The 281,904-nt window shown below is 44.1% G+C and overlaps 2 protein-coding genes across 3 annotated transcripts; one reads left to right on the forward strand and one right to left on the reverse strand.

Moving 5' to 3' along the window:
* Window positions 1–3,100: 3,100 nt before the first annotated feature.
* DTL (denticleless E3 ubiquitin protein ligase homolog) lies at window positions 3,101–73,304 on the reverse strand. The gene is made up of 15 exons (XM_030196070.1): window positions 73,106–73,304; window positions 62,537–62,662; window positions 60,354–60,452; window positions 58,801–58,862; window positions 58,601–58,721; window positions 56,069–56,134; window positions 52,040–52,155; window positions 41,917–41,990; window positions 41,053–41,156; window positions 40,337–40,441; window positions 38,969–39,081; window positions 22,889–22,978; window positions 20,882–21,014; window positions 9,234–10,045; window positions 3,101–3,824 (listed from the first exon to the last, which is right to left on the reverse strand). Exons 1-15 carry the CDS (start codon window positions 73,146–73,148, stop codon window positions 3,759–3,761), a joined length of 2,130 nt encoding a protein of 709 aa, XP_030051930.1. The 5' UTR covers window positions 73,149–73,304; the 3' UTR covers window positions 3,101–3,758.
* A 50-nt stretch (window positions 73,305–73,354) lies between these two features.
* Window positions 73,355–211,240, forward strand: INTS7 (integrator complex subunit 7). Of its 2 annotated transcripts, XM_030196068.1 has the most exons (20): window positions 73,357–73,488; window positions 76,275–76,404; window positions 83,712–83,858; window positions 98,433–98,570; window positions 104,646–104,692; window positions 105,838–106,037; window positions 108,298–108,420; window positions 121,734–121,851; window positions 123,314–123,448; window positions 130,259–130,356; window positions 138,251–138,490; window positions 145,377–145,514; window positions 148,272–148,478; window positions 152,299–152,493; window positions 156,673–156,776; window positions 160,993–161,061; window positions 171,332–171,464; window positions 189,654–189,752; window positions 198,115–198,300; window positions 210,173–211,239. In XM_030196068.1, exons 1-20 carry the CDS (start codon window positions 73,401–73,403, stop codon window positions 210,452–210,454), a joined length of 2,877 nt encoding a protein of 958 aa, XP_030051928.1. In that variant the 5' UTR covers window positions 73,357–73,400; the 3' UTR covers window positions 210,455–211,239. The 2 variants fall into 2 exon arrangements, with proteins under 2 accessions (XP_030051929.1, XP_030051928.1); XM_030196069.1 differs by lacking the exon at window positions 198,115–198,300 and having other exon boundaries at window positions 73,355–73,488; window positions 210,173–211,240.
* Window positions 211,241–281,904: the final 70,664 nt, after the last annotated feature.

Consider the following 281,904-nt stretch of genomic DNA (forward strand, 5'->3'; position numbering starts at 1 on the left):
TATATATATATATATATACACATACATACATACATAAGTACAAAATACATACATACACACATCCATTCGTACCTACACATATATATATATATACATATTTACATGCATATGTGTCCTTAAAACAAACTGAAAATTGAAAAATGAAAAGTTAAAGAAACATATATATATAAGTGTGCTGAGGGTATTTAAAAATTTTTTTTATATATATATATATATATATATGTGTATGGCCATGTACAAAGCACATTTACAGAGAGGGTATAAGACCAGTGATTGCAAAAAGTATGGAATGCAATGAGTATATAGAAATATGATGAGATCAAATGTTTCTATGGGAAAAAATATATATATATAAAAAGACCGACCTTGGTGATCCTTGTGTTCTCAAGTAAGAACTTGAGGTCGAATAGTCTGAAAAAATAGTCTGAAAAAATAAAATAGGAAAAGAAACAACATTACTCCGGCTCAGGTTGAAGCAGAAATATATTATACTGTAAAGGTATGTGCCACGGGATCTTCCGTTGTGAAACGGAAAATCTAGAGCAAAAAGGTATATATGGTGTTTGGACCAGAAAAATATAAATAAATATGTCCTGAGGGCTTCATAAGTCAGGAAAAAGAGGGGAAAGAGATGTGCACGATGTTAATCCAGTAACGTAAGGCAGTAAAGTATGCACAATGTTTGCACTAACCTGTGTTGGTGATTAGAAAAAAGAGAGACTCATAAGTCAGGAAAAATAGGGGAAAGAGATGTGCACGATGTTAATCCAGTAACGTAAGGCAGTAAAGTATGCACAATGTTTGCACTAACCTGTGTTGGTGATTTGAAAAAAGAGAGGTAAAAAGGGGGCAGAAAAGTATACACAGTGTTTGCACTGCACTGTGTTGGATATTAACAGAAAAGAAAGTATACGTAGTACTACATCTGAGCAGTGTTTGTACCTTCGGTGTAAACGAAACAGCCAAATGAAAACGCAGAGTCTGTAACTATATTCAACTCTAAACTAAAAAATGAGCACAGAAAAAGGTTTACACAATAAAAATATGTGAAAAAAACTTTATACATGTATATATGTATAAAGGCATTACCATATAACACTCTGAATGTCTTCTGTAGTTATTCATATCGCTCCGAGTATCTCCTACGAGTGAACTAAAGAAAATATATTCACCTTAAAAAGGACCTTTGTGGTGTTATATTGGCGCAGCGTCTCGATATACTTATAATGGCTGGGGTGTTATATTGGCGCAGCGTCTCGATATACTTATAATGGCTGTAGGGAAAAACTTATATTATAAACTATAAACTGTAAATGCTGTGTTTGGCGCTAAATACCTCTCTGAATGTCTTGCGTAGTTATTCATATCGCCCCGAGTATCTTCTACGAGTGAACAAAAGAGATTATATTCACCTTAAAAAAGACCTTTGTGGTATTATATTAGCGCAGCGTCTCGATACACTTGTGATGGCTGTAGGGGAAAAAAGGCCTATACTATAAACTATAAATGCTGTGTTTGGCGCCAAAAAAAAGGGGGGAAGAAGGAAGACGTATTGCGTAAGTGCGCTATTGGGTGATTCATGGTCATGTGATATTTAATGTGAGAGATTGACAGAAAAAGTGCTGAATCATAGCGTCCAACAGGCGGAGGATGAATATGAAGGGAAACCAATGGGGAGTAGTAAGCAGATAAAGGACATGAAAATGACGTGACGAATGAACGAACGAACGTTGTCACAAAAAAAAGGAATGTCATTATTTACAAGCGATGTATCTTATCATAAAGCAACCCTGTAAATGTTAAATGTCACAATGAATGGATAAGATTAGAAGCAAAGCAGAGATAAAAGCTGTGTCAATTTAAAGGAGCAAGGTGCTCTGAATTTTTAAGGGTAAAAGATATATTGGGGAAAGTATAGGTTAGAATAGTTAAAGAAACAAAGTTTCTATATGTTTGAGGAGAAGGGGTTTTTTTAAAATCAATGAAAAAAACGGGGGGGAAACTAATATAAAAGTTGAGTAAAAAATATGTTAAGAAAAGTATAGATTAGAATAGTTAAAGACACAAAGTTTCTATATGTTCGAGAGGAAGGGGTTTTTTTAAACAATGTAAAAAAGGGGGGAAGGCTAATGTAAAAGTTAAATGTAAATATGTATGTACATGATCATATGCAATAAAAATGAATTTACTGATATTAAAAGGGTCAATTAATTAGGGTGCATATATGTATTTATCTTCACTGTTTAAATGCATAATAAAATGGATTATTATATCTGTAAAAAATTATTATTAAATAAAAAATATGAATAAATAAAATGGTAATGATAGTAAACTAAACAAAATATATATATATATATGTGCGGAATGGATTTATAAAATTCTTAAAAAAGATTTGATTAAAAATTTAGTCATCAACAAGTATACATACAAAAGGTGCAAAACAATGCGTATACATATATGTACAGTATATATACGCATATACATGCATGCTCGAAAACATGCACGTACATACGCACAAAGAGTGAAACAATGCGTGAAACAATGCATCAGTATGAGATATTTAATGGTCTAGTTTAATCTTAAGGAATAAATAGGGAATAAATGAATAAAAGAGATGCCAAAAAAAATATATATAATAATAAAAAAATATATATTAATTAATAGCTTCTCTATTGGTAGAATGCCTTTATGCGTATACTATATTTCTTGTCAATATATTGTTCTTCTTCTTTTTATTACATTATTTGTCGTTTATTTTAATTGATGTTTTTAATATATCTATTGTTTTCAGACTCCTGAGGCAGGCCTCCTGGCCGAAACACAGTTGTCTGTGTCGAGTCATTCAATAAAGTGATTCTTTAAATCTATCTCCCATTCTCCTGGAGTCATTGGTCCATTTCCCACTTTTCTTCTGTGCTGTGATTTTCACGTGGGAGTTAGTGTTCATCCACTTAGGTGGATCACCACTTACACCAGCCATAGACACAGCTTAAGTGGTCGTGTCTAAAGTTGGGTATATTATTGTGGACTTACGTTAGTATTCTATAACTGGTTTGGTACATAAGTGTGCCATTACAGAACATTAGCTTAGAACCCTTTATTGAACTGAGCCCATAAAGCATAAAATCCAGAACACTTTAAAACAGTCTATTTATAAGACATTAACGTCTGATACAGAACTTCTTCATAAAAATATAACTGTTATGCTTTACAATCACAGTGTCAGCAAGGTAATCAACAGTAATTATCCTATTACACTGGTTACTTCACAGGTTAACCATGGAACTTCCATCACCATTTTCATCTTAAATATGAAAGGGATCAGTTTTGCAGTTCATACTGGAAAGATGGTTATAGCACAGTTGGTGGTATTTCTATCAACTACGTAATGTTCTTGGTAAGATGAGGTGCGTCAGTCATCCAAACACACAAATTAATAAGCTAAAGGTGGCTTTCCAGAGTTCAAAATAACCAGAATCCTGCCATCCGATAATCCATGAATTACAAATGTCCAACATACCAAGATTTTCTGGTGTTCTCATGAATACTTTCACATTGTAGAAACTAAGGAACAAGCTAAACAAAAAGCCTCTCTCACAGGCAATTAAAAGCAGAGGTATAAAAACAATTTATTAGAGGAAAAACGATGGTAAATTAGTGTCTCCATTTCCTGCTACTCCAGCAGCAGAGAGCTTGGGCCCAGTGTCACATTAAACTGTGGTAATCGAGCCTTGTTCAGGTCAGCGGTACCATGTGGATCACTCTGTAGCTCTTCTGTGGAAGTATGTACAGATTTTTCTCATGGAGCCTGGTGTGGTTGGAACCTAAGGAAAGAGAAAGACATTCATGTAACATGTACCACACAAATACCTGATTATATGTTTGTTTGTTTTTTCTTTTAGTCACCACTGAAGGGATATACTAGAGTACATTTGAGTCAACTAGATACATAGACACCTTTCATCCAAACAGGATCCAGAGGTGGAAAAATCTGTAGTGCTTTGTTGCATACAAGTTTCATTAGCAGTGTGGCCCCAGCTGGGCCACTAGAGGAAGAAATAGTGCTTGTTAGGTAGAAGAGGAAGGAAAGGGAAAGGAAAGGAGACTGGGAAGCTAAGAATAAAAACTCAAATCAATTCCCCTCCCTTGAAAACAAAGTGAGTGGGGGGGGGGGAGGAGGGGGAAATTAAAGAAATATGATATATTTATCCTGGCTCTAAAAAGCTTTGGCAGGCATCTAATTTTCCTGCACACTATAAGCTACAAATTTCCTTGCATCCCATAATAGCCGAGTACAAATTCAACCAGAAGTCACATTCTCACTAACAGAACTCTGTTTTGGAGATTAAAGGCCTTAGTCCTTCCTGTGGTACTGGAGATCGGCATCAGAATAGGTAGCTACTTTGACTCTGCTAGTGAACTCAATGTACTCCACTCTATTAAAAAAAAAACAACAAAAAAACGTAAAGCTCATCCTTTCCTCTGACAGGTGGACAGGGCTAAAATATCCCCCTGCCCCCCTCCCCCGCCAAAGGAGTGCAAGTACTTTAAAAGGGTGTTAGAATGGAACCAAACCTTCGACATGGCTTACCAAAACTGCCCCTACAAAGTCAGTTATCCTTGTGGGGGCCAATTCAAGTGGCCTCACTCCCCTATGGTTGCAAAGTACACAGGTACTACACTGTACATACTTCATAGCTCATTCCCTAGGTAGTTACTTTTTGGAGGTTTAGCTGGCACAGCTTAAAATAAATATGCTAAAATATCTCTCATAGGTAACGCTTACTACTACAGAGGAGGACTAATCTCATTTGGTTTATTCAGCAAAAAGACACATTAAAGTGGTTTTCAAAAAACAAACAACCCCCCCCCCCCCCCCCCCCACGATTAAAAAAAAAAAAAAAAAGTTAGAGAAGCAGTCAGAGAATCAGGGACTCCTTGTGACTTTGGGAAAGTCATATAACCCTCCACTGCCACAGGTACACACTTAGGGGCTCTTTTGCTAAAGCACGGTAAGCCTAACGCGGGACTACCACACACAAAAGGGCACTGCCGTGGGATGCGCTGAGGCATCCTACACTAGCTTGGCCAGCAGCATGCACTATTCCCGCGGAAAATTTTTTTTTTTCATTTCTTGCCACGGGAGGCGTGACTGGCGGTGGAGAGTGTAGGCATACCTGTGTTAATCGGGTAGCGGGAGCACATTACCGCACACTACCCAATTACCGCAGGAGTAGACCATACCGCCTTCTTAACAGGTGGTGGTAAGGGTCACATGCTAATAGGGAAATTAGTGCCTAGCCATCAAAAAAAACCTGACCGCAGCCATGTTTCAGGCATGCTAGAAAGTGGCCGGTACAGAAGGAAAACCCGCGTGCTAACTGCAGTAGAGGCCACTTTCTAGTACAGCTTATTTTTATTTTATTTTTGTTACATTTGTACCCCGCGCTTTCCCACTCATGGCAGGCTCAATGCGGCAGGCGATGGAGGGTTAAGTGACTTGCCCAGAGTCACAAGGAGCTGCCTGTGCCAGGAATCGAACTCAGTTCCTCAGGACCAAAGTCCACCACCCTAACCACTAGGCCACTCCTCCACTTACAAACTAAGGACCCCTTAGTTTGTAAGTGCCCTCCAGAGGCAGAAAAATGCCCACTGCACCTGGATGGAACTAACCCTGCACTACTGAAAAAGGCATGAGCTGAATCCAAACAACATATACTGTTTGTGCAGGCAGCCAGGTATAGAGGAGGGGTCATAATAAGTATGTATGGATGTGTGCCCATGCTCCCCCCCCCCCCCGCTGTACTGCGGAACTCAGGTGAACTTGGAAAGCCACTGCTTATCTCTGGTTATGAGCAAGGATTGATTTATTCTCAGGGATCCTGCCAGGTACTTGTAAGCTGGATTGACCATTGGCAGAGAGAAAGCTGGGCTTGACGAACTTTTATAGTCTGATCGAGTATTGAATTTCTTGTGTTCTAAGGGAAGAGAGACTTACCTGATGAATGAAGTTCCTGAGGAGGTCGTAGGAAGAGAATAGAGTGGAGAGATACTGAGGAGCTGCAGAATGAATGCACTTGTAAGTCAGTAAGAGGAGCTTGAACAGTATACTGAGCCAATGAAGAGATTGAAGAGAGGGGATATGCGAGTGTAGTGAGTCATACAGATTGAAGGGGAGCGAGATGATCGAGTGCAGACCTGTTTTTAAGCAAGTTTATTTATTTATTTATTACATTTGTATCCCACATTTTCCCGCATAACAGTAGGCTCAATGTGGCTTACAGGTTCCGGAAAGGAGAGCACCAACTCTGGGAATATATACAGAGTGAAAAATAGTAACAGTAGGTGCAAGGAAGCTGATAAGGTTCCAGAAAAGAGAATACAACTCTGGGACAAATATATAGTAGCATATAGAAAGAAGTAATCCCAATGAGGCTGATAAGTCTCCGGGGATGGGACTACAGCTTCTAGTGAGCAATATAGAGTAGGATAAGGGTAGAAATACACTTAATTATAACTGGAGTGGTAAAATTTGTACAGTTTGAAGTAATAGGATTATGTGGAAGGGATATTGTTAATTTCTTAGATCGAAAGACGTGATGCATTGTTCATGAATTAGTTCAAATGTGCTGGGTAGGCTTTCCGGAAGAGGTGAGTCTTGAGGTCTTTTCAAAATTTTGTACCTGAGCTAAAGGAGGGTTAAGTGAATTGCCCGATGCTACAAGGAGCATCAGTGGGATTTGAGCCCTGGCTTCCCTCATCTCAACTCAATGCTCTAATCAATAACCTACTCCACCACTAATCAGAAGACAGTTGAGCCCTTTGATATAAACAGCAACTATGTAGCTGGCAATTATTCCATAAACTGGCTGTTCTGCACCACAAGTTTTAAGTCACCCCTCTCTGTCTCCTAAAAATGACCTGCAGGTACCTAGAATTTTCTAACTTTATAGCCCATAGGAGCCAGCTCTTGAGCACCACCAATACTGAGAAAACTCTTTCACTCTGTCTAGGGAAAAGTAATTTCCGTTAGGTTTAGCACCCATATAATTTTGAAGAGTTGGCTCCTATGTTCCAGTCTTCTATAGATTATTATAATTTTCATAACCTATAGAAGACTGGAAAACTGGAGCCAACTTTTCAAAGTGCAGTTCTTCAAAAAATGAACTGCACTGGAAACACGGCGGATGAAAAACAGTACTGGAATTCAAGACAGCATGATGGTAAAATAGGAAGGGAAAACTCAGATCAAACAGGGGGACGTGGGAAAGGAAGCACAGATCAGATGAGCCTTGCAGCTATTTATAAATCAGAATCCAGGTTTTTTTTTCACAACCCTATACACAGTGGCTTAGGCGCCAGGGAAGAAAAGGCTTCAACATGCACTACATTCCTCTCCTCCTTCCCCTACACATACAGCTTTCTCATTCCTCTCCCTCCTTTACTCTCCTCTAGCCCCTCGTTCTCTTTCCTCCCCCCTCCCCTCACAGCATTGCTGCACAATGCAGCCTCCTCTCTCCTGCTACAAGGCCTAACCGGGTATCAGTGGCGTTCCTTGGGGGGGGGGGGGGCATCCCCCCCAGGTGCACGCCGCTGGGGGGGGGGGGGGGGTGCCGCGTGCGCCTGTCCGTCGTTTGTTCCATGCTCCCTCTGCCCCGGAACAGGTTACTTCCTGTTCCGGGGCAGAGGGAGCATGGAATTAATGACGGACAGGCTCCCCCCCGCCCCCCCAGCGGCGTGCACCCGGGCAGGGGGGGTCGCGCTGCATCCGGGGGCGGGGCGCATCGGTGATCCGCCCCGGATGTCAGCCCCCCAAGGAACGCCACTGTGGGGTATAAAGATACTGTCTGCTCTTGGCCCTGTTCCCCTATACCACAAATACAGCGAAGGAGACCAAAAAACAAATCACCAGATGATGCTCTAATATTCCAACACAGCTTGATAAAAGTTGCCCAAGACTTGACATGGGCTGTGTTTTGGCCACTAAGCCTGCATCAGGAGCCTCAAAGGATGTCTTCTATTTTTTTCTCACACTATACCACAAGCCATAAAAACTATCACAGCAGAAGGGGTGGGACAATGGTGCCATGGCCCCAACACTGTGCCCCTCCCACCCAGATTCAGAGATGGCTCAGGATATAAATAATTTTAAATAAAATAAGGAAGCTTTGGTGGGGGGTGGGGGAGGGAGGGAATAGGTATGGAGGTTGATTGGTTTGGCCTACCTCTGTCTAGCCCAAAAGGTGTTCCACTTGTTCCTGATAAGTAGATTTTTGAAACCCCATTCATGCAAAATTTTACACTATGCTAATTTGCTATGACTATTGAAACTATAAAAAGGTTCAACCCTTTGAGTATACCTTTGGGAAAATGGATGTTACTGGAGGTGATCGACTCATGTTGAACAAAAGTGTATATTGTGGGGAAAAAATGCATATTACAATATTAGGCTCGGGATAGTCCACCTTCATTCTGGCTTTGGTGAAAAATTCCCTGCTCTCATTTCAATGGAAGCCCAGAGTGCAGGACTTACTCCTAAGTTAAAGAGGCACTCCCTAATGATTTGAGATAACTATATTCAACCCCTCCAAAAGCCAGAAGTTCAGAATTCAATAAGTTGGGACGGAGGTAGGTACTCTATGGACACAGGGAATGTTTGATGAGGTGTTGGTTGGGGGAGAGAAGGCGTTCAGAGGGTTCATTATAAGAGGAATATGGACCCCACCTGCTTTTGTACTCCTAAATGTGGGAGGCTATACGAATTAGGGCCTCCTGCATAAGAATGCTGTCTTAGGAGAATTGAGCCAGGGTGGAAGGAAGGGGGGGGGGTGTTTTCTATATATGAGAGGTTAAAATGAGTCAAAAGCTCCTGCATCAGGATTCTATCTTAGGAGACTTGGGGAAGGGTGGGGATTCTTTTTCCTTTTTTGGGAGGGGGGGGGAGGGGAAGGTGCAATTCTTTAAATACCACAATGTTGTTCTGCTTGCATGGGATAAGACTTGCTCAGTGCTTTGTAAATTGTATTCTTTCATATGCAGACCACTGTTTGCTGTTTTATTTGCATAAAGAAATTATACCTAAAGAAGTTCTACTAACATTAACCTGCAAAGCCTAAGGTTTAGAAAACTCCAATAACATCCCTGATAGCATTGCTATTTGTACCATGAAGTTAGAAGCCAGAAGGAAGAGAGGATGGACCCCTTTTGTGGGCAATGTCAAGGCTGCTACTTACAGGTGGGGAAGATGGAGCCACACTCCTGGCCTGATGCTTTTTTGTGCTGGGGGCCTTCGAGGGTGGTGGACTGGAACTTATGCTTTTTGGACTGCAAGACTTGTCCATTCTGAATTTTTCTCCCATTGCAGATAGCCAGTTTCTTTTCTCAGGGGAACTGTTCTCTTTGTCCATCAGCTCTGTCCTTATTTCACCCTGAAGTCCAAAAGGAGGGGAAAGATCTCCCAGAGTCTGCACTGAAAGACCTCCAGGGGAGGAAGCCTTCTTCCCACTATACCCTGAAATTTCATTCCTGTCACAGTCCTCTTGCTGGATCTTTTCCACATTACCAACTGAGGAGCACAGATCCAATCTGCGTTGTTTTGCCACAGGATTAAGCTCCATTATACAGCTGCAGCTTTTAACACATTCATGCTGTGGCTTATCTTCCCTGCTGGTCTCCAGCCTTCGCTTAGCCTTCTTCTCAGGAAGTGGCACAGGAAGGGGGCTGGAGTGCACCTGTGAGACGAGAGGCACAAGAGCTTTTCTAGGAGAAGGTGTTTTTGCTTCAGTCACGGAAGAGTTTGGAGTCTTGGTCACCCAGCTTCTGATGGAACTCGCCGGTTTAGGTGACGCAATGCAGTCTCCTGTTTTCTGCCTCGCTGGAGTTTGGCCTTTAGACTCCAGTGCTTTAAGAGAAGATGTGGGCGTACTGGTGGGGAGGGGGAGATCCCCAGTATAATTTGGTGCACAAGCTGCTATAATTGGTGATGGTATAGTAGTATTGCTTTCCATTTGAGGGGCTTTAGCAGGAGTAGTGTGCTTAGTTGCACCTGTTAAGAGTAGAAAACAAACAAAAATAAAATAAAACAGCAAATAACCAACCTGCAATAGAACACTATATAAAACAGAGGACTGAAAGACAGCATCAGAGAAAATAAAAGTTTAGAAGCCTGTATTGATGCAGACAGTTGAGTAGTTTATCATAGTGGGCTTGAAGAAGTAGAAAAAAAAAAGTTACCACAATTTGAAAAGCTTGCATTGCTACTGCTGAAACAAAAGGGGGTCAATATTCAGCATCATTTAAGCCACGCAGGAGGGCTCCTACCCAGTTAAATCACACTGACTGGCTCCACACAATATGATATTCAATGGTACTTAATCGCAGGGGTGGCCCAAGGCGGAGATGAGATCGTGCTTGCTTTCCCCTGCGTTTACCTTATTTTTTTTCTAAAAAGTGACAGCAATTCCCATAGGCTGCCCTGCCGCTGGCACCGGCCTCTTCACTACTGCTTCCCGCCTCTAAGGCAACAGGAAGTTGCATCAAGAGATGGGCAGCAGTGGGAGAAGAGGCCGGTGCAAGTGGCTGGCAGGGCAGCCTATGGGAATTGCTGCCGCTTTTTAGCAAGGAAACAAATAAGGTAAAGAGTTGAGAAGGGAGGGGAAAGTGCCATTCCTCTCCCACCTCAGGTGGCCTAATGGTAGGACCGCCACTGCTTAACTGGATTGGAGCGATACCTGGATAAATATCAGGACTACTTTTATGTGGTCCAACTTGCCCAGATTGATATACAGATACTGGCACTGAATACTGCATTTCCCAAACAACTTCCAGGAGCTGCCAGAACCGAATATCTAGTCACAAATCTTCCCATGGCAGTCAGTGGCTAAATATCAAACAATAAGTTTACACAGAACAGTCATATCGCATGGAGGACATGTTTGTAATTGTCTGTTCCACCTCAGGCTACCTGGGGCTCAAAAAGTAGAGAACCAAGTTTAAGTTGCTGCTCTGTGTTGGCCCCAGGCCATTCCTGTGTTCTTCAAAACGTACATGTCACTATTAGAGCCCATGCCTTAAGGGTTTAGTTGAGCAGAGCTGGTGGTGGGGAACGGGACTAGTGCTGGGAAGACTTCTACGGTCTGTGCCGTGAGGATGGCAGATACTAATCAAGGTCAGGTATACACAAAAGGTAGCATATATGAGTTTCTTGTTGGGCAGATTGGATGGAACCTTGCAGGTCTTTCTCTGCCATCATCTACTATGTTGTGACTCATCTGCATTTGCTGATTTAGGGGGTCTTTTACTAAGCCACGGTAGTGTTTTTAGTGCGCGGTAGAAATCAGCTGGTGGTAAACACAGACACTGATTATATTCCTATGGGCGTCTCGGCATTTATCAACAGCCGATTTCTACTGCAAGCTAAAAACGCTACCGCGGCTTTGTAAAAACACCCCCTTAATATTGATATTTTAAATTTTAGATTGTTATTTTATACAAATGGATTATAGCAGTGCTTCTCAAGTCCAGTCCTGGAGTACCCTTGCCAGTCTGGGTTTTTCAGGATATCTATTACTACTACTTAACATTTCTAAAGATCTACTAGGGTTACAGCAGCGCTGTACAATTTAACATAGAGGGACAGTCCCTGCTCAAAGAGCTTACAATCTAAAAGACAAGTGAACAGTCAGTCCGAAAGGGGCAGTCAAATTGGGGCAGTCTGGATTTACTGAACGGTAAGAGTTAGGTGCCCAACACAGCATTGAAGAGGTGGGCTTTAAGCAAAGACCTGAAGATGGGCAAGGAGGGGGCTTGGTGTAAGGGCTCAGGAAGGTTGTTCCAAGCATAGGGTGAGGCGAGGCAGAATGCATAAACTTGATTTGCACACACTGCCTCCTTTATATGAAAATCTCTTTCATGCATATTCATTGTGGATATCCTGAAAACCTGACTGGCAAGGAGTATCTACCATTCTTGGCGTTGTCCAATATTACATACAAAATTAATGAATACTTAAGTACATCACACACACATGATTTTAAGAACAGACATAAATCTTTCTGTACAAACTCAGAAACATCAATATGACAAACCTGAATTAGTCAAAGTAACATACTCTTCCTCATCAATACATACCTGAGACATCTGAAAAGGCACACTGAACAAATGGGTTTTAAGCATTATTTTAAACTGACTCAAAGATTTAAATGCTCTTAATGCTGGAGGTAAATTGAAGTTTACCTTATACATCCAGAAAAAGGAGAACAGTGAGCTAGTCTAGGTTTTACTTCCATTGCTTTCAATGGACGTAAAATCTAGACTGGCTCAATCTGTCCTCTTTTTTTTCTGCAGAGTTTTGGACCTGTTTCAACTTGATATACCACATAATGGCCAAGGCTCTTGGTTTTCAAAGAGGAAAGCCAAAAAAAAAAAAAAAAAATCCCACAGCTGGCTAACAGTCAACCATTTGGCAGGTCATAACTCCCTTTATCAGACACAACAACGTCCAATAATAAAAGGTGGGCCTTAGAAAAGCTAGAGATGGGTTATAACCCTGGAAGAGAGAGACTCTAAAGAACAGACTACCCCCAACTTGCAGTCAAATCTGGCGTGCACTGTCTGAATAGTAATTATTCCTATGGGAATTCTGCGCAACTGCGCCGTGTAGAATTTTGCTCAGTACCAGCACTGGGTCTCTCGCCCCTCACCCTTGCAGAAATCACGCATGAGGAAGAGGAGGAAATGCGCCACTGCATATCGGGTCCCATAGTTCATGTAAGCAGTCTAAACTGGAAACGGAGGAGGAACTAACCCGATGTGCAGTGGTTCACTTCCTGTTCCTCCTACCAGGTGATCTCTGCGGGGAGGCAGAGAGCCAGGTCCAGGACTACAATGGAGGGGGCAGAGAAATTGGGGAGGGTGGGGGAGGCTGGAGCTTGAAGAGGGAAATAGGAGGAAATTTCAGGCCTTTAGATGGAGAAATTCTGTGCAAAAAAAATGCTACAAATAAACAGTGCAGAATTTTGTGCATAATTCCCCCTCATAGAAACATTATGGCAGATAAGGGCCAAATGGCCCATCCTCAGTAACCACTAACTCCTCCTTTTCCTAAGAGATCCTACTACTACTACTTATCATTTCTATAGCGCTACTAGACGTACGCAGCGTTGTACACTTTAACATGAAGAGACAGTCCCTGCTCGACAGAGCTTACAATCTAATTAGGACAGACAAACAGGACAAACAAGAGATAAGGGAATATTAAAGTGAGGATGATAAAATGAGGGTTCTGAACAAGTGAACAAGGGTTAGGAGTTAAAAGCAGCATCAAAAAGGTGGGCTTTTAGATTAGATTTGAAGACAGTCAGAGATGGAGCTTGACATACCGGCTCAGGAAGTCTATTCCAGGCATATGGTGCAGCAAGATAAAAGGAACGGAGTCTGGAATTAGCAGTGGAGGAGAAGGGTGCAGATAAGAGAGATTTACCCAGTGAACGGAGTTCCCGGGGAGGAATGAGAGTGGAGAGGTACTGAGGAGCTGCAGAGTAAATGCACTTATAGGTCAATAAGAGGAGTTTGAACTGTATGCGGAAACGGATAGGAAGCCAGTGAAGTGACTTGAGGAGAGGGCTAATATGAGCATAACAATCCCACATGCTTGTCCCATGCTTCTTAAAATTCTGACACAGTCTATCTCCACGACCTCCACCAGGAGGCCATTCCACACGTCCACCACCCTTTCTGTGAAAGAGTATTTTCTTAGACTCTTCCTAAGCCTATTTCCTCTTAACTTCATCCTATGCCCTCTCATTCCAGTGCTTTCCTTCATTTCAAAAGGCTCTCCTCCTGTACATTAATGCCACTGAGGTATTTAAACGTCTCTATCATATCCCCTCTCTCCTGCCTATCTTCCAGCATATACATGTTGAGGTTCATAAGCCTGTTCTTGTACGTTTTACGATGGAGATTGCTTACCAATTTTGTAGCTGCCCTCTGGACTGACTCCAACCTGTTTATATCTTTTCTTAGGTGTGGTCTCCAGAATTGCAAACAGCACTCTAAAAGGGGCCTCAGGCCTCACCAGCGGATCATCCCTCTCCTTATGTACCCAAGCATCCTTCTGGCTTTGGCCATCACCCTTTCTACCTGTTTGGCCACTTTAAGGTTGTCAGACACAATCACTCCCAAGTCTCATTCTTCTTCTGTACACAGAAGCACTTCATCCCCTATATTTTACTATTCCTTTGGATTCTTCTAACCCAAGTGGCATGACCCTGCTTTTCTTGGCATTAAATCTTAGTTCACTACAAAATGTTACGGAAACCAAAGGAAACTAAAAATAAACTAACTACTATAAAAAATGAACTTCAAACCAACGTTTATGAAAAAATTTTTTTTTTAAATGTGCTCAGTTTTTTTGGTGTTTCACCGTGACTCGAAAAAAGAAAACAAAGGGGAAAACCCCTCCCTCAATTTCCTACGACTACTACTACTACTTAACATTTATAAAGTGCTACCAGGATTACACAGTGCTGTACAATTTAACACAGAGGACAGTCCCTGCTCGAAGGAGCTTACAATCTAAAGGACAAAAAAGTGCAGTCAATCAAATTGGGGCAGTCTAGATTTCCTGAATAGATGAATAATGGTTAGGTGCCGAAAGCGACATTGAAGAGGTGGGCTTTGAGCAAGGATTTGAAGATGGGCAGGGAGGGGGCTTGGCGTATGGGCTCAGGGAGTTTATTCCAAGCATAGGGTGAGGCGAGGCAGAAAGGGCGGAGCCTGGAGTTGGCGGTGGTGGAGAAGGGTACTGAGAGGAGGGATTTGTCCTGTGAGCGTAGGTTACAGGTAGGAGCGTAAGGGGAGATGAGGGTAGAGAGGTAATGAGGGGCTGCACATTGAGTGCATTTGTAAGTTAATAAGAGACGCTTGAACTGTATGCGGTACCTGATCGGAAGCCAGTGAAGTGACTTGAGGAGAGGGGTGATAAGAGCATATCGGTCTAGTCGGAAGATAAGACGCGCAGCAGAGTTCTGAACGGATTGAAGGGGGGATAGATGGTTAAGTGGGAGGCCAGTGAGGAGTAGGTTGCAGTAGTCAAGGCGAGAGGTAATGAGAGAGTGGATGGGAGTACGGGTGGTGTGATCAGAGAGGAAAGGGCGAATTTTGCTGATGTTATAGAGAAAGAAGCGACAGGTCTTGGCTGTCTGCTGGATATGCGCAGAGAAGGAGAAGGAGGAGTCGAAGATGACTCCGAGGTTGCGGGCAGATGAGACGGGGAGGATGAGGGTGTTATCGACTGAAATAGAGAGTGGAGGGAGAGGAGAAGTGGGTTTGGGTGGAAAGACAATGAGTTCGGTCTTGGCCATGTTCAGTTTCAGGTGGCGGTTGGACATCCAGGCAGCAATGTCGGATAAGCAGGCTGATACTTTGGCCTGGGTTTCCTCAGTGATATCAGGTGTGGAGAGATAAAGGTGGGTGTCATCAGCATAAAGATGATATTGGAAACCATGAGATGAGATCAGCGAGCCCAGGGAAGAGGTGTAGATTGAGAAAAGAAGGGGTCCAAGGACAGATCCCTGAGGAACACCAACAGAGAGTGGGATGGGGGTAGAGGAAGATCCATGAGAATGTACTCTGAAGGTACGGTGGGAGAGATAAGAGGAGAATCAGGATAGAGCCCTGGAATCCAAATGAGGATAGTGCGGCAAGGAGTAGATTATGATTTACAGTGTCAAAAGCGGCGGATAGGTCGAGGAGGATGGAGTAGTGACCTTTGGATTTTACAAGGAACAAGTCATTACAGACTTTAGTAAGTGCCGTTTCTGTCAAGTGTAGAGGGCGAAAACTGGATTGCAGTGGATCGAGGATGGCATGAAAGGAGAGAAAATCAAGGCAGCGGCTGTGAACAGTGCGTTCAAGTATCTTGGAGAGGAAGGGCAGGAGGGAGATGGGACGGTAGTTGGAAGGACAGGTAGGGTCTAGTGATGGTTTTTTGAGGAGTGGTGTGACTACAGCATGCTTGATGGTGTCAGGGACAGTTGCAGTGGAGAGAGAGAGGTTGAGGATATGACAGATGGGGGGGGGGGGGGGGGGGGGGGGGGGGGGGGGGGTGACAGTAGGAGAGATGGTGTTTACATTTGATCTGAGAAACAAAACATCTGACAGGCTGTTGAGGAAAACAAAAGATGGGGGTGCATGACCGCATGAGAGAGCTACTGTGGAAGCTCAGTGGAGCTTAAGAATCTTCTAGAAAGCTCTTAAAGCTAAGGTCTGTTTCAGTGCTGTCAAGACGACAATAGTGCAATGGGTGAATGGCTTGTTCTTAGAGAAATTAAGTTTTCCTCACAGCAGCAGTTACTGTGGCCTGTAAAGCTGGTCCTGGATGTGTCCGAAATGTATCTATACCAGTGGTTTTTAGTCTAGCCCTCAGGGACCACCTGGTCAGGCAGGTTTTCACGATATCCACAATGAATATTCATGAAAGAGATTTGCATGGAATAGAGAAGGTGCATGCTAATATCTCACATGCATATTAATTGTGGATATCCTGAAACTGATCAATCCTATTAATACCGTCAAAAGATGCAAAACCAGGACTGGATACTTCTGCACCAAGGATAGGCTGATCCAAAGTAACCCCTATTGCAGTTGTCTTCATTCCCAGTCATCAAGAGCCAGGTCGAGTTTTCAGGTATCCCGAATGAACTTTTCCTTAGACAAATGATGTAACTTACTTTCCTTTTGAAAATTATCTTACAGCAAATGCAATCAGCAACTGCTGTTTAATACAGTGTTTCTGAAGAATGTATGCAAATCTCTCTCATGCATGGTTATTGTGATTATCCTGAAAACTGGACTGGCTAGAGGGTGCTCCAAAGCTAGGTTGAGAAATACAGATTTAATGCCCAAATTTGAGAAAATGTAGATACGTACTTTTGAAAGTTTTAATCCCCACTCCTCCACAGGACACAAGTAAAAATTATGCATAGGGGTTGAAACTGGAGGAAGCAAACTATTCCTTCTCCTCTTCTTCCCTTGAAGTGTTCAGCTTCTCACCACCCTTTGTGTAGGGCAATGAAACATTCTACATTTACAGAAGATGAATGCGAGGTTTCCACTCCCTTCAAAACAGGAAGTTCAGAAGGGGTGGACGCTGGCAGGGCTCAAGTGCGTTCAGACCCTGGCTGGCCAGCTGCTATGCATCTTCTGTACATGCTGAGTATCACCGAAGCAAGAAGCTGAACACTTCGCCGGGGGGGGGGAGGGGGGGGGGGAAGAGGTGGAACAAAGGAGAGATGCTGATGCCATGGGAGCGGGGGGGGGAGGTTGAAGGAAGGAGAGATGCTCATGCAATGGGAGTGGTGGGGGCAGGAACTTGGGCTTGCCTAAACAAAAAGACATTCCATTGCTTCTGTTATGCGCTGAATGCCATTGGGTGCACAGTTTTACCTGCTTATAATCTGGGCTATTTTAAAAACGCAGCTATTTTTGTGCCTGAGCCTCTGTTTTGTGTGTATAAAATGACTTTTTAAAATTACTTAAGTATTAAAACAGGAGAAACACCAAACAAAAACTGAACTCCTGTGGAGGTGGACCTGTCTCTTAAAAAGAAGAGTGAGAAAGGCTGTCAAAACTGCACCTTTTGACATTTCTGTCCAAACCTCAGCATGAGAGTGGGAAAGAAGCAGGGGACATTTATGGCAGGAAAAGTGCTGCAACACCAGTGGCTTAAAGGCTGGAAATGACAGGAAGGTAGCTAAATCAAGTCATTTTTGCTAGCCATTTTGTTCTGTGGAAGCTTGCTCCTGGGGAAAGGAAATAAAGGAATTACACCTAAACTTCTGCCTAGTGCCTGTGGTATGTTCAGATAATCGAGGGGGGAGGCGGGGGCTGGCAGGAAAACCACTGTGGTGCTTTTGAAGCCGGTGCTCAATGCTCTTTTCCTCCCAGGAGCTTTGACCCATTAATCATCCATGGAATCACCGACAGGGCTGAGCACATGCATGCACCAGTCCATCCCAGTCCTCCCTAAGAGGGAAAGCGATGGGCTCCCCGCCCAGTTGAATACAGAGGAGAAAAGGTCTGGCACCTCCACTGCTATTGTGCAAAAAAACTTCCTCAGGAAGGGGAAAGGCGCTGAGGTAGTGCTTAGTGCTTCACTACTATGAAAACAGCAAGTGCGAGCAGGAATCAAAAAGGCTTTCACTGTTGCCAAAGTGTGCTGGTTAAAGGTGAAATTCTGACACTTAAATGTTGATATTTTATTGGACCTACTCATTTCCACACTATTTTTCTGGCTTGCAGACCTGGATAAGAACACACCAGATCTGACGCTATGGTGTTGGTGGTAAAGCATATGGAAATAAGGGGGGGGGGGGGGATATGAGGAGGAAGAGGAGTATTGTTGGTTTACAACACACACACACACACACACAAAAAAAAGTACCCTTGATGGTCTTGCTGGTTTTTGTGCGTTACTTGCTGTTCTGTTTAATAAAGAGGATTAAAAAAAAAAAAAAAAAGAAGTGAAATTCTCAAAGATATCCCACTTGTACTAGGCCAGCATTTCCCAACCTTTTAAAAGAACAGGAACACCCAGATTAACATGAAAGTTGTGTGGCACACCATCATCCCCTATGGAGCAGGGATTCATAATGCCAAAACAAAAAGAAAAGCGCTGAAAGCCCCATCAAAGCCAGAAAGAGCTCAAAGGAGGAGGAGGACGAGCAGAGGGTGGCACGTGCAGAGGGACCTGGTATCCACATTTCTCCCATTCCAGGGCTCGTACTGTGTTACACGCAGTGGCGTTCCTACCCTCGATGACACCCGGGGCAGATCGCCGATGCGCCCTCCCCCCTCCTCCGGGTGCACGCCGCTGGGGGGGGGGGGGGGGGGCAGGTGCTGCGGCACGCGCCTGTTGGCTCTGAGTTCGCTACACTAACTTCGCTGGTTCGCTGCAGCTCCCTCTGCCCCGAAACAGGAAGTAACCTGTTCCGGGACAGAGGGAGGGAGCTGCAGCGAACCAGCGAAGTTAGCGTAGCGAACTCGGAGCCCACAGGCGCGCGCTGCAGCACCCCCCAGCGGTGTGCACCCGGGGCAGACCGCCCCCATCTTGGTACACCACTGGTTACATGTACTACATGTGTTCTCAGAAAGTCCGTGTGTGTTTTAAGAGCCACTGCTGGTCCTTTTTTTTTTTTTAAAGATGTTTATTATTGTATTTGACTTTCATAAGCAAAATGTCAAAGCTGCTGCAAGGTGATCTGAGAGCAGAGCCCACGTGCTAGTCTCGACTTGCGACAGGAAGTCATGTACATAAACAATATGAGAAAAATATTAATAGTGAAAGGCAGGAAATAGAATCAGCACCACAAAAGCCTTGCAGCTAGGGATAATTATTATATCCTTATAAAACATTAAGGGGTCCTTTTACTAAGGTGCATTGAAAAATGGCCTCTGGTAGTGTAGATGCATGCTGTGGGTACACGCAGAATTATTTTTCATGCCTTTTTGTTTGCCAAAAATGGACGTGTGGCAAAATCAAAATTGCTGCACATACATTTTTGATCTAAGATCTTACCATCTTACCTAGTGGTCAAGAATTTGGATGGTAATGACCTATGTGTCTCAGATGCCACTTGGTGTGCGTCTGCTACGCACGACAGAAAATAAAAAATATTTTTCAGACGCGTACCAAAAATGAAATTACCACAACAGCCAAGCGGTAGTCGGGCAGTAACTCCAATCTGGTGTGCGTTGGGTGCGTGTAGGCACCTACAAGGCTTAGTAAAAGGGGCCCTAACTATTTAAAGGATATATCTGTCCTCATAAAAAGTGGAGAGACTGCCAAAATCCATACGTATCAACGGTACTGTGCTCAACAAGATGCAGTTGTTGCACTATAGCTAAAATAATGAAAAAATATTTAAGTCAATGTATAGCAGCTTTCTGGCAACACACTTGACTTAAATATTTTTCATTATTTTAGCTATAGTGCAGAATTACATCTTGTTGAGCACAATGGCATTGACCTGTTTGGATTTTGGAAGTCTCAACTTTTTATGAGGACAAATATATTCTTTAAATAGTTACCAAGGATATACCAATATTTTTCGGACTATAAGACGCACCTAGGTTTTAGAGAAGGAAAATAGGAAAAAAATTTTTGAAGCAAAAAGTGTGGCAGAGATCTGCTGGAGGCCCACAGGTTGTGCAACACTCTTGTATGGGGACAGCAGCCTGTCCGCTCTCAGCTACCCGACTTTCCGTTCGTGCAACCGTGCTCCCTGCCTTGAAATCTTTAATTTACATACCTGAAGTTGAGGCGAACCAGCAGTAAGTAAAAGCAGCAGGCAGGCAGGCTCGCCTCCTCGTCGCTTCCCTCTCAGCGTGTCCCACCCTCGCAGAAAAGAAATTACATCAGGGGAAGGCGGGACGCCCTGAGAGGGAAGGGAAGCGATGAGAAGGCGAGCCTGCCTGCTGCTTTTACTGCTGGTTCGCTGCGACTTCGGGTAAATTAAAGATTTCAAAACAGGGAGCATAGGTGCATGAACGGAAGGGAGCGGGCAGGTGAGCCGGACCTCACAAAAAAAAACACTGGGTGGCGTTGAGCCGTGCCGCGCGGGGCCCCTATAAGCGCAAGGCTCTATGCGGTCGCAACACTTGCCTCGGCATAACACTAGCCCTGGCCGCCCCCCACCCCTCCAGCAAGCAGGTATGCTACAGTCGGACTATAAGGCGCACCCACATTTTCCTCCCAAATTTTGGGGGGAAAAAGTGCGTCTTTTAGTCCGAAAAATACGGTAATTATTATCCTTAGCTGCAAGGCTTTTGTGTTGAAGAAAATCAACATGTGTCAGAATACTGAAAACGGACTCTTACATACCTACTGAGAGCACCTGCTTCTTCCGAACGGCCCAGCCCACCTGGTCAGCTTTTCCCACTCCAAATGTGTCCTCTTCGTTGCCACGCTTCAAGCGCCAGATTCTCACTGTGTTATCATCCGAGCAAGTGGCAATCTGTAGGGCAAAGGGGCAAATACTTGAGAACATCCAAACAGTTAAGGTCAGGTTGGCTCAAGCAAGGCATGTGCCCAATGTACAATGAATACGGGGAAGCAGCACCACCCCCAGCCTGTTCTACCCTTGTAGCTATACCTCTGTACAGCACTCTTCTCAATTCTTGTAACCTAATTATGCACAACGTCCATGTTGGCTCAAAAGAAACCTTTGCAGAAACAGTTCAGCAAAACAATTATATCCTCATGACCCCCGAACACAACAGCCTCAGATAATACCTTCCAGGCTAAGCATATATGCATGCAATATGGCTAGATCAAGCCTTGAATGGAGAGCAACTTTAAAATGATAAAACTTGTTCTGTCTCCAAGAAATGCAAATGCACTCGCTCACTCCTACAGGCGATCTCTCGTGTCCTCACAGCAAAAAAGGTAAAAGTACTCTCCTAAATTAGCCCCTTTTCTCCAGTCTTATGCAAATTTCTGAACAAGAAAGAAGAAATATAGCGAGATAGATGGAAATAAAAAAAACCCAAACACCACACACACATTACCTGATAACCTCCCTAGTTTCATAGTTAAATTTTTATTTCATAAACCACCCATCAAAAGGTTTTGAAGGCAAGAGAAAATACTGTGTTAACTCACCAGCAATTCTAATACATTTGTTGGATGCTCTTTGTTGTTACTGTTTCCATAACTGTTATATTAATATAATTGCAAAATTTTCAATAACATTTATGAAAAAAAGTCTCGTTTCTTTCTTTTATCACTCCCTCTAATTTTCTCTGCTTCCCCCAGATTATACTTAGTGGTCTAATGGTGCTTTGAAAGTAATTTCTTTAAATTTATGTCTGTTTCTGGACTCTTTTTGGTCATATTTATCTCATATTTCTGTAGTAATTTTTACTTGTGAAATTATTTGAAATTTCAAAAAAAAGAAAAAGTCTCTTGTGCCTCATTGCTGCAGCACACCACATCTCCATCTTTGTATTGAGTTACAAGGCATAGCTTGACAATATAGTACAGATTTAGTATCCATTTTCAAACTTTAGACATCGGATGGATATCAATACCTTTCCCCTGGCCCTCATTTCTTCCATCCACTCCTGCTGTTCTCCCCAACTCACTGTCCCAGATTATCACCCAGGAAAGTAAAGAAACGTATCTCCTCTTACCAGCTGCTGACATGTACAGGGACACACACCAAAGCGTAAGGCTTTCAATACCAGCACTAGGAATGGCAAACAGCAGGTGGCAGGAGAAAGACCCTGGGATTTATGAAGCCATGAGAAAATGTGATGGCACAGTACTATGTAGAGTTCGTGCACTCTCTCCCTTTAAGCCTCAGAGGCTTACCCCTTCCTTCCAAGACCCTTAGTGCATCCTGCTACACTAGTGCTTCTCAACTCAGTCCCATCAGGTTTCCAGTATATCCACAATGAATATGGAGACAGATCTGCATATTATTTTTATTTTAGTTACATGTGTACCCCGCACTTTCCCACTCATGGCAGGCTCAATGCGGCTTACATGGGGCAATGGAGGGTTAAGTTACTTGCCCAGAGTCACAAGGAGCTGCCTGTGCCTGAAGTGGGAATCGAACTCAGTTCCTCAGTTCCCCAGGACCAGAGTCCACCACCCTAACCACTAGGCCACTCCTCCAATTGTGGATATCCTGAAAAACTAATGGGACTAGTTGCACCTCAAGGACTGGATTGAGAAATCACAGTTGGCTGCCAGGTGGGTGGCAGCAGTAGGCATTACAGAAAACCAGGAATACTATTCACCCTAACAATTTGAAACTCTAGGGCTGGACCACACTGTATTTTTTTTTTTAAACAGTATGAACAAAGACAAAAGGCTGCTCCAAACCTTGGTGAAGTCTGCAGGGCACCATGCAACGGATGTGACCTCCTGGGAATGTCCCATGAGCAGCACTGGAGGAAGATGGGACTCCGAGACCTGAAGTAGGGAACAGTGAAGGAAACAAAAAAGCTAAGACACAATATCGTCACTGTTGTAAGGAACACCACAGTTGTACACAGAGTGCAGGGACTGTTACATACTCAAGTGCTCTCAGGTGCAGGGAGAGATCAGGGACTTGGCCAGAATGAAAGCAGTAAGAAATATGTCAGCCTTCACATGCAGAGCCTGCTCGTCACCTGGAGCCCAACACTGGCAAGTTCCGAGACAGAGTGAAGGCTGTGTGTGTCTGTCTATACACAGAAAGCATGAAAGAGAGCAAGAAAGAAAGAAACAAACAAACAGTGTTTTTTTTTGGGGGGGGAGGGGGGGCTGGATCCTACATTCAGTGAAAATTTGTTGAAGCCTAAGTTAAGACGTTTGCAAACAAAATTCAGTAAAGTAAAATAAATGCCAGATGGAGAATACAAAATGAAATGAATAACAAAAATTCCACAAACACAGAATATTAAGGACAAGACACAGATTTACAATGAAGAACAAAACAGTTCTAATGTCAGACTCGCACTAACAGTAGGAGCAAAGACTGTAAACCTTGTCTTGTCTTTTAGACAAAGGATGGGTTATACTGTTAAGCAGACAGGACAAGACAACATGAAAATGTAAAAAAAACAAAAAACAAACTTAATGAGGCCTCCCAGTTCAGAGTGCTGCAGACACAGCTGGTACCAGTATCTGCTCAACTACTTTTGATATAGGCAGTCAACAATACTCATCAAGGGAAAAAGCACCTTAGGCTGCAACTGTCTTGGTGCAAATGGGACGCGCATGACCACACCCTTTGAGCAAGACAAAGAACAATCAGCTGGTAGCACGGGACTCTTAGAAGTAGCCATTAGTCCAAATGGGAAAGAGAAGAGACCCTGTATATGGAGCATGGCCACTGCACACAAGGATGAAGGGAAAACGGAAGCATTCTCCACTTCTCCCAATTCATCATGAAATCTGATGGACCTCACGCAGAGGGGAATTAACTAATGACACAGATGGACATAACACATTTAACAGCATGACAATGAAGGAGGGGAGAATGCCCAAACGCTGCTAGAAATCCACATTGATAGCTATACAAAATGGCCGCTGACCTAAATAGGCAAGAGCAGCGGGCTCCTAGACCTTCCCAATCAGGCCCACATCTGCGTCAGGAAGTGCCGAGATTTGGAGTCCCCGACTGGACCCAGGACAGTGAGGTCGACCGGCCAGGCAGCGGGACCCCTGCATGACCCGAGAACCAGGAGGGAGCCAGTTTCCCACTATCGGGCCCCAGGAGATATCAGGGCACAGCACAGCACACCCCAGCACGACTGAAAAGTGCATAAGTACATAAGTAAGTACATAAGTAATGCCACACTGGGAAAAGACCAAGGGTCCATCGAGCCCAGCATCCTGTCCATGACAGCGGCCAATCCAGGCCAAGGGCACCTAGCGAGCTTCCCAAACGTACAAACATTCTATGCATGTTATACCTGGAATTGTGAATTTTTCCAAAGTCCATTTAGTAGTGGTTTATGGACTTGTTCTTTAGAAAACCGTCTAACCCCTTTTTAAACTCTGCTAAGCTAACCGCCTTCACCACGTTCTCCGGCAACGAATTCCAGAGTTTAATTACGCGTCGGACCGTTGGAACTGAGTATTTTCTAGGCTAAGATTGACGCAGACCATATGACCCTGAAGCAGGTGATGAAACGTTGGCCACCGTTGGTCATGGTCGCACCCAGCGTCTCAAGAGCTTAGACTGAATGAAAGCTAAGTAATCTGTTCATTCAAAATTTAAAAAAGAAAGAAAGAAAAAAAGTAAAAAATAATTTACAGAGGATTGTTTAATTGTTCAGGGGTGTTTGCCGATGATGAAGCAGTCCAGCCCCCTTGAGCTCTTTAGTTATATAGCCGGGGGCTTCTTGAGGCATCACCCCTTTACTCTATCAATTTAATGTTTGGTCAGATCAAGTGGCAGTTGAGTCTGTATCTATCTCCTTCATTATTGTGCATGGTTGTTTAGACAGAAGTGTTAGAAGGAGATTGCCTTCATAATTTATTTTAATCGTTGTATACCAACGTAAGATCCATAGAGGCATATTTTCAAAGCACTTAGCCTTCCAAAGTTCCATAGTCAACAAGGCAGATATCATCAGAGACTGGCTAAAGGATGACCAACTAGGACTACTCTTCATAACTTAAACATGGCTGAGATCCCAAGACAACCCAATGATCAGAGAAATATGCCCAGCAGTTTATAAAATCGCCCACCTCACATGGTCACAAAAAAAGAGGGGGGTGGCATAGTCACTTTCTACAAATCTTGCTTCAACCTCCAACTCACTTCTGAACTTATAACCCCATCACTGGACATCATGGCGTGTAAACTCAACAACAACACACTACAGGGAAGCATCAGCTTTACACTATTCTACCTCCCACAAGCAAATGGGCGGACACACAGGATGCTTTTATGGACTCGACTAGCACCTAATGCTAGAGCCTCAAGTATCAGCACTAATGGTCAAAAGTATTCAGATCGCTATGCAACTGTGATGACCAAGATCGTACTCTAAATGCACATTCCGCATCTTAATCCAAAGCTTTGTGCTGTCACAGATAGACTACTGTAATGTGATATATGTGGGTTGCAGGGACTATATCCTCAAAAATGTACAAACAATGCAAAACCACCTCCACACGCCTGATATGCAGCACATCCAAATATGATCATAAATCCAAGGGAATGGGGGTGATTGTGTCTGACGACCTTAAAGCTTTCAAACAGGTAGAAAAAGCGACGGCCAAAGCCAGAAGGATGCTTGGGTGCATAACGAGAGGCATGACCAGCAGGAAAAAGGAGGTGATAGTGCCGTTGTATAAGTCTCTGGTGAGGACTCATTTAGAGTACTGCGTGCAGTTCTGGAGACCGCATTCCTACGGAAAGATATAAACAGGATGGAGTCGGTCCAGAGGGCAGTTACGAAATCAGTAAGCGGTCTTGAATGCAAAAATTATAGGGACAGGCTTATGAACCTCAACATGTATACGCTGGGAGAGAGGAGACATGATAGAAACGTTTAAATATCTCAAGGGCATTTATGTACAGGAAGAGAGCCTTTTTCAAATGAAGGAGAGCTCTGGAATGAGGGGGCATATGACAAAGTTAAGAGGGAATAGGCTTAGGAGTAACCTAAGGAAGTATTATTTCACAGAAAGGGTGGTGGAGGCATGAATTGGCCTCCTGGTGGAGATGGTGGAATCTAGGACTGTTCCAGAATTTCAAAAGGCATGGGATAATCATGTGGGATTGATTAGGAACAGGAAGAATTAGGGGTTACAGAAGATGGGCAGACTGGATGGGTCATATGGCCTTTATCTGCTATCCCACTGCTGCAATCCCTGCACTGGCTACCAATAAAAATTAGAATGGTTTTCAAAACGTGCGCTTTCGTACAACCAAGTAGTCTATGGCACAGCACCACACTATATGATGGTCACCACACTATATGGTGTCGCTATAGAACCCTGCTACCCACTTGCAGGCAGAAGTTAAGAGACCAACTAACTGTCCATCCCTCCCAGTTGTAAAGGACTATTATAAATTGGCCCACACTGCCAACCTCCCATAGAACATGGCCAAATGGTGGAATGCATTGGGAAAAGACATATAGCATGACACCATCTACGAAAGTTTTTGTAAAAAACTGAAAACATTCTTATGCCAGAAATTTCTGTTCCTAGATGTGTCTATAAACTAGAGTTGCAAGGCATTCCAGATAATCAATCCTGATCATATACCCCCTCCTCTCCCACCCTGAACCTTTTACAGTCCACTCTCCTCTAGATCTCCCTCTATCCTTGTAACTACATTTCTTGCAAACACAACTCTTTATTACCTACACCATATCATCCCTAATTGTATGTATAATCTGCGTTGTTTTATGTAAGCCACATAGAACCGAGTCTCAACTCGGACGAATACGGGATACAAATCCCATAAATAACCACTGTGAGCTCACTGCGCTAACAAATTGTGCCCAGTTCCGGATTTTTGGTAAAACACTAGATGACTAGCACAAGTACGTGACACTAACAAGCTTCCCTCTCTTCCTTTTAAAATAAAACCCAAATTTGGTTAATGCAGAATATTTAACAATTCAAAGTGGATTACAGTCTAACACCAAATTATACAATTCAATATGTATCAGTCTGCCATAAAATCGACCAAATAAAAACCATTTCAAATAACCATGTTTTCAATATGCAGTGGAATAGTCCCTAGGAAGATATTTAAGACAAATCCATTTGTGAAGAATTCCAGGACTCCAAACTCTTTCCAGCAATAGTTCTCATCCTAGTTTATTGCAAGTAAAACTGTTTCGCCACAGGCAACACAGCTCTAAACTTACAGCTGATTCAGTTGGTGTTCTAGTTCATACAAAGAGAAAGATATCATGTAACCCGGCACCTGGCCATGTACTGACTAAATTAAAAAGTCTTTGAAAGCTGAGAGGCCTAACAGGGCTCTGCTAACAGCTGTGGCACTAGCAAAGAGCAGACCAGGACAACATTCACTTGGAAGTGTAACCTATTTCATTGCTTTAATTTACTTTAATAAAAAGAGTTCAGTTTATTCATTTTATTGCATTGTTCCACATAATGAACTTTTAGGAGTAATGTCAGAAAATTATTTTGTGTGGAGAGGGTGGCCGATGCCTGGAATGCCCTCCCGAGGGAAGTGGTAGAGAAACAAAACTGTGGCAGAATTCAAAATGGCATGGAATGAACACAGAGGATCTCTAATTAGAAATTAAGGGTATAAAAACAAAACTTAAAGGGTTGCATATGTGTTTGCATGTGAAGTGGTGCTTAGATGGCAACTTTGGCTGTATCAACTAAGGCCGGTGCTGGGCTGGTTGTATGGTCTGAGTCCGGAATTCGTTGCCTGAGAACGTGAAGGCGGTTAGCTTAGCAGAGTTTAAAAAGGGGTTAGACGGTTTCCTAAAGAACAAGTCCATAAACCGCTACTAAATGGACTTGGGAAAAATCCACAATTCCGGGAATAACATGTATAGAATGTTTGTACGTTTGGGAAGCTCGCCAGGTGCCCTTGGCCTGGATTGGCCGCTGTCGTGTACAGGATGCTGGGCTCGATGGACCCTGTCTTTTCCCAGTGTGGCATTACTTATGTACTTATGTATGGCATACAGCATTTCGGTTTCGAATGGGCTGTAGAGAGCATCGCCGTAACTCCAGTAATTTGTAACATGAGGACAGTGCCGGAGAAGACGTTTATGGTCTGTGTCCCGCATGGGTGTTGAAGGAGTAGCCTAGTGGTTAAGCACCGGTCTTGACATCCAGAGGTGGCCAGTTCAAATCCCACTGCTGCTCCTTGTGGCCTTGGGCAAATCACTTAACTCTCCATTGCCCCAGGTACAAACTTAGATTGTGAACCCTCCAGGGACAGGGAAATACCCAGAGTACCTGAATGAAACGCACCTTACTCTGCTACTGAAAAAGGTGTGAGCAAAAATCTACATAAATAAAGATGACGATAAATTTGGATAGGCTGAGTGGTTTTTTTTTTTTTTTTTTAAATTATATTTATGAAATTTTTGAATAACAATATATAACACTTGTCATGGCACAATCATATGACACATATATAACTTCCATAACCAATAACAGGAAAGTGAACAAATTCCCTCCTCCCTCCTACCCCTCTACCTAACATGAGAAACTCTTACTCATTAGTGAAGGTTAGTCGTATTGTGGTCAATTATTCGCTTTCAGGTCTAGGAACAATCAAGTGGGGCGCATCAAGAATCTATCCCATCTGTGTCCTCTCCATGTGCGATAGCGCTCCCATAGCAAGTTAAATTTTGTTATATGTCCCGATTTCAAGGCTGTCAGTTTTGACATTTGGTAGAGGTAGTCCATCTTATGTATCACCCGGATCACCAGTGGTGCCATTGTGCTTTTCCACGCTGCCGCCAATGTTATTTTCCCAGCTATAAACCATATAGAAGTAAGTCTGTGGTCAGCAAGGCGCACTCCAGGTGGACGAACATGTAGTAAGCATATCTCAGGCTTAGCTGAATATCGCACCCCAGTCACTTGAGCAAACGTATCAATCAATTCCGTCCAATATATTTGGATCTTAGGACAGAACCACCAAATATGGGCCATGTCCCCCACCATTGTACATCCTCTCCAACATTGATCAGACCCTTTCCCATACATTTTTACCAATCTCTTTGGAGTATAGTACCATTGATACAATATTTTATAGCTGTTTTCAGTGAGAGAACTAGATACAGAGGCTTGTAACATGTGTTCTAAAGCTTTTTCCCATTGGGTCTCATCTAGAGTTATCTGTAGATCTCGCTCCCAGCGTTGTATATAGTATTGGATTGGAGCCTGATCAGCAAGCAGGGCCCCATATAGGCGAGACACACAACCCCTATGGCTACCCGCCCTCATTGCTCTTTCTATATCTACCTCCTCCCGAATCAGTTCTGTTTTTGCTTTCTTGTTTATATAATCTCTATATCGTTGGTAGTGAAATAGGTGAGAGGTTGGTAATCCATAGTCCTCTTGTAATTCTTCAAATGGGGTTACTTGGTCATCTTCCCACAGTGGACTTAGCGTGATAAGACCCTCCTTTCCCATTGGCCATAAAGAGGATTGTCTACCCCCAACGGACATCCCGGGGCAGTTTTTATGGTCATCTGTTGAAAATGTAGTCTATTGGGTAGAGTCCCTTTGCCCTAACCGCCCACCATGTTTGCAAGGGGTATTGCACTGCTATTGGGGCTTTCCTAATATAAGACTGGAGTTGGCTCTTTGGTAGCCACAGTATAGAGCGTAAGTTTGCTAATCCCATCCAGTGTTGTTCCATCTGGACCCATGATTTAGTACTACCAGTGCTCCACTCTGCTAATACTCGTAACTGTGCTGCTTGGTGGTATAGAGCAAAATTTGGGACTCCCATTCCTCCTCTTTTTTTTGATTGGTACATAGCAACCGCTCGTACCCGTGGTGGTTTGTGTTGCCACACATAGGCGAAAACCTTTCTATTAAGTTGTCGAAAAAATCCCTTCGGTACTGGTAATGGTAATGCGAGGAACAGGTATAAAAGTTTGGGCAAAATCATCATTTTTATGGCTGCCACACGTCCCAACCAAGACAGCTCTAACCCCTCCCATCTGTCAAGATCTCGAAACAATTCTTTAAGTTTCTGGGATAGTTAACTTGATGGAGGTCCGACAATTTGGGTGTTAATTGAATGCCTAGATATCGGAGGGACCGCTGGACCCATTTGATCTGGAATTGTCGTCGCAGTGAGGCTTCGTCTCCTGCCGCCAGTCCCAATCCCAGAGCCTCAGATTTGTCTATATTCACCCGGAACCCGGACATGGTGCCGTATTGATTCAATTCTTGTAATATATATGGTAAGGACTCGCCTGGATTAGTCACTGTTAATAAGATATCATCGGCGAATAGCATGACTTTGTGTGTTAGATGCCCCACCTGGAGACCATGTATGCGTGGATGTTGTCGTATGCATTGAGCCAAGGGCTCCATTGTTAGTGCAAACAGCAGTGGGGACAGGGCACAACCCTGGCGGGTCCCACGTTCTAATGTTATTGGGTCAGAGTTGGTTCCATTGATTCTCAGTATTGCTAACGGCTGGGTATATAATAATTGGAGCCATACTATAAACCGTCCTACAAATCCCATTCGCTTTAGTACTGCAAACATAAAGACCCAATTGACCCTATCGAACGCCTTTTCGGCGTCTAAAGATAGGAGCAACATTGGCTGTCTGGTATCGGTTGCCTCCTGAATCAGGTGGAGTGCCCTGCGAATGTTATCTATTGCTTGCCTTCCCATGATGAATCCCGCCTGGTCCTCTTGTACCAGCTTCGGCATGAGTCTTTGTAGTCTCTTAGCCAATATCTTAGTAAAAAGCTTGTAGTCCGATCCCAACAAGGAGATCGGACGGTAGGAACCACAGTATTGTGGATTCTTTCCGGGTTTAGGTAAAACTACTACATTTGCTATCCGCCAGGTGTAGGATAGCTCCTCTTGGGTATCAAGCTCATTAAATGTTCGGACTAGTAAAGGGATTAAGAGCTTGCTATACCGTTTATAAAATTTGTTTGTGAATCCATCTGGGCCCGGGGATTTACCGTTAGGCATATCGCTTATGGCCCACGCCACCTCATCTGCTGTGATCGGTGCAGAGAGCGCCTCCGCTTCTACCATTGTCAATGTGGGTAGGGCCGCCTTTGCAAGATAATTCTGGGCTTCCTGCGCATCTAAAGTACCCTCCGTTTTGTATAAGGCCGTGTAAAAGTCTGAGAAGACTGTCCTGATCTCTTCTCCTGTTATACATAATTTCCCCTCCCTATTGAATATGGAGGGCACTTGTGTATGGGTATAGTGCTTTTTTAACTTAAATGCTAGTAGCCGTGAAGCTTTGTTTCCAAATTCGAAATGAGCTTGTCTCACTCTTTGGAGGTGCTCTGCTATCTCTGCCATTTGAATTTCCCTAAGTTCTGTCCGTAATGCGTGTATTCGGTGGTTTATAGCTCCCGCCCCCGGTCGCCCTGCACATTGTTCAGTGAGGTCTCTTAATTCCGCGTGTATTTGTTGGGTCCTCGCTCTTACTTGTCGTTCTAGGTGGATTTGTAAGGATATAACTTTTCCCCGGAGCACGGCCTTACATCCTTCCCAGAGGATCCCAGCTGATACTTCATTATTATCATTGATGTCAATGTACTCTCTAATATCTGCTTCTATCCTGGCGGCTATGATTGGGTCTGCTAGTAGTTTGTCACTAAAGCGCCACTGTGGCGTTCCAGGGCTCATTACCTTCAATTTCAACTCAAGGACTACTGGAGCATGGTCTGACCATGTCCTCGGATATATCTGAATATCCACTGTATTTGTCATTAATGTCAAGTGCCCCATCCAAAAATCTATGCGGGAATGAGAGTTGTGTACAGCCGAGTAAAATGTATAGCTTTTAGTTTGAGGGTTTCTGTGTCGCCAAATGTCTACTAGTTGCCATTGTCTCATGAATTTATATAATTGGGATCGATCTGCTTGTGAGTAGCGTATCCCTTGCGTAGAATTATCTAGTGTTGGTTGCAGTGTGAGATTATAATCACCACCCATTAAAAGGGTCCCTTCAACCTGTTTAGAGAGGAGCACTGATAGGTCCGAATAGAAGGTACCTTGTTGGTCATTGGGGGCATATATATTTAAAAGTGTCAACACCTCTCCTTCCACTTTTACAATCATCAATAGATATCTACCCCCTTTGTCCCTTACTATCCTTTGCACTTGCCAGGGGTATTTATTGGATAATGCTATCAGGACTCCGTTTTTTTTCCTTTCTGTGAGACTTGATGCAAAAAATATTTGCTGTGATCTCATGTTACTACACAACCGCTCTGCCTCCTGTAGTAAATGGGTCTCTTGAATAAACGTTATATCAGCATGGAGGCGTTTTATCTCCTGAATCATAAGATGTCTCTTTCCTGGTGAATTAAGTCCCTTTACATTAAGGGTCATGCATTTAACAATACTCATCTCAACTGTGTGACAATCTCTTTTGTCCCTCTTCTATTCCCAATCCTCTGGTCTATTCCCTCTTGAAAGTCCTGCTCTCTAACCTTCAGGTAATGTCGAATCTGAACTAATCTCCCCCCAACTAGAAACTCTTTTACCCTCCCCTCCCCCTTTAAGACATCCTCGTATCCAAAGCACAAGGGTGTCATAGAGGGAAGTGACCCACCCACCCACATATTATCAATTAACAATTTGGGCCCCACTGCTTTGGGCAAAGTAATGTGAAGTGCTAATTGCGCAACTGAAAGGCATTTTTTTTTTTTTTTTCCTTTACATATTAAATGTCATCACCTTACACTGTTCAATCTTACAGTCAGTTTCTTGTAACTTATGTTTGGAATCAGCTTTTGTTGTGTCCGTTCCTCCAGTCACTTCTTTGCTTTGTCTTCGGGTCTTCGTAGCTGGGTATCAGAGTGTTGTCGCTGTAGTCGTCCTTTTCCCGCTGTGACCCGCTGCCATCTTGGTCTATCTCCAGTTAATGGTATACGTTTCCTGGGAGTATTAATGTCTCCGCTGGGGCCTGCTTCCGGAAAGATATGCGTTGCCTCTGCGATATCTCGTATTTGGCATTGCTTCCCCTCCTTGTAAAATCGCAGCACAAAAGGGTGGCCCCAGCGATATTTAATCCCCTTGTCTGTCAAAAATTTCGTGAAGGGTCGGAGTTCTGCCCTTCTTTTCAAAGTAGCCGCCGCCAGGTCTTGGTAACATTCAATATGGTATGTGTCCCATTCAAATCCTGGCGTGGAGCGCGATGCCTGCATGACTTGTTCTTTTAATTTAAAATCGCTGAAGCATGCAATAATATCTTTTGGGCGGTTTGATGTTAGAGTTCCTAGAGCTCTGTGGGCCCTCACCAGTTGGATTGTAGCAGGGTCTCTTGTGATTTGAATGTTCTGGAGCAGCGCACTCACAATTTTTTGAACTGTCTGTTCACAATCTGTATAGTGTGGTGTGTCTGGCAGACCCCTAAATCGCACATTGCATCGGCGGCTCCGATTTTCAAGATCTTCTATTTTGTCCCAGACTTGCTGGGTATCTTGTCGGGCCTCGCGGTGCTGGGAGTCGAGTGTCTGGATTAAGTCTGTTTGTTCCTCCAGGCGGTCTTCTATTTCAGTTACTCGTAGGCCCAGCGCGCCTATTTCTCCGCGTAGCTCCGCCCCCATCGCGGCGATGTCTGCCCGCACTGCCGTTATTATTTCCGTTTTTATCTCCTGCAACCAGCCCCGTATTTCCTGCATATTTGTATCTTCCTGGATCCGTCCCTCCCCCGTAGCGAATAGCGACGGGGAGAGCGGCGGGGGACTCCCCCCTCGGGACTCGGATTGGCGCTGTTCGAGAGCTGGCGTGCTTGAACTCGCGGCTGGGCCCGTATACGCGAAGGTTTGTAAGTCGACTGCTGGGGCTTTCGAGGTCAGCATCTTTCGCTTACCCTTGGTTTTAAATGCTGTTTTCTTGCGTTTCTCAGTCGCGTTTGCTCGTTTTTCATGCAGTGGGTTTACTGATTGTTTGGGGCTGATCGGAGCTCGTGGCTCAGGCAGCCATTTCAGGTGGTGACGTCACTTCCTCCAGGCTGAGTGGGTTTTGACAGCAACTCCAGTAGTTGGAACATAAGGACAGAGCCAGGCAGCCTATGCCCCAGAAACAACAAAGAAATACCATGATCAAGTATATAATATCACGTTCATTGCTGATTTAACCTTGAATTGAGAATGAATGCGGCTGTTGGGCAGACTGGATGCACCATTCAGGTCTTTATCTGCTCTCACTTACTATGTTACTCTGAGTCAATACAAACCATCTATGTATGTTGCTGGTTTATGTATTTTTTATTGTAATCCACTCAGATGGATGGGTGGGTTATAAATTTTATTAATAGGCGGTCCGTAATCGGGTTTGTTATACTGTCAGACCCAGTTGAATAGGTTGTTCAGCACTAAGCTATCTTTACAGAACTGGCGCTTAGAGTGGATCTTAACGGTACCTAACTTTGGTGCCATTTACTGAACTTGGCCCATACTGTATATGTATGTATTTATTCGGATTTTGCTCACACAGGTAGCTAACAGAAACCCAATTAGTAGCACCATTCCATGCAACCAATCCCAGGGCTAGCAGTGGTTCCCCATGTCTGTCTCAATAACAGACTATGGACTTTTCCTCCAAACTTGTCTTTTTTAAACCCAGATACACTAACTGCCATTACCACATCCTCCGGCAAGGAGTTCCCGAGCTTAACTATTGTTTGAGTGAAAAATATTTCCTCCTATTTGTTTTAGAAGTATTTTCATTCAGTTTTGTTGGGTATCCTCTGGTCTTTCTACTTTTTGAATGAGTGTAATGGGGGGGGGGGGGGGGGGGGGGAAGATTCACCTCCATCAGTTCCATACCACTCAGGATTTTGTAGACCTCAATCATATCTCTCCCTCAGCCGTCTCTTTTCCAAGCCGAGGAGCCCTAAACTACAAATCATTACCTGTACTACTTTTTGAAAATCTCCTCTACCTAACATAGGATGTAGTTTACTTGATGATCGCAATTTGAAATATGAGTTCTTAACACTAACTGAATCCAACGCCTAAAAGACAGAAGAATTTAAGATGACTCAATGAATGTTAGAAATTATACATAAGAAGTAGAATGTCTATAAGTACATAAGTAATGCCATACTGGGAAAAGACCAAGGGTCCATCGAGCCCAGCATCCTGTCCACGACAGCGGCCAATCCAGGCCAAGGGCACCTGGCAAGCTTCCCAAACGTACAAACATTCTATACATGTTATTCCTGGAATTTTGGAGTTTTCCAAGTCCGTTTAGTAGCGGTTTATGGACTTGTCCTTTAGGAAACCGTCCAACCCCTTTTTAAACTCTGCTAAGCTAACTGCCTTCACCACTTTCTCCGGCAACGAATTCCAGAGTTTAATTACACGTTGGGTGAAGAAAAATTTTCTCTGATTTGTTTTAAATTTACTACACTGTAGTTTCATCGCATGCCCCCTAGTCCTAGTATTTTTGGAAAGTGTGAACAGACGCTTCACATCCACCTGGTTCCACTCCACTCATTATTTTATATACCTCTATCATGTCTCCCCTCAGCCGTCTCTTCTCCAAGCTGTATAGCCCTAGCCTCCTTAGTCTTTCTTCATAGGGAAGTCGTCCCATCCCCGCTATCATTTTAGTCGCCCTTCGCTGCACCTTTTCCAATTCTACTATATCTTTCTTGAGATGCGGCGACCAGAATTGAACACAATACTCAAGGTGCGGTCGCACCATGGAGCGATACAACGGCATTATAACATCCTCACACCTGTTTTCCATACCTTTTCTGATAATACCCAACATTCTATTTGCTTTCTTAGCCGCAGCAGCACACTGAGCAGAAGGTTTCAGTGTGTTATCGACGACGACACCCAGATCCCTTTCTTGGTCCGTAACTCCTAACGTGGAACCTTGCATGACGTAGCTATAATTCGGGTTCTTTTTTCCCACATGCATCACCTTGCACTTGCTCACATTAAACATCATCTGCCATTTAGCCGCCCAGTCTCTCAGTCTCGTAAGGTCCTCTTGTAATTTTTCACAATCCTGTCGCGATTTAACGACTTTGAATAACTTTGTGTCATCAGCAAATTTAATTACCTCGCTAGTTGCTCCCATCTCTAAATCATTTATAAATATATTAAAAAGCAGCGGTCCTAGCACGGACCCCTGAGGAACCCCACTAACTACACTTCTCCATTGTGAATACTGCCCATTTAACCCCACTCTCTGTTTCCTATCCTTCAACCAGTTTTTAATCCACAATAGGACATTTCCTCCTATCCCATGACCCTCCAATTTCCTCTGTAGCCTTTCATGAGGTACCTTGTCAAACGCCTTTTGAAAATCCAGATACACAATATCAACCGACTCCCCTTTGTCCACATGTTTGTTCACTCCTTCAAAGAATTGAAGTAAATTGGTCAGGCAAGATTTCCCCACACAAAAGCCATGCTGACTTGGTCTCAGTAATCCATGTCCTCGGATGTGCTCTGTAATTTTGTTTTTGATAATAGCCTCTACCATTTTCCCCGGCACCGACGTCAAACTCACTGGTCTATAATTTCCCGGATCTCCCCTGGAGCCTTTTTTAAAAATGGGCGTTACATTGGCCACCCTCCAATCTTCCGGTACCACGCTCGATTTTAAGGATAAGTTGCATATCACTAGCAGTAGCTCCGCAAGCTCGTTTTTCAGTTCTATCAGTACTCTAGGATGAATACCATCCGGTCCAGGAGATTTGCTACTCTTCAGTTTGCCGAACTGCCCCATTACGACCTCCAGGTTTACCGTGAAGTCAGTTAGTTTCTCCGACTCGTCCGCTTGAAATACCATTTCCGACACCGGTATCCCACCCAAATCTTCCTCGGTGAAGACCGAAGCAAAGAATTCATTCAGTCTCTCCGCTACGTCTTTGTCTTCCTTGATCACCCCTTTTACCCCTCGGTCATCCAGCGGCCCAACCGATTCTTTTGCCGGCTTCCTGCTTTTAATATACCGAAAAAATTTTTTACTATGTTTTTTTGCCTCTAATGCTATCTTTTTTTCATACTCCCTCTTGGCCTTCTTAATCTGCGCCTTGCATTTGCTTTGACACTCATTATGCTGTTTCTTGTTATTTTCAGACGGTTCCTTCTTCCATTTTCTGAAGGCGTTTCTTTTAGCCCTAATAGCTTCCTTCACCTCACTTTTCAACCAGGCCGGGTGTCTTTTGGAGTTCCGTCTTTCTTTTCTAATTCTAATTTTCTAAACTCAAAGTTTAATGGAATGGGTACAAATCTGGCATGGGAGAAACATGTGTTGAACTGAAAACAGCATCAAAATTACAAAATTCAATTAATAAAGAAAAGGAAATAATCATGTGCTTAAAACAGCACACACTCATCATCACTGCACATTAAAAAAAAAAAAGAAAAAACCCACAACACACACCTTGTTAGATACAGTATATTTACACTCAAATCAGTTAAAAAAAATCAAAAATGAAAAAAAATTGTTCACTTATCTTCCACTGGAGCAAACATATAATCATGCAAATGATAATTAGACTGGGGATTCTAGAATAGCCCCCCAAAAATGTCCCAGTGCATTTCTATTGAAGAAGAAATTCCAATTTCTGCAGCATAGAAATACTGACATACTGAAACAAAGCAGTTAGGAAATTCTTTCAAATTGCCTTTCCTCTCTTGTCTAACATCTCGGAGGTCACAGACATACATGGAGAGGTTTGAAAGAATTCCATTAGCAATGCTCTGTATGCTTTCCCCCACCTTTTTTTCTTTTTCCAACTTCTCTCAATTCTCTTCTCACTGGACTTCCAAACACCCAGTTGCACAGACTACAACTTGATGAAAATATGGTAAATAAACTGAGGGGAGACATGATAGAGGTATATAAAATAATGAGTGGAGTGGAACAGGTGGATGTGAAGCGTCTGTTCGCTTTCCAAAAATACTAGGACTAGGGGGCATGCGATGAAACTACAGTGTAGTAAATTTAACACAAATCTGAGAAAATGTTTCTTCACCCAACGCATAATTAAACTCTGGAATTCGTTGCTGGAGAACGTGGTGAAGGCGGTTAGCTTAGAGTTTAAAAAGGGGTTAGACGGTTTCCTAAAAGACAAGTCCATAAACCGCTACTAAATGGACTTGGGAAAAATCCACAATTCCAGGAATAACATGTATAGAATGTTTGTACGTTTGGGAAGCTCGCCAGATGCCCTTGGCCTGGATTGGCCGCTGTCATGGACAGGATGCTGGGCTCGATGGACCCTTGGTCTTTTCCCAGTGTGGCATTACTTATGTACTTATAATAAATTGATACTAGGTAACTTTTGCTACATAGATCTCATTGTGCCTGGGGAGCAGTGGCGTAGCTATAGGGGGCAATGGGGGCCTGGCTCTGGGGCCTCGGTTTGAAGCGTTTGTCCCACACTGGTCTTGCCGTATCGCCTACCCTGCACTTCTCAGTTGCACCATGCACGCTCGTTTTATTGAAACCGAGCATGCGCAACAATTCGCGCATGCTCAGTTTCATTAAAACAAGCATGCATGGCACGACTGAGAACAGAGCAGGGCAAGCAATGCGAGACCAGTGCAGGACAAACACTTCAGCTGGAGGTGGTTGGCAACCCCCGCCAACCAAGGTACCAACGCGCAGTGGCAGCAGGGAGGCAGGCCAAAATGTGGTCCCCCACTTTGGGCTCTGCTCCCCCCCTCCTGTCGAGGTTTGGCTACGCCCCTGCTGGGGAGAACAGCAACCCAGGAGCAAGTCCCTTACGAATGCAAAGTGATTTGTTACATGACTGACCTTCCAGATGTAGGCGCTATGGTCACTGGAGCCACTGAGCAGAAACTGGCCATCAGGACTCACACTGGACTTGATATAAAAAGTAGAGTTCTGGTGTCCACTGAAAACTGCCACTATGAAAGACACCAAAGACAAACCATTACTGTCAGGAACAAGAGGGAGCTGCTAACCCAATAAAAAGTTCAGAGCAGAGATGCCACACTTACTTGACACCAGTGTGGCTGCAGGTGCACCCTAGAGGTGCAATGCGGGGCCTCAGTGTGCCCTTTCCCTCTTAATGGGGAACTCCAGCACAGAGCAGCCCTCACAATCGCCCAGCCATGTCAGATAAAAGCTATACAAATTCCTACCTATGGCCTTTTCGAGTGTAAGCTTATTAACGATTCTTATTGACGATCATTTATACATTGACCATGTTTCCCATATCCATTCTTCTCCATCTTCCTACACCTATCTCCCAACGCTCATTTCCTTCTGCACCCAGTTCCTCCTATGTTCAATTTACTTATTTGTTAACCCCATTAATATTGCATTTACTACAAACTGTATATTCTTCTTACGACTTTGTAATTCTTTATATTGTTACTATGTAAGCCGCATTGAGCCTGCCATGTGTGGGAAAGCGCGGGGTACAAATGTAATAAATAAATAAATAAGCTCACTTAGGGTGTCTTTTACTAAGGAGCGCTCATACTTTTAGCGCCCTAAAATTGTGGGCACGCTAAACCCATAGGAATGCATTGGCGTCTCTAACATTTGGCGCGCCTACAATTTTAGTGCGCCTTAGTAAAAGACCCCCTTAGGTTAGGGAGACCTTATTATCACATTTGTTTACTTTGTTTGACAAGGGGAAAGGGGTGGGGAGAAGAGGAGCATTTTGGTTTATTTTCTATTTTTCCTCATTAAAATGTAAAAAGTGGAAATAGTCTTTTGGAAGATCGGATTAATAGAATGCTTGGACAACTTGTATTATTTGGTAAGTTTATGGCTGTATTATGAGTGCTCGTAATTGGTTTTCCAATAAAGGCCTCCTTTGAAAACTAAAAAAAAGTGCAGCTCTGGCTAATGAATGGACAGACTAGTTATTCAAAAGTAGCATCTCGGCTAAGACAAAGAAATGGAACTGATGTGCTCAGATTACAGGAGTCGCCCAAAATAACATTTTGTATCAGTACTAGGTGTCTGACTATAAGCTCCAACATTGAGTTTGAGGTAGCAAATAAATGCTCTTGGGGGAGAGAGGGGAGGAGAATAACCTGCTCTTGCTGAAGTGTTCCTGAGAAAGACACTCACTTGTAATAAAGGCCCTAGTGACACTCTCAGCACCCTTTTCCTTATCTCTCCTGTTCCCTGGAATGTTGCTCATACCTGCTGCTGTCTTTAATCCCGTTAGGCTGAACATGTAGATGTTATCATCAGTGCAGTTTGCAAATAGATTACTGCCAGTGGGGTCCAAAACCAGGCTAGAATACCCTGCAGAGGTTTAAAAAAGGGATGCATGTAATAGCCAGATCATAAAGGCAGCATTTCCCAGTCCCACCTTGTATAACAGTCAGTCCAGTATCCAGGAAGCTGAAAGGCTTAGTGTCCCCTCTACTGATAAAAGAAAGAACTGCAGCATTCCTGGAGGAACCAATTCTGGTCCACCTGTAGATGGTTCTATTCGCCACCTAGACACATTTTCCTTGTTTTTTGGAACTGTTTACATATACATTATCAATAGCAACATACTAAACCACTCATTTTCTGACAAGATATTCAGTAAGCATTTAGAATTAGCACAAAAACTTCTTGCAGTTTTCTTCCAGCAGGCCGGGACAGGGGTTCTCAACTCATCAGGTTTTAAGATATCCACTGTGAATATGCAAGGAGATAAATTTGCATATACCGACTCCACTGTATGCTGATCTCTCATATGCATATTCATTGTAGGCATCCTGAAAAAATGACTGGCTGGGTGTGTCCAGAGGACTGGGTTGAGAACCTCTGGTCTAGACTAAAGCAGGTCAGCTGTAAATACTATAGAAAAAAATTATAAGACCTGTGAATTCAGGACAGTGATACAAGACATTTAGAAAGCTCACCCAGCTTACGAGTGCTGGCCCCAGGGTAGGGAAAGACCTTCATGGGAGCTGGCTCCTGTCGATAACTGTTGTAATTCTTCCTCAAGTCCCAGACTTTCACCAAACTGAAATGCAATACAACCCACATTTACCACAAACTGAGGCCAGAGGAGGGAAATGGTTACAGTAAACTGCTCGCCTCAGATCTGCAATTAATTACTCAAAGCAGGAACTGAACATTGCTTCGAGATGAGAATTATCAAATCTAAGGCTAACAGCTTCATGCCACTCACTATAAGACAGTGACATAACTTCTGCCCAAGTAGACCCTGAAGTGCAAGGGATGCGCCCAGGGAAGAGAAGAAATATTCACAGTTGCTCTGTTATCCCTCTCTCAGGGACCCTTTCTGAAATTTATATCACTGCATTAAGAGACCATGGCCCTCAAATAAATATCCATCGCTCCAGATGGGTCAATATTAGAGATACATGCACTGCTTCCACTGTATGCAAATCCCTCTCATGACTATGCATTATGCATATCCTGAAAACCTGTCTGGCTGGGGTGCCTCCAGGACCAGGTTTGGAAACCACTGCCTTGGGCCAATAAAGCCAAGAATTGGGCTGCCAGACAACAGAAGTGATGGCTGCAGCTGCCCACTCCCTGCCACAGCAAGGTACAAAGCAGCAGCATCCACCCAGTGGCCTGACCTCTGACAAGGATCTATAACCCTCTTTATAAGGAAACCAAGGAGAAGAAATAGACATGTCAATTTTCCACCCCAACCTCTGTCTCTTACTTGTTTGGAGACTGAGGCTTATAGCACAGTCAACCTGCCTTCTATTCAAATGACAAAAACAAATACAGAGAACTGTGCTTCTTACCCGTCCACAGCACCTGCCGAGATCAGCGTGTGCTCATCCTGAAAAAGCACCACAGTCACACTCTGGTGGGAATCCTGCACAGGAAGAGAGAGAGAAGCACAGTCAGCAGTTCTGGGACATAAAGGTCAATCGGTTAAAAAAAAATAAGGGGAGGCATCCAGGTTTCTCCGTGAAGGAGAGAGAAGAGCACATGCAATCAGAATGTGCAATCAGTAACATAGTAGATGACGGCAGGTAACGACCTATATGGTCCATTCATTCTACCCAACAAGTCTACTGCATATGGTATGATGCGATATTACATATGCATACTTGATTCTGATCACCATTTTCAGGGCACAGACCGTAGAAGTCTACCCATCATTGGTCATATCTTATCCCCCAACTACTAGAGAACAAGAATCAGAGCGAAAGGTCCTGGATAACTACAATTTAACAGACTAAGGAAAGTGTATTTCAGAGGCACACAAAAACAGGAGGAAAGAAAGATGGTCATACTTTATAGAAAATATTATGCTTGGTCAGACCAATGGTCCATCGAACCCAGCATCCTGCTCTTGATAGCAGACAATCGGTCATCTGGGATATCCATCAAATCCCAAACAGCAAAGCCCATTTCCATGTTGCTCAATCCCAAGACTAGCTAAATAATGGTTTATGGACCCATCTACTAGATGCTTATCCAAACCATTTTAAACTCAGTTATACTGCTAGCTTCGACCATGGTCTCTGGCAACAAGTTTCCTACATAAACTTTCTACAAATTTGTTTTAAATCTGATACAAGTTAGTTTTATGAAGTGCCCTCTTGTCTTGTGCTATTTGAAAGGATAAACACCTCATTGACCTGGTCCACACCATTCATGAGTTTACGAACCTCCATTGTATCCCCTGCCTGCTCTCCTAACTTAGGGACCCATAAACCTGTTCAGCTTCTCTTCATAGGGAAGTTGTTCCACAACCTGTATTATTTTGGTTGTCTTCTGCACAATTCTTAGTTCCGCTGTCTGAGATGTGATCAGAATTGCTCAATGAACAGTTATGTAAAGAAGTATTCTGGTTAAGGCAGAATTAAAACCACTAAAGAATGGATCTGATGTGCCCAGATTGCAGAAGTCACACCAAAATAACAATTTAGAGGCGGTAGTTAATGAGTTGTAAGTGTTGGGTTTTACTGCACTTTGATTTCCTATGGGAGTGACTACCTGCAGTAGCTCAGTACCACAGGTTAGTCACTCCTATGGTACAATAACAACACTTAGAAACATGACGGCAGACAAAGGCCAAATGGCCCATCCAGTCTGCTCATCCTTTGTAACCCCTAACTCTTCCTTTTCCTAAGCGATCCCACATGCTTATCCCATGCCTTTTTAAATTTTACAAGTTTGCAGCTTGATGTACTGTGGCTCCATTCTGTAACCAGTACCAGAAGGGGAAGAAGCAACTGGGAATCGCTCCTGCCTCAAAACCATCAAACCCCCAGGGAATTGGCAGGTACAACTTGGGGAGGGTTGGGTGGAAGCTCCCTACTGCAAGTGCCTGCCATTTTAAGAGGCAACCCAGGAGCTTTAGGCTGCAGCTTTACAGCCCAAAGCTCATGGGATGGAAAAATATTGCCACCTTTGTGGGTGGTATTTTTCCAGAATCAAGTGGCTTGTGGTATTCACTGCAAGCCACGTTAGTCAATTTTCATGAGCTACTCTGCATGCTATGCATCTCAGTACTGTGTAGTCCATGGTGTATCATATTAATGTGTGCGACAATAATATAATGCTCACTACTGCCCTTTAACATACATTAAAGCAGCAAACAACATGTTAGGACTGAAATGCACCTTGATAACTATCAGTACCTGGGTGGTCTGATATGCTAAAAAAAAAATAATGCTCTAGGGGATGTGGCTGCATCACAGATTGCTGAGGCATTTTAACATTCCCTGCTTTCTCTACTCTTTCCACACAATCGCTAACATTCTCTTTGCCTGACACACACAGAGCTGAGGATGTCGACATACTGTCCACAGTGACTCCAAGATCTGATTGCTGAATGGTAGCTGCTTGTAAAGAACCCAGGATTTTGTACCTATAACTTGGATTCTCCCCTCCCCACACGTGCATCGTTTTACACTTGTAAAGTTTCACCCGCCATCAAGATGCCCCAATTCCCCACCCTTATAAGGTCTTCCTAATTTCTCACTCAGGGCCCAATGCACAGAACTTACCCTGCTGGGAACATCTGCTTTAGACTGGTTGTAGAATCAACACCAGCAATAGAGCCAAATCACTAGCAAAGGATTTATAAAACTCATTAGTCAGCCCATTCAGACCAGGCGGTTTGCCCGACGGTTACTACTTAATGATTTTCCCATCCAATGCATCTTTGTGCCACAGTCAGGGATGGTAAGTCTATGGCAGCTAAGTAATTGTCAATATCTGCAAAATGAGATTTCAAAGATGATGGGATTAAAGGTCTGATAAAATTGTTGGATCCTGGCGGATCTGAAAGGAAGTAGTCAAAAACGCACAAGCTGCATTTTTAATTCTCAAAATATATGACTGTCTTTCAGTCCTGGTCCTTTGGATTTTAAGAGCTAAAAGTCTACCTGATTTATTCATAATGAGTGTATTATTTCAAACAGGTATTTATAAAATGTAGTTGCTCGCTATAAAGGGCATTTAATTGCAATTTAACAGCCTGTAGTTCCCAAAGTAACCGACACAGACCTGGTGGCCTTATGCCGCTCCAAGCTTGATGAGACTAAGCCAATTGATAATGCTGGGCTTTAGACCACTGACTGGCCTTATGCAAAAAAATATCCTCGTCACTGCTTTCAGCATGTCCCAGACCATGCCTAAAGATGCCCCGGAGTGAAAGGTAATGTCCAAGTAGTTACGTAATTCCTTACTACAGCCTTTACAAGTCTCGTCATCTTATAACAAACAATTATTACATGTTTAGCACCAGTCTCGCTCCTCCTCCCTAAGAGAAGGTATCATGACCCACACTGGAGAATGATCAGAAATAGTAGTGTGACCAATATCAGACTCCACCCCCTCCCCACATATGGCAAAGTTATCTAGAATAAGTACCATGGGAATGAGAAAAAAATGTATAGTCACTGTGTGTGATGGCCAAGTTGCCAGGTGTTGTACAAATTCAAACTCTCAACTAATTGAACTCATAATCTAGAGCAGGTGCCTCCAACATTTTTCATGTAAAGGACTGAAAGTGGCTACGAGAAAGTGCCTAGGGCCACCAAAAGATTTCAGACTTACACATTTAACTTTTAAAAATAAAAAATAAAAATTATTCCAGGTAGATGCATATATGAGAGAAAAGGGGGGGGGGTGTAGCAATTTCTCCCAAGGATTCCAACAGAGGCAGTGCTTTTTTTGTGTCGGTAAGCACCGGTACAGCGTACCAGCACCTTTTTTGTGATGTACGGCTCACCTGCCCACTCCCTTCCGTTTGTGCACCAGTGCTCCCCCCGCCTTCCTCTGATGTAATTTCCTTTCTGTGAGGGCGGGACGCGCTGAGAGGGAAGGGAAGCGACGAGGAGGCAAGCCTGCCTGCCAGCTGTTTTTACTGCCGGTCCGCCCCAACTTCAGGAAAATTAAAGATTTCAAGGAAAGTCGGGGAGCTGAGGGAGGGCAGGGATGGGGTTTGACCGAATTGCTGGACACGGAGGGGAAGGCAGGGCAGGGGGCAGAGGTGAATCGCTGGACATGGAGGGGAGGGCAGGACAGGGGGCAGAGGAGAATCACTGCTCATGGATGAGAGGGCAGGGGAGGGGAGAGAAGGAGACATACTGGACATGGATGGGAGGGGAGGTCAGCGAAGAGAGATTTGCTGGACAAGGATGGAAGGGGAGGGTAGGGGAGAGAGGAGAATCGTTGGACATGGATGAGAGGGGAGGGAAGGGAAGAGAGGAGAATTGATGGACATGGATGGCAGGGGAGGATAGGGGATAGAGGAGACATGCTGGACATGGATGGAGGGAAGGAGATGCACATGGATGGGAGGGGAGGGCAGGGGAGAGAGGAGAAATGCTGGACTTGGATGGAGGAGAGGGGAGAGAGAATTATTGCTTTATATGGATACAGGGGAGGGAAGAGAGAGGAGAAATGCTGGACATGGATGGAGGGAAAGAGAAGTGCTGGACATGGATGGAGGGAAGGAAAGAAAAACAAGAAGATGCACATGGATGGATATGAGGGAAAGGGAAGAGAGGAGAAAAACTAAACATGGATGGAGAAAATAAGCAAAAGCTGGATCCACGTTATATCTCCTCCAGTCAATTCCACGGAGGAGGACCCAGCTTTTACTTATGGATGTATGGCAAGAAATGAAGAAGAAAGGAGGAAAGTAAAGAAATAAATGGAAAGGAAGCCCTGAAAATGGAGTTAAGAGAACAGATAGAGAGCAGCAGAATCAGAGACTGGGACCAATATGGATAGAAAAACAAAGTCACCAAAGGTAGAAAAAATCATTTTATTTTCATTTTAGTGTTTGAAATATGTCCAATTTGAGAATTTACATCTCTCTTTTTTTGCACTGGGTATACTGGAGCTGTAACAGCTTATAGAAATTATTTATAATGAAAAAAAAATCACGTTATTTTTTCTCTTATACTAGTATCAGAACATGGCCGCCAACTAGAAAGACGAATGAGCACACAGCTCCCAAGACCCAAGTCGGAATTCGGCTGGAAAACAGGGCCACCAAACTCTCAGCCCAAACTGGGATCGAACTGAGACCGGGAGATTACCTGTAGGAAGACTTGATGAACATGGACACACCCAGACAATCCCAGGTAATCCCACCTGGGCCGGGCCACCCCCGATGGTCGATCTCAGCCTCCTACCACACTAGGCCCAACGTTGCCCTAGCCCAGACCACAACAACCGGACCCCCCCCCTGGCATTGCCGATCGAGCAGCGGTGCCCTCAATCCCGCAGCACACCGTGGAAACTCCAACCGGCGTCCGTCCCTACCTTAGCACACTGCTGCACAGACGCCCAGCCTCACCTCAGACCTTCGCTGGATGGGTAGGGGTGGCCCCTGCCTGAGCTCTACCAAATGTCATTAAAAAAAAAACACACGACCTAAAAACCAACCTGTTCAAAATGGCATACCACAATGATCCATCCTAAACACCAAACAATGAAACTCTTCCAGAACTAGACAAAACCGAACTCTCTATACCTGACTGCTTAAATCACTCTGTCAATAACGAACTTTAATGCTTTATCACCTAATCTCTCACGCCAGAAATGAACTGATTATCTAACTTACTCTATAAGTTACTCTATCATTTATGAACTTAATGAAATTCCATATTGTATTTCTCATTCTGGAAATGGCGATCGCCACTACAGCATACCACATTGAGCCTGCAAAAAGGTGGGAAAATGTAGGATACAAATGCAACAAACATAAATAAATAAATAGTATAATATTTTCAATGATGTCTGTTTATATGCGCCATGGCTGGTATAAGGGGTGGGGCTAAGGTAGGTGTGGCTACAACAGGGGTGGAGTCATATGTGTGACCCCGCCCATGAGTACCGGCACCTTTTTTTCTACAAAAAAAGCACTAAACAGAGGACTTCTGGGGCCACATGTGGCCCATGTGTTGAAGACCACTGCTCTAGAGATCTTATGACCCACAGCAGAGGGCGCCACAGTGCTGTCCAAGCAGGTTGCATAGTAGCATTAAAATCCCCTGCCAAGTTCAGTGTACCCTTAGCAAAGGCCACCAAAGTTAATCTAAGTTTATCAAAGAACTTGTCTTGATGCTCATTGGGAACACAAATTGAAGCTACGGTAATCTCCACCTGGTCCAACAGCAAATGAAGCAAGAGATATTGACCTGTTGGATCCTGCACAACATGTTGTATGTGGATCTAAACCTCTGAATGAAACATCATAGCCACCCCACCCTTCTTGAAACCATTCACATCAGAAGCACAAGGTGAGACAAAAGCCTCTTGTGTTCCCTCAAAAAATGGGTTTCCTGCAGTAAAACCTTGAGAGACTTTACCCTGGGCAACTCTTTAAATAAAAAGAGTGCCTCCTCTGAGGGGAAATTTAGGCCCTTAACATTATAATTTTCAAATCAGTAGACACAGTGATAAGTATAACTGTTGCAGGAATTACCACTATTGTTAGCAGCATCTGTGGTACTTCAGGAGTCAAACACCACACACCAGAATGAGAGAGAAATCTTCTTTATTTGCCAGCAAACAAAGTAGGACATCAGCGCTAGCTCTCTCCTTCTCTTCAGCTCTGTGTCTTGTGTCTCCTGTCTTGGTTCCTTCTCTTCTAACGTAAGCTGCTTCTGTTCTCCTTTATATATTGTCCTAAACCTCTCTAGCCCCCCTTTCTCACCAGATGGTAAAGAATAGATGGATTACCCTGTCTTGAACTAATTATCTCTACACATTTACTCAAAAATATCAGTTACATAGGTTTGAGATATTTCCTAAACTGACCTATGACCTGGGGCCTCTCAAACTAGACAATGTGGCACCTATCTCCTGCATTTTATTATTATTAAATTCTCAGATTCCCAGTTAACTTCATACTAACTGCTAACTGGACTCTGGCATTCATTAAGGGGCCAATCTTGCTTAATGGCACACAGACATGGTTTGTTATTACTTTCAGAAGACCAGTCCTACACTTAGCTATAATCAATCAAGGAGAAGAGTTGACTTTCCCTGACCTCTTTCACCTTTTGGCTTCATACACAGAACTAGCTAGGACTGTGGATAATTCAAACCAGATGATGACCTCTTAAACTGCAGACAAATCTCACTTGAAAGTCAGACACTGAATTGAAAAGATATTTTACATAGAGAAATAGAACTTATTAAACAGAATAAAACATATTTTAAAATAAGCAGAAATCAGAATTCCTTATAAGACAAAATCTAAATCATCAAGAACCTCTAAACAGCATTCAACCTAATCTTTTAAGACTGCCTGCTTGCCAATCAATGGCATCCAGATGTGGTTTATATGAACTAGCCTTAACAATCCATCACTCAAAAGGGACAAAGAAAGTTTCATTTCTCTCTGACCTTTCTAACCTCTAGTCTAGCAAAAGCTAGACATTTGAGTAATTAAAACCAGATGGCATTCTACCACTTTACAGGACTGAACCAAACTTAAACAGAATTAACAATTAATATGATTTCTCTGTCCAAGCTGCCTCATAACAAAAGGGAAAACATAAATGCAGAGAAAGTCCCAAACACTGGCATCAAAATCATACACATAGAATAACCAAAACCTCACCCACCCATCTTCTCCCCCCCCTCCCCAACCCCCTCCCCAGTCACACACACCAGCCTGAAGCTCCAAGCCAATAAAGACTAAGGAACAACAGAGTGGGTAACAGAGGTCCTGACTCCCCATGCTGAACACCCCACCTGCTTCTCCTCCACAAGCACCTGATGAAAATGAATAAAATCTCTCTCCCCACCCAGACCACAAAATCTCACTATCTTCAAAAAAGGCTCTGATGAAAGCCTAGAGGGAGCAAACAGAGGTCAACTTGTCAGAATCCTAGTACACAAATCAAACAACTGCATCCTGCTGGCTATTACGAAACTGCTGTTTATGTCCTCCTGGGACCTGCTGCCAATGATGTAGTTTTGCCTTAGCTGCAGGAGCCACAATTCTAGGAGGTAGCAATGTGGATGTCAAGCCACCCTCATGCAATACATTCCAAGTGTCAACAAGAGTGCAGGTATGATGCATTTTATCCACAATTACAAAGCAAAGCAAAAAATGGAAAGGCTTAGTGGTACTTAAATTTGGCTTCAATCAGCAAATCCAGAGCCGGTTTCATAGTGCGCCACTGCATCAGCGTGTAACTAGATAAGTCTTGGTACACTGCGATCCGAGCTTCACTGTAGAGTAATTGTGGGTAGTGTGCGCCTTAGTCAAGATTAACTCTTTATTCACATCCAAATCAAGCAATGTCGTCTCTGGGCCTGTTCTGCTGATGCCTCTCAAAATAGCAATGTGCTCTTTCCAAATCAATGGCTGCAGTCTCTCTCTCAGGTCTCAAACGTTGGCGGCAAAGAACGCAGACTATAACAGGAATGTCTTCTGTTTTACCGCCCTCGAGAACCCCCACAAAGTACAAATTCCTTTTGTGTCCACACTTTTCAAGATCATCAAGTACATACCAAAGCTCTTCATATTGAACATCCAATTGATGGTGCCGCGTCTGAAAGGTGGCAAGAAGATCCAGGTGTTTTTCCATCTTCGTCTCCAAATCTTCCATGCGGCTACCCAGCTCCCTTAGGTCTGCACTAATGTCAATATGTTCCAAAATCTCTTCCCTGGAGGTCTTAAAGAACCTGTTTGAGATCTAGAAGAAGCCCCTCTTACTTGCCATAGAAAATGTGTCTGTCTCCAAAGGCACCGAGTCAGAATCCAATGCTAAGGCCTGTGCAGAGGAGGTATGGCGATGCTCGCTTTTAGGTGCATGGAGATTTAACTGCTGCTTGCACAGAATCTAATGGACTTACATTTTTCTTGCACAAGAAGTCTAGTGCTAACTGCCCAGCAATGATCAGATGGTCCAAGTAAGGAGAGATTCAAGTGGGGTTCCGCGGGAGCTAAGCCACCATTCAGAACGGTGACATCACTTCCTGCCCCACAAATTCAATTTTTCATTTTTAAATTAATTTTCAATTCAAAAAAGATGTGCAAAAACAAAACATCAGACGAGAAGCAGCCAAAAAAAACAACCAGTGGCTGTCAAATAAAAGAGGTTTATTGAAGAGCAACTTTTGACGATGTATGCTTGTATTGTCCCCATCGTAAGACAGTCTAGTAAGAGCCCAATATGATTTGGCAGCAAACCTGCCAGATATTTTCTACTGGATTAGGCCTGGGATCTGACTGGGTCACTCAAAGATATTCACTTTCTTCCTGCTGAGCTGCTCTTATTGTTAGTTTTGCTTTGTGCTTAAACTCATTGTTCTGTGGAAAGGTGAATCTTCTCTCTAGTCCCAGGTCTGTGGATGGCTAGAACAGATTTTTCTTCAGGCTCTAACTGCACCATCCACCTTTCCCTTGATATTCACAGCTTTCCTGGCCCCACTGTTGCAAAGCATCCCTACCACGCAATGCTACTTCCACCACGCTTTACCTCAGGGATGGTGTTTAGCAGGCTCATGTGATGTTTACAGCATACATGTCAGACAACAAAATCTTCTCCCACGTGGGTACAGTGTTCCATTTCTTTGCAAATGTTATATAGCACATTACATAGCTTTTCTTCAGCAGCAGCAGCAGCTTCCTTCCTATGACCTTCTCATAGAAGTCATATTTGTAGAGTAATCTTGAAATTGTTGAACAGTCAAAGTTTTCCCCAGTCTCAGCAAGAGATCTCTGTAGATCACCTAAATTCTTCTTAAGCCACAAAATAACTTTCCCTGGCAGTTTTCTTAACCATTGGTTATGGGCTTTAGAGAGAGCGAGCCTCAAAGCTGTATCACGGCGGTGCCAGCTATTTCCATTTTATAATGATGACTCTGTCAGTGCTTTGAGGGCTAGCCAAACACATGGATTTTCTTCTAGACTTCTCACAATCTGAACCAGAGTTCTTGTATCTCCACATTCAGCATGCTTAGACCTTTGCTTCAAATTCACTTCATACAAAAAAAAAAAAAAAAAAAGAGCTCGATCTTCATACAACGTTATTCTGATCAGCCTAGATGACTGACTGGATAACAGTGGGCCCTATTTAATTGATGGGCCTTGTTAAAGCCATTTTTGAAAACAGCTAAATTGGGTTGACTATGATAAACAGTACGAAGACCTATGCAATCAATTACTTTTTACATATTTCTATAATTATTCTTTCATATTGTAAATGTACAATAAGTTGTATAGATCAAAGTCACTCTTCCTTTAAAAACTATAATTCAAAACAGCAGAATATGAAACACATACAAGGGTGTGAAAATATTCACTAGGCACTGTACATCTCTTCATTTGGAAAACTGACCATTTAATCCGTCTTTTATTTTATAACTAGTTTTGGCATTTGACTAAAAGATATCTGCACTGTAGTTTGTCTGGAAATTTCAAACCCTTACCACAGCCGGAGCAAGACCCTTGGCTGTCTGCTTCTTCTTTTTCAGTTTGCAAGGGGTCTGCTTGTCCAGTACATTATGTGCGCTGCTGATCTGGTTCACTTGCCTGTAGAATCCATCTGAAAAAGATTGCGCCAAAGCAACGCTTATCTATGGTACTAGTACTCGGGAGGTACCGCATACAGATCTGCCACTTGTTCATACCAGTCCCTTAAAAACAGCAAGCCTCTGGGACACTACTCTCTCAAGAGCAGTAACCATTATATAATAAAATACCAATTATACTATACAGTGCCTATATGTGCTATTCTACTGCCACTAGCTGTTCTTGCTCTCTTTATTCTTTTGACTGTAAAAATCACACTATACCTTACTAGTAAACAACCTCATAAAGTCCTCTAATCAGAACCTTATTTATGTCAAGAAGCCATTCTTGTGTTGTTCCACTCCTTTTAATTATGTCGTCATTGACAAATCTGTACCCATTGCTCTCATTAATCCATGGATACCTTGTATTTTATCAGTTAAGTAATAAAAATCCACCACTTTAGAAATTCAGAAGAGGCAAACAGTTCTTGATAAAACCTTCTTCAGTTTGTAAACATAACATGCTCAACACGGTACCATGTTTCACTTAACCGGCGTATTAAGGAGCCAAGACTAGGATTAAAAAACAAACAATGATAACATATTAACCATACATTAGCATTCCCCTTTTAAATACCTCCATCACCATTCTTCAGAATTATGATTTTCCTACCCAATATAAATTTTCCCAAACCTCAGACCATGCCACGGTGGAACCAACCAAACTTCTGCCAGCTGGATCTCAACCACCACCAGATACGACATTAATTTATAGCAACTTACAATCTAGAAATGCAACCAATCCACTTCCCTATTCAATCCCATTGGATCCACCGTTCTCCATGTATAAATTAATTTCTGCTCCCTATACAATAAATTGATGGACAATATCCCCTCCCCCTTCTTAAACCCAATTGTAATAATACTATGAAATGCAAATCCATAGGCTGATGATTTTGATGACGCCAATGTAATACAAGAAGGGTTTCTTTATAGTTCAAACTTAAATTGCTCAAATGCTGAGCTATTCTATATCTAATTGGTCTAACAGTTTGGCCAATATACCATTTCCCACATGGGCATGCTATGCCATAAACTACTTGTCTTGAGTTACAATCAGTACAAGATTTTAATCTAAAATCCTTTGTAGTGTGGGGAATCTGCACCTTACCCGATTCTATGCACAATTGATCACATTTATATTGGCCAATGTTATCCACAGGTGGTGGATATGATCAGGAGAATTATCTGTAAGCATTGTTTAGTCTTTTCATTAAATCTATAGTTAAAAGGGGAAGACCTAGATTTACTTACACTAGGAGTTATAATCTAAGGGAATTATTTAGCCAAAATAGGTGTGCTCAGTCACCACCTGTGGATAAGACTGGCCATTATAAGTGCAGGCCATGTGTATATTATTGTATGTGCATAGAATCAGATAAGGTGCAGATTTCCCACACTAAAAAGGAGTTTAGATTCAAATGTTACACTGATTGTAATTCAAAAAGAAGCAGTTTATGGCATAGTATGCCCATGTGGGAAATGGTACATTGGCCAAACTGTTAGACCAATTAAACACAGAATAGCTCCGCATTTGAGCAATTTACGTTTGAATCGTGAAGAAGCCCCTCTTTTGTTTTATATAGGTGTCAACAAAATCATCAGCCTATGGATTTGCGTTTCATAGTATTATTACAATTGGGTTTAAGAAGGGGGAGGGGAATATTGTCTGTCAATTTATTGTACATGGAGAACGGTGGATCCAATGGGATTGAATAGGGAAGTGGATTGGTCACAACTCTGAACTGTAAGTTGCTATAAAATAATGTCATATCTGGTGGTGGTTGAGATCCAGCTGGAGGGAGTTTGTCCGGTTGGTTGGTTTGTTCCACCGTGATGTTGTCTGAGGTTTTGGAAAATGTATATCGGGTAGGAAAATGATTATATAATTCTGAAGAATGGTGATGGAAGTATTTAAAAGGGGAATGCTAATGTGTGGCTAATATGTTAATGGGTGGATGTTATTGTTTTTTTAACCCTACTCTTGGCTCCTTAGGTTAGGTGAAATACAGCAGCATGTAAAGCTTGGATGCGTAAGTTTTATCAAGAACTGCTTGCTGTTTCTGAATTTCTAAAGTGGTGGATTTTATTACTCAACTGACAAAATCAAGGTATCCATGGATTAATGCAGTGGTTCCCAAACCTGGTCCTGGAGGAATCCCAGAAATCCACAATGAACATTCATGAGAGTGATTTGCATACCAAGGAGGATGCGCATGCAAATCTCTCTCATGAATATTCATTGTGGATATCATAAAAACTTGACTGGATGGGGTGCCTCCAGGACCAGATTTGGGAACTACTGGATTAATGAGAAAAGTGGGTACAGATTTGTCAACGACAATATAATAACAAGGAGTGGAACAATACAAGAATGGCTTCTTGACATAAATAAGGTTCTGATTAGAGGATAAGAAGTTGTTGTACTAGTAAGATATAGTGTGATTTTGCAGTCAGGTAAAGTATATAGTGAGAAAAACTAGTGGCAGCAGAATAGCACATATAGGCACTGTATAATGTAATTGTTAATAAAAGTTTGTACAGTTAAGAAGTGTGTGTGTATTTTTTGGCTTTTTTTTTTTTTAAATGGGATGGTTACATGGTATCACCACTTTATTTATATTGAGAACCTAGTTTCTTTCTCTCCTGCTCCTGACGGGACTTAGGTGATCATATCCCGACAGGAGCAAGAGACAGAAACCTCCAGCACCGGGCTTCTTCAGAGGCTGGGGAGGAGCAGACACAGGGCTTCGGGGCCTCTGGTTCATCTGGTGGGGATCCCTAAGCCCCGCCAGCAGAAACCTTCCTCCAGCGCTTTTCTCCGCTGCATTGGCTGCCCTGCGGCTGCTTTTCCTCTCACTTCACACATGTTGAGAACAATGCTGAAGAGGACCCCTGCCAGTCAAGGTATGTGGAGTTGCAGCAGGGGGCAGGAAGGTGGGGCAAAATGTGCCCTCCCTTTGGGTTCCAGCCCCCCCCCCCCCCCCCCCCCCCCACACACACAATTTTTGTAGTCTGGCTATATGGCGGTCCGGGGTCAGCAGTGGCAGCCCTGCCCCGGGCCCAGCTCAGTCTCTCGGTAGCCCTGCTTTAAAGAGCAGCAACCAGAGAAGGGTAGGGCAACAAGCACAGAGCCAGGTCTTAAGGCCAGCATCAGCAAAAGCTAACCCCATCCAGGGCCACAAGATGTATCACTTAAAAGGCACCTAGCAAATTTGACTTTGCAACTGCTTATCTGGGCTTGTTATACAGAAACACAGAAAAAGGATGGCAGGTAAAGACCATATGGCCTATCTAGTCTGTCTAACCATACAAAGCTATTCATCTCTACTATCCTTCCCTCTTCTTTAAAGGATTCTATATGCCTGTCCCATACTTTCTTGGATTCAGATACACTCCGTATCTCCACCACCTTGACTGGTTGCGTGGAATGGCCTCCCATCACCTTTCCATAAAGAAGTACTTCCTTACATTACTGCTGAATCTCTCCCCATTATTTTTATTTATATATTATACAATCTTGATATACTGCAGTTGGCTATAGCAATAGCTCCTACAAAGTTTACAATAAAAAAGAGAAAAAAGTAGAGAAAGCAGAGGAAGCATGTCCCTCTTCCTTCCAGAGAATGCCCCCAACTCCGAGCTTCCTTTTAATTGAACGAGGCCCATCTCCTGTGTTTATGCCATGGAGGTCTGCAAGTCTTCATATTTCTCCTCTACTGCCTTTCTTCTTAAGATGGTGATTTTGTACTAGTAACGACACTCCCAAAATAAGTTATCTGCTGGTATATACCACACTGATACAGGAGCTTGTTGAGTGTAAGAGCATTAAAAAAAATGACTAAAGTCCTACAAGTCGCATTTGATATTGAACCTGTCCATTACCTTTCTTGTTGCACCGGGTATCCCAGACCATAATGTTTCCATCTCTCCCTCCAGTGCAGAACACAGCTGTACCAAACCAGAACAGAGTTACGCTGGAGCAGCACAACACAATTTCATCAAATTAAACTGAAAGTGGTCAATCCAGGGTTGCTATCTGGGTTTATTTCAGCTGGTCTTGTTTTTACCCCAGGGCTTGCATGGGACTTGTAGTTCAGGTTTTGTAGGGAAAGGAGGACAAGGCCTTGAATGGAATGGATGTTTAGTCCTTGTTTTACCAGGAGTAATGGAGCCAGCTGGTGACTATACAGCTAGCCAACTCATTGCCCTACTTCCTGAAAGAAAAGTCCAGCCAGGTACAGGAATCTTGGTGAACCCAAGACCCAGACCGCAGCTTCCAAACAGGGCCAGCCTAACCAATATGCAAGACTAGGTAGTTGTTGATGGTGACAGCTTTTGAGTGGGGGAGGGGGAAGGTGTGGAGAGGCAGCAAACAGCAGTTACAGTCAAACCAAAAACATTAAGTCCTGACAATTCACACATCCAACCATCAACTTGTACTTTCAGCAGCAGGAAAGGGAGGGGGCAGGCAATTTTCCAATACCCATTTACCTGGATAAATCACTTTTGCAAATATCCTCTCATTAAATGTGTGCATTATGTATTTTAATACATACAAAACCAAAGCTGAAATACTGAAAAGTATGATGCTCACTTGTACATTTTTATAGGATTATTGTAGCATGATGATCAATAGAAATCAAACAAAATAAAACATGGAAAAGAAAATAAGATGATACCTTTTTTATTGGACATAACTTAATACATTTCTTGATTAGTTTTCGAAGGTTGCCCTTCTTCATCAGATCGGAAATAAGCAAATGTGGTAGCAGATAGTATATATAAGAGAAACATCAAAGCATTACTTTAACAGTCTGACAGAGTGGGAGGGTGGGGGTATGCATGGGGACATCAAAGCATTTCATTGATATTCTAACAGGATGGTGTGGGAAGGTGAGAGGAGGGTGATAAACAGAGAAATAAACTGAGAAATACAACTTTATGGTTTATAATGGGCTAGAAAACCCAGATCCTTATTAAGTCCTGTCTGTTGGGTGTCAAAATATTCAATCGTTCTTACATCAAAGGTCTCTCGTTCCTGTATTGTTTTAAAATTACCTTTCAGTATTCTTACTGTGAAATCACTGGTGCAGTGTTCTGGTCTTGTAAAGTGTTGGCCCACAGGGGTGGGGGCTTGACTGGCACCGGCTATTTTCATGTGATGTCTGTGCAGATTGAATCTTGCCTTAAGCATCTGGCCTGTTTCTCCAATATAGCATCCTTCGTTACATTTTTTACACCGAATGATATATACCACATTGGAAGATGAGCATGAAAATAGCTCATTATAAACCATAAAGTTGTATTTCTCTGTTTATCACCCTCCTCTCACACCATCCTGTTAGAATATCAATGAAATGCTTTGATGTCCCCATGCATACCCCCACCCTCCCACTCTGTCAGACTGTTAAAGTAATGCTTTGATGTTTCTCTTATATATACTATCTGCTACCACATTTGCTTATTTCCGATCTGACGAAGAAGGGCAACCTTCGAAAGCTAATCAAGAAATGTATTAAGTTATGTCCAATAAAAAAGGTATCATCTTATTTGCTTTTCTATTTTTTTTTGTTTGATTTCTATTGATAACCTTTAAGAGTGGACTAACACGGCTACCACAACTCTCTACTGTAGCATGATGAAAATGTTGGGGGTGATGTAAGGCTGATGGTCGCCTAGTACTTTCATAGTGGCCCTGGTCTTAAAGGTTGCATTCAGAGCTGATAATGAAACTAACCCTCCTCAGCAGTAAGCTCTACTACAAGAGCTGAAGCAGTATCAACTTAACCGTTGGACCAGGTGAGGTACTGGCTCAGGGTGCTGGTAATAAAGGGCTGCAAAATCCCTAGTCTCCGACATGAACGCCAGTGGTCACCTTAACCAAAGATTAAGTTCTGTCCCCCCCCCTCCCCAAAAGGTTTGGCATCTCTCCCTTGGTCAAGTGTTTTCTCCCCTTCCCCCATGATCCTGTAAACATTACTTTGCTTGCCGGTAGCAGCAGACTGAACATCAAGCTGCTTTTGGCCAGCCCTAGGTCTTCCAGACAGCAGCCTGATGGTCATGCTACTGCTACCAGCATGAAGGCAATGTTTACAGGATGACGGGGAGGGAGGAGAGGAAGATGATGCTGGATCTGCAGAGAGACAGACCCAGGGGGTGGTGAGAAAAGGGAAAGATTCTGGAATGAGCGAGGGAGGAGACGCTTAACTCCTATTATGAGCTACATCGAACCACTGTGGATTTTGTGGTATACAAGTTGTATTGTATAGTTGCCAGTTCCTCCAAAGTCTCCCTCACTGACAGTAGCAGAGACTTATGCTATTTAGCAGCAGCTGGCACCAAGCCAGGGTTGATGGGCCTTTTGTTCACTAAGCAATGGAAAGAAACAGGAGGCAAGTAGAAGCTGCTGTTTACCTTTTTCATATTTGGAGAATGCAACAGATTTCAGACTGCACTGATGCCCTCTGCAGGTCCCAATTAGTTCCCCAACCCTCACATCCCACAGCCTCGCTGTCTGGTCCCCAGAGGCGGTGACCTGCAATGACAATATGCACCAAGGTAACACAATGATCACACAAAGGCAACAGCTGAAGTTGAAACTAAACCCAACTTACAATCTTATGCTCCCCTGGGACCCAGGCGATGTCAAAGACTGCATTGGAATGAGCTGCCCACTCTGAAAGCAAGCGAGAAACAGAGAGCTCAGGCACTGCACGGCATTCAACCAGACCAGCTTCAAAAAGATCACCTAAGCTTTATTTATTTAGATTTAGATAGGTACAAGGTCATCACACAAAACCTAAAGTTCTCAATGTCCCAAGCCAGAAGAAGAGCACACAGCTAGGGACATCAGAGATGTGCACATACTGTATCGTATTTACAGTCTAAAAGCTGATAACAGAGACACATGCCAGCTAATCTAGAGTCCTTTCATTCTGAGCTGGACCATGTGTCCGAGATTTCAAATGCAGCCTAAGAAGAAAGGTTGGGAAGCATTGATCAGTGGTAAATCAGATAACCACCTTTAGGGAGCAAAATAATGCTGGTGTTTAATCTGCAAAGGGAGAAGGAAGAAATGTTACTGCAAAGAGAAAAGTGGGTGTATTGAGAGCTTTCACCCATTCCGTATCTGCCTAGCACAGCTGGCTGAAAGCAACATGCCAGAACTATATAGAGGCGCCGAGTACACAATTACCAGCAGTTTCCTTAACTCTGAGCTCCACATTCAAGAACACACGGCTCCAATTCCCCTCTTGTAGGGGACATATCACATGAAGATCTTTGCATCTGATATAATCACAGGCTCTGAAGCGATGGTGGGGAGGCAAGAATGACCCCTTTACTTACAGAATGGGCTCTGACCCCAGTCCCTGGGATACGCCCAGTCAGTGAGGTTTTCAGGATATCCACAATGAATTTTCATAACAGAAATCTACACACAATGGAGGTAGTACATGTAATTTTTCCCTCATGCCTACTCATTGTAGGTATTCTGAAAAGTCAGACTTGCTAGGTGGGTTGAGATCTGGGTTAAGAACTACTGACTTAGATGAAAGGAAGAGAGACAGGATGGTTTGCTGAGGCTAGTACCATAGCAATACAAGGTACTACTCACCCACCTCTGCTGCTTAGTCTGCTTGTGCCATATGATTAAGGCTTACAGCAAGGGGTGCAAGTAGCCTTATTCTCCTTTCTGGTCCAAAATATGACAACAGAGGGCAAAGTGTTTCTCTCTCAGGGTTGGCCAACCCTGGTCCTTGAAGGCTGCAGCCTAGTCAATGAATATGTAACGTGCACAGTGCATGCAAATAGATCTCATGCATATTTACATGCACTGCGTACACTGCATATTCATTGGGAAAATCCTGAAAACCTGTCTGGGTTGCAGCCCTCGAGGACCGAGGCTACTCACCCCTGTTCTATCTACATAAGTACAATAACTCCTTTCTTAACTCAGGTCTGCTGGATGCACTGCATGTTTGAGCAAGTAAAACCGCAATACTTTCCTTCACAGGACAGGAAAGGGAAAACTTTCTACTCCAACAGCACCTGTGTAAGTTCTGCCCCACAAATCCAGCACTGTTCAATTTAAGCAGCAGCAAAAGCTATCACTCCATTGATGTGCCAGAAACTTATTCTGTGGAGCACAACCTGGGTCTCTGCTTACCTTTAAAGATCTGCCTCCCATTAGCACGGGTCTCCGTGTCAAAGAGTCGGAGTAGCCCCTCCTCGTTTGCCACGGCAAGGACATGAGGGATATCTGGAGCTGAGAGAGTGAGAAAACAATAAAATAAACTTTACCATGATCCTAAGGGGACAAGTCTTAAGCTCCGTGGCCACAGAAATGGTCCAAGATGCCATGTTCTGTGCATGGATGTTGCACCTTACTTCTGATATGCTGTGCATTGTGAACGCCTTATTGTTGAGGACAAGTCAGAACTCAAGGTGCTGGCACTGCTTTACAAAGTTATTTACAATATCTGATTTTGGTTCTCTGTGGCATGGACAGCCCCAAATTTTCTTCAGGGATCTTGTGCACTAGCCTAGTGGTTAGAGGAGAAGGCTGAAAACCAGGGAAACTAGGGTTCAAATCCTGCTTCTCCCACCAACACTCCCTTTGACCTTGGGCAAATCACGTCACCCTTCATTGTCTCAGGTGTAATTTAGACTCCACTTAGACAGGGAAATAACTTGTATCTCCGATTGTAGCTTACCTTGAACTCAGATTTGGAGAAAGTAATTCAATCTAACAATCCAAATTCTGATATAAAATAATGTTAACTGTACAAAGACTAAACAGGTACTAACAGTTCAGAGAAACAGATCATGTGAAGGCAATAAAACCTTAGACAGAGGCAACTAGTACAGCAATGAGATCAAGGACTGCAAGGAGAAAGAGCAGTGGGTGGCTGGCTGGTCAAGCCCCCAAACCACCTCTCTGCGAACACTGCCCAAGGCCATCACCCTGTGTGAACTATGGAACCACAGTACACTGGGGAGAAGAGAAAGGCACTGCCAGATACAAAGGGAGGAGAAGAGAAATAGCAAAGCATCATTAACTTGAAAGAAACACAGCAAGTTAAAAAGAACTGGCCATGTCTCTGTACTCATCTTTTTTTCATTAAAAAAAAAAAAAAGCACAAACTTTTACAACAAATCTACAAAAAAACCTCATTTGTTATAATGAAACAAATGTATCACTAATAGAAAAATTGTAAAAAAAGGATGTGTTTAAAGAAAATATTTTCACCACTTAACGTAATCAAGTCCTCAACATGAGGAGAATCCATTTAAATTATCCAGTGAAGTATTATGAAAGCTTTAAAAAAGCAAAAGATACCACACACACATCCCCATGTCTCTAACATAGGAGTTCTCAACCTAGTCCTCAGGGCACACTAAGCCAGTTGGGTTTTCAAGATTTCCACAATTAATAAGCAAGAGATAGATTTGCATACTATGGAGGCAGTGCAAGCAATTTCTCTCATGCATATTCATTTTGGGTATCCTGAAAACCTGACTGGCTAGGTGTGTCCCCAGAATTGGGTGAGAACCACTGCTTTTATTTATTTGGATTTTGCTCACACCTTTTTCACTAGTAGCTCAAGGTGAGTTACATTCAGGTACACTTGTCCCTGGAAGGCTCACAGATTCTCATCTCCAACTTTGGGCATGAGGACTTACGCCTGCTGAAAGTTGGACATGAGAATCTGCTCTAAGCGCTGTTCTATAAAGGTCGCTTAGCACTAAGAGTCCTTAATAGAAAAACATGTGTTTGTTTACAGCTTCTAATCCTTAATAGAGTAGCATGTGTATGTTTACAGCTTCCAGTCCCAACATAGCATGGAGATGAGGGAGCAGGGGCGTAGCCAGACACCCAACTTTGAGTGGGCCTGGACCCAAGATGGGTGGGCAGAAGAACCCCTCCCTGTCCCACAGGTGATTTGGTCTCTCCTTGTCTCACCTGCATGCCATCTGCTATTTACAAGGTATGCAGGAGGGACAGTTGTTGGGAGTTTTCAGCTGGTGGGGCTTGGGAATCCCTGCCAGCCACACCATAAGTGTGCTGCTACTGGGTGGGCCTGGGCAGCGACTTTCTGGGTTTTAAAACATTCCATATAGAGACAACATTAATAAAAAAAAGATAGTTTACATGTGCATCTAGGATCTGTGTCCCAAATTAGGACACCCAACTTTGGGCAACATATATAGAATCTGGAGGATATTTCTTATCTACACACAGATTTCATAAAATAAGACAAAACAAGAAGTTTAGCCTGTGGAACATAAGCGGCATGTTTCAAAGCCACCCCCAGCAACAGTCCAAAAAATACACAACAGTAATCTTACCTGTGGAGAAGGTGCAGCCGAAGGGGGGGACAGGCAACCCAAAGGCACAGTGAGAAGTGTACTCATCTTCTCTGTTACACTGGTAATAGTCCAAGAGTGAATGTAGAGGATACCCAGAAGACAACCCTAGAAAACAAAAAACCTTCACTGTTCAGCTTCCAAACCAGAGAAGCATGAGATATCAGCTTGCAGGAAATAGGATTTGTTCATGCCAACACTCACCGTGACCAGTACTATACATAAAAAAAATACAGGGCAGAATTGACTGAAATAGATTGGAGGCGAATTTGTTTAGAGGCCAAGAAAGCATCTATTTGTGTCCTTATAAAAGAGAATGCGTACAAGATACTAAGCAGATGGTATTACACACCTGATAAAATAAAGGCAATGTTTCCAGATGCCCTTGACACATGCTGGAGATGTAAGATTGGGAGGGGGACATATTTTCATATTTGGTGGGAGTGTCCGGTACTACAGGTATTCTGGGGGGAAGTAACAGGGTTGCTAACTACAATATTGGGTAATTTGGTCCCATGTGATCCTAAGTGGTGCTTGCTGGGCTGGGGCAATAGGAGGGGGAAGAGATGGCAATGCAGAATAAAAAGAATGGGTTTTGCGGCGGCGAAAACCATAGTGGCCTTAAATTGGAAACAAACAAAGGGCCCTACGGGAAAGGATTGGGTGGAGAGGCTTAGGATAATAGTGGCTATGGAAAAGATGACGGACAGACGTAGAGGGAGATATTGTCACACTGCAGAAGAATGGATGCATTTGGAGACACTTTTTACTGGAAACATAGTGAACAGGGTTGCTTAAGTTACAGCGTTGAAGGGTGGGAAGGGTAGGGGGGAGGGTAAGAGGGGGGGGAGGGGGAGGGGAGGGGGAGGGAGGGGGGGGGGGGAAAGAAAAAGGCTTGGTGGAAATGGTTTGACTTTTGACTTGTTGGAAAGTTGTGGGAGTCCTGGGCTCCAGATTATTGTTATATTGCTTGATGTTCAATAAAAATTTATAAATAAAAAAAAAAAAAAAAATACAGGGGTTCACAACCTAAACCGGTACACTATGTGCACTGGTTACCTCCATGCGAGTGCCAGGCAATCAAGCTTTAACAGGTATCTGAAGGAAGAGGCTTTACTTTCACACTCCCCGCTTCCCCCATCACTTTCCAACCCCCCTCTTCTGCCCAGTTCAGAACACCCGTGCACTTCTGTACCATCGAGGTTCCAGTCTTCTCTTTTCTGGACAGGCTTTGATTTTTTTTTCTTTTACCAACTGCTATGTCTCTGCTGGATGCCGCTGCCGCCGTCTCAACCACCACCAGACTAATGTTTGGAATAATTCTGTCAGCAGCAGGCTCCTAGATCCATGCAAGCCCATGGGCCAACACTCAACATACATATGACAACAGAACTGTATAGAGACAACAGTAATAGCTAGTGACAGAAGCAGAGCACCTGTGTACACCCTCTATTACAGGACTATAAAAGGGGTACTGAAAAAGCTTTGCTTATTTGGATTCAGAAGCTGCTAAGGGTAACGGTGCCGTCTCTGATCCAGAAACTTGGAAAGCAGAGACTTCCTATGCATATCAACATGTCAAGCAGAAGGCTGTCCTGCTCACAACAGGCCTGGAGTCTGGACTAAAACAAATGATGATAACTGAATGGCTCTAGCCTTTCCCCAGCAGCAGTACCTAGGAACATTAAGATTATACACGGATATATTCGAAATTGTGCTAACCTCAGTACAGCACTTTTTCTGTGCTGAAAACTTTCTACACAGGAAGTAATTTTAACTCACCGAGAATCTGTGCTGTGCTTGAGTGCACTATTCTAATCTTAGTGCAATTAACATAATAAACACATGCATTTATTTTTATTTAGGCCAAGGTCTTTTCAGCAGTAGTGGCTTAAGGTATAGACACAGTAGATATTTCTGTGGCCCCTAAGGGCTTACAATCCAATTTTGTACCTGAGAGGCAATGAAGTGTGAAGCAACTTGCCCAAGGTCACAAGAAGCAGCAATGGGATCTGACCTGGGCTTTTCTGGTTCTCAGTGTGCTGCTCTAACCACCAAGCTACGGTGCATGCATGTTGATCTGTACAGGGAACTACTTTGGATACAGCAAAATGCATAACTGCACTCGATCTGCAGCCCCTCCTTACCTCTCTACCCTCATCTCCCCTTACGTTCCTACCCATAACCTCCGCTCTCAAGACAAATCCCTCCTCTCAGTACCCTTCTCCACCACCGCCAACTCCAGGCTCTGCCCTTTCTGCCTCACCTCACCCCATGCTTGGAATAAACTCCCTGAGCCCATACGCCAGGCCCTCTCCCTGCCCATCTTCAAATCCTTGCTCAAAGCCCACCTCTTCAATGTCGCCTTCAGCACCTAACCACTACACCTCTATTCAGGAAATCTTGACTGCCCCAACTTGACATTTTGTCCTTTAGATTGTAAGCTCCTTCGAGCAGGGACTGTCCTTCTTTGTTAAACTGTACAGCGCTGCGTAACCCTAGTAGCGCTCTAGAAATGTTAAGTAGTAGTAGTACTTCTCAATTCAGTGCCTGCTGAGTTTTTTTTTCTTCTCATTAGCTTTGTAGCATCAGATTAAAATCAGCTGGTTCAAGAATATAAAAGAGGCAGGTTTCAATAGATAGAGAACAGCTGTCAGCAAGGGTTGAAATGAAGCTTCCACAAGCTAGAGTCGGTGTTTGCTGAAAGTCAACATGAAACGCCACAGCTTTTCCACCAACAAGTCAATTGAGCTAAGGCCTACAGCAAAGGTTTGGACAATAGTTTATTGCTGTGAAAGCACAGGAGGGACAAGAAGGAGCCGAAAGAACTGGAGAGTTGTGGTTAGGAAAAAAACCAGAGGGGGGCGGTGGAGGCTGGGACATTTCCCCCTTTACTTCATAAATATCTGCTTTATTGGTCCACTTCAGACAGAATATGGTTAAAGTGGTATCCTGGAATGTGGGGGGCGTCACGTCTCCGATTAAGCGTAGTAAAATACTACAAACTTTAAATAGGCAAAAAGCTCATATAGCACTATTACAGGAGACGCACTTATCTTCGCAGGAACATAAAAAACTTTGTAGATGGTGGGTGGGAGACTATGTGGAAAGCCCAACTTCTAACAGAAAGGCGGGTCTCATCATATTATTTCGGAAAAGGCTTCCCATTATAAAGAAGCGGGTGGTGGTGGATCCGAAAGGAAGATTTGTTATGGTAGAGGTACGAGTGAATAATCAGCCCCTGTTACTGGTGAACATTTATGCGCCGAATCAATATGATAAGAGGTTTTACCAAGCTATAGTGAGAGAGGTGCATTCTTTTGAACAAATACCAATAATTATAAGGGGTGATTTCAATTCGGTGTTTGACCCATTGTTGGATAGTACGGGCACCTCCAGAGTAGGCCCAGTAAATCTACAGAAGGGAATCCCACGGCTCTGCTCGTTGCTGGACCTAGTGGATGCATGGCGGTTGTTCCACCCTGGGGATCGGGACTATACCCACCTCTCTAGAGCACTTGACACGTTGTCGCGCATTGACTATATTTTGGTTTCATCTAGTAAAGTTACATCGTTGGAGCAGGTGGAGATAGGACCGACTCAGGTGTCGGACCACGCGTTGGTGTGGGTGTCTTTTTCTTGTGGGCTGGAGAGGGGGCAGAGACCCAGATGGCGGTTCCCCAGGGAACTTTATTATGATGGGCAGTTCCTCCCATATCTTCAGGCACAGTGGAAGGAGTATACAGAATTCAATGTATACACCTATCACAGGGACCCAGTATTATTCTGGGAAGCGGCTAAGGCCGTTTTGCGAGGTGCAATCATTTCATACTATTCCCACAGGAAAAGAGCTAAGGAGGCAGAGATCCTCCGCCTGGGGAAGATAGTGGAGCAAGCGCGACAGCGGTTTGGAGTTAAGCCTTCTAATATACATAAATACCAGTTGTTGGAGGCCCAGACTTCCTTGAATCAATTAATACACACGAAAGCCAAAAAAAATCTAACCAATATTTTCGCTACCAACTATATAAACATGCCAATCGACAAGGGAAATTGCTGGCACGGTTGGTGCAACAAATGGGAGGCACGCGTTTTGTGCCGCAGATCAGGGATAGGATGAGAGGTCTCCAGCACACAACAGAGGGAGTGAATGAAGTCTTTCGGCAGTTTTATGAGTCGTTGTACGCTGCACCAGTAGACCAGGGACTTCAGGCTGAATGGTACTTGGCAGGTCAATCACTTCCCAAGATCACAGGGGAACAGCAAGACAGTCTTAATGGGGAAATTACAGAGGATGAGGTGAGCTGGGGAATATGGGATAGCCCTTTGCATAAAACACCAGGGGGAGATGGATTTACTGCAGAGTTCTATAAACTTCTTGCCCAAGATATAGTGCCCTGCCTTACGGTGGTGTTTAATCGATTTGTTCAGATGGGAGTCTTACCAGAAACACTGCGAAAGGCGCAAATAGTGGTTATCTTAAAACCAGGGAGGGACCCCGTTCAACCGGGTTCATACAGACCCATTTCCCTGTTGCCTTTTGAAACTAAGCTGTTTGCAAAAATACTAGCAAACAGATTAGCTAAGGTGTTGCCTAAGATAGTGGATGAATCCCAGGTGGGATTTGTTCGGGGCAGAACAGTATCACGCAATATGAGGAAAGTTTTAGGAGCCTTAGAGAACATACACCACCACTCAACCTCAGCCTTAATAATTAGTTTTGACGCCGAAAAGGCCTTTGATCACGTAAATTGGGATTTTATGTTTGACATTCTGCGAGCATATGGTATGGGGGGGGGTTCTAGAAGCTATAGAGGCCCTATACCATGGACCGAGTGCTGAGGTCTGGGTAAATGGACAGGCTTCAGCCCCTTTTAGGATAGCTCGAGGAACTAGGCAAGGCTGCCCTCTCTCGCCACTTCTTTTCGTAATGGTGTTAGATCCCCTTATTAGGGACATCAAGCGGATGGGGGAGGTGAGAGGCGTGCAGATAGAAGAAGAACTTTTTAAGATTTCTGCCTTTGCAGACGATCTCCTTGTAGTAATAGAAGACCCTCGGATCTCCCTGCCTTCTCTCATGGAGCTTTTTGCAGAATTTGGGGACTTTTCTGGTTTCCGACTTAACCTAGACAAGTTGGAGATTATGACCCTTAATATGAGGGAAGATCAGTGGGAGAGCTTACATTGCCCATTTAGGAGAGCGGAGGCAGCGTTTAAATATCTAGGAATCCAGCTTACCAAGGACCCTAGGCGTCTTGGAGAGCTCAATGTAAAACATTTGTTATCCAGCACAAAAGAGGTCCTTGGGAGATGGGAAGGATTACCGCTGTTTTTGACGGGGCGTATCGCACTGTTTAATATGGTGCTGTTCCCCAAGTGGCTATATTTTCTGCAAACCATACCGCTTTACCTTAAACAACGGGAGATACGGGCGCTTCATAGTATGCTTTCTAAATTCTTTTGGGCAAGGAAGAGACCTCAGATAAAGTTTGAATTCCTTATGGGGAACGGGAGGGAGGGGTGCTTCGGAGTCCCAGATATTAAATTTTATAATATAGCATGCCTTTTGCGGCGTTTAGGGGATTGGTACCAGCAGACAGAGGCCTATACTCCGTTAGCCATGGAGATAGCGATGTGCAGTCCACAACACAATTTTTATATGTTACATGCGGCAGGGAAGGAGGTGAATCCACAGGTGCAAGCTAGTGTATTGATGGGGCCACTGAGGAAGCTATGGAGAGTTTTGGCAAAGATGTGGGCCTTTGATAGCGGGTGTAGTAGCTTTCTTCCTCTGCAAGGGAATGATGCCTTTCGTCCGGGTACAGAAAACCCCGGTCTACGGGCCTGGGGAGAGAAGGGGATTACATTTTTACATCATGTGCTGAAGTCCACTGGGGCAATCAAGACTATGGAGGAGCTTAATTTGACTCCCTCAGACTGGGGCTCATGCTTCGCCTATGAACAGGTAAGACACTATGTGGCCTCCCTGCCTAATGCGGCGCTGGCGGTTGATTTGAACACTAAGTTGGACGATCTTTTTGAGGTGCCGTCGGGAGACCCTATTTCTATCTCTCTGCTATACAAAAGATTGAGGGAAGCCCAGCCGCAGAGGGATCTGGACTCAGTGGCAATCAGATGGGCCCAGGACATGCAGACGTCAGTTTCGACCCAGGACCTTTTGAAAGGCCTGAGAGGAGTTTGGAAATGGACACGGAGTGTAGAACTTCAGGAATGTCAGGCTAGAGTGATTTACAGAGCTTACACGTCACAAACACGTCTTTATCACATGGGGTATTTAGAATCAGCTCAGTGTAAACGATGTGGGGTGCCACAGAATGACTTTTATCATGCTTTTTGGTGCTGCTCGGCTATCACAGCTTTTTGGAACAGGATAACTAGGTTTATGGGCAGGATTGGGGGTTCCCGGGTCAGACAACTGCCTAAATGTATCCTATTGGGATGTCAAGCACCGGTAGTGGGGGGAACGGTTCATCAGAATGCACTTGCTCATAAAGCCTTCTTAGTGGGGATGAAATGTATACTGGTAAACTGGACTTTGGAGCAGGCCCCCTCTTTTTGGCAATGGCGCAACTGCCTTCATGCCCTACTTCTGATGGAACTCCAGGACTCCCTGCTCAACTTCAAAACACAAAAACATTTTTATTTAACTTGGATAGGCTACATCAATGTGATGGCTCCCAAAACTCGCAGCTATATTCTTAATAAACTCAGCGCATTGTCTAATACTATTCTAGCCACACGGGTGAACTAACCACGATTGCGGTTTCTCCTTCTTGGGGATCGGGGGTCACAAGGTAGAACGGGCAGGGAAGGGGGGGGGGGGGGGGGAGGGATTTACGTCTGTTTAATTGATTCATATTTGTATTTGCCAGGAAGCTGGGGGGTTCGGTTGTATTACTGGATCAATAATATAGGTTACATACCACCCATAGAGGAATGTTGGAAGCAAATTCCAGAAGCTAAATGGGTATTCTAGAAATGTTAGCTTGCCTGGACTAGACCCTCAGCTGCACAGGCAGGCGCGGATAAATTGAGTAGACCTCTCGGTCCATGATCTGTGGGGTTATAAGAGTCCAGACCCTATGGACATGGAAGGGGGAGGTCATGAACACTGCGCAAAGGAATCTTGGACAGTATTAGTAAGGATGGGAAGGGGTTATTAATTATGACTCTGGGAATGTTTACGTATGGGGGGGGGGGAGAATTTTGATGCTGTCTGTTTATATGTTCGACAGGAGTTTAGGGGTAAGGGGTAGGAGGGATTAAATATATACAAGTTTGTTGACTATATGGAATGTTGCAATGTTGTTGTGTTTCTGCTTTGAAACTGTACGATGACGAAACAATAGTTGTATTTTATGATTTGTCATCAATAAAAACCGTTTAATCTTATTGCTGTGAAAGCAAACCCACACTACAGGTTGAATAACAGGTATATTACTAACAAAGCAGGATGTGGGAGGAGCAGATTGGAAAGGAGACCTGGGGGGAAAAAAAACTGTCATACTGAGAAAGTTTGTTGAACCGAACAGACAGCATAGATTTCAGCAGCAAGCATGGGAAAGGGATTGGTAGTCAGAAACAAAGTCCGGAAGCAAATTAAATGCGGGATTTCAAGTTGTTAAAGCAGCTACTATCTTGTTCATGAGTAAAAACACCTAATACTACCGACTTGACTGACATTATTATTTTACTATATTAATGTGAAAGCAAATTTTGGATGTACTAGGTTTAAAAAGAACATAAGAATAACCATATTGGGACATACCAATGGTCCATCTAACCCTGTATCCTGTTTTCAGCAGTGGCCTATTCAGGTCACAAGTACCTGATGGAATCCCAAATACGGTAGCAGCAAGATTCATGCTATTGATCCCTGGGACAAGCAGTGGCTTCCCCACATGTATCTCAATAGCAGACTATGGACTTTTCCTCCATGAACTTGTCCAAACTTTTTAAAAACCCAGATACACTAACTGCTAATAATATATTTACTACATTTATAACCTACCTATCCAAACTTCCTCTGACAATGAGTTCTAGAGCTTAACTATTCATTGAGTGAAAAATATTTCCTCCTGTTCATTTTAAAGGTAGTTCCATGTAATTTCCTTGAGTGTCCCCTAGTCTTTGTACTTTTTGAAAGAGTAAAAAATCAATTTACATTTACCCATTCTACACCACTAAGGGGCCCTTTTATTACCTGGAGGTAGGGCTACCACTGGGTTTGCGCGCAGCAAATCAGTCTTGCAGCTGGGCTCACCCATTGAAATCACCCATTATTGTGTTCCCCAGTTTGTTAGCCTCCCTATTTTCTGATAACATTTCTACATCCATCTGTTCAGCCTGGCCAGGTGGACGGTATCCTTATCACTATCCTTTCCCCCTTTACACATGGAATTTCAATCCATAGGGATTTCAAGATGTGTTTTGTTTCCTGCAGAATTTTCAATGCTTAACCCCCCACCAATTCAATCCACCCTATCACTACGATATAATTTGTACCCTGGTATGACAGTATCCTAGTAGTTATCCTCCTTCCACCAGGTCTCAGAAATGCCTATTATATCTAATTTTTCATTTAGTGCAATATATTCTAATGCTCCCATCTTATTTTGTATGCTTCTGGCATTCACATATAGACATTTCAAACTGTTTGTTGTTCCTATTTACATCTTTCTCAGCAGTTGACAGTGTTAATTTGCAATCTTCTGTCTGATTTTTATTTAAAAGACACCAGGTCTAATATTGTCTGTATTGCAACCTCTACATCAGGATACCCTATCTTCCCTGTTTTGGTGATATTTTTGAGAGATATTCAATGTGCTATTGAATGGTTGTCGGCCTTCCCCCAGGTTCTAGTTTAAAAGCTGCTTTATCTCCTTTTTAAATGCCGATGCCAGCAGCCTGGTCCCACCCTGGTTAAGGTGGAGCCCATCCTTTCAGAATAGGCTCCCCCTTCCCCAGAATGTTGCCCAGTTCCTAACAAATCTAAAACCCTCCTCCCTGCACCATCATCTCATCCACACATTGAGACTCCTGAGCTCTGCCTGTCTCTTGGGCCCTGCGAGTGGAATGGGTAGCACTTCAGAGGTTCTGGATTTGAGCTTTCTACTTAAGAGCCTAAATTTGGCTTCCAGAACCTCCCTCCCACATTTTCCTTTGTTACTGGTACCCACATGTACCAAGAGCCAGCTCCTCCCCAGTACTATTTAAAGTCCTATCTAGGTGATGTATGAGGTTTGCCACCTTCGCACCAGGCAGACAAGTGACCAGACGATCCTCACGTCCACCAGACACCCAGCTATCTACATGCCTAATAATCGAATCACCAACTACAATAGCAATCCTAACCCTTCCCTCCTGGGTAGAACTCCTGGAGACACATCCTCAGTGGGAGAGGATATTGCAACCCCTGGTGGGCTGGTCCTGACTACAGGATTACTTCCAGCTGCACCAGGTTGATGCTGTCCTTTTAGAAGACTTCCTCCTCCAAGCCATAATGGAGGTGGGCCTTCTATACAAATCCCTGTAGGCCTCCTCCATGTACCTCTCTGTCTCCCTCAGATCCCCCAAGTCTGCTACTCTAGCCTCAAGACAAAGGACTCATTCCCTGAGAACTAGGAGCTATTTGCATCAAGCACACACATATAACTTCTCACCAACTGGAAGATAATCATACTTATGGCACCAATGGAAATGACTGGATACCATCCCTCTCACTGCCAGACTTCTGTTTGCATCTTAGTATTACAGAGTTGTTTAATTAAAACTTAAGGTACTAGGGATATCAGATGAATATAAAGAGCCTTAGGATTATATGGTGTAATATGCAATGTATTTAGTGTTTGCTTCTCAGAAACTAATTAACTATATTAAACTACATTTAAAAGAAATTCTAAAGGGGATGGAAAATGCTGTTGATATAGTAGACGGTTTTGTAAATATATAAGAAAGATAAATCAAAAAGCACAATAAAATTATGCATACAGATGAGATCAGTCTCAAGAAATCATTTTTTTTTTAAATTCTGACAAGTCGCGTACGAATACATTTTGTGAAGAGACAGCATACTAAGAGGGAGCAGGTCAACATTAATAGCGATCTATGCATATTACTAGTTATAATAATCGTTTTTCATTTATTATACCGCTTATTCTGCCAGGGAAGTCGAAGAGGTTTTACAATAATGTTATTAATACCCAATGGGAGACATTTAATACATCCGATTCAGGTTTTAAAAAATCCTTTCGCTTGCAGAAAAATGTGTTTAACTATGATAATCCAGTAACTCAATTTTTTTTCGCGTCGTTTTTTGCTGTATGACAAGCAAAACCCCAAAATGATTGTTTCGAATTTTCCAATAGTACACTGATCCCCTCATATGTACTAATTTCTCTCTCCCTCTGGAGTAACCACAATTGCAGAATCAATGGGAAAAAAAATGTACAAGACCTACACCCGCCATAAACGCTGCTCCTAACCTGCAGGACAGTTGATACACAAACAAGAACTGATCGCGGTACTTACCACGACCCCGCCAAGGCGCGCTGATGATGGAACGAAACAGCATGATAAAACAGCACTATTTGAAAAAAAAATTGGTAAAATATATAACAAACACACTGCCCGCCACGGAGATCTAACATGAACAACTCTAAACTACCCGCGAAAATTACGTCGAAATGTCCTATTGGTGGAAACATGCCAGCGGGCTGGCGCGCTCTTAGCTTGTTTCCGCTAGTGAGATTACTTCCGGCCGCCACTCTGTAGCTGTTGGTTGTTGGGTTGTCACGCATGCGCGTCTAACCTATTGGTTGCAATTATGGCGGCGGGCCGGTCGTTTCTGGTGGATGCTGGTTATGGCGAACAAGAACTTGACGCCAATTCCGCGTTGATGGAGCTGGATAAAGGTGAGTAGCAGCGGACTCCATGTTCAGGAGCACGCAGTAAGGTTTGGATTCTTATGCAAATATTCCCTCCAAATGCTCAGAGAACTGTGCACAAAACAAAGCCATCCTTACACACCAGCTCAGAGCAGGCATTAGGGTGTTTGAAGAGAGGATTTCTCACGATTCTTTAAAGTTTGCCCTTTTTTCTTTACTTTTGAAGCAGAAGGGTGTGCCGGGAGTGAGAAACAAATCTGCGCAAGTGAAAGCACACATTGGCACCTGTTTCCTGCTCTTAAATGAAGCGGATTGTGAGCCATCTGCACTGCGAATTCCATCTGTGAGTTTTGTTAGCTGCCCTTCTCTTGGCACTTCATCTTGGTTTTCGCCCCCATTGGGGCACTGCAAGTCTTGCCCCCGGTGACATCACTGGGAGCGCGAGGTGAAGACCGGGGTGCGAACACCAGAGATGGCTGGAGGTGGCTCGCTGATGGAGCATGCAGGGCCGGTCTTAGCAAGTGCGGGGCCCTATGCAGACCAATCTGATGGGACCCTAGCTCCAGGGCCGGCCACCACTCCCTCTGAGCTCCAGGGTGGCCACGCCGAGCTCCCAGGCCATCCCTAGGGCTCCCCAGCTCCAGGGCTGGGCTCCCTCCCTCCCAGCTCCAAGGCCCCCCTCCTTCCCAGCTCCAAGGCTGGCTGGCCGGTCTCTCTCTCTCCCTCCCGCCTACCCACCAGCTCCAAGGCCCCCCTCCGTCCCTCCCTTCCTCCCTCCCTCCCTCCCTGCTCCAAGGCCTGTCTCTCCCTCCCTCCCACCAACCAGCTCCAAGGCCCCCCTCCCTCTGAATTTTAAGTTACCTCGTCGTAGGAGTGGCCGGCAGGTAGTAGCAGCAGCCGTGAAAAGCGTGCAAGCTGCTGGGCAGCGCTTCAGGAGCCTTCCTTTGCCTCACTCAGCTCTGGTCCCATCCTCAAAATGAGGGCGGGATCAGAGCTGAAGGAGGGAAGGGAAAGGAAGGCTCCCCCGAAGCGCCGCCCAGCAGCTCGCACGCTTTTCACGGCTGCTGCTACCTGCCGGCCGCTCCAACGTCGAGGTAACTTAAAATTCAGAGGGCAGGGGGACTGGAGCTTGGGCGGTCGGGCGGGGTGGGGCGACTTCAGGTGTGCCGCGTGAGGCCCTATGCGGTCGCCTCGCCCTAAGACCGGCCCTGGGAGCATGACTAAAGAGCTCCTTGGAGCAGCACTTGAGCGTGACTTTTTTTTGTTTTGAATTAATTATTCCTTTTTGTTAGAGACTGATTGCCCTTTTTATTTAGGCCATTATGTGTAAGATTTCTGTTGTAACAGGGCATGGCCGTTATGGCGGATTGACCCAGAGATGGAAAGGGAATATTGAAGGGAGGGAGTAGTTGTATTTTTTGCTTGAAATACCATTGCAACGGGATGCTTTTTTCCTTGATTGACAGTTTATTATAGCTAGCATTGTTAAATGCTTAGTCTATTTGGGGAAAAACTGTCTTGATACATTTGTTTTCACAGTACAGCTTAGATGTGTTGGGAGTGACTGAGTCTTGGTTGAAAAACTCAAGATACAGTGTTAGTGAGTGATTGTTGCCCAGAGGGTTGTTCATGGGACTGGGCCTGTAGGGAGGGCCAACGAGGGGGTGGAGTTTTAATAATTTATTCTGATTCATTAAAGTTTAAGATAACTTGGAGGATCCTGCAGTGGTGCTGAAATTATTGTGTTAAAAGGGGCTTTGTGTTCTATTTGTTTACTATACTGTCCACAGTTATTTCGTGGAGATTATTCAGCTCTACTGAATAATCTTTTATCATTGGATGTTGATGTATCTAATGTTGTAGTTATGGGAGATTTTAACATTGCTTTTTCTCCAAGTATGCTGTTGACTCATCAGATACTGGATATGATGGCTGCCCTTCATTTAGAACAGATCGTAAAAGATGCTACCCATCATGCAGGACACATTCTTATCTAATGTTTTTGTTCTATCGGTTGGTGGGCATCTGGCCTTGTCAACTCACGGGCCTCTTCTCACAAGGGGTCTGCTCTCCCTGCAGTAGAACTCTGTGCAGGCTGGTCCTGCAGCTGCTCCCTTCTGAGGTTATCCGGTTGCTCTTATGTTAGGACAGGCATCTCCAGTGCCTGCTGGCTGCTGCCAGTCACCATCAGCACACTGCTTATTTCCTAAGACTACCAAAAAAAATTCTGAACAGGAAAGGGACCCTGTTACTGCTGCACTTGTTCGCTGTGCTCTGTGTCTGGAGGTTGCAGATAAAAAAAACTCTGAACCACTCACTACTGCCACAAAGAAAGAAGGACAAAAGTCTTGTCACGAAACGCCTAACCACCCACCTGGAGTTACCCCACGGCCACTTAGAGGGTCTATCCCCAGCACAGCTCAGGTCCGCCTGCACCTGCTGCTTGTGCTCTACACTAGAACCCTTCTCCTACCGACTGGGTCACAACTGCCTCTGGGTGAGTCTCCCGCTCCCAAATTATCCCCAGTGATTTGTAGGTTACTGGGGCCACACTCCCAGTGGCCCCACAGTTCCAAGAAAGCACTCACAGATGCAACACACAAACCACCAGGAGTTATCAGTCCAGACAAGCAGAGCGACCAAACAATTGTGTTTATTCTCAGAACTTGGAACAGTGGACAAAGATTTCCTTTCTACAAGGGCATAAGCTAAGTATTTTACCTTTGCAATTTTGTTAAGTGAAAAAGCAATATATGTACACATTTCTCACACCTGGCACTTAAATTTCCGCTCCTTTTTTTATCTGTTTTCAGGGCTTCGGTCTGGCAAACTTGGGGAGCAATGTGAAGCTGTTGTACGATTCCCAAGGCTTTTTCAGAAGTACCCCTTCCCCATACTTATCAACTCAGCATTCCTCAAGTTGGCAGATGTCTTCAGAGTAGGGTAAGTTCCATCTTCATAAAGTGTTGAAAATGGGCCTTTGATACCCTTTCAAATCAAGATCCATAAGAGAAATGGATAGCCACTTCAGCGTATTTCTTCGCCAAGGGCAAGTAGGTCAGTGCTTACCATATATGGGTGATCCAAAAGAGCCTATCATGTACTTTCCAGCATTTAGTATTTTTGGAAGTTTTTGGCAGAATCACCACCCACGCATGGATGCCATTCCATGCAGGACCAGAAGTCTGTCTTCTGTGGAGATGAGCAGTTGGGTTCTCTCTTGCTGTCATCAGCCTGAGAGAATGTTTCGTTTTCAAGTGCCTTCCCTCAGTACGTGGGACCTTTATATACCCCTTCTTCTTAATTTTTGTTGTTTCCCAAATTCCCTTTTTCTTTCCATAGCATTTTCGACCTGTTTAAGTTTTTTTTTTCTGTTTTTTTCATGACTCTATCAGCCCTCTTAGGCCTGAGCACCTGGTTGTATCTCTTTTTTGTTTAAAAACAAAAAACAAAAAAATTTTGAGCCGTTTAAATTTTGCTTAAAACTCCTAGTGGTTTTAAGAAGTGTTCTTGTTGTGTCAAGCTTATCTCTGTGACTGACCCTCACAATTGGTGCTTGACCACAAGACCTCTGTCATCTCTGTTCTAGAATTTATAAAATTATACTGTTATTGTGGAAACAATTCCATTCAAAATGGTTTACAATTTAAAAAGAAAAATAACAGAACGAGAGTAAAATTAAATTTGACCAAAACTGAGCTTCTCATTTTCCCCCCCAAACCCACCTCCCCGCTCCTCCCGTTTTCTATTTCTGTTGATGGCTCTCTCATTCTCCCTGTCTCCTCAGCTCGAAACCTTGGGGTCATCTTTGACTGTTCTCTCTCCTTCTCTGCTCATATCCAGCAGATTGCCAAGACCTGTCGTTTCTTTCTTTACAACATCCGTAAAATCCGCCCCTTTCTTTCCGAGCACTCTACCAAAACCCTCATCCACACCCTTGTCACCTCTCGTTTATACTACTGCAATCTGCTTCTTGCTGGCCTCCCACTTAGTCACCTCTCCCCTCTCCAATCGGTTCAAAACTCTGCTGCCCGTCTCGTCTTCCGCCAGGGTCGCTTTACTCATACTACCCCTCTCCTCAAGACCCTTCACTGGCTCCCTATCCGTTTTCGCATCCTGTTCAAACTTCTTCTACTAACCTATAAATGTACTCACTCTGCTGCTCCCCAGTATCTGTCCACACTCGTCCTTCCCTACACCCCTTCCCGTGCACTCCGCTCCATGGATAAATCCTTCTTATCTGTTCCCTTCTCCACTACTGCCAACTCCAGACTTCGTGCCTTCTGTCTCGCTGCATCCTACGCCTGGAATAAACTTCCTGAGCCCCTACGTCTTGCCCCATCCTTGGTCACCTTTAAATCTAGACTGAAAGCCCACCTCTTTAACATTGCTTTTGACTCGTAACCACTTGTAACCACTCGCCTCCACCTACCCTCCTCTCTTCCTTCCCGTTCACATTAATTGATTTGATTTGCTTACTTTATTTATTTTTTGTCTATTAGATTGTAAGCTCTTTGAGCAGGGACTGTCTTCTATGTTTGTGCAGCGCTGCATATGCCTTGTAGCGCTATAGAAATGCTAAATAGTAGTAGTAGTAGTAAAATAGATATAAAATTCAGTTACTAAATTTCAATATCGTCATAGAATGCAGAAAAAGACACAAGTGGTCTTCCCCTGCCTCTATTGGGCCCCATCAGATTCGACACCGAGGAAGTGTCAGGATTTGACATCACCTTTGGCACTGAGGGATGTTGATGTCATGCATTGAACGAAGACGAAGGAGCACTAGGATCTGTCCCACATGAAACGTGCCTGAGCTCCCGGTCATCAACACTGCCAGTACCTGCAGTGCTGGTGCCAAGAGGACTGCACCCCCTTTGTGGAGTCGGTGTCGATGTGCCAGTCTCCTTGACACTGACACCAACCTTCCAATTTGGCTCCATTAGCTTTGTAGACTGTCCCCATACTGACACTGGCTTTCTTTTTGCTGATATCTGCCCCCAAAGCAGTAGCTCCATGCCCTTTTACAGGAGGAGTTGGAGTGATTCTTGATTCAGTGCAATGCTGAACCTTCAAGGTAGTTGATGCACACCATATCTCCACCCCAGCCAATCCTTGAGGCCCATGCCAGTGGTGCTCCTCTCCGGCCCATCAGGAGAGGAAGCTCTGCCAATGTCCAGGAAAGAGTCTGTGCCTCAACACTCTCGCTCAGAGACTGGATGTGAGTCCAGTAGACTGATGCAGACACAGACTGAGCCTGCTTTGGAAGAGTATTTTGCTGAATCTGACTCTGACCTCTTCTGGAAGATCTCAAAGGAGGGCTCACTTGGTCTTCCACCTCAGGAAAGGAGAAAGTCATCTCCCTAAAAAGAAAAATTGAGTTTCTCTGGAGAGACAGACCATGCCATTTGATTTGGAGGTTGAGGACGAACCCAGGGCTGATATGTGGATGTCACTGACTGAGGACCCTACTAAGGGATCTGTGAGGGTGCGCATGAAGGGCATCCTTCGTGTAGCACAGATGAGTAAGTGGGAGACCTTTTTGTGTGCAGTTGGTGCCTAGGAAGGTGGAGTACAAAAGGCTCCCGGATTTGAAAGGTGGCAACTACCACACCATTCTGTAGGGTAGGAATCCACCCTCAAAAGAGTTATAAGTTCTAGTACCCATGCCTTGATGCCCCTGGGGCACAATACTTGAACTTTAGATTCTTTTGGGAGGAAGGTTATCGGGGCTTTATGCTTGTGTCTTACATTCAGTCTTATGCACAGAACTTGGTACACAGTGTAGCAGAACTTGTAGACTGCCCTGAAATAAGGCTTTGGAGCTCTGTGCGTTAGTAGCCAAGCAGAAGTGTCGAAAGCACTGGGCCCAGTCTGCCGATGATGCTTTTGATGAGGCATCCATGGTTTCCGTATAGGTATTGGCATGCACAGACTCTCCTAGTTGCATAGTTCAGGATGTCCCTTGCCGAGGCGACATTTTGGGACAAAATGGAAGAGGTTCTGAGCACATCAGGAAAAGAACTGATATCCTCACTGTTGACGTTTTCTGCTGCCTCCACTTCTTGGAAGTTTTCAGGTGAGGCCCAGAGGAGATACTACTACTGTCAAAGATGTATGTATACTCCACCAGCCTGCCCTTCCCAGCAGATCCTGGGATCTCGCCCAGCCCTCTGTAACTGCAAGCCCAGAAGGCTCAGCCAGCTCCTTAGGGAAAGCAAGGGGTGACCTTTTGACTGATTCCAAGAGGATAGCTGCAATAAAAGTGGCTGTCCCAAACGGCAAACTGGTGAGAGGGAGGCTGAATTTTTGTTTTCAAGCAAGATGACCCCTTTTAACCTTTGATCGGTGGGTTCTTCAGATTGTTCTGGGGAGGGGTTTACACCTTAAATTGGCAACAACTTCCTCCAAACTGCCCACCATGAGCATCAAAGTTCATCTGTCATCACCAGGTTGTGCTTGCAGAGGAGCTCTCCTCCCTTCTGTAGGCACATGTAGTTGAGCCCGTACCAATAGGGGAAGAAGAGATGGGATTCTGTTCCAAGTACTTCCTCGTGCCCCAAAAGATGAGGGCATTTTGTCCTATCCAAGACCTCAGGGCCCTGAGCAAATCTGGTCAGTGAAAAGTTCAGGATGGTTTTCCTAGGCACCTTGCTTCCCACGATTCAGGCAAACAATTGCCTGTGCTTTCTGGATTGTAAAGGATGCTTACACCTACATACAGATATATCCTGGTCACAGGAAGTATCTCAAGATTTCAAGTAGGAAAATGTCATTACCAGTATTGCATCCTGCCCTTTTGCCTCACATCCATTCCCCAAGTCTTTTACCAAATGCCTCGCCATAGTCACAGTGTGTCTATACAGGCAGGGTGTGTTTGTGCTTTCCTACTTGACAATTGGCTGATCAAGAGCATGCCTGAGGACGGAGCTCAGGAATTGATGCAGAGAACCAGTTGTTGGAGCTACTAGGTTTCGTTATGAAGTACCAAAAGTTCCACCTCTTTGTTCAATAATTGGAGTTCATTGGAGCCCTGCTAGACATGGTTCAAGCCCAGGCCATCCTTCTGGACGCCAGGGCTGAGGCATTGCTTGCCATTGCCCTGAAAGTCCATCAGAGGCAGTCCCAGCTCAGCAAATGTTGAGGTGATTAGACCACATTGAGGTGTATTTTCAAAGCACTTAGACTTACAAAGTTACATAGAAACCTATGGAACTTTGTAAGTGCTTTGAAAATGAGCCCCATACAGGCATATTTTCAAAGCACTTTGGGAGGCTAAGTTCCATAGGTTTCTATGGAACTTTGGGAGGCTAAGTGCTTTGAAAATGAGCTTGATAGTCTCCACGTTGCATGTCACACCCATGGCATGTCTCCATTTGAGAGAGGCTCAGTGGACCTTAGCTTCCCAGTGATGCCAAGCTTCAGGTATCCTAGCAGATATCATTTCTGTTGCTTAGAATTTGCAGGACTTGCTCCCTTGATGCACAATTTGGCTCAATTTGGTCATATTCCAAATTTCTCTTCCACATAAGATGCCGACTACGGATGAGTCCAACCTGGGCTGGGAAGCTAATGTAGATGGGCTTCATACCCAGGGTCACTGGTCCCCTGAGAAGAGTCAGCTTCACATCAGTCTGGAGCTACAGGCCACTTGGAATGTTCTAAAGGCTTTCAAAGACCAGCTGTTGCAACAAATTATTCTTATTGAAGCAGAAATCAGTTTGCGATGTACTATATCAACAAGCAAGGAGGCTCAGGTTTGTAGCTCTTGTGTGATGAGGCAGTCAGGATATGGCTTTGAGCCTCCAGCTATAGCTTGGTGCTCAGAGCCATATACCATGCGAGAAAAGACAACAGCCTGGTGGACAGGCTGAGCAGGATAATTCAACTGCATGAGTGGTCTCTGAACAAGGCCATTGCCCAGCAGGTCATCTAAGAGTGGGGCACCCCCTCAATTGATCTCTTTGCCACTTACCTATACAACAAAGTCCATCAGTTCTGCTCCAGGATGAGATTGCATGGCAAGCTAGCATCGGATTCCTTTCTCCTTCATTGGTGGAAGGTTCTTCTGTATACGTGTTTTCCAGCCATTCTTGTGGGGAAATCTCTGCTGAAACTGAAGCAGGACATGGGCACCATGATCCTCATTGCATCTTAATTGCCAAGGCAGATGTAGTTCCCTCTTTTGCAGCTAGCCTCCAAATAGCCATAGAGACTGGACTCCTTTCCAACACTCAGAAAGGGGGGGGGGGGGGGGCACTCTTGCATCCCTCCACAAAGACTGCTTGAATACCTTCTACACCTTTGTCTGGTTTTAAACTCAGCTCCCTAAAAGTTCACCTTGGTGCAATTGGCACTTACCTTCATCATGTGGATGGTAAGCCCATCTCTGTACATCCTCTAGTGAACTGAGGGGCCCATTTGAAACTGTTTATTTAGGTATCAATCAGAGAACAAAAAAGACAAGTTATATTGAAAACTGAGTTGGTGTTCAAAAGAATGCTTTTTTGTATTGAGTTCAGTCAGTTATCCTCATTGTAAACTTGGATATCCTGTATTATTTAGTCATTTTTCTGCTTTGCTGAAGATACTTTTATTTTAAAATTCACATGCCAGTCTCTCTGCCTTAGCTTTCTGAGACAGGAACTCGGTAATCCTTTACCTTTAACAATAGATGATCCACTGGTGTACAATCTTGCTTTTACTTCTTCAGATGGATATTTCACCATGGACTTGACTAGCAATTTTTATAACTACCATACAGCCTGTTGCCCAACTGACTCTAAAGCACAATTTTAAACAGGCAATGCAAGTTACACTGATCGCAGCTGTTCTGACCCTCCATGGTACAGATCACAGCGGTAAGAGCTTTAATATGCAATGCAACTTCTACTACAGCTTCTTTGACAACTTAATCCCTTATATATATTCCAGACAAACAGATCAGCACAGACTTGTTTACCAGGTGGACGCTTCTTTAAGGCTTCTACACAGGACCTTTCACAGCAAACAGTCAACATCCCAAACTCCAACAACTTCCTAATAAAACTCTGAAATACTGTTCTTTCTAGCAAGATCCTGCCTGCCTTTATTAACCTGACATCCAAGTTTAATGTGTTCCTCCTCTTGATCTGTATTGCTGCCTCTTGAGTGCATACAGTTTTGGACTTTGTTCCCTTTTTCAACCAGGGACGTAGCCACAGGTGGGCCTGGGCCCACCCAGTAGTGGTGTCCCTAAAGCAAATAGCTTCCACAGCTCACAGGCTTGCAGCAATTCCCATACGCTGTCTGACGCTCAACAACCTCCTTGCAGCCGCTAAGTGCTAACCTGGAAGCCTTAACTCTGCCGCAGCTTCTGGTTGTGCCCTGTCAGGATGCAGCAGAGGAGAGGCTTCCGGATTAGCACTTAGCAGTTGCAAGGAGGACCTTGAGCATTAGGAAGCGTGTGGAAAACGCTGCCAGCGCCTGCAACCCGTATAAGCACAAGAGGGAGAGTTATGGGTGGGATAGGAAAGAGAAGAGGACGAAAGATGCTACCCGGGGGGAGGGAAGATGGGGGAAAGGTGCTGCACGGGGGCTGGGGGAATGCTGCATAGGAGGGGGGAAGAAGAGTTGTAGTAAAGGGATGGAGGGGTGAGAGGGATAAATCTTGCATATGAGGTGGAGTGGAGGGAGATGTGCTGCATGGAGAAGGGATAGGTGGTGAGAGAGGAAGAAATGTTGAACATAGGGGAAGAAGGGAGAAATGTTAGACAAAGAGGGGAGGAAGGGAGAGATGCTGCATGGGAGGGAGAGAGATGTTGAATCTGGAACACAAGAGAGGGGAAGAGAGAAAGATGGTGGACATTGGGAATGAGAGGGGGTGATGTTGGACATGGAGGTACTTGGGAGGGAGAGGTACATAGGAGGTGGAGAGGGGAGAAAGAGGGAAAAATGCTGGCCATGGAGGAGAGGGCAGGAGGGAAGAGAAAAGGGACAGGGAAATGTCATGCTACGAGGGTGGGGAGAGGAAGAGGGATCAGATGCTGGGCTAGAAGGGTGGAGGGAGGAAGATGATGGGAATGGGAGAGGGGGTTGTAGACATCCTGCCATCCTGGCTGTACAAGTCAGTAGGAGAGGATTAAGAGCTCTTGTGCTACCCACTTCTGCAGTAATTCTGAGCCACAGGCATTTGGTTACTTTCGTGGTAATGATCTGTATGATACACACTTAACAGTGACAGCAATTTATTTCCATGTGCTTTGTATTAGGAACAACTTCTTGCGATTATGTGTGCTGAAAGTGACACAGCAGAGCGAGAAGCACCTGGAAAAGATCCTGAACGTGGATGAATTTGTGAAGAGAGTCTTTTCTGTGATTCACAGCAATGATCCCGTGGCCCGTGCCATCACTCTACGGTGAGTTCTGTCTGTACTGTCCAGCTTGCCAAAATAATCCGGTCCCAAGAGACATTTAGGGGGGGCATTTTCAACATGATGTCTAAATCCAATTTTGGGTGTTTTGGAAAAAAAAAAGTGCAAAAATCCAATAGTGAACATGGCCATTTTTACCGTTACCCCTTTGTATGGTGAGCCCTCAAAACCTACCAAAATCTAATGTACCCAACTGTACACCACTACAATAGCCCTTCCTAGTCTTCTATACCAGACCAGTCCAGACAAATGGGTTATGTCCATCTACCCACGGATGGAGACAGAGAAAAGTAGTTCCAAGTAATTCGCCCCTTAGGGCCTCATGCAGCCTGCAATGATCAGTATTTTCTCTGGCTCCAAGTGGGCGTTAGATGGATCGTGCACTTCTGTCGGTCTTGTCTGTTTTTATTGTGACAGCAGGGGGTCTTGGCTGGTGGAAATATGCTTGACTCCCTCGCCTTCAAGTTGGGGAATACCCGGTGGGCCCAGGCGCCCCCCCTCCCCCCCACATCTGTTAGTGGACACTGTGGTCAGTACACTGAGGCTTTCAATTCAAGTATGTACCTTTGCTTGTTTTCTGATCTGTTTTTTGCAGCCTTCAGGCAGTATCCATGATCTTCGAACCTCCTTGGGGATCAGGGAATGCTTTGGTGGAGGCTGCCTTCCCACCCTTTTTGTGTTTGAGAGGGGTTTAGCAATGACCACCATTGTTTGGGGGAGGGGGACCAATAAAGGTGATCAGAGGCCAGATTTCCCTTTCGGTGGACCCTTGCTTCTGATGTAGGGTGGTAAACCGCTGCCTTGTGCTCTGTTGTGATGGCCGCTTTAGGGCCTAGGGCGCAGTCCCTTGGTTGCGGCTCATGCACAGTGACTGCCTCTTGGACTCCAGACTTAGTTCCATCTTGATTGCTAGGTGAGAGTCCAAGATTGATGTCAGGGGTTTCTTAGGATCCTGGGCGACTGTCTTTCCCGGCTGCTCTTCTGCCAGTTGGCAGTAGTAGATGATCTTGTAGGCGGAAGTGGAGGTGTCTGGGTGGATTCTGCAGGCTGCGTTGTGGGCACAGATAACACTCTCTTATTGGGGTGTTATGGATGTACTTGACACTCAGTGTAAGTTATAACAACCAGACTAACTTGGTTAGGGAAGTGTCAGAAGTAAATGTATCGCCCTGAGAGGAGACAAGATGGCGGCGATAACGGTTGTGTGAAACCGGAGCTCCTCAGAATCTTCTTTGTACGATCCTGAGAATTTCTTTCCCTGACGGTTTAGATGGGGAAAAGAAAGGGGAAAACGCTGGTACCTACCTCCGTGGTACCAACGTCGACACCAGTCTCTAGGCAAGCGACATTGGAGAACTTTGGTATCGGGATCCTTGGCGAGCTGACCTCCACTTCGACGGTCTCAAACCCTTCGGGAGTTGAGTGCAGCGCTGAGGGAGCGACGTTGAGTCCTCCCGCTTTCACCACGCCTCCACAACCCGGAAGTGAATTGCTAGCGGTGGGGTCACTGCAGCTGGAAGCGTGTGCTCCGTTGTCCGTGGTAGGAGGACCCACCGCTGGATTAACCTCGAGTTTAGGAACAGCAAAGCAGGGGCTGACGCAGGACGTTACCCCTGCCACCCGAGGTTTGACTTCCGAGAAAAGTGGAGGAAGAAAAAGACCAGTATCGGTGACTATGGACAGTTTATGGGATGCAATACAGGAGGTAAACGGAATGTTACTGCAGATGAATACTTCTATTAAGGGCGAGATAGGTGAATTGAAACAGACTACTCAAGATCTATCTTCAAATGTTCAAGAACATAAGGAAAAGATTTCTCAGATGGAAAATGAGGTTAAACAACTAAAGAATTTAACTGTAACTTTGGTTAAGGAAAAAGAAATTCAGGAAAGAAAGTTAGAATACCTGGAAAATAATACTCGGAAGAATAACCTGAGGCTGTTGAATTTCCCCAAATCTCCTTTAATACCAGCAGGTGATATGCTTAAAAAATATCTTGGTGAGGTTTTGGGGATTCCGAAGGAGGGATTTCCACCTATTACACGGCTCCAGTATATTACTGGAACAGTGAAATTATCGAAGGAGCAACCCCAGGCTACTGCAAATTTGAACTTGACTGAATTCCTTGAGAACTCTGGAATGTATTACAGAGAGAACAACACTGCTTGTGACTTTTGCTCTTGAACCTGATAGACATAATATTCTCAGATTATATTTTCGCCATTTAAATGATGTATTTTTGGGGCAAAAAATACAGATTTTCCCCGACTTAGCTAGGAACACACAAAAGAGAAGAAAGGAATTTTTACTTTATAAACCTAGAGCTTTAAAATTAGGTGCTACTTTTCTCTTGAAGTTCCCATGCAAATGTCATATAATGTTTGGTTTAAATAATTATATATTTTTTACCCCTTAAAAATTATTATAATTTTATTTCATCTAAGGAAAATGTTCAAGTACCTAATGTGTTGCCTCCCTAATTAAAGTGCTGATACGTCGGCTGTAGATATCAGCTATGCCCTTACCGTTATAATAATTGGCTTATTTTTATAGGCTTGTTTTTCCTTTCATTTTCCTAGTATCTTGTCTCAATTTATTGTGGACTAATAATAATCTGATAATTTTAACTTAGAACCTAGTTTGGTAATAAGTAATTTTGTTTTTGATTGTCAAGTTGTATATTCTGATATTTCCTGGTTTATGTCATGAGATGTAAATGTGAAAAAATTATAAAAAAAAAAAAAAAGTAAATGTATCACCCTGTATTCTTAGATCCAAGCCCAGTGCGCCAAAAATAATAAAAGAAACTAACTCCACACCGAGATATTATAAAAATAGGGTCTTATTTATTTACAGTAGCAGCAAATGACATAGGATTGTCTTTGTATTTATTCCTGTTTACTCTATTACAGAGAGAGCTTGGAGTAAAGGTATTTCAATCCCTAGCTAGACTGTTAAGTACAGGAGCACTTTGCAAGGAGACATGGCACATATAGAACCTGATGTAGTTCTGAAGATGTCAGCAGATTCTTCAGATGTCAATCTGGTCCAATGCAGTCTTGACCCTCGGATGTGATATTGGCACAAGTCAGCTAACCTTGGCAAGAGCTGCCTTTTATGGAGAAATCGGGTGTCTTATTTCTCTCATTGACGTATGTTCTTCTTGAAGAACATAAACGAGTAGCTTCAAGTGTCCGGCATTGACATCAGTTCTGGTAACAGCTTGCTGCATTGATGTCCATTTCCGATAATTTGCATCAGTGCTGATAACACTGTCCTGTATTAGCAGTGTCTGTCCAGTAAACAAGAGTTGTTATTCTTCTGTGAGACTGGATGTCTCTACAATGTCTTAGAATCTTTTGAGAGAGAGAGTGTCTGAATTTGCACATCACAATCGGGTTCTTAATGCTGGCTAGTGCTATATATTTAGCACTTTGCTGCCTCTGGCTGCCCGCCTCTATCGTTTGCCGGGGTTGGCCCTCTGAGTTGCTGCCATCCATGGTGCTCCTGCCTGTTTTGGGGTTGGGCCTTTGGCTTTCTGCTTGGTGCTTTACTTTCGTTGGTCCAGTCTGTGGTATCTTGAAGTGGTGCTGCTTCCTGTTTTGATGGGAGTCTGGTAATACTTTTGCAGGCAGTTGTTGTGCTTTCCAACTTGTCCTTGACCTCATCTCTGCTTGGTGTTTTCGGGTTGCTCCACAGCTGTGGGGTCAGCAGGGCCATTTTCTGTGCATTTAGCACTGGGCCATGCCTTTTGGGGGTACTTTTCTCCCTTTTTGTGGCCTCTTTGGACAGCCTATAGCTTTTTTGGGGACTTTTTCTTGGGGTATGAGGGGTGGGTGTTACGGTGGTGCCCAGGTTCCTGGCTCTGTCACCTTGGCCCCCGGTGGTCAGACCTGGTAGCTGCTGTGAACTGATGGTTTACCGTTTCCCATGTTCCAGAAGATATGCTGGTCCGGTCCGGATCTTCCAGCCTTCCAGATTGTTTTGGGAGTTTTTTGGAACTAAGCAGTGCCCGTACTTGGTGAACTCCCTTGTATGCTGCCTTTATTAACCACCTGGGAAGGTCTCTAGTTTGCCTTGCAACAGAGGTCCTCAGAGGAGTTTCCTTTGGTGAGAGTTTGTTGCAGTGCTGCTGTGATATTTCCTGATTCTGGCTTTGACCCTGCTTGTCCCTTGGTTTATTCTTCTGTCTGCTGCCCACCCTGACCCGGCTTGTTTTCTGATTTATTCTGCTGCTTGCTGCCTGCCTGGAACCCCGGTGTGTTTTCTGGAAGTTTCCTGCTGTTCGCCAGCCGGCTGCTGTTTCCTGCAGTTCTGCCTTCCAGTCCTGTCGGCCGCCTGAACTCAGGGGCTCAACTCCTGAGGAACGGTGGCTAAGCATAGGTGAAGTTTGGTTGAATTCCTGTCCTGCTTGTTCCAGCTTGATTTGCCTTGGCTGCAGTCTCCGCCTGGTAATTCCAGTCCTGGATTTGCTGGTACGTCTGTTTTGCCTTGTCTGTGTTTGGGTGATTCTCCTGCCGCTGCTGCCCCCGCGGCAGTGGCCCAATGGCTCACTAACCCCGAGGTTCCGCGAGAGACGTGACAGTTTGCAAGGCCATGAGCTCGGAGGGATCATCCATCATGCAGGCGCTGCAGGAGCATGCTAGTATCCTCCACACTTTGGGAGCCCGTATGGATCAGCTAGAGAGTCTTATGGTGGCCTCTCTAAAGGCCGCAGCAGACGTTTCAAGTTCAGGTCCAGCACTAGCAAGAGCTCCGGTCACGTTAGGGATCCAGCTGAAGTCACCTCCTAGATATGACGGCAATCCCAAAGACTAGAGGTTTTCTCAACCAGTGTGAAATCATTTTTGAGCTACAGTCCCCAGATTTCCCCACTGAGAGAACCCGGATAGCTGATATTATGTCTGTATTGTCCGGTCAAGCATTAGCTTGGGCGTCCCCTCTTTGGGAGAAGGACGATCCGATGCTTCATGGTCTCCAGGGTTTCCTGGATCAATTTAAACGGGTTTTTGAAGAGCCTGGGAAGGTTACTTCCGCAACTTCTGCACTCCTGAGACTTAAGCAAGGAACACAGACTTTGGCTTCTGAATTAGCCTGGAACAACGAAAGTCTGATCGTGACCTTTTGGCAGGGAATGGCACCGCAAATTAAGGATGAGCTGGCTGGACGTGAACTTCCCACCAGGTTGGATGAGCTAATCAAGATTTGTAATGTGATTGATATTCGATTCCAGGAGCGTGGCCGATAACGGCGTTCCTTAGAAAAGATAGGTACTAAGACACCTAGCCCTCAAGTGTTACCACAGACTCCTCGTCCACAGGAGGTTTCCCCCCCAATCACCAGTGGAACCCATGCAACTAGGTCATACTCCTCTCACGATTCAGGAGAAACAGAGACGTCAGACTCTCAATCTTTGCCTGTATTGTGGTGATACAGGACACTACGCGGTCAGCTGTCCACAGGAACCCGGATCCTTGGGGCCAGGTTTGACTGTAGGCACAGTAATAAGTCAATCCTCTGACCTTCTGCGTACTCAGTTCTTACTGTCAGCAGTGCTCGACCTGGGTCACAGACAGGAGCAGACTGAGGTCTTTTTGGACTCCGGGGCAGGTGGAAGCTTTATAGCTGCGTCTCTAGTCCATCGACTTAATATTCCGACACAAGAACTACCTAAGACCATCCCACTTTTTTCAGTGTATGGAAGTATTCAAGGATATGTAAACACTCAAACAGTTCCCGTGAGCTTGCGGATTGGCGATCACAGGGAGGACATCTCTCTATATGTCCTTCCCTCAGCAGTGCAGCCCATTGTATTAGGTCTTCCATGGCTACAGAGACACAATCCGATCTTGGACTGGGGAAAGGGTGAGATATTGGACTGGGGCAAGTCTTGCAGAAAACTTTGTTTTATCCCTGACACCGATAGTGTGGTCGGTGAACAGCTGGACCAAGACTCGGATGCGTGGACGGATATTAGTGATTCCCAGGATTCTTAAGACTTTTACGAGGGGGCTGACCTGCGCATGTGCGTTACCCCAGATCAGCCAGTGCCAAGCGGAATCCGGTAATGTGCCCAGGCCCAGAGTCCAGCTAACAGGAGTTCTAGGACGACTCCTAGGGGCCGGTGGTTCTGTACCTTACATAAAGAGCCGACCCCAGGCCCTAAGCTTCAGAACAATTCTGAGATTCGGAGATCTAAGAATCGGAAGTCTAGCTCCCAGCAAACCATGGCCCGTAGCTCTATTCCAGCGCCGGGCACTCAACCCAGCTGTGTGGATAAAGTCCAGTCTCGCCCTCAGCCGGCCATCTCACTACCCATGCCTAATGATATGGACATTGGTGACACGCCTAAACTTGTCAGCCGATTCCACCAAGAAGATCCAGGGAAATCCAGACCTCCCGAGAAGTCCGGGGAGACCTTAAGGGGGAGGTACTGTTACGGTGGTGCCCAGGTTCCTGGCTCTCAGTCACCTCGGCCCCCGGTGGTCAGACCTGGTAGCTGCTATGAACTGATGGTTTACCGTTTCCCATGTTCCAGAAGATATGCTGGTCCGGTCCGGATCTTCCAGCCTTCCAGATTGTTTTGGGAGTTTTTTGGAACTAAGCAGTACCCGTACTTGGTGAACTACCTTGTATGCTGCCTTTATTAACCACCTGGGAAGGTCTCTAGTTTGCCTTGCAACAGAGGTCCTCAGAGGAGTTTCCTTTGGTGAGAGTTTGTTGCAGTGCTGCTGTGATATTTCCTGATTCTGGCTTTGACCCTGCTTGTCCCCTGGTTTATTCTTCTGTCTGCTGCCTGCCCTGACCCGGCTTGTTTTCTGATTTATTCTGCTGCTTGCTGCCTGCCTGGAACCCCGTTGTGTTTTCTGGAAGTTTCCTGCTGTTCGCCAGCCGGCTGCTGTTTCCTGCAGTTCTGCCTTCCAGCCCTGTCTGGTAAGTCCTGTCGGCCGCCTGCACTCAGGGGCTCAACTCCTGAGGAACAGTGGCTAAGCACAGGTGAAGTTTGGCTGAATTCCTGTGCTGCTTGCTCCAGCTTGAGTTGCCTCGGCTGCAGTCTCCGCCTGGTAGTTCCAGTCCTGGATTTGCTGGTACGTCTGTTTTGCCTTGTCTGTGTTTGGGTGATTCTCCTGCCGCTGCTGCCCCCGCGGCAGTGGCCCAAGGGCTCACTAACCCCGAGGTTCCGCGAGAGACATGACAGTGGGTCCATCCCTAGGGGGCTCTCTCGGGCTTTGCTTTGTCTTGGCTATTTCTTTGTGTCTGGGAGATGGTTCCATCTCAGATTGTGCAATGGGATTCCTTTTGGGCCCAGGTCTTTGCCTTTGCGCCTGGCACCTCTCTCTATCTGCCAGTGTGTGGTCTGTTCCTTCTTAGCTAGCTCAGCGCTGCTCCATCCTGGTGCCATGCTTCCAGGCAGGTGCCCTGTCAGGGGAGCTGTGTTGCATGCTTCGGAGTGGAGTTTCATTTCTGGTCATGGAGCACAGCTCCATCTCTGGTCGTGGTCCTTAGAGCTGCGCTCAATGTGCCGAGATGGAACTGTCTGTGCATGGTCTGTTGTTCCTGCTGTGCAAGTTGAGCGCTGCATCATCCCACCATCTAAGGAGATGCTCCCTCTTGGGGGAGGGGGCGGGCAGGGCTCCCTCTCAGTTTCTAGGGTGATGCTCTGTCTGCGTGCTATTCATAGCTTCCATCTGGACATTGTCCCATCCCTGTTTGCAGCACAATGTCATCTCAGTGCTTGGCGAGTGTCTCCAGCTCCTTCCTTTCTGCATGTGGAACATGCTGCATTTCTAACTATCTGCACAGTTCCATCTCTGGCTGTGGAACACAGCTCTATTTCTGGATGGAAACCGATGCTCTCTTCTGAGCAGTGAAGAGCTGCTCCGTGTCTCTGCAGTGCTTGTGGGGTCCTCTCCTGTTCCTACATGTGGACTGCTTTGCTATCTCTCCACACGCTGTGCAGGGTCAGCTCCAAACGTGAGCCGCGGCTGTCTTTTGGGTAGGACGCACGGCTCCATCTCTGGTGGCTGGCCGTGCTCCATTCTCTCTTGGCGGGGAGCAAGATTCCTTGACTAGTGGAGGGCTGCAGCTGCTTTGATCTCGCTGCTACTGGCTACATGCCATCGCCCTTTCCCTACAGCAAGGTCTAGGTGCTCGTAGCTAGACTGTGGGTGGCCGGCTGACGGGTCACCTTTTCAGCGGAGTGGAGTCCTGCTCTCTGCTATAGTTTGGCGTCTGCGGCTTTGCATGTCACTTGAAGTTTGGTGCTGGCTTAGACCTCATCTTGCATAATCATTTCAAGGATGACCACCTGCCCAAGATGCTCTTTTTCGCTTTCCAGGTGGTACCTTGTGGCCCTTGGGATTTTTGGGTATTCGGACTTCAGTGGTCCTTCTCCTGGCCATAGCTTCTGTTCTTGTTTTCTTCTGGGTTTGGTTTATCCTGCCCTGCTGGGATACTGCTTTGTTACATCCCATTTGTCTGGACTGTTCTGGTATCGATGATTAGGAAAGAAAAATTTGTCCTTACCTGATAATTTTCTTTCCTTTAATTATACCAGAACACTCCAGAGCCCCACCCTGTTTTGTTTCCTCTTGTGTTTCTTGCACATGTCACTTCTTTAGTTGTCTTTCATATTCAGGGATTTCAGTGTCTCCTCTTTATGGGGATTCTGTGTTGGTTTCTGGAGCATCAGCCTCTTTACATGATACCACTTGAGCGGATCTCTCAAGTGTGGGTCACAGTTTGTACTGCTATATATTAGAGCACCAAGGCTTAGCAGTTTGTTGTACTGACCATTGTAGGCTGCATGAGGCCCTTAAGGGGCAAGTTACTTGGAACTACTTTTCTCTGTCTCCATCTGTATGTAGATGGACATAATCCATTTGTCTGGACTGGTCTGGTATGATTAAAGGAAAGAAAATTATCAGGTAAGAGCATAATTGTTCCTTATGCCTCATCTCTATGTTGGCACACTAGGGTTTTGGTGGATTTTGGAGGGCTAATACTTTCCATCACAAGTGTACCAGAATGAGATATGGGCCTTCTTTACAGTCCATTGCATTGACCACTAGGTTACTCCAGGGACCTGCTTGCTGCTGTAATAGGGCTGGACATAACATTTGAAGCTGGTATGTACTGTTTCTTTAACAATCTAGAAAATTTGGGAGATTTAAAATAAGGTGCATCAAAAGGTCTGACTAAAAAACAGAGGAAAAGGCCTCGAGAAGCCCCCAGTAAGTCTATAGACCTCGGGGGCTGGGCTTCCTCATCATCGGCCAGAAAAACCTCTGTATATTATCCTTTATTCTTTATTTTTCTTATCTCTTTATTTTTTTTTATTTTTTATCTTTCAATGTATCACTTTAACAAGTCCAATTCAACATCAGATATTACTTAGCTTTATCTGATGTTCCAGCATACGGAACAATTCTACATGCAGACCACGACCGTGCTGGGTTCCATGAAAGATTCCACTAAGAGGTGCTATTCTTTCAAATGGAGGAGGTTTGCTGTCTTGTGTGAGAGCAAGGCCCTGGATTCCCTTGCATGCCCTACACAGTCCCTTCTTGAATACCTTCTACACTTCTCAGTGTTTAGTCTTAAGACCAACTCTGTAAGGGTTCACCTTAGTGCAATTAGTGCTTATCAACGTGTATTGTTGTTATTATTTTAGTGCTTGGGTAGTGCATGCATATGTAAAAATTACCATAGGACTCCTGGGCATAACCCGTGGTAAGACATTTTTTGCATGCATTAAGGATTAATACAGCTTAGTAAAAGGACCCCTTGATGTCCTGGAAAAGCCTTTATTGGGAACCTCATTAAAAACATATTTAATGTAATTCAATCTCAACCAACATTTACAGGGGTAACATAAAACAAAACACAAGTGTCTCGGGGTGCAGAGAGAAGAACTTCCTTCGATCTTGAGTAGTTTTACAAAAATTTGGATAAACCTCAAAAGTACTTCTTTATGCAGAAAAAACAATTGATCTTCTGTAGGTGTTCTACATCTGATCTCTCCAAAAATGCAGTTAAATCCATGCTATCCTGTACCCTCTATACCCCCTATCCCTTTGTTTTTTGATAATAAATCTTAAAGTTTGCTAAATGGAGGGAGTGTATTATCATGTATTTTTAAAATGTACTTCATATAAATGGGCAGGTGAGTCTTTTCGTTATTTAGGAGTGAGACTGTCCATGGATGTAGATAGATTATACCAACTAAATATAGAGAAGCTGTTACGGGATACAGGATCCTCCTTGGAGCAATGGAACCATCTGCCTTTGTCATTGATGGGCAGAATCAACTTATTTAAATTGATAATATTCCCAAGATGGCTTTACATTTTACAAGTTATGCCAATACACTTATTACAAAGAGATGTCTGGAAATTGAATAGCATATGTAGGAAATTCTTATGGGGGGGGGGGGGGAAATCAAAGATGCGATTAGAATATTTATATGATAACTGGGAGCAGGGAGGATTGGGTCTCCCAAATCTTCGACGGTACAATCAAGCATGTCTACTGAGGCACCTTCGGGATTGGATACTTAATACAGAACAATTTACTCCAGTCAGTTGGGAACAGGCACTATATCGCCCTTGGCATGTAAACTTTCTAATACAGGCCCAATCAGAAAGTTTACCGCCAACATGCAAGAAAAGTATTCTGTTACTACCTTTAAGACAGGTCTGGCGCTTTCTTATGACAGTTTGGAAACAAAACCCAAATATTAGCGATCAGCTTCCGCTCCGGGGGAATGGAGATTTTCCACCTGGACTGGAGGCTAGGTTAATTAAGAGATGGGCAGACATGGGAATCAGTCTAATGGAACACACAGTAAATGAGGAAGGAGGTTTGTATACATTTCAAGACCTAAGGCAGAGACTTTCTCTTAACTAACAAAGATCACTTTACATACAGACAATTACATCACTATTGGTACAGCTTAGATCAAGAGGCATTGGGCACAAAATTAGGACAAAAACTCAGAGAATTCTTAAAAAGGGGATGCACATGGTCACGTATCCATATCTAGTTTGCACCGGGCCCTGCTGTCGCTCTGTCCGCCCCGAAATTATGGAGCACTCATAGAGGCTTGGAGCAAAGACCTGGGATATGAACTGAAGGGAGTAAATTTTGCAAAATTGATAAAAGATATCCCCAGGCAAGTTAGCGGGGCAGAGCTACAGGAGAGCCAGTAAAGGATATTACATAGGGGATACATGGCACAAACACAGGCAGCAAGAGCAGGCTGTGCACCAGATGCTCAGTGTGTAAAGTGTAGACAAGGGAGAAATACACTTCTGCATGCATTTTGGAGTTGTATCAAAGTGAAAATATTCTGGAAAAGGATCCATAATTACCTTGAGACTCTCATAGGCCACAGACAAATTCCCTCGTGGAGAGGGGTGTTATTAAACAAAAGGGGGGCCTATGAGCTATCAGACAAGAACATGGATCTATTACTGGGTAAGGCATACGCAGTGAGGAAAAAATGTATACTGAGGCATTGGTTGCAAGAGGAACCACCCACCATCTGGTTTTGGAGGAATAAATTTCATGAGTTGATGTTATGGGAGGCTAGAGCGGCACGCAGCATCCCAAAGAAAAGCCTTTATTTCAATTTGGAACAGATATTTACACAGTATCTCACATAAAGCGAGAAGCGCAGTGCTCAATAATCTGCCCCTATTATAAGAGGAGCACAGTGCCAAAAGAAGCAAGACCAATATTTTACACTCTGGTAGGAATAGCATGTGCAGAGGTAGAGGTAATTAACCATGATGTTTAGAGAACATTTTAAGCAAGTAGAGGGGGAGGGAGGTTGGGGGGGAGGGGGGGGTATAGGAGTGGGAAGGGTAATGTTCAATGCATAATAGAGGGACGTGTATTATTAGATAGGAGAACAATCCTTTGAAGGAGCACATTAAGAGGACCCACCAGTAAATATTGTTGGGATAATACACTGAGTAAAACACGAGTTATGAATATTGGAGTTTTATATAAAAGTTTATTGTTAATAGTTATACATTGTACAGTAATTACACATGTACACATTATAGATATAGGAGTAGACAAGAAGGAAGGGATAGGGGAGAAAAGTTTGGAAAACATTGATAATGGACATTTCAGGTTTAGTAATATGTACTAGACTTTGCTGTTATACGATTTATATTGACAGATGGAATTGTATACCATGTGACCTCATCAATAAAAAATTGTTGAAACATAAAATGTACTTTGTATATTTTATAGCATAGCAATAGGAGATGGGGGTAGAGGGCGTTATCAAGCTGTGTTAGGTCAATAACCTGCACTACTGCCCTTATATGGGAGCATGAACCCTAGTAGTAGACTACCCAGCTTGACATTTCGTCCTTTAGATTGTAAGCTCCTTTGAGCAGGGACTGTCTTTCTTTGTTAAACTGTACAGCGCTGGTTTAGAAATGTTAAGTAGTAGTAGAAGGTAAGCCCATCTCTGGACAGCTTGTTGGCTTCTTCAGAGGTTTGCTTTTGTCATAGCCCCTTGTCAAACTTCCACCAGTGTCATGGGATCTCAGTGTCATTCTCACCCAGCTGATTAAAGCTCCTTTAGGGCTTCTGAATTCCTGCCATCTGAAATACTTGACTGGGAAGGTCATTTTCTTGGTGGCTGTTACTTCAGCTCGTAGAGTCGGTGATCTTCAGGCCTCAGTAGTGGATGCAGCTTCTACTAAGTTTCATCACAATAGAGTAGCCCTGTACATGCACCCTAATTTCCTGTTGAAGGTGTGTCAGAGTTTTATCTGAACCAGTCAATTGTCTTGCCAACATTTTCATTCCTGTCCTGGTGAAAGCAGCTTGCACACCTTGGATTTCAAGAGAGCATTGGCCTATTACATGGAGTGGAGAAGGCCCCACAGACAGTCTGCCCAGCTTTTTTTTTTTTTTTCTTTTTTAGCCCAACATTATGGTGATCACCATCGGGGAAACGCACCTTTTGTAATTGGCTAGCAGATTGCATTTCTTTCACTTATGCCTGGGCTGGCATGGCCGTCAGTAGCCCACTTGAAGTAAGCCTTCGTTGAAGAAATTTGCAAGGTTGTGACATACATCACACTGCTGCTTTGAGCAGGATACCCGATGCGACAGTCGGTTTGGGCAGACAATGTTGCAGAAACCTTTAAGGGTCTAGAATCGAACTCCACCCTCCTCGGCCCATTTTATTCTGTTCGGAGCTGCATTCTCATTCAGATTGTATATAGTTTGAAGCTAATCTTTGTTTTATGTCCTCATCGTTGAGGCTCAGTTGACCAATGTTTTTGGTTTTTCATGAGCCTGGATGCTAGGGATTCCCCAATTGTGTGAAATAATAAGCCTGCTTGTCCTCAGAGAAAGCGAAGGTACTTTACCTATAGTATGTGTTCTCCGAGGACAACAGGCTTTATATTCTCACAGGCCCTCTCACCTCCCTTGGAGTTGTCTCTTTTATTATTTTTACTTTATTTTTATTTTTGCTGTAGTATAAAACTGAGGAAACTGCGTTTGCACGGCGGGCGGGAAGTCACTCGCTCATGTGTGGTTGAGTGTGTCTCGCACTACACAAAGCTCTCATTAGAATTTTGTAAATTCCGGACCAGGTGATGTGGGTCGGCGTAGCCTAATTGTGAGAATATACATAAGTACATAAGTAGTGCCATACTGGGAAAGACCAAAGGTCCATCTAGCCCAGCATCCTGTCACCGACAGTGGCCAATCCAGGTCAAGGGCACCTGGCACGCTCCCCAAACGTAAAAACATTCCAGACAAGTTATACCTAAAAATGCGGAATTTTTCCAAGTCCATTTAATAGCGGTCTATGGACTTGTCCTTTAGGAATCTATCTAACCCCTTTTTAAACTCCGTCAAGCTAACCGCCCGTACCACGTTCTCCGGCAACGAATTCCAGAGTCTAATTACACGTTGGGTGAAGAAAAATTTTCTCCGATTCGTTTTAAATTTACCACACTGTAGCTTCAACTCATGCCCTCTAGTCCTAGTATTTTTGGATAGCGTGAACAGTCGCTTCACATCCACCCGATCCATTCCACTCATTATTTTATACACTTCTATCATATCTCCCCTCAGCCGTCTCTTCTCCAAGCTGAAAAGCCCTAGCCTTCTCAGCCTCTCTTCATAGGAAAGTCGTCCCATCCCCACTATCGGAGAACATCTGAATACAGGTACGTACCTTCGCTAAATCTCCTCCTTATCTGCCCTTCCTCACAGCTGCAAATGGTGCCTCTGCAGCATCCAGGGAAGCCTTGATAAGGAAAAACTGGTCCCAGGGATTGATCCTGAGTCTTTCGCATGGCAATTCCAAATGCAGCTGCTGAACCTCCAGATCAGCTTGCTCAAATTTCTCTAAATATTGTTTTCTATTCTTGTGTACCTTCTCGTTCATTCCTCTGTCTGGGTTTCTGTAGTATACCTGTGTAAATAACTTCAGTATAGTTTGGCCACTTTATAACACTTGTATTGCAGTAGGTGTGGAGCACCATAATATGCATATTGTGCTGTGTTTTTTGCAGGATGCTAGGGAGCATGGCCTCCATAATCCCTGAGAGAAAGAATGCCCATCATAGTATCCGCCAAAGTCTGGACTCTCATGACAACCTTGAAGTTGAAGCTGCTGTGTTTGCTTCTGCCAACTTCTCAGCTCAGTCAAAGTATGCATTTAAGGTCTTTCTAAAATGCTTATGTGTGTATACCGAGGGGATGGCTTTCGTGTGTAGCTTAATTTTTTTTTTAATAATGCAGGATATTTTATATGTTGTTTTTTTTTTTTAACTTTCTGATCTCCCTGATTACAAGCATAATTTTTAATTAAAAAAATTCTGAAATTAAAGTTTTTAAAAAATTCGTGGTTGTCATATGCCATTATATTGACAGCTTAATCATCATCCAGACAAAAATACATTTTCCTCAGCAATCCTTCAGACCGTTCAAGACGCTTGGGTTATGCACTCCTACCAGCAGAGGGAGACTGAGAACACTAAAACTTCTTATACAAGTAGCCTGTGCAGACCTTCTACTAACCAGTATTTTCTCAGTCTCAGCAGAGGGTAGATGTGTGCTGCCTGTGCAGTGTACTCAGTCTGGTAGGCCCGTTTGAGGTTTCTAGTTTGGGTTGTAAATGTTAGAGAACCCACACTTGGATCTCTATTACAGGGTGTAAGTCCTAAGGGGCTTCTTATTCCCTGTGGGGTGTCACACCCGGGTGGCCGGGTCCCTCCCCCTGTGTTCTTCCTCTGGAGGACTGTTTGACCTCGGCTACAGACCTCGTTCTGTACCCTTGAGGCGTTTAGGCATCAGCAACGAGGTTTAAAAAAAAAAAAAAAAAGATAAACGTTTTTAAAAGGCGAGTATTTTGGCCGTTCTTGTGGCAGTCCAGAGAAAAAACGTCTTCAAGCGCGTTCTTGCCTTAGGTGTTTTTGCCTGTTTGTCTGTCAGAGCACAAAGCAACTGTTTGTTTTTATTGTGTTCATGGCCATTATGTCTAAGCCGGCGAGGTGTCTGTTTTGCGCGAAGCGCGGCGTTGAAGTGAAAGGTGGCCAATGTAAATTTTGTAGGGAGCCTACGTTGTCAGCGCTCTTGCCCCGCCGTGCTTTCCCCTGAGTCGGCGGAGGTGTTGGGCGGCGATTTGACCGCACATTCCGGGCCGGCAACGGCGGGGCCGGTTTTGGCGGGAAACGCGGCCCTTTTGGCTGCGCGTCCCGGCTCGGCCTCGACGGAGCTGTTTTTGGTGGGAAGTGCGGCCATTTTGGCCGCGCGTTCCGTGGCGGGAAGCGCGCCTAGTTTAGCCGCGGATCACGCGATGACCTGCCGCCTCGGGAGCGAGGGGGTCTGTCGCTGAGACTGCGGGAAGTGTTGTTGGGGCTTCAGCAGCGTCAGGGGGGTCTGGCTTCCCCCCTGAGTTTGTTTGGTCTCTATAATGCCTGGAGAGCTGGCCCCTCTCAGGCTGTTTGTTCCCCGGAGGATGCTAGCTCAGTGAGAGTTAAGCGCCCACGGGTGGATATTTCGGAGCCTACGGAGATACTTTCTCTGCCTGGGTCAGACGTTTGGAGTGACCCAGGAGAGGAGGATCTCTTAGATGTGTCTGAGGATCAGGATGGGCTAAGGCATGGGGCAGATTCTTCAGTGGTTCGCATTTTTCATAAGGAGGAGTTGTTAGAGCTCATTGATCAGGTGATCTCTACTTTGAAGTTTGCTCCGGCGGCCACTTCCTCTGCGGAGGGACCCCAGGTAGATCTCTTGATTAAGGGGATTCGGAGAGCCTCCCGTTCCTTTCCCATGAATTCAGAGATTAGGGACATGGTTTTTCAGGAATGGTCTGTGCCGGAGGCTGCTTGTAAGGTGTCTAGGGCTATGGCGCGGCTGTATCCCTTGCCTCCGGAAGATTTGGCCCTGCTGAAACCACCTACTGTGGATGCGGTGGTTACGGCGGTTACTAAGGCTACGGCCATTCCGGAGGATGGCGGTACAGCCTTACAGGATCTTCAGGATAGGAAGCTAGAGTCCTTTCTGAAGCGCAGCTTTGATTTGTTGGCTTTGGCCTTGCAAGCCTCTGTGTGTGGGGGCTTGGTAGCCAGAGCTTGTTTCCATTGGGCGGAGAAGCTTTTGGATGAGCCTGCGTTAGATAGGACTGGTTTGGTTCAGGACCTGGCCAAATTGGAGATGGGGTCTTCGTTTTTGGCAGACACCCTTTATGATTTGCTAAGGGCTTCGGCTAAGAATATGACGGTGACGGCTCGCAGGGCTCTTTGACTTAGGGGCTGGGTGGCAGATGCGGCCTCTAAAGCAAAGTTGTGTTCTCTACCTTTCAAAGATTCTATGTTGTTTGGAGAGGACTTGGATAAACTGATGAGTGGTCTTGGGGATACCAAGGTCTCACGGTTGCCGGAGTTGCGGCCTAAGGCGGCTAGTCAAGGTGGTTCGGCTAGAGGTCGGTTTAAGGACGCGAGGCGGTACAGGCCGGGCAGATTTGTGTCTCCTTCTAAAAGCCGGTTTTTCCAGCGGACGCAGACCTTTCGAGGGGATTGTCAAGGAGGTCGGGACTCCTCAGAAGGTGCCGGAAATGGTAATAAGTCCTCCTTATGAAGGTGTGCGGGTCCAGCCTCTGGTGAAGGTCGGGGCGCGACTTCGTCTGTTTTATCAGGGGTGGACCCAAATTACTTCAGATCAGTGGGTGCTGGAGGTCGTTCGCGACGGTTATGCGCTTGAGTTCGAGCACTTGCTGCCGGATCTGTTTCTTCCCTCTCCTTGTCACTCTCGAGTCAAGTTAAAGGCTGTTCAAGAGACTCTGGGTCGCTTAATCCAGTTGGGAGCTGTGGTAACCGTTCCTTGGCACGAGCTGGGAATGGGTTGTTATTCCATTTACTTTGTGGTGCCAAAGAAGGAGGACCAGTTTCGACCCATTTAGATCTCAAGAGGGTCAATGGGGCGCTCAAGGTGCCATCCTTCCGCATGGAGGCTCTGCGCTCGGTCATAGTGGCTGTTCGTCAGGGAGAACTTCTCATGTCACTGGATCTCACGGAAGCGTATCTGCACGTGCCGATTCGAGAGGCCCATCAGCGTTTCCTTCGTTTTGCTGTTTTAGGGAGGCACTTTCAGTTCTGTGCTCTGCCTTTTGGTCTGGCAACGGCTCCAAGCACCTTCTCCAACTTAATGGTGGTGGTAGCAGCGGCTTTGCGGAGGCAGGGAATTCTGGTGCATCCGTATCTGGCGACTGGTTGATCCGGGTGAAGTCTTGGGCTCACAGTGTGGCGGCGACGGCTCAGGTGGTCACGTTTCTGGAATTGCTCGGATGGGTAGTGAATGTAGTCAAAAGTCAGTTGATCCCATCACAGAGTCTGGAGTACTTGGGAGTGCGGTTCGACACGGCAGTGGGTCTTGTTTTTCTGCCGGATTCTCGTATCGCCTTTCTTCAGCAGCAGGTCTGGCTGTTAATGTCCATTCAGAGTCCGACGGTTCGAATGTACCTTCGGGTTCTGGGCCTCATGGCAGCGACAATAGAGGTGGTACCATGGGCCAGGGCGCATATGCGTCAGCTTCAGGCGGCTCTGTTGTTCCGGTGGTCTCCTCAGGTACACAGTTTGGAGTTGCGGTTGCCATTGAGGGGGGCTCCTCGGCGCAGTCTCCAGTGGTGGCTGTGCTCGGCCCATCTGAAAAAGGGCATGCTGTTGGAACCTCCTCAGTGGGTGATTCTGGTAACGGATGCCAGTCTGCTGGGCTGGGGAGCTCAGTGTCTCGGTCGGTCCACGCAGGGGCGGTGGTCGACAGAGGAAGCTCAGTGGTCTATCAACCGGTTGGAGACGAGGGCGATTCAGCTAGCTCTGTTGGCGTTTTGCTCAAGTGTGGTCGGAAAAGGCGGTAAGAGTCATGTCAGACAACACGACAGCGGTAGCGTATGTCAACCGGCAGGGCGGTACAAAGAGTCTGCGGTTGGCAATCGAGACGGCTCTGCTCATGAGTTGGGCGGAAAGGCATCTAGTGCAGATTTCGGCAGCGTACGTGGCCGGGGTGGACAACGTGAACGCGGATTTTCTAAGCAGACACATGTTGGACCCCGGAGAATGGTCTCTGCACCGGTCGTTGTTCGACCAGATAGTTCTAAAGTGGGGAATGCCAGTAGTGGATCTCATGGCGTCAGCACAGAATGCTCAGGTTCCTCGGTATTTCAGTCGGCGTCGGGATGCGCGAGCGGAAGGGATCGATGCGTTGGTCCTTCCGTGGCCTCAGCAGGTATTGCTGTACGTGTTTCCCCCGTGGCCCTTGATAGGTCGAGTCCTACAGAGGGTAGAATGTCATGCGGGTCCGGTGGTGTTGGTGGTTCCGAATTGGCCGCGTCTGCCGTGGTTCGGGGATCTGATGCGCTTGTTAGAAGGCAAGCCTCTGCAGCTGGGGGGCTCGGTGCTGTTGTGTCAGGGTCCAATTGTCATGCCGGATCCGGATCGGTTCTCTCTTACGGTGTGGCCCTTGAGAGGGAACGGTTGAGAAGGAAAGGGTTTTCCCCTCAGGTGATTCAGACGATGCTGCAGTCTCGCAAACGTTCAACGTCTTTGGCCTATGTGCGTGTGTGGCGCATATTTGAAGATTGATGTGGGGACCGGGCGTGTGTCCCTTCGACAGCTTCTGTGTCGTGCATTTTAGATTTCTTGCAGGATGGTTTTGAGAAGGACCTTTCATTGTCATCTTTGAAGGTGCAGCTGGCTGCTTTGGCGTGTTTTCGGGGTAAGGTGCAGGGCAGGTCGGTTACGTCTTCCCCGGATGTGGTCCGTTTTTTGAGGGGGGTGAAGTTGCTTCATCCTCCTCAGCGGCCGGTAGTTCCTCAGTGGGATCTTAATATCGTTCTTGACTCTTTGGCGGGTTCTCCTTTTGAGCCCTTGGAGTCTTGTTCGATAAAAGACCTTACTATGAAGGTGGTCTTTTTGGTAGCTATATCGTCGGCTCGCCAGATTTTGGAACTTCAGGCTCTTTTATGTAGGCCTCCGTTTCTGTGGTTTTCTAAGGAAAAGGTTTTGCTGCGTCCAGTGTCTTCATTTTTGCCTAAGGTGATACCCTTCTTTCATGTCAATCAGGTGATTTCGTTGCTGGTCTTGGGGGACCGGATGGGGGATGCTTCTCAGTGTCGTTTGGCAAAATTGGATATGCGCAGAGTGTTGAAGGTTTACTTGCGCAGGTCAGAGGAATTCAGGTCTTCGGACAGGTTATTTGTCCTTCATGGGGGGCCCAAGAAGGGAGCGGCTGCTTCTAAGGCATCTATAGCTCGGTGATTGAAGAATGCCATCTTGTCGGCTTACATATTGCATGGCCGTACGGTGCCGGTGGGGCTCAAGACACATTCCACTAGGGGGGTGGCGGCTTCTTGGGCAGAGAGTAGTTTTGTTCCACCGGTGGACATTTGTAGAGCGGCGGTGTGGTCCTCCCTGCATTTTTTTGTCAAACATTACAGAGTGGATGTACAGGCAAGGGAGGATGCCAGTTTTGGAGCTGCAGTCCTGTCCTCTGGACTTCGCAGGTCCCACCCTTAGATGTGTTTACTGCTTTGATACGTCCCAAGCGTCTTGAACTGTCTGGAGGATTGCCGAGGAAGGTGAAATTAGGCCTTACCTGCTAATTTTCTTCCTCTAGATCCTCCAGACCGTTCAAGAGCCCGCCCAGTGTATCGGACAGTTCAGTATGATAATTTCTTTAGACTTCAGTTGCTGATATTTCTAGTAGCTCCTGTGATTTGGGTCCTGGAGTTTTACTAAGGGCAGTTTTTGGTACCGTTTGTGCCCATCTGCAGTTGAATTACCCCGTCTTAAGAGGAGGAGATCTGAGTGTGGATCCAGTGGTTTTGTTTAGGTGGAGGTGTTTTGTTCCTCTGCTTTGTTACTGTTTTACTGGTTAGTAGAAGGTTTGCACAGGCTACTTGTATAAGAAGTTTTAGTGTTCTTAGTCTCCCTCTGCTGGTAGGAGTGCATAACCCAAGCGTCTTGAACGGTCTGGAGGATCTAGAGGAAAGAAAATTAGCAGGTAAGGCCTAATTTCACCATTTTGACCACTTAACCAAAATAGCACATACTCGATCTGTGTGAGTTTTTTGGCATATCCTTGTCTGTTTCAAGGGTGTAATAAGCTTACTTTTTGAACACTTTAATTCCAAACCATATTTATGATTTGTTATATCATGCTGCCAATAGCAGTGATCATTTAACATTTCCCTTAGGTGTGATGCAAGTTTTTGCCCTTTTTGACAGGGATTTTGCAGCAGGAGTATGTAACAAAATTGGCGAGATGATTCAAGGTATGTTTCTCTTTATTTGTGTTACTAGGACATCAATGTTCTGCTGTTCTGCAGTTGTGTGTTGGAGCAACTTTGTAAAATTGCTACACTTGCACTCTTAATTCCCCATTATTTGGCAGCTTGATCCCTAGTCATAATAGCATGAGACTCATTCTAGTGGTCAGCTGGCACTGTCTTGAACTTGAACCTAAATGGAGTAGAAATGACTGGGCATTGCTCCAGCTTCCACTAGACCAGGAGTGGGCAACCTCAGTTCTTGAGGGCTGCAACCCAGTCAAGTTTTCAGGATTTCCCTAATGAATATGCATGATATGTATTTGCACTGCCTCTATTGTATACAAATAGATCTCATGACTGAAAACGCAACAGTTGTGGCCCTTGAGGACTGAGGTTGCCTATCCCCACACTAGACCAAAAGATAACCTTGGTAAGAGCTGGTGATAGATTAGGGAGTGTGGGGTAAGGGGGAGAGTCATCTTGCTGATGGGATGGGTGTCTGGGGGATGGCATTGGCCTTTACTGGCTGGGAGCTTGAAGCTGAATCTCAGTGTTCTGCTTGTGCCTGCAGGGTTGGTTATAGTAGTGACCTTGCCTCCCTCCCCAGACCTTAAGCACCTTTCCTCTACATTGTAGTTGAACCTCTTCATCTTTTGTAGACAGAATTCCACCCAAGTCTGCTAACCTATATTTTCTGATTTCTTAGAAATAATGGGACCCTTACACCAGGGAGAGAGTTTTGAGCATAGGTGTGATGGCCTCGCGCTTACTCACACAACTCAGGAATTGAAAAGCTTTGTAAGAACTATAGAACTATGAAAGGACAAAATATAGAAAAAAAAATATATAGCTGCCAGTAATTAAACTAATTTCTCATTCATTCCATTACTGAGCATAGCAAAATTTCCATTGTTCATCATCACTTTATAAGGGGAGATGGCAAAAGGGCAATGTTTGCACATGTAAGCAAAAATGGTGTGTGGTTTTATAATAACATGAAGATCAGTATCAGGAAATATAACTTAGTGGGCATCACTCTAGCTCTGCGCTAATATAACAGGACATGCATGGATAGGTGTCATAACAGCAGTATTGAACAGCAGGCTCTCTTCTTTTTTTTTTTTTTTTTTTTTTTTTTTCTTTGCTAGGTCTGGCCACTCCAGTAGACTTGAAGTTGAAGCTGATCCCCATACTACAACACATGCACCATGATGCCACCCTTGCATCCAATGCCCGGCAGCTCCTGCAGCAATTGGTGGCATCTTACCCTTCCACCAAAATGGTGATCGTTACTTTGCACACATTAACCCTGCTGTCCGCATCCTCTTTGGTTGACATTCCCAAACAGGTGATGGTGAACCTTCTGAAAAATAAACTCGAGCAACAGGGTTGCTCCCCTTGTGTTGATGAAACGAGATTTTTGTGAATGTCATGTCTGTTTTCCTTCTTTGGTACTGTAATTTACTTACAGTTTTTGACAGCAAACTGCTGGCAGAAAAGCTTTGAAAACTGTGTGCTTTCAGACACATAAGGTTTCATTTGAGTGGAGCTTGTTTCCCAGTAATAAACAAAGAATGGATTCCAAGCGTTGAAAGTATTAAGCATACGTGAAAAATATGCCTTAAGGACCACAGTATTCTGTAGTCTATGGTAGAAATTTAGAATGAAGTTTGATCAACACTAAATTTCAAAAGTTATCAAGGAAGACAGATGCCTCCCCCCCCCCCCCCCCCCCCCCCCCAGGCCAAAAAATGCTGCTTGGACAAGATGTGGTTATTCAGACTTAGTTTATACCTTTTTCATTACTAGCATTAGTATGTTTAGGTACAGTAGATACTGTACTTTCCTGTTGTACTTTTCCTGCATGTACTAATGCACATTATTTACAATGGAGCCCAGTTTATAGAAATCTGGCCCTACACGAGTATTCCAGTTGGTTGTAAATCATTTCTTGTAACAGTTGCATGCTGTGTAATGGGATGTTTTCTATTTTGCATCTTAGTCCTTACATAACAACAATATTCCATTTTGGCTACAATGTTTTGTTTGTTTGGTTTTTTTTTTTTTTTTATAAAAGTAAAGCTATTTTTCTAAGGTGATTGGACAAAAATTCAGAGGAAGATTCTACTTGTGTTCCTTAGATCAGTGTTTCTCAAGTCAATCTTTGAGTACCTCCTTGCGGGTCAAGTTTTCAGGATATCCACAATAAATATGCATAAGATTGATTTGCATATACTGCCTTATTCACAATGAATATGCATAAGATTGATTTGCATATACTGCCTCCATTGTGTGCCTGTTCATTATGGTTATCTTGAAAACCTGACTGGCAAGGGAGTACTCCAGGACTGACTTGAGAAACACTGTCTTAGATAATCTGTGTATGGCAGTGGTTTCCAAACCTGGTCCTAGAGGCACTCCAGCCAGTCAGGTTTTCAGGATATCTACAATAAATATGCATGAGAAATTTGCATGCAGTGGAGGCAGTAAATGCAAATTTCTCATGAATATTCATTGTGGATATCCTGAAAACCTGACTGGCTTGGGTGCCTCCAGGACCAGGTTTGGGGGACCACTAGTGTATGGGTTTCCCCTGCTGTATCCTACGTTTCTGCTCGAACTGCAGTTTGAGAGTCTAATTCAGGTTCAAATCAAAATATTACCGATTTTTGTTCAGGCTTCCTTGAAACTAGAAGAGTGAAACATCTTCTTAGCAGTGATGTGCATTGGGTTCAGGGCCAGAGTTAAGTTGGGGCCCAAGGCAGAAATTTGACAGGATCCCCAAAGCCCACCATCAGGTTGTACTGCCTTCAGCTTCAGGCAGGCTTGGAGCCCCCTGTGATGAGGAGGGGGGGAGGGTGGAAGCAAGGCCATTGCACTAGTTGCATCTCCCTAACACTGGTCCTGATTGGGCGTGTTCCACAGCTACCTCAGTGTGAGCTAGCAGTTGGGTTTTTATATTTGTTTTAATAATATCTATTTTATATTGGGGGGGGGGGGGGTTGTTGTGTTTTATCAGATTTTTTGTTTTTCTTCATTAGGCTTGATTTTGTAAACCACATTGTATCTTTGGAATTGAATGGAAATATAGTAAATGATTATAAATATATACATTTTACCTTTTGGCCTCTAATGGAGCCATAATTATTTTAGTTTACAGGTTCACGCTGGTGTTCATCTGCAGTTCCTTTGTTCAAGTGATTTGAGATATCTGTTAAGATTTTCTGTAGCTTCTCTAATTCTTGAATGTGCAGCTTATTGTGAAAGCCTTGCACTAAAAGTAGTACTGTCAGTGGGGAAGAGCCACCACATACATGGCCTCTGTTTCCCTTCCTTCCCACTATTTTTTCTAAATAACTTGTACTTTCACCAATGATATATCAGTAGTTCTGGTAGTTACTTTGGCACTAGGCAAATGTTGCATCACATTATATTTGACATTTATACCCACACACCTCCATAAGGTTTATTGTGGCTAACAAAAAGAACTAGGAATGCCTAAGAGCTTAAGCAAATGATGTAACTTTCATTCTTTAAATAAAACAATGTCACTCTCCCAATAGTTGAGGTATTTCATGATGGTTTCTGCTATTGTTGTTTCTTTACAGATTCAGCTTCTGTTACAGTATTTGAAGAATGATCCCAGGAGGGCTGTGAAGAGGCTTTCCATTCAGGATCTGAAGTTACTGGCAAACAAAACGCCACACACATGGAACAGGGAAAATATTCAGGCATGGAAAGCTGTTAAAAACATGACATTGACGTTTTTGTTCTGTTTCTTAAATGTTTGCAAGCACAAATCATGGAATGAGAGAAATGGTTCTCATTCTAGATTACATTGGAATTCTCCAAGCTCCTCAGCAACAGAACTAGAAAGAGCAAGTTTTATGTGTGGGGGAAAAAATTGTCAGTATTAGCAGGCAGTCAACAGACCAGTAACTTCTGTAGGACAGAGAAAATACTGATAGATATGATTTGTAAAAGCTGTGCCTACTATGGGAACATATAAGCGTTTCCTGTTTGTGGTGCTGCCTTAAAGTTTACCCGGGGACTTCCAGTTGGCACTCATGCGGGTTAGATGCGCCTGAGGAGGCTCCACTGTGCTCTTCCCCAATTCCGCTTCTTCATGGTGTACCATGAGTCTAAATTTAGTGCGTTTTGGAAATCCAGTGGCTGATAGCAGACTTTGTGCACCACTATGCCGAAGGCTGTTAAAGGAAAACTGCTTACCACTATAAAAGATCTAGCTTGAAGTGTCTATATGCAAATGCTAGGAGCCAAAGACATAAGATGGGAGAATTGGAATATATTGCACTGAATGAAGAAATAGACATAATAGGCATCTCTGAGACCTGGTTGAAGGAGGTTAACTAGTGGGACACTGTCATACCAGGGTACAAATTATATCATAGTGATAGTGTGGACCGGATTGGGGGAGGAGTAACATTGTACATTAACGAGAGGCTTTGAATCAAATAGATTGAAAATTCTGCAGGTAGCAAAAGACCTCTTGGAATCATTGTGGATCGAAATTCCATGTGCAAAGGGGAAAAGGACAGCGATAGGGGTGTACTACTGTCTGCCCGACCAGGATGAGCAGACGGACGCAGTCACGTTAAAGGAAATTAGGGAGGCAAATAAATTAGGCAACACAATAATAATGGGTGATTTTAATTACCGTATAATATCGGAATAAGTTACAAAATCCACAATAGTTCAAAAACAATTCTACGATCAACTTGGAGTGTTCAAGAGTAGATGGAAATCAAATAAAAAAATAGTGGAGAAAAAAAAGACCTCAGTGAATACCGGATACACCTCTTTGTAAAGGACACGCCTTTTTTTTTTATTTTTTTTTTTTATGCATTTTCCAATATCATACAAATTCAGTAGCCATATCTTACAGTTCCATTTTGTAATTATGATAACTTAACATATCTAACATGAACATTGAGTGAGGCATCTAACATCATCGCCTGTTATCGCTCAATAAAACCCGAGCCTCTTCCCCCCCCTTCCCCACCCACCTCCCCCCACCCCTATGTCTGTGTGTTTAACATAACTGCTGCCATATTCTTGGAAGACCATGTAGTGTACATATCCCATATTTTGTGGTATTGAGCAATTTGCCCATTACGCATTGCTGTAAGCTTAGACATCAATTGGATGTACCTTAGTTTGTTTATAACCACTGGTAAATCAGGTAAGTGTGGTTTTTTCCACCATGATGCCAGGACCATCTTTCCTGATACAAACACCTGTGTAGCAAACCTATGGATGTGATTTTTGATTCCTGGTGGCTTAAAGTGTAGCAGGCATGTGTGCATTGTCATTGGGTATTGTATACTCGTCACCCTGTTAACAAAATCCCCTAATTTTTCCCAATATCTTTGTGCCTGATCGCACGCCCACCATATATGATACATATCTCCTATCTCTCCACATTGCCGCCAACATAGAGCAGAGCCCGATCGATACATAGTAGTCAAGCGACTGGGAGTGTAATACCAGCTATATAGTACCTTATGCCCATTTTCAACCAATGAACTGGATATCGATACTCTCAATAGGGATTTAAAGGCCTGTGCCCATTGTGTAGGTTCATATGATACCCCCATTGCCAATTCCCATTTTCTTGTGTAATGTTCCACCGGTTGGGACTGGGATAACAAGGCCCTGTATATCCTGGAAATACTACCTCTATCTCCTCCTCCCATCAACCCCTTTTCCAGCGTTGTCTCGGCTAGACTCAGCTCCTCTCCTGCGTTACGATAGACAAAGTCCCGCACCTGGTAATATTGAAACACCTGGAGAGGCGAGAGCCCATGTTCCTGACGCAACACCTGAAAGGGAGGAACCTGCCCCTCCTCGCACATTTGCCCCAATGTATACAATCCCATGGCCTCCCAATCTTCATATGCTTTATCAATTGCTCCTGGTCCAAATTGAGGTGTAAATCTAAGGAATGCATGTTTAAAGTATTTCCTCTCTGGGAAAAATTTCTCCCTAATCCTATACCATGTGTTTAGTGGCCATTGAATCAGGGAAGGGCTGTCTCTTATGACCTTTTTCAATTGTTGCTTTTGTAGCCAAGGTATAGCCCTAAGTGGGAATGGCTTTAGCCAACTCTGTTCTATACAAGCCCATATCTTCCCCCTATCTTGTAGCCAAATCGCCAGAATTCGTAAGTGAGCTGCATAGTAGTATTCACGGAGTGCAGGAACCCCCATACCCCCTCTATCTCTTAATTGACACAACGCCTCCCGCCGGACCCGGGGTGGCCTTTTCCTCCAGATAAAGGAAAACAGTTTTCTTTGCAGGCCCCGGAAAAAGTCTTCAGGAATGTCAATTGGTAAGGCCATAAACAAGTATAGGAGCTTCGGGAGAACTATCATTTTGACAGCGCTAATCCTGCCCACCCAAGTTAATGTTAAACCCTCCCATTTCTCTAGCTCCCGAAACAATTCTAGTGCCTTTGCTGGGAAGTTGCTTTTAAAGATTTCTGCTAGACTACGAGGTATATTGACCCCTAAATACCTGATGTATTTATTAGCCCATCTGTATGGGAACTGGGTTTTCAATTGATCTAAATGAGTATGAGATATGTTTATGTCCAGTGCCTCTGATTTGTCAAAGTTTATTTTAAAGCCTGATACGGCCCCATAGGCCTGTATTTCCTCTCCGATCAATGGAAAAGCTGATAGGGGATCTTTTAAGAGCAGCAGGATGTCATCTGCGAAAAGAAGTATTTTGGTCTCAATCCCCCCCCCCCCCCCTCTCAAACCTCGAATCCCAGCGTTTGCTCTGATTTTGGCTGCAAAGGGTTCCATCACCATAGCAAACAACATTGGCGACAGTGCGCAACCCTGCCTAGTACCTCTATGGAGAGAGAATGGGCGGGACAGGATCCCGTTGATTCGCACCGCTGCCCTCGGGAGCTTATATATAGATTTTAGCCACTCCGCAAACCTTCCCTCAATACCTGCCTTCTTTAGTACTGCGAAAAGAAAAGGCCAGCTGACACGATCGAAGGCCTTTTCAGCATCCAAGGAAAGTATACACAGGGGAGAGTTAGTGATCTGTGCCCCTTGAATTACCTGCAGTGTCCTTCTAATGTTATCAAAGGTTTGGCGGTTCTGTACAAACCCTGCCTGATCCTCATGCGTGAGCATGGGAAGATATTTCTGCAATCTAGTGGCCAAGATCTTAGTAAATATCTTGTAGTCTACTCCCAATAATGAGATGGGCCTGTAAGAGCTGCATATGAGGGGATCTTTGCCTGGTTTGGGAAGCACTGTAATGGTCGCCAAGTTCCAAGTCGGTGGCAGGCCAGTACCCTCGTCTATGGAGTTGAAGACTTCAAGATGGGGGACAATATCTTCCCAAAACTCCTATAAAATTTGTTGGTAAACCCATCAGGACCCGGGGCTTTATTAGGTAACAGTCCTTTGATCGTCTGTTCGACCTCTTCGACTGTAATGGGGCTGCCCAATAACTGATCAGCTTCTTTTGTAAGTGCTGGAAGGTCTATATCCTCCAAAAAATTGGCTACCTCCTCGGGGTTCTGTGTTATTTCTGATTTATAAAGCTTTTCATAGAATCCCCTAAAAGCCTCTTCCAAAAAATTTTGATCAGAATGTACTGATCCCCCGTCATCTCGCAACCCTCCTATCACATTTCTAGTATTATGCTGTTTTAATTTATGGGCTAACAGTTTACTTGGTTTGTTGCCAAATTCGAAGTGCGTCTGGCGTACCCGTTGCAACTTCTCATTGATATCAGCTAGCTCAAGGTCATGTATCTGTGAGCGTAGATCATGTGCCCGCATCCTGAGGGTCACAAGATCTGTTGTCTCTCCCCGCTGCAAGCTTGCCTCTACCTCAACCAATTGCTGGCGAATGCTATTTTCCTGTGCACATCTAGCCTTCCACACCCGTGACTTTAACGCTATCAGATGGCCCCTTATCACTGCTTTAAGGCCTTCCCATAAAACAATTGGAGACACTTCTCCGTTATCATTAAAGTTAATGTACTCTCTAATAAATTGTTCTACTTGAGATACATTATTTGGATCAGTTAGTAATGCGTCATCCAGCCGCCAGAGAGGTCTCGGCCTTTCAGGTCCCACTCCTCTGATCTGCAATATAACCGGTGAGTGATCTGACCAGGTATGGGGAATAATCTGTGGGGTTTCAGCTCGTCCCAGAAGGGAGGCATCTCCTAGCCACATATCTATCCTAGATGAAGTATGATGTACTGTTGAAAAAAATGTGTAAGTGCGTTCCCTGGGGTTATCCTTACGCCAATAATCTATTAATTGCCAGCGTGTAAGGAAATCCTGAAAGTTTCGCCTATCTTGCCTAGCATAGTTTGCCACAGTTGAGGAATTATCCAGACTTGGGTTCAGTGTAAGGTTGAAGTCCCCTCCCAGTAGCAAGGTTCCCTCTATATTTCTACTGAGCAGGTGGTCTAGCTCTTTAAAAAATTCTGAGTGTTGTGCATTGGGCCCATATATATTTACCATGGTATAGGTTTGGCCTGCTAATTCAAAAACTATTAACAGATATCGACCGTGCTTGTCTTTTACCACTTTCTTTATCCCCCAGGGCTTGGTATCTCTAAACACAATTAGCACACCCCTGCTTTTCGTGTTATCCTTGCTGGAGGCAAAGTGGATAATTGGGTATTGCTTGTGTTTGCAAAGATATTCATACTTTGCCTTCAGGTGAGTTTCCTGAATCAAGCCCACATCTATTTGTAATCTTACCAACTCCCGGAACAGCAACTGTCTTTTCCTGGGGATATTTAGCCCTTTTACATTCAAAGACATACATTTAAAATCCCCCATACTCATATAGCAATGTTATGCTTTCCTTATTATCCCTGCTTACCCGTTGGACATTGTGCTCTAATAGTCCTTTGTCACACAGAACTGAACCCCCTCTTTTATCACATAGAACTGATCCCCATCCCTTCCCCCCGAGTACCCCTAACAATTATGTAACACCCCGTGGTGTACCAGCGGGTGTCTACCTACGGAGGAAGCAACCGCCCCGCTTTCTACTCACCCCACAGAGTTGTCATAACTTCATGCCGGAGAGTAACATAACATATGCAACTTATGCAACAACATTAACCTTAAGTCTAACTTTTTTTTTTTTTTTTTTTCTCCAAATTTGACGTCTGCATAACCTCAGGTGATTCGTGTGGATGATTGTTGGCGTTGTAATCTCCTGGGGCCTTTCCCCACTCTCTGCCACCTTGGCGGCAGGGATCGAGTGTTGGTCTTCTTCTCAGGGCCTGCTACTCTCCTCTCTTCAGGTTCCGGTGCTTCTGGGCATATAGCTCTTGCTTCCTCTACAGATTTTATTTGATGCATAGTTCCATCTTTGTAGAAAGCTAATGCAAAGGGATGCCTCCACCTATATTGAATTTTAAGTTCTCTCAAATGTCTGGTGAATGGTTTCAGGTCACCCCTCCGTTTCAGAGTCGCTGCCGCCAGGTCCTGGTAGATTTCGATAGCGTAAGAGTCCCATTGAAAGTCCGGGGTCTGGCGAGCCATTTTCAACACCCGTTCTTTTAGTTTAAAGCTGGTGAAGCAAGCAATGATGTCTTTTGGCTTGTTGTTCCGTGCCGCTCCCAGGGCTCTGTGCGTTCTTTCCAGCTGTATGGTTGTGGCCTCCACATTATCTCCGTTAGTTGATAGCAGTGCGCTAACCATTTGTTGTACCACGTGCTCACAGTCTTGGTAAGTGGGCACTTCTGGTAGGCCCCGAAATCTTAAATTATTACGCCGGCCCCGATTTTCCAGATCTTCTATTTTTTCTAAAAGCTGTTGCTGGGTCCCCTGGATGTCACCGATCTGTTGATCCATATTTCCCATGGCTTCACTGTGGGTCTCCACCTGTGTCTCAATGTCCTGCAGGCGGGAGCCCAGTTCCCGGATCTCTCCTCTCAGATCCTCCTTGAGCGTCGCCACTTCTGCCCGAAGTGCTTTCAGGTCGGAGCTAATGTCCTGTAGCCAAGCCTCTAAGTTCGGGGGAACCGCTTCCTCCGCATCTCGCTCACTGCGGTGGTCCGACGTGCTTCCCGCCGCCTTTGTTTTCCCTCCATTTGCCGGCTCCATTGCCTTCCGTGTATCCGCCATTTTAGATCGGAGCGCCGCTGCTCCTACTTTAAAAGCAAAGCGGGAAAGATCCGCCACGATGGATTTCGCTTTCGAGTGTGGACGCCGCTGTAGCGCTTGTATGAATCACCAGCTCCGTTTTAGCTCTCCGGCAGCGGTATATCTTCTTTTTTAACTTAAATTCTCCGTGGGGCTGTAGGAGCTTAGCTCTTAAGCGGCCATGCTGCTAGATGACGTCACTTCCTCCCTCAGGACACGCCTTTTAAATAGAGAGGGAACCTCTTAATCATTAGTCTTTTAAAAAAAACTCCACTTCATTTACTTTCATATTCATAATACCATCTCACCCCTGTAAACACTCATTAAGGGCGGACACGCAATGCTTCATATCAAAAAGCCAAAAAATTAAGTATTACTTATCTTGGACGGTGACCATTTCCATCTGTGAAACTTCACGAATTTCGAAACTTCACGAATTTCTTTCTTTTACTTCTCTTTCTCTTTCTTTGTAATTCCCGACAGGGAAGCCCTGTTTCGCCACTATCTGGCTGCTTCAGGGTAAAATATACTTATTCCACACCTCCAAGAACAATTGACTCGCCAGCATACTGTCCTCTGGCCTCTACATAGAAATGTCCAGCTTTTGGGGGAATTAGCGGGAGGAGAGGAAGATCAGGCCTGACTTGTTTCACATACCATCAGCTGACTCATTAACTTGTTGCACAGGATGGGACTTGTTGGGGGCACAGCTGCTTGCTTGTCTGTTTTGTTTTGGGGGTTTTTTAAGTCTGACCTTCCCGATCCCCCTCTCCCTATCTGAGCTCCATAAACTTTCCATGATTTGCTTTCTCAGGTGGACTATTCTGTGGTGACCCAAAGCTGGTTTTAGAAGTTAGGTGATTAGCTGCAGTGCAGTGCTTCAGGAATGTCACTTTTGAGTACTTAGTGAGTGTATTTCTCCCCTGATCGTAACTGTCAATCTGGGCTTGTGACGACCTCCTCCTGTCCGAAATGTTGGACTGCAGTAGGCAACATGGCTCATGTTTTTTGGCATTGTCAAGCTGTACAAGCCTGATCTCAAATAATCCGTATCTTGGCGGATTATTGGGGAGAGTTATCCTTGCACCGACCAGTATGTTGTTTGGGCGATTTTTGGCCCTTGGATCTCTTTACAAGGGGGCCTGGCCTTTTTTAGCCAAGGCTACTGTTTTAGGCAGGAAGTGTATTTTATAATATTGGACCTCTGAGTCTCTCTCAACTTTTTGGCACTGGATAAATGCTCTTCACTGTTATCACGTTGGAGGCTCTGCATACTAGAGGTTCTCCTAAATGCAAAAAAGTTTCTTGATATTTGGGAATCTTATCTACAATCCTTACCCCACAGAGCTTGTAGCTTGATTGTTAATAGCCTGTAATGTTGCTCCTATGGTTCCTGTATAGTAGCTGGCTCTGAGAATAGTTGAAGGGGGAGGGATGGGAGAGTTGGAGGGGTGGGAATGCAATTTCTGATAACCATGCAGTTTACAGATACGTTCTTGTTTTGTACCTTTCTTCTCGTTACTCTTTCTACTTATTGAGGGATATACAGACGGTTGGGGGTTGTTTCCTTTTCTGAATATGTTTGGTCCCTTGCGTATATTATATGCTCGTGATGTTCATGTCTGATATTGACTGATAAACATCTGATTAATACTAGCTGGGGTGGGGGATAGGGTGAGAAGGAGAGGGGAATTGTTCCAAATGTATTGATGATGGTTCATCAAACATATAAACGGCGAGTGACCGAACTCACTTGCAAATGCGCAGTAAAGACCCTCTCTGTCCCGCCCCCGCGTCAGTACGTGATGACGGGGGCGGGACAGAGAGGGTCTCTACTGCGCAAGGGAAGGGACAAAACTGCCGTCGCTACCGCTTCCCCCCCCCCCCCAAGGTCGCCGCCACCACTCCCCCCACCCGGAGCCGCCGCCACCCACCCTCCACCCAGGCCGGGCCCTCACTCTGCTATAGAAACAGCATCAACGCAGCACACAGCTCAGCTGAGCTGCCGTCGGCCTTCCCTGCCTGTGTCAGGCAGAGAAGAAGGACGGCAGCTCATCTGAGCTGTGTGCTGCGTTCATGCGCTGTTTCAATAGCGAAGCGAGGGCCTGGCCCAGGTGGAGGGGTGACGGCGGCTCCGGGGGGGGGGGGCGTAGCGGTGACCTCGGGGCAGCGGCGAGCTCGGCGGCGGGGGGGCCTTGCAGCGGCGAGGAGAAGGGGCCTTTCAACCCCCCCCCCCCCCCCCCCCCCCCCCCCCCCCCCCCCCCCCCCGTCCTTTTTACGGGCTCAACGGCTAGTTATTTATTTATTTATTGTATTTGTACCCCACATTTTGCCACCTTTTTGCAGGCTCAATGTGGCTTACAGAGTATGGAAATGAGAACGTCGTTACATGATTTAGGAAAAAACAAAACAACAAAAAAAACAGTCAATCATAATCTGAGGTGAAAGAGGAATTGTTAGGTAGGTCGTGTGAGAGGTGTTTTAGCTGTACTTGGGTAGTTTAAGGAATGATTTGTTTCATTGGAGGGTGACTTTTGTAGGCTCTGTTGAAGAGATGTGTTTTCAAGGCTTTGCGAAAGCTTGTTAGATTGGTTATGGTTTTCAGGGCCATGGGTAGTGCGTTCCAAGACTGTGTGCTTTTGTACGCAAAGGTAGTAGCATAAGCCTGTTTGTATTTCATTCCTTTACAGCTGGGGAAGTTCAGGTTGAGGAATTTGCGGGCCGATCTTTTGGCATTCCTGGGCGGTAAGTCCACTAGGTTTAGCATATAGAGTGGGGCATCTGTATGAATGATTTTGTGTACAGTCGTGCAGATCTTGAACTCAATTCGTTCCTTGAGCGGGAGCCAGTGCAGTTTCTCTCTGAGGGGTTTCGCAGTTTCGTATTTAGGTGTTCCAAAAATGAGTCTAGCTGCAGTGTTCTGGGCTGTCTGGAGTTTTTTGATGGTCTGTTCTTTGCAGCCTGCGTACAGAGCGTTACAGTAATCCAGGTGGCTTATTACCAGTGACTGTACTAGGGTGCGGATGATGTTTCTTGGGAAGAAAGGTTTTATTCTTTTGAGTTTCCACATCGATTGAAACATTTTTTTCGTCGTATTCTTCGCGTGGGTATCGAGAGTGAGGTTTCGGTCAATGGTGACTCCAAGGATTTTCAGATTTTCTGAGATAGGAAGTGTGCAGTAGGGTGTGGTTACTGTAGGGTAGTTGTTTGTATTGTATTGGGAGGTGAGAACTAGACATTGAGTTTTTTCTGCGTTGAGTTTTAACTTGAATGAGTCCGCCCAGGAGTGCATAGTCTGGAAGCTCTGGTTGATCTCGTTGGTTATTTCATTTAAGTCACTTTTGAATGGGATATGGATCGTAACATCATCGGCATATACAGTGGGGGAAATAAGTATTTGATCCCTTGCTGATTTTGTAAGTTTGCCCACTGACAAAGACATGAGCAGCCCATAATTGAAGGGTAGGTTATTGGTAACAGTGAGAGATAGCACATCACAAATTAAATCCGGAAAATCACATTGTGGAAAGTATATGAATTTATTTGCATTCTGCAGAGGGAAATAAGTATTTGATCCCCCACCAACCAGTAAGAGATCTGGCCCCTACAGACCAGGTAGATGCTCCAAATCAACTCGTTACCTGCATGACAGACAGCTGTCGGCAATGGTCACCTGTATGAAAGACACCTGTCCACAGACTCAGTGAATCAGTCAGACTCTAACCTCTACAAAATGGCCAAGAGCAAGGAGCTGTCTAAGGATGTCAGGGACAAGATCATACACCTGCACAAGGCTGGAATGGGCTACAAAACCATCAGTAAGACGCTGGGCGAGAAGGAGACAACTGTTGGTGCCATAGTAAGAAAATGGAAGAAGTACAAAATGACTGTCAATCGACAAAGATCTGGGACTCCACGCAAAATCTCACCTCGTGGGGTATCCTTGATCATGAGGAAGGTTAGAAATCAGCCTACAACTACAAGGGGGGAACTTGTCAATGATCTCAAGGCAGCTGGGACCACTGTCACCACGAAAACCATTGGTAACACATTACGACATAACGGATTGCAATCCTGCAGTGCCCGCAAGGTCCCCCTGCTCCGGAAGGCACATGTGACGGCCCGTCTGAAGTTTGCCAGTGAACACCTGGATGATGCCGAGAGTGATTGGGAGAAGGTGCTGTGGTCAGATGAGACAAAAATTGAGCTCTTTGGCATGAACTCAACTCGCCGTGTTTGGAGGAAGAGAAATGCTGCCTATGACCCAAAGAACACCGTCCCCACTGTCAAGCATGGAGGTGGAAATGTTATGTTTTGGGGGTGTTTCTCTGCTAAGGGCACAGGACTACTTCACCGCATCAATGGGAGAATGGATGGGGCCATGTACCGTACAATTCTGAGTGACAACCTCCTGCCCTCCGCCAGGGCCTTAAAAATGGGTCGTGGCTGGGTCTTCCAGCACGACAATGACCCAAAACATACAGCCAAGGCAACAAAGGAGTGGCTCAGGAAGAAGCACATTAGGGTCATGGAGTGGCCTAGCCAGTCACCAGACCTTAATCCCATTGAAAACTTATGGAGGGAGCTGAAGCTGCGAGTTGCCAAGCGACAGCCCAGAACTCTTAATGATTTAGAGATGATCTGCAAAGAGGAGTGGACCAAAATTCCTCCTGACATGTGTGCAAACCTCATCATCAACTACAGAAGACGTCTGACCGCTCTGCTTGCCAACAAGGGTTTTGCCACCAAGTATTAGGTCTTGTTTGCCAGAGGGATCAAATACTTATTTCCCTCTGCAGAATGCAAATAAATTCATATACTTTCCACAATGTGATTTTCCGGATTTAATTTGTGATGTGCTATCTCTCACTGTTACCAATAACCTACCCTTCAATTATGGGCTGCTCATGTCTTTGTCAGTGGGCAAACTTACAAAATCAGCAAGGGATCAAATACTTATTTCCCCCACTGTATGTAGGGGTTAAGGTTTTGGTTGGCTAGGAGTTTGGCTAGTGGTATCATCATTAGGTTGAAGATAGTTGGTGAGAGGGGGGATACTTGGGGAACTCCACATTCTGGTCTCCAAGGTGGCGATCTGTCCGTATTCGTTATTACTTGGTAGGATCTGGTGGTGAGGAATCCTTCAAACCATTTGAGAACTGGACCTCCGATTCCGAAGTACTCTAGTAGGTGTAATAGTATTCCATGATCCATCATGTCGAAGGCACTAGACAAGTCGAATTGTAGAATGAGTATGTTCTTGCCGGTTGCGATCGTTGTTTTGAATGTGTTCATTGCCGACACTAGTACAGTTTCAGTACTATGATTTGATCGAAATCCTGATTGAGACTCATGTAGAATTGAGTGTTTGGTCAGGTGTTCCGTGAGTTGTTTCGTCACTATGCCTTCCATCAATTTTGTTGTGAGTGGGATGGAAGCGACTGTTCGGTAGTTGGTTAAGTCCATTGTGCTTTTCTTAGTGTCTTTAGGCAGAGGAGTTAGTAGGATATTTCCATTTTCCGTGGGAAAGAGTCCATTTATGAGTCTGTAGTTTACTTGGTTCGTGAGGTCTTGTTTGAATTGTTTGGGTGCGGATCTTATTAGGCTGGTAGGGCACGTGTCAAGTTTGCATTGAGATTTGGCATATTTGCTGAGCCAGTGTGTGAGTTCATTTATTGAGATCAGGTCAAAATTGGTCCACGATCGATCGGCTGGGTATTCCCCAGGATTTGGGTCTAAGCATTCAAGGATGCTTGTGTACTCAATGGTATTGCTTGGTATCATGCGTCGTGACTTTTTCGTTGAAATAGTTCACTAGGTTGGTTGCCGATGGGGTGTCTGTGCTATTCGAGGTGACCTTTGTGGTGTTTAGGAGACTGTTTACAAATGAAAAGAGTTTGTGCGTGTCCTTGTAGTTTGGTCCTATTATAGTTTTGTAATGCGTTCTTTTGGTATGTCTGATTTTGTATTTGTATTTTCTTTGTACTTGTTTCCACTCTTTGTTTGTTTAGCTATTTGATTCTTTATATACTCAGAATGTTGGTGTTCATTCTGTTGTGGCATCAATAAAAAGAAGTTAAAACGTAAAGAAAGTTCACCCTGCTTTCTTTGGCACCTTACAGAATATAAAAAAAGCAGTTTCTGTTCTATTAAGAAAAGGTGCTTCCCCCAGGGCCTCTTGGGGAATTTGACTCTAAATACATGGTATCACATTTTGCCCTCCAGAGCAAAGTATCTACGCAAGGTGAGCAGCTCTGCTCTTTTAACACTGTTGGATCCAAGTACTTAGAGAATTTTTGCCTGTGAAAGTGGTCACATGGTAGTGTGATTTAATGACTGCAAGATTTTAAGATATATCAGAAGGGACAAAAAGTAACTCGAAACCCGATACTGCATTTATCACTTTTACCACATACAAACTAAGGAGGTTTTTGAATTCTATCCACAGTGCAAGATTTTAAGATGTATCAGAAGTGACAGAAAGTAACTTGACATCTGATACTTCATTTATCACTTTTACTATATACAAACTAAGGAGATTTTTGAATTTAGACAGTATCTTGCATTTTATACCTCTTGCAGGAGCTTTTGTAGGAGTGTGTAATCTCATAATGATAGTATCCTCATTCACTGCTGTTTAACTAGTCAGACATTTAAGACTCCATAATATCTTGTTTTATAATACAAGGCAGCCTTTTAAACATCATTATTTTGTATTGATAACTTGATAGTATAGTTAAAATGCATTTGTAAGATTTTCTTGTATATTTAATGGTTTGATTTCTCAGGTTACAGCTATGAGAGATCATTAGGACGCTGCCTGAGTTGGTACATAGATGGAATTTTGCATCTTTTGTCAGTTATATTTTTTCTTTCCAGGCCCTGTGTGAATGTGCACTTCACACACCTTATGACAGTCTGAAGCTAGGCATGCTCTCGGTCCTCTCCACGCTCTCAGGCACCATTGCCATCAAACAGTACTTCAGTGCAGCTCCAGGTGAGGGACAGGAGAGTAATTTCTAGAAGCTTAGTCACATAGACACTATTCACCAGACTGGTAGTAGCATCTGTGGGTTTTTAGGGAGTTGCTGCCCTGAAAATGAGCTTATTCTATGCTTGGAGAGAGGTGAACAGTAAATCTTTTTATAACCTGTTGTATAATTCACACAAGAACCAGACTTTCTCATCACTCCTCTTGGAGGAGTATTATCTTCAGATTCAGCTTATACCAGAACAAGAGGAGGAAAAACTCAGCAAGCATGCACCTTTCTTTATTGTCCTGTGTAAGAGCTGGCCTTGCTTATGCATGTCTTTTTGGGCAGATGGATGTATTACATAGATAATACGTAGGCAACGGCGTGTGGCACATGAGATCATCTCCCCTCCCCCATGAAGCCTTTTATTCTCTTGGTTAAATTCAGATCTTCTGTTCTACATGTAGAGAGCACCTTTGTTTCATAAGTTAGTGTGTTCCAGGTGTTTACATTTACCTCTTAATGTACAGAAAAGTACCTGATACTGTTGTGAACCATCCGTGTTCCAGTGGGAAAGAAAAAAATATCTGAAACTGTCATGTAGTAGCCCACAACATGTGTCTACAAATTCTGAGCGGTTTTTCAATTCGCATATTCAGAATTATCTTGCAGAACAGAAGGCAGTGCTGCCCTTTATAGTTAGTGTAGAAATCAGGTTGATAGATTTTAATAGCACAGAGTTAATTCTTGATATGGGGGGAGGGGGATGTAATTAGGTTTGCATTGAGCTGCTTCCATGATTGTGCATCTCTGTGTAGATAATCGTGGCCACATTGCAGTTGTAAACAACATAGGAAGCTCTGAGAACAGGTTTAATCTTGAGAAGGTTTAAGGATTCTAATTCTGCCAGGTTTTCCTTTATGAAAAGGAAAGAAATTATTACAAAACCTGCAAGAAGTAGTTATGCTTACATTTTCTGCTCATCTAAACATCTTGAACAGATTACAACCAACAGATAATCAAATGGCAAATACATAATACATAAATAACTGCCATGCTACTTATAAACAGGGCAGGGAGGCTTATAGGACTCAAGGCAGTTGCCAGTAAGGTGAAAGTGGAACTAATTTTGGATCAAATATCATTTTCAGAATTGGTCATGGGCACCTTAGGTATGCCTCTCCACCTTCAGGTTAGCATCACTACAAAAAGAGCAGATCTACTGGAATAAAACTGAACAAACTGCAGAAAAGCATGAGGGAGACGGGCTGCTGGTCATGCGGTTCCATAATGAGCTGGCATTCTGGTAGTCCACATTGCCCTGTCCCTTTACTTGCATAGCTAAATCCATGCATTTGCCGCCTCATATTATTTAGGAGACGGTTTCAGATATGGGGGTTTCTTGCTGAAAAAGCATGAGATGGTGTCTTTTGAAATGACTTCTTGAAACCACAGATGTTTTAGTCTGCCTTTCTTTCTATTTAGGGAATGCAACTGCCGCAGCAAGAGCCTCAGATTTGGTAAAATTAGCACAGGAATGCTGTTACCATAGTAGCCGTGGCATTGCAGCTCATGGAGTCATAGTTCTCACCAATATAGTGGCTTCCTGTCAGGAGAAAGGTAAGGCAAAAAGAATAATAGCACTTATTCCTTGTGATCATTTATTATTGCCTTTTTTTCATGTTATTGTGAGTAGAGTCCCTTACAATACAAAAGGCATTACAAAGGTAGATGAGAGAGTGATGCTTCCTGTTTCTGCAGCTTCTCAGACAGGGATTTGCTGATCAAATTGCATTTGACATAAAATTGTTAGCTTTTCTGCCTCATATATCCAGAATGAGAATTGGCTTTAGTCTTGATTAAATATTTTTGAATACTTTTAATCTGCTTAGTAGAAAAATAGCCTTCCAGACTGTAGCCTTTGGAGCAGATTTTTCTGACCCTTCATGCTTTTTGTGTTTGACCACAGGTGGTGCTTCTTTGCTATAAAGCTGTTATAGGGAACTAAATGTTCTTTTTCTTTAACACAAGCAGGAAGCAAGCAGCAGTATATGTTTAAAACTTGTTGACTGGGCTCTGATTAGCCTGGAGTTTGAAAAATTGCAGCATTTGTTGCTAGCTGTTGCTTCAGTCTTAGCCCGGGAGAAGAGAGAGACAGATCTCTTTGCTGAGGCTCAGTGAATTATATGTCCTGACCTCCCCAGGTACTTTCTAGGAAGTATTCAAATGTTTAGTTAGTGTTATTATTGATCTATAATTTAGTTACCTGTTATTGTTTGCTGATTGCACATTATTATTTTTTTTGTTCATTGTTCCAGTGCAACAATAAACCTGTTTAGATTATTGACTCTGCCTGTTTGGACTGATAAAGAATCCTGGTGGTTTGTGTGTTGGATCTGTAAGTGCTTTCTGTGAACTGTGGGACCACTGGAACTGTGGCTCCAGTAACTTAGAAATCACTGGGGATAATTTGAGAGCAGGACACTCGCCCAGAGGTGGTTATGACTCAGTCGGTGGGAGGAGGGTGCTAGTGTAGAGCACAAGCGGCAGGCGGACCTGAGCTGTGCTGGGGATAGACCCTCTAAGTGGCGGCGGGGTAATGCAAGGCAAGTGGCTAGGCGTTTCATGACAAAATATTTGTATTATTTTAATTGAAATCCACTTTGAAACTTTTATAGTTAAAATAGCACTTGTATCTCATTTTTAAGTTAGAATTTTAAGTTAAATCTGTACACATACACTACGTTCTCAAAAGTATTCACTTGCAAACACCCCTCTAACCCTGGTCCTGGGAATACCTCTGCTCAGTTTGGATAAAGTTATACTTTTACAGTGCGTAAATTTGTAACTTTACACACACACATAGGATGTTCAATTTTAGGAGCACTATTTCCACACTTGAGTCACTGTGTATATGCAAAAATCACTTTAAAAAAGTCCTCACTATGTTTGTTTGAATAAGCCATTAAGTTCAGCAGTGCTGGTGAGAGATTACAGTGCCCTACACAAATGCTCCCCCTCCTCCACTTCTGCATAACCATTAGAAATGTGAGTGCTGCTTGTTAGAAGATACTGAAGCAAAGCCATACTCTTAACCACTTTTGTTTTAGTGTTTTATGAATTACTGTGGGGCAGGGGTGGTTTGGGGAGGGACAAGTGCTGATTAGGATGGCTGCTGAGTTTGTTTTGGGCTTGTTTTGTGCCCCATATGAATAGTGTCTTCCAAGAATCTTAGACTATTTCTGATGAGAATTCCATCTCGCATTCAGGTTTAATAAATATACTTGTAGTTTATGCAGTGTATGATGTAAGAATGACAGTGACACATGCAGAGGAAAAGGATTCTCCTTGAACACAAGAGGCTGTGCTTTTTTTTTTTTTTTTTAATTATCTAATTTCCTTCAGCAGAAGGGAGTTTTCTAGAACTTCATCATTAAAGTATTTTGCATGCTGTACCACAAACTGTCTGAAAATGTTCCAGCTATAGGTCATTAAGATATATTTAGAAGCTAATCTTTAATATTTACATAGCTGAGTGATGGGAACATATGCATATAGTAAACAATAACTGGAGAACTTTGCAGTCTAAAAAAGGTTCAGATTCATTTTCTCATCTATATAAATAATTCTCACCTCCAACATTCTGAACCTCACTGTGTGGCAGGGAAACACTGAAGCCCTGTAGTCTTCTAGGCTGTCAGCACCACTCTCACTCATAGACCCACCCTCAGCCACGCCCCATCCACACATAATTCACAACCCCAACATTCTAAATGCAAATTTGTAGTTGCAAGATCTCATGAGTTTGTGTCCCGTCCTCGCGTCACAACGTGATGACGTGGAGGGCGGGGCTATGACACTCAGCCAATCGCCAGTTCCACCGCCCTCTGACGCTACCCCCCCCCCCCCGACGCACTGTGAGAAACAGTGGCCTACGCAGGGCCTCCACCTCCCTCCCCCACCCCCCCCGACGCACAGCGACAAACACCGAGCTACGCAGGGGGAGGAGTGCCGTCTGAACACTTGATACTTGATCCGCCGGGACCCCGAAGCTGCCGCCCGCAAAAAAGAAAAACTACCCACCTGCACCCTCCCCACGCTGCCGTCCTGCGCCCTCCCGACGCTGCCGCAGGTAAACCTTGCTAGTGCCGTTTCATTGCTCACATAAACGGGCCTTTTTTACTAGTTTTCTTATAAAGCAATGTTGGTCACCTGTAACAGATGTTTCCTTTAGATAGAAGGATTGAGAAGATACACAAGTGGGTGAAGATATCCATCGGAGCTGGGATATAACCGCTCTCCCAGAGCTCAGATCTTATTGTAAAGTTCAGAACCCTTCCCATATGCAGCAGTCTCCTCTGCTCCTCAGTTGCTTCCAAAACAGCCCTAGGTGAGGTGGGGAGGTACTGTGTACTGCTCTCGATTGGAAAACACCTGATACAGGTGAGCAATGCTGCTTTTTCCATTGACAAGCAGGATGGAGTCTGGACATATGTGGGTGACTCCAAAAGATAGGGCTGCTCAGTTTTGTGGTATTAGTCTTTTAGAGCAGCTTGTAAAGGTATGGAAAGAGGACCAAGTAGCTGTTTTGCGGATGGTATTCAGTGAAGCAGAGTTTTGAGAGCCACTATTGCTGTGGTAGCACTCTTTTTTTTATATAATTATATTTTTATTTGCTTATTTTAATTGTAGATATTTTTATTGAAAGTAATTTTTGTTTAGGTGAAAAATAGTACAAAAATTAGAACAAATGCCGTGAACATCCACAAGAGCTCCAAAAGAATAAATGTGTATTCCTTTCTTAATTACCCCCTCATCTAACCCAAACTTCCTTCCACCCCCACTTCAAAAGTTCCTACTCCTCCCTTCCTCTTGCACCTTCCCCCAATAGTTCTCTATCAAAGTCCACTCTTCAAATTCTTTATTGAATCTTTGATGCTTAAATGTCTGTCAGTTTCTCCATCCACGCTAAGAGTGATGTGGTAGCCGTGTGCCGTGTTAGTTCATCTTTTTTTAAAGGTAATAAATAGAAGTAAAATAAACATAGAAAAGAAAATGATACCTTTTTTATTGGACTAACAATACATTTTTTGATTAGCTTTTGAAGGTAACCCTTCTTTAAAAGGTATCATCTTATTTTCTTTTCTATGTTTTGTTTTATTTTTTTATTATCCATCCACGCTATAAATTCTAGATGTTCTCTCCACATTCCCAATGCCAGTAACTCCATTTGTTTCCAGAATCTAGCAATGGCACTTAGTGTTTCTATAAGTCCCCATTTAATGAGTCTCTTCTTGTCTTTATTTAGTTTAAGGGGTGATAACCCCAACAGGTAAAGCTTGGACAAAATTTGCAGCAGTTCTGATAAGTTGTAGATCTCTTTCCACTCCCTGCCAAAAATTTACCATTTTTGTCACGTGCCCACCAAATATGCCAGAATGTTCCTACTCAGCCATATTGCCTCCAACAACAGTGAAAAGCATTTGGAAGCATCTTTTCAGTCTTGAGGGAGTAAAATACCATTTATAAAGGGCTTTATAGGCATTTTTTTAAATCACAGAACTATTTGCCTGTTATTACATCTTAAGTAGAGGAGTGTGGTAGCCGTGTTAGTCCACTCTTAAGGTTATCAATAGAAATCAAACAAAATAAAACATGGAAAAGAAAATAAGATGATACCTTTTTTATTGGACATAACTTAATACATTTCTTGATTAGCTTTCGAAGGTTGCCCTTCTTCCTCAGATCGGAAATAAGCAAATGTGCTAGCTGACAATGTATATAAGTGAAAACATTCAAGCATTACTATGACAGTCTGACAGGGTGGGAGGAGGGGGGTGGGTAGGAAATATGCATGGGGACATCAAAGCATATCATTGATATTCTAACAGGGTGGGTGTGGATAGGTGAGGGGAGGGTGATCAACCGAGACATACAGCTTTATGGTTTATAATGGGCTAGGAACCCCAGGTCCTTGTTAAGTCCTTTCTGTTGGGTGTTAAAATATTCAATCATTCTGACTTCAAAGGTCTTACGTTCTTGTATGGTTTTAAAGTTACCTTTCAGGATTCTCACTGTGAAATCACTGGTACAGTGTCCTGGTCCTGTAAAATGTTGACCAACAGGCGTGGGAACCCTGCTGGCACCAGTATTGTTCATATGATGTCTATGTAAATTGAATCTTGTCTTAAGCATCTGGCCTGTTTCTCCAATATAGCATCCTTCGTTACATTTTTTACACTGAATGATATATACCACATTGGAAGATGAGCAAGTGAAAGATCCCTTTATGTTGAATATCTTTCCTTTGTGGATGACTTTGGGGTCCTGTGAAATATTTTGGCATAGTTTGCAACTGGATAAATTACAGGGAAGTGTGCCCTTCTGTTCCTTTTCAGTCTGTGAAGGAAGTTTACTTCTGATTAGCTTGTGTTTTAAATTGGGTGGCTGTCGGAAGGCCAGTACTGGTGGGGATGGGAATATCTCTTTCAGTAATTCATCCTCCTGGAGTATAGGTTGTAGATCTCTTATGATTTTCCTCAGTTTTTCCAGCTCTGGATTGTATGTCACTACAAGCGGGATTCTGTCTGTGGATTTTTTCTTTTTGTACTGTAGCAGATTCTCCCTGGGTGTTTTGAGGGAGGAGGCAATATTCTTGGAGATTATTTTGGGGTTGTAGCCCTTCTGTTTGAAGGATTCAGTCAGGGTTTTAAGGTGTCTGTCTCTGTCCCCTGGGTCAGAGCAGATACGGTGGTATCTTGTGGCTTGGCTGTAAATGATGGATCTTTTTGTATGTGAAGGATGGAAGCTGGAATTGTGGAGGTAGCTACATCTGTCTGTGGGTTTCTTGTATATAGATGTTTGTATACAGCCATCACTGATTGAGACCGTGGTGTCCAAAAAATTGACTTTTTCTGGGGAGTAGTCAATTTTGAATCTGATTGTAGGATGGTATGTATTGAATGCAGAATAAAATTGTTTCAGAGTTTCTTCACCCTCCGTCCAAATCATAAAAATGTCATCGATGTACCGGTAGTATTTTAGTATCATACAAGAACGTAAGACCTTTGAAGTCAGAATGATTGAATATTTTAACACCCAACAGAAAGGACTTAACAAGGATCTGGGGTTCCTAGCCCATTATAAATCATAAAGCTGTATGTCTCTGTTGATCACCCTCCCCTCACCTATCCACACCCACCCTGTTAGAATATCAATGATATGCTTTGATGTCCCCATGCATACTTCCTACCCACCCCACTCCTCCCACCCTGTCAGACTGTCATAGTAATGCTTGAATGTTTTCACTTATATACACTGTCAGCTTAGCACATTTGCTTATTTCCGATCTGAGGAAGAAGGGCAACCTTCGAAAGCTAATCAAGAAATGTATTAACTTATGTCCAATAAAAAAGGTATCATCTTATTTTCTTTTCCATGTTTTATTCTGTTTGATTTCTATTGATAACCTGTTATTACAAAAATCTGCTTCCACCTATGTTATCGTCCTCCCTCAGATCTATCTCCCAAGTAATCATGAACTTAATCTTTATAAAGTTCTTGTAAAAAAAAAAAAAAAATCATAAAGCCAAGTGATCACACCCGTTATCTTATTCAATGATTCCCATAAACATTCCCATTTCTCTCCTCTTCCCTTGCCTAAACATTCTCAACCCCTGTACACTTTACTCTCATGAAATTCTGTACTTGAAACACTGCTAAAGTCCCCCATGTTATAATCCATAGAAGTCCTGAAGCACCTGAAGAGATTTGAAATCCTCTTCTCCTACCATTTAATGGAAGGCGTGTTCCTTCATGGCCGTTTCTCAGACAACTTCCATAAAAGTTTTTTCAGCTCTGATGTAGGCGTGTTCTTCAACTTTTTCTATAAAGAAAAGTAGGCCTGTTTTTCTTTCTAGAATAGGGTTAAAATAGGAACCATAACCAACATCTGTAGTAGGTGCCCTGTTAAATATTTATCTGTTAACGCCGTTTGAGATGCTTGTCTAAATTATGCTCCAAGCAGTACTGTAGCCACGGGTGAGCAGGGGCCCACCTACTCTGGGCTCAAGTCCACTCAGCAGCAGCGTACATGCGGCAGCTGGCAGAGACCCCCATGCCCCATCCGTCAAATACCTCTTCCAGCAGCACCCAGAACTCTGCAGCCCAGCACGCAGCCTGCAGCAGCTCCATGAGCCACCAATTCTGGTGCCTGCACACACTCACATTTTCACACATGCCACCAAAAGTTAAGCATGTGCAGGTACCAGTGTCAGCTCATGGAACTGGTGCCAACTGCCAAACTGAACTACAGAGTTCTGGGCACCAGTGTGTGTGGGGGGGGGGGGTCTTCAGCTAGTGAGCTTGGGGAGCCCCACCAGTAAACAGGTCATAGAGTATAAGGAACTAATGCTTCTGTTTTCCTCTTAGATCATTTGACTTTAGAGAATGATGCTGTGTTTGGCTTGGAGTCTCTTCTAGATCTTTGTAATCAGGATACCAGTTCTGGTGCACACGAAACATTAAAGGTAAACATATTCTCAGTCAGTAATGGCTGTAGAGTAGTTTTGATTCCTTTGCTTTTATGGCTAAGGAAAATGTAACTTTATAATGTAACTTTACAGTAGTTTAAAGTACAGAGGTTTGATTGCAGAGACCTCATTTTACTTCCTGTATTACCATTAACTGTCTGATGTTGAACTAAGTAATGTGACAAGCCTTCCTTACTAAAATGTGTATATGACTGTGTCTTTGTGGCTACGGGATGGGTTTTATGCAGTATGCGCCTACCAGCAGGTGGAGATAGAGAACCCTGAAGACAAAGCAGTGACCTTGGACATCCAGCTCCTTACCCCTTCAGAATAGGACACATTGAGGTGTATTTTCAAAGCACTTAGACTTACAAAGTTTCATTGTAATCTATGGAACTTTGTAAGGCTAAGTGCTTTGAAAATGAGCCCCATTTTCTTTACCTAAGGTAGACTCTTTAGTTACAGCCGTCACTAAGAAGACTACTCTTCCAGTGGAAGGGGGAGTTGCGCTGAAAGACATGCAGGATAGACATCTGGAGACTACCCTTAAATGTTCCTTTGAAGTGGCAGCCTTGGCTTTTACAGGCCTCTATATGTAGCTCCTACGCTGCCAGAGCATGTCTTTCTTTGGTTTCAGCAAGGTTTAGAACACGACCAAGAGTCAGCTTCCTTACTGGTGGCCAGGGCTTCTGTAGAGGCAGCTGTTGCCTATTTGGCAGATGCCCTTTATGATGTGTTTAGGGCGTCGGCTAAGCAAATGGCCCTGGCAGTTTCAGCACGCCGTCTGTTGTGGTTGCGCCATTGGTCAGTAGATATGGCTTCCAAGCAGCGTCTTACCAGACTTCCCTTTAGAGGAAAGTTACTTTTCGGTGAAGATCTTGAAAAGATTGTGAAGGATTTGGGTGATTCAAAATCCTAACAACTTCCGGAAGACAAACCCAGACCTTCTGTGAGGTTTGGTTCTTCTAGACCTCGTTTCCGTGACTTTCGCTGCTATCGTCTGGGTAGTGGTTCTTCTTTCCAGCGCCCTAGATTCCAGCAGAAGTCCTCTCAGAGTGACAAGCGGGCATCAGGAGCTGCAGCCAGATTTCAGGCTCCAGGTCGTGCTACCCAATGATGGGACACAGGTCCACTCTTCGAACATTTCAATTTGAGGTCAACTGGGTTAGAATTTGCTTGGCCCGTCGCAGATGTTTTTTTGGAATCTCGATGTGCCACGGTGGCCAGAAAGGCAGCTGTACAATCCATGTTACAAACGTTGCTATAGCTCGGGGCCGTAGTTCCTGTACTGCCGGACAAAGTTCACACCGGCTGGTAGTCAATCTACTTTGTGGTCCCTCAAAGGGGGTTCCTTCAGGCCTATTTTCGACCTCAGGAAAGTAAGCGAGTGTCTCCAGGTGCGTCATTTTCGCATGGAGACCGTGCGGTCGGTGATTGTGTCAGTCCAGCTGGGCGAGTTTCTCACTGCCTTGAACTTGAAAGAGGCATATTTACATGTTCCCATTTGGCCCCCTGCACAAGAAGTTTGTTTGGTTTGTGGTTCTAGGCCGTCATTTTTAGTTTCGAGCTCTACCCTTTGGCCTGGCTACGGCACCTTGCACCTTTTCCAAAGTGATAGTGGTTGCTGCGGCTTTCCTCCGTAAGGAAAGGGGATCAAGGTTCATCCATACCTCGACAATTGGTTGATTCGGGCGGACTTGGAGCAGGAGAGTCACTCAGTCACCTCGTGGGTTTTTAAAGTTCCTGCAGTCCCTAGGTTGGGTTGTCAACTTGCCCAAGAGCCGTCTAGTTCCTTCCCAGTTGTTGCAGTGTCTGGGAGTGTTGTTCGACACTGCTCAGGGACGTGTCTTCTTGCCGGAGACCAGAAGGACCAAGCTTTGTTCTCAGATTCGCACTCTGTTGAGCTCTCCCTCGCCCTCGAGTCTGGGATTATGTTCAGGTTCTAGGATCAATGACTGCTACCTTGGAATTGGTGCCGTGGGCAAGGGCTCATATGTGTCCCTTTCAGCGCACCTTTTTGAGTCGCTGGTCTCCCATGTCCCAGAATTATGGTTGTCGTCTGCCTTGGCTTCCTTTAGCAAGGGACAGCATGGCCTGGTGGCTGTGTGCACACAACCTTCGAAAGGGCATGCCTCTGATGGCTCCTCAGTGGATAATGGTAGTTACGGATGCTAGTCTCTCGGGTGGGGGGCTCATTGCTTACACCGAGTAGTGCAAGGCCGCTGGTCTCTCTCAGAATTGACGTGGTCCATCAACAGGCTGGAATTGAGGGCAGTCATTGCTAGCTCTCAAAGCCTTTCAGGATCTTCTAGAGGGTCAGGCAGTACTGATACTTTCGGACAACACTTTTGCGGTGGCTTACATCAACCACCAGGGGGGTACTCGGAGCATAGTGTTGGCCACGGAAGTCACTGCCCTGTTGCATTGGGCAGAAACTCATCTTCTCTTCTGTCAGCTCACATTGCAGGCCAAGACAACATTCAGGCAGGTTTTCTCAGCCGTCATCTCCTGGATGCAGCTCAATGGGAACTTTCGTCGGAAGTGTTTCGTCTGATCTGTTGGCGGTGGAGCACACCAGTAATGGATCTGATGGCGACCAGCAAAAACGCTAAAGTTCTGAAGTTCTTCAGCAGAAGAAAGGAGTCCAAATCCGCAGGGTTGGATGCTCTCTTACAATCCTGGCCAAAGTGCGGCCTCCTCTACATCTTCCCACCGTGGCCCCTAATCAGACATCTTTTGTGTCGAATCTCTCTTCATCCCGGTCTCGTAGTATTGATCCAGATTGGCCACGCCGTCTGTGGTATGCGGATTTGATTCGTCTGCTGGTGGAGCCTCCTCTGTCTCTTCCGCTCTCACCCGGACTTTTTCACCAGGATCCAATACAGATGAAGAACGCCTCCCGCTTTGGTCTTGCATCTTGGCTCTTGAGAGGGCGAAGTTGAGGAAGAAGGGCTATGCTGATCCAGTCATTGCTGCCTTGCTTCAAGCCTGGAAATGTTCCACTACTACGGCTTATGCCAGGGTGTGGCGCACTTTTGAATCGTGGTGCGCGGATCAAGCGTGGTCCCCCTTTCAGGCTTCTGTTTCCGAGATTTTGGTTTTCCTCCAGGAGGGTTTGCAGAAGGGTTTGGCGTATAATTCTCTGCAAGTTCAAGTTGCTGCTTTGGCCTGTTTCCAAGGCCAGGTGTCGGGCTCATCTCTTTCAGTTCATTCTGATGTGACCTGGCTTTTGAAGGGGTGCTCTTCACCTTCGACCTCCGGTGCGGCGTCCCTGTTCTTTTTGGAAGCTCAACCTTGTGCTGAGTGCCTTTCAGATGGCTCCGTTTGAGCCGCTGTGTTTGGCCTCTGATAAAGATCTTACTCTAAAGATGGTGTTTTTGGTAGCCATTTCCTCGGCACGTCGGATATCTGAACTCCAGGCATTGTCGTGTCAAGAACCCTTCCTACAATTTTTTGATTTGGGGGGTTACTCTCCGGACAGTTCCATCCTTTTTGCCTAAGGTCGTGTCAGCCTTTCATTTGAATCAGCCTCTGTTCCTACCTTCCTTTCAGAAGTCTGATTTTCTGGACAACTTTTCTCTTTTTCATTGTTTGGATGTGCATCGTGCTGTTCTTCGGTATCTCCAGATGACAAATGAATTCTGGTGCTCGGACCATCTTTTTGTACTTTTGTCCCGTCTTAGACGAGTTTATGCTGCTTCCAAAGCAACCAAAAAAACAGAAGCCATTTGTTCGACTTACATTATCAAGGATCGGGCTCCTCCTTCCGAGTTGTGTGCTCATTCAACTCGAGCGCGAGCTACCTCTTGTGCCGAGACGGGTATCCTTTCTTTGCACGACATTTGTCGGGCGGCGACTTGGACTTCACCGTATTCCTTTGTTAAACACTACAGATTTCATGTTGCTGCGGATGCTCATTTTGGGGCGATGGTGCTCTCTCGGAGCTGCGGTTTCCCACCCTGTTTAGGGGATTGCTTTTATACATCCTACCAGTTCCTGGATTCATCTGCTGCTGAGGCTAAGGAAAGTAAAATTATGCCTTACCTGATAATTTTCTTTCCTTTAGTCGCAGCAGATGAATCCAGGATCCCTAACCCATTTTTGCTTTGGCCACATGCTCCATTTTCTTTTTCTCTTTCGAGTGAGTAATTTCTGTCAAAAAAAAAAAAAGATTTACGAAGACAAACTCTGCAAGGGTGGTTGTTCGGCTGTTGTCGCATTATTGTGAGGAGGGCTTTTGTTTCACTTCTTTTTGCCTCTCTTTTGCTTTGTGGATAAAGGGGTAAGGAGCTGGATATCCAAGGTCACTGCTTAGTCTTCAGTGTTCTCTATTTCCTCCTGCTGGTAGGCGGATTCAACCCACCAGTTCTTGGATTCATCTGCTGCGACTAAAGGAAAGAAAATTATCAGATAAGGCATAATTTTACAGTATGACTGTATCTTTGTGACCAGAGTGATGTGACTACGGGGTGGGTTTTATGCAGTAAACACTGCTCTTTTGTTGTCTGCCAGGTTGGTCATATTCCAGTATTTTTTGTGTTTCCCTGCTGGCCTTGGTCAGAGGTTTTAACTTTTTTAGTCCCTCTCTTATCACTAATTTTTTTTCGCAGGAAATTATGAGTCAAGCAGGCTGCCCTTTTGGCTTTGTTTTGTCTGTTTCTTTCTTGAAGAATATTTCCATGTTTTGGTTTTACATAATCCATTTTTTCTTAGTATCCCAAAATCCAGGCTGAAGACCTGAAGAGGTCCTTTGGACTCTTGTTCTGGGGCTGGTTAGCAACTCAGCCTGTAATAGGTTAATGATTTGGTAATGTTATAGTTAGCCGAGAAGCCTGGAAGAACATGTGTGAAATCAAGTGGCAAGGAATTCCAGCATTTTCTGGAGAGAAGGAAAAGTTTTTCTGCACATGCAAACAACTGCCTATGCTGCAGCTCCCTGCTTCTATCATGGAAGAGGGGTGGGGGGGTGGGGAAAGAGACTGGATATATACTGCTTTTCTGTTTGTGTGCGTTTTTTTTTTTTTTAACTACATTCAAAGCGGTTTACATAGTATATACAGGTACTTATTTGCCCAGAGTCACAAGGAGCCACAGTGGGAATCAAACCCAGTTCCCCAGGATCAAGGTCCGCTGCACTAACAACTAGGCTACTCCTCCACTCTAGCAGGTCCTCTTTAGTTAAGGGATATAAAGGGAAAAGTTAAAGAGGAATATTTTTGTGCAGTTGATGCTGTTTTCTTCAGAGAAAACAGTTACCTACTTGTTTGCAGGTGTTCTTAGAAGACAGTAAGATATAAATCCTGAGTGGGATTTGAACCGGGCATCCCTAGTTGTCAGCCTGGTGCTTTAACCACTAGGCAGTCATATGAATATTCAAACTCTGATGCCACAGAGATTGAAATGGAGAGAGGGCTATAAAGAACTTATAGGGAGATGATAGAAAGCCTGGCGCTGTTCCAAATAGTGCTCTAAAAATAGCGCTAGAACAGCACGGGGCTTTACCGCTCCTATGATCAGAGATAGTAGCATGCAAATTTAAGCATTGTATTATCTCTGATCATACGGTAAAAGTGTGGGAGGATTGAGCCTGGGGGACTGGAGGTCCACCGAACCTCCAGCCCCAGTGTTGCTGGGGGGGGGGGGGGGGGGGGTTGGGTCTGGGTTCATGCTCCCTGCAAGGGAGGAGGTTGTGGGCTACTGCATTGGGGGGAATTGGGGGGGCCTGCTAGCATGCAAATGCATGCTGGACAGGACTCGCTATTCCTCCCCAATGGTCTGCAAACCCTAACACCAGCTCCGAGCTGGCGTTAGCGTTTGCCGCAGACAACATGCCAATGTTTGGCGCACTGCTCACCGATCTTTGGTGAAGAATAGATTTAGCATGCATTTGCATGCTACTTGCGCTGAGCCCTGTTTTGCATTCATTTGCATGCTAGTTGTGCTCAGAGCCTGCCAGCATGTTGTTTCACGCGCTTGGGGGCTTTAATCATGGGGGGGGGTAGTAAACTCAGGTGCTAGTATGGCGCTAACAGCCTCTAGCGCTTGCATTTGCTTCTGATCATTGGAGTGGAGTGCAGTGGACTTTGATCTTGGGGAACTGAGTTCGATTCCCACTGCAGCTCCTTGTGACTCTGGGCAAGTCACTTAACCCTCCATTGCCCCTGGTACAAAATAAGTACCTGAATATATGTAAACCACTTTGAATGTAGTTGCAAAAACCTCAGAAAGGCGGTATATCAAGTTACCTTTCCCTCCCCATTCGTCTTTTCAACATTTAGTTTTAACCTTTGACTAGACACTCATTTTTCTACAATATTGACACAATTTTCTGCCGGTGTTCTAATAATCAAACCTTAGATCTGGAGTTGGAAGCAATGAAGTCACATCGTCAGCATAGATAAAATGCTGTACTTCATTCTCTTCTAGTATCCTCCCAAGAGAAAATAAGATTACATTGATCAAAATAGGCGATAAGGGTGAACCTTGGGGACCTTCACAACCATTAGACCATGACTCCAAGAGCTCATTATTCATTTTTACTGTGTAACTACGTGAAGTCAAAAAGTCCTTAAACCAATTCAAAACTATCTTCAATACCAAGTTCTTCAAGTAAATATAGTAAAACCTTCAGTACTACCGCTAGAGGTTGTGGCAACCATTTTTCTGCTGGTACTGCCTGGGTCAGGAGTGAGTGCAGTTCTCTCTGCCCAGATGACCCACTGGGCCACCAGGGATTTTCAGGTGGGTCTAGGGAGGCCTACTGGTATATGAGATGGTGGATTTTGTAGGGGAGTGCCTTCCTCATGTGGGGGGTGGGGGGGAGGTTTGGGAAGAGGCTAACCTCATGTTGGAGGGGGGGGGGAGAGAATAAAATTATCCCCTTATGTGGATCCTTGTCACTACTCAGTTGGGTCCCACATAAGTGCTGGTGATCAGAAGAAGTTCCGTCATACCCAGACATTCAGTGCTGGTCAGCACTTAAAAAAAAAAAAAGACTGGCCACCACTGGCTGAATATTGACCAGCCATTCACAGGATTCTGTGAGGCCCAGCTGCTGCAATAGTTGGTTAAACCTGCCCTCAGAATGCCAAGAGGACCAAGTTCCATATCGGCGCACCCCAGTCATGAACCTAGAATTTTGGACCTTGTTGAACAGTTATCAGAATGTTAGGCTACAATCCCACATAACTTAGAAGGGAATGCTGAGGGAATGGAGGAGTATTATTATTATTAGCATTTGTATAGCGCTACCAGACGCACGCAGCGCTGAACACCTGACACAGAGAGACAGTCCCTGCTCAGTGGTTAGAGCACCAGGCTGACAACTAGGGATTTATATCTTGCTGTCTTCTAAGAACTCCTGCAAACAAGTAGGTAACTCTGTTCTTTGAAGAAAACAATTCATTAATTGCTCAAAAATCTTCCGTTCAACTTTTCTCTTTATAACTAAAGAGGACTTGAAAGAAGCAGGGAACTGCAGCACAGGCAGTTGTGTGCATGTGCAGAAAAACCTTTCCTTCTCTCCAGAAAATGCTAGAATTCCTTTCCACTTGGTGTCACACATGCTCTTTTGATCATCTGTATAGTAATCTGTTACAGGTAAGTGCCATTACTTTATTAAACTGATAGTTCACACTTCCTGTTTTGGCAAAAACAAGGGGAGAAATTTGGCAGTAAATCCTTTTAATCTTTTTGATAATGGTATAGAAAGACTCTTTTCTCATTGTAGGACTTTTATTTCATTTGCTGCTTTTTGACTACAGATGTGAGCAAACCTTCACACTCAAAAATTCATGTAACAGAAAGATAGCTTCAGCCTGAGAGACCTAGTTTACTTTCAAGTTTCCAAGCTCATTAATTTCTCATAACACTTTGGCGCTTTTCCCTATAGGTTGCATTAACGTGCATGGTTAAGCTGGCTAAATGCCGTCCTCATCTGAGCCAGTCGGTGGTGGAGTCCCTGCTGACAGAGCTGCACAGCTCTCATGATGCTGCGAGAATTCTCATATGTCAGTGTCTGGCAGCAATTGCCATGCAGCTTCCTGTTCTGGGAGATGGCATGCTGGGGGACCTAATGGAACTTTACAAAGTAATTGGGCGATCTGCCACTGATAAACAGCAGGAGCTACTGGTAAGAAATTCTCCCTTCTAAAATGGATATGTAATTGTTGTGGAACACATGCAAGGTCATCAAGGTTGCAGGACTAAATGAAAATAGGACCAAAGCTATATATAGAATTGTCATCTAATGGATTCACAAGCCTTGGAAGAAATAAAGGAGCGATGCATGGTTTTGTTTTAGGAGTAAATTTATTCCCATTGTCTGATTGATTGTCTGACACAGGTTTTTTTGTTCTAGCTTCAATTTCTCTATTAGAGAGGAAGGGACTGAAATGAAACTGATACTTAAATTTGAAGCAGTGTTTCTGTGTGTTCTTTTTAATAATGTGCCTTAATGTAAGATAAACATGGAGTAATGCAGATTCCAAGCTGTATAAAATAGAATATAAAAGACAGGTATTGTAATTCTAACTGGATTAGCAGTGATCAGATTTGCTCATTCATTGAGCACCTGGAGGGACTCCTTGCAGATTATAATGCTTCGGCTTTGACATTCTGTGTTGAGTGTTTAAGCCGATTCTTCAGATGCACACACTGCCTGGAGAAGATTCATCGGTACTGAAACCTCAAAGGGCCTTGGACCATGTCTACCACACCAGGGGAGAAAGCGTCACTGAGACACAGGACGAATCTGTGTCTGGACACTCATCCGAGACTGACGACTTCTGTTATTCAGAAGTCTAGCCAGGCTCAAAGCCAATCCTCTCCCTTGGAGTTCTTCTCTAGTTCAGATTCTGAGCACCCCTGAGATTCTAACCTTGATCCTGCTTAGTTTCTGAAGAGGGGAGCTTTACAAGCTTTGCTGCTAGATTGAACTCCTTCTCTTGAAAGAAGAAAGTCCCCATTTGAGAGAAACTCCTGAACTGATTTTTTTCAGAAAATGGCAGAGGCCATTCCATTTAAGTTAGAGACAGAGGAGGAACCCAAGGCAGAAACACTGGATACCCTCCAATTCCTCAACCCTCCTAAGGAAGCTGGTATGATACCAGTCCATACAGCTCTCAGGTTCAGAAGCAGCGGTCCCCTCATCATTCTGTAATTGAATCCCACACTCACAAACCAAGAGTTCCAAGTCTCGTGCCTCTGTGGAAGGAGACCTGGCCATTATATGTTATTGTGAGGTAGTGTTTGTTTTTTTTTTTTAATTTTTTGAATGTCATGCTCATTTTCCACAATCTCTTACCTGCTTTTCTTGAGCCAATATATATGAAACGTGTGCAAGAGGAGTCTGTGGACTTTCTACCTTGTATCTTGGCACAGCTGTTTGATATTCATAATGTAGCTCCAGTGAGACATATACCCGTTTCTCAAGCAGCCTGTGTTTCTAAGCCAGGAGGCTTTTATGGTATAAACTCAACCCTTGCCCTGCGATACTTATAGAAATTCAGGTATCTTGAAGGCATTGTACATGGCAACTGTAGTGAAGTGTGTTGCATCTGCTCCAGAACATTCCCTACAAGTGGGTATTTGACCTACCAGCAGGTAGGGAAACTGAGAAACTATTAGTAACGTCACTGTAATAAACTCTATGCAGTCCTGTGTCCCTCAGTATTTCTCAGCAGATAGGAAGATGGGTGTGTCTGCAGACCTGTCTCTGTGTACCTTTTGGGGCTGCTTTAAAAATAATAATAAAAGAGAGATTACAATTAAAATTGGATTATTAGTTTCTGGGAACAACAGAGCTTAGAGTACTTACAAAAAAAAAAAAGCTAAACTAAAAGGAACAAAATAAAATTGATTCCTTGTTGGAAGTATTGAGTGCTCGCTTGCATGTCTGCTGTGGAGCTGTGGTGAATCAAGGGCCCCAGGGGTGTACACTCCCCACTTACTGTTGGGGTTGCTGCGTGCCTCGGCCCCTTCTTCCTTGCCGTAGAAAAGGGTTCCATAAGGCATTCCCCAGGTGGGAACAGAGCCAACTGGTGCTTACAACCCCCCCCCCCCCCTCCAAAAAAAAAAAGCTGAAAAGAGCACATCCCTTCCAGAGTGTAGCTCCTGCCCAGTGTGGCGACCGGGGAAGGGAGGATTGTTTACTGCTGCCGCAGGAGTGTGGAGTTTGCCTTCATGGGTGCATGCTCGTTAAATGGCAGCCCTTCAGGGAAAGTGCGGCGTTGTGTGGCCTGCACAGCGCCAGCGACAGTTTGTGCTGTGTGTGTGAGGAGGCATCAGAAAAGTCGGTGATCTTCCCCATAGTGGCAGGCCCCTCTGCTGTTGAGCTATTGACCCTTGGGGGGGGGGGGGGGGGTCCAAAGGCAAGACTGAAGCGATGCAGAATGCATGACTCCTGGGCCTTGGCAAAAAAGATGCCAAAGGACTCTTCTGACGCTCTGTTTTTGGTGGGAAAGGTCAGTCTCTTGAGCTCTCTGACCTCTAGGCAGGCCTAGTCACAGAAGCCCTCAATTTTGACCAAGCTGGATACTGGGGATCCCTCCTCCTTTCTCCCCGGAGTTTGTTTTCCTGCTTCACCAAGCCTTTTTTCTGAAGTAGCGTGCGGACAGTCCCTTGGCTCATGACCTCTTGGGGGCTCAAAACCAATTGGGTCCTTCTGGAGCCAAATGCCCACATATTTTTTTTTTTTTGTTTCATTTGTACCCCGTGCTTTCCCACTCATGGCAGGCTCAATGCGGCTTACATGGGGCAATGGAGTTGGGGGTTTGGAGCAGTTTGAGCATGAGGCTTGTATTGCTGCTCAAGTTGAAGAGGGATTCAATGAAGAGGATTGGCCACAGGACCTTCCAGAGGACAGATCTGAGCCTCTGTTAGGTGAGGACCCGTCTGTGGTGTGAATGTTTTGCAGACAGGAGTTGCCCCTTCTGATCTCCCAGGTGTTGCACTGGTTGGGAATGGAGGAAGAGAAGCCAGCAACACCAAGGAAAGTGGATCCCTTGGTGAAGAGGATTCTTAATCCGCCCAAGGTCTTTCCATTTAATGAGGACCTTAAAGAGCTCGTCAAGGCTTGGTGGCAGCAACTGGATGCACCTCCTCAGGATAACTTGAGCTATGGCTGACCTTTACCAGCTTCCAGTGGATGAGCAAGACAAATTCTGTTTCCCAGTGTGGATGCCTTGGCCACTGCAGTGACCAAGACCATCCTGGTAGAAGGTGGCGTGACCGTCAGTGATCCTCAGGATCGTTGTATGGAGGCTCTTCTTAAGAGATTCTTTGAGGTTTCTGCCCTGGCTCTGTAGACTGCAGTTTGTGGTGGTTATCTCACACGGGCCTGCTTCATTTGGGCAGAGAGTTTGTCTGATGGCCCAGGGTGAGTCATCTGAGGACATCAGTCTAGAATTGGAGACTGCATTCTTGTCTGATACCCTGTATAAAATAAGAACATAGCATAAGAATAGCCATACTGGGTTGACCAATGGCTCATCTAGCCCAGTGTCCTGTTTCCAGCAGTGGCCAATCCAGATCACAAGTACCTGGCAGAAACCCAAATTGTAGCAACACTGGCTTCCTCATGTCTGTCTCAATATCAGACTGGACTTTTCCTCCAGGAACTTGTCCAAACCTTTTTTTTAAACCCAGATACGCTAACAGCTGTTACTACATCCTCCTGCAAAGAGTTCCAGAGCTTAACTATTTGTTGCGTGAAAAAATATTTTCTCCTATTTGTTGTTTGATTTTGGTAAGATCCTTGGCTCAGTCCTTGGCTTTGTTGGTGGCAGAGCATCGTTTTCTCTGACTTCGTCAGTGATCGGTTGATGTGGCTTCCAAAGTGTGTTTGAGTCAATTGCCTTTTCTGGGCCAGGTGCTCTTTGGGGAAGATCTGGAGAAGTTGGTGAGAGATTTGGGCGATTCCAAGGTTTCTTCAGTTGATGGAAAGCGGATCACGGACAAGCTTTAGGGGAACCTCCAGGTTGATGATCAGTGGTCTTGTCTGGGATGTTTAGTGGTTCTTAACATGCCAGTTTGTGGGCCAGGTCTCGGGGCCCGATACACAAAGCTTACCGGGCTAGCAACCTGTGTTTTTCATCTGTTCCAGTCGGTTTTGCGATCACGGTATTCAATGAGAAATGCACAAAGGGGGATCTGCAGGCTCTTTTTTCAGTTTGCGGTAGCAGAATATGATAAGGATATATAAATGTATTACAAGTAGGTGATTGCTATGTAAATGTGCATTCCAAAGGATGCACAGCCGTTTGCACAGAAAGGAGCGCTTACCTTGTGCATGGGAATTTTAAAGGGAGGTCAGGTAATGGCCAGGAAGCAAGATTTAAGAGCTGGGAAGAAGTTGAGAATAACTGTTGGATATCCAGAAGATGAACTGTTCAGCAGGACCGGCAGGTCGACTGGTGGGTCTTCAGGGTCACAACACAGAAGAGGCCTGGGGGGGGGGGGGGTTGACTCCCAGGACAGCCTCCTAATTGCCAGCCTGCCTGTACCTGAGCACCAGAGTTGGGATTGCGGCGAGTACAGGGTTCTGCACCCATGGAAGGACCAGAGCTCTGATCAAGGAGAGGGAACCTGCACCTGCGGATCTTCGCTTTGCAAAATCCTTAGGAAAGAACTGCTGAATGAGGGTACAGAGTCCTCGTGCACCCTACTGAGCATGCTGTAAGGAGGGAACTAGCCAGGCAGCAGCTGGGAGAAGCCAGGAGGAGCCCCCCCCCCCCCCCCCCCCCGAGCTCCCTCTGTGCCTGGCCTGGGCCCTCGGGATCTGCTCGCTGTCTTTTGCCACCAATCAAGGCTGTACCCTTCAAACAACTTGTAAGCATCCATGTTTTGCATCAATGCTATGCACGGTTCTGGGCATGCACATTCCATCAACGCTTACCAAATTAATGTTCCACGCATGCACTGGGCACTTTCACTACCGAGCTGCTTGCTAGAAGTCTGAGCAGCTCGTTTGTATGCGATTTCCTTTGGGAATCGCGCTCTATTTCCACGACGATAATTTTTATTGTGGTGGAAATAGTCGCAGAAAGGAGCCAATATCAGAGACATAGATGCCTTAGCTTGGCAGTGACTGCCCAGGGGCTGCTGTATGTGTTTCTATGGTGGCCCTTACATGGCAGAATCATTCAAAAGATCAAATCTCACTGAGGCACAGTGATTCTCATATGCCCAGATTGGCCCCAATGACCGTGGTACATCAGCTTGGTCCAGTTGTTTGTCAGGGAGCTCCTTGGTTGATGCAGACTCTTGTTGAGTTCTAGGAAGCGTTTTGCCTCCTTAGCGTATGTGAGAGTGTGGTGCATTTTTGAAGATCGGTGTGACGGCAAGAAGGATACCTTGCAGTTTCTGCAGGATGGTTTGCAGAAGGGGTTGACACTTTCATCTCTGCAGATGCACCTGGCAGCACTGTCAGCTATTTTGTAACATAGACCAGGGCTGGTTCTTAGTTCTTCTTCTTGATGTGTCCCACTTCTTGCAGGGAGCTAAGCACTTGAGGCCTCCATTTCTTTTGGTCATTGCCCTTTTGAACGTTGTGGTGCTGGCTTTGGTGAAAGCCCCTTTTGAGCCCTTAGGCATTGCTACCTTGAAGGATCTCTCCCTTAAGTTGGCCTTCCTGGTACCATTACATCTTAATGGATTTACGAGTTATGGGCTCTCTCTCCTGTAGGGAGCGCTTTCTCTTTTTTTTTTTTTTTTTTGAGGAGCAAGTGGTCTCACTTCTGGTTCTGTTTTTTTTTCCTAAAATCATTTCTTCCTTTCATCTGAACCAATCTGTCACTCTGCCAGTATTTTCGCAGAGAGGATTGTGCAGATCCTTTATATCAGTTAGATATACGGAGGGCCCTCCATTGTTGCTTGTGGAAGACAGCTGAGTTTTGAAAATCAGTTTGCTTCTTTGTTTAGTTTGCAGGCCACAGGCAGGGTGAGGCAGCGTCTAAGACCACAATTACCTGGTGGATTAAGGAGGCTGTTCCCTCCGTGCACTTGCTCAGTGGTAGTAAACTTCCTGAGTTGTTGAGAGCGCATTCTACGATAGTCCAGACTGCATTGTTGGCTGAGTGGGCCTTTATCTGCATTCCGGACATTTGTGAAGTGGCCATGTGGTCGTCTCCACATTCTTTTGAGGCATTACAGGTTGGATGTTCAGGCCAGGAAAAAGGCCAGCTTCAGTGCTACAATGTTGTCTAAGTTTGTCTGTCTGTTTTCTGCCCTTGTTAAGTACTGCTCTGGTACTTCACACTCATAGGGAATGGTCTGGAGCAGATTCTAAGGAAGGATAAATTAGATCTTCTCCAGACCCTCCCCAGCTATCATCTGTTTTGTTCTTTTCTCTCTTTTAGTTTTGTCAGCATGGAGACGTAGTTCTGAACGCTGGAGGGATCTGTTCAACGCTGAATGTACGTTCGATGATGCTATCTACAAAAAATAAACAGACAAATTCTAGTGTAAATATAACTAAAGAAACTGGAGTACAGAACGAAGAAAGTTGAGCATATGTGCATCTTGCATTGAGGTGTTATTGCTCCACTTTTCAGACAAGCATGGCGCTGCAGCAGAGTTTTCATATTGGTTGTTCTTTTCCCCCTCGGGGTGTTTGGGGGAGGGTCTGTTCTGTTACCACCATCTTAGCTTTGTCAATAGAAATACTGAGGGACACAGGACTGAACAGAGCTTAATACAATGACATCACTAATAGTTTCTCAGTCTCCCCATCTGCTGGTAGGAGGACATATACCCACTCATAGGGAATGGTCTGGAGAGACTAAAGAAAAGGAAATTAGCAGGTAAGATCTAATTTCACTGTAGTTTTCACTGTGGACCACAGAGGAATCCATTGTACTTACTAAAGGACCATTTTGCCTATAATGTTCTTCTATTTTGTGCCCATGAAAATTGTTGTATAAATAGAGCCCTACGTGCCTGTTTTAAAGTGAAGATGCCTGGAAGCCTTTCTCCTCCTGAAGTATTAATTTTTTCTTCGGGTTATTTTAATTCAATAGGTGTCGCTTGCCACTGTGATTTTTGTAGCTATCCAAAAAGCTTTATCTTCTGAGGTGAAGACTGTAATCAAACAGCAGCTGGAGAACGTTTCCAATGGATGGACAGTGTACCGGATAGCCAGGCAAGCTTCACGAATGGTATGTGCATTTTAGCCATGTGAACCTTTCCTTACTGCTCTCTTGTGCTGCATACCCAGTGGCTTGATGACTGAAAGGCTATGGTACTTAATGAGAAGATGACATGGGTTTGTGCAATGCCTTTCGTTCAGATAAGATCCTAGGATTCTTAGTACTACTACAATCGCTTGTTTCTGTAATACTGCAAGATGTATGCAGTTCTTTGAAGTCTTACTACTTCCAAAATGGACATGCAGCCACTTCATACCAGCTTCCGAAAAGATGAAAACAAAGCTGCTGTTGTATTAATGCCTAGTTAGTCTGGGTAAATTTGATTTCTGAATCAACAGCTCACAATAGGATGGTATTGGACGGGAGAAACATTTTAACATTGTCTGTCTCTGAGAATCCTATTTGCATTAGGTATTGTGAAGAGGAGGTGTATAGGGCACTCCCTTCTTGCCTCTAAGGTGGAGGGAGCTGAACAGAAAAGACTGAAAAAAAAAAACGAGCCATTCTGGCAAAGGAAAAACACTTGAGTTCAGTTTTTCTTGTTTATAATAATGCTAAAATTTATTAGAGTAAATAAATTGTCACAATAAAAATTATTTTATCCCAGTGTTACAGAAAATTGAATTCTTATTTATATCAGTTCAAATTTCGGTATATGGAAAATAAAATCTCTCTCTCTCTCTTTCTCTGTCTTTGCAAGCTATCAGATTCTGACTTAGTACAAGAAGTGCTTACGCAGAATATTGAAGCTTAATTTTGTCCAATCACTTACTGCCTTATATTTTCTCTCTTACTTATCTGGTATTCTTCAACCCTGACCTCTAAGGTCACCTTCACATAATTCTGTTTCTTTGGTATTTTTCTCAATATTCATCATTTACCCTTTGTAACCTCCTTACCTCGAAAACTTATCACTCATACTTGTCCTTCACTGAAAATGTCCCTTTGTTATGTTCAGAGCCTGTTTGAAACAAACAGACAGACACTTGTTAAAGTTTATGGCCCATTACTTAGGACTAAGCAAGCCTGTCTGTGGTCTGTAAGAAGACCAAGAAAGACACAAGCTAGCTAATTGCCCTACTAGATCATAAATAAGAGAATGTTATATGTACAAAACCAGACTGATGTACAAAACCAGACAGCTCTATACTGAGGGGCTCTCTAAGTCATTCATTTGAGACTCCAGGAGATCTGTTAGTTAAGACATAGATTCCCTTTGCTGGAATTTAAGCACAGAATACCATTTCAGATATGTCCTGTATACGGTAAATATTTCCAGTATAATTGGACATAATGCAGGTCCAGCCATGCATTCCCTTATTTCCAGGAAACGTTTTCTGTGGACTTGTTTGCTGTACATAAAAAGAAAATATCTTGTTAGCCTAATTTTGGTTTTGATAAGACTACCACCAAGGTAGTTGGGTAGATATGACATTATTAGGCTGAAGATGGTGCACATTTTCAGGAATGGTAACATTACTGTATAATAAGAGACCTTTGCAACCTCAAACTTAATTCATTACCCTAATACAGAGCTTCCCAGACTGTGAGTTGGGACCCCAAATGGGGTCACCGGCACCCTGACAAAATAGCCTTGTGACAAAATGGCCCTGTAACAAAATGGCTCATAGCCCTTCACAAAAATAAGAAGTATAGTAAAAACTCTTATCGCCCTCTTTCTGATGTTCCAGCATCTGTTCTCCCTCATGCCTTCATCTGAGCTCTCTTCCTTCCTCTCCAGTTTAGTATCTTTCTCTCCCCACTTCCATGTTCTGTCACCTCTGTCCTACTACCGCCTTTCTTGCATTCTGGTATCTCTTTTCCTTCCTCCCCTTCCCATGGTATGGAAATGCATCTCCTTCCTTCCCACCCACCTCCCAACATAGTCCAGCCTGACTCCCTCTTCCTTCTGCAGACCCTCCACCCTACAGTATCTCTCTTCCCCTCTCCCGTCTCCCCCCCCCCCCCAATACTTCAACGTTCCTGTGGGCCACCAGCAGCATCGCCAAGCTGTTTCGGATGGCCCTGGAGGCGTTCTCTGTCCTGCCTATGTGGACATAGGAAGTTGTATCAGATGAGGTGGGACACGGTACAGGGAATGTTTCTGGGGCTGGCCAAAGCTGCTTGTTTTCCTTGTTGATGCTGCTGGAGGCCCACATGAATGTTGGAGGTTCACTGATGGGGGGTGGGGGAAGGGCGAGATACCGGTCAACGCAGGCAGGAGGAAGAGGGAGACATTCTGGATAGTGAGCGTTAAAACTGGGGTGGCAAAGAGGAGAAATAGCGCAGAGTAGCAGTGGGACTCAGACACACAGTTGCAGGAACAGAACAGGTTAAAATACTCTGAAGCTGGCTCATTTGTCAGGGGCTAAATTGTGGATAGGCCCTTCAGGGGCTGATTCCCCCCCCCCCCCCCCCCCCGGGGCTGTTTTTTGTCGGGGCTGTTTTGACCAGGTACTGAGGTCACAGGTACATCATTATTTTTCATCTTTAGAGGATCACACAATTTTATTTATCCACAATCATGGGGTCACAGGCTCAAAAAGATTGTGAAGCTCTGCCGTACTCATTTCTACTCATCAGCTTGTTTTCTATGATAACTGTACTTGGCGTACTAATACAGCATTTGAATTTTTTCATTCAGCAAATAATGTCATATCTACTGACATACATTTCTCCGTTATTAAACAAGATTTAATATGAGAGAGATTGTGGGAGAAGATGCTAACCTGGAGCTTGGTCATTCGTATGTTCCTTCTGTCCTAGGGTAATCATGACATGGCCAAGGAGCTATATCAGAGTTTGCTGACGCATGTGGCATCCGAGCACTTGTATTTCTGGCTGAACAGCTTGAAGGAATTCTCCCATGCAGAGCACTACCTGACAGAGCTACAGGACCAGGATTCTAGCTCAGCACTCGCTTGCATTGCAGAGTCCTTGAAGTCCTATCAGAAAGGCATCGCTTCACTTACGGTCAGTGCACTAATGGAGACTGCTGGGAATTTGTAGGTCACACATAAGGAGCGAACACTGTACTACCACAAACACTCTTTCTCCAAAAGATGCTCTTGATTTGTTCTCAAAATCAGTTTATTTTGATCTGCTCCAGTCATCACTGTCTGCAATGTGTTGTGATATTGCTATGTCAGGGATGTTTTTATTGAGCCCTTGCCTTATCTGGAAGTTGTGTTGGGGTCAGATTCTGAATGTCTGCTGTTGAGAGAAGTGGGATCTGGAGATTGACCGAAAAATTAGTGTCAAACCCTGTTTGCTCTTCTCCAGAGGAAGTTTATTATATCATTATTGCAGATCACTAGTACAGACTGTTCAGGAAGTTGAAATAGCAGATGTAGTCCCTGTCTGTAATAGAAAAGGCTGATGAAGGCAGAAAGGCATGTCAGTTTAGATTGATATGATTATTAAACTATTCTACATATCCATGTATATACATTAACCACCTTCTATGAAGAGATTTCACCCAAAGCATTATACGGTTATAGCTTGACATAAATAACTTCTATTGTATTAACAGCATAATAAGTAAAATGACTAAATGTCAGTGTAATACACAGAGCAGTGAGGATACTATCAGTAATATATACCTTAAAACAGCACAGTATAATAGAAATAGGATAAATGTCAAATACAATGAAACATATTTATGTGTCCCAGCTGCATTTGTTATCTGTGCTGCATATTGCAGACCAGAGGGGTAAGGCAAAGGCACTGGGATAAGTGAGTGACTAGATTTAATTCAAATTATATGTACAGTTGAATAAGGTATCTAGAATTGGTCTCAGTTACAGGATGTGCAGCAAGCAAGACCTGATGCTGTATGAGTGATTGTGTAGTTAGTCACCACAGGCATTAAAAGGTTTAAGAGATGAGCCAGGCTTTTCACCTGATTCCTGAGATAGTCATGAGTTTGGCGTAGCCCCTCTAAGAATGAGGTCTAGTGTGGGGGACCACTCCTGAGATGACTTGCTGGTAGGTGTCACATTGTTTGATTTGTTTTGAGAATACAGTTGGGGATGATCCTTGAGAGGATATTAGAGGGCTAACATATTCTTTAGCTAGTCTGGCCCATTTTTTCAGAAGAAACCTATTCAATTCAGTTAACTGGTAAGAGAGATCTCATTGTTTTTATTAGAATTTTTATTCAGGTTTTGAAGGCCTTGCTTAGTTAACTGCTCCCACCATTATGAAGTAAATCAGAAATTGTTGTACTGACACTGGTTGAAGCCCTATACATGCATGTCTGATACAGAGAGCAAGAAATATCTGCTCAGTCTTCACTTACAGGTTTGGGAGGAGACAGGACGTTCTGTCAGTACTCTCTTGAACATGATATTTCCACAGACATGACTTTGGTGCCAATGTACCAGTAGATAGAAACACAAATGTAGCAAATGATAGCAGATAAGGACCATCAAGTGTGCCTTATTTCATTCCTAGTTCTGTGTCAGATTCCAGTTCTCTGGCTTTCCTTCACATCGTTGCATCTAGGGATGCTCTGCTTATCCTATTTTTCTGAAACTTGAATACTATTTGTTTTCACCGTTTCCCTTAAGAGGCCTTTTCCTGCACTCTAAAAAGACAGAGCAGAGGAAACGGGGACCTTGTTAGTGTCACCAGTACAAAAGTAATGATTTCTGCCACCATTAAGTATTACAGAAAATATGGCGTAATACCTTGCTTTCCTCTCATGGATTTTTCATTCCTCTTGTTCTCGATTATCTCCACTGTCCTTTGCCTTTCTATTGTAGCTTCAACTGCCACAAGTCTGCTTGAATTTGAGCTGAGCCCTAACATTTTCCTGTATTTAGCCCCTTCCTCCTCCTCTTCCTCTATGTGCTCCCTCTTTGCTCTACACGTCTTTCCTTTCCTCAAATGTTAAAAAAATTGTAGGTGGATACCTTTTTATTGCACTAATTGAATAGATCTGTTACTAGCTGTCAAGTTCTTTCTTCACTAAGTTAGTGAAGAAACAGGAGTTACTCTGGGTTTAAATTGTACAGCAAACATTATAGCTATATGGCCCTGTTTCTGATAATGGGCAATCAATAGAAATCAAACAAAATAAAACATGGAAAAGAAAATAAGATGATAACTTAATACATTTCTTGATGATCAAGACATGTATTAAGTTATGTCCAATAAAAAAGGTATCATCTTATTTTCTTTTCCATGTTTTATTTTGTTTGATTTCTATTGATAACCTTAAGAGTGGACTAACACGGCTACCACACTCCTCTACTGATAATGGGCAAGAAAGCCAACATATCTACTGAGTTCTTTGAAACCAATACAAGTATTTAATCATCCTAATTCCAAATGTCTTCCAAAACAGAACAGCTTTGGAAAATCCCAGTGCCAGCCATTTGTCTCCTTAATCTGTATGTGGCCTCTGCTGGTGTCAGGCTGTAGTTTAATCAGGAATAGGAGGTACTGGTGAATCATAGGGGTTTCATCTCATGTAAGGCTGAAGTTAATCTTCTTTTACTTCCAATAAGTATAAATCATATATGGATCTTGCATTCTTGGGTCTTAGATAAAATATTTAGTGTTAAGAAAAGTCTGAATATTTCCACTGGTGCTTTTGTTTTCAAATATTTTGACAGATTCCTTTCTATAGAGTATTAATTTAGGTCTGCTTGGCACTCTAAAGTCTGTAATGTTTGTTGTGAATGGTGCAGCTGATATACGGTATAGGTGCCTTACTAACAGGGGACCATGTTGTTCAGACCTATGAATGTCACTTCCTTCCCCCCCCCCCCCCTGAAATTGTATTAAAGTTTATTACTAAAATACATAACATACAGGTTAGCCATTTATAAGATTGTGCTTTAAAAGCCTGCTTTAAAACGCTCTTATCGTCCCCGTCTCATCTGCCCGCAACCTCGGTGTCATCTTCGACTCCTCCCTCTCCTTCTCTGCGCACATCCAGCAGATAGCCAAGACCTGTCGCTTCTTCCTCTATAACATTAGCAAAATCCGCCCTTTCCTCTCTGAGCACACCACCCGAACTCTCATTCACTCTCTCGTTACCTCTTGCCTTGACTACTGCAACCTACTCCTCACTGGTCTCCCACTTAGCCACCTATCCCCCCTTCAGTCCGTTCAGAACTCTGCTGCACGTCTTATCTTCCGCCTGAACCAATGCACCCACATCACCCCTCTCCTCAAGTCACTTCATTGGCTTCCGATCAGGTACCGCATTCAATTCAAGCTTCTGCTACTAACCTACAAATGTACTCGATCTGCAGCCCCTCCTTATCTCTCAACCCTCATCTCCCCTTACGTTCCTACCCGTAACCTCCGCTCGCAAGACAAATCCCTCCTTTCAGTACCCTTCTCCACCACCGCCAACTCCAGGCTCCGCCCTTTCTGCCTCGCCTCACCCGCGTGGAACAAACTCCCCGAGCCCATACGTCAGGCCCCCTCCCGCCCCATCTTCAAATCTCCCGCTTAAAGCCCACCTCTTCAATGTCGCCTTCGGCACCTAACCTCTACACCTCTACCCAGGAAATCTAGACTGCCCAACTTGACTTTTCGTTCTTTAGATTGTAAGCTCATTTGAGCAGGGACCGTCCTTTGTTTATTTTGTACAGCGCTGCGTAACCCTAGTAGCGCTCTAGAAATGTTAAGTAGTAGTAGTATATTGTAACCAGATTTAAGGATACAGTTACATGATTGCTGGCTTCTCTCCTTTAGCCATCAGTTGGCCACTTTCTTCTTTGAAGTGTTTTCATCCAGAATCCCAGATTCCATGGTTTGGTTTCTGTTTCCCCAGGCAGCCAGCACACCCCTGAATCCTCTGAGTTTTCAGTGTGAATTTGTCAAGCTCAGGATTGATCTCCTTCAGGCCTTCTCTCAACTCATCTGTACCTGCAACAGCTTGAAGACAAGTCCCCCACCTGCTATTGCTACCACCATTGCCATGACTTCGGGAAGTGACCTACAGCGTTGTGGACGCATCTCCAACCAGGTATACTTCTCCTCTGTTCTGTTCTGAGAAAACTCTTCAACCCTCTGCAGGGTGTGATTTGTCCCTACCTTAACACTGTGAAAAGAGCAGCACCCTAACATGTTGACAGTGTATGTTGAATAAATGCATTTTATCATGTTACTTGCTAGCTGATTTTTTTTTTCCTATTCAAGATGACAAATTAAAAGTACATGTGAGAGGGAGAAGGGATGGCACAGGCAAATAGAAGAACAATGGAGATCATGTTGTAGGGTGGTAGTTCCAAGTCGTCATTACAAGCCTGAGGCAGTTATGGGTTTCTTCTCTTCTTTGTAGGCACTTGAAGTTGGATTTTTTTTTTTTTAAAGAAAAGGGAAATTGTGTCCCTGTATTCCCCAGGTGACCTGGTATATGGAAGGATATCAATATGAGATTTCCTAAATTAGGTGACCAGTTTATAGAGCTTGGACAGATGACAAATGGAGCAGATATAAAATGTTCTGCTCTTGTCTTAGTCAAAGCAGCTGAGCACATTCTGTGAAAAGGGCTCACACTTGCCCGTATGTGAGCTTTCTCTGAACTTTTTCTCAGAAGTAGATGAGGGGTTTATTAGTGTATGTAAATGATTTGTGTTGTCTATTCCCCACATTGTCCATTACTTGGTCTTGTTAAGTGGGACAAAACAGAGATTTCCAAATGGGACTCTACCACTGCCTTGTTACTGAACCAGAGTGGCTCTGACCTTTCAGCTGACCTGTTTTTGATTATTTTCTGTTTTTCAAGCCAAAGTGTTTTTCCATAACACACCATGGGAGATACCTGTTTGAAAACAGAACTATAGGAAGGGCTCCATATCTTGTCTTTTTTTTTTTTTTATTATTATTATTAATTTTAGCAAAACAAAGTTTTAACGTCTTTTCCAGGACAGATCAGAGGCTCAAAAACGGAGTAAGCATTGATCATCTTGTCAAGCAAGGTAAAATCATTGAGAGCCTGAAGGTTGGGGTATTTTTTTTGGGAGGGTTGGGATCTAAACTTATATATACTAATTTTTCATGAAAAAAGCCAAAATGGAAATGGAAGATAGTCAAAATAATTTTGAGAACGTTATTAACCTAGTCACGCTTCTTCAGAGACCTAGAGGATTCTTGGCTGAGGTAAATTTAAAAAAAAATCACTGCAGCTGTTTTTTTTTTTCTTGGACATATCAAATAGTCCCCAGTGACTTCAAGAAGCGCAAGTGGTGTAGCAAGACCATATCTGGAGTGTATATATACAGTTGGTGCTTTCTGTGCCTGGGACCCAATCACAATCCCTCTCAATGTCAGCTGATGACTGAGCAAGGGTTTCATGACTGTAAAGAGCAGCATGAGGGTCTTCAGTACTTTTTAAGTTCAAATCAGCATTGGTGGCGTCTGTTCAGAGGAGTCCAAGAGCTGCATAAGAAGTGTATTTAACCCCCTCAAGCTGAGATAGAGACCACCAGGATCAGGCATTGACCAATTCCAGCCTGAGAGAGAAAAAGGGTTCATCCACTGCGTTGATGCTGAGGGCCCACAGTGTTGAGCATCAGACATGAGGTGAGAAGCATTGACATCATGCCCTGTCTGGAGCACTACTCAGAGGAGCACTCCATTTCCTCAGTGCCAGCAGTCACAACAACCTCTAAGGACACGAGACTAAGCCACTCATTCTGTAGAACTGACTCTGGAGGATGTATCCACCTCTAACTGATGTGCCTCTCCTCTCCTTCCATCCCCTCCATGTCCAGTGATTCTCCTCTACCCTGCCCTCCCATCCATGTCCTGCGATTCTCTGCTGTCCTCCCATCCCCTCCATGTCCAGCAATTGTCCTCTGCCCTTGCCTCCCCTCCATGTCCAGCGATTCTCCTCTGCCCTGCCTTCCCTTCCCCTCCATGTCCAGCATTCCGTTGCCTTCACGTGTCTTACGTTCATAACATCCTGACGTCAGCTCGCCTCCAGCGTTCCATTCCCTCTCACTGTTCTGCTCTCTGACGTCATTTCATCTTTACACGAGGGCAGGACAGTGAGAGGGAATGGAATGCTGGAGGCTTGCTGACGTCAGGATGTTATGAACCCAGCCAGCCAGCCATGGAACGTTGACGGTACAAATTATTATATTAGATGTTTATTTTGTTTGGCTCAATTCCCTCTTTAACATGTAGCGCAACCCCCCCCCCCCCCCTTCAATTCGATCCACTCTATCATTTCGATATAATTTGTACCCTGCTAACAGTGTCCCATTGATTGTCCTCTTTCCACCAGGTTTCTTAAATGCCTTTTATATCTACCTCTTCATTTAGTGCTATATATTCCAATTCTCCTCTCTTATTTTTAAGGCTTCTAGCATTTGTATATTGACACTTCAAATTGTCTTTTTTCCTTGAATTTACAGGCTGCTTTGAAGTTAATGGGGATAATTTGCATCCTTTACTCTCTTCTCCTATTGATCATTCCTGGATTTCTTTGACCATTATTGAAACCTCTCTATCGGGATTCCTTAAGGATCCTGTTTAAATGCGCTCCTGGGCGACTGCTTCTCCCCCCCTTCCCACCTTCTATTTTAGTTTAAAAGCTGCTCTATCTTCTTTTTAATTGTTAGCGCAACCAGGTTGAGGTGACGCCCATCCTTTCGGAACAGACTCTCCCCCTTCCCCAAAATATTGCCCAGTTCCTAACAAATCTAAAGCCCTCATCCCTGCACCATCATCTTCCACGCATTGAGACTTCGGAGCTCTTCTTGCCTCTTGGGTCCTGCACATGAAACAGATAGTATTTCTGATAAAGCTACCCTGGAGGATCTGGATTTCAGCCTTCTACCTAGGAGCCTAAATTTGGCTTCCAGAATCTCCCTCCAACATTTTCCTATGTCATTGGTACCCACATGTACCAAGACAGTAGACTTCTCCCCAGCACTATCTAAAATCCTTCACACCAAGCAGGCAAGTGACCAGGCGATCCTCACGTCCACCACAAACTCAACTATCTGCATGCCTAATAATTGAATCACGAACTACAACAGCAGTCCTAACCCTTCCCTCCTTGGCAGAAGCTTCTGGAGACATTCTCAATGTGAGAGGATATTGCATTCCCTGGTGGGCTAGTCCTGGTTACACGATTACTTTCCAACTTCACCAGAGCGATGCTCTCCTTTTAAGAGACTTCCCTCCTCCAAGGCAGCATAGGGGCTGCCAGATTGGAGGTGGGACTTTCTACAATGTTCTGTAGGCCGCTTCTATGTACGTCTCCCTCAGCTCCTCCAAGTCTGTTACTCTAGCCTCAAGAGAACGGACTTGTTCTCTGAGAGCTAGGAGCTCTTTGCATTGAGCACACACATATAATCTCTCACCAACTGGGAGATAAATCATACATGTGACACTCAATGCAAAAGACTGGATAATACCCCTCTCACTGCTGGACTGCTGTCTGCATCTTAGTATTATAGAGTTGTTTAATAAAACTTCTTAAGGTACTAGGGATATTAGATTAATATAAAGAGCCTTAAGATTATATAGTATAATGTGTAATTTGTTTAGTGTTTCTTCTCAGAAACTAATTAAAATTCTAATGAAAACTCTCCTCTTGTTATCTTAATGAGAATAATTGACTATAAGTGAAGAGTCGTGCTAGGGGGTGGGTGGAAGCTCAGGAGGTAGTGGGAATGAAGAATAAGCTAGGCCCTGCTGTGCCTTCTAGAGGTTGTTAATGCTGTGCAGAAAGTTCAAGTTTTAAAAATGAGCATTATATTTTCTGCTCTCTTTTGAAGACTAAAACACAAACATGTTAAAACATTGAGTTCTGTAGGGTTCTCCATTAGTGTCTGATTCTCACTGGGAACTGCATTTTTCTTTGCAAGTTATGCCATGCGGTTGTGGATACTGAGATGTGGGAGAAATTTTTACCACTGTTGGCTTCCAGTTGAGAGTATTTTGTTCTGTAACTCTAAATGATGTACACAACACTGGTCAAGATAAAATAGTTTGGGCATATGTAGAGTGCTTATTATCTAAGTCTGAACCCCCAAGTGAGCAGGTACCTTACTTAGGGTCTTGTGCTGGGGTCTGGAGAAAAGGAATACATTCTGTACCTTCAGCTACTTCAGGAAAGATACCTTTTGTATTTAGTTTTCAGCCACGGTCTACAGCAATAACTTCTGTATGTTGTATTTGTGTGCTTTAGATGAAGCAGTCTATGGAAGAGTTCCGAAGCCTTGCCACATGCTATGGGGAGTTATATCAATCCTCTTTTGATGCCGACTCAGCAACCTTGAGGAATGTTGAACTGTATCCTTTTGGTTTCTCATACTCAGCTTTCATAAAAACCATAATAGAAGCTTATGATCGTGTATTCCCTGAAATGGATCTTCCTTTTGGCTTTAGAAGGCCAAGGGGAACACACAGAGTATCCAGACAGCTCTGTTTGCATGCAGATTTCAGGAAATTTAAGGTGGTTTGGGCTCTTGAGTCATCTTTTGCAGGATCAATGACATGCAATAGCATCCTACATATACAGCCTGTAAATCCCAGGAAAGAGATAATTTTAAATGTGCACATAACAGACAAAACCTCCCACTTGCACAAAGTCAGTATTTGTGAGTTGCTGATCACAGCATAGCTTGTCAGAATTTTTCATGGTTTTATAAACATTGCTGTGACCATTGGATTTTATTTGTAAGGGATGTTGCTGTGGTTAAAAGGTTACAGGGTTATTTTTAAACCATCTGCATTGTGATCGGGGCTACACATAAAGTGTAGTTTTGCACTAGCTTTCATATGAAAGTATGTACTTTTTGCGTTGAAATTTGCCACCAGTTTGTGTGGCCACTTGTACCTACTTTTTCATGCAGGAATTTTTGTGCTGGACAAGAATACACAGATTTGAAAATGCTATTACTTTTTCTCCCCTGGTCTAAACACTTTGGGAATGTTGCATCTCAATACAGCTAAAGGTTGACATTGAGCAGAGTTCTATCTAGCTGCACTGAAGGAAGAAGACAGTTTTTGGACAACTCATGAATGCCATAAGCTGCTTCCACTCACTTAAATCAGTTTGTAGACTGCCCTCGGTAATCTTCAAACAGAATCAGTGACCTGACAGTTTTGTCATTTTTTCCCCGTTCTAGTTAAGACATAGTAATTGAGCTCCCAATAACTTATAAAGTGAAAAGGCTGTCAGAAAGGCAGTTCTGTGTAGCTGGTAATTGTGTTTAAGAGATTTGCTATTTCTTCTTACATCTTTTGCTAGCTATTATTTTGAAGGGTTTGGCAGGGAGGAAAGTTGATAGAGGGTGGTTAGCTAAAACTGAAATTTTACATCAAGGAGGTTAGATTGAGAATAGGAGATGGTACGAGGCTATCTAGCCCATTATGTGGGTTGAAGCCACTAGGTAGAGTCACAGGTACACCCAAAACAATAGCAAACACTATTAAAAGCAGTAGTAAAAGATTATTAGAAATCATGAACTGCCTATGCGTGGTCCATCTGTAAAAACTCAAAAGCTGTTCCAGTTGGATAGGCAGTGCCTTAAAAAGGTGGAGGACAAAAGATTTTTTTTATTTTTAAATTTGACAGCTTTTTAATTTATTTGAAAGTGTCCCATATGTAGATTGCTGCAACTCACTATACGCAGGTTGCAAAGAACAAACACTGAGGAAACTTCAAACAGCCAGAATACGGCAGCCAGACTCATCTTTGGAAAGCCAAAATATGAGAGTGCAAAACCATTACGAGAGAAAAACTGCACTGGCTTCCACTCAAGGAACGTGTCACTTTTAAAGTATGCACATTAGTCCACAAAATCATTCACGGTGAAGCCCCAGCCTACATGTCTGAGTTAATAGACTTACCACCCAGAAACGCCAAAAGATCATCCCGAACCTTCCTTAACCTCTACTTCCCCAATTGCAAGGGCTTGAAATACAAAGCGCTACACGCGTCAACCTTTTCTCACATGAGCACGCAGTATTGGAACACACTGCCGCACAACTTAAGAACAATCAACGAGCAAGCTTCCTTCCGCAGATTACTGAAGACCCATCTTTTCGAAAAGATTTACGGAAAGAACCAAAACACATAAACTCCACACTTACTGTTCACTAATGCATCATACATTCACCTCTGAACTCTCATTCCCATATTATCACATCATTCATACCTTTACTCACAGAAAGATATATTCCATATGTCTTCATGCCTTTTTATCGCCCTCTAAGCTCCCATTGTTTCCTTCCTAAATTTCAATGTTTGTGCTCCATTGACACATTCTTTAACGACACCTCAATTGTTTTGCATAACTCTGCACAATGTAATCCATAACCAATCTGTAACAAATTGTATTTCCAACATTTAACTCCTATTGTAAGCCACACTGAACCCGCAAAAAGGTGGGAAAATGTGGGATACAAATGCAATAAATAAATAAATAAATATAAATATGATGAAATCAAAACTGAATATCATTAAAACTGCTTCAAAAATTATTGTAGCTGGTGGAAACAGCACTAATAAAGGCTGTATTTTGTGCTCATTTTTGTACACTGTTCTATACAATACAGTAATACATGGCCAAATTTCAGTGAGGATATCCTATGTACTGATGGGTTCATCTTAACTGTTGTAATCTGTCTTGGGAAGCCTGGTGTTATAAAGATTGGAAGTAAAATTAAACTCTTCTTTCATTGGAACACATGGAATCACATCTTCACCTCATTTCTTCGGTACAAATGGATTATTCTGTTTTGAGCATGTTTCAGGGACAAGCTTTCATGAAGATCTCTCATTTGTTTAAACATAACTAAATGGTCTATAAGCTTCTAATGCAGTCCATTGGTTTTCTTATATTTTGTCCTTAAGATGACTTATAGTGTGCCAAAACTGAAAATACAGTGAGACAGAATAATAGAATTCAGTAGCATCGAAAACATATTAATTAGCATTTTAATTGTGTTCGCATTTGGGTAATAACTTAGAAAATGCTGTTGAAAATTGACTTAAAGAAGAAATAAATATATATTGCAGAACTGGAAAATGTTGGCACACTTTGACTCTGGACTTCTGCAGGAAGGTAGCTCTGCCCTCATTATTTAATATCTTTCTTTTAAATAATTGTACAGCGCTGCATAACCCTAGTAGTTCTTTAGAAATGTTAAATAGTAGTAGTAGTAATAAACAATATTAAGTGCATTTTTATAATATACCACTGCATTCCACAAAACAAAAGGAGCAAGTTCCCACAATCAGTCTTTCTCTTCCGATCTAGACACAGGAAAAAAAAAAAGATTTTAAATGCTCCCAGTTTTCAACCTAATTCATGTTTAATGTGGGCTATGGCTGCCATAAGTAAGTAAATAGATAGGTAGAAATTCTGAATGTTGAGCACCTGATTCTCATAATATGACTACTGTTTTAGTGGCCGTTTACCAGGAGAAAAAAAATGTGCATGAATGTAACACTGTCTCTATAACCAGCCCTTCCAAATGACACACTGATTACGATTTATAACAAATTAGTACTCTACTTATGAAAAGTTATTCCGTTATTATACTCCCTCTGTGTACATCCATATGCTGCACAAGCTGGCGTGTTTGAAAATATAAGTGACATTAAATAAAAATGCTACCAACAATAAAGGACAACGTAGATGCAGCAGCTCATAGGTTTGTTTGCTTTATTTTGAGTGGACGCAGAACGATGGCTGCACAGGGAAGGGGAAACATAGTTTAACCTAAGTGGCTTCAACTTTTTGATGTCATGCCGTCTCCTGTTCTCAATCAAACCTCCTTGTTTTACATGATGTGCTTTCTGAAAAGCCCTTCAGTGTTGCCAGGTGGGCGGTTTTACCGCCCAATTGGGCGGTTTTCCGCGACCCGCCGCGGGAAATTTTTGCCTGCGGCGGGTTGCGGTTTTTAGGGTTTTTGGGCGGCTTTTTGATTTTTTTCGGCCGCGGGGGGCGGGGTTAGTGACGTTTTTGGGCGGGGTTAGTGACGTGGGAGGCGGGGCCGATGACGTGGGAGGCGGGGCCGATGATGTGGGAGGCGGGGCCGATGACGGGGAGGCGGGCCCGATGACGTGGGAGGCGGGGCCGGTGACGGCGGGGGCGGGGCCGGTGACGCGGGGGTGGGGGTGTCAGGGGCGGGGTTTGTGTTTGGGCGGGTTTTGGGCTGGTTTCTGGCCTGGATTGGGCTGGAAAAAAAATTTCTACCTGGCAACCCTGAAGCCCTTGCTTTTCTGGGAGATAGAAGTTAAAACAGAGCCTAAGGAATACGGAGAAGGTAGAAGTTTTCCTTTTCATGCCTGTCTCCCCCAACCCCCTACACATGCTTTTAAAGGCAGTGTGTGCCATCAAGCAAACAAAGACTTTGGGGGAAAAAAATGGCTAACATTAGACTTGTCTGAGCAATGAATATGTTTGGGAAAACTGGCAGTGATCAGTTAAGTTCTGCATTGCATAATGATTGTATAATAATTCTGCTCAGATTTGAAACTTTAACATGGTACCAGACAGCAACAGAGCTGCCTTTTGATTTCGCATACAATTGAAGCTCTCATTTTGGATCCAGATTCTGCTAGGTAAGACTGTAGAATTATCTGTACTTTGTAAGGAAGGCTAGCTACACAGAGAACACTCATTGAAAAGAAAGTAGCTGCAGCAAATCTCCGTCCTCAGTAATATACATGAGAAAACTGTGCTGGAGCACAGCGGCTGGTAAAAAGATGGGGAAATTGGATAGGGTAAAGGGTCATGGATTTGATATGCCAGCTTTCTGTGGGTACACTCAATGTAGTTTACATGCGTTATATGCATATACTTTGTGAGTCCACTAGGGACAGATAATCTAAGTTTTTGTATTTGGGGCAATGGAGGGTTAAGTGATTTTCCCAGGGTCACAAGGAGTTGCAGTGAGAATTGAACCCAGTTCCCCAGGTTCTCAGCCCACTGTCCAGCTTATTTTCGAAAGAGATCGCTGGCCATCTTCCGACACAAATCAGGAGGTGGCCGGCAATCTCCTGAAGTCGGCCAAATCGGTATAATCGAAAGCTGATTTTGGCCGATTTCAGCTGCTTTCCGTCGCGGAGCCGGCCAAACTTCAAGGGGCGTGAAGGCGGGACGGGGGCGTGCTCACGAGATGGCCGACTTCGCCCGATAATGGAAAAAAGGAAGCCGGCCTTGACGAGCATTTCGCCGGCTTTACTTGGTCCCTTTTTTTCACGACCAAGCTTCAAAAAGGAGCTCCAACTGACCAAATGACCACCGGAGGGAATCGGGGATGACCTCCCCTTACTCCCCCAGTGGTCACCAACCCCCTCCCACCCAAAAAAAAAATATATATATATATATTTTTTTTTATTTTTATTTTTTTTAATTTATTTATTTTATTTATTTTTTTTGCCAGCCTCAAATGTCATACCCAGCTCCCTGACAGCAGTATGCAGGTCCCGGGAGCAGTTTTAGTGGGTGCAGTGCACTTCAGGCAGGTGGACCCAGGCCCATCCCCCCCCCCCCCCCCCACCTGTTACACTTGTGGTGGTAAATATTGAGCTCTCCAAACCCCCCCCCCCCCCAAAAAAAAATAAAAACCTACTGTACCCACATCTAGGTGCCCCCTTCATCCCTAAGGGCTATGGTAGTGGTGTACAGTTGTGGGGAGTGGGTTTTGGAGGGGATTTGGGGGGCTCAGCACACAAGGTAAGGGAGCTATGCACCTGGGAGCTATTTTTGAAGTCCACTGCAGTGCCTCCTAGGGTGCCCGGTTGGTGTCCTGGCATGTCAGGGGGACCAGTGCACTACAAATGCTGGCCCCTCCCACGACCAAGTGGCTTGGATTTGGCCGGGTCTGAGATGGGCGGCTTCGGTTTCCATTATGGGCGAAAACCGAAGCCAGCCATTTCAAACCCGGCGATCTCAACATTTATGTCGAGATTTGGCCGGCCCCAACCATATTATCGAAAAAAAAGATGGCCGGCCATCTTTTCCGAAAATACGGTTGGCTCCGGCCATTCACAGAGCTGGCCCCGGAGATGGCTGCTCATAAAGATGGCCGGCCCTGTTCGATTATGCCCCTCTGTTAGCCATTAGGCTACTCCTCCACTTCTGATTATTCAGAAAGATGGGTTTATAACTGATTACATTTTAATAAGAAAGAAAATAGAGGCATAGTGTGCTAACATGGTCAGATTGTGAATGGCAAAATGGTACAAGCAGTAGAATTGACCAATATGATTATAGTAGGTTTTATCAGGAAGTCACATTGATTCAAACACATCATGTTGGATTGTAAAATTTTGTTCCCCCTGTGGGTCATCACCATTCGTCTTATCTCTCTCTCTCTCTCTCTCTCTCTCTCTCTCTCTCACTCTCTCAGCAGCTCGTCTATTAGGCCTGCTGTTTTAGGGTAAAAAAGCAAAATAATAAGGTATAAGTAGGTCTGTTCGCACATTTGTGAAATAACTTATCTTTAAAAACTACAGCTTCCATTATGTGCTTCTCACTATTCCAGAACCTGTGGGACTGTTGTGTCCAGGTGGAGATAACTGAGCTGAGAAATGCCTCTTGGCATCCAGTCCAGCTCCTCAGTATTTTCTGTCTCCAGCAGGTGGATGGACGCACTTTCCAACCTCTGGTGCTGAGTGATTTCTTCCTAGTCCAGTTGGTCAGCTGGTCCCTAGTTGACCATTTCAGCTGGCTTGAGTCTGCAGAATCATATCTGGAGGTCCTCAGATCCTTGTCTGTGATGCCCAGCAAATTTACTTCTTCCCTCCCTTCATTTCTCCCCTGTTTTCTATGGAGCTCTCCTTTTCCAGCACAACCTTAAAAAAAAAAAAAAAAAAACAAGAAAAGAGAAGGAAGGAGGTAGCTGGAGAGTGTGGGTCAGAGTATAGGTCCTGAGCCTTTCTTATCTGTGGTAAGACACATGGAGACTGTGAACTTGGGAGCAACTGGCAGTGGTAAGTCACTTGGAGCCGCTTGGAAGGCAAAGTTCTACTTGGTGCAGGGGAGGGATTCTGATGCACCACATAGGACACGTTCTGTGCTGGTGACAGGGTGAATGGCGACTCCCATGGAGGTAGTTAAGCAGTGTTCCTGTTATGGGACCCACTGGCCGGTGTCAGAGCGTTGGAGTGTGTGCAAGTCCGGAATCTCATAGGACACAAAGGAAACAGTTGGCAGCAGCACATCTTTGGATTTGGTGCAGTATCTGAATATGCTAGGATCTTCAGGCCCTCTGGCAGGGCCAGTGCACAGTTTGATGCAGGAGAGTGTGGGAATGGGTGCCATTTTGTAAGGGCCAACTGGCAGTGAGGAGCAGCCTCTGACATCACGTGCAGAGCACAACTGCCATTTTACATCCTTGGGGCCCGACAGAGCATTCAGCTGCATCAGGATCTTTTTCTCCAGAGTTTATATGCAGGAGAGTGTGGGAATGGGTGCCATTTTGTAAGGGCCAACTGGCAGTGAGGAGCAGCCTCTGACATCACATGCAGAGCACAGCTGTCATTTTACATCCTTGGGGCCTGACAGAGCATTCAGCTGCATCAGGATCTTTTTCTCCAGAGTTTATATTGCTCTTACACCAGGCCTATTTACTGAAGCAATGGTGCTTCAGTTTCTCACCCCACTGCCCCTGCGGCTCCTCTAAGAGATCTCGTTTAGACCTCCAAGTTTGGGCAGATGAGACTATCTCTGCTTCTCCCTCTTTATATGATGTGGCCTCATCTATTCAGAGGAACCATCGTTAAAGGAGCTGTTAGAGGAGGAAGAGCTCCCTCTTGAGGAGGGGATGATCCGAATGTACTGAGGTGGTTTCATAAAAAGGAGCTCAGCACTCTGATTTCTGAGGCACTGACAGTGCTTTCCAGTGAGGAGCCTTGTGTCTGCTTTGGTGTCAGGAGTTCTCTCTTTGTCGATCATGAGGGGGTTCAGAGGTCCTTTCTAAGGCCTCGATGCATCCAGACATTCAGGACCTGATTACAACAGAATGGATCTTGCTGGATGTGGGGCTGAGAGTGGGAAGAGCTGTGACTCACCTCTACCCGTTAGTTCCAGAGGAGAAAGATAATTGTAGCTTCCCAGGGTGAACTCCTTGGTTATAGCAGTGACAGAGAAGACCACCTTGCTGGTGGAAGGGGGCATTTCCGTAAAAGACCTAAAGGATAGAAAGCTAGAAGGCTCACTGAAACAAGCCTTTGAAGTGGCCTTTTTACACCTTCAAGTGATAGTGTGCAGCTCTTTCTTGGCAAGACCATGCCTAAAGTGACAGCAACAAAATGCCCAGCTGAAAGTGGGGTTAGCCTACTTGGCAGATGCTATTTATAACATGTTACAGATTATGACCTGCAGTGTGTCTTTGAGGCATATTTTCAAAGCACTTAGCCTTCCAAAGTTCCATAGAAACCTATGGAACTTTGGAAGGCTAAGTGCTTTGAAAATATGCCTCTTTGTCAGCATGTCGGCAACTCTGGTTATGGCATTGGGCAGCTGATGCAGTGTCAGTCACGTCTTGTTTAACTGCCCTTTAATAGCTATTTGGAGAAGATCTCAGTAACTTGGTGAAAGAATTGGGGGAAACTAAGCCACAGCGGTTGCTAGAGGATAAGCCTAAAGCCTCTGATCTTCTCCAGGGGGCTTTCTATTTCGAGACAGCAGATAGTACTGGTCTTGTCATCAACAATATGGTCAGATGTCCCACTTTCAATTATACTAATTTTCCTTTCATGCAGACAGGTAGTCGTTCTCTGTCAGCTAGAGTGCCGATGCTTCCAGAGCTTCGCAGTAATGTGAGGCTGGTCCACTCTTCCTTCCTCTGGTGGAGAAGACCTCTTCAGGAGGAGTGGACCAAAATCACATTAGACTAGTGGGTTCTGGATATTCTTACAGAAGGTTACAAGTTGGAGTTCTGCCCCGTCATTCCTCTCTTTTTGCAGCCTCCTTGTCGAAAGGAACCAAGGTGGTTGAGGTAGATTCCTTGCTGGCACTCTGAGCCATTGTTTAGTTCCCCAGACTGAGCAGGGTTAAGGCGGATACTCCATAGACTTTATTGTCCCAAAGAAGGAAAGCACTTTTCATTTGGTCTTAGATCTCAAAGGTCTAAACCATTGCCACCGAGTGTTCCCCTTTCATATGGAGACACTAGGAGCAGTCATGGCCTCAGCTCAAGCGGGAGAATATTTCTCAGCCCTCGATCTCAGAGGCATACTTGCACATAACTATTACGGTCACCACATCAGAGATTTCTGTGTTTTGTGGTGCTGTGCCGGCACTCAGTTCAGGGCTTTGCCCTTAGGTCTCACCACAGCTGCAAAAATGTGTACCAAGGTTATGGTGGTGATGGTGGCCTTCCTTCAGGTCCAGGGAATCCGAGTTCACTCATATCTTGACAAGTGGTTCAATCTGTTCAGATCACGCACATCCTAGCATTTCTCCAGGTAGGTCTTCAGAAAGGATTGGCGTTTTTACCTAAAAGTTCAGGTTGTGGCTTTGGTCCGTTTCAGGGGCCGACTGTAGAAGACGTCTCTTGGCTCATTCGGATATCATTCGATTCTTGCGGGGAGCCAGGCCGCTTGCGTCCTCCCATTCGTAAGCCGTGTCTAGAGTGGAACCTTAATTTAGTCCTTCAGGCTCTTCAGATGCTTTCTTGAACGATCTTGTTAAAGATGCCGTTCTTGGTGGCTGTTGTGTCGGGGCATAGGGTTTTGGAACTTCAGGCTCTCTTGTCTAGATCCCTTTACTACTACTACTACTACTACTATTTAGCATTTCTATAGCTACAAGGCGTACGCAGCGCTGCACAAACATAGAAGAAAGACAGTTCCTGCTCAAAGAGCTTACTATCTAATAGTCTGGAGTTGGCAGTAGTGGAGAAGGGAACAGATAAGAAGGATTTATCCATGGAGCCGAGTGCACGGGAAGGGGTGTAGGGAAGGATGAGTGTGGAGAGATACTGGGGAGCAGCAGAGTGAGTACATTTATAGGTTAGTAGAAGAAGTTTGAACAAGATGCGAAAACGGATAGGGAGCCAGTGAAGCGACTTGAGGAGAGGGGTAGTATGAGTAAAGCGACCCTGGCGGAAGACGAGACGGGCAGCAGAGTTTTGAACCGATTGGAGAGGGGAGAGGTGACTAAGTGGGAGGCCAGCAAGAAGCAGATTGCAGTAGTCCAAACGAGAGGTGACAAGGGTGTGGATGAGGGTTTTGGTAGAGTGCTCGGAAAGAAAGGGGCGGATTTTACGGATGTTGTAAAGAAAGAAACGACAGGTCTTGTCGATCTGCTGGATATGAGCAGAGAAGGAGAGAGAAGAGTCAAAGATGACCCCAAGGTTTCGAGCTGAGGAGACAGGGAGAATGAGAGAGCCATCAACAGAAAAAGAAAAAGGGGGGAGTGGGGAGGTGGGTTTGGGGGGAAAAATGAGAAGCCCCATTCCCACTTTGGTATCTTTTCAATAACTCAGCATAACAAAACTGAAAAATCATGCTTCTATTGTAAGCAGTGCATCACCAAAGGCTCTTCCAATTTCTGTCTTCTCAAATTGTGATTATGTTCAGTAAATCATAACTTAAACGTTTTTGGCATCTTCACAATTTATAATTTTTTACAGGGACAAAGAATTGTATAATCTGTGTAAGATAATTAATCAGTTGTGTGCCTCAATTGATAATTCTTGCTGCCATACTGGTTCTTGTGAAAAGAAGTCCTCCATTGGGTGTTGAAAGCTCATTATGCAGCTTTTGATTGAATGTCAAATTTAGGAGGTTTTTTTGTTCTGTTTTTTTTTGTTTTTTAGGACCAGCGAAAGACAGCTTATGCCCATTGGGCATCAGTTCTGAGGTCCTTTCTCTCCTCTTGAAAATAAGCAATTATGATCGATGTGGATGGATGTCTTTTTTTTGTGCTTTTTCTTTTCTCATCTCTAACGTAGATGGTAATATCTTTTTTTTTTTTTTTTTTTTGTGCTGTGTTTGAGTTATTTCTTTACCATCTTTTTTTTTTTTTTTTAGTAACTTGCAGTTTTTAAATGGCCCATTTCTGTCTTACCCAGAGGAATGGCTTTGAAAATTGCTTTCCTTGTGCCTTTCATATTTTTGCTGAACATACATTCATGTTCCAGCTAGCCTGTTGTAGCTCAGTGTCTTATTTCAAGGCTTTTAACTTTTTTCATAGGAATTAGCATGATGTAATTTTTCTATCAGCTATCTGTAGAAAATGCCTTTAGAGAGAGGATATAGTAAGCTAAGTAATTTTTTCTCCAAATATAGTATTTTCATTTTTTAATGCAAAACTGCCACATCTATTTCAAGAGTACAGTTGCACTAACTTTGTATTTGTTATCCACCGACTGGGCAAACGCCTTTGATGGTACTATGTAAGCCACATTGAGCCTGCAAATAGGTGGGAAAATGTGGGGTACAAATGCAACAAATAAACAAGCTTAGTGGTGATTAGGTGGCAACACCAGTAGTTGGGAAGCAAAGCCAGTGCTGGGCAGACTTCTACAGTCTCTGCCCTTATCGTGGCTGGACAGATTTGGATGGGCTGGAGTGGTGCTTCGATGACAACTTCAGAAGTTGGAGAACAAGACGAGTGCTGAGCAGACTTCTACTGTCTGTGCCCTGAAAATGGCAAGGACAAATCAAGATCAAGTATACATATATAGTATTGCATCATACCTTATGCTATGAGTTCATTTTCTTGAGCAGACTATGTTGCTATGTTACCAGTCCCTGGATTGATCAGCAATGACATGTTTGCATGTATGATTGATAGTAGGAGCTGGGCTTATGAGCACTGCTGACTTTAAGTTCTACAGTTGTAAGCTTAGTATGTTGTAGCATGGCATGTGACTCGACATTCAAGGCATAGGGAAGGTAAGGAGAATTAACCTCCAAACTGATATAAAACAGAAGGAATCGGTCCAGAGGGCAGCTACTGAAATGATCAGTAGTCTTCATCTTAAATTATGAGGACAGACTTAAAGATCTAAATATCTATACTTTGGAAGAAAGACCAGATAGAGGAGATAATGATAGAGCAGGTCTCGACCAACCCCAAGTGCCAGGTCGCCATGGTGCCTAAAAATTGCACTCTGGCACCTGGTCCTGGAGTGGTGCTTTTGCTTGTGGTGCAACTGAAGAAACAACATATTTCCTGCTTACCACTGCAACTCGCCATGCTGTAAGTTTGAACTACACTGTTCAGGATGTGCGGGAGCTCTGGTAGTTTCAGATTGCGCCAAGAGACAAAGAAGAGACTTGAAGACCTGAATATGTATATCCTAGAGGAAAGAAGGGATAGAGGCGGTACAGTACAGACATTTAAATACCTGAATGGTATTAATCTACAAACAAAACTTTTCCAGGGACGGCGAAGCAGAAAAACTAGAGGACATAATTTGAGGTTGCAGGGTGGTAAACTTAGGAATAACAAATAACCAAAAATAGCACAAGAAGCCTTCAAGAGTGTCTCAGCCTTGCTTTTTTTGTCAGACTTAGGAATAACATCAGGAAATACTTTTTCCATGGAAGGGTGGTGGAGTGCCCTCTCAGTAGAGGTGATGGCGACAACTGTGATGAAGTTCAAAAATGCATAGGATAGACACAAAGGATCCCTAAATAAAAAGAGGATAGTATCAGAACAAAACACATCAGCAACTACAAGTTAATTTAGGATGTACAAGAATGATGCTTAAATGGCAGCTCTAGAAGTGGAGAAGTGAAGCCAATGCCAGACAGACGTCTATAGTCTGTGTCCCATATTATGGTAAGATAGATCAGGATGGGCTAGAGTGGCTTCAGCAACTCCAGTAGTGGGAAAGTGATGACAGTGCCAGACAGACTTCTACGTCTGTGTCCCATATCTGCATTTGCTGTAGTGGGTTTCAACAGCAATTCCACTAGCTGGGAAGTAGGGCAAGTGCAAGGTAGACTTTTTTATTGTCTGAGCCCTGAAAATGGCAAGGACAGATCAGGAGCAAGTGTGCTTGTTTTATACCATAGTCAAATCTTATGCGCATCAGTGGGGAAGAGGAAGTCATCATGTAGTAAATCTTAGCAAGTAAAATTTTGTAGTAATACTACTGGACTGTTGGTTCAGTAATTCTTTGATGATGAATGTGACCGCTGGACAGACTGGTCATTTACTATTTTAATTTGAGTCATATTTTCAAAGCACTTAGACTTACAAAGTTACATGGTAACGTATGGAACTTTGTAAGTATAAGGGCTGGGAAAATGAGCCCCTATATAAATGTGGGGCCAACCCATACTTCCTGCAGTGAGCAGCTCAAGCTTGCAGAGAGCAGAGTGGCAGCAGGGAAACAGGAAATATTTCATTCAGCTGCTGAAGAAACAGCATAAGTGGAAGGCCCTGAGAAAAACTGGGTGAAGGCTGGGGAGAGGAGGTACATGAGAGACTTGATAAAGGCTGGGGGGAGGGTATTTGAGAGAATGACTAGTTAAAGGCTGGAGGGGGATATTAGAGAGAGAGAGACTGGTAGGGACCCAGGTTATGGTGACACGTCAATTGCCTCTTTGCTTCATCAAGGTGGTGCTGTCACACAGCTGACATCATGATTTCAGAAGGGCAAATTGTTGGCTTGTACCAGTGATTTCTGGAAGCACCTTAAGGAACTGATTTACTAAAGTTGCTTTGCCCCACAGACACAGAATAAGAAAACAGCTTTAGTAAATCAGTTTCTAATTGAACTACTGATCTGGAAGGAAATTCCCACCCCTCCTTCCCTGCCTACACCCCTCCTTCCCCACATCTCCTCCCCCCAAAATCACAGTGGACAGTTTTGAAAGAGTGGTGAAGAAGCAAAAGAGGACTCCTAAGTTTTTAGTCTGGCTCCTAGATTTAATAAAAATTTGTTGTGGCCTATGATAGAGGCATTTAAATGTCTCCAAGGCATAAATTCACAGGAATTGGGCCTCTTTCAATTGAAAGGAAGTTCTGGAATGAGGGGTAATCGAATGAAGGCATAAGGGGGGGGGGGGTAAACTCAGGAGTAATGTAAGGATTTTTTTTTATGGAAGGGCTGTTGGTGGAGGCAGATGGTATCTGAACTCAAAAAAGGATCTCTGAGGGAGAGGAAAGAATTGTAGAACTTAGTAGTTGGTATAGATGGACAGACTGGATAGGCCATATGGAGGCATATTTTCAAAGCACTTAGCCTTCCAAAGTTCCATAGAAACCTATGGAACTTTGGAAGGCTAAATGCTTTGAAAATATGCCTCATCGTCTTTTATTTCCTGCCATTTTTCTGTTCTTCTGTGACATGCTTGTCCAGGTGCAATCTTGAGGGCTGCAAACAGGCCAGCTTTTAGGGTATCCTTTATGAACCCATATATATGCAAACATTTCAAACATTCATTAGGGATATCCTGGAAATCTGAGCTATTTGTGGCCCTTGAATACAGAACTTGGGCAAGTCTGCTCCGACAGAGAATTCTACATTCTGGAGAGCCAACAGCAGCAGGTAACGACTAAATATTATTGTTTGCTGCCATCCACTGGCTTCCTGTTTGTACCTCAAGAGTCTCTCTTCTAACTGAATCATAAAATGTTACATCCTGACTTTGTTCTTGTGTTACAATATTTAATATGCAGCAAATTTGTTGCATCCTATATTAGAGATGTTAGAATGAATTTATGTATTAACAAAATTACAGCTATATCAGACTGTCTAGTTTTAAACTGTGATAAATGTCCTCGGAAAATGGTGGGATACTTTGGTTCACCTGAATTAATGGTGTAACAATGATTAAAAGTGGAGCAAACTTTTCAGGTGCAGAAATTACATATCACCATTATGACTGAGTTAATGATGACAAAATGTTTCTGCTCCAGTTTCCAGGAGTACAGTTTCTCTGGAACAGCTCCTGCTGACAGCGAATATGAAAGAAGGATGATGTCTGTATTTAATCACGTGCTGGAGGAAGTGGAGTCTCTCAGTGGGAAATATCCACCTGTCTCTTATATGGTATGTTGGGACGACTACAGGCACAGGTGTGGCAGCTTATAACTTGCTGGCTAGAAGGTTGTGGTTGATAGGAGTGGTGCACTGCTGTGAGGAAGTCTGGATCTGTATATCTTGTGGCAGTTTACATCTGTGAGAAGAACTGTGAAGTTGATCCATACCCACAGGAGGACAGGGTACAGTGCCTCTTCGTTGTGTAATGTTGTATGTGGAAACATATTGTAATCAATCGTTGATTAACTATTACCTTGGTCATTATTTAATAATATATGTTGTTGCTTGTATAGTGTATGTTAAATGGCTTGACGTGTGACTTGCATAATTTTTGTGTCTGAGGCAGAAGTGTTACTGAACTGGAAGAGTATAGCAGCCTGTATCCTTGGCAGTACTGTTTGCAATTTCTCACAGCAGCCATCTATTTATGCTGTCTGTTATTCAGCCTATGTCTGTAGCAGCTATTATGGTGAGCAACACTATTTCTTTAGAACAGGGGTTCTCAACCAGGTCCTCAGGACACACCCAGACAGTCAGGTTTTCAAGGTTCCCACAGTGAATAAGCGTGAGATAAATTTGTATGCACTAGCTTCTTTGTGTACAGATCCATCTTGGGCATGTTCATTTTGGTTATCCTGAAAACCTGACCAGCTGGGTGTGTCCCCAGGACTAGGTTGAGAACCGTTGCTCTAGAAGAAGCATCCTTGTGTAAACCTGTGCATATCAGTTGCATTTTGTCCCTTCACTGGATTGCATTTCTCCACTGCTTTCCCCTAATACGGCAATTCTTTTTTTTACCAGAACACAGCTTGCAAAAATTACCGGTGTAGTATAAAGCGAATGCTACATACCTGTAGAAGGTATTCTCCGAGGACAGCAGGCTGATTGTTCTCACTGATGGGTGACGTCCACGGCAGCCCCTCCAATCGGAAACTTCACTAGCAAAGTCCTTTGCTAGCCCTCGCGCGCCCGCGCGCACCGCGCATGCGCGGCCGTCTTCCCGCCCGAAACCGGCTCGAGCCGGCCAGTCCAGTATGTAGCAAGACAATACACTTCAAGGGAAGACACAACTCCAAAGGGGAGGCGGGCGGGTTTGTGAGAACAATCAGCCTGCTGTCCTCGGAGAATACCTTCTACAGGTATGTAGCATTCGCTTTCTCCGAGGACAAGCAGGCTGCTTGTTCTCACTGATGGGGTATCCCTAGCCCCCAGGCTCACTCAAAACAACAACATTGGTCAATTGGGCCTCGCAACGGCGAGGACATAACTGAGATTGACCTAAAAATTTACCAACTAACTGAGAGTGTAGCCTGGAACAGAACAAACAGGGCCCTCGGGGGGTGGAGTTGGATCCTAAAGCCCAAACAGGTTCTGAAGAACTGACTGCCCGAACCGACTGTCACGTCGGGTATCCTGCTGCAGGCAGTAATGAGATGTGAATGTGTGGACAGATGACCACGTCGCAGCTTTGCAAATTTCCTCCATGGTGGCTGACTTCAAGTGGGCTACCGACGCTGCCATGGCTCTAACATTATGAGCCGTGACATGACCCTCAAGAGCCAGCCCAGCCTGGGCGTAAGTGAAGGAAATGCAATCTGCTAGCCAATTGGATATGATGCGTTTCCCTACAGCCACTCCCCTCTTGTTGGGATCAAAAGAAACAAACAATTGGGCGGACTGTCTGTGGGGCTGTGTCCGCTCCAGATAGAAGGCCAATGCTCTCTTGCAGTCCAATGTGTGCAGCTGACGTTCAGCAGGGCAGGAATGAGGACGGGGAAAGAATGTTGGCAAGACAATTGACTGGTTCAGATGGAACTCCGACACAACCTTTGGCAGAAACTTAGGGTGAGTGCGGGGACTACTCTGTTGTGATGAAATTTGGTGTAAGGGGCCTGGGCTACCAGGGCCTGAAGCTCACTGACTCTACGAGCCGAGGTAACTGCCACCAAGAAAATGACCTTCCAGGTCAAGTACTTCGGATGGCAGGAATTCAGTGGCTCGAAAGGAGGTTTCATCAGCTGGGTGAGAACGACATTGAGATCCCATGACACTGTAGGAGGCTTGACAGGGGGCTTTGACAAAAGCAAACCTCTCATGAAGCGAACAACTAAAGGCTGTCCTGAGATCGGCTTACCTTCCACTTGGTAATGGTATGCACTGATTGCACTAAGGTGAACCCTTACGGAGTTGGTCTTCAGACCAGACTCAGACAAGTGGAGAAGGTATTCAAGCAGGGTCTGTGTAGGACAAGAGCGAGGATCTAGGGCCTTGCTGTCACACCAGACGGCAAACCTCCTCCAATGAAAGAAGTAACTTCTCTTAGTGGAGTCTTTCCTGGAAGCAAGCAAGATGCGGGAGACACCCTCTGGCAGACCCAAAGAGGCAAAGTCTACGCCCTCAACATCCAGGCCGTGAGAGCCAGGGACTGGAGGTTGGGATGCAGCAGAGCCCCTTCGTCCTGCGTGATGAGGGTCGGAAAACACTCCAATCTCCACGGTTCTTCGGAGGATAACTCCAGAAGAAGAGGGAACCAGATCTGACGCGGCCAAAAGGGAGCAATCAGAATCATGGTGCCTCGGTCTTGCTTGAGTTTCAACAAAGTCTTCCCCACCAGAGGAATGGGAGGATAAGCATACAGCAGACCTTCCCCCCAATCCAGGAGGAAGGCATCCGACGCCAGTCTGCCGTGGGCCTGAAGCCTGGAACAGAACTGAGGGACCTTGTGGTTCACTTGAGATGCGAAGAGATCCACCAGGGGGGTGCCCCACGCCTGGAAGATCTGTCGCACCACACGGGAATTGAGCGACCACTCGTGAGGTTGCATAATCCTGCTCAACCTGTCGGCCAGACTGTTGTTTACGCCTGCCAGATATGTGGCTTGGAGCACCATGCCTTGACGGCGAGCCCAGAGCCACATGCTGACGGCTTCCTGACACAGGGGGCGAGATCGGTGCCCCCCTGCTTGTTGACATAGTACATGGCAACCTGATTGTCTGTCTGAATTTGGATAATTTGGTGGGACAGCCGATCTCTGAAAGCCTTCAGAGCGTTCCAGATCGCTCGCAACTCCAGAAGATTGATCTGTAGATCGCTTTCTTGGAGGGACCACCTTCCTTGGGTGTGAAGCCCATCGACATGAGCTCCCCATCCCAGGAGAGACGCATCCGTGGTCAGCACTTTTTGAGGCTGAGGAATTTGGAAGGGACGTCCCAGAGTCAAATTGGAGCAAATCGTCCACCAATACAGGGATTCGAGAAAACTCGTGGACAGGTGGATCACGTCCTCTAGACCCCCGGCGGCCTGATACCACTGGGAGGCTAGGGTCCATTGAGCAGATCTCATGTGAAGGCGGGCCATGGGAGTCACATGAACTGTGGAAGCCATGTGGCCCAGCAATCTCAACATCTGCCGAGCTGTGATCTGCTGGGACGCTCGCACCCGCGAGACGAGGGACAACAAGTTGTTGGCCCTCGCCTCTGGGAGATAGGCGCGAGCCGTCCGAGAATCCAGCAGGGCTCCGATGAATTCGAGTTTCTGCACTGGGAGAAGATGGGACTTTGGGTAATTTATCACAAACCCCAGTAGCTCCAGGAGGCGAATAGTCATCTGCATGGACTGCAGGGCTCCTGCCTCGGATGTGTTCTTCACCAGCCAATCGTCGAGATATGGGAACACGTGCACCCCCAGCCTGCGAAGCGCCGCTGCTACCACAGCTAGGCACTTTGTGAACACCCTGGGCGCAGAGGCGAGCCCAAAGGGTAGCACACAGTACTGGAAGTGGCGTGCGCCCAGCTGAAATCGCAGATACTGTCTGTGAGCTGGCAGTATCGGGATGTGTGTGTAGGCATCCTTCAAGTCCAGAGAGCATAGCCAATCGTTTTGCTGAATCATGGGAAGTAGGGTGCCCAGGGAAAGCATCCTGAACTTTTCTTTTACGAGATATTTGTTCAGGGCCCTTAGGTCTAGGATGGGACGCATCCCCCCTGTTTTCTTTTCCACAAGGAAGTACCTGGAATAGAACCCCAGCCCTTCTTGCCCGGATGGCACGGGCTCGACCGCATTGGCGCTGAGAAGGGCGGAGAGTTCCTCTGCAAGTACCTGCTTGTGCTGGAAGCTGTAGGACTGAGCTCCCGGTGGACAATTTGGAGGTTGAGAGGCCAAATTGAGGGTGTATCCTTGCCGGACTATTTGGAGAACCCACTGATCGGAGGTTATAAGAGGCCACCTTTGGTGAAAAGCTTTCAACCTCCCTCCGACAGGCAGGTCGCCCGGCACTGACACTTGGATGTCGGCTATGCTCTGCTGGAGCCAGTCAAAAGCTCGCCCCTTGCTTTTGCTGGGGAGCCGCGGGGCCTTGCTGATTCGCACGCTGCTGACGAGAGCGAGCGCGCTGGGGCTTAGCCTGGGCCGCAGGCTGTCGGGAAGGAGGATTGTACCTACGCTTGCCAGAAGTATAGGGAACAGTCTTCCTTCCCCCGAAAAATCGTCTACCTGTAGAGGTAGAAGCTGAAGGCTGCCGGCGGGCGAACTTGTCGAATGCGGTGTCCCGCTGGTGGAGAGACTCTACCACCTGCTCGACTTTTTCGCCAAAAATGTTATCCGCACGGCAAGGCAAGTCCGTAATCCGCTGCTGGACTCTATTCTCCAGGTCGGCGGCACGCAGCCATGAGAGCCTGCGCATCACCACACCTTGAGCAGCGGCCCTGGACGCAACATCAAAAGTGTCATAAACTCCTCTGGCCAGGAATTTTCTGCACGCCTTCAGCTGCCTGACCACCTCCTGAAAAGGCTTGGCTTGCTCAGGGGGAAGAGCATCAACCAAGCCCGCCAACTGCCGCACATTATTCCGCATGTGTATGCTCGTGTAGAGCTGGTAAGACTGGATCTTGGACACGAGCATAGAGGAATGGTAGGCCTTCCTCCCAAAGGAGTCTAAGGTTCTAGCGTCCTTGCCCGGGGGCGCCGAAGCATGTTCCCTAGAACTCTTAGCCTTCTTTAGGGCCAAATCCACAACTCCAGAGTCATGAGGCAACTGAGTGCGCATCAGCTCTGGGTCCCCATGGATCCGGTACTGGGACTCGATCTTCTTGGGAATGTGGGGGTTAGTTAATGGTTTGGTCCAGTTCGCAAGCAATGTCTTCTTCAGGACATGGTGCAAGGGAACAGTGGACGCTTCCTTAGGTGGAGAAGGATAGTCCAGGAGCTCAAACATTTCAGCCCTGGGCTCGTCCTCCACAACCACCGGGAAGGGGATGGCCGTAGACATCTCCCGGACAAAGGAGGCAAAAGACAGACTCTCGGGAGGAGAAAGCTGTCTCTCAGAGAGGGAGTGGGATCAGACGGAAGACCCCCAGACTCCTCGTCAGAGAAATATCTGGGATCTTCCTCTTCCTCCCACGAGGCCTCACCCTCGGTGTCAGACACAAGTTCACGGACCTGTGTCTGCAACCTCGCCCTGCTCGACTCCGTGGAACCACCGTCCACGATGGGGGCGTCGAGAGGTAGACTCCCTCGCCCGCGTCGGCGAAGCTCCCTCCGCCGACGTAGTCGGGGAGCCTTCCTGGGAGGTGGCCGCGGTCGGTACCGCACGCGGTACCGACGTCGGGGGCCTCAACCTGGGCGATGGGCCAGCCGGCGCCACGCTCGACGGGACCGGTGGCGCAAGCACCGCCGGTACCGGAGGGGTAGGGCGCAACAGCTCTCCCAGAATCTCTGGGAGAACGGCCCGGAGGCTCTCGTTTAGAGCGGCTGCAGAGAAAGGCTGAGAGGTCGATGCAGGCGTCGACGTCAGTACCTGTTCCGGGCGTGGAGGCTGTTCCGGGCTGTCCAGAGCGGAGCGCATCGACACCTCCTGAACAGAGGGTGAGCGGTCCTCTCGGTGCCGATGCCTGCTGGGTGCCGAATCCCTCGGCGACCCAGAGCTCTCGGTGCCGACACGGGGAGGAGACCGGTGTCGATGCTTCTTCGATTTCTTCCGAAGCATGTCACCGGAGCTCCCCGGCACCGACGAGGAGGACGTCGAATCCACCCGTCGCTTCCTCGGGGCCGAGACTGAAGAAGGTCGATCTCGGGGGGCTGTACCGCAGGAGCCCTCAGGGTAGGCGGAGACCCACCCGAGGGCTCACCGCCACCAGCAGGGGAATGGACAGCCCTCACCTGCACTCCACCCGATGCACCACCGTCCGACGACATCAGCAGACGAGGTCCTGGTACCACCGACGTCGATGCAGCTATCCGATGTCTCGGCGCCGATGCAGAGGCCCGATGCCTCGATGCACTCGATGCAGGGGCGGCCGAGGAAGATGGTCTGGACGCTGACGACGTCGATGCACTCGAAGATCCCGGTGCCGATGCCGACGAAGAGCCCGAGAACAACACGTTCCACTGGGCTAGTCTCGCTACCTGAGTCCGCCTTTGAAGCAGGGAACACAGACTGCAGTTCTGAGGGCGGTGCTCGGCCCCCAGACACTGAAGACACGACGAGTGTCGATCAGTGAGCGAGATAACCCGGGCGCACTGGGTGCACTTCTTGAAGCCGCTGGAAGGCTTCGATGTCATGGGCGGAAAAATCACGCCGGCGAAATCAAAAGCCGAAATGGCGAAATTTGAAGCACCAAATTTAGAGGGAGAAAAAATCTCGACCGAGGCCGAAAAAAGGCCTACCCCGACGACGAAAGAAAACTTACCGGGGCAAAAAAGCTGGAAGTACGGGGAGGATTTACACGAAACCCGGCGGGGGGTTTCCGGAGCACTTCCCGACTAGGACAAAGCTTTCCCGAAGGAAAAAAAACACGTTCAAACAAATTGGACGCGCGAGGTCGACTTTCCGGGGCTCGACACGGCGAAAACACGACCGTACCGAGTGCGGACAAAAGAAGACTGGCCGGCTCGAGCCGGTTTCGGGCGGGAAGACGGCCGCGCATGCGCGGTGCGCGCGGGCGCGCGAGGGCTAGCAAAGGACTTTGCTAGTGAAGTTTCCGATTGGAGGGGCTGCCGTGGACGTCACCCATCAGTGAGAACAAGCAGCCTGCTTGTCCTCGGAGAATTTTATTAATCTTATTCATCTAAAGGATAATATAATAAATCATCCAATTTAATTTATGCAGCCAAAGTATCCTTTAAAAATTCATGAAGAGATACCAGGAGCACAAAAATGTATAAAAAGAAAAGCAGTGGGCTGAGCACATAAACACAAGCAATATAGAAAGAAGAAAGGACAGTGTAGATGGTGAAAAGATAAGTCTGTTTTGAATTATCAATATCTCAACAAAGAAAAAGATTATAAAGCAACACAAAACCTATGCATTTACCCCAACAAACCAAAATCCACCCTTCTCCAACATCCAAATGGGGAGAATAAGCTTTGTGATACCAACATCATTTACTCTTATACTAAAGATGAGGGATATCAAAGTTTAAAAGAAATGGGGAAATCATGCAGAGCGTAGGTGATGAAATTCTGTCCAACCCCTCCATGTGTGTGTATGCATCTTTGTATCTGCATTGTCTGTATTTTACACTTGTGGCATATGTATGTGTATTCATAGCTCCATTTTGTTTGTGCGTATGTCTGTGTGTGTGTATTTGTGTTTGTTCTATGTGTGTCTGAGAGGAAATGGAACAGGCAGGTTGAAAGGTTCAATTACTATGTTGCAGTAAATTGATGCATGTATGCTGCAGCTGTTGGAACTGCTTCTCCCATAGAAATGTATTGAGGCAGTGTTTTTTGGTGGGAGTGGGGGTTTATTTCTCTTAGACCCAGCACCCCACCAGTGCCACCACAAGCACACGTAGAAGCCTCACTTGTACAGCATGGGAATTTCCTCCAACCAGTTCCTTGCCATTGGCTAAATCCTACCCATTGTCTCTGCTGCTAGTTACACTGGAAGCAGGGAGGAGTGTAGAACTGCAGATAGAGATTTTAAACTCTGAAAAATATTCAGACATATTAGCAGTTCTTGTAGTTCTGGATATTAATGCAAAATCCCATGAAATCCTGGGGAGAAAGAACCCCAGACAATTGTCAATTCTAGCCCCCTGAATCCATAAGTACAGCTCAGAAGGACCCCCCCCCCCACCCAAATATTAGGACCCAAAGCAGGGCCATAGCCACGCCACCCAATTTGGGGTCGGGCCCGCCCAGCAGCAGTGTTCCTGCAAGTAGCTTTCCACTGGTGACAGTCACAGGCTCGCAGTGATTCCCACACTCTGCCTGCCGCTCTACAATCTCCTTACTACTGCTTATCATTTCTATAGCACTACTAGACGTACGCAGCGCTGTACACTTGAACATGAAGAGACAGTCCCTGCTCGACAGAGCTTACAATCTAATGAGGACAGACAAACAGGACAAGTTATTCAGATGGAATAAATTGTGTCCTGCCCAGTTATGGAACGCATTGCCGCGTAACCTAAAAACGATCAACGAACTGACTAACTTCCGTAAATTTTTGAAGACCCATCTCTTCAATAAGACATACCACAAAGATCAACAAATGTAATTGTACACATCTCTTCCTACTTATATTCAGAAATGTTTTCATAATATCTGCTTGTTTTAAACTTCTACTATGATACTCAAGGCCTTTCTGTAACACTAAGTGTCTATTTTCTAATCTGTATACCACCAAGAACGATACATTGTAAGCAGGGCTGTGGAGTCGGAGTCGGCAGCAATTTTGGGTACATTGAGTCGGAGTTGGAGTCGGCAAATATGTACCGACTCCGACTCCTCATACATTTGAATAAAATACTTCTCTGCTGTGAATAAAGCAGTACCTAGTTGTTTCACTAGTGTGAAGTCCAGCTGAACTATTTTGCTGGAGAGCTTCCCTCTGCTCAGTCTCCCTTTGCATTTACTGACCTGCTGTAGAGCACCTCCTCTCTGACCCCACAGTGAACTTAAGCTCCAAGAGAAGATCATTCAGCACACACAGATAAGGCAGCAGAGAGACTCCACCCAACTTCCTCTCTCTCTGCAAGAAGAGCTTTATATTTTAGTGGAAGTGGCACACCATTCACAATGGCAAAAAGAATGTCAGGAAACATGACAGTCTGCTGATTATGAACACTTTACAATATCAACAGATGGGAAACATTATGTATGTCAATGTATTATAGAAGATGATGATGGTGAAAAAGCATGTGATGCAAAAATTAGCAGTTTCAGTGGTTATGAAAAAAATGCACCTACAAGAACATCAAATTTAAAAAGACACTTGCAGCGTTTCCATCCTAAAGTGTTAGAAGCTGTGAATGAGAAAGATAGCAATGAAAACATTCCATCTACTTCAGGGTCAATAAAAGATCAGAAATCTACTGGAGGCCAGACACAACTATCAAGATTTTTTTACAGCTGACAAAGTTACTATAACAATGACACCAGAAAAATTCAAAAACCACATTATTGACACATTATTGAAATGGCAGTAAAGAATAGTATACCACTATCTTTTTTTTCACAACCAGCCTTTTTAGGCTTAAATGGAGAAATGGCTAAAAAGCTTGGAGTTTCTCTGGAACGAGAAAGTATAAGGAAACTTATACTTGAAGAGGCCAAATGTAAGAAGGAAGAACTAAGAAAAAGTCTGAAGGGACATTTTGTCTTTATTAAAATGGATGCATGCACACGTCACAGAGTCAATTATTTTGCAATTAATGTTAGATTTGCTGATGAAAACAAAAAAACAATAACCCGGACATTAGGAGTAAAGGACACTCAGGCACACATCATACCAGTGAGTATCTGCAGAAGTTAGTGGAAGGCGTTTTAGAAGATTTTGAAATTAATAAGGAACACATTCTATGTATTGTAACTGATATTGCTTCAAATATGTTAAGCACAATTGAAAAAATGAAGGAAGTTGATGAAGAAAGCAGCATACAAATATCAGAAGATGACAGTTCTGCAATTCAAGAAAGCTGTGAAAGTTTGGATGATATTGCTGAAGAAGCATCTAAACTTATTACCATTCAACATATGCGTTGTGCTGTTCATACTTTGCAACTAGCAATAAGAGATGGATTGAAGGATCGTCATGCGGCTACACTAATTAGCAAGTTGAGGCAAGTAGCTGTTGCAGCCAGGATCCCTAAAACAGATGCTATTCTGAAGAGACGTGCTGGAAAAGGAGCCATTTTGGATCAAGCATCGTGGCTGGGGAAGCACTTACTTGATGATAAAGCGTTTGCTTGAACTAAAAGACTTTCTTGAAGAACTGGACAATGTAAATGTTTCATTAAAAGAAAACCAGTGGGCTCAAGTTACAGAATTAGGCTACTTTCTTACCCTTTTGCTGTTACCAAGAAGCTGCAATATGAAGATTTAACACCAGGTAAATTCTTCTTGGAATGGAAGGGCTTGATATATAACCTTAACAAAAGTGGGGGGTTAATTGCTGATGGCATTTTATCTTCAATGAGGAAAAGAGAGGAGCTCTTGCTGGATAATCAAATTCTCTTAGCTGCTATTTATGTTGATCCAATGAGCCGAATTTTGTTGAGCAGTGACCAAATTGCTACAGGAAAACAGGCACTCTATGACATAGCAGTTCGCATGAAAGGGTTGCTACCTGAAACTCATAAACCACTGGATGAAGCTAAAGCTATAAATACTGGTGGTAATGGTAACTCAGGTTCATCCTCTTCAAATGAAGAACAGAATTTTTCAAGCCTATTTGGACAAAATGGAAGCTTCAAAAGCAAAGCGATGTCGGTTAAGCATGGAAAAGCAACCTATAAAAGTCCATATAAAGAAATTCATGCAAGAGTTTTTTTTTAAGGATTAAAAGAAGTGGAAAAGTTTGACCGCTCATTAAAACTGACTATAGAACAAGCCATCATTGTTTATCCAGAGATTGTCAGTGATGCAGCTAGAATCGTAACAGCAATGCCACCCACCCAAGTCAGTGTTGAAAGACTGTTTTCAGCACTGAAAATAATCAAATCAGATTTAAGGGCTTATATGAAGGAGGATCTGGCAGAAGCAATTCTGTTTCTAAGAACAATATATTAGTTAATTTTGGATTATGTTTAACAGCTATTCTACAGCTATATATGCCAAGTTTAAATAATATATAAGTTGTTTTAGGTTTTCCAAATGTTTTTGGTTTGGGAAGCTTGCCAGGTGCCCTTGGCCTGGATTGGCCGCTGTCGTGGACAGAATGCTGGGCTCGATGGACCCTTGGTCTTTTCACAGTATGGCATTACTTATGTAGGTTAACTTTGATTTTGTTCTAATTTCCAAAGGACGTGGTTGTTCCAGATTTTTATACTTGCTAATGCTATGATGACTTTATACTTGATAAAAAAAAAAACAATAAACATAACCTTTAAACTTTAGGATTAATGAATATTTATAGTTTCTTTAATAAATAAAATAATAAGTCACAATGACACAGATTTTAAACCCAAACATTAACATGCAGCCTTGCATGCTGCACTCTTTCAGTCAACATGCAAAAAAAAAATACATATTAAAAACTGAGGAGTCGGAGGTACCATAAACTGAGGAGTCAGAGTCTGAGTCGAAGGATTTTTGTACTGACTCCACAGTTTGTAAGCCACATTGAGCCTGCAGAAAGGTGAGAAAATGTGGGATACAAATGCAATAAATAAGGGAATATTAAAGTGAGGATGATAAAATAAGGGTTCTGAACAAGTGAATAAGGGTTAGGAGTTAAAAGCAGCATCAAAAAGATGGGCTTTTAGCTTAGATCTGAAGACGGCCAGAGATGGAGCTTGACGTACCGGCTCAGGAAGTCTATTCCAGGCATATGGTGCAGCAAGATAAAAGGAACGGAGTCTGGAGTTAGCGGTGGAGAAGAAGGGTGCAGATAAGAGAGTTCCCGGGGAGGAATACTGAGGAGCTGCAGAGTGAATGCACTTATAGGTCAGTAAGAGGAGTTAGAACTGTATGCGAAAATGGATAGGGAGCCAGTGAAGTGACTTGAGGAGAGGGCTAATATGAGCATAGCGACATTGGCAGAATATTAGTCATGCAGCAGAATTTTGAATAGATTGAAGGGGAGAGAGCTGGCTTAGTGGGAGACCTGTGAGAAGCAAGTTGCAATAGTCTAAGCGAGAGGTGATAAGAGTGTGGATGAGGATTCTGGTAGTGTGCTCAGAAAGGAAAGGGCGAATTTTGGTGATGATATAGAGAAAGAAACGACAGGTTTTAGCAGTCTGTTGAATATGTGCAGAGGAGAGGGAGGAGTCAAAGATGGCCCCAAGGTTACGAGCTGATGAGACAGGAAGGATGAGAGTGTTATCCACAGAAATAGAGAATGGGGAAAGAGGAGAGGTTGGTTTAGGTGGAAAGATAAGAAGCTCAGTCTTGGTCATGTTTAGTTTCAGATGGCGGTGAGACATCCAGGCAGCAATGCCAGACAGGCAGGCTGATAATTTGGCCTAGATTCCTGCTGAGATTTCTGGTGTGGAGGGTAGATCTGGGAGTCGTCATCGTAAAGATGATACTGAAAACCATGGGATGAGATCAGAGTACCAAGGGAAGAAGTATAGATGGAGAAAAGAAGAGGTCCCAGGACAGATCCCTGAGGTACACCAACTGACAGTGGGATAGAAGTAGAGGAGGATCCACCAGAGTGTACACTAAAAGTATGCTGGGAGAGATAAGAAGAAAACCAGGAAAGAACAGAGCCCTGAAATCCAAGTGAGGACAGCGTATCAAGGAGTAGGCTGTGATCAATAGTGTCAAAAGCAGCAGATCGAGAAGGATGAGGATAGAATAGAGCCCTTTGGATCTGGCAGGAACAGGTCATTGGAAACTTTAGCAAGTGCTGTTTCAGTTGAATGAAGGGGTGAAAGCCAGATTGAAGTGGATCAAGAATAGCTTGAGATGAAAGAAAGTTAAGGCAACGATGGTGAACAAGCACGTTCAAATATCTTGGATAGGAAAGGGAGGAGGGAGATGGGGCAATAGTTGGAAGGACAGTTAGGGTCCAATGAAGATTTTTAAGGAGTGGTGTGACTACGGCATGTTTGAAGGCATCAGGAACAGTCACAGTGGGAAGTGAAAGATTGAGGATATGACAGATAAAAGGGATGACAGTATGAGAGATAGTATTAAGTAGATGGGTGGGAATAGGATCAGAGGAACAGGTAGTTAGTTTTGAGGGAGGAAAGACGTGTAGTTTCCTCTTCAGTGATTTCAGAAAAGGAGACGGGTTGGAGGGTTGAGAGAATGAACTAAGGGAAAGAGAGGTGGAGTTGACCTGGTTGAGAATTCAAGCTTAATCTTGTGAACCTTATCATGAAAGTACTCAGCCAGAGTCTGTGGAGAAAGTGAAGGGGGAGTTGGAGGTGAAGGCACTTTGAGGAGAGAGTTCAGTGTGGCAAAGAGACATAGAGGGTTTGAACCAAGAGAATTTGTCAACTGGATGTAGTAGTCCTGTTTAGCAAGTAAAAGAGCAGACCGGAAGGAGGTCAGCAAGAATTTGAAATGTATGAAGTCAGCATGGGCACAGGATTTCAGCCAAAGGCATTCGGCAGAACGGGCTCAGGAATGTAGGTAGCGGATTCTAGAGGTTAGCCAAGGCTGGGGTTTGGTACGTTTTACAGAACGGGGAATGGGAGGAGCGAGAGTATCCAGCACAGAGGAGAGAATAGTATTATAGGAAAAGACAGCCTCATTGACAGACTTGGACGGCATAGTGGTAGAGAAGAGATTTGAAACACTGGAGGACAGAGTAGAAGGGTCAATAGCCTGAAGATTCCTAAATGTATTGGTTAAGATTGGTGTTTAAGTGTGAAAGCTATCAGATGATGGTCAGAGAGGAGATGAGTTGAGGCACAGAAACTGGAGAGTGAGCAGTTTGAGAAGAAAAGATCAAGACAGTGGCCATTTTGGTGAGTGTGGGCAGTGGAGCACAGTTGAAGATTGAAAGAGGATGTTAAAGCAAGAAACTGCAAAGCCTAAGAGTCAGAGAGATCATTAGCATGAATGTTAAAATCCCCAAGAATGAGGGAAGGAGATGAAGGTTCAAGAAAGAAGGAAAGCCAGGCATTAAAGTCAGTGAGAAAGGAAGAAAGGGACTTATCAGGGAGTCGATAAATGACTGCTACTCTGAGAGGCAGAGGAGCAAATAGACAGATGGCGTGGACTTCGAAGGAAGAAAAGCAGTGGGACTGAGGTGGAAGAGGAGGTTGAAATCTACAAGAGGGTGAAAGTAGTAGCCCGACACCACCTCCACGGCCAACCGGGCGAGGAGTATGGGAAAAAAGATAGCCTCCATGGCATAGGGCCGCGACTGAAGCAGAGTCTTCAGGGTAAAACCAAGTTTCAGTTAGGGCAAGCAGATGGCGAGTACGAGAAATAAAGAGGTCATGTATGTAGGAAAGTTTTTACAGAGCGGGTATTCTACAGAGCACAAGAGACAGGCAGAGAAGAAGGGGGGAGGAGAGGAACAGAAATTAGATTGGAGATATCACGGTGTGACCTGCACAAATACGATGAGAGCTGATGTGGAGGACCAGGATTGGGATTAATGTCCCCAACAGAGAGCAGGAGAAGGAGCAAGAGGGTACGGAGAAGAGTAGGAGAAGTATGACGACAGTGACAAAGGTGAGATGTACTCAGATAGAAAGGAGAGGGATGAGTGGACGGAAGGACATGTTGAAGGTTGAAACCTGAGAAGAAGGAAGAGGAAAAAAGAGTTGGTGAGATGATGAATAGAGAGGGTGGACAATGTGTTCCTGCAGTGTACAGTGGTTTCAGATGGAGAAACAGATTAGGAAGGGACAGTACCTAGAAGAGAGAGTGTACTGGAGCCATAAGTAGTAACTGGGAGAGCGGAGGCTGCTTTCTCCCTGTTCTGAGTGCTGGAAATTGCTCTCCCAATGTACAAAGGAGCAGAGGACTTGAAGCAGGTAAAGAGCTCAGAAGGCAGCACACATTCAAACAATAGTTAGTGATGTCACCCACCAGTATCTGCCCCACAGAGGCTGCTTTCTCCCTGTTCTGAGCACTGGAAACTGCTCTCCCAATGTACAAAGGAGCAAATGATCTCCTTGCAGCTGCTAAGCGCTAACCCAGAAGCCTCTCCTCTGCCACAACTTCTGGTTTCTGCCCAGTCAAGATGCGGCAGAGGAGAGGCTTCCGGCTTAGTGGCTGCAAGGAGGTTGTTGAGCGGCAGGCAGTGTGTGGAAATCGCTGGTGCTGCTGGCGACCAGGAGAAGGGAAGGGGACGAAAGATCCTACATGGGGATGAGGGAAGATGAAAGGAAAGATGCTGCATGGGGGAGGGAAGATGGAAAGATGCTGCATGATGGGGGGGAGAAGATGCTGCAGGGGGAAGAAGGGAGAGATGCAACAAAGGGGTGGAGGGTTGAGGAAGGGAGAAGTCTTGGCTGCATATGAGGTGGAGGTAGGGAGACATGATGCATAGAGAGGGGATAGGTGGCGAGAGAGGGAGAAATGTTGGGCATAGGGGTGGAGGCAAGAGAGAAATGTTATCCATAATATGGAGGGGAGGGAGAAATGTTGGACATGATGGTAGAGGGGAGGAAGGGAGAGATGCTCCAAGGGAAGGATAGAGAGATGTTGGACCCAGAACACAAGGGAGAGAGAGATGGTGGACAGTGGGAATGAGAGGGGGAAATGGACATGGGGTGGATGAGAGGGAGGGAGAGGTACACAGTAGGTGGTGAGGGAAGAAAGAGGAAAGATTCTGGGCCATGGGGGAGAGAGAGGGCAGGAAGGAAGGAAGAGAGAAGGGACAGGTAAATGTCATGCTACCAGGGTGGGGTGGGGAGGAGAAGAAGAGGGATCAGATGCTGGTTAGAAGGGTGGAGGGAGGAAGATGATGGGAATGGTGGAACCCTGTGGGAGAGGACAAGAGGAGAGGAGGGGGTGGCAAGGAAATGATTGAGAGAGAGTGATTACAGGTGGTAGAAATATGGTAATGGGGAGTAGATTAAAGATGAAAGAGAAAGTAGGGCTGGGGAGGAGTAAGATGGGGAATAGGAGAGCTAGTGGGTGAAAGAAGAAGATGGAAATTTGATATGTAATTGAAAAGTAAAAAGGAGGAGAAGAGTGAGAGAGGCAGAAAAGAGCTAAAAAGGAATGATCAATATGTCAGAGGCAGGAATAGTGAGGGAACAGACAGGAGAGAGGAGACAAATGGACTGCAGCCGCTTGAAGAAGAATTAGCAGACAACAGAGAGGAAAGCAGAAAAGAGAAACTGGAACCAGCAAGATGGAAAAATAAAATATGCAGACAACAAAGGTAGAAACAAAGCATTTTATTTTGAATATTTTAAAAGGAATATGTTAGCTTTTGGAAATGTGCATAGCAAATGTCTTCGTATTGTGTTCTGTAGAAAAGGAAATGCATCTCTGTTTTATGTCTCCAGTGTTGCAGTAATGTTATGCTTAACTTCTTGGAGTTCCCTTTCAATTTTTGTCTAAATATTTTTATTTCTGATTTGTGATCCCTTGTTCTGTATTTGGTGAGGGTCTGTTGGTGTGATAGTAATGGCAGGTGGGAAATTGGAGGGGAGGCAGAGAAGAGAGGGAATCAGGGAGGGGAGCCCTCCTTTATTTTCTGTCCTGGGCCCAAGCAGGTCTAACACCAGTCCTGACTCTTGCTGTATAGCTGGTGAGGATCCCTAAGCATCCCCAGCTAAGGACCTCCTCCAAAGGTGGCCAGAACTCCCTTCTATCAAGCTCTGCAGTTGGCAACAGCATCCTTGAGCCATCAACAACTAAGCATGTGTGGGCTGCCAGCATCAGTGGCTTAGGGTCATTGCTGCCTGCCAAGCTTGGTAAAAGGGAGTTCTGGCCACCTTCAGAGAAAGTCTTCAGCTGACAGAGCTTGGGGATCCTCATTAGCTAAAGTATTTATATTTTGAGGTGGGAGTAGGGCGGGGCAGAGAAAATTTTGTGACCACCCACTTTGGGCTCAGGCCACCCAAAACTGGCTGTTTGGCTACGCCACTTACCCAAAGTATGAGCATAGTTTGCCAGTGCCTTAAACTGACTGATTATGAAACAGGTATTAGTTGGGAGTATACATAGCAACCAATAAGAAAACTGCATGATTCAGTCAGTAATTAACCACAAAGCAAATCAGAATGACTAAAAATGCAGTCTATCAGGGATAGGGAATTTACATTCCCTATGTGTTTGCATGTGGGGGCTAGTTTTGGTAGTAGGGGTTATTTAAGGGGTGTGGGGGTAAATTACATAACATGGGTGAGATAATTTGAAAGGAGGAATTCCCTAACTGATGTATGTAACTGACCCTCGACAAGCAACATATGACCACCTAAACTTCCGGAAACTACTAAAACCTAACCTGTTCAAAAAGGCATACCCTAACCATCCAACTTAAATGTCTTAACTCTGCGACATAAGGTAACCAAAGCTCGTGCACGACATAACTCTTCCTCCTTACGATTACCCAATGTGTCTGTCACACATGAACTCTAATCTGCCACATCACTCTGTTTGTTCAGACCGATATTGGCGATCGCCTTTACCGTAACATGTAAGCCACATTGAGCCTGCAAATAGGTGGGAAAATGTGGGATACAAATGTAATGTATGTACGTTGCTACTGTTTTTCCCATAGAAATGCATTGGGCTATTTTTTTTTGGGGGGGGGGGGGCTTATTTCTCTCTTCACTAGTTTTTCCTTCATGTCAAGTTGTATCCAATTTTGTTGAAATGTCTGAGAGTTAATTTACCCTCAAATACACATTCTTGATCCTTTTTGTATAATTGTTTTCAAAATTTGTTAAGAATAAAGTGGAGAGAAACCCCAGAGAATGGGTTTTAGATCCACAAACTTATAAGCTGCTAGGGTCTAGACTTCTATTTAATAAATTAAAGAGGGATCCCAAGTACTGTATACTTTCATTTTTTTAAGACTAGGAAGTTATATAAGCACCTTTACAAAACGGTTTGAATGGTTTTGTAAGCAGTTTAAATAAAATCCATTCAGTATTTCAGTACGCACCATTATGTTTTGGATTCCTTTACCTTATATTAGCTGGTTTAGAGATGGGTAGCTGGCTTATCATATTAGAAGTTTATGTTGACACACTGTCAAACATTTTTCAGGCCTGTTACTCTTGCAGTGAGTGTAATATTTTACCCTTCAACCTTAGAATTGAGTGGGGGGGGGGGGCGGTTTCGCCTGTTAATTTTTTCTTAATTCTGTCCATTTTGTTTTGCAGCATACAGCTTGCCTGTGTAATGCAGTCGTTGGTTTGTTAAAAGTTCCTCTTTCATTTCAGCGATATTTTTTCCAGAAATTGCAGTCAACCAGCATTAAGGTATGTTATAGTGAAGCTGCATTTTTGCTATTCAGATACACTCATTGGAATGTAAATTTACAGTTAATAAAGCTAGTCCACTGCCATGGGAGGAGCCTAGCCTCAATTTCCAAGTTGGCACTTCTGCTCCCTGGATCTGCAGGGCTAGGAATAATAGAGGCAACATTAACAGCCTTTAAGTTTCAACATTTTTATTGAAGTATTCAATAACAGCACACCACTTTGTGCTTCCCCCATTTTACAAAATATAAACAACCTTCAAGAGAAAATTCCAATATGTACTTGAGTCCCACAAAATAATAATGAGTAAAAGACCCCTCCCCCTTACCATACCAATCCCACCAACCTCCCATTCACTGCCTTTAAAGGGGAAGAAGTGCAGTCATCACACAAGTAGCAGGTCTTAAGACCTATGTTTGTTGGATTCTGAAGAGATCATAGTTGCATGTCCACCCCAGCCAAGGACTGTTACAATGACCAGGTTAAGTCTTGGGGAGTGGTTACTACTACTACTACTTAACATTTCTAAAGCGCTACTAGGGTTACGCAGTGCTGTACAATTTAACAGAGAAGGACAATCCCTGCTCAAAGGAGCTTACAATCTAAAGGACAAAGTGTGCAGACTAGATTTCCTGAATAGGATATAATGGTTAGGTGCCGAAAGCAACATTGAAGAGGTGGGCTTTGAGTAAGGATTTGAAGATGTGCAGGTTGGGGGCTTGGCGTATGGGCTCAGGAAGTTTATTCCAAGCATAGGGTCAGGCGAGGCAGAAAGGGCAGAACCTGGAATTGGCGGTGGTGGAGAAGGGTACTGAGAGGAGGGATTTGTCCTGAGAGCGGAGGTTTCGGGTAGGGGCGTAAGGGGAGATGAGGGTAGAGAGGTAATGAGGGGCTGCACATTGAGTACATTTATAGGTTAGTAGGAGAAGCTTGAACTGTATGCGGTACCTGATCGGAAGCCAGTGAAGTGACTTGAGGAGAGGGGTGATATGAGTATATCAGTCAAGGCGGAAGATAAGACGCGCAGCAGAGTTCTGAACGGATTGAAGGGGGGATAAATGGTTAAGTGGGAGGCCAGTGAGGAGTAGGTTGCAGTGCAGTAATCAAGGCGAGAGGTAATGAGAGAGTGGATGAGAGTTCGGGTGGTGTGCTCAGAGAGGAAAGGGCGAATTTTGCTGATGTTATAGAGAAAGAAGCGATAGGTCTTGGCTGTCTGCTGGATATGGGCATAGAAGGAGAGGGAGGAGTCGAAGATGACTCCGAGGTTGCGGGCAGATGAGACGGGGAGGATGAGGGTGTTATTGACTGAAATAGAGAGTGGAGGGAGAGGAGAAGTGGGTTTGGGTGGAAAGACAATAAGCTCGGTCTTGGCCATATTCAGTTTCAGATGGCGGTTGGACATCCAGGTGGCAATGGTTCCCAAACCCTAGTCAAGTTTTCAGAATATTCGCAATGAATATTCATGAGAGAGATTTGCATGCACTGCCTCCACTGCATGTAAATCTCTTATGAATATTCATTTTGAATATCCTGAAAACCTGACTAGTTGGGGTGCTTCCAGGACCAGGTTTGGGAACCACTGTCCTAGGGTGTAAAATGCAAGTCAAAAATACACAGGTGGAAGAGATAAAAATCTTGGCACTGTTGAGGGACATGGGATCGGAGGTAGCGTCTTACTGTGGATTTAAAACTGGTTGAAAGATAGAAAACAGAGAGTAGGGTTAAATGGTCAGTATTCTCAATGGAGAAGGGTAGTTAGTGGGGTTCCCCAGGGGTCTGTGCTGGGACCGCTGCTTTTTAACATATTTATAAATGACCTAGAGATATGAGTAACTAGTGAGGTAATTTAAATTTGCTGATGACACAAAGTTATTCAAAGTCGTTAAATCGCGGGAGGATTGTGAAAAATTGCAAGAGGACCTTACGAGACTGGGCATCTAAATGGCAGATGATGTTTAATGTGAGTAAGTGTGTGAGCTACGCCATGCAAGGTTCCACGTTTGGAGTCACAGACCAAGAAAGGAATCTAGGTGTCATCGTCGATGATACGTTGAAAACCTTCTGCTCAGTGTGCTGCTGTGGCTAAGAAAGCAAATAGAACGTTAGGTATTATTAGGAAAGGAATGGAAAACAAAAATGAGGATGTTATAATGCCTTTGTATCGCACCATAGTGTGACCGCACCTCGAATATTGTGTTCAATTCTGATCGCTGTATCTCAGAAAAGATATTGTGGAATTAGAAAAGGTGCAGGGAAGGGCGTTGAAAATGATAAAGGGAATGGGACGACTTCCCTATGAGGAAAGGCTAAAGCAGCAAGGGCTCTTCAGCTTGGAGAAAAGGCGGCTGAGGGGAGAGGTTGAAAGCAGCTCAACTAACATTTCCAGTGGTTGTTCTTTTTCACCTTGCGCACATGCTTCCTGCTGTCTTTCTCCTCCTTCCAATCCCCCTGCCTTTCTTTCTTTCTCCAATCCTCCAGCATGTGCTCCTACCTGTTATCCAGGAGGTCACTGTAACAAAATCTCGCCTCCCCCCCCCCCCCCCAAAAAAAAAAAAAAACCAACAACCTTAAGCATGAGTACAAAGTAAGTTAAGATAGTTGTCTTTGCCACTAAATAAAACATAGGTTCATGTGGCAGAGCTGGTGGTGGGAGGTGGGGCTAGTGCTGGACAGACTTCTACGGTCTGTGCCCTGAAAATGTCAGATACAAATCAAGGTCAGGTATACATATAAAGTAGCACATATGAGTTTATCTTGTTGGGCAGACTGGATGGACCGTGCCGGTCTTTTTCTGCCGTCATCTACTATGTATGTTACTATATGATAGAGGTCTATAAAATAATGAGTGGAGTGAAACGGGTAGCTGTCAAGCATCTGTTTACACTGTCCAAAAATACTAGGACTAGGGGGCATGCGATGAAGCTACGATGTAGTAAATTTAAAACAAATCGGAGAAAGTCTTTCTTCACTCAATATGTAATTAAACTCTGGAATTCATTGCCAGAGAATGTGGTAAAGGCGGTTAGCTTAGCGGAGTTTTAAAAAGGTTTGGACGCCTTCCTAAAGAAAAAGTCCATAGACCATTATTAAATGGACTTCGAGAAAATCCACTATTTCTGGGATAAGCAGTATAGAATGTTTTGTACTTTTTTGAGATCTTACCAGGTATTTGTGACCTGGATTGGCCACTGTTGGAAACAGGATGCTGGGCTTGATGGACCTTTTGGTCTTTCCCAGTATGGCAATAGTTATGTACTTATGACAGCTTGGTGTTCAGGGGTCATTGTAATAATGTGGTTCAGTAAAAACACTGCATCATGAACAAGTGGGTACTATAATAGCAAAGAATCAAGAATCCTAGATTTCAGAAGGATTAACTGCAGGAAAATAAATAGTTTTGTGTTGGAAGCATTATCTAGACTATGGGGAACTAGAGACAGCAACAAAAAGGTATAACAAAACTTTGTGTAAGGCATGTTAACAAAGGGAAATAAAGAAAGAGACCATCATTGTTCACAAAGAAAGAGAACATAAAAAATGGCATTCAGAAAAGACATAAGGAGTAGGGCCAGTAAAATTACCAACAGAGACGAGTAGGCAAGGGTTTCTCTGAGAAGAAGCAGGGTATCTGTTTCTACGCTGATGGGGTGATGTCATCCAATGGAGCCCTGCATGGAAACCTTTGAAAATGGTGCACCGTGCTTGTGCAAACCTTTCTGCCTACTATTGTTGTGCGAGACCAAGCCAGTCTCTTTTTTGTGGAGTGGTGAGGTCGCATTTATGTCTTTTTCCTTAGTCACCGGCATCTTTGCCTAATATTTCAAAGTTGTTTTTTTTTCTTCCTTCAAGTAAGCACAGAGCCAATGCCTGGTTCCCTGTAGTGTCTTAGTCAGGTTTTTGGCACTTTTCATTTTTTTTAGGTTTAAAAAATGTTTTGTTTTTTTTTTAATTTTATTTTATTTTTAATTTTTCCACAACTCATTAAGGGCTCATTTTGCAAAGCTGTGGTACTGATTCCTGCGGGGCAAATGCTACAAAGCCCATAGGAATTGAATGTGCTATGTTGCATTTACTGCACCGGGAATCAGTACCACGGCTTTATGAAAGGAGCCCTAAGCCCCTTAGGCCTTGAGCATCCGGTCAGATTACTTTTTCTACAATAGTCATTTAACTTTGCCTTGGCTATTTTTTCCTGACATCCATTAAGACTCCCAGTAGTTTTAAAAAGTGCACCCGGTGCAGCAGGACCATGTCCCTGACGGACACCCGTAAGTGGTGCCTGCAGTGTCTGGGGCCTGACATAATCCACCTTCAGTTCACAGATGTCAAGTAGTAGTATTAGGGTTTGCCAATTTTTAGAGCAGAGAAGACCAGTTCATTGGACTCGTTGGTCCCATGGCTCCTGGAGCTGCATCAGACACTGGGGACGCATCAACATCAAGGAGACATCACCGCGGAGACCCAGGCCAAGGTATCGGCCTGCTTATCCAACATTGCTGCCTGGATGTCCAACCGCCACCTGAAGCTGACCCTGTCCAAAACCGAGCTCCTCGTCTTTCCACCTAAACCCACCTCTCCTCTTCCTCCACTCTCCATCTCAGTTGACAACACCCTCATCCTCCCCGTCCCATCTGCCCGCAACCTCGGAGTCATCTTCGACTCCTCCCTCTCCTTCTCTGCGCATATCCAACAGACTGCCAAGACCTGTCGCTTCTTCCTCTTCAACATCAGCAAAATTCGCCCTTTCTTATCTGAGCAAACCACACAAACTCTCGTCCATGCTCTCATTACCTCTCGCCTTGACTACTGCAACCTACTCCTCACCGGCCTCCCACGTAGCCATCTATCCCCCCTTCAATCCGTTCAGAACGCTGCCGCACATCTTATATTCCGCCAGAACCGATATACTCACATCACTCCTCTCCTCAAGGTACTTCACTGGCTTCCGATCAGATACCGCATACAATTCAAGCTTCTCCTCCTTACCTACAAATGCACCCGGTCTGCGGCTCCTCACTACCTCTCTACCCTCATCTCCCCCTATGTCCCCGCCCGTAACCTCCGCTCACAGGACAAATCCCTCCTGTCAGTTCCCTTCTCCACCACTGCCAACTCCAGGCTCCGCTCATTCTGCCTTGCCTCACCCTTTGCCTGGAACAATCTTCCTCAACCCCTACGCCAAGCTCCCTCCCTACCCATTTTCAAATCTCTGCTTAAAACTCACCTCTTCAATGCCGCGTTCGGCACCTAACCTCTCATGAAATATAGTATTACCTACCAGACGGACTCTACACTTGTCTTTAGGTTGTACACCTGTCTTTTTAGATTGTAAGCTCCTTGAGCAGGGACTGTCCTTCCATGTTAAATTGTACAGCGCTGCGTAACCCTAGTAGCGCTTTAGAAATGTTAAGTAGTAGTTAGTAGTAGAGGTCTCCACCTGGCATTGACATCGAGCATTGGTAGTGCCCATTGGGATTGGGCATCCTCCAATCCCACCCCGAGGACAAGGATGAATTCAACGTCATCCTGTCAATGTGTGGAAGCGAAGAAGCTTTGATGTTGGCCCCCTTCGAAGCACAGTGTCAAGAGCACCAGGACATCAATGTCTTTGCCCTCTATCAAACCGGGACCAGGCCATTGATTCTGTCCTAATGTGTTCGAGGGACCTAACTGAACTGGCTAAGCCCCAGCCTCTTATGCACTTGCAGAACTTAATAATGTAGCAGAGTTCACAGCTACTCCGTCCCTGGAGAAAGTTCTTGAACTTCACCAGCTAGTAGCCAAGCAGCAGGAATGTATAAAACACATGGCCCGTGCAATCTATGATGCTTTTGGTACATCATTCAGGGCCTCCGCTATTGGTATTGGGATGCACTAACTCATCTGGCCGTGTGCCTTAGACCTGGAACTTGTGGTTCAGGAGAAGCTGGTGGACGTTCCATGCCAGGGGAGAATCTTTTTTGTGACAAGATGGAGGAGGTTGTTGACGTAATTAAGAAGTGTTCTAAGACCATCAGGTCTCTATCCCAACCCACTTCTGGCTCAGCCTCCTCCTCTAAGAGGTTTTCTGGTGGAAAGTGCATCGGAGGTTTCCGTCCCCCTCTCGTCCACCCCAAAATAATTGGAGCTTTCATTCCCTCCAGTGGCAGTAGAGGGCTCAGAAGCCCCAGCCTGCTCATCAGTCAAAGGACAACCTTTTGACTGGCCCCAGGAGATCATAGCTGTGGTAAACATATCTGTTTCAGACGACCTGCTGGACAAAGGGAGGCTGAATTTTTTCCAAGAAAGTTGGCTGCTTGTAACCTCAGACCAGTGGGTCCTTGAAGTAGTCTGAACAGCCTACACCCCCCAATTGGAAACAATCCCACCAAATTGCCCTTTGAGACCATCAAAGTTAAGCTCTCAGCACCAGGAATTGCATACAAAGGAACTCTCCTCCCTTTACAGGCCAAAGTGGTTGAACCCATCCCACCAGGGGGAAAAGGGAAGGGATTTTATTCCAAGTACTTCTGGTCACAGAGAAGACAGGGGATTCTGTTCTGTCCTAGACGTAAGGGCCCTGGCAATGCAAATGTTCAGGATGGTTTCTCTAGTCACCAAACTGCCCATGATTCAGGAACAAGATTTTATACTCTCCTGGACCTAAGGGATGCCTACACACAGATACATCTGTCACAGCAAGTATCTGAAACTGAGTAAGAAAATTCCACTCCCAGTATCATGTCTTGCCATTTGGCCTTGTATCAACTTCTAGGGTCTTCACAAAGTGTTTGGCAGTAGTCACAGCAACACTATGCACACTGGGAGGTCACATGTTTCCCTACCTAGATTATTGACTGGTTGAAATGACATCAAAGGAAGGATCACAAGAATCCATGTGCAGAACTAGTCAGGTGCTGGAATTACTAGGGTCCATCATCAACTACCCCATCCCTTCTAGAACCAGCCCAACAATTGGAATTCATAGGAGCCTTAGTATTATAATTATGCTTTGCTTGTTGCAGGCCTTCTTTCCCCTTTTTATTTTTGATAGTCTGCTAGCTAGGGATACCCATCAGTGTGGAGATACCATCCTGCTCATCCTTCAAGAAATTGAAATTACTGACCTGTAGCAGATGTTCTTTGAAAACAGCAAGATGAATATCCACACTGCTCTACACACCTCCTTTGGCGTTGTATTCTGTCAGCTATAGTATTAATCTTTCTTGGTCCTGTGCAACGATGGCAGGTGAGAATATTCAATACAACCCTAGTTTATAAGTATAAATGGGAGGCCTGCCCATTGCCATGCACATGTAAAATTCCAGGAGTACTACAAGTAGCGCATAAATGTGTGTGCTCTGTTACAGAACTACCTTTATATGTATTCTGATAACTCTTTTCCTGTTATTAATTTACCAGCTTCATTAAATTTCCCTTTGTATAGTTTGCGCTGAACCCTGAGAAATGTGTCCTTGAAATAGCCTTTTATTTTCTTCGATAGTTTTTGTTATGTTGTAACAGTGTTGCATAGTTTTTGTTGTACCCATTAGAGCAGTTCGAAACGATCCCTGTTTAAATGTAATTTTGTTTTCTCTGGTTCCCTCAACCACTAGAAATCCCTAGAGCATTTGTAATTCCCAACCATATTGAGACACTGAATGTGAGCTGAGAATTTACTCAGGTCTCCTGCTGGAAAGTTTGCACCACTAAGCTCTGAGTCATTTGTCACCCATCTTTGCCCTCCCTTCTTCCTGAAGTACTGCTTTTCATTTAAATGCTATCAAATATTTACTCTAAATGAAAATAACTTTACAGGTAAGGTTTACTTTCTCTTGGGGCATTTTATGGAAGTAGTTTTATAAAGCATTGCACATGGGAAATGGATACCGTAAAATTGCATGGGGATTTTATATAGTAAACAGAGGCATTCTTGAGGGGCAGAGTTGTGATGTTTAGGTACATGTACAATTGCACCTGCTTTAGAGCAGGTCTAAACTTGTATGGAAACATTTCTGTGTTGCTAGAATAGTTTCTATGAGCCTATTTTTAAAAAGCACATAGGATTGGAAAAGGGACCATTTTCTTATCATGTATAGGAGGAGGAGGGGTTGGGGAGGATTTGGGATTAATCTGGAATGTTATCACTTACTGTTTAGAATTTGTGGAGAGCTGTAAGAGTCCAAGCTCTCTACAGTTCCTTTTTCCGTTCTTTGTTCTGTCATAAGTTCTATTGGTTTGTTTGCTATGGTTGTATTATGAAGATGTAATTAATAAAAAGCTTGATGAAAAGCACATAGGCACCTGTGTTGCCTTTTACACAGTAAGTGTGCTTGGAAATGTAAAATAACCCCCCTGCATGTGTCACTTTTTTATGTTTTAGCTTGCTCTTTCCCCATCACCACGTAATCCAGCAGAGCCAATAGCAATGCAGAGTAACCAGCAAATGGCTTTAAAAGTAGAGGGTGTAATCCAACATGGCTCCAAACCGGGTCTTTTCCGCAAAATTCAAGCAGTGTGTTTAAATGTCTCATCAACTTTGCAAAGCAAACCCGGGCAGGACTACAAGGTAAGTCTGCAGCCAAGTTAAGTAGGTGAAATGCACTTTTACAAATATTGGGCCTGATAGTCAAAAGATTTATGCTGCTGACTTTGAGAGTTATGGTCATAAATTGACCTCTTTGAAAATTTAATTGGGCTGAATGCCCTTATTTACCACCACCCCAATAATTATTCTTCCTCATGAAATGAATTAAATGCCTTTGTTAAGGAACTTAACATTTCTTTCTCCCAGTTGATTCTTTTAGGGGACTTTAATCTCCCTTTCTTCAAATCTAGCCACCAATTCTCTCCCTCACCCCTAGTATCGATCTTACTCAACACATTGACTTTCAAACACATGCTTTGGGCAATGTCCTTGACCTTGTTTTTTTCCTGATCCTACCTCCGTCTTAACAATTGTCTAATTTTAGAAGTTGCCCTGTGCCCTTGTCTATTCACATTTCAGCTTGCTATTTCTGTCCTCCGACCTGCTGCTCACTCTCCCCACCCCGTCCAAATCTTGAATGACTTGGCCGTCTGAAAGATTGTCAGCCTTGGACTCATTACATTCTCCGAGGACAAGCAGGCTGCTTGTTCTCACTGATGGGTGACGTCCACGGCAGCCCCTCCAATCGGAATCCTCACTAGCAAAGTCCTTTGCTAGTCCTCGCGCGCACCGCGCATGCGCGGCCATCTTCCCACCCGAAACCGGCTCGAGCCGGCCAGTCTTCTTTCGTCCGCACTCGGTACGGCTGTGTTTTTGCCGTGTCGAGCCCCGGAGAGTCGACCTCGCGCGTCCGTTGTTCAAATCGACGTGTTTTTTCTTCGGAAAAGGTTTAAATTCGTTCGGAAAGTGCTCCGCAAACCCCCTTGGGTTTCGTTTGCCCCTTCCCGTACTTCCAGTCTTTGCCCCGGTAAGTTTTCTTTCGTCGTCGGGGTAGGCCTCTTTTCGTCCTCGGTCGAGATTTTTTCTCCCTCAAAGTTTTGGTGCTCAAATTCGTCATTTCGGATTTTGATTTCGCCGGCGTGATTTTTCCGCCCATGACATCGAAGCCTTCCAGCGGCTTCAAGAAGTGCACCCAGTGTGCCCGGGTAATCTTGCTCACTGATAGACACTCTTCGTGTCTTCAGTGTCTGGGGGCCGAGCACCGTCCTCAGAATTGTAGCCTGTGTTCCCTGTTACAAAGGCGGACTCAGGTAGCGAGATTGGCCCAGTGGAACGTTTTGTTCTCGGGCTCTTCGTCGGCATCGGCACCGGGGTCATCGAGTGCATCGACGTCGTCAGCGTCCAGACCTTCATCCTCGGCCGCCAGTGCATCGAGTGCATCGAGGCATCGGCCCTCTGCATCGGCGCCGAGACATCGGATAGCTGCATCGGCGTCGGTGGTACCGGGACCTCGTCTGCTGATGTCGTCGGACGGTGGTGCATCGTCAGGAGTGCAGGTGAGGGCTGTCCTTTCCCCTGCTGGTGGCGGTGAGCCTTCGGGTGGGTCTCCCCCTACCCTGAGGGCTCCTGCGGTACAGCCCCCCCGGGATCGACCTGCTTCGACCTCGGCCCCGAGGAAGCGACGGATGGATTCTACGTCCTCCTCGTCGGTGCCGGGGAGCTCCGGTGACATGCTTCGGAAGAAGTCGAAGAAGCATCGACACCGGTCTCCTCCCCGCGTCGGCACCGAGAGCTCTGGGTCGCCGAGGGAGTCGGCACCCAGCAGGCATCGGCACCGAGAGGACCGCTCACCCTCTGTTCAGGAGGTGTCGATGCGCTCCACTCTGGACAGCCCGGAACAGCCTCCACGCCCGGAACAGGTTCTGACGTCGACGCCTGCATCGGCCTCCATGCCTTTCTCTGCAGCCGCTCTGAACGAGAGCCTCCGGGCCGTTCTCCCAGAGATTCTGGGAGAGCTGTTGCGCCCTACCCCTCCGGTACCGGCGGTGCTTGCACCACCGGTACCGTCGAGCGTGGCGCCGGCTGGCCTATCGCCCGGGGTGAGGTCCCCGACGTCGGTACCGCGTGCGGTGCCGACTGCGGCCACCTCCCAGGAGGGCTCCCCGACTACGTCGGCGGAGGGAGCTTCGCCGATGCGGGCGAGGGAGTCTACCTCTCGACGCCCCCATCGTGGACGTGGCTCCACTGAGTCGAGCCGGGCGAGGTTGCAGACACAGGTCCGTGAACTTGTCTGACACCGAGGGTGAGGCCTCGTGGGAAGAGGAAGAAGACCCCAGATATTTCTCTGACGAGGAGTCTGAGGGTCTTCCTTCCGATCCCACTCCCTCTCCTGAGAGACAGCTTTCTCCTCCCGAGAGTCTGTCTTTTGCTTCCTTTGTCCGGGAGATGTCTACGGCCATCCCCTTCCCGGTGGTTGTGGAGGACGAGCCCAGGGCTGAAATGTTTGAGCTCCTGGACTATCCTTCTCCACCTAAGGAAGCGTCCACTGTTCCCTTGCACCATGTCCTGAAAAAGACATTGCTTGCGAACTGGACCAAGCCACTAAGTAATCCCCACATCCCCAAGAAGATCGAGTCCCAGTACCGGATCCATGGGGACCCAGAGCTGATGCGCACTCAGTTGCCTCACGACTCTGGAGTTGTGGATCTGGCCCTAAAGAAGGCTAAGAGTTCTAGGGAGCATGCTTCGGCGCCCCCGGGCAAAGACTCTAGAACCTTAGACTCCTTTGGGAGGAAGGCCTACCATTCCTCTATGCTCGTGGCCAAAATCCAGTCTTACCAGCTCTACACGAGCATACACATGCAGAATAGTGTGCGGCAGTTGGCGGGCTTGGTTGATGCTCTCCCCCCTGAGCAAGCCAAGCCTTTTCAGGAGGTGGTCAGGCAGCTGAAGGCGTGCAGAAAATTCCTGGCCAGAGGGGTGTATGACACCTTTGATGTTGCGTCCAGGGCCGCTGCTCAAGGTGTGGTGATGCGCAGGCTCTCAATGCTGCGTGCCTCCGACCTGGAGAATAGACTCCAGCAGCGGATTGCGGACTCGCCTTGCCGGGCGGTCAATATTTTTGGAGAGAAGGTCGAGCAGGTGGTAGAGCATCTCCACCAGCGGGATACCGCATTCGACAAGTTCTCCCGCCGGCAGCCTTCAGCATCTACCTCTACAGGTAGAAGATTTTTTGGGGGAAGGAGGACTGTTCCCTACTCTTCTGGCAAGCGTAGGTACAATCCTCCTTCTCGACAGCCTGCGGCCCAGGCTAAGCCCCAGCGCGCTCGCTCTCGTCAGCAGCGTGCGCCTCAGCAAGGCCCCGCGGCTCCCCAGCAAAAGCAAGGGGCGAGCTTTTGACTGGCTCCAGCAGAGCATAGCCGACATCCAAGTGTCAGTGCCGGGCGACCTGCCAGTCGGAGGGAGGTTGAAAGCTTTTCACCAAAGGTGGCCTCTCATAACCTCCGATCAGTGGGTTCTGCAAATAGTCCGGCAAGGATACACCCTCAATTTGGCCTCAAAACCTCCAAATTGTCCACCGGGAGCTCAGTCTTACAGCTTCCAGCACAAGCAGGTACTTGCAGAGGAACTCTCCGCCCTTCTCAGCGCCAATGCGGTCGAGCCCGTGCCATCCGGGCAAGAAGGGCTGGGATTCTATTCCAGGTACTTCCTTGTGGAAAAGAAAACAGGGGGGATGCGTCCCATCCTAGACCTAAGGGCCCTGAACAAATATCTGGTCAAAGAAAAGTTCAGGATGCTTTCCCTGGGCACCCTACTTCCCATGATTCAGGAAAACGATTGGCTATGCTCTCTGGACTTGAAGGATGCCTACACACACATCCCGATACTGCCAGCTCACAGACAGTATCTGCGATTTCAGCTGGGCACACGTCACTTCCAGTACTGTGTGCTACCCTTTGGGCTCGCCTCTGTGCCCAGGGTGTTCACAAAGTGCCTGGCTGTAGTAGCAGCGGCACTTCGCAGGCTGGGGGTGCACGTGTTCCCATATCTCGACGATTGGCTGGTGAAGAACACGTCCGAGGCAGGAGCCCTGCAGTCCATGCAGATGACTATTCGCCTCCTGGAGCTACTGGGGTTTGTGAGAAATTACCCAAAGTCCCATCTTCTCCCAGCACAGAGACTCGAATTCATAGGAGCTCTGCTGGATTCTCGGACGGCTCGCGCCTATCTCCCAGAGACGAGAGCCAACAACTTGTTGTCCCTCGTCTCGCGGGTGCGAACGTCCAAGCAGATCACAGCTCGGCAGATGTTGAGATTGCTGGGCCACATGGCCTCCACAGTTCTTGTGACTCCCATGGCCCGCCTTCACATGAGATCTGCTCAATGGACCCTAGCTTCTCAGTGGTTTCAGGCTGCTGGGGATCTAGAAGACGTGATCCACCTGTCCTCGAGTTTTCTCGAATCCCTGTATTGGTGGACGATTTGGTCCAATTTGACTCTGGGACGTCCTTTCCAAATTCCTCAGCCACAAAAAGTGCTGACCACGGATGCGTCTCTCCTGGGATGGGGAGCTCATGTCGATGGGCTTCACACCCAAGGAAGCTGGTCCCTCCAGGAACGCGGTCTACAGATCAATCTCCTGGAGTTGCGAGCGATCTGGAACGCTCTGAAGGCTTTCAGAGATCGGCTGTCCCACCAAATTATCCAAATTCAGACAGACAACCAGGTTGCCATGTACTATGTCAACAAGCAGGGGGGCACCGGATCTCGCCCCCTGTGTCAGGAAGCCGTCAGCATGTGGCTCTGGGCTCGCCGTCACGGCATGGGGCTCCAAGCCACATATCTGGCAGGCGTAAACAACAGTCTGGCCGACAGACTGAGCAGGATTATGCAACCTCACGAGTGGTCGCTAAACTCCCGAGTGGTGCGCCAGATCTTCCAAGCGTGGGGCACCCCCTTGGTGGATCTCTTCGCATCTCGAGCGAACCACAAAGTCCCTCAGTTCTGTTTCAGGCTTCAGGCCCCCGGCAGACTGGCATCGGATGCCTTCCTCCTGGATTGGGGGGAGGGCCTGCTGTATGCTTATCCTCCCATTCCTCTGGTGGGGAAGACTTTGTTGACACTCAAGCAAGACCGAGGCACCATGATTCTGATTGCTCCTTTTTGGCCGCGTCAGATCTGGTTCCCTCTTCTTCTGGAGTTATCCTCCGAAGAACCGTGGAGATTGGAGTGTTTTCCGACCCTCATCACGCAGGACGAAGGGGCTCTTCTGCATCCCAGCCTCCGGTCCCTGGCGCTCACGGCCTGGATGTTGAGAGCGTAGACTTTGCCTCTTTGGGTATGTCAGAGGGTGTCTCCCGTATCTTGCTTGCTTCCAGGAAAGATTCCACTAAGAGGAGTTACTTCTTTCTATGGAGGAGGTTTGCTGTCTGGTGTGACAGCAAGGCCCTAGCTCCTCGCTCTTGTCCTACACAGACCCTGCTTGAATACCTTCTGCACTTGTCTGAGTCTGGTCTCAAGACCAACTCTGTAAGAGTTCACCTTAGTGCAATCAGTGCATACCATTACCATGTGGAAGGTAAGCCGATCTCAGGACAGCCTTTAGTTGTTCGCTTCATGAGAGGTTTGCTTTTGTCAAAGCCCCCTGTCAAGCCTCCTACAGTGTCATGGGATCTCAATGTCGTTCTCACCCAGCTGATGAAACCTCCTTTTGAGCCACTGGATTCCTGCCATCTGAAGTACTTGACCTGGAAGGTCATTTTCTTGGTGGCAGTTACTTCAGCTCGTAGAGTCAGTGAGCTTCAGGCCCTGGTAGCCCAGGCCCCTTACACCAAATTTCATCATAACAGAGTAGTCCTCCGCACTCACCCTAAGTTCTTGCCAAAGGTCGTGTCGGAGTTCCATCTGAACCAGTCAATTGTCTTGCCAACATTCTTTCCCCGTCCTCATTCCTGCCCTGCTGAACGTCAGCTGCACACATTGGACTGCAAGAGAGCATTGGCCTTCTATCTGGAGCGGACACAGCCCCACAGACAGTCCGCCCAATTGTTTGTTTCTTTTGATCCCAATAGGAGGGGAGTGGCTGTAGGGAAACGCACCATATCCAATTGGCTAGCAGATTGCATTTCCTTCACTTACGCCCAGGCGGGGCTGGCTCTTGAGGGTCATGTCACGGCTCATAATGTTAGAGCCATGGCTGCGTCGGTAGCCCACTTGAAGTCAGCCTCCATTGAAGAAATTTGCAAAGCTGCGACGTGGTCATCTGTCCACACATTCACATCTCATTACTGCCTGCAGCAGGATACCCGACGCGACAGTCGGTTCGGGCAGTCAGTTCTTCAGAACCTGTTTGGGCTTTAGGATCCAACTCCACCCCCCGAGGGCCCTGTTTGTTCTGTTCCAGGCTGCACTCTCAGTTAGTTGGTAAATTTTTAGGTCAATCTCAGTTATGTCCTCGCCGTTGCGAGGCCCAATTGACCATGGTTGTTGTTTTGAGTGAGCCTGGGGGCTAGGGATACCCCATCAGTGAGAACAAGCAGCCTGCTTGTCCTCGGAGAAAGCGAATGCTACATACCTGTAGAAGGTATTCTCCGAGGACAGCAGGCTGATTGTTCTCACAAACCCGCCCGCCTCCCCTTTGGAGTTGAGTCTTCCCTTGTTTCTCTTTTGCTACATACGAGACTGGCCGGCTCGAGCCGGTTTCGGGCGGGAAGACGGCCGCGCATGCGCGCGAGGACTAGCAAAGGACTTTGCTAGTGAGGATTCCGATTGGAGGGGCTGCCGTGGACGTCACCCATCAGTGAGAACAATCGGCCTGCTGTCCTCGGAGAATACCTTCTACAGGTATGTAGCATTCGCTTTCACCGCCATACTTGTTTTCTTTATCTGAACAGATTCCTTCATTTCAATCCGCGTTAACTGATATCTCGGATACTGCTGCTCCTCTCAAATCCCAGATCTCTTGTTCTGCAAGGCCTTCTACGCCTTGGTACCACTCGAGTCTCCATCTCCTGAAGGCCCAACTGTGCAGTGAAGAGCGGAAATGGCATAAGTCTAGAGCCTGTATTGCTCGGGAATGTTTTAAGTTAAGATGAAATGAGTATTGCACAGCTATAACTATTGCTAAAAGGGGTTATTTTTCTAAAGCCATTAGGTTTGCTAGTAATAAGCTGCAAAAACTTTTCTAGATAACACATTCCATTTCTCCTCCCACTCAATCCCCTCCCCCCTCTCAATTTTTTGACTCTCTGTAACCATTGTCCTGGCCTGGCAAAAGAAAATTAGTAACCTTAGGGACACTAACGCAGTCAGTTCCTTCCCCATCATTCAATAGATATTGTCAACGTGTCCACATCTGTCTGGAACAATTTCAACATTTCATCAATCCAGGATCTACTTGACACATCTGCCTTCTATCCATGTTACTTCTAGTGTGACTGACTCTTGGCCAGCCACACGTGTCAAGCAGTTCATTTTCGTTCTAATGCCCTTTCTTCACTCTCTCATTTCACAGCGTCTTGACACAGGTGTTGTACCTGGAAATCTGTAATTGTTGCGCCTTTCCTTAAGAAGTCTGATCGTGATCCCTCACAAGGACTAAACTATCTTCTTATTTTCAACCTCCCTCTTTTCCCTAAAATCTTAAGAGAAAACAGTTCTAAAACAACTTACTTCCTTCACTGATAAAACGCTTGCACTACACCTTAGGCAAGCCAGTTTTCACACATCCCGCAGTACAGAAACTCTCCTTACTGATTTCCATAATGAGATAGTCTCATTAGATCAGAAATTCTCTGTGGTTCTTGTATCTTTAGACCTTTCATCTGCATTCAATATGGTTGACCTTGATCATCTACTCCAATATTTATCCTCATAGGCATCTCCAGTACAGTATTATCATGATTTGCATCAACGCTCTTTTCAACTCCTATCTAGTCATCTTTCCTCTACCCTTTACCCTTATACTCTAGGGGTTCCCCAGGGATTGATGCTTGCTCCAATCCTATTTAATCTTTTCATGTCACCCCTTATTGTGCTTATTCAATCATCTGGTTCCAGTCCCTGTTGCTATGCCGATGACATTCATATCTTGCATTCCTATACCGAAGATTCCACAGACTCTTCTCTAAATCGATATCTTGCACAATTGGCCACATGGCTCAGTGAATACAAACTGTCACTGAATGTCTCCAAAACTGAGGTGCTTCACTTTCCTAACCCTTACTATACTGTTCCCGCTCCTCCTGTTCTTTGCCAGACTTAAAAGAGTTTGGGATCAAATATTACTCTCAGGACACAGACCTTGTTAGTGAATGTTAAAGTTCCACATTGACAAAAGCATTCAGACATTCTTTTTTTGCATTACAGAGCATTCGGTCCGACAAGGCTTTTCTTTTGTCACTAGTCATATCTCATTTACTGTAATTTTCTTCTTGCTGATCCATCTCTCCTCACTAAAACACTTATCCAGTCTACTGCAGTCAAGTTATTTCACAATGCTCAAAGGTTTGATCACATTTCTCCACTTTTATTTCAGGAACACTGGCTGACCTCTAAAATCCACTGCCTACGTTCCTGTGCCTGATCTGCTGAACGCCTTTGGCTGAAATCCCATGCGCATGCTAACTTCATACATTTCAAATTCTTGCTAACTTCTTTCCAGTCTGCTCTTTCACTTACCAGTTGATAAACTCTCTTTGCTCAAACCCTCAACGTCTCTTTGCCACATTGAACTCTCTCCTCAAAGTGCCTTTTTCCAGCTCCCCCTTCACTTTCTCCCCAGACTGACTGAGTACTTTCATGGTAAGGTTCACAAGATTAACTTTGAATTCTCAACCTAGTCACCTCTACCTCTTCTTCCCTCAGTCCATTCTCTCAATCCTCCTTCAACCCCTTCTTCCTTTTCTGAAATCACTGAAGAGGAAACTGCACATTTTCTTTCCTCCTCGAAACTAACTACCTGTTCCTCTGATCCTATTTCCACCCATCTACTTAGCACTATCTCTCCTACTGTCATCCCTTCTATCTGTCATATCCTCAATCTTTCACTTTCCACTGTGACTGTTCCTGGTGCCTTCAAACATGCCATAGTTACACCACTCCTCAAAAAACCTTTATTGGGACCCTACCTGTTTGTCCAACTATTGCCCCGTCTCCCTCCTCCCTTTTCTATCCAAGATACTTGATTGTGCTGTTCACTGCCATTGTCTTGACTTTATTTCAAATCAAGCTATTCTTGATCCTCTTCAATTTGGCTTTCACCCTCTTCATTCAACTGAAACAGCGCTTGCTAAAGTCTCCAATGACCTGTTCCTGGCCAGATCCAAAGGTCTCTATCCTCGTCTTCTCGATCTATCTTCTTCTTTTGAAACTGTTGATCACCGCCTACTCCTTGATACGTTGTCCTCACTTGGATTTCAGGGCTCTGTTCTTTCCTGGTTTTCTTCTTATCTCTCTCATTGCACTTTTAGTGTATACTCTGCTAGATCCTCCTTCACTTCTGTCCCACTACCAGTTAGCATACTTCATGGCTGTGCCTTGGTCTTCTCTTCTCCATCTATACTTTTTCCCTTGGTGCTCTGATCTCATCCCATGGTTTTCAGTATCACCTTTATGCTGATGACTCCCAGATCTACCTCTCCACACCAGAAGTTTCATCAGGAACTCAGGCCCAAATATCAGCCTGCCTGTCTGACATTGCTGCCTGGATGTCTCACCGCTATCTGAAAGTAAACATGACCAAGACTGAGCTTATCTTTTCCACTAAACCAACCTCTCCTCTTCCCCCATTCTCTATTTATGTGGATAACACTCTTCATCCTCCCTGTCTCATCAGCTCGTAACCTTGGGTTTATCTTTGACTCCTCACTCTTTTTCTCTGTACATATTCAACAGATTGCTAAAACCTGTCATTTCTTTCTCTATAATATCACCAAAATTTGTCCTTTCCTTTCTGAGCACACTTCCAAAACCCTTATCCACACTCTTATCACCTCTATCTTAGACTATTGCAACTTGCTTCTTACAGGTCTCCCACTAAGCCATCTTTCTCCCATTCAATCTGTTCAAAATTCTGCTGCACGATTTATATTCTACCAATGTTGTTACGCTCATATTAGCCCTCTCCTCAAGTCACTTAATTGGCTTCCTATCCATTTCCGCATATAGTTCAAACTCTTCTTATTGACTTACAAATGCATTCACTCGGCAGCTACTCAGTACCTCTCCACTTTTATCTCTTCCCATACTCCTCCCTAGGAATTCCATTCATTGGGTTAGTTCTCTCTCATCTGTACCCTTCTCCTCCACTGCTTAACTCCAGACTCCATTCCTTTTATCTTGCTGCACCATATGCCTGGAATAGACTTCCTGTGCCAGTACGTCAAGCTCCATCTCTGGCCGTCTTCAAATCTAGACTAAAAGCCCACCTTTTTGATGCTGTTTTTAACACCTAACCCCTATTCACTTGTTCAATACCCATGTTTTATCATTTCCTCCTTAGTAATTCCCTTATCCCTTTTTTGTCCTGTTTATCTGTCCTAATTAGATTGTAAGCTCTGTCGAGCAGGGGCTGTCTTTTCATGTTTACAGCGCTGCATATGTCTAGTAGCGCTATAGAAATTAGTAGTAGTAGTTATTTAGTTATAGGATCACATATAAACTTCTTTTGGTACACAGAGGCATCCTACCATCTGCTCCTGATTACACCTCAAGGCTACTCATTCCACACCACTCCCCTCGGTTGCTGCGGTCCTCTCAGCAGCACCTTCTGCATCTCCCTTCCCCCTCTGTTATACAACTAGATATTACACATACTACTGCCTTTGCCTACATTGGCCCTCAACTTTGGAATTCCTTACCATTAACACTGAAACTTGAATCCTCCTATGTTGCTTTAAAAAAAAACCTCCTTAAAACTTGGTTGTTTAGTCAAGCCTTTGCACCATAGTTATTCACTATTGTCCTCTCTTCTTCCACGTTTGCACTTCCTCCTCATTTTCTTTCTTGTGTTTCTCCTTTTCCCTCTCCCCAGCTCTTGAGCTTATACTGTCAACTACCTAGCTGCCATCCAGCAATTTGTGGTATATCAAAATAAATAAATAAAATTAGGAGCATAAAAAGTGAGTGGCAGAAGGGGTGCATTTATGGTGGGGGAAAAAGATGGGAGCTTAGCACTAATTTTAAGCACTAGGCTCATAAATTAGACTCGTAGCCAGGCAGATGAATGGCAGGGCTATGTTTATAAGCACAACTTTTGAAGCTCTTAAGTTAATATTACTTTCAGCTGAAATTTTTGATTCCTAAGTTTGGCTGAAAATAGGGCACAAACTGCAGGCATCCATTTGTGCCAATTGCTAACCCTATATCTGGAATTGGATGTAAAACTGGAAAATAAAATAGATTTTAAATAGTTCTCATGGATTTGTGATGCTAGTCATATGGGAGATGCTTTGGTAGTCAGCAATAAGAGCGCAAAAAAATGTTCTTCTATGTAGTGTGTTCAATGATTTAGGGCATCTGTGCATGTTTTAGGCGTAAGCACTTCCTTATGTACACTTCCAACCATCGTTTGTTCAGAATTTTAGAGAAGTTGATGATAACATCAGTTACCTTCATTTTCATATTGACTGGTTTGTTTAAATTCATTTCTTTCCTTTTCCCCCCTCATCCTTTTCCCCTCATATCTCAAGCTTTGGGTACTAGAACAATGTTCTCTAGGAAGTGTGAGCATTTCTAAACACAGATTGTGAACAGCTCAATTAATTGTCATTCTCAAAATCATACTTTGCTTTTAGAAATCACAGTTGGTTTGGTTGAGGCCCTGATATTCATTTCTCTTATACTACACATTTGTGTTATTAGATAACTTTGCTATTGAGGATTGAATGTATAAAAGTAAGAAGGTTCTTTTGATTCTGGCTTGCCATCCATAGCGTGTGCTCGTCTAGCACTGAAGATAAACTTGTTAGCATGCTAGTTTTGGATTGTATGCTAATGCTCATCTTGTTTTCAGGTGCCCATTGATAACACGATGAACGAGATGGAACAGAGGGTTGAGCCCCATAATGATTACTTCAGTACCCAGTTTCTGTTGAACTTTGCCATTCTTGGCACTCACAGCATCACAGTGGAGTCCTCTGTGATAGACTCCAATGGAATTGTCTGGAAGACAGGCCCAAAAAATACCATATTTGTTAAATCCCTAGAAGATCCCTACTCCCAGCAACTGCGTCTCCAGCAGCAGCAAGCACAACAGCCATCACAGCAACAAAGGACTGCCTACACCCGGTTTTGATGCGCCTTTTTGTGCGAGTTGAATGTGGCTTCCAGTTGATACTTAGGATAGGACTTGAAACGAGGAGGGCTCATTCGTGGGCCAGTGTTTTGCAGTTTGTTTTCAGTTGGACAGTGCCAAACTATTACAGATACGCAGGATTTTCAGTAGACTGGTACAACCTTTAAATACATGTGGAAATTTATTTGGAAAATGGAATAATTTGCATTGACTTTGACTTACTGATACAGAAGAGTCTGGGTCTTCTCCCAGAGCTGCTCAGTGGCCACTGCTGATTTCCATATTTTTTTCCTTTTCTCTTAGTTTGGCACATTTTTCTCTTACATTCCAAGCCCAGTGTCCAAAATTGTTGCTAAAGAAGCCATAGTAAAAGCATCATTAAGCTGTGATGTAATAACACGCTAATCTCTGTCTAGTGCAGAATTATGTAGTGCATTTCACTTATGTAGGATGGAATGCACACTAAAATTAGTGCTAGCTTGGGAGTATACCGCTGCACTTAGTACAATTGGCATGGAAATACATGCGGATGAGCTGCATACAGAAATACCTTCAGTGCTGCAGACTTTGCTAAAGCTTAGCATAGTTTTGTACTTCTGCCTTAATGATGAAACTACTTGACTGCCAGAGGTTTCTCCTTTTCCTGTTATTCTTTTGTTCTCTGTGTTGTATTTTGTTATATTGTGCTCCCCCATTTTGTGATTATATATTGTAAACTGCTTAGGTTTCTTTATGAAAATTTGTGGTATATCAAATAAATTTAACATTTCACATCCAGAGGTGAAGTAGTTTTAAGTTCCTGTTGACTTCAGTGGAAGCCGGTGGGAAGTTGGAAGGGGTGGGGGAAGCATCTGCATAGGGCCTAAACTGACATTAGAAAATAGTGGCAATCCAACTGATATTAAGATGGTAGCAGTTGAAGAGGACTCTTCTTCTGAAACAGGTAAATTTTATGGGCTCACAGGAGAATGCAGGAGTGCCAGAACTTTGGGAGCTCTCTGGTCGAGGGCCTGTGTGCCAGGGTTAAAATTAGTTTATTTTCGCATTTACTTAACACATTACTTCCAGTTTAGTGCTATATTTTTTCTCTTTTTTGGTGCATTTTTGCATATAAATAGCTTATTACATTAAAAGCAAGGTTAAATAGCAAGTTAAAGAAAAACATAAGTGTAATGGTCATTTTTAATGTAGTGTTATTATAGGAGGCTTTTTGTGGCTAAGTGTTAATAGAACACAAATATGAATCCTTTGCTGAATGCTTTTCCCATGTGGGTAACTATAGGGTCCTGTGATATATGCAGGCATATAATTTGCATTGTGTTTTGTAGGGTTTTAGGCTATTTTTTCTTGGAATTGTGTGGAGCTGCGAGATCTAGAGGAGCTGGAAATCTTTCAGCAGGTCATCCATTAACCATATTAGCTAGATCTTTCGTGGTGGGGGGAGATCACATGACACCTTCCAACATGGACGCATAGAGCTCACTGTCCCACCAGCACTTACTTAAATTGTTGATTGCAGCAGCTTAATTGACTCATCTTTAAGATATAAGGTATAACTCTAAGAATTATATAACTAATATATATGGCGCATAGATCAAATAAAAATTAAGGCTCGTCTGCAGCTCAATCCGCTCCAAAAAGGCCTAAGAATGATCCCTCATGCGGAAAAGGGGGAAGAGAAATGGGACTTGATATACTGCCTTTCTGTGGTATTTTGCAACTACATTGAAAGCGTTACATATATACAGGTACTTATTTTGTACCTGGGGCAATGGAGGGTTAAGTGACTTGCCCACAGTCACAAGGAGCTGCAGTGGGAATCGAACCCAGTTCCCCAGGATCATAGTCCTCTGCACTAACCACTAAGCTACTCCTCCACTGTGATGCGGGTGCCACTACCACTCAATCTGCCCGATAAAACGGATGCTATCGCTGAGACTATAAAGCCATTAATGCTGTCTCATGCAGCAAAATTTGCAAACAACGTCCGAGATTAAATCCAATTTGGAAGCTATGTCGACAGAATTAATCCAGTTTAGGCTTGAATTTCTTGAAGAACAGATGACCGCTCATGATGAACAATACCTAGCAACACAACGTAAGCTAAATAAAATCGATTCTTTACATACTGAACTCAAGGATATTTCCAATAGGATGAGACATAACCTCCGCTTATTAGGAGTGCCTGAAAATTTGGAAGGCAAGAACATGATCAGCTTTTTACAGTCTTTGTTCATTAACTTGCTCGCCTGCCAGACCTTGTTATTGATACTGAGCACACCCACAGTGTTGCCTCCAGCCTGCTTCTGGAAAAAACTACACCAGGCTGATTATCGTACATTTTTTAAGGCATAATCAGGTCATGTTATTACTGAATGCTGCTTGCTCTAAAGCACCTCTTATGCATGCTGGCTCAAAGTTGCTCCCAGTTCTTGATTTCTCAAAGCTAACGTTTTCTAGACATGCAGCCAAAATTGAAAGCGCGGTAGGCCCAGTATGGGCTGCTTTATCCTGCCATAATGCGAGTTACCTATAAGAACACCACCAAATGTTACTCGGATCCAGGTGAGCTTCAAAACTTTCTTGATACATGCTCCACAAAAACGCCGATATATATATATATATATATATATATATATATCGGTATCATATTTTAAACATGATCACTATCTTTACCTTGTTAATGCCTACATCATGGCTGGTATCGCTACTGTAATTACATTTAATAATGTGCTGGCCTGAGCTTGCACGTCCATATGTTCTGGACACACTCAACCTCAAAGATTCTTTACTTCTGCTGATAACCTATAGCTTCTAGTACCATATTACACCTGGTTCTTTTTTTTTTGTTGTTGTTCCTATTATAGTTTGTGCCAATGAGAACTTCTTGTTCTTCACATCTGCTTCAATAATGCATGATGGAGCTTGGGGAGACCTGCTTTTGTCTCCCCTTATGAACATTTCATCATGACAAAATTGTGTGTCATCTCATTTAATGTGAAAGGGATTTCACACCCTATTAAACGCAAGAGAATTATTTATTTAAAAAAAAGTCTGGATCGGATATTTGTCTTTTTTTTTTTTTTTTTTTTTAACAATCCCATTTAAATCTTCAAGAAGCAGTTAAGTTAGCAGGGAAATGGTTTCACCAATGCTATGCTAGTCCCATGAATGTTCGGAAAAATGGAGTAATTACTCTTTTTCACAGATCCTTTCAATTCCAGCATGTTTCTCATACTCGTGACTCGGGTCTAGTCTAGAAGGTAGATGACAAAACTCTCACCCTTATCAATGTCTACACTCTAAATGCTGATGACCTTCTCTTTTTCATAACATCAGCACATCTGGACCAACATCTTTATTATGCAATACCATATTAGGTGGTGGTTTCAATTTTCCAATCAGTCCCTACCTAGACAGATCCTCTGACTGTTGCCCAGCCAAGTTAAAGGTTCGACACACTCTAACATCCTTAATACAGGTAAATGATTGGAGTGTACTGGCGCTTGCTTCATCCTAATAACCAGAGAATGTTCTTTTTATTCCGCCCCATACCACTCCTATTCCAGACTGGACTATATCTTGGGCTCCAGAGATTTAGTTCCTATGTTACTACCTGCTAAAGTTCACAAAATATCCATTTCTGATCATGCTGCTATTACTTGTGACTTATAATGGTCTCCTGAATCTTCTAAATCATCAACCTGGAGACAATTCAACTTTATTAGCTTTTTTTACAACATATTACTCAGAAATCCACTGAATTTGTTTTTCCTCAATGAAGGCTCTGCAACATCCTTTGTTACCTTTGGGAATCATACAAAGCATGGTTACGTGGTGAAGTCATTGGCTTTCTGCCCATAAGCGTAAAACTAATAATGCAACCATCGCTCAGTTGGAAAAAGAGATACATAATCTTGAGTCTACTTATGTGCTTCCTCATCAAAATCCACTTTACAGTATAAAATGTATACAAAAATCTTATGTATTAAATTAGAACATGTCATGCACTCTTACTCACAGAGACCAAGCTGGTTTGATGAAGAATAGGTTTGATGCAGATAACACACACTTATGTCGTTTGATTCACTCTGCTCGACTGAAGGCCTTCCCTATTTTATCTGTTTCATTGGATGCTGAGAAGGCCTTCGACAAGTGGAATGGAATTATTTATTTACTGTTTTGTTACACTTTGGAATCCCAGATCCATTTCTGAAATATTATATTTGCTGTATTCTTCAGTGACAGAATGCATAGCAGCCAGTGGTGAGCTCTGTAACCTGTTTATCCTCATTAGAGGAACATGTCAGGGTTGGCCCATTTCACCACTGCTCTTTAACCTGGCCCTCAAACCACTTCTGGCTGCTATCCGACAAAATGTTAAATCTTAGGGCGTTTCAATTGGCAGTAAGGAGTTTAAACTCTTGCTCTATTCTGACAATATTGTGCTTTTATCTTACGCAACCCCATACTTCACTAGTAGCAACTTATAAACCTCATATCCCAGTTTTCTAAGCTCTCAGGCTATAGAATTAATTGGGATAAAGCCAAACTCATGCCTCTTAATGACCAATGCATACCTTTTTCAATACCATCCTCTTAAGTGGATTATTTCTTCCATAAAATACTTGGGTCTTTATTTTGATAGGGATTGTTCATCTGCTATTAAACTTAATATAAATAAAATTACTTCTACAATTGACATCCATATCCTCGTGGTCTCCCTTACACCTATCTTGGTAGGGGGAGACTTGACTCATAAGTGATGATAGTCCCCAGAATTACATATACTTTAAATATGATCTCTCTACTCTTTCCAAATTCTTTTTATAAAGATTTGGAAAAATTATTAACCAAATTTCTCTGGAATTCGAAACCCCCGAGAATTTATTTAAAATAAAAGCACCTAAACTACATGGAATTATGGAGTTGTCAATTTTCCAGACGTATTGCTTTATCATAAATCTTTAATTTTGCAACAAGGACGGGAATGGATTTCCCCCACCAACCCATCTTCCCTATCTCGTTGGGCCCTATTGGAGAAAAACGTATTGGACCGTCCTCTCTTTTCGCGTCTCAGTGGCATGCGCCTACCCAAACATAATGCTATTAACCCTATTATTAAAACTACCCATTCACTACTTACCCACTTTGGGCAATTATCCATCCCATGGTCTAAATCCCTTTCCCAGTCTATATGGAATAACCCTTGTATATTAGGAAAACAGCAAGTTTCTTGGTCTGTGGCAACATATAGTTGGGATATAAGTTCTTTTATTAAACCACAAACTCATACCTGGTTATCCTTTTCTGAAATTCAAAGTCATTTCTCACTAAGTGCATGTCATTATTTTCAATGGCTACAATTAAAAAGTGTGATTTTGATATCCAATACCTTCCACAAAACCCCACTATTCTTGATTTTTGAAATCAATTATATCAGTCTTGGCCATACAGGCTCCCACATTTATAGATACTTCAAAAGTAAACTTCCTAGTATAACTAATGGATTGTGCAAATGCTGGGAGAACATTGTGTCCTCTATAAGTGACACTGAATGGGAAAGGATTTGGAGCTCCTTCTTACATAAAAGTTCCCGTTCATCCTCTGTTGTATAATCCATGTATTCTTTTGTTCATAGATTTACTGGACTCCCCTCAAATTGCATTTTGTCAATCCAACTACCTCTAATCTGTGTTGGACATGTAAACTGATAATTGGATCCTTTAAACATATGGTATTTTAATGTCCCTCAATTCAGAAATAGTGGTTAGATGTTTGGAATACCATTTTGTCCAAATTTCAGTTGTCTGTACCTCTATTATAAATACTTGCTTTTTAAAGATATTTGCTTTAGTAATGTTTTAAGTAATCATGAATGTTTACTCAAATACCATGATAACTACTGCCCTGAAGGAGTGGCCTAGTGGTTAGGGTGGTGGACTTTGGTCCTGAGGAACTGAGTTCAATTTCCACTTCAGGCACAGGCAGCTCCTTGTGACTCTGGGCAAGTCACTTAACCCTCCATTGCCCCATGTAAGCCGCATTGAGCCTGCCATGAGTGGGAAAAGCGCGGGGTACAAATGTAACAAAAAAACAAACAAAAAAAAAATATATATATATATAATTTTTGCTTCTTTGAAATCCCTTGAACAGACTAATTATAAGTCGTGGTGGAATTTACTTTACTCTACCTATCAATATGAAATATATCTTTCAAAGAAATTGATGAATTATATAAATTGCAATAAGAAATGTTCTCCTCTACTATTATATTTGGATCAATCTTAATATACCTCTATCGTGTCAAGCATTGTACTTATGCTATTACCTTTGTAACTGCCATTACTAGTCCTCATGTTTTCTTATTTGCTGTTACTGGTTACTTGTTTTATGCTAAAACTAGCTGTTAAGCCCGTAAAAACGGGCGAGTATTGCAGCCCTCCTCTCTCCCTTGGCCTCACCCCTTCCACCGATTCTACCCCCCCCCCCCCCATATCCAGCGACCCTCCTCTTTCCCTTGGCCTCCCTCTCCCCCCATGTCCAGCAACCCTCCTCTGTGCCCTGCTCTCACCCCGTCCAACAACCATGGCCTCTCCCCCCATGTCCAGCTACCCTCATCGCTGGCGCTCCTTCCCCCCTCCGTGCCAGGCCCTCTGCACTGACCTGACAGCGCCTCTCCTCCGTGTGAAAGCGCTCTGCTCTGCTGCTGCCTGCAGCGCTTCCACACGGAGGTGAGAAGCGCTGTCAGGTCAGTGCAGGGGGCCCGATACGGAGGGGGCGGGAGTGGCGGCGGGGATGGGGGGGGAGGGTGGAGGTTGTTTCGCACGATGTTCCTTTCCAGGCGGCGTCCGACGATTTGACTCTGTTTCCCTCTCTGTTCCGCCCTCTGACGTCGTGACACGAGGGCGGGACAGAGAGGGAAGTCTGTACTGCGCATTTGCAAGTGAGTACGGTCACTTGCCATTTATATGTTTGATTCAATAAAAATACTAAAAAAGAAAAAAAATCTTGTGTGTTTTCAGGATTGTAGAATGTTTTTTACAAATGTAACTGGCTTTTGTTTTCCTCTCTGTTTTAAAGGTCTTTTTGGGTGTTTCAGATGGAGATATTTTAGGGTCACAGTCATATCCTTTGCTTTTGCTGTGATGTTGAAACAGTTGCTGTAGAAGTGCTCTCTACCTTGGAATACCAATAAGACTACCTGGCTGTCTTGTTGCTGGTTTCCAAACCAGCAATTTCCGCCTCTCTCTCTCCAATTTGTGGTGTCTAGCAACTTTTCTGTTCTAACTAGCTCAATCCTCTACCCCTCACCCTGGCTACTCCACCGCACTTCTGTTTCTGTCCTCTCATCCTGGGTCAGTCACTTCCTTGGACTCCACCTTAGCCATTAGTACTGTCATGTGGACTCATTTTCCTGCATCAACAACATCCCCACACTCAGAAGAACTGAAGTACCATTGGCATTTTGTGGTTTACAGGAAACCAAGCCATCTGTTAACCAAACAAGATGGGTACATAAGTAATGCCACACTGGGAAAAGACCAAGGGTCCATCGAGCCCAGCATCCTGTCCAATCCAGGCCAAGGGCACCTGGCAAGCTTCCCAAACGTACAAACATTCTATACATGTTATTCCCGGAATTGTGGTAGCTTTGGAGGCTGCAGGAGCTGGGGCAGAGAGAGGGCAAAGATGTGTGAGCACTCTGATTTTGGAGTGGAAATATAGAGAAATGGAAGACGGGAAGAAAATAGGGATGCAGAGAGGCAATGTAAGGAGGGGAGAAAGTGTGAAGCTGAAAAGCCCAAAAATTAAGGAAGAAGGTCATAGGGCATCTTCTGCAATTTCCTTATTCATACTTTCATTTCGAATACATTAAATGACAAAAATTGATGGCAGTCTGTCTCACATGTGTGCCATTTTCAAGCAAATTTAATCCAATTATGTTTCAACAATTTTATTGAAGACAAACTAAACATACACTCTGCAATAAGAGGTACATGTGACACATAAATCCTGTACCCTATAACAACGCCTTAGTACCTTAGTATACAGAACATCATCTTCAAGTTTGTAATTTTCCCCCCCTCCCTATCCCCCCCTATTACCCTACCGTCCTTCCACCCTCCCCCACCTGTGTTCCCCCCCCCTCCCCCTTCAGGTTACACTGTGTATATTGCAAATTTCTATCATAAGGTGTCATTCTGGCCAATCATAACTTAAGTACAAGACTTCTACCACGGTGTGTAAGAGTGTTTATAAAAGGTCCCCAGATCTTTAAGAATCGATTTTTCCTTTTGTAGGGGCCTTTGGCTTCTTTCATCTCCCACATCATCAATTGGTGTATTTGATTCCTCCAGTGCCAATACTCAGGAGGTTCTGGTGAAGTCCATGACTGCAAGATACATTTCCTTGCAAGTAAACAAAGTTTACGGCAGAGTAGTTTTTCATCTGCTTTCAGGCCCCTAAATGAGCCCGGACAATCCAGGACCAGTTGTATAGCTGTTCCTTGAGTGTGGCCTGACAGCATGAGGGACAAAAATCTCTCCACTCTTCTCCAGAACTGTTGTATCATTGTACATTCCCAAAATGCATGATAGTAGGTGTTTTCAGTACTATTACATTTCAAACAAATGGGCGTGTGAATTCCTCCCGCTCTAAATAGTTGTACCTGTGTGAAATAGGCCCTGTGTATAACCCGGAAGGCACATTCTCGATAGAGCGCCCCACTGACCAGTTTAGGTATTCCCTTTATATGAGCTGCAATGTCCCAATTGTCAAGGCTTGTCCCCACATCTGCTTCCCATCGTTGCCTAAGCTGGGCTAGCTCTTCCCCAGGTCTCAACAACCATATCTTCCCCTGAATGTTGGAAATAGATGGAGCTTCGTCTGAGAGCTCCTGAATCTTCTTGCCCAGGCCACTTTTTAGTGCTTCAGTATGTAAGGTCCTGATATAATGTTTCAACTGACAGTGAGCGAATATATCGCCCCATGCTATTTTTCCCTGTTGGAGCACTTGCCCTAAATCTTTAATCTGGCCCTCTGAGTTAACAATTTAATCCAATTAATTGATCACTTGATCCATGGAAATTAATCAATTTGCCTGAGATGACTTTCCTCTGAAAAGCATATTGTCTTTTGGCTATTGTGAGTTGCTGGATCATGTAGTACCCCTTTTCTTTTGTAGTGACTCCCAGTAATTTAGCCTCTACTGAAGTCAGACTAATTGGTTTGTAGTCACTTACCACCTACTGTTGTCATTTTTATGACGTTAGCTTATCATCAGTCCTACAGAACTACGTATGCCTCCAAGGATTTATTGGTGAGGACTAGTACAGCACTCCAAACTCTGTATCTAATATGGCCCTGTTTTAAAACTTATAAATTCTTCTAACCCCAGATGTTGATGAAAATAAAATGGCAAACCTCCATTCCCTTCCCACGCTTAACCAAAGTAAGTATATAGTAGTAATAGTCACCACGGAGCCCTGCATGTCATTGTGCTCTCATAGACTTCAATAAAAAGCCCATGTAAGAGGAGGGACAGGGCCTGTAAACATTGACTCGTGGGCCCAGTGCTAAACCACTACTGGGCATCGGTCACAGTGGGAGAGCTAGAGGAGAGGGAGCAGCCCTATTTCTGTGGTTTCATTTTGAATCCAAATTCACAATTTGGGAACCAGTGGACTAGGAGCTCTACTGATAACTCCATTGATTATCCTAGGGCAGAGTTTTTCAGTCTTTCTATGACGGTGGCAAACCAACATCTTGGAGCAGACAATGCAGACATGAGAGGACTCATATGATGAAAGGAAAGCACTGAAAGCCTCCATAGAGACTGGAAGGACTCAAGAAAGGTGGCTAAATGGGGAAAGAGAAAGATGTATGCACAAATAGGACCTGGCTCTGTGCCCCACACACTGCCTATTAATTCCCTCACTCCAGGACTTTTGTATCTAAAAAGGAAGCAGGTGTGTGCAGATGTGCATGTGTTCAGAAAGAAGCTCCTGGTAATTCAGGAGTATTAAGAATAATGGATGTAGGCAACCATTTTTTTATTTATTTATTTTTAAGTTTTGGTGTTTTCCTTTATTGCTTTCTGTTAACTTTTTGCTCTCCTTCGATAGTGATCACTAAACACCATTTATGCATTGATATAGTTTATTATGTATTTGCTTTAGAGTAGGTTTTTTTTTTTTCCCATTATGCTTCATTTCCAAATATTGATGATCCTCTTTATTTAAACTTTTGGAAACAAAGATAAAATGTAGAATAAAAAGAAAGGAGCTACTGCTGGAGTCTCTTTTTACTATGAGCAGAGAACATGCTGGTCTTGATCGGAATATCAGGAACAGCTGATTTATTTTTTTTTTCCTGTGGTACAATTGTTAAGAAACACTAGGATAGCTTGCCTAATTATATTTCTTTGGTTTCATTCATTATTACTAGTTCCAAGCAAACATGTTCCTCTGTAAATGGAGTGATATCTGTGCTTCTACATTAAGGATCATCTCAGACCTAACAGTAATCAACAATTCTCAGTATTTACTTTTCTGTGTCACCTTATGCACATGTCCTTTTCTCTACAGTTTTACTGTTGAGCTTCTGCAGTTCCACACTTCCTGACACATCAAAAAAAAAAAAAGTAATCACTTCTGCTTTACTGCACTAGCTATTTGTTACTTCCTTCTGTGCTTTTGCTGACCTAGCTATGTTCCCTGTTTGCCTTGGCTTTTCCAGATAGTTTCCCTGTCTTTTAAAATCCCTTGTACCTTTTTTGAAAGTCAGTCTTTGTCCTTGTCTCTTCAGACAGCTATATGGAAACCCGTGTCTTTTTTTTTTTTTCTTTCTTTCCAGACATATTTCTTATGCTGACAATTGTTCTTTTTACTGTAGCCCCACCTCTCCAACTAATCCTACCTTGTTTGTGCCCTACTAAAGTATCTCTCCCCCTCCCAATTTATTTATTTATTACATTTGTACCCCGCGCTTTCCCACTCAAAGCAGGTTCAATGCGGCTTACATAGTAATTGGGATTACAAAGTATTGGTGGAGAGAAATAAGTAGAGTATTATCGAAGTAATAAAAGAAATAGGAATGTAGGGATGAGGGGAGTAGGAGAAGTATGAGCAAGGGTAAGTGAGCAATTGGAGGGTAGATGAGGCGGAGGGGAGTGGGCAAGAGTGAAGGGAATAGGAGAGGTATGAGTTAAGGGTAGGTGAGCATTGAGGAAGCGGTTGATTAGGCGAAAGGGGATAGAACAGGGGATAAGCAGGGGAAAGTGAATGCTTCTTTGGCTAAGGGTTGTCTGCTTCATATTGGATCATTCTAACCCAGGCAGTTATTGCCCAAAGTCTGGTTTCTCTTAACAGACCTGTAAGAATTTTTCAGGTCAGACCTGTTGACCTTTTTGCATCTGCAGTGAAAGATGCACTGAGTTCAGTAGCTGTATTTGTTCTGGAGAAAACTGGAAATGAGATTGAAGGGGGGCAGACTCAAGAAAAATGTCAGAAAGTATTTTTTCACGGAGAGAGTGGTGGATGCTTGGAATGCCCTCCCGCAGGAGGTGGTAAAGATGAAAATGGTAATGGAATTCAAGCATGTGTGGGATAAACATAAAGGAATCCTGTTCAGAAGGAATGGATCCTCAGAAGCTTAGCTAAGATTGGGTGGCAGAGCTGGTGGTGGGAGGCGGGGCTGGTGATCGGAAGGCGAGGCGAGGCTAGTGCTGGGCAGACTTCTACGGTCTGTGCCCTGAAAATGGCAGATACAAATCAAGGTAAGGTATACACAAAAAGTAGCACATATTAGTTTATCTTGTTGGGCAGACTGGATGGACTGTGCAGGTCTTTTTCCGCCATCATCTACTATGAATAGTAATAGGGTGTACAACATAGTAAATGACATGCCAGCTGATAAAGGAACTACTAAGTACATAAGTAATGCCACACTGGGAAAAGACCAAGGGTCCATCAAGCCCAGCATCCTGTCCACGACAGCGGCCAATCCAGGCCAAGGGCACCTGGCAAGCTTCCCATGGTCTTCGTGACCATGTACATAAATGGTTGGTGACTCTACTGTTTGGGGAGACTAAAGTGAGGTTATGGTATGGGGTGGAACAGGGCAGAGCAAGTTAGAAATCCTTGGAGTGAAAGGTAGCACCTATATGAGCAGTACAAGGACAGTGGGCTACTTTTGAATACTGCAAGGAAGGAGTCCTTCACTGTGGCTCTAGTGCAGCTGCACCAGCTATCTCCCCAGTAGCTCTACTACTGGTGGTAAAATGCTTCAGGACTTGTGTTAAAACAAAAAATCAAAATAATGCATCAGAATAATATTTGCAGAATTCTGGAAATATATGCAAGGACTTTGACACTTGGCTTCCAGACATGCCTACATCCCTAGTCCAATAGATAGGACCAATTTTATATATGCAGGGATCTACAACTCAAATTAGAAAAATAGTCCCAGCATTCACAAATTACTTATTAAATATAGATCACCGCTAATCATAAGCATTCTTAAGAACTATAAAGGGATCTTCAAAAGTGTCACAGCACAGGTACTGTGTAATCCTCATTGATCCTTGTATTAGATTTTTAATTTTTCATTAAATATTTTGCAGTCTCTTATCAAAGAATCAAAACCACTTCGCTTAGAAAAAAATGGAGCCTCTGCCGACATGGCCAAGTTTCAACTTCTTCTGGGTAGAGGTCCACTATAAAACAATATACTTAGTCAGTACATATCCAAAGAAGCCTCATTAAAAAAAAAAAAAAAAAGCTTCAATTAATGTCATCGGTGACAACTCGCAAACATTCCATTTGATGTCTCAGCATCAGGAAAGATGGCGACTGTGTCTTACATCAGCACTTAATAAACAGCTGATCGCCAAGCTCAGAACTGATAGAATGAATGTTACGATCTTCAGGGCCCAATCAGAATAGATCAGACTAAAGACCACCACTCCAAATCTGCATTCAAACCCTGAGGGTATAGCGTTTTCAACTGAAAAATCCAACATTGCTCCTTATAGTATAGCAAATGTTCCATATTCTCACCCAAGTTGAACTGTCCAAAATCCTACATTTTATATCAGTCAATTGATGTTGATTATCATGCCAATGCTGTGGACAATACTTTTGTTCGTGATACATGATTTGTTTTCATTAAGTTGTGTTTTTATCAGACAACAAGAACACCCAGTATACAATAGTTGACAAGGGCACATGATCATATAAACCACATTGGCTGATTTACATTAAGTATATGTCCAAGATATAATCTGCTGTGAATCAGTAGGGCAAATCTAATCAGTGTACTCTTCAGTCAATGAGCACCATTGGTAATCCCCACATTTGAAATGTCCCAGAGTAGCAACAGTTGTAGTGATATATTTTTATTTTTTGTTACATTTGTACCCCGCGCTTTCCCACTCATGGCAGGCTCAATGCAGCTTACATGGGGCAATGGAGGGTAAGTGACTTGCCTTGAGTCACAAGGAGCTGCCTGTGCCTGAAGTGGGAATTGAACTCAGTTCCCCAGGACCAAAGTCCACCACCCTAACCACTAGGCCACTCCTCCACAATATAATCACCAATTGTTTTAATACGTTTGAAAGCTACAACTGAATGGTCTTCAAAACATTTGTGAATTTGATTCATTCTTACTGGAATATTTTACAATGTTGCAATTTTCAAACTCAATGTGGAGAAAGGCCAAAATAGCTACCAACTTATCATCTTCATTAGATTGATTGTAATAGAATATCCCTTTGAGCATATTTTGCCCTTCAAATATGATTTCTTTATGTTTTTCCTGGGATAACTACATTCCAAAAAACGAGATGACATTTTAGTAGCTTGAAATTCAAATTCATCACTGGAAGAACAAATGCATCTTAAATGTAAAAATTGACTGATAAACTGGCCCGCAGATGGTAAGGGTGGAAACTAGAAAAATTTAATAATGTGATTTGTGTGGTGGATTTTTGATAAAGGGTGGTTTGAATCATATTACCCACCCTATAAATCCACACAAAAACTCAAGACCTTGATTATCATAATGTATCATGAACTTCAGATTGCTATGCAATGAATTCATGCATTGTGTAAATTCCAAAAGATGTTAAGTCCTGATTCAAATGAAAAAAAATATAATCCACGTACCGTTTTCAGAAAATAATGCGTTCGAACCAGTGAGAGCCATAAATGAACTGATCTTCAAACGTTGCTAAATACTTATTGAGGGTGCCAATGATGCCCCATCGCTACCCCCCTTGAATTTGTTCATAGAATTGACTCTGAAACCAGAAACAAAAATTGTAATGACCAGATCTGCCAATTGTAGCAAACATTCTTTGGAAATGCATTGAGATTGAACCCTTCCATCCAAAGCTGTTGAAATTACCTCTAAAGCTTCATGTTGAGGTATACAAAGAGTCTACATCCATAGTCACAAAAGTAGCAACTTCTACGTGTATCTGTTGTACATATTGCAAATAATCTGTGGTGTCCTTTAAATAAAAAGCAACTTGACTAGCCAATGGTTTCAGAAAACAATCAAAAAATTTAGACAGAGGCTCTAAAACAGAATTTCTCAAAGCCATTGTTGATCCTCCTTGTTGACCTATCAAATCTTTATGGATTTTGGGTAAAAAATACATTTGCAGTGTTGTAGGGGTAGATGTTACTAAAAAACGTAGCCTCCCTAGATGTCAACATTGAAGTGGCAACAGCAGCTTCCACTAAAGCCTTGATAGTAATAATAAGTTGAGGAGTTGGACAGTGTTCAACTTGGGTGGGAGGGTGGGAATTTGCTGAACTATAAGGAGCAATGTTGGATTTTTCAATTGAAAACACTATACCCTTGGGGTTTGAATGCAGAGTTGGAGTCATGGTTTTTAGTCTGATCTATTCTGATTGAGCCCTGAAGATCATAACATTCATCCTATCAGTTGTGAGCTTACCGATCAACAGTTTATTTTTTAAGTGGTGACGTAAGATGCCGTCACCATCTTTCCTGATGCTGAGTGAGAGATCAAATGGAATGTTTGTGAATTGTAACCATTGCCATTAATTGACGAAGTTTTTTTTAATGTTGCTTCTTTGGATATGTACTGACTATATTTTATTTTATAGTGAACCTCTACCCTGAAGAAGAAGTCAAAACTTGGCCATGTTGGCAGAGACTCCAGTTTTTCCTAAGCTAAGTGGCTTTTGATTCTTTGATAAGAGACTGCAAAATATTTAATAAAAAAAATTAAAATCTAATACTGGGATCAATGAGGATTATGCAGTACTGCATAAGAAATTATTGGAATGCAGTACCTGTGCTGTGTCATCTGAAGATCCCTTTATAGCTCTTTACGAATGCTTATGATTAGCAGTGATCTATATTTAATATGAAGTGATGTATAACTACTGGGACTATTTTTCTAATTAGATCCCTAGTCCAGCATCTTCCTGTTGGTCTTTAAACATTGGTGTTCATCAACACTGTAACAGAAGTCTTGTGGTTATTGGCAACCAGAAAATGATTTGCCTTTCAGGCTTTTTTTTTTTAATTATTATGTTTTTTTGGTAAGTTCCCAAATGGCCACTAGGCTTCAGACCTGCTGCCCTTAGTTTATTGTTGTGTTACCAAATGCGTTTGGAATATATTATATCTGTATTAGCTCTCTTTAATGCTTAGAGCAACAGTCTTGAGAACTAGGGAAGACAGTGTTCAAATCCCACTGAAGTTCCTTGAGATCTTGGACAAGTTACAAGCAAAGAAAAATCTGGAAAATTGGACCATTTATCTCCACAGATCATAAATCACTACTTCTTTCTTCAGTAACATTTGCTCTGGATCAAAAAATATATAGTTTGCATCAGTAAATGTAACCAAACATTTACAGGGGGAACTTCAAAAAGAAGCTCACCCCAACAACCAATACTCATGGCTTTAATTGAAGACATGCCTTCCATTGTTACGCCACATCAGCAAATATCTGAAGTTTGCCACCATAAAAAAAGGAAATCTATCATACATGAGAAGGATAAGACTACTGTTTTTAAATCATATTTTAAAACAAAAGTTACCAAAAGGTTTGTGCAGAGATATTGCCTGACATGTTTCAAGAAATCTAGTTAAGTTAAAGGAATCTTCAATAGACAACACATCTGACCCGCTTTCCTTTGGACTACTTATTGTACCTTAGTTCATAAAATTATTTATGGAGATGCCCCATCTTACATGTCAGACCTAATAGACTTACCAGAGAGAAACAACAAAAGTTCATCACATACTTTCTTAAACCTCCATTATCCAAAAATTCAAGCAGGGGTCCGACAGGGCTGCCCACTTTCACCATTATTATTCCTGCTCTATCTAGAGCCCTTGATACGTACTATTGAGAAAGATCCAGACATAGAGGGTGTAGAATTGCCATTCCAAAGTGTCAAGACACTGGCCTATGCGGACGACCTGTTGTTAACACTCACTTCCCCCCAGAAATCGCTTTATAAACTGCTCTCTGTGGTGGAGGAATTTGGGTTTTACTCCGGCTTTAGGTTAAATTTGCAGAAATCGGAGGCACTACCCTTATTCCCTGCAATTAAAGACCAGTGGGTAGGCTGTTTTCCGCTAAAATGGGCATCAGACTTTATTACTTATTTAGGAGTGAAGATCCCCACGGACTTAGCGGAGATTTATACTTTAAACATTGAACCTTTGAAGGTGAAGACAGCAGAGACGTTGAAAAGTTGGCAGGGTTTACCGCTGTCTCTTTTAGGGAGGGTAGCTTTATATAATATGATCCTTTTTCCCATGTGGATATACAAGTTTCAAATGCTTCCTATATATCTGTTACGGAGGGATGAACAGTGGCTACATAAAAGATTAAATGGGTACTTATGGAATGGGAAGAGGGCTCGTCTAAACATAAAAAGGGCACAACTGCCCCGGGCCAAGGGAGGGTTAGGCCTCCTAAGTTTGCGGCTTTTTTCCATTTCCGGTAACCTAAGGCACTTATCAGATTGGTTTCGTTCCACATCTTACTTTTCTTGTACAAAGACAGAAACACAAATGCTTGGAAAAACTCATTTTGCAAGTTGGGTGCATGGGAGGGGATATCGGGGAGATAACCTAGGCCAGGCCAGATCTGTATTCCAGCCATTAAAACAAACTTGGAAGTGGGTGACCAGGTTCCTTTCTCTAGATAGTAAAAATTCACCGCTTCTGTCGGTCAGAGGGAACCCAGACTTTCCAGTAGGAGACACATCTGTTGTATTTAGGGATTGGGAAAAACATGGGATAACTTACTTGTTTCTTGTTGTAACGGAACAGGGGGAGATGAAACCTTTGCAGGACATATGTACAGAATTTCATATTGATCAAGTGGATGTTTTTGCATACTATCAACTGAGACATTACGTGGCCTCTCTCCCCAAACAAGCTTTGACTGTGGAGATAGGAGACAAACTTACTGAACTGTTGGGTCTGGAGGCCCAACAAAGAGTACCATTGAGATATTTTCATTCTTTTATAAGAGAATCTTTCCCGAATTTTGACTTTTCCAAAATAATTGAACAATGGAATGCAGAGCTGGGACTTAATCTACAGGAAGAGCACTTACACAGACAGTTGATATCGGTGACTAAGTTTACAGAGAACGTAGCCTGGCAGGAATTGCAGCTAAAATTTTTGCTGAGGCTGTATATCTCACCGTATAGGGCCTGGAGAGCAACCATAGCAGATGTGGATTCCTGTCCAAAGTGTGGAGGTTCCGGAGCACACCTGGGGCACATGTTCTGGACGTGTCCAGGGGTGCAAAAATTCTGGAAAGACGTGGGACTACAAGTATCTAACTGTTGGTGCACACGATGGAAGATAGCTCCAGGACAATTATTTGAGTCTTTTGCTAGTGCAGGGTGTATGCCAGCGAAAATGAAAGCCTTTTTAAAGCGCGCTGTGCTGATGGGCAAGAGAACGATACTACAACTGTGGAGAAATGCAGAAAGCCCCTCTCTGGCACAGTGGCGTATAGCAATGATTCAAATGTGCTCTTTAGAGAAAAGGAAAATAAAGGACTTGGCGTCTGACAAAGGGGACATTTTTTGTGCTACTTGGGCACCCTTTTGGGACACACTTACCCCTACTGCTCGAAGCCGTATCCTGAACCTATGAGGGGGGGAGGGCAGGGGGCAATAGGGTGGGTTGGGGGGGGTGGGCACGTTTCTATGGGAAGGGGGGAGGCGCAGGAGGGGAAAAAAGTTTAAACCTTGGCAGAGTTGTTGTTTGGTTTAGGAATACCAAGGTTAGTAAACGCTGTACCTAAAATCTTGTAACTCTGTGTTAATTCTGTTTCAATAAAAATGAATGGAAGAAACCTCCATTATCCCAACTGCAGAGGACTTAAATACAAATCTATACATACTTCTAGCTTCTCATACATCTGCACACAACTATGGAATGCATTACCGATCACCATAAAAACAACACACGACTTGACAACCTTCCGGAAATTACTGAAGACTTACTTGTTCAAAAAGACGTACAAAAAGGATCCCCCATAACGATCTGACTCCTAAATTATACCAGATACAACTATTATGGAACTCTTCTAATTTGCTTATTTTAATTACATCCTCATTATTGAATAATATCTTGTCATGATATCATTATGTTATGTTTTATCTATTTATCAACTCCTATCCTACATGATATTCTTATGAACCTTATTTGTAACAATTCTGAAATTCTTATTCTGTTAATGTGATTGCCATGATATTCTTATGCACCTTATCTATATGTATATTCTGAAATTCTTATCCCATTAATGTGATTGTCATTGTAACATATTGTAAGCCACATTGAGCCTGCAAATAGGTGGGAAAATGTGGGATACAAATGCAGCAAATAATAATAATAATAATAATAATTTCACTTGTTTAAGCAAATAACGACATTGAGAAATAAGAATACAATCCAAGTCAACAATTGCTAATACCTCTTTGAGATATCTTAAACAATATTCCCTTCCCTTTCCAATCCCATAAAGCTCTCACAATTCCCTCCCTCTCCCTTTGTGCATTAAAATTACCTCCACTCTTTGACCAGTGCCAGCAGCACTCATAGTGTCTTTCTTTCGGAACCGTCCTGCCCATTCTGACAACATCTTGTTTTTTGAAGGGTGGGACAGTTCAGCGAAAAACCCCAAGTGCAAACCACAGGCAGCCTGTGAGTGCTGCGTGCACTGCCTGGGCAAAGACTGGAGGTGATTTTAAGGGCCGGAAGGGGAGCAGGGGAGGTAGAAATTGTGAGAGCTTTGTGGGGCAAGGAAGGAAGAGATGTGGTGGGAGGGAGTAGGAAGGGAAATGCAGCATTAGACACACCCCCTGTTGAAAATTCCTGACTATGCCACTGGCAAATGGGAAAATTCAATACTTGCACATTTTTACTCCTAAAGTTATTCTCAAGGATTTTCAATTGTCTGTGAAGAGACAGGCTATCTTTTATAGCTGATGCTCTTGTTGCATATAATGTCCAAACCTGGGATTCAACAGAAGACAACTGGTCTCCCATCCACACAATTTTATTATCAGTTGCTTCTAAACAAGAAGTAACCTGAGACAAAAAGTCACACAGCTGAGATTCTAGACTTCTTATGAGATCTTCAAGCCACAAACTATTTTCCAAATATCCACCAAAGTCACTCTAGAGGGCAGAGTAACATGTTCACCACTAACTCTTTCAGTCAAAAGTCACAGGTTTCAAAGGTTTGACAGAAAGTTCCTCAGATAACATTTGGTTGGAAGCAGCCTGTTTTAACCCCCGAGAGAAAGTAGAACTATCTTAGATATCACTTAATCCCCAAAGGCTCAACAGAGGAATTGGGGAGGTGGGGTAGTTCTACCCCTGAACAACGAGAGGTCCCAGAGATAGGGCTGGAAGATAAATTCTCCTGAGCAGGTTTCTGAGAAGAAACTAGATGTTTATCTACGAGACCTGTTGTATTACGAGAGAGGAGAGGTAAATTCTTTCTTACTTTTCCCTTCACCATTATTCCACCACAACAAGTAAAAAGTTCAGCGTACCTTATAAGATCACATTCAAACAAAGGTACTCTCCAGGCTCCAAAGGGGCATGCCCCTTTGGGCCAGGCACCTGCAGCCATAGTTTTTGAATGTATTCAGTTGGTCCCAATTGATGACGTCAAGGAGGCCAATACTGCTGTCTCTCACAATGTAAGCTTTCAGCACCAGGATCCTCTCCCTTTACGCGTACCACATCAGCTCTTCTCTCCCTGCTTTTGTGCTTTTTAAAAGTGGTTTATGCCGCATTTCCCTGTGATTTAGTAAAGTGTCATGTTGATGATTTGTTTCAGCATGGTTTGATAGTTTTTCCTTGACAAGAAAACAGAATAAAATGTATAAAATTGCTCCTTTGGCCTAAACAGGAGTTGCATGACTACAGCAAGAAATCTTCCTTAGATATAAAGGAATAAAATATATGATATATGCAGGGTATAGGGTTTAAGGCAGTGAGTAAAAATCACATAAATGAGCAGGTGAATAACCCTTTATGGTACAGTTCATGGGCAGAACAAAGGGAACCAATAATGCATCTCTGGCAACTCCACCTCCTGGATGTCCCAGATATATCTTTCTGATCATTCTTTTATGATGATTGCTATTTGGGAGGTTCTGAATAGCTCCAACAAGTCACCTTCTGGAACCCAAAAACAGTAAGCATGAATGCAGCCCTTATAACTGCTTCTGAATAGTTTCAATTGCATGGGGGGGGGGGGGGGAGAGGGGTAGTTTGGAAAACTTGTGTTGAAAGTGTGTGCACATAATTTGTGCATTCATACTTTACAGATAATTTTTGAAAGGAAATAACCCTTCGAAAACTGCTTTATGGATGCGTGAGCTAAAAGTACCCTCATATATTCACCTGCCATTTCTGTAAGCAGCTGATCAGGGTAGAAACTGCATGTGTATATTTGAAAATGTCAATGAGCAAGTGGTTATATACTCTTCCAACCTAAAAACACCCCCAGTTTGCATGATATAAAAGTGTTAAAGGAGATGAAAATAGCATTGGCCTGATTGAACATGCTCACAGGTGCTCCTGGGATACAGTAAGTGATTTGTTACCTTTTTTTTTTCTAATGGCTCCTAAGAGGACGAGCCAAATGCAGAGCTTCCTTTCTGAGTTTTCACATGTGGATAGATTTTTTTTTTTTAATTATTCACTGGATCCCCTACTGCTGTTGTGCCAGTGAAGCTGCTGGCAGAACAAGAGAAGATACAGACTCCCTAGAATTGCATGTTACACTTAGTCCCAACACTAGAGATACTCCTACACCACTGAGCTCAGGTGAAGTGATAGTGAGTGGCATGGCTGAATCAACCAAAGAGTAGCAACAGGATATGCCACTTCTGGGAGTCTCAGAGAGGAGGCAGCAGTGATTGTTTTTAATGCCTCTACACCCACCACTGAACATGCACAGTACCTGAGCCAGCTCTCCATGTGTATGTAGAACAGGTTATCTGGGCTTGAGTTGAAGTCCATGGCTATGGTGAAGTCACCTATCGAGCTAATCCATTTGATTCTGATTACAATGGAGATTGTTTTCTAAATCTTCTACAGACAGGTTTGTTTTTTGTACATCTAAAGCTCAGGATGAGGCTCAGAGGAATGAATGTAATTCAATCTTTAACTAAGAGGCCCAGGGACTTGGTACAAATCTCGGAGAAAGCTATATTGACTAATGCTATGTTGATAAGATACTGAGGCGGTACATCACAAGCTGGGGATGATGGACAACAACTTAAGGCCTTTGAATCTGAGATGTTTGAATTTGCCTTGCATCCCTTTTGGAATCCCCTCATAATTTTTAACAACATCTTAGGATTTTCTTCGGATTCCAGCCGAAGCAGTTCTTCCTGTTGTGAAAGTGTTTTTTTCTCACTTCTGGAAACTGGAGAGAGGCACAAAAAGACCAAGGGATCTCCAGTGACAGTTTAAAAGGTAACTGCAATACTGGAAGGATATGAATGAATCTAGCAGAACAACCTTCTAGGACAAATAATTGTGGTCTGTCCAGACTATCTAGATCCACTCAATATAGGAAGATTTATCTCTTCTTCACAAAGCTCAGGTTGTAGATGTTGAGAAGTTTGTGAGATTCCCATGTAACTCCTTAGCAGTGTGAATAAGTGTAAAATATTTGTTCTTCAATTCACCCCCAACTCTAATTTTTCCTCAATGGTAGGAAACTATTGTTGGAAATAGCTGTCAGTGCGCTTACTAGGGGTAGTTAGGGCAGTATGTTCCTACTGTGGGTTACTTAGAAATGTAGCAGGGACATTAGTTATTGCATCCCATTGCTTTTTACTTTTTTGTCCTTCAGATTCCCGCTGCTTTTCTTTCTTAATCTTCACTTTATTTGCTTATTTGAAAGGATTGTGTGACCCTTTTTGCTTTTTTCCTCTTTGTTTTTGACTTTTGTGTATTTTGACTATTGCTGTACTGAAATTTTATTCAGATGTGGATTCTTCTATGAATATTAAAAATATTTTGGACACTTTGTAGTGGACAACTTTCAGTGAAAGCAATATATGCAAGATAAATCACTTGAAAATGGATTGTTTCCCATACACAAGAGGTGCATTCAGGACTAAGATGCCCAGTAAGCATAAAAGTCACTTCTAGAGCTTGCAAACACCTGACCCCTGGTTACAGCTGCTGCAGTTAGCACTTTGTAAGCACTTCATTAATGTCAGTAGCTGATAATGAATAGCTCCAGGTGTGCAGCTTAAAACTAGCAACATATTTTTAGTTCTATTCATAGCAGTCCACTTTTAAAATAAAGCATGCTCTGGCACACCACACAGCATTGCAGAGAGGGCTCTTCTTCCAGCAAGCTACTGCTAGGCCCACCTTCTCTTTATAATTGCTGACTAATTGCTTACATTAAAAAAAATACTAGAAATGCAAGAGAGGGAGTCCAAAGTACACCCAACACAGGAGCGAAAAACAGAAGCATAAGGAGCCTTCAAGAGTGGGAGTGTCAACTCAATTATCATTTAGTGTGCACTAATTCTCTTAACGCACATGAAACCATAATGGCCACTTGATGAATTCCTCAAAGGCTTGCAGTAGAGTCGTCTTAGCACTACAGAATTGCTACAGAATGCAAATTACTGCCACATTAAAATTGCAGTGTGGGGCATACACAGATAAATTGCCAGCCTCCTTGAGAATGATCAGATCATTGACTCCATTAAAAAAAAAAAATGTTAAAAATATATATTTTTCAGTGTGCTTTTAATACTAATTGAAACCAGGGCTGGGATGAGATGGGCAGACTGGATGGACCGTACAGGTCTTTATCTGCTGTCATCTGTCGGCATACTGAACGGAGTAATAATTGACCGGTGGTTCTGATGCAGCAGTGGCAAAACAGAGGCCGACGTTGACCACGGTCAGGAACACGGAGGAGCCCCGAAGAGAGTCATGTTCCTAGAGCTAAGTACCCCTCTTTAAATTAATATAGAAGAAGATTTAGAGAAAGTTCACTGTCTTATTTTTGAAATCGGGAGATGGCTGGCCATCTCTCAAGGCCGGCGAAATCGGCATAATCAAAAGCCAATTTTGGCTGGCGTCAACTGCAGTCCATCACGGAGCCAGCCAAACTTCAAGGGGGCATGTCAGAAGGTTAGCGAAGGCGGGACAGGGGCGTGCTGGGGCGTGCTTAAGAGATGAGCGCCCTTGGCTGATAATGGAAAAAAGAAGGGCGTCCCTGGCGAGAATTTGGTCCACTTTATTTGGTCCCTTTTTTTTCAGGTCCAAGTTCCAAAAAAGTGCCCGAACTGACCAGATGACTACCGGAGGGAATCGGGGATCACCTCCCTTGACTCCCCCAGTGGTCACTAACCCCCTCCCACCCTCAAAAAAACAACTTTAAAAACTTTTTTTGCCAGCCTCAAATGTCATACTCAGGTCCATCGCAGCAGTATACACGTCCCTGGAGCAGTTTTAGTGGGTGCAGTGGACTTCAGGCAGGCGGACCCAGGCCCATCCCCCCCACCCACCTGTTGAACTTCTGGTAGAAAATGGGAGCCCTTCAAAACCCTACTGAAAGCCACTGTACCCACATGTAGGTGCCTCCCTTCACCCTTTAGGGCTATAGTAGTGGTGTATAGTTGTGGGTAGTGGGTTTTGTCGGGCTCAGCACCCAAGGTAAGGGAGCTATGTACCTGGGAGCTATTTTTTTTTTTTTTTAGAAGTGCCCTCTAGGGTGCCCAGTTGGTGTCCTGGCATGTCAGGGGGACCAGTGCACTACAAATGCTAGCACCTCCCATGACCAAATGCCTTGGATTTGGCCAGGTTTGAGATGGCCGGCCTCGGTTTCCATTATCGGCGAAAACCGAGGCCGGCCATCTCAAACCCGGCCATCTCTGACATTTGGCCGGCCCCAACTGTATTATCAAAATGAAAGATGGACGCCCATCTCATTCGAAAATACGATTGGCCCCGCCCCTTTGCGGCCCCGTCCTCGGAGATAGCCGCCCTTAGAGATGGGCGTCCCCAGTCAAAAATGCCCCTCTATGTCTCTTAATTGAAGCTCCCTATGTTTAATATGATAAGAAGGCAAGCGATTTACACCAGGAGGTTTTTTGCCTATTATGAAGAAGGCCTAGCCCTTTATCTGCCTCGTTAGTGGAAAAGATGCTTCTTGAGGCTTTTTCCTCCTGAAAAATTAGTCTCACTGGCTTACTTAATGACTTGTTTCCGTTATTTATACTAAGAGATGTTTTATCCTTTGGCATAGCTTAATATGTATACAATAGTATCATCCTCAATAAAGGAGTGAGGCAGCTGGTTTGCTGATTTTATTTATTTTTATTTAGGCATTCTTGTATCCCCGAGTTGTGTAGAAAGAGTAGAGGTAAATCGATGTTTTACTCATACAAAGACTAGGGGACACTTGAGGAAGTTACATGGAAATACTTTAAAAACAAATAGGAGGACATATTTTTCCACTCAATGAGTAGTTAAGCTCTGGAACTCTTTGCCGGAGGAGGTGGTAAAAGCAGTTAGCATATCTGGGTTTAAAAAAGTTTTGGACAAATTCTTGGAGGAAAAGTCCATGGTTTGCTGTTGAGACAGACATGGGAAGCAACTGCTTGACCTGGGATTTGTAATATGGAGTGTTGCCACAAGTTGGGTTTCTGCCAAGTACTTGTGACCTGGCTTAGCCACTGTTTGGAAAACAGGATACTGGACAAGATGGACCATTGATCTGACCCAGTATGCCTATTCTTCTGTTCTTGTGAACATAAGAGTCAAAGGTACTTAGGGTCTTAAGAAGAATCAGTGAAGTTGGACAGGGGTTCCAACAAGGACCCATTGGCTGATATAATTGGCCTACCAGGAGGATCGGTGAGAGTTTTATGGTTTTTAGGTAATGTATATATGGTTGGAATAGTCGGATGTTCTGTAAACAAATACTGTTTTTCTTTAATAGTTAAATAGCCCATTTTATTAGCATAGTCCACTATTAGTTTGATTTCTTTTTTCAATTCTGCTGTAGGATCTCTTTCTAGTTGTAAATAAAAAGATTTGTCCCCAAGTTGTCTCATGATTTCATTTATATATATGTCACGATCCATAACCACAATGCCTCCACCCTTATCGGCCGGTTTAGTAACTATATCAGTGTTAGAGGATACAGAATGTAAGGCCTTGTTTTCCTCTCTAGGATGTCTCTTTCTACTGTTTTCAAGTTTTAATAATGTCCCAAAGAACAACTTCATGGAAAGCTTGGATCATGAGGTCAATATTACCTGGTTGGATCCACTTAGAGCTTCTTGTCACAATAGAGGGATCCTGATTAGATGTTGTGGTGGTGGGAAAAAAGTGTTTAAATTGTATCTTCCTCTGGAATCTGAACAAATCAGTCCTGGTCTGAAAAGGGTCATATATGGTAGTGGGAGCAAATGAAAGACCTCTTTGCAATACTTTCTTCTCTGCTTCTATTAAGCTGACTTTGGATAAGTTGAAGATGGGAATATCCTCTACAACTGCTGATAGGTCCTGCCACGACCCTGTTCTCTGTTTCTCCTGCAGCCTCTTTCTCTGTACTGATGGTGAAACCTGTAGTCTTGATAATCTGTTCCGGGTGTGGATGTTTTCCGTCCTATTTGAAAATGGTCTTTCCCCCATAGTTATTCTAAAAAACTCTTTGGGGGGCCAATCTGCGGTGTTGGGTTAGTGAGGGGTGATGTAAGTTATTATCATATTTCTGTAATGAGTTGAGTTCTAATTTAAGTTGATTTTTAATATCTTCTGCCTTCCTTTTAGCTGTCTCAATCAACAATGTCATCAAATCAAGTGAACAATTGTATAATATCTTACACCACTTATCTAGGAATGCCTGGTCATCTTGGAACATGGTGGAGCCTTTCATAAAATACAGCGGCGCCACCCACGGCACAGAAGAGCAAAGGAAGATGGAAGAGCAGCAGAGGACAGGAAAGAGTGGGATTTTTTCCTGCCCCTGCAGCCGCAGAGGCCACTACACCACCAGGGCGGCCTTCAAGGATCAAGGTAGGTCTTCTTTGGAGGGCTGTAATGTAGCACAGGGTAAGCATGGCAGTTTCTGGCGCCCCTCGAATGTTGGCTCCCCCCTGCTGCTTATCGCGTTCCACTGGCCCTGACACCTGAACAGTCAATGGTAGGGTACTTTACACTTTCTATTTGCCACTGTTGTGCTGATGAGTTTTGTTGGAGAAGGAGATTTGGCCATGCAAGCTTTGCTGAATCTGCCAATCTATTTTAGCTTCTTCCCCCCCCCCCCTCATCTAAAATCCAAAAACAATATATAAGGCTGTTCTTCCAGACTGTGGTATTCAATTTATGGGGGGAAACTGGCGTGGAGAAAGATATAGTGAGGGAAGGGGCAGAAAGTAAGCACTATAGTAGTAAAATAGGGGGGAAAGAGAGGAGAGCAGCATATTAGATTTTAAGTGCCATTTCACTCACTCACCTTTCATCTTGTCTAGGTCATAAAAACTCATTGCTTTTAATAACAGGTTCCTTCTCCTCCTACCTCTCTGTTTCTTTCTTCAGTGGCCCATTGGCTCAGCCAGGCTGGCCTGACAGTCACAGTGCTGTAGGGGACTTAAGGGTTTCACTGACACACACACACAGACAGAGCTGTGTATTTGGTGGGCAATGGGCACACACAGTGCCCTAGCCAAGGGCAAGTATCTATAAGATCACATACATAAGCAGGCACTGTAGGAGTGGACTGCAAACTAGGGAGAGAGACTGAGACAGTCACAATGCTGTGAGGGATGTAAGGTTTCATTTACAGTTCACAGCTTCACTCTGTCTGTGAGTGTATGTGGTGGGCAGTGAACCACAGAGGCCTCAGTATAACTTCCTGCATTTTCCAAGGACCTTCCATCCTAGAACTGAGCAGGCCCAGACCTGCCTACCTTCTCATTGCATTACTCTGAATTCCAGCTGCCTCACAGGATGATTGTATTATTCTGGTCATACTCTGGTCTCACAGTATGATTGTATGACTCTGAATTCCAGATCTCAGTCTCACAGGATGATTGTAGTACTCTGAATTTCTGTTGTTGATCTCACAGGATGATTGTATTAGTCTGTATTCCAATGTTGGTCTCACAGGATAATTGTACTGTATTACTCTGACTCCCATTTGTCAGACTCATGGGATGATTGTATTGCTCCGAATTCCAACTGCTGAACTCACAGGATGATTGTATTGTTCTGTATTCCGGAGTCAGTCTCACAGGATGTTTGTAGCGCTCTGAATTTCAGTTGTTGGTCTCGCAGGATGATTGTAGTAACATAGTAAATGATAGCAAATAAAGACCTGTACGGTCCATCCAGTCTGCCCAACAAGATAAACTCATTTTACATGGTATGTGATACTTTATATGTATACCCAAGTTTGATTTGTTGCCTTTCTCAGGGCACAGACTGTAGAAGTCTGCCCAGCACTGCTCTTGTACTAAACGTTCTGAAGCTAACATCGAAGCCCCTTAAAATTTACACTCCAGTCCATCCATATCTATTCAGTCACGATCAGGGCGTAAACCATAGAAGTCTGCCCAGCACTGGTTTTGCTTCCCAATTACCAGTGTTACAAAAAAGGGTGGTGGATACATGGACTGCCCTCCTGCAGGAGGTGGTGGAGATGAAAACGGTAATGGAATTCAAACATGTGTGGGATAAACACAAAGGAATCCTGTTTAAAAGGAATGGATCCATGGAATCTTACCTCTGAATTCCAACTGTTGGACTCACAGGATGATTGTATTGCTCTGTATTCCGGTGTTGGTCTCACAGGATGATTGTAGTACGCTGAATTCTAGCTGTCAGACTCGGAGGATGATTGTATTGTTCTGAATTTAAATTCCTCATCCTGTCAAACAGTACAAATAATTTTGTAACACAGAAAACAAAAGATACAAAAGAACTCATGTTGTTTACTCTTTGACCTGGGTTTGAAAAATATCTTTTTTTTTTTTCTACAAAGGCATGGAAAAGTGAGTTTAGAATCACCAGTTCTCTACACCAGTACTATGGAGTAATTAGCTGTTTTTAATGTGTCTGAATGGAAATCTGTTTTTGTGCAGTACTGCACTGGTACTTGCCCTGCTTTCAACAGAGAACAGCAGAGGTCACTGCCCTGTTCTTCTGGGAGCCATATATCATACGTGTAATTGAGGTGACCATAGTAGGATTAATATTTAATGATGGCACCAATGATCCATAGCCCTTATCCCTTTCACAGGCATAAATTATGTATGTGAGTTTAAAGCATGGTCTAGTGTAACACAGGAGTTTAGTTTGTGCATGCTCACAAAACAGCATGCTTCCAGAATAAATAAAAACTACAAAAAGAAGAAATGAATATAACCTCCAGAAGGAACTCTACACAAAATCTTAGATCCTGGGGTTTATCTACGTGTGTGTTGGTGCAACTAAAATCCTATTAATTGCTCAGTTTTGCTCTCTGCTTCCTAGTGTGCACCATCCAGCTGAGAGGGAAGCAAGTTCCATTCCAGGATACATGGAGGGGCATTTTTGATATGACATCCAAGTCGGACTTTGGACGTTTAGTGCAAAATGTCCAAATCTGAATTGTAACAAGTTTTTGTACTCTTGTGCATTTATCTTTTCAGGCCATTCAAAAGAAAAAGGTACAAGTGAAAAATGTAGAAAATCAAGCCACTGGGATGCAGTAGAGGCCAGCATTTTTAGTAGACTGATCCCCCAGACATCCAGGGAGAGCAATGAGGCACCCTAGGGGGCACTACTCCCAGGTACACATCTCACTGTTGCTCCCTTATTTTGTCTGCTGAGTCCTCCAAAACCCACTGTCCCCAACTGTACACCACTATAGCCCTTATGGGTGAAGGGGGCACTTATATGTGGGAACAATGGGTTTCTGGTGAGTTTTGAAGGGCTCAGTTTCCACCAAGTGTAAAAGGTAAGGGAAGTATGGGCCTGGGTCCCACTGTCTACAGTGCACTGCACCTACCACTAGACTATTCCAGTGACCTGAATGCTCTAATAGACCTGACTATAACATCTGAGGCTGTCATAGAGGCTGGTAAGGGTGGGAGGGGGTCGGCGACCACTGGAGGAGTAAGGGGGGTCATTCCTGATTCCCTCCAGTGGTCATCTGGTCATTTAGGGCATCTTTTTCTGCCGCCTTCATTCCAAAAACAAGTCTAGACCACAGCGTTTAGATTTTTGCCCTGGACGGTTTTTGTTTTGTTCTATTATGTTAGGCACGCCCAAAGCCTGCCCTAGTCCTGTCTTCTAAATGCCTCCTTGTGATTTGGATGCACTGCAGACAAATTGCATAGATAGACGTTTGCAAAGCAGGTTATGAAAATACCAGCTTGGATGTTTTGAGAAGATTTTCGTCCAAATTCTGCTTTATGACACGTTTTAAATGTTTTTCTCTTTTGAAAAAGAGCCCCATAGTAGATCACAGCATATAAGGACCTGGATGGTCCATCCAGTCTTGCCAATAAGATAAACTCACAGAATGTGATGCAATATAACATATATATTCTTGATTTTAGTCCATCCTTGCCATTTTGAGGGCACAGACCATAGAAATCTGCCTGGCATTGGACATACTCCCCAACTACCAAGGATGGTGCCTTGATCTCTCCTCTGCAGATTACAAGAAAGAGCTTAATTTCAAAAAGGATTCTCCCCCATTTTGCATCACATAAGGGCCGTCCGTGTTGGAGAGAGGACAAAAATTTAATTTGTAAGAATTCTCTTGTTACTAGCTATAGCATTAAAGAGTTACACTTGTGCAAGTTTTATTTAAATTAGTACATGAAAGAAAGTTGGATTTGTCCTTAAATTTAAATAAAGGGAGCATCTACTGTCACAAACAGACCATAGGTTTTAAATGCTACTGTACCAGTATTTCACCCATTCTATGTAGAGATACACATCAGCTGGTCTGAACAGAGGGCTTAAGTTTTCATTCCACATGCAGTCAAGGCATTTTTCTGTCGGTGGCTTTGTTATGGCACTGAGCATGCAACACTTAAGCACATAAGCACCGCCCTACTGGGAAAAGACCAAGGGTCCATCAAGCCCAGCATCCTGTCTCTGACAGCGGTCAATCCAGGCTTCAAGAACCCGGCAAATCCCCCCCCCCCCCCCAAAAAAAAAAAAAAAAATTAATAATGTTCAATGGACTTTTCCTTCAGGAATCTGTCCAAACACCCCTTAAACTCAGTAAGACCAGCTGCTGTCACTACATTCTCCGGCAACGAGTTCCAGAGTCCAACTACACGCTGTGTAAAGAAAAACTTTCTCCTATTTGTTTTAAATCTACCATATTCTAGCTTCATCTTGTGTCCCCTGGTTCTATTATTGTTTGAAAATGTAAACAAACGCTTCACATCTGTCTGCTCTACTCCGCTCATTATCTTGTAGACTTCTATCATATCACCCCTCAGCTGCCTTTTCTCCAAGCTGAAGAGCCATAACCATCTTAGCCTTTCCTCATAGGGAAGTCGTTCCATCCCTTTTATCATTTTTGTTGCCCTTCTCTGCACCGTCTCCAATTCCTTTATATCTTTTTTGAGATGTGGCGACCAGAATTGAACACAATATTCGAGGTGCGGTCGCACCATTGAGCGATACAACGGCATTGTAACATCCTCGTGTTTGTTTTCCATCCCTTTCCTAATGATACTCAACATTCTGTGCGCTTTCCTAGCCGACGCAGCACACTGAGCAGAAGTTTTCATCGTCTTATCAATGATGACTCCCAGATCCTTTTCTAGGTCTGTGACTCCTAACGCGGAACCTTGCATGACATAGCTGTAATTCGGGTTCCTCTTACCCACATGCATCACTTTGCACTTGTCAACATTGAACTTCATCTGCCACTTGGATGCCCAATCCCTCAGTCTCGCGAGGTCCTCCTGTAATCTTTCACACTCCTCCTGCGACTTGACGACCCAGAATAACTTTGTGTCATCTGCGAATTTAATTAACTCACTAGTTACTCCCATCTCTAGGTCATTTATAAATATGTTAAAAAGCAGCTGTCCCAGCACAGACCCCTGAGGGACCCCACTAACTACCCTTCTCCATTGAGAATACTGACCATTCAATCCTACTCTCTGCTTCCTATCTTTCAACCAGCTCTTAATCCAATCCCATGACTCTCCAGTTTCCTCTGGAGTCTTTCATGAGGCACCTTGTCAAACGCCTTCTGAAAATCCAGATACACAATAGCCACTGGCTCCCCATTGTCCACATGTTTGTTCACCCCCTTAAAAAAATGCAGTAGATTGGTGAGGCAAGACTTCCCTTCACTAAATCCGTGTTGACTTTGTCTCATTAGCCCATGTTTTTGTATGTGCTCTGTAATTTTATTCTTAATAATAGCCTCTACCATTTTGCTCGGTACCAACATCAGACTCACTGATCTATAATTTCCCGGATCTCCTCTGGAACCTTTTTTAAAAATCGGTGTAACATTGGCTACTTGGTGCTAGGTAGTTGAACTCCAGCCTCCAGTGGCAATACACTTCAAATCTACCTCCCCAAATCTATCTCTTCAAAACCCTACGAATAACCATACTTCAGATCTACCTCTTCAAAAACTATATGAATAAACTACCAAAACTCTGCAACTGAACATAAAAGCTACCTCTGCTTTTCCTCATCAAATCTATTTCTATAAATAACTTATAAATAACCACACAAACTATAGATCCCTTCTCCACTCTGCACAACATCATTGTAACCCCACCAAAATGTAAATTGTAAGCCACTTTGAACTGAAATTTGGTTTTGGATAATAATGGGATTACTTTCAAACGTGTTTTGGAATATGTATGTTTTTAGAAGTTTACGAAACTTAACATACGACTCTTCTAATCTGATAATTTTTTGGAAGACAGTTCCAGAGAGCAGGAGCTACATAGAAAAAAGCTGAATGTCTAGTAGATTCCCATCTAGCCTTTTTTGGTGATGTAATTATTAACCTATTATCATTTAATGATCAAAGTGTTTGTATAGGTGTATAGGGCAGAATGACATTCGCTAAGTATTGAGGAGTCAATAAATGTAAAGCTTTAAAAGTCAAAGTAAGAATTTTAAATTTTATTCTGGCTTCAACTGGAAGCCAGTGGAGATGATATAAAAGAGGTATGATCCTGTCATATCTTGTGGCTCTGCAAATAATACGAGCTGCGGTGTTCTGTATCGTCTGCAGCCATTTTATATTGATCTTAGTAAGTCCTGCACAGACGGTATTACAATAATCCAGACGTGTTGTAATATATGCATGTGTTAAAGTACATAACGAGGATTTATCAACAGAATTTCTAATAGAGCGCAATTTTTGCAGGTGATAAAATGATTTATTGACTGTTTCTGATATTTGTTCATTAAACGTTAAACCTGAGTCAATAATGACTCCTAGATACCTAAAAGATTTCACCGTTGGTATTTGTTTATCGAATAGTGTAGGTATTACAGAGGGAATTGTTTCACAACCTGTGATCCGGGATGTGACAGTCTTTTCAGGATTTAATATCAAATGATGGTCTTTGAGCCAGCTTGCCACCTCTGCAAGACAATTTTGAAGTTGTTTTAAATTAATGTCTAATGGTTTTACATAATGAATCAAAAGAAAATCATCTGCGTATGAGTAGAAACTAATACCAAAAGTTTGTATAAGTAATGCCAAAGGAATAGTGTATATATTAAATAAAGTTGGTGATAACACTGAACCTTGTGGTACCCCACAAGAAATAGGATAGCATTTTGACATAGAGCCGTTTTGTATTACCTTAAACGACCGATTTGTCAGAAATGACGTAAACCAATCATAAATCATACCTGTGATACCGATTTCCTTTAAGCAATGTAATAGCAGATCATGGTCAATAAGATCAAATGCTGATGATAAGTCGAGCGAGACAACTAGTGCAATATAACCCTGTTCCAATCTGATGCGTATTTCACTTAGGAACGAGGTTATTACCGTCTTTGTACTGTATCCCTTTCTGAAGCCCGATTGTCTTGGATGTGAGATATTTTTTGTTTCTATATAAGATTGTAATTGGATAAACACAATTGTTTCTAATACTTTTGATAAAAATGGGAGATTTGACACCGGATGATAATTTTCAGGAGAATATGGATCTAAAGAAGATTTTTTTAAAGTGGGCTTTATCAGGGCCTCTTTAAGCACTATTGGAACTTCACCTTCTGTAAGACTTTTTATAATGATTATGTATAAATGACTGTGAACTTTTAATAATGAACTTTTTAACCAATTAGATGGTATTGGATCTAATATATACTATAAGTTGATGTGATATTAGACAGTAGTTTTTGAAAAGATATTAATGAGGGAAATTCAAATTGATGCCATACTCCTTCTAGTGTGTTTATCGTAGCTATCTCTTCAACATTTTTGGCCTTACTAAACTGAGATCTTAAATTATCAATCTTTGATATGAAAAATGTTGCTAATGTTTCCAATTCTATATGTGCCTTATCAACATTTGTGTCTGGTTTTGATGTCAGGGTTTTTCATAATAGGAAAAAAATGTTTCGCTGAGTTTGAGGCTTCCTTTATTTGTTTAAAAAATAATTTATCTTTGCTTTTTTAAACTGTTTTACATAGTAATGTTGACATTGTTTACATTTCTTTATTATTATTATTATTATTAGCATTAGCATTTGTATAGCATTACCAGACGCACGCAGCGCTGAACACCTGACACATTAATTCTGTAGTTTTCCCCTTACGCCATAGTTGTTCAGCTCTACAAACCAGTGGCGTAGCCACAGGTGGGCCTGGGTGGGCCGGGGCCCACCCACTTAGGGCTCAGGCCCACCCAACAGTAGCACATGTTTAGCGGTATCTGGTGGGGATCCCAATCTCTGCCAGCTGATGATAACGAAAATGCTGCTGTCCATGATAATGGCACCTGCACATTCTCAGTTTTTAGTGCATGCTTGCTACAGACTGCCAAGGTGGAAAGAAGTGTTATCCCACCAGCTGAGACATTTTTTTTTTTGGTGATGGGGGAGAACACTTGGTGCCCACCCACTTCTTGTCTAGGCCCACCCAAAATCTGTTGTCTGGCTACGCCCCTGCTACGAACTTGCTGTTTACATAATTTTAAACCCTGATGATACCATGGGTGATGTTGTTTCATTCTTAAGTTCACTGTTTTTAACGGGGCAATATTATCAAGTGCCACTGAAAGAACCTGATTCCAGGTTGTAATCTGTTCTTCTAAAAGTAAATCAGGGAAATCTGTTGGAAATTTTTCTGATATTGAAGGCAAAGTAGCGGGATCTATCTTTTGTAGACCTCTTGTTTGAATCGTAGTTGGATTCAGCCTCTGAATAGGCTTAACAAAATCTAAATTAAAAAATGAAGAACAAAATGATCCGACCAGGATACCGGTACTGTCTTTATCTTTGTAGGTTTGAACTCTTGTGACATACATGTCATAACCAGATCCAATGTATGCCCAGCTGTATGAGTGGGTCCCTCTATATGTTGTATTCAATCAATATCTTGTAGAAATTTTAAAATTTTATTTGCACGTACATTTGAGCAATCGTCTAAATGAATATTAAAATCTCCCCATATTAAAAGATTAGGATATTTTACTACAGCATCAGCTAGTGATTGATATATATTTTCCCAATCTTCTCCTGTTAAAGAGGGGGCACAATATAAAAGAAGTGTATAAAAAGTAGTATTTGTTGTGCTGATGTGTAATAGGAGCAGTTCTGAATATAAAAGACCATGTTCTGAAATTGCCTTAATTTTCAGATTTGAGGCATAGATATAGGCTAATCCCCCCCCCCCCCCCCCCCACTTGCCCACTCGGGATACGTAGCTCACTGAATAACCTGTTGGTAAACATTGTAAAAGATAAGACTCTTCACCTGCTAGGATCCAGGTTTCTGTTATCGCAAAGAGTTCTAAATGATAGGATTGGATTAGATCCTTAATATAAGTATGCAATTTATCACACGGTAGCCGGGCGATAGTTCTGAATTGGTGCGTGTTGGGTGCGCATAGGCACCTATGCAGCTTAGTAAAAGGGCCCCTAAATTTGAAGGGGTGTGTCAGAGTTGGTGAGTGAGCGTTTTGTGGTGTTTTCCCTGTTTACATGCACTTGCATTGTTGAATTTTTAGGATTTTTCTGTGAGGGTCATGGCATGGGTGGGGGAATGGGTCTAACTGGCTAATGCAGAATCACCTAGTATCTCCTGATAGAAGGTAGTAAGTGTTCCCACATTAACTCTTGGCAGGTACTATGTGGTAATGGGAACATTAATGCATGACTTGCAATAAAAATAGAGAGAAACTCCCAAAAGGTGCTACGCTAAATCTGGCTTGCCGCGAGGTAAATCCTACATTAAAACGTGTTAAGCCCAGATTCTAGCACACTTTAGTAAAAGGGCCCAAATATGACTTGTCTAAACTCAAGAGACTTTGCATCCTGTCTCTAGCTGTCTTCCTCATATTACATAACCATTAAACTTATTTTCCTTCAGTTCTTATCCGTATAATGAATCACTGTGTGAAGCTATTAGCAGAAGGGGATTTAAATGTCTTTTCAGACTACGCAATTTGATATAAGGAAATTTCACTTTTCTATGGAGTTTGTGTGCTCTGTTGACAGCTGATTTCACAAAGCAACTCAGTCAGAGTGCTAATCCCAGTGGATAGAGAGCATGTGAAAATATTATGCTCCATCTGCGGTGAGTTTACTTGTGTTTTCATAGATGAGTGAAAAATTATAGAGTAACTGGAATCTGGAGGATTATTGCTTGAACCTATATAAATAGTGTAATTATGATGATGTTGAAAGGGGTATCAGTTCTTCCATTATAAACTCCAGGTTTTATTGCTGTGGATTAGTAAATTTTCCTGTAACTATATACACGATTGACAATTTTCTGATCTGAGTACTGTAAATGCATAAGCAGGCTGAATCAAGGAATCCAGATGAGGGTAGAAAAGAGGATAAGCTCCAACTTTGAGGTTTCTGATGCTGATATTTTGATCACATGCCCAATACCCTCCCTCCCCTAATAATTTTCACCATTTGGATAGTTAACACACCTGTTTCTTACAGTTTTATCCGTATGGATGGCAGAATGTGGTATGGGGTACTGTATTTTGCGTATTGGATGTCTTCGTGTGAAGGACTGTTAAAAGTACGTCTTGTCTTTTTAACTGGTGTCTTAGCAGCAGATTGAAGAAACAGATATTTGATAAGAGCATAAGAGAAGCCGCACTGGGTCAGACCAAAGGTCCAACTAGCCCAGTATCCTGCTTCCAGCAGTGGCCAATCCAGGTCCCAAGTACCTGGCAGAAACACAATTAGTAGCACCATTCCATGCTACCAATCCCAGGGCAAGCAGTGGCTTCCCCCATGACTATCTCAATAACAGGCTATGGACTTTTCCTCCAGGAACTTGTCCAAACCTTTTTTAAACCCAAATACGCTAACCACTGTTACCACATCCTCCAGCAACGAGTTCCAAAGCTTAACTATTCTTTGAGTGAAAAAATATTCCCTCCTATTTGTTTTAAAAGTATTTCTATGTAATTTCATTGAATGTCCCCTGGTCTTTCTACTTTTTGAAAGAGTGAAAAATCAATTCACCTACACCCGCTCTATGCCACTCAGGATTTTCTAGACCTCAATCATATCCCCCTCAGCTATCTTTTTTCTAAGCTGAAGAGCCCTAATCTCTTTAGCCTTTCCTCATATAGAGAGCATTTCCATCCTCTCTATCATTTTGATTGCTCTTCTTTGAACCTTTTCTAATTCCGCTATATCTTTTTGAGATATGGCAACCAGAATTGAACACAATACTCAAGGTGAGGTCGCACCAAGAAAAGATATAATATATACTTGGTCTTATTTTGCATCCCTCTCCTAATAATTCCTAGCATCCTGTTTGCTATCACACACTGAGCAAAAGATTTCAGCGTATTGCCTACAATGACACCTAGATCTTTTTCTTGAGTGTTTACTCCTAAAGTGGACCCTAGCATCGGATAAATATGATTCAGATTATTCTTCCCAATGTGCATCACTTTGCATTTGTCTATATTAAATTTTATCTGCCATTTGGATACCCAGTCTTCCAGTTTCCTAAGGTTTTCTTGCAATTTTTCACAATCCGCATGCATTTTAGCACATAAGTACATAAGTATTGCCATACTGGGACAGACCAAAGGTCCATCAAGCCCAGCATCCTGTTTCGAACAGTGGCCAATCCAGGTCACAAATACCTGGCAAGATCCCCCAAAAAGTACAAAATATTTTATGCTGCTTATCCCAGAAATATTTTTCCCAAGTTCACTTTAATAATGGTCTATGGACTTTTCCTTTAGAGATAGCTGAGGGGGATATGATTTTGACAACTTTGAATAGTTTTGTGTCATCTGCCAATTTACCCCACCCCCTGTTAAATAAGCTTTGTGCTAATGCTGACACAGCCTATTCACTTTAAATGGGGCTGAGTCAGCACTGCCACATGGCTTAGTAAACAGAGGGGTTAATCACCTCACTCATCATTCTGATTTCCAGATCATTTATAAATATATGAAATAGCACCAGTCCCAGTTCAGATCCCTGCAACAGTCCACTATTTACCCTCCTCCACTGAGAAAAATTACTATTTAGCCATTTAACTCTACCCTCTGTTTTCTGTCCAATAACCAATTCTTAATTCACAGAAGGATATTGCCATCTATCCCATGATTCCTTAATTTTCTCAGGAGTCTCTCAATAAGGTATTTTGTCAAAAGCTTTCTGAAAATCTACATATACTACATCAACTGGCTTATCTTTATCCACATGTTTATTCACACCTTCAAAGAAATGAAGCAAATTGGTGAGGCAAGACCTCCCTTGGCTGAATCCATGCTGACTCTGTACCATTAAACCATGTTTGTCTAAGTGTTCTGTACAGGCTTACCAGTCTGTAATTTCCCAAATCACCCCTGGAAACCTTGTAAAAAGTCGGTGTCACATTGGCCACCCTCCAGTCTTCAGGTACTATGGACAATTTTAACGACAGGTTACAGATCACTAGCAGCAGATCAGCTATTTCATGTTTGAGTTCTTTCAATACCCTGGGGTGTATACCATCCAGTCCAGGTGATTTATCACTCTTTAACTTGTCAATTTGTCTCAGTGCATCGTATAAGTTCACCAAGATTTCTTTCAGTTCCTCCACATCGTCACCCCTGAAACCATTTCCGGTATATGTAGATCTCTTACATCTTCTTCTGTAAAGACCAAAGCAAAGAATTCATTCAATCTCTATGCTATGGCCTTGTCCTCCCTGAGTGCTCTTTTTGCTCCTTCCTGATCTAACAATCCCGCAGATTCCCTCGCAGGCTTCCTGCTTCTGATATACGTGAAAAAAGTGTTACTATGAGTTTTTCTTCATAATCTGTTTTCGCCTTCTTTATCAGTGCTTTGCATCTGGCTTGATGTACTTATATTGCTTCTTATTTTCTTCATTTGGATCCTTTTTCCATTTTTTGAAGGATGTTCTTTTGGCTCTAATAGCCTCTTTTACCTCACCTTTTAGCCATGCTGGCTATCTTTTGCTCTTTTTTTTCTACCTTTGTTAATACGGGGAATACATCTAGTCTGGGCTTCCACAATGGTATTTTTATGTTTAAATCATTTTTATTGATGATAAAGTCTCAATAAATTACAGCTATAGAACTAAAGCAACTCAACATGAAATCATCAAGCATTTTACATTAACCCCCATGCCCACCCTCCTTAACTAATCCCTCCCCCCTTTTTGGAACTCATCAACTTTCAACACAGTCCTCACTATAGCACACATGTGTCTCTAGTGTTCATAAGTTCAACAGATGGCTTCGTGCCCCAGGTGTAAGTGTCATCCAGAACGGGCCCCAGCACTGTTGAAATTTCCTCCCTTCTCTCGAATCCAAGTCGGCCAGCCCAGCTCGTTCCAAGGGCATCAATAGCAGCATTCATGTCCGCCATTGCTGTAGTGTATGTGCCTTGTTCGAGATCCATTATGTTAATATAACCTGCTTGGAAGTGATAGTCGCTTTAGCCACAAATTCTGTAAATCCTTTAGGGCTAGGCTTTAATAGTCTGGGGTGTCCAAACAATAGCCCAGCATCATAAGTCCACTTCGTATTCCAAAGCTTAGATACAGAAAACAGAATGGATTTCCAAAATTTCCGCACGCTCACACAGGTCCAAAACATGTGTCCTAAAGTTGCTCCGACCTCTCCACATTTTGGGCAAGCACCCCAGGGAGACATTCCCATGTGGAAAGCTCTTCTAGGAGCCACATGGATTCGCATCGCAAATTTATACTGCACTTCCCAATGACTCGCTGCTGCGCTGGCACGTCTGATGGACATGTGTTTTTAATTGTGTGGCTGAAATTTTAATATGAAGTTCACTGCTCCATTGTGTTGTTAATCTGATGTAATCCGGCTCCTCTGCCGTGTCCCTTATGCAGGGCCGGTCTTAGCAAGTGCGGGGCCCTATGCAGACCAATTTGATGGGGCCCCACCCTAGCCCCGCCCCCTAGCTCCGCCCCCTCCCTAGCTCCAGGGCCGGCCACCCTTCCCTCCAAGCTCCCAGACCGCTCCCTCCGAGCTCCAAGGCCCCCAGCTCCAGGGCCTCCCTCCCTCCCAGCTCCAAGGCCCCCCTCCCTCCCTCCCAGTCATTTTTTAACATCCCCCTCCAAAATCCAGTATTAGGTATGCCGAGAATACAAAACACTCAGGACCTATAGAGCAATTCTACCATACCATAAGCAGTCATTTCTACTAAATCACACAAAGAAAAGGAAAACATCTTAAAACACTACAGTGAGCACTAGAGCATCAATTCACCTATTGTAAAATGAAACCAGACAGAATAGTACAGATCGTCGTCGATCCTACACAGTCAATGCCAAGTGAAAGCCATGTCTTTTTCACAAACACAGATACACCCTAATCCACGATAGAATAAGTAGTAATATTAAAACTTTCTATTTAGACAAAAATTAAACTGAACCCCCAAGATGCCAGACTCTGCATACAATGCAACACCACAGAAACAGAAAATGTCCCCTAGTACTGTGCAAAATATAAAGACAGCAGATGTAAATTTGAAAAACAAATACCAATCACCACTTTACAAATTAACAAATAGAAATAAAACAAATATAAAAAATAAAATAATACCATTTTATTGGACTAATAGATTTAGCTTTCAGAGGCCAAAACATCCTTCCTCAGGTCAATATAGTATAGTACTGTTACAGTATCCTATCCTGACTTGAGGAAGGGGGTTTTGTTCTCCGAAAGTTAGACAAAATGTATTAAAATTAGTCCAATCAAAAGATTACCTTGTTTACATGTTCTATATTATAAACATTTATTAACACATCTACAATACTACTTTATCCTAAAGCAAAAAAATAAAAAATATATATTTTATTTACAGTTTGTTGTCTCAGGTTTCTCCTTTCCTCATCTTCTTTTCACTGTCTTCCTTCCATCCAGCATCTGTCTTCGGTCTCTCTCTGCCATCCAGTGTCTGCCCTCTCTGCTGTCACCATCCAATGTCTGCCCTCTCTCCCTGCTCCTTCCATCCACATCTGCCCTCTATCTCTGCCCCTTCCATGATCCATCCACCATCTGCCCCTGTCTGCCCTCTCTCTCTCCCCCATCCATTCACTGTCTGTCCTTTCTCTCTGCTCCTTCAATCCACAATTTGCCCTCCCTCTGCCATCCATCCAGGGTTTGCCCTCCCTCTCGCTCCCCATCCAGGATATGCCCCTCTCTCCGCCCCTTTTTTTCAGCCCCCAGTTCCAGCCCCACTATCCCACCAGTCCCAAGCTTCAGCCCCCCAGCCACTTCTCCCTGTCCCCTTTTCAGCCCCCAGTTTCAGCCTCCAGTCCCAGTACTAGCCCCCTTATCCCACCTACCCTCCTTTTCAGCCCCCAGTTCCAGCCCCCTTCATCCACATGCCGTATTAGGGCCCCCTTTTCAGAACCATTATCCCACCTGACCCACGCATGCCCCATTTTCCCACCAGCCCCAGGCCCCATATGGCCCCTTCTCAGACCCCAGTGACAGTCCCCTTCTCCCATCCAAGAACCCCAGTTCCCTCCCCACCCGTCCCCTTCAACCATCCAAGAACCCCCTCCCTGCCCCTTCTCCCATCCGTGATCCCCTCCCCATCCCCAGTCCCCTTCAACCATACAAGAACCCCCACTCCACCCCCTTCTCCCATCCGTGAATACCCCTCCCACCTCAGTCCCCTTATCCCATCCAAGAACACCAGTCCCCTCCCCACCCATCCCCTTCTCCCATCCGTGACCCCCTCCCCAACCCCAGTCCCCTTCAACCATCCAATAACCCCCTCCCCACCCCCTTCTCCCATCCGTGAATACTCCTCCCACCTCAGTCCCCTTATCCCATTCAAGAACCCCAGTCCCCTCCCACCATCCAAGAACCCCCTCCCCACCCCTTCTCCCATCCGTGAACCCCCTCTCCACCTCCCCATTTGAGAACCCCCACCCTACCCTTCCCCCACCTGAGAACACCCACCCTTCTCCCATCTGAGTCCCTCCCCCCCCCCGACCCACCTACAAGCTGAGCTCCATTCTGTCGCCCACCACCCTCATTGCCTTTAAAAAAACAATTTGGAAGCATCGGAGAGACAGTGACAGGCAGCGCCTCGCGTCTGCCCTGCTACTAAAAATCTCTTCGATGTTGTTCGGGCCTTCCCCACATTGAGTCCCGCCCGCCCTCGCGGTAATTGGAAGTTACCTCAGAGGAGGGCGGGACTCAATGTGGGAAGGCCCAATGACGTCGAACAGATTTTTGTAGCAGGGCGGGCAGACGCGAGGTGCTGCCTGACACTGTCTTCGGCGCTTCCAAATTGCGTTTTTAAAGGCAGGAGACAGGAGCAGCGACTCGGAGCACCCCCCCCACCCGCTGACATCGGGGGGGGGGGGCAGACCGCCCCCTCCATGCCGCCATCGTGCATCGGATTCGTTGGGAGGGAGGACGGAAGGACGGACTGGAGCTCTGGCAGGTGGGGCGACCTGAGGCGCGCGCGGGGCCCCACTGAGCGCGGGGCCCTATGCGGCCGCCTCGGTCGCCTCGCCTTAAGACCGGCCCTGCCCTTATGTGCCTATGGTGGAACGTGAGTGGAACTTCCTGCTGGGCCGCCAGGGAAAATGCTGATGACAGTTCCTCTTGTACGTCCTCTGCCAGTGATTCCCACCCTAAGGAATCCATGTAGTGTTTGAGCTGCATATAATTAAATTTGTCTGCATCCAGAAGTCCAAATTCTGTTTGTAGGTTCACAAAGGGTTTAGTCCTACCTTCCGGGTCTAATGCGTGCAGAAGGTATATCAATCCCCTACTTTTGAAACGCTGGGTACAACATCCCAGGTGCAAACTGTACATTCCCACAGATGGCCTGGAAAGGTGTTATTTTTGCTGAAAATTTATGTAGGCGGCATACCCAATACCAAGTTGCTTTTGCCGCTGGCATTATCATTGAGTATCTCAAAATGTCCGGGATGGGTCCCCCACCCACATGTAAATAATTTGTGAAATGCAATTCCGGCATCATTTGGAGTTCCAGTTTGGTGTTGGAGAAGTCTTCTGTCCCGCGGAACCAACACAATGGTATTTTTAAACAACGTCCACACCTGGTTTAAAGTCGTAACCTTTGCATCTGATTCTTTCAGATTCTTTTTTAACTATTTTCCTAATTTTGTCATAGTCACCCTTTCAAAAATTAAAGGCTGTTACAGTAGATTTCCTTAGTGACTTCACTCCAGATATCAGCTCAGATTTGATCATATTATGATCAATGTTTCCCAGCAGATCCAACACTGTTACCTCTCGTACTATGTCCCACATTCTGCTAAGGATTAGATCCAAAATAGCTCCCCTTCTTGTTGGTTCCTGGACCAGTTGCTCCGAGAAGCAGTCATTTATTGCATCTAGAAATTTTACCTCCCTATCACTCCCTGATGTAATATTTATTCAGGCAATATTAGGATAATTGAAATCACCCATTATTATAATGTTGACCAATTTGCCAGCTTTCCTAATTTCTGTAAACATATTTTCATCTGTCTGTTCATTCTGTCCTGGCAGATGGTAGTACAGCCCTACCAGTATACTCCTTCCCTTGACATCTGGAATTTCTATCTATAAAGATTCCACATTGCTATCTTTTTTATGCAGAATGTTTATTTTGATTGACTCAATTCCTTCTTTAACCAGTGGCATACCAAGGGCAGGGTGGTCTGCCCTGGGTGCACGCTGCAAGGGGGTGCAGGGAGCAACCACACAGCTATTGGCTCTACTGGTTCCCTGCTCCCTCTGACGTTACTTCCTGTTCAGGGCCAGGGAACCGGGTGAAGCTGATAGCCATGCGGCTGCTCCCTGCACCCCCAGTAGGTGATGCGCCAGGTGGGTGGAGCTGCCTGGAGGTGATGCGTCGGGGTGGAGCTGCCTGGAGGTGGTGATGCACCAGGGACAGATGGGGATGATATGGGGGGGGGGGGGGGGGGGTTGAGCAGCAGCGATCCACCCCAGGTGGCTACCGACCTAGGAACACCACTGTCCTTTAACTTATAGCACAACCCCCTCTCCAATTTGATCCACTCTATCATTGCAATATAATTTGTACCCTGTTAACACTGTGTCCATTGATTGTCCTCCTTCCACCAGGTCTCTGAAATGCCTATTATATCTACCTCTTCATTTAGTGCTATGTACTCCAATTCTCCTAGTTTATTTTTAAGGCTTCTAGTATTTGTATATACACACTTTGAATTGTCCAAATTAGCACGTGGATATTACCGCCTGAGTCCTTACTGCCTCCTATTTAGCAGGCGGCACGGGTTCAGATGCTACTCATGCAGCAATCAGGCAGCGCACGGCAATTTGCCCATGGAGCCCGATTACTGCCAGGAACACCTACTCTCCGCTCTCCATGCTAGAATATAAAATTTTTTTTCTAGCGCGGGAAACATCACACGGCAAATGCAGAACCACCACAGGGTGCCTGGGCATGTCCAGTGATAGTGCTGTTTTGCCGCACGCTACCCACATGGTAGCCCTACCGCGCCTTCGTAAAAGAGCCCCTTAGTTATCGTGGAGGGGCATAATTGAACGTCGCCTTCGAAATAGATCGCCAGTGATCTATTTTGGTGGCGGTGCTACAGCTGGCCATAACCTTATTATCGAAAAAGATGGCCAGCCATCTTTTTTTTTTTTTCGATAATACGGTTTAGTCCGGCCAAATGCCAGAGTTTGCTGGGTTTGAGATGGCCGGTTTTGTTTTTCAGCGATAATGGAAAAAAATGCCGGCGATCTCCAACCCGGCGAAATCCAAGGCATTTGGTCGTGGGAGCAGCCAGCATTTGTAGTGCACTGGTCCCCCTGACATGCCAGGACAGCAACCGGGCACCCTAGGGGGCACTTCTAAAATTTTTTTTAAAATATACAAATACCTCCCAGGTGCATAGCTCTCTTACCTTGAGTGCTGAGCCCCCCAAATCCCCCCCCAAAACCCACTCCCCACAACTCTACACCACTACCATAGTCCTTATGGGTGAAGGGGGGCACCTACATGTGGGTACAGTGGGTTTTTTGGGGGGGTTTGGAGGGCTCAACACTTACCACCACAAGTGTAACAGGTAGGAGGGGGATGGGCCTGGGTCCGCCTGCCTGAAGTCCACTGCAACCAACAAAAACTGTTCCAGGGACCTGCATACTGCTGTCAGGGAGCTGGGTATGACATTTGAGGCTGGCAAAAAAAATTTTAAAAGTTTTTTTTAGGGTGGGAGGGGGTTAGTAACCATTGGGGGAGTAAGGGGAGGTCATCCCTGATTCCCTCCGGTGATCATCTGGTCAGTTCGAGCATCTTTTTGAGGCTTGGTCGTAACAAAAAATGGGCCAAGTAAATTCGGCCAAGTGCTCGTCAGGGACGCTCTTCTTTTTTCCATTATCGGCCGAGGATGCCCATGTGTTAAGCATGCCCCAGTCCCGCCTTCGCTACGCTTCTGACACACCCCCGGGAACTTTGGTCATCTCCACGACAGAAAGCAGTTGAGGACGCCCACAATCGGTTTTCGATTATGCCGACCCTGGGAAAAGGACGCCCATCTCCCGATTTGTGTCGAAAGATGGGCGCCCTTCTCTTTCAAAAATAAGCCTGATAGGCAGTTAAGTGCTGAATATCACATTTAACTGCATAAGAGATAGCCAGCCGCATAAACCATGCCGGTGCCTGGACATGGCCTAGCATTGAATATTCGGGAATAACTCTGACAGCAGTTTAAAAAACGCTCACCACCACTGGCTGAATATCTAGAAATAAAGACCAAGAAGCAAATTAAAGTTGTTACTTTTTTTATTAATTTGACTTAGATTTGTGAATTATTCTGGTCATAGAAAAGCTCTCATTAGAACTTGTCTGCTCACATCTATTTCTATGTATTCCATCTGGGCAAAACTTTCTGAAAAGCAATAACCACCATGACTGGTGCCTGGAGATATAAACATTTCCACATCATTTATAAATTTGTGATATAGAAGGGCATTTTCGATATGATGTCTAAATCCCACTTTGTATACAAAAAAAAAAATCTGCTGTAAAAAAATGACTAAAATAACATTGTGATATACCAGACCAGCGGAAAAGGCCTCAAAGAGCTTCCAGATCTTGAATTGATCTGTTGAAGCTACATTGGGTCCATAGACCCTGCTTTCATCATTGGCCTAAAAAAACCATACCTGCTGGTGAAAGGTGATATTTATAGTTTCATGGACATTTAACTATTTTTTTATTTTTTATACTTTATGAATATCTTATATTAATTAATATCATAAATAATCTCCCACATACTTAGAAGAAAGGTCAGCTGAATATATCTACGCTCTCCTATCAACTGGCTGGCATGTCACTATGGCTATTTATGATATTAATAGTTTATTCCATCTTTGACATTATTACATTTCTTTTTTTCTTAGAGTGTGCGACCGAGGCCCTGAAGCAGCCTTGCGAAACTCTGGCCACCGTCGGCCCGGCACATTTACCTGAGAAAGAGGAACGCAGCATTATACGCTATCCAGGAAGCACCCACTATAAAGATAAGTGTGGTGTTCATGTAATTAATATAAGATATTCATAAAATATAAAAAATAGTTAAATGTCCATGAAACTATAAATATCACCTTTCACCAGCAGGTATGTTTTTTTAGGCCAATGATGAAAGCAGGGTATATGGACCCGATGTAGCTTCAACAGATCAATTCAAGATCTGGAAGCTCTTTGAGGCCTTTTCCGCTGGTCTGGTATATCACAATGTTATTTTAGTCATTTTTTGACAGCAGATTTTTTTTTTTTTTGTATATTTTGGAGTCGATCTGCACCCGAACAAACATCGGAGTTTAGTTAAATTCCACTTTGGACATTTTGCTGAAAACATTCAAAAATCAAGTAGTGAAAATGACCATTTTCAAACTAGAAAAACATCTATCTTTTTTCTTTGAATATGATCATTTCCTAGATGTTGTTGTGCTTAGTACATCATTCTTTTTGGACCATTTTCAAAACAAAACCGTCCAAGTGTAAAACGCACAAAATCAAGCCATTGGGACGTAGGAGGAGCCAGCTTTCCTAGTAGACTGGCCACACAGGCAGAGCAGTGGGGCACCCTAAGGTCCACTGCAGTGGACTTCACATAAAAGGTCCCAGGTACACATCTCACCATTACCCCCTTATATTGTATGGCGAGCTCTTCAAAATCCATGAAAAACCTACTGTACCCAACTATACATCACTACAATAGCCCTTATGGCTGCAGGTGTCACCTATATGTGGGTACAGTAGGTTTGGGTTTTATTTTTTTTTTTTTTGTGGGGTGGGGTGGGGGGGAAGCTGACACTTTCCACCACAAGTGTAATAGAGTAGATTATAGTCCTGGGTCACCTTCTCTACAGTGCACTGCACTGACCACTAGGCTACTCTGGAGACCTGCTTGCTGCTCTAATAGGACTGGCGAGTAGAGTCTGGTATGTACTGTTTCATTTACATCTTTGCGGGGTGGAAGGGGGGTCAGTGACCACTGAAGGAGTAAGGGGGTGTCATTCTTTTATTCCTGCAGTGGTCATCCAGTTATTTAGGGCACTTTTTTGTGGCTTATTCATTAATAAAACAGGTCTAGACCAAAACATCCAACTTATAGTCCTGGATGTTTGTTTTGTTTCAAAAATACCAATTTTGACATTTTTATTAGAACAACGTCCAAATGCAGATTTATGTCACTTTTTGAACATTTTTCTCTTTTGAAAATGAGCCCCAAAGTCTCCATGGGAATGAAATTCTTATAAAGCGTAATTATTATCATGATTGATTTGTATAGCTTGTACCAAAGTACTTACCAGCTACCCCCCAATCCCTCACCCAGATTGGCAACCAGGAATCTTTTTCACTGATATAGAACCTTTTTCAACTTGCTTCCTTTTCCCCATTGCAAAGGGACTAAATGGTGGAGCCCCCTACTGGTTGTGACCTCTTACCTTTTCTTAAGAAAATTACCAGTGTTTCTCCAACAAAATAATTTACCTCTGTGGATAGGAGGATCTTTTTTTTTTTTTGTACCCTGCACTTTCCCACTCATGGCAGGCTCAATGCGGCTAGGTTGTACCAGACAGTCTTGCTGCTGCATGTCTTGCCTCCTGCTTGCTGCCTACACAAGGCCAGCACTACAAGCATTTTCTAAACATGTAGGTCAACCATGCAGATCTCATCATGCACTGTGAAAGCAGCACAGCTGTCTCGCATGTCTGAACTCTGAACATGTTCACCTGCAGTGCCAACAGTTTGAAAATATTTCCCAGAGCTCAGCTCTGGACAGCTGCAGTTGAACTTCAGCCATGTGTTTACAGTACCATCTGCGGTGTGATGTATCCAGCATTCCTTATCCACAACAGGGTTTGCAAGTTGCTCTGCCTGTCCATGAACTGTCTTCTTAGCTCTATGGTCCAGTAAGCATGCAGTATCTTCTGCAGGGCCGCTGAGGGGGTGGGGGGCAAAATTCCCTGGGCCCGGGCTGTAGATTCCTACTGAATTTTGGAGACTGTTGTGATTTGGCTCCCTCTGCCAATTATTTTTAGTAGTCATCTGAGATCGCATGAATTTTCAAATGTTAAAATGGGATCACGTCAACTAAAAGTTTGGGAAGCACTGATAGTCCACTGAAGGACTGATATACAAACAGATATTGATTATTCTCAAGGATAAAATGTGACTCTTTAGCATAAATATGCCATGCCAAGATAACAAAGACTGACTTAAAATTCCCTTGTTGTACCCATCAATTGAAGTTTTATGTGTTTCTCTGGCTAAGTGGTTTTATAACAATGTCTTATTTTACAAGGCTGAATTAAAGATGAAGGGCTTAGTGGAGTCTTGGCTGATGACCTGCATATGGTCTTTTTTTTGTAGACACATATTTTAAATGCAAGTTATTTCAGATCAAGGTATTGTATAAATCATCAGACAGAAACAGGCCTAACATGGGCTTCATCTCATGAGATCTCAATAGCTTAGTGGGGGTCACATGTGACCATTACTCAGATGGGAAAGCTCTAAGGCAATCAGACTCAAGCAGGTCTTTGGTCCCTCTACCTCTTCCCCAGCTGCTTAGGATAATGAATATGCATAAGGTATAGCTGGCAACAGTGCATGCAAATATATCTCATGCATATTCATTGATGAACCCTATGCTGTTGATTTTGCTCACTTAAAATGTTTAACTTTTTAATAACTTTAATTCTCTTTAATCATCTTCTAAACACATTAAAAAAAACCACTTTGTTTTTAAAAATGAGTGATATAGGTGCTTAGTACATCCCCAAGTTGCCCTGCTGGGTAAAGATGGTCTTGGATGATAATCACCGCAGGCAAACTGTTTATTCCATCCAATGAGGATTAGCAATCGCAAGTGTGGATACTTTTGAGATATTGTTGCTGGTAGAACTTCTTTAGAAAAGATTACTCCATATGCGCTTGGCTTCGTATAAGATAAGTACATCTTTATTTTTTACTAGTAAAAAAGGTCCGTTTCGGTATGAAATGAAACAGGCGCTAGCAAGGTTATCCCTCTCTCGCTCTCTCCCTCTGTGCCCTCCATGTCCCACAGCCCCCTTTCTTCCTTTCTGATTTCCAGGCCTGCCCTCCCTCCCCCCCTCTCCTCCCCCCTGTCTCATAGACACGTCCTTGCAATGCCTCCACCCGCAGCCCTCCCCTCCCTGACACTGGCCCCGCCCATCCCCCTACGTGCACGTTGCCCCCCTCCAAAATCGCCAACCCCCTCTGCTACCCTCCACTCCCCCCCTCTTACCGGGGTCCCAGCAGCAGCAGTGAAGAGCCTCGTGAGTCTGCTGCCTTCCCTTCTCTTCGCTCTCAGCTGACTCTGGTCCTGCCCTTGCGGAAACAGGAAATGAGGGCGGGACCAGAGTCAGAGCTGAGAGCGAAGAGAAGGAAAGGCAGCAGACTCACGAGGCTTTTTGGAGGGGGCTATGTGCACGTAGGGATGTCTCTGCCTGCTCCCGCTGTTCTTCAACGCACGTCTCTCAGTGGGATCATAACCCCCTGCTGACGTCAGGCAAGCAGGGTTCTCCTGCTGGCCAGTGACGTCAGCAGGTGGTTACGATCCCAGTGAGACACTTTAGAATGTTCACATAGCAAATTATTATACTAAAGTTAATTAATGCTGCAGTGATTATTATCCAGGACCATCTTTACCCAGCAATATAGGGATGCGCTGAGCACCTATACCACTCTTTTTTAAAAAAACAAAAAAAAAAAGTGTTTTTAAATGTGTTGAGAAGATAATTAAAGAGAATTAAAGTTGTTAAAATGTTGGGTCCTATTTACTAAGGCTCCTTAGCAGTTTTGACGCGTTTACAATTAGCGTATGTGCTAACCATGTAGGCGCCTATAGGGATATTGTAGGTGCAGGAGAAACAACCCTCCCATCTTCAACAGCTAAGATTTATAGGCCAAAAAGCCAGGAAATATTAAGTTCTGACCCAGAAAATTATAACTTTAAAAATTCTGTTTATTAGAGAGCCTTGGAATCTCAACATGAACCAGAAATAACAGAGCAACTGTAAAGTACAGAATACAAATAGCTCCCCCCATGGTGGGCTCTGATGACCTTTATATCAAACATACAGTCCAAGGATCGAGTTGCGATCTAGTTCCAGTGCAAAGGAAGCAATCAAAGTGATATCATAGGACAGGACCCCTCTAGAAAACCATAAAGAACAAAACTATCTGCTCACTCTCCTTTCTTTTGGTCAAGACCCTACCAGTCTACATAGTAGACCTCTTGGGGAATCTGCAGTATTTCCATAAAATACTTCTTCAGCATATCAATAGGTGAAAATACTGGAGATTTTGGAAAGTTAAAGTGCAAATTCAGACGGCATTCAGGATTTCACAACCCTCCCAATTTATGGTGAGTAATAATGAGTTTATCTTTGATCACATTCCTCGTTTTCCTCCATATGCATCTTATTTTCCTACTGTTGCAACAGTTGCCCTTGATGGTTTACCTGTGCTTAAAGTGATTCTTGACTAGTACTTATCCAGCTTTACCATCAAGAAATCTTCCAGTTGTCCCATAGCATCCCATACCCAATGTTGCTTTTTCAGATCTCTTCTTATCCCCTGTGGTATTGTGAGTGAGGGCAGGCTGTGGGACCAGGTAAGACAAGCCACACACGCTCAACAAGTTATGATAAAACAAATATTTATTAAAGGTGTCAAGTAAGAGCTCCTGTTCATTTCACAGGAAAGGGAAAATCAATACTGAAAACTAGTTCTGTGAATATAACAGTGTCCTCAGGTGACCTGCTCCTGCAGGGTCACAGCATAAATGAGTGTCTTTTTCTCAGCAGCAGTTCTTACTGGTCTGTAGCCTGGTCCCTGGATCCAGAGATACCAGCATAGTCTCTAGCTGGCACACAAGGCTGGCCTGCAGCCAGCCAGATTAAAATAAAAATTATTCGAGGCACCAAGCTGAACTTGGCCTACCTGAATGTAATGGTTACAGTTCCTCAGTTTCAGGGCGGGGCATCTTTCATAGACATTGCTGCTTCCCTCTGGATCTCTTTAACCTAGCTCTGGCCCGGCCTTTTATATTTCCTGGGTTATGCCTTCTTGGTTCCACGCCTCCCATGTCACTTCCTCCTTGGGCCGGACTAGGGGTTAAAGGTGGTCCTGACACTGTGAGGGAGTGTTCTTGAGGGGAAGTGGCAGTGTCCTTTAGACTCCCTCACATCCCCACATAAGGCCACAACTCTGGGCTGTGGCTACACTTCCAAACCTGCTTCCATTCCTTGATCCCAATCAAGATGTATGCCATCTTCCTGTGTACATACAGCAACTTCAGCATCTGATGGCTCTCCCTTTGACAGTGAAACACCACCAGTTCCAGGATTAGGGAGAGAGTTTTACGAGTATCTGGGTTCAGAGTCACCAGGTCTCCCTACAAGGGCACCTCCGCCTGAGTTTGCATGTTGGCCACAGGAACAATAAAGCCCGATGTCTGCTGTACCAGAGTTGGGGTTGCTCCAAACTCAGGTGGGGAAGTATGAAGGTTCCCCTTGTGCATAACCATTGTTGACTCCACAAAACTTCAGCAGTAGAGGAGATCAGTGTCCTGCATCCTCTTAGGATGCCATCTTGCCCCTCCCACTTGTCAGACTTCAAAGATCTGTGCCCCATATATGGCAAAACAGATCAGGATGGATTGGAGTGGGCTTTGATGGCAACTCTAGTAGTTGGGATGCAAGGACAGTACGGGAGGATTTTTATGGTCTGTGTCCCAAAAATGGCAAAAAACGATCATGACCAAATATACATTTTATATTATGTTAATTGTTGGCTCAATCATAAATTAATAATGACTGTGAATGTTGGGCAGACAAAATGGTCTGTGCATGACTTTATTTCCCATAATCTACCATGTTACTACTAAGGTGCTACAACACTGCATCACATTTCCAGGAAGGCTGAGGAGACCTTCGCAGAGTGGCCATGGGGAGGCCAAATGTATTGGACAACAACCTCATTAATTTTGGTGGCTATATGGTTTAAAACTTGGTATTAGAACATAGAAGGGCATCTAAGGTTTGGGTTAAGTCTTAGAATCAAAAAAGGAAGACTATCAGGATTATTTTCGAACGAGAAGGGCGCCCATCTTTCGACACAAATCGCAAGATGAGCGTCCTTCTCACAGGGTCGCCCAAATCAGTATAATCGAAAGCCGATTTTGGGCGTCCTCAACTGCTTTCTGTCGCAGGGATGACCATAGTTCACAGGGACGTGTCGGAGGCGTAGCAAAGGCGGGACTGGGGCATGCCTAACACATGGGCGTCCTCGACTGATAATGGAAAAAAGAAGGACGTCCCTGACGAACACTTGGATGACATTACCTGGTCCTTTTTTTCTTACGAACAAGCCACAAAAATGTGCCCTAAATGACCAGATGACCACCGGAGGGAATTGGGGATCACCTCCGTTTACTCCCCCAGTGGTCACTAACCCTTCCCACCCTCAAAACCTCTTTTTAAAAAATTTTTTCCAGCCTCTATGCCAGCCTCAAATATCATACCCAGCTCCATGACAGCAGTATGCAGGTCCCTGGAGCAGTTTTAGTGGGTGCAGTGCACTTCAGGCAGGCGGACCCAGGCCCAACCCCCCCTACCTGTTACACTTGTGGTGGTAAATATGATCCCTTCAAAACCCACCAGAAACCCACTGTACCCACATGTAGGTGCCCCCCTTCACCCCTAAGGGCTATGCTAGTGGTGTACAGTTATGGGGAGTGGGTTTGGGGGGGGGGGTTGGGGGGATCAGCACACAAGGTAAGGGAGCTATGCACCTGGGAGCAATTTCTGAAGTCCACTGCAGTGTCCCCTAGGGTGCCCGGTGGTGTCTTGGCATGTCAGGGGGACCAGTACACTACGAATGCTGGCTCCTCCCACGACCAAATGGCTTGGATTTGGTTGTTTCTGAGATAGGCGTCCTCGGTTTCCATTATTGGCGAAAATCAGGGATGACCATCTCTAAGGTTGACCTAAATTTCGCGATTTGGGCGTCCCTGACCATATTATCGAAATGAAAGATAAAAGCCCATCTTGTTTCGATAATAGGGGTTTCCCTGCCCCTTCGCCAGGATGTCCTGCGAGGATGTCATCAGGAAAACTTGGGCACCCCTTTCGATTATGCCCCTCTATGTGGCCCTGCCCTACCACTGGAGAAGGTGGAGGTCAGTATTGTGTCAGATTTGTGGACATGCTAGGGGCAGATAGAGTAATTGGTTGGAAGGAGTTTGAGAGGTCAGGTGAAAAGCATCAGTGGGCATGCAGTGGTGGGATGGAGGTTGAGAGGTCAAGTGAAAGGTATGGGGGCAGTAGTAGGAAGGAGGAAGACATGGGGGTATTTGGTATTGGTTTACACATAGAAATTTTGTATGCTGATCTACTCAAAATACAAAAGAAGACTCATTTGTGCAGACTGGATGGGCCAATGACTATTTATCTGCCACAATGCACTATATTACTATGCAGTAGGGCAGGTGAGGTGTCCTATGTTCCCTCTCCAGACAAATTCATGAAGAACAAGTACATACTAGAGTACAATATAAACGCATGGGGGTTAATCTTATAAAGGCTCTGTTGTGCGACTGCATACTTGTGTAAAAGTACGGGCATGGAAGGGGTGCACCTACTTTGATACAAGCTGTGTGTGGGTGTTCCTGGGGTATAGTTTGGGCAGAGAAGAGGTGGACTGGTGTATTTTATAAAATATGTATGTACATTACAAGTACATGCATAGAATATAAGCAGGGCCGAGCCAAGGGTCTCTGGCGCCCCCCTGCAGACTATCAGTTGCCCCCCCCCGGTGAAAATGATCGCTCACCACTTGCCACACTGACAGGAATTGTCAGCAATATTCTTAGAAACAAATTGCTATACATTGCAAAATAAGATAGCAGATGTAAATTCTCAAAGTGGACATATTCCAAATGCTAAAATGAAAATAAAATGATTTTTTTCTACCTTTGTTGTCTGGTGACTTTCTTTTTCTGATCATGCTGGCCCAGTATCTGATTCTGCGGCTATATGTCCTCTTAACTCCATTTCCAGGGCTTCCTTTTCATTTATTTCTTTCCTTTCCTCCTTTCTTCTTCATTTCTGGTCCTCAGCTCCTGCCTATTTTCTTCATCCATGTGCAATTTTTCTCCTCTTTTCCTTTTCCCTCATTTCATCTCCTTCATCTCTCTTCCCTCCCCTTTATGTCCAGCAGTTTCTCCTCTCTCCCTGAGCCCTGCCCTGCAATCCATATCCATCCATGCCCATCTGTCCTCTGCCCCCTCCATTCATCCCTATCTAGCAATTCCCTTCTCTCCCTGAGCCCTACCCTCCCATCAATCCATGCCCATCTGTCCCTTGCCCCCTCCATTCATCTCTAACCCTATCCAGCAATTTCCCTCTCTCCCTGAGCCCTGCCCTCCCAATCCATGCTCCTCTGTCCCCTGCCCCCTCCATTCACCCTATCCAGCAATTCCCCTCTCTCCCTGAGCCCTGCAATCCATATCCATCCATGCCCCTCTGTCCCCTCCATTCATCCCTATCCAACAATTCCCCTCTCTTCCTGAGCCCTACCCTCCCATCAATCCATGCCCATCTGTCCCTTGCCCCCTCCATTCATCCCTGACCCTATCCAGCAATTCCTCTCTCTCCCTTCCATGAACCCTGCCCTTGCATGCTCCTCTCTCTCCCCTGCTCTCCGGCAACTATTCCCTTTCTTTTTTTTTTTCTTTTAATTTTACCTCCGTGACCACCCGGCAGCGCAGCGTCAGTGCAGGAGGTGGCGCTCCCGACGTGTCTAGCCTTCCCCTTCGCTCATGTTCCGCCTTCTTCTGACGTCGAGGAAATGACGTCAGAAGGCGGCGGAACATGAGCGAAGGGGAAGGCTAGACCGGGAGCACCGCCTCCTGCACTGACGCTGCGCTGCCGGACGGAGGTAAAATTAAAAGTATTTAAAAAAGAAAAAGGGATTTGCTGCAGGAGAGAAGAGAGCGCGGGCAGTTGGGCAATGGGAGTGGAAGGGCGAGGAGGTAAGCATGGTGCGACGGCGCCCCCCTGCCATGCTTACCTCGCTTACCGTATTGGCACGGCCCTGAATATAAGCCTATATTTACACAGGTGTAGATGTGTTTGCAAGCTACTGGAGCAGGATCTGGGCACCTATGTTGCCAATTCAGCTGAATTTGTGAATTTTGTTCCATTTTGGAAATGCTTTTTGGATGACATATGTTTTTTTGGTAGACTAGATCTAAATTAGGTTTAATTTGTAACACAATAAAGCTAAATATGATCTACAGGTGATAGAATTTCTGGATGTTTTGATTGATTATTAACAGGTGGGTACTGATAACTACTCCGTATAGGAAATCTGTTAATATAAATAGTTAAAAAAAAATGATATGAGAGCTTTTATCCTCAATCTCTTTGACAGAATCTTCCTATAGGCCAATTTTTACACATCCTACACAATTGTTCTATAATGGCTGATTTTGAACAACAGGCCATTCAGTTACAAAAATGTTTTTTGGATCATGGTTATCCTAAGTCATACATTTTGAAAGTCTATAAGAGAGCTTGCTATGCCCACAGTGACTGGTTACTAAAGTATTTATTTTATTTGGATTTTGCTCATACCTTTTCAGTAGTAGCTCAAGGTGAGTTACATTCAGGTACACTGAATATTTCTCTGTCCCAGGAGCGCTCACTAAGTTTGTACCTGAGGCAATGGAGGGTTAAGTGACTTGCCCAAGATCACAAGGAGCAGCAGTGGGATTTGAACTGGCTTCCTCTGGATGTCAAGACCAGTACTCTAACCATTTGGTTACTCCTCTAGAGAGAAGAATTAAATCACCGTTTGTGTTCTGCCTTATATGACTGCAGTGCACAATGTGGTGCAACTGATTTACCATTCTTGGCATGTTCTTCAACCCACACAGTCTTCAAAAGATCCTCCTCTTATAGCATATACTAGAGAGTAGAACATTGGAGGAGAACTATTGACATCTGCCCCTTTGAGGAGAAACTCTTCTATATATAAAGCTTGTGGTCATTGAGCTCAGTATCATATAACTATTGTGGGTTCTTTATTGATCTACCCTAAGACTGGTGAAGAATTTAGAGATCATTATGACACTACTTGTAACTCTATTTTTGTTATTTATATTTTGTGTCCCTGTAATTTAGGTTATGTTGGGCAAACTAGCTGAGCAATGAAACTTAATGTGCTTAATGAGCCTCAATGCCACATGAAAAAATAACTTTGGCTCCTCTAGTGGATCATTTTATTTTGGCACAGCATAAAATTGAAGACTGCCTCTGATGTATAATTGATCATGTCCATCTTCAGAAACCAGATGGAGATCAACTTTGCCAAATTAAATAAAGGGAACAATTTTTGGATTCACAGAATACAAACAGTACAACCTATGGGGTTAAACCTGGGAGTGGAATGGGTGTAATTGCTTTGAAATTATTACTGATTGGCTATCTTGAATTTGATTGTTTTGCTGTGATTTAAACCCTGACACCATTTTGTTTCATTTTAGAATCACCAGGACAAGTGCAGTGTTTTAGCAGTATTTTTTGAGAATCAATGACTCTACTAATGAATGGATGATTTGAGATAAGTTGGAGCATGCACGCAATGTGATGGGAAGCAGGGCAGGCAATGCACAGATAACAGTGCTGGAGAAAGGCTTCAGCTGGTGGGGGATGGGGACTCTTGCCAGCCAAGCAGTGGCGTAGCCATACCTCGTATTTTGAGTGAGCTGAGTTAACTTGGATGGGCTCTTCCATGCCCCTCTCCCCCTGTAGATATATAAAATAGTTTTTTCCCTTCCCCTCAACTTCTCCCTCCCACCCTCCACACATACATCCAACATCTCTTTCTCTTCCCAATCTCCCGCCCACAAATCCGCCTGTCTCTGAACCTTCTCCCTGGTGTACCTCAGTGATTCATTTCCACTGCCTGTGCCAGCCCAGCAGGCTTCCCTCTGCCACATCCCGCCCTCATTGATATCACTTCCTGTTTCCTTACTGGCGGAACACAGCAAAGGGAAGACTGCCAGACCGATGCAGGCAACAAAAATAAACCACTGCTACTGAAGGAGGGGAACCAGAGACAGGGGCATGCAGGTACCAGGCTGTCAAGAGAGGAGGGAGAGAAGGGGAGTGTGGTGCCACCACTGGGTGCGCCTGAACCAAAATTGGGTGTGCCTGTGCCCACCCATAGCTACGCCACTGCAGGCAAGGTATGTGGGCTTGCAGCAGAGCAGGGGTTGCAACAGGGAGGCGGGCCAAATTGTGCCCCCCCCCACACACACTTTAGGCTCCGAACCCCCCCCCCCCCCCAAATGACAAGGTCTGGCTATGCCCCTGGCCTGAAGGCTATTGAGGTAGTGTACAGTCAGGAACAATAGGTATTTCCCTGTTCCTGGAGGGCTCAGCATTTACAATAAAAAAAGTTGTAGGGGGATATGAACCTTGGTGCCCTGGTTTACAGTCCACTGCATTGATTACCAAACTGCCCTCTGCTCTTCAAGGACATCTATGTGGCTATTTCTATAAAACTGCTGCCAGAGAGACACCTTTGTCCCTGGATTTTTGGTGTTCATAATTTGGACATTTCAGTTGGCAAAATAGCTGTTCATTTTTGGATGTTCTCACATGTTTTCGAACAGGAAAGTGCTACATATCTCCTGTTAGAAAATGGCTGCAAGTTGGACATTTTTTGGACATTATGAACAGGTCACCTAATTCTGACTTGTACATTAAAAAAAAAAAGTATTCTAATGTATAATTGAAAGGGGGGGGGGGGGGGACATTCAGGGAGGAGGGAAAGGGTGGACCATAGGCATGCCACCAAGCAGTGTAGGCAATTTATAGAATACTGTCAGTTGAACGTGTAGGAAACCACATTTAGGGATGTGCATTTACACCTGGTCATGTGGGTGCACCTAAATGTTGTCATGGAACTGCCAATTTATGCATACAAGTTTGCCATTAGAGAATATTAGCTTAGCGCTCAGATTTTTACAGGCCGATCTTGTAGCTCCTTCTATAGAATTGTGCTCAAAACTGTATAACTTTGTGCAGAGATGGATTATCCACTTTTATTCAAGCAGATCAAAGAAGCATGTGAGAAATTCACAGGGGAGTCCTCTAGTCAGGATAACGAGTGCTGTTACTTCATTTGTTATATATCAGACACCTTCTAGCAAGTTCAGTGCTGGCTTAGTGAAAGATCAGTGAATATGCTCCATTTCTCGTGCTAGTTGCACACAGGAATTCTAGCAAGGGAAGAATGGATTGTGGTTGTTAACACCTTTCCTATAGCTTCTTCATTTGTTTAAATGTCATGAAACAATCTGATGGAAATTATTTAGCAAAGGCCACGCGAGGGACACAGACTGAACTTACAAGCAAAACCTGACCACTGGTACGATAAGTTAAATGTGTTCAATTTATGGGATAAACTAGGGAATTCTATATATGGTGCTTAATGTTATGTGCTATTTGCATGCCAATTTTTCAGCGCAGAAAGCTGTCATAACAGAAGCAAGGCAAGGCATTGCAATGGCCCAAAAATGGCAGATCAGCGTGGAACTACACTTACATCCCCAGTTATAGAATAGCACCCATGTGTTTCCTCATGGATCTGAAAAGAGGACTAAGGATGGGAGAGACATGGGCAGGTCAGGGGTGTTCCCTTAAAATGCATGCAGTGTTATGGAATTTGGGGGATCTATACACAACTTGCATGCTGGACTTTACACCTGGTTTCAGTTAGTGTAAATCCTTGCGCCCAGAGTTAGGTGCAGATTCCAACGAGTACCCATCCAGGAGCTCCATTTATAAAATACCATTCAGCGCTGATTTTTCAGCACCATATACTGAATCCAGCCCAAAGCGTGTACGGTTGACAAAGAATTCATTTTCTTCTGGCAGAAAGAGCAGGTACTGTGATCCACATCTTCTAAAACACTCCCAAGATCACTTCAGTTTCGGGGTTTTTGATCACTCTATTGAAAGGAGGAGAAGACAGGGCACACAGAATTATTCATTCTTAATGCAGCAGGATGTCAAAATTTGCCTTTCTTGTAGTACCAGGGGAACATTCTGGGTCCCTGCTCTAGAGCAGTGCACTCAAAGATAATGAAGGTGTGGGCAAGTCTGAGAAAACCCAGTAGTAGGTGTTCCCCACAATTGGAGGGAATTATAAGAATGAATATAGGGTAGGTGTCCAGGCATTCCTTCCCCAAAGGGAAGCCCGTAAAGGGTGGAGGTTCAGTGGGCTGCGTGACCAGATGCCCATGAAAGACCATGGTTCTCTGAGGCCAAGGAAGAGGAGGAGAAGGGAAAAGCCAGAAGTGGAGAGGAGAAAAGGGTTTAAACCAAAACCTCAGCTTAATCCCAGAGGCACTGTCCTAAATCTCTAATCTTAGGGACTAATATTCAGCTGGTGGTGATCTGCGTTCTGCAGACTGCCACCGGCGTTAAACCCAGAAATCCATTGCTGGTTATAGAGAGCCAGCTAAATTATAACCGGTATTCGGCACTTAACTGGCTATGAAGAACTGCATAAAGATAGGCTTGCATAAAACGTAGTCCTATTTATACGATCATCTTAATCGGTTAAGTGCCAAATATCGACACAACTGGCTAAGTGCTGATTCTGCCCTCGGAACGCCCCCAAAATAGCCGATTGAGCACTAACTGGCTATTGTCAGTGGCAATATCTGGTTAAGTGCCACTGAAAATGGGCCAGTTAGCCCCAGACAGGTGATATAAAGAACCAGGAGCCTCTCCTGGCCAATTAAATCATTTTGAATATGGAGCCCTTTGTGTCTAAATGTGCCATTTACACGCTAGCATTATGGAATAATAGCACTAAATGTACGTGAATTTAGCATCATGGTCTGTGTGTGCTAAGCGCTATTCTACAAATTTAGCACCTAACATGCATTGCACATATTTGCAAGAAGAGGACATATGTGGGTGGGGCACGGGCAGATCCCACATCTACATATGCTTAACCTATAAAATGCTATACGTTACTTGCTAAAATGCAACATTTAGGCTTAGGCATTCATGCCTGCCATCCACTAAGTGTAAGAGCTCATGCCTATATGTCAGCACATTAATGCCGACTTACACTCTATTCTACACTAGCTGGGCGCCCAGATGCCGTTATAGAATAACACACCATTTTGACCGATTTCCGCAAATCCCTGAACACAAACCTCTTTAGCAAAGCCTACCACAAGAACCCTTAACTAACTACAACACAACACCTAACCAAAATGGCACAGAATGTATCTTTCAATAAAGACTTGTCCAAACCTCCTTCTATTCCTTTACCTCTATGTAATACTAATTGTTTTCTTTAACCTGGTATAGATATGCTATAACAGGTCTCTGTAAGCCACATTGAGCCTGCAAATAGGTAGGAAAATGTGGGATACAAGTGTAATAAATAGATATACAGAATTGACCCTTGTGTACTTAGAGCAGAAGAAGGAGATCATAATGGAAGATCCCAAAGAAGAGTGGAATTGTTCAGGAGTTCCATATCCTAAAACATGGAGAAGAGCCAAGGAGTGAGTAAGAGTCCACATGATGACCTGGTGTGAGAAGAGGTAGGACCAAAGTCCTGGGTGTATCCTGCTTATCTGAATCCAGAAAGATTGGGAATTTTGTGGACTGAGAGGAGAAACAAGTTCCATTATCGAACAGGGTCTTGCCAGTGGGTGGAGTAACTATACAGATAGGAGTGTGAAGGAGCAGGAGACATGGACAAGGTCTTACATTATCACTGAGAGATTGAGGAGGAATGAGGACTGAAGCATCTGAAAGATTATTTATTTAATTTTATGAGGTTTGCTATACTGCCAAATGCCTAGACATGGCTTTAGAGCGGTTTACAACAATATAACATGCTACAGAGGCATTACAGCAGTTAACAACATGATATTACAGGAAAAGAAAGAAACAGAGACTTAATGAGGAGCAGCATAGGTAAGGGCAAAAAGGTGAGTCTTCAAGGCAGATTTAAAGGAGCAGTAGGAAGGTTCTGATTGAAGATGGGGGAAGCAGAGAGACAGAGGAGGGTGCAAAAAGAGGAGAGATACAGAAAAGCCAGAGTGACAGCATACAGTGAAGGAGACCAAATGACACCAGAACTGTGAGCCACTTTGAAACTTTCCAGACTGTACATCTTACTGTTGGTGTCTAGAGTTACTCATATCACCCTAATCTTGAAACTACATTTGTTGCTCATTCAGTTTTGGGTTCAGTTTAAGGTCCTATGTTTTATCCATCAGGCAATATACTTGTCTGCATGGCCACCGAGAGGTGGGGCATGGGGGGCAAGATTCTCTGGACCTGGCCTCCAAGTAGAGCATGGTTCTGACGATCAAGAGACTGCTATGCCGGCCACAGGTCCTTCTTCCTGCTGCGTCCAGCATATGTGGAAACTGGAAGTTACTTCATAGGAGGCGGGACACTGCAGGAAAAAGGACCTATAGCCGGCAGAGGGACTAGTGGCCTGAAGATTGTTTGTCCCAAGCCAAGCTTTGTCTATTGGCAGCCCTGCTTGTCTGCTCCAGTATTTAAAAGACTGTTTTCATGTGCATCATCCTAGTAGGAGCTTAAGATCAGAAACAGCGATGCATCTCTCTTGATTTAGTTGCTCATGTTAGATATGACACTAAGCTTGCAGCCTTTCCTGTAGTAGGGGTTTCATTATGGAACTCTTTGAAGGGGCAATTGCATTTATATGCAGAATCTTTGCAGGTTACGCAATTTTTTAAAGACCTCTTTGTTTGCTGAAGCTTCTCTGTAATTTTTGTGCAGTTTTTTTGCAACAGTATGTCATGACATCAACAGATCTAGTACTTTCTGCTTAAGTATTTTAATGATTGTGTTTTTAATCACTATAAGAGTTTAATCATAGACATCAATGTTTTGTGTGCCCAGCTTTGGGGGGGTCACCCTCAGCGCCACTAATTGCAGGACTGGCTACTTTAAGAGAAGGATGCAGTGGTCTTATTGAGATTTATGCTATGGGCTTGCACTTGTTCCATGCATGCATGATATGAAGTGCTCACAGGTGAATCACATTACTCCCTCGCTGACATCTGTTACAAAAATCAGTGATGCTCAAACTGACTGACTGGAGGAACCTGAGGGCCAGATTGCCAAGAGATCATGAGTGAATATGCATGATATGCCAATTACTGTCTCCAATGTATTCAAATATAGCTCATGCATATTCAGTAGGGCTATCCCAAAAACCTGATGGACAAGAGGAGCCTAGGACAAACTTGAGCACCACTGCTGTAAATGGTTCCAGGTTCTTTTCTGACTTACCTTTTACACCACCAACATAAAAACTATCAATCTGATGAGGATAAAAACTTTTGAGACCACAGAGGTCCTCTTTAAATCTGAAAAAGAGATGTTTAAGGTTCTTGAAAGCTCATTTATAATATTTATGGGTAATTTTGAGGTTGACCAATAGAAGATCAACTCAGTTTTAAGGCTGTACCATTAAGCACTGCATTTTATTGACACATGGATATTTTTATGGTGTTCTTATTGTATTTATTGCTTGATGTAAACCACTTTGGAGTGAACTTGTTCTGAAGAAGGTAGTATGAAAGCAAAACATAAAAATGATATCACAGCCTCAAAATAATCCATTAGTCCTGCAGCATTCTGCCCAGTCTTAGTTATTACAATGCATCTATAGGTTAATGATAAATCCTTGTTAAGAAAAAGTATACGATAATGTGAGTGAGAGCAGACCTGGAGCCAGTACAAACTGAAGCCACACAAAGGGTGCAGGTAGATGGAAATACTATTTATTGTAAGTATTGGGGTAGGGATCCTGTTCCATTCACAGGTGGAGGAGAGAAAAATACACCCAAAAATGTTGCTTAGAGGTAACATGGTTCTCCTGTGGCCTGCTCCTGCAGGGTCACAGTGTACATTACTGTCTCTCAGCACAGCAGTACACTTTGTCTCTGGCCTGGCGACCCCGAGTTATCATTGCAATCTCTAGCAGTTAATTGAGTCAAAATCCAAACTGCAAGCTTCCCAACTGAACTTGACCTCCTTGAGTGTAACAGTTGCAGTTCACATGTGGAGGCAAATTCAGTCAGGGATCGATACTTCCCTCGGGGACCTCCTTAACCTAGCTGTATCCCAGGCTTTTATACTTCCTGGACCATGCTCCTGGCTCCACCCCTCCCATGTCACTTCCCCAATTACATCTTACAGGAGAAATGTAAAAGGAGGCAGGTCTGACTGAACAGAGCAGCAGTTTGGTTAGAGGAGCTTGAACCAGAAAGGGAGGATGAGCTTAACTTTTCAGAAGGAAGACTTGGCAAGTAGTGTTGTACCAAGCTGTTTAAAGCATGGAACTTCCCAAAGTAAGTAGCGATTCATTAATGGGCCTGTAACTGGCACCAATCCAATCTGTCTATTCATTTTTTTTCTATTTTCAAATCAATTGACAAAGAATAATGGAACCCTGACAAAATGATGACAACCTTCTGCCTGGAACATAAATAGTTCTCTCACCTAGACATTTTCAATGAAAGCCTCACTGTTTCCTGCATTAATCAAGGAGCTGTTTGTTATTATCCTCAGTCAACCACATTGACAATCTTTTTGTTTTATAAGAATTCTACAATACAATCATTTTTACATTGTAAAAGTATACTGTGGAAAAACACTAAACTTTATCGGAAAACCTGATTATCTTCATAATCTTATGCATCTGTGTTACTGAAAGATTAGCAGAGACTATTACACAGGTGAGTGTGCACTTTTTCACTACAAAGACAGACATTCCTCCTCCTTTATTAATTTTATACTCCAGAGTAGCAGCATTGCACATTCTTCATCAGATCCATGTTTACTGAGATGCAGCTCTCAGATAATTATTATCTAGAGAGAGCAACCATTCATTACGGTGATATTTTTGCCTTGTAAACACGGTGGCATCTACAGTCAGGGCTGGTGCAAAATTATGAGGCACTCTAGGTGTACCTACAGCCCTACTCCACCTCCATTAACTTTCAGACTCATTGAACATCCATCATCATGATTTTGATACAGCAATTATGAGCACCCCACACTCTCTCTCCCAGAACACACTTCTTTAAAAACAGATAATTAGGCACAGGGGGGAGGGGAGAGGGAAAATTAATTGTATTTTTCTTGTCTTATTTTGACTCGAACACCAGAAAGACGTTTTGGGACTGCACTGGAGGGTCATGGCAAACGGAGCATCATACATTTTGAAATTTCCAGCTACATGTTGTATTATTTAAGGTGGAACCACCTGCACCACCAACCCAACCACTGCGCTCACTTACCGGAGTTTTACCCCGATTGTTTCACTTACCTCTTGCGCCACAGTTTGCAAGTTGACTGATAGGAGTTTATTGACCCCTGATGCAGGCGGTTGTACGCCGAAACACGGCCCGTGTCGGGTATTTGTGATATTAAAGGACTATATTTTTCTCAATCCTGAAGGCCCAGTGTTTGCTTTTTTTGTTTGCCTTGAGGGCCAATGTTAACATTTGTGCCCCCCCCCCCCTTCCACCACATCTCCTCTGGTCCTCTTTTCCCTTCCTAGGAGGTCCAAGTCCAGCTAGCACTACTGCATGCCCAGTGCTTCTAAATTATCATTTTATGGTCTAAGTCTCTGGTTTCTACTTTTCTCTGTCTTTTCTTAACTCTCTTGCAAGGGTTTCATGTTCATTTGTCATTTTTCTCTCTCCTCCTTCTACTACATTAATCTTCAACATTGATCTTTTCCTTTCAGTTCATTTTCATTTATAGACTTTGATGATGACATTGCCTCTGTGTCAGGACTAGCCCATTGTAAGGAAAATAAAGTTCATACAGGAACTACTTTTAGCATTTATATAGCGCTACCAGACGCACACAGCGCTGAACAATTATATTTCATTTATTTGGATCTTGGCTCACACCTTTTTCAGTAGTAGCTCAACATTCAGGTACACTGGGCATTTCCATGTCCCTGGAGGGCTCACAATCTAAGTTTGTACCTGAGGCAATAGAGGGTTAAGTGACTTGCCCAAGATCACAAGGAGCTGCAGTGGAATTTGAAGTGGGCACCCCTGGATGTCAAGACTGGTGCTCTAACCACTATAAGCCGTGTTACATTCAGTCACGGTTTACAGAACAGCACATAGACTTGGCGGACACGTCTAGATTTAGGTGCAGCCATTTACACCAGTGATGTAAATGCCTGTGGCTAAAGCTAGGCGCATTCCTCAGAATTCTATAACCACGTGTGTAGATTTGATTGATGGCCCCAATACACCCCACACTCCTCCCATTGCTGCACCCCCTTTTTGGCTATGCACACTGGAATTCACACACACCTCTTTTTAGCATGTGCCTGAACAACTTGCATGTAAATTCCAATTATTGCCATTTAGTGTTGATAGTTGGTCGTTATTGGCCAATTATCAACACTAATAGGCTTGTTAACTAATTGGGTAGCACATGTAAATTGGCAGCACGCACAATTAAAGGTGTGCCATATATAGAATCCAGGGGAGAATGGTCCATGCACTGATTCAGCAAGTTAAGAAAAATGTGTACAGTATAGCGTGGACCAAACATGAATCAAGATAGCAATAGCTGTTCTTGTAGCTCCAGTGTTAAGGCACAGCAACATATTCTTTGCTAAGAATCTCTGCAAATGCAACAACATGGCACAGTATTATGTCTGAGAAGGACCCAGTACCCTGCTTTAGAAAAGGCTGTGATTAGAGAAAACAAGTGCTGCTAATGTCAGTATATTTCAGTAACAGCCTTCTAGCCAGAGAATCCCAAACTGGCAAATAAAACAAGAAAAAGTCATGATAAAAATTAAAAAAAAAAAGTTATGAAAACTAGAAAACCAATTACTAAAGTCTTTGAAGAAAAAAACATTATCAGTAGAGACATAGAAGTTTAGACAGAGACATGCTGGATTCAAAAAGGTGGTGACCAATGGAACGATTCGGATGCAACAGTTAAAGGAATTTACCGTAGAGGTATACATTTTATATGAACTATAAACTTTTCATTACAATAGGTATAATGCCTTTCTACCTTAATGTATTATTTGTAATATTAGTATCAACAAATAATTTTGGTGATATGAGTGTTATTTGTAGGAATAGATTTTTCTCATATTTTGGATATTAATGTTTCTCAATGAACAGCTCAGCCTTTGGACTGTAAAAGAAATGCATTTTAAATTTATTAGAGCTACTCGAATCAGACTGAATTTATAACTTTGTGAAATGTTAAATAAGGACTGTACTGTACATGCAAAGATCACACTTATTCCTCTTTTGTAACTTCCCAGTTTGAAGTTCAGCAGGCCTAAGACTAACACCTGTTTTCTGTGGACGTTATACCACACGACAAAAAGGGCAGTGCATATTGCGCTCCTTTGAGACTTACTATCTCTTGTAGTAACTTTCCATGAGGACACATATACAGGCCCACAGTGGTTTCAAACATGTTTATTCTTGCAAGCCTGTGCACAATTTTGACAGGTTGGCCCTTCAAGTCTTTCTCATTTTTTTTTTTAGCAAAACTAAGAGCAGCAGAAGTCATGGAAAGATGCACAGATACAGGGCATACTGGGGTCAAAAGCAGTTTTCATTGCTTCCTCTGCAAAAACTGTTGCACTCCTGCTTGGGTGTCATGCTCTAAAATATATGGTGAGGAAGCAAAACTGATTACTCTAAAACTGGGACTTCCAGGACCAACTCAAGTGCTGATAAAACTGCAGGATACAGCATAAAAAGAATGCCAAAAGCCAAGTGCTGGTGCTTGATCATATGTTTAATACCATAAACATTTTATACAACTTACAGCATGAGTAGAGGAACCAGCGAGCTCTGGGCACTCCCAAAACTAAACAAGCTCTTTCACAGTGTCCACTGAAGTGGGCCTTCAATTTCATCACCTACCTGCACACTTCATCCCTGGGTCAATTTGTATTGTGTTTGGTACCCCCAATCATTTTTAAACGTTGGCACCTCTGCTTCAAGACACGGATCAAATTCCTCTGCTCCCACTGACGCTCTGACACTGGACAACTCTCTTCATTTTCAGATGACTCAGGTACAACCTCTGAGAATGGGAAATAGCTACTATACATGGATGTACAGCTATCATGGAAAAGACATGAGCTAAAAGATGGTAGCCCTAACGTACACTTCAGGGTCTACAGCAATAACTCTATGAAATTAGTTAGGTATAATCTTAGACAAGAGAAAGGAAATGATAGAGACATTCAAATTCCTCAAGGTATGAATAAAACACAAAAACCATGCCTCCTTGAAGAAATAGGAGGCTCTAAAAAGGATAGACTCTAGGGTAACACTGGAAAAAATGTTTTCACAGAAAAGGTGGTGGATGCATGGCACAGTTGCCCAGGTTAAAAGTGCCAGAAAATAAAATTATAATAGCTTACAAAAGCCTGGGATAACCACTGAGAACCTTTAGGTGAGAAGTGAAGCCAAAATCAGTTATCAACTATGGTGCATCAGGGGAGAGGGAGAGCGAGAAAGAACTGGGACTTATGGTCTTTATGTTTCATGTGTGTATTTAGTTCTGATCCTCCTTCACAGTCTTCACAAAAAGCAAAACATTAACTCAAATAAAAACCTGATGAGGGAATTTAACAGTAGGTATTCTCAGCTCCAACAGTGGGCCTTCAATTTTATTACCCACCTGCAAGTTTCAGCCCTGGGGCCCTCTGGTTTACATTAACCAGTTATCAGAATGTAACAGCAGGTGTATGAAAGGGGATTTCCTGAGGAGGAGCAGCCTTAATGAAAGGAAATGGCATTGCTTATTCTGGCACTTCCACTGGTGGCAAACCCTGAAGACTCACTGTTGTCATTTTGGAATCGATACCCCCCCACACACACCTTGGGAACACCAACAACAATGTGACTCGGTCATGGCTACAAAAACACCTCTACTGGCTTCTGCCCAGTTGAACTGATTTGTATCTGGCAAACTAGTTCCCCCCCCCCCCCCCCCCCCAAGTTCAGGAAAGAACCCATACACCAAGTAGGAAGTGACCATCAAAAAATAAAATAGAAAAGCAAAACAAGAGCACCTAGGACCTTCACCAGGTGACAACCCCACCACAACTGCAGCCATTTCCCCCTCCACTGATATCAGGAGGGAATGATAAAGGGGGAGAGGGTGCCAGTTTAGCTACCTGTAGCTGGTCAGCAAAATCAAGAGCGAGGGCTTCTGTCCACCAATGGGAGCCTGACTTATAGTCCACATATTCCTAGAGGAAAGTGAAAAAAAGGCCAAAAAAAAAAAAAGCCACCCCCAGTGCTGCTTCTCTTGCTAGCAGTCCTCACAAATTACCACAAAACGCTTTAGGACCTCTTTACTAAGGCATGTTAGCATTTTTAGCATATGTGACGCTAGACACACATATAATAACCCTATGGGTGTCTCCAGCATTAGCACATGCTAATTTTTAGTGTGCACTAAAATGCTAGCAAGCCTACAACACAGCTTAGTAAACAGGGTCCTTTGTTCTGTAGTAGCCTGTTAGCACACAGTAACGTGTTAAGGACTTGGGCCCAGATGCATCAACCAAACATTAAAAAATCAAAAACGTAAAAGTCCTTAACGAATTTAAAAAAAACAAGTCGCACATGTTCGGTGCGGTATTTGAAAGTACAATGCATCAAACTGGTGGAATCCTTGTCAGTAATCGGCCCCTAAAGCATGCGCAGAGCAGCCAACCCTTATGCTGGCTGCTCTGTGCATACCACAAACGTCAAAAAAACAAAACAAAAAAAACCCCAAAACCCAAACATGTGGATCAGGAGGGGGCAAAGGCGCTCGTCATGAACGTCCTATATGTAAGGCCTTGCCCCCCCCACCCGTGTTCGCTGCTGCCCCCAAGCATTAAATTAAAAAACAAAAATCAAAGCTTTAGGAGCCCCGGCCCCCCTCCCTTCCTGTCTCTCAACTCTTTCTCCCCCGTGCCCCGCCCCCACCGTCTGACGTAGGTTTCTTACGTCAGACGGGGCGGGCCCAGGTCAGGGAAGACGAAGGAGAGAGACGTCCTGAAGACTGCAGCGATCTGATGGTCTTCTTGCCCGTGCAGCGCCTTCATACAGAGGTGAGAGGCGCTGCACGGGCCCGGTGTAGGGGGGATCGGTGGCGACGACCTCGGGGGGGGGGGGGGGGACACAGGGGCGGAGGATGGTGGGAGGCGGGGCTGTGTGGAGAAAGAGTTGAGAGACAGGAAGGGAGGGGGGCCGGGGATCCTAAAGCTTTGATTTTTGTTTTGTTTTTTAATTTAATGCTGGGGGAGGAAGCGGGGAGCAGCGGCGACCACGGGCGGGCGGGCGGGGGGCAAGACCGTACATTAAGGACGCTCCTGATGAGCACCTTTGCCCCCTCCTAAACCTTTTTTTTCACTTTTATATTGATGCAGGGGGAGCAGGGAGCAGCAGCAGCGACCTCGGGCGTCAATAAAAGACACCCCTGATGCGCGTTTTCGCCCCCTCGCTTTTTTTTTTACATTCAAGTTTTTAGTCGTACAGACCTGTCGTTAGCTTTCCGGCACTTTTCCAGCGTTAGGGTAGTCGGAAAACTTTGATGAATCTCGTTTTAATAGGGTTTCTACACAATTTGCTCATCTGCATTCCATTTTTGTTCTCTGCTACCGTCGTCGGAAAATGGAATTTAATGCATGCCACAGTTTGAAAATTCTTCGTTAAAGGGTCGTTAAAGTTTAGTGCAGCTGGGCCTTGATGCCCTTTAGTAAACAGACCCCTTGGTGTAAAAACATTAGGCTAATGACTTTTCCATATGGATGCTGTAGGTTTTCTGTGACCTATATGTGCACCCATCAGTGGAGCCATCAATTTTTATAATATTTACTTACATGTTTCTTGTAGAAACAAAAATCCACTTTGTGTTTGGAAACAATTTTAGAACAGAATGTTAGTAAAACAAAAATTTATTTTATAAACAGAAGTTGTGTGTTTAACTTGCTTTTTTACAACAGGCTATGACAACAATCCCCAACAGCACACAAACAATCTCACAGAAAACTACACCCGATTAAAAAAAACACGTGCATATACTTTACGCCGGAAACATACCTATTATTATGCAAAATAAAATACACAGGTATACAACAGCTCCACCCAAATGTAAATCTCAGGAACACCTACAGGCAAACCTCTAAAAAGAAAAGTATGCATTGCTGTTTCATATGCTTACACACGCAATTTTATAAAAGCCTGTTTCCCTTGGAGAACATGCCTCACACACAAAGAGGCATATTTTCAAAGCACTTAGCCTTCCAAAGTTCCATAGAAACTTGGAAGGCTAAGTGCTTTGAAAATATGCCTCAAGTGGTTTATGAAATCACATTCAAAGTGGTTAAAAGAGAAACTATTTTTCAAATCCGCAACAATAAAAAAAATAATAAAGCAACAAAAAGCTACAGATCATAGAAAAGTCTTGCATTTACAGATTCAAAGTAAGTAAGCGAAGCAACATACAATACACGTGCAAGTCCATTCACGTGCGCGTCAACTTGAGTACAATCGCAAGAAATTTACGA

This window comes from Microcaecilia unicolor, chromosome 3 (genome assembly GCF_901765095.1).
Source record: "Microcaecilia unicolor chromosome 3, aMicUni1.1, whole genome shotgun sequence".
In the NCBI taxonomy this organism is placed as follows: domain Eukaryota; kingdom Metazoa; phylum Chordata; class Amphibia; order Gymnophiona; family Siphonopidae; genus Microcaecilia; species Microcaecilia unicolor.

Bases quoted from the DNA above. Each gene is read 5' to 3' on its own strand.
- INTS7 (XM_030196068.1), top strand. From the start codon at position 73,401: ATGGCGGCGGGCCGGTCGTTTCTGGTGGATGCTGGTTATGGCGAACAA. The intron at 73,489-76,274 runs GTGAGTAGCAGC...ATCTGTTTTCAG, and splicing joins GTTGATGGAGCTGGATAAAG to GGCTTCGGTCTGGCAAACTT. The intron at 98,571-104,645 runs GTATGCATTTAA...CCTTTTTGACAG, and splicing joins AACTTCTCAGCTCAGTCAAA to GGATTTTGCAGCAGGAGTAT.
- DTL (XM_030196070.1), bottom strand. From the start codon at position 73,148: ATGCTGTTTCGTTCCATCATCAGCGCGCCTTGGCGGGGTCGTG. The intron at 10,046-20,881 runs GTATGTAAGAGT...TACTCTTAACAG, and splicing joins GAAGCAGGTGCTCTCAGTAG to GTGCAACTAAGCACACTACT. The intron at 3,825-9,233 runs GTAAGTAGCAGC...CTCTTTCCTTAG, and splicing joins TGGCTCCATCTTCCCCACCT to GTTCCAACCACACCAGGCTC.